Source organism: Phascolarctos cinereus, unplaced genomic scaffold (genome assembly GCF_003287225.1).
Source record: "Phascolarctos cinereus isolate Bilbo 61053 unplaced genomic scaffold, phaCin_HiC Scaffold_2;HRSCAF=192, whole genome shotgun sequence".
NCBI classification, from domain to species: domain Eukaryota; kingdom Metazoa; phylum Chordata; class Mammalia; order Diprotodontia; family Phascolarctidae; genus Phascolarctos; species Phascolarctos cinereus.
In genome coordinates this window covers 340,460,962-340,685,698 of record NW_027555625.1, presented here as the reverse complement: position 1 = coordinate 340,685,698, position 224,737 = coordinate 340,460,962, and the positions used below count along the sequence as shown (strand labels likewise).

The 224,737-nt window shown below is 36.1% G+C and overlaps 3 protein-coding genes and 1 pseudogene across 7 annotated transcripts; 2 read left to right on the top strand and 2 right to left on the bottom strand.

The window, feature by feature from the left end:
- Positions 1–39,696: 39,696 nt before the first annotated feature.
- Positions 39,697–40,629, bottom strand: LOC110211662 (uridine phosphorylase 1 pseudogene; annotated as a pseudogene).
- Positions 40,630–42,440: 1,811 nt separating this feature from the next.
- Positions 42,441–97,908, top strand: PYGL (glycogen phosphorylase L). Of its 2 annotated transcripts, XM_020991276.2 has the most exons (20): positions 42,441–42,975; positions 50,908–51,009; positions 61,242–61,320; positions 73,945–74,048; positions 76,027–76,158; positions 77,331–77,442; positions 77,849–77,931; positions 80,610–80,735; positions 81,587–81,679; positions 82,613–82,759; positions 83,095–83,258; positions 83,708–83,822; positions 84,718–84,819; positions 84,931–85,078; positions 85,206–85,264; positions 85,356–85,497; positions 86,899–87,106; positions 88,408–88,542; positions 88,998–89,064; positions 97,541–97,908. In XM_020991276.2, the coding sequence occupies exons 1-20, from the start codon at positions 42,733–42,735 to the stop codon at positions 97,715–97,717; spliced, it is 2,538 nt and encodes an 845-aa protein (XP_020846935.1). In that variant the 5' UTR covers positions 42,441–42,732; the 3' UTR covers positions 97,718–97,908. The 2 variants fall into 2 exon arrangements, with proteins under 2 accessions (XP_020846935.1, XP_020846936.1); XM_020991277.2 differs by lacking the exon at positions 82,613–82,759.
- ABHD12B (abhydrolase domain containing 12B) lies at positions 96,393–154,695 on the bottom strand. 3 transcript variants are annotated; one of them, XR_013484824.1, is made up of 14 exons: positions 154,392–154,695; positions 128,995–129,122; positions 122,877–122,979; positions 121,017–121,136; positions 120,308–120,338; positions 118,635–118,680; positions 118,405–118,534; positions 115,431–115,468; positions 113,668–113,747; positions 112,294–112,376; positions 106,504–106,582; positions 100,913–101,031; positions 100,706–100,823; positions 96,393–96,517 (listed from the first exon to the last, which is right to left on the bottom strand). XR_013484824.1 is itself a non-coding variant. In XM_078150349.1 (13 exons), exons 2-13 carry the CDS (start codon positions 129,020–129,022, stop codon positions 100,796–100,798), a joined length of 885 nt encoding a protein of 294 aa, XP_078006475.1. In that variant the 5' UTR covers positions 129,023–129,122; positions 154,392–154,695; the 3' UTR covers positions 100,155–100,795. The 3 variants fall into 3 exon arrangements, 2 of the variants coding, with proteins under 2 accessions (XP_078006475.1, XP_020846943.1); XM_078150349.1 differs by lacking the exon at positions 96,393–96,517 and having other exon boundaries at positions 100,155–100,823; XM_020991284.2 differs by lacking the exons at positions 96,393–96,517; positions 128,995–129,122; positions 154,392–154,695 and adding an exon at positions 121,865–122,078 and having other exon boundaries at positions 100,155–100,823; positions 122,877–122,960.
- Positions 154,696–154,783: 88 nt separating this feature from the next.
- CGRRF1 (cell growth regulator with ring finger domain 1) lies at positions 154,784–209,114 on the top strand. Of its 2 annotated transcripts, none has more exons than XM_020991278.2 (6): positions 154,784–154,990; positions 175,526–175,665; positions 201,722–201,899; positions 202,062–202,209; positions 207,350–207,457; positions 207,900–209,114. In XM_020991278.2, the coding sequence occupies exons 1-6, from the start codon at positions 154,887–154,889 to the stop codon at positions 208,233–208,235; spliced, it is 1,014 nt and encodes a 337-aa protein (XP_020846937.1). In that variant the 5' UTR covers positions 154,784–154,886; the 3' UTR covers positions 208,236–209,114. The 2 variants fall into 2 exon arrangements, with proteins under 2 accessions (XP_020846937.1, XP_020846938.1); XM_020991279.2 differs by lacking the exon at positions 154,784–154,990 and adding an exon at positions 164,718–164,948.
- The last annotated feature ends 15,623 nt before the right edge of the window (positions 209,115–224,737 follow it).

Here is a 224,737-nt window from a genome sequence, read left to right as displayed (position 1 = left end):
TAGAGTACTGGCCCTGGAGTCAGGAGGACCTGAGTTCAAATTCGATCTCAGACACATACCACTCACTAGCTCTATGACTCTGGGCAAGTCGCTTAACCCCAATTGCCTCACCAAGTAAATAAATAATACTTTCCAATTGTATTTTTTTTCTGATGCCAAATGAGATGAAGGCCTCTCTTTATTGATCTAGTGCTCTTCCCTTGGCAGGACCAAGCAGGGGTCAGCTACAGTGAGAGAAAGATTTTTATTTCAGGATGTTCTGGCACAAGCTATAAAGGTAGTATGAGCAAGGTGAGTTTGTAGTAATAGATATGAGTCTGGGAACTCAAAGGGTCATGTAGTAGTGATATTTGAAATGAAAGCCAAGATCAATATCTGGGGCTATGGAACTTGAGGTGGCAAATCTGTTCAAAAAAGGATTAGGTTAAAACCAGAAACACAATCAAGTCTAACTCATGGGAGACAGAGTGAAAGGTTCAAGAATAAGAGGTTCAATACTGGGTGCACTATATTAGGAAAAAATCCCATAGATTCCTCATAGGTTTATAAACCAATGCAATTAAAGTATATATTTTAAAGCTTGGGCACCACCCTCAAGCTTCTCCCAAATTCCATTTACCTAAAGCAATCCCACTACTATCATTAACCTCATTAATTTCCATATCAACTGTGAAATCTATACTAAGGTGATATAAGCCCCTTTTTAGTCTCATTGACATTTACTACCCAGTAACAAAATGGTAGACCACAAAGCTGAAGTAGATTTCCACCTTTAGATTCCCAGTTTTCCTTGCCTTTCTGAACATTTGCTTTACATGAGAGCTAATCCTCTCTCTTCTACAACTTAAACACTGGTGGTATCAATAGTAAACTAATGAGTCTGTATTAAAGTAATCCTTCACCTAGGTAAAACTTTCCCCTCAGAAAACAGTTGTCAATTACATTGTATTTCAATTGACAAGTTTCCACCCTTACTTCTGTCTTTATAAGGTAAGTATTTTATTCTATTTTCTCCTATATTTTTCTATTTTATTTATTTTAGGGGTACCTTTTTTATGCTACATTCATATATTAATATATACCTCATCCTTCCCCCCCTCCTAGAAAACTTCCGTTATGAGAAAAATGAGTTTTCTTTCTTTAAAAAGTTCAACAAATGAACACATTGATAGCATTTGAGAATACATACAATTTTCTACATACATAATCCCTTACCTCTGAAATGAAGAGAGGAAGGTACATTTGCTCAACTCTTCTTCATGTCTGCTTGGTCATTATAATATAGCAAGCTTTTAGAGGTTATAATCCTAATATATATTCTATCAAGACGTATTAGGTGAAATGATTACTGCCCCCTTCTTTCTTTCTCTTCTCCCTTTCTATTTGCAAGTTCTTATTCATTCTTGTCCTGAGTTCTAATTTAATCAGAGGGTATGTTTGAATACTTCCAAATTAAAATTGCTAAAATTTGCAATATCCTTATTGATCAGTTAGCTCTGAGTACACATCTCAGATTATGAATTATCATTTATTAAACCAACTACACAAAACTCATTTCCCATAAACATTTGTTCATCTCTTCATATCAAATGCCCTAATCTTCTAGGGAAACATCAGTTTCTGACTACAGTTACTTATTACCAGTTTAATAAACAAGGAAAAAAGCAAAGACAGAAATGATCTAATAATAATTCTTAAAATATATCAGTTGTAAAAGATAATAACTAAAGTCAATTTTAGCCATCACTACAATTGTGGACTTCTTAAATATGGAAACACAATCTCAATATTCAAATATATATAGTTATAGTTATATAGATACCAATAAAATCTGCTCTCAAGAATCCTTTTGTTTCTTCATAAGATAGGGATTAAATTCAGTTCTTTCAGAAAATAGATTCTCATAGTCTTTTTTCTTTGTCATCTTTTTTGTCATCACCATCATCAGTCTCTCTGAAATGACAATTAAATTCAGTCCTTTCAACTTCACAGAACAACAACTAATTGCAGCAGCCAAGATTCCATTGCTTATTTTTAATTTTTTAATTCATTTTGAACTTAAAGACAAAAAAAGGAACATTCCCATGTACACAGCACAACAGAAAAAGATGATTCAGTATAAAACCATGAATTTCCATTTCATACTGTCTGCTGTTTAAAAAATGACTATGTAATAAGTACTACACATTGTTTTCAAAGCTACCCTGCTTTTTTGTGTGTCCTTCTAAGTTTTCTTTTGGTCTCTGCTGTGCATTTTGTATTTTTTTTTTCTAGCTCCCTGTCTACCCTGCCCTAGAGAAGGCTACCATTAGACACAAATATGTATATAAAATCATACTATACATCTATTTATCAGTTCCTTCTCTGGATAGCATCTCCCTTCGTAGGTCCTTTGTAGTTGATTTGAGTATTTGTAATACTTAAGAAATTTCTTATCTTCTTGCTTTTGCTAAGATTTCTAATATGATATTGAATAATACTGGTGACAATGGGCATCGTTGCTTTGTTCCTGATCTTAATGGGAAGGTTTCTAGCTTATCTCCATTACAAATAATCCTTGCTGATGGTTTTAGGTAGATGCTTTTTATCATTTAAAGGAAAAATTCATTTATACCTATGCTTTCAAATGTTTTTAAAAGGAATGAATATTGTATTTTATGAAAAGCTTTTTCTGCATCTATTAATGGAATCACATGATTTTTAAAAAATTTGTTATTGATATAATCAATTATGTTCCTAGCTTTCCTTATGTTACACCATCCCTGCATTCCTGGTATAAATCCTACTTGGTCACAATGTATAATCTTTGCTATATACAGCTGTTGTCTCCTGTCTAGTGTTTTATTTAAGATTTTTGCATCAATATTCATTAATGAGATTGTCTATAATTTTCTTTTTCTAGTTTTGGTCTTCCTGGTCTAAATATCAGTACCATATTTGTTTCATAAAAGGAGTTTTATAGGACTCCTTTTTTTTTTTTTTTTTATTCCATTTATTTTATTTAATATTGGAATTAGTTGATCTTTAAATGTTTGGTAGAATTCACTTGTAAATCCACCTTGTCCTAATGTTTTTTCCCCCTTAGGAGGCTCATTTATGGCCTGTTCAATTTCTTTTTCTAAAACAAGTTTATTTAGATATTCTATTTCCTCTTCTGTTCATCTAAGCAGTTTATATTTTTGTAAATACTCTTCCATTTGACTTAAATTGTTAAATTTATTGGTGTATAATTGGATAAACTAACTCTTTACAATTGCTTTGATTTTGTCTTCATTAGTTGAATATTTACCCTTTTCATTTTTAATACTAGTGATTGGGTTTTCTTCTCTCTTTTTTAAAATCATATTAACCAATTTTTTTTATTTTGTTGTTTTTTATAAGACCAACTCCTAGTTTTATTAATTCATTTAATTAATTAATTAATTACATTAATAATGTTTTTTCTTGCTCTCAATTTTATTAATTTTTAATGTGTAAGATTTCCAATTTGGTGTTTAATTGGAGATTTTTAATTTGTTCTTTTTCTAGTTTTTTTTAAATTGCATACTGAATTCATTGGTCTTCTCTTTATTTTATTGATGTAAATATTTAGAAATATAAATTTTCTTTTGCTGCATCTCATAGGTTTTGATATGTTGTCTCATTATTGTCATTCTCTTTAATGACATATTGATTGTTTCTATGATTTGTTCTTTAACCCACTCATTCTTTAAGATTAAGTTGTTTAGCTATGAATTAGTTTTTAATCTGTTTCCATGGTGCCTTATTGTATATAATTTTTGTTGCATTCTGATCAAAAAAGGATGTATTTAATAGTTCTGCTTCTTAAAGAGACAGTAACAATATGTATACAGTAGTCTCTTCAAGAGAAGCTATTGAAACTTCTATAAAAATTACCCAATTATCAGTTTTACTTTATTGTTTTATCCATTTTATTGTTTCAGTCTAGATATTATTTTCTTGTTTCTGCTTACTTCATTCTGCACAATTTCATATAAGGCTTAACTGTTTTAAAAAATTCTGCCTATTTGTCATCCTTACAGTTCAATAATATCCCATTATATTCATGTATCACAATTTGTTTAGTCATTCCCCTAAATGCAATATCTTCAAATAATTACAACATTGTTGCTTTCACCATGCCACTGTAAGGGATCTCCTAATCCAAGCATTCATTATCCAAGGCCCCAGAGTCACAAGGTTGAATTTTGTTGTAGTTAATGATAAATGAGGAAACTCCCTCTATGACTTCAGATTACCAACCACTTTGCAACTTAAAGTATTAGAGAATTCCCAGGTGCCCTATGCCTTGCTATTATGTGTTATGGGTGGAACTTGAATTCAGATCTTCCCTACATAAGGGCTGACTCTCCATCAGCTGTACCATATTGCCTCTATCTGGTGGTTTCCACAAAATAAGAATGTATTCAAATACCTTTCCCAATTTAACAGCAGTTAAGTGACCACTTAAGCAACTGTTCTTTGAATATCTAGAAAGGCTTTAAAGGAGAATAATTTGAAAAAATCTCTGGAAAATTGATGAAGCTCTTATATATTTTTTGTTAGGTCTGTGGGTAGGCATAGCCAGTATTTCATCTGTTATCCTTTGCTTTTACTGCATGATCAGCTCAGCTTTATTTACAATATCAATTTATAAATATCAATTTATATATAAATATAAATTTCATGGACGATATTTCTAAAGTCACTTTTTGTATACAAGCCACCATTGCCAATATATTACAGCCTATTGATACCTTCCATGTCTCTCCGTTGCCCTTTGGATCATCTATAATTTTGATTTTCAAAGATTGTTGTTGTTCAGTTGTTTTCATTTAGGATGTAGGGTGTTCAGGGAAGACTAGTATCTCTGGTGTCCACTGAATTTACCTAACTCTCATCAATGGCTCCAAGAAGCTGTAGCAAGGGCCACACCACAGTAAATCATTTCAGCAGACGGGATAAATCAAGTTGAGGGTAACCAGGGAGTCTCAAATCCATCAGTGAGTTAGTAGGGTATCTATCCCATGCGTGTGAAGACATCCCTTGGCAGAATGGGCAGATGACAACTATTTGTTCCAACAGCCATGTAGGTGACTGAAGCAGGTACTATGGAGCTCTTAGAGCTTAGTTAGACATCGAAGCTGCCAAGGTCAGCCACCGAATCCTGGGACATCACCAGTCATATTGATTTTTGTGTTGTCACTGGATTCTCGATGACTCGAAGAGAGGGTGAGGCAGAAGACTTTACGCAACTCTACCTAGCTTAAATCTAATTTATGCCCAAGTCAAAAGGTATCATCCATATCATTTTACCATTTTTATCTATCTCAAAGTTCTGTGGTGACAGTGAGTGATGAAGCAGCAGGTGCAGATATATTAGGAGCTGTAGTGAGAATCCTTCTCACAGATGGCCCAGGCCATAGAGTTGTCTTCTCACTGGATGAATTAGCAGTGGGATTTGACAGCCCCCTGCGTATCTGAGCACCTTTTTTTTTTTAAGGACATCACTGCTCACCTCCTGGCATAAGGAAGGGGCTAGAAAAGGTGCCATAAAAATTGTCTGCTTCACCCAACACTGACCTGCTTTCCATGGCAGGTAGGGATACTACCTTATGGTCAAAACACAAAAAAAATGTACAAAAACTTTTGTGAAGATGATTCCACTCAACATTGGCACATGGAATGTGTGCATGCTTATGGACAACACGAAATACAGTAGACCTGAAAGATGAACAGCTCTTGTAAGAGAACTCAGCAGATATTGCATCCAATACCAGACCTTACTGAAACAAGGCTGACAAATGAAGCCTTCCCCCCACCCCCTTACCAAAGTTGCAGCTGGATACCCATGGCTGCAACAATGGGGAGTGACATGAAGCTGGCATAGGTTTTATGATCACAATCAATCTATTCAACAAGCTTATATGCCTCCCAAAAGGAGTGAACAACATTCTTGTGACAATGCAATTGCCCCTTGCAAGGAAGGGCCATGCACATGCTCCCAGAGCATATACTCTCACCATGACGAACCCTGATCAAGTCAAAGAAAATTTTTATGAAGACCTGGAGACCCTCATCACTAATGTGCCAAAAGAAACAAGCTTATGATTCTGGTGACTTTAACACCAGAGTAGGCACAGACTATCAGACATGGCAGGGAGTCTTTGGGAGAAATAGAGTTGGAAACAGAAACAGCAATGGTTACTCACTCCTGAAGACTTGTGCATCTCATGACCTTATTACCAACAATATCTTCTGTTTACCTAAACACAATAAAACTTCATGGATGCATTCTCATAGCAAATGTTGGCATTTAATAGACTGTCATCGTAAGGAAAAGAGACAGACAAGACATGAGAATGACAAAGGTGATGTGTGGCACAGAGAGCTGGACTAATCATACATAGACCTATCCTCTGAAGCTAAACCTCTGCATTCAACAAAAGCAGTGGCCCCAAGGCAAAGCAGCTATGAAATGACTTAATGTCAACAGATTGTTACTAACTTGGAGAGAAAGCTGAGCCAACATGCTGTTGGCAACAGTGGAGCAGAAAAGGAGTAGGTGGCTCTCAGAGATTTGGTATACAGCACCACATTTGTTCATCTGGGTTAGAACGTGCACAAACGAGACTGGTTTGACAAAAATGATGGGGAAATTCAGAAGATGCTAAGTGAAGAATGAAAACTCTAGCAATATAGTTTGTTCATCTCTAAGAAGGCAGCATTTAACTCTGTCAGAAGTAAAATGTAAGTGAAGCTTAGAGAGATGCAGGATTCTTGGCTAGGTAAGAAGGCAGGTGAAATTCAGTTTCACAATGACAATAACAATCCAAAGCACTTTTATATGCCCTGAAGGCTATTTATGGGTCAAAGTCCTGTGATGCATCTCAACTACTCAGTGCTAATGTAGCCACATTGAGAAGTGATGAGGTTGGCCAAACACTTCCATGGTGTTCTCAACAGGCCATGATCAATGAATGCTAAAGCAATTGACTGTACACCTCAGGTTAATGCCAATCCCTTGTTAGCCAAACTTCTAACTTAAGGAGATCTTTTGAATGCCATTAAGCTCCTCTTATGAGACAAAGTACCTATTCCAGCTGAGATTCACAAGATGGGCTGTCTACTGTTCATACAAAAGCTGAATGAAATCTTTTGGGTTATATTGCAAGAGGAAGTCATCCCCCAGAAGTTCAAGGATATCCCCATTGCCCCTCTCCATAAAGGAAAGGAAAATAGGTTGTCCTGTGACAATCACAGAGGGATCTCTCTCTTAGTCATTGCTGGCAAGATTCTTGCTAGAGTCCTCTTTAATAGATTTTTCCTCCACCTCAAAGATGGTCATGTACCCAAAAGCCACTGCGGCTTCAGAAAGGGCCAATGAATGGTTGATATGGTGTTTGCTGTCTAACAACTCCAGGAGAAATGCCAGGAGCAGAACAGAAGTCTGTACGCAACATTCATCAATCTGACCAAGGCCTTTGATACTGTCAGTTGTGAGAGCTTGTGGAAAATGATGGCAAAATTTGGTTGCCCAGAGAAGTTCGAGGTCTGTATGTCTGTTTTATGAAAGCATGCTTACCCAGGTTCTAGATAACTGATAATGCATTCATGTTTTCCTAGTCTCCAATGTAGTGAAGCAAGACTGTGTACTTGGTCTTGTGCTTTTTAGCATGATATTTTCAGCAATGTTGTCAGATGCCTTCAACAAAGATGAAAATGAAATCAAGTGACAGTAAATTAACTAGAAAAGGCTACAAGCCAAAACTAAAGTGGAGGGACAGTTGATACATGACTTTTTATTCACAGATGATTGTGTACTCAATACAGCCTCTGAGGCTTAGATGCAACAAAGTATGGACTGATTCTTTGCTGCTTGTGCTAATTTTGACATAACAATTAGAACCAAGAAAATAAGTTCTCTACTAGTCAGCACCACATCATTCATACATGGGACCATTGGTTACAATAAATGGAGAAATTTTGAATGCTGTGGATAAGGTCACTTACCTTGACAGCATGTTTTCCAGGGACGTCTACATAGATGATATCAGGTCTCTCAGTTATGTAAGGCTAGGTTCAAACAACGTAATAAAGTTTTCCCACAATAGTCATGCCCTCAGGAGTCTAACAAGGAAGATAGCAAATGCATGTAACCCAGGGGCCATCTCTCATTCTTACTCTCTGGGTTGGTTCATTCACCCAACCTAAACTCATGTTGGCATATCTGGCATTTATTGGGTTGGAGTTATACCATACCACTAGGACTTACTATTCTCTCTTTAGAGTCCTAAGGGCAACACTGGTATAGGACAGAGATGCTCTTATTTTGTAAGCAATGGGGTTAAATGACTTGCCCAAGGTCACACAACTAGTAAGTGTCAAGTGTCTGAGGCCAGATTAAACTCAGGTCCTCCTGACTCCAAGGGCCAGAGCTCTATCCACTACACTACCTAGCTGTCCCCAGGGCAGATATACTCTTACTATTCACCGCTGTACCTCTAGAACTTCTGCAGCCTTTCTTATTTAAATAAAATCTGTTATCAGGACATCATTAAATTTTAAATACAAACATGAATACATCTGCATTAATAAGGAAAAAAGAGGAGAAACATCACATTTGCTCAGAAGCAGAAACCATCATAACTTTAACTCAAAACCTGGGTCACATTCTCCCATTAATGCATCCAGTGTCTGTGATTGATAGTGGGTATACAAAACTATGAATATTTAATAGAGAGATACTTAAGTAAGGAAACACATTGTCTAGAGGCAACTCACAACTTTGGACTGTAGGTCTTGATGTCCTTGGTCCCTTCAGGAACAATCTGTACCCCATGAAGTGACTTCTCTCCTTCTGTTCTTTTTTTATCTCCTTCAAGGCAGTCATTCCCTTCTACTCTAGAATTGACAAAGCAGTAACAAACTCTTGATTCACAGAACCATGAATAGAGTACTGAAAAAAGTGTTGTAATCTTTTAGTGATAAGCAATTCCCTTAAGACCCTTAGATCTGCAGATGGGATCCTGCTTTTTCAATCAGACCCAAGTCTCTTCTCAGAGAAAAGCGCGGCTCACAGATAAAGTCTGTTTTCCCCCCATTAGTCTCTTCTTCAAACCAGAGTAAGCAGCAGAGAACAACAAAGAGATACCCGAAAGGTCTCTCCTGTGGCAAGTAAAAGATGAAATGACTGAGGAAAAACAAAGGTTCTGTCTTCTGAACTTATCGATTTATTAAGCAATGCATGCCAATTGCCTCACAAATAGACCAGACCTTCCCATCATAACAACTTTCTCATTCCCTAAAGGGACAATCACATCCTACAGGTTTAGTCTGATTTCTTCACTCCAAAAAATGGAGGCTTCTCTCAGTGGTCAACCTGCCACACTTAGTGTCCAATCTCTCTCTTTTCTATCACCATTGCTGTCTGTACTTTATCTTTAGTTGCAAGTGCTGGGAAATTCAGATCATTAAATCCACAGATGGTGTGGGAGTGGGAGGAGGGAATGCAACCACCACTACTTATATCTGTTCAGGTTTATCAAAATATTGCAAAACTACTTTTAGGTCCTATGTTTTATTTAACTTCCTCTATTACACCTGATGACATCAGGACTCTGACAAGACATGTGCATTATCGCTCTAGCAGAATGCACACACTTCATCCTTGTATAGTCTTTTCTGATTGTTCATGCCTATTAACACAAGCAGTCTAATCCCCTGGGGCACAATCTGATTGCTCCCAACAGGGAGTAGGTTTTGCAGGCTCCAGACTTATTGACAGGTTGAGTGCTGGTACATAGTAGCTAGCCCTATCAGTTATCTGTAAAACTCTGAAGGTTCAGAATGAAAGCTATCCTATAAGTAAGAAAAATCAAAAAGCAACACAATTAAAAAGGAAAATGAAAGAAATCCAGAAAAACAGCATCCCAAACAAAGAAAATCCAAATTATTAGGAGAGAGAAAATAAAATAAAATTTCTTAATAAGAAAACATCCATTAAAAGAAATCATTTAGGGGCCACTAGGTGGTGCAGTGGATAGAGCACCTGCCCTGGAGTCAGGAGGACTCTGACTTCAGACACATAACACTCACTAGCTGTGTGATTCTGGGCAAGTCACTTAACCCCGACTGCCTTATCTAATGATGATGATGATGATAATAATAATAATAATCAATCACATTTGAAACAAAAATATCCAGAAAAATGGGAAATTGAAATTAAACAAAAAAATAAGTACCTAATAAATCTTCTTAAAAGTATTCAGACTAAATAAATGAAATCTATTCTCTCATGCTTATGAATTTTTGTTGTTGCTGTTGCTGTTTTAAGAGAAGGAGTAAAGGAAGAAAAAAAGGGATTATTAATTATCATGGAGTAATTAAAGGGCAAATTAAAGTTTTTGGAAAAGGAAAAGAAGAAAAATTGAATGAATATTCAAAACACTAAATCCTATGGTGTCCTAAATGTGAATCAATACATTGTGTGGGAAAGACAACACAAAAGGTTAAATAAGCAAACAGGAAGAGAGGAGATAAGAGGCAGAAACTAGATGTACCATCTCCATAAGTAAACAGAGAAAGGATAATTTTTTTAAAATCTCTAATGAGAGTGAGGAGTGGGAGAAAGCAGAGTGGAAGGACTTACACAGGAAGAATAAAATAGGATTCTTACACATTTAATGTTGACTATCGTGGTCCCCACTTCCTGAAGGCCAATTATGTTACATTTCATCGCTTCCCAAAATTTCTCCAGTATTTATAAGTAGGATGTCTAGCCTCTGCCACTGGATCAAGCCCCAACCAATTTTGTTCCCCCAATTTTAGGGGTCCTCTATGCCCCAGTTCTATTTAACCACATAACAGTCAAATTAACTTTTACAAAGAAATACCTGTCACTAATCTTCAGTCTCTTCCTATATACTGATTGTTACTGCCTACAAACATGCCTATTTCTACCCCATCCTAAAAACCCTCCCTTTATCTGTTGATTTTTCTTTTTTGGCTTGTCCAGGGTCACACAGCTATTAAATGTTATGTGTCTGAGGCCGGATTTGAACTCAGGTCCTCCTGAATCCAGGGCCAGTGCTCCATCCACTGCACTATCTAGCTGTCGCCAGGACAGATATACTCCTACTATTCACCGTTGTACCTCCAGATAGCTGCCTATTGATTTTTAACAAAGACATTTACTTTCACAAGATGATATAAGCCCTATAATCCTCTATCGTTAAGGATCTACTTAAACATTTGTAGGAAAATTCTTTGACACTAAACAATCAACTCCTCTTAGTTGATTGATTCTGTGATTCAATCAATGATATGTTTGTACCTGACATATGTATCTGATATAGGTATATCTTGCATACACAGTGAAACTTAGTTATGTTCATTAACTGATTTAATGGAAGTACCTTTTGTGATTATGTCAATTGAGGAAGAGACAGAATTCTGATCTTAAAGACACAATGAAATGATTTAACAATCGGCATATATAGTGGGGACAATTTGTGAGCAATACAAAGGCAAGTAATTTGCACTCATCCAGATCAACATAGTGTCCACATTGAACATCTTTGTTAAATATATTTCCATTGATGTCTAACTAAACCTCTCTTTGTTAACTGTCAGATCTTCTATTGACTATTTCATTTTGTTCCAGTATCTATCCTAAACTATCAGAGAATGGTCCTGAATCTGGCCTGACCTACATCAGCTTATTGCCAAGTATAAGCCTAAAGGGGAAAATTTAGATCTTTAATAGAATAGAGGACATTTGAGCATTTTAATGAAAAGACCAGAGCTTCATAGAATATTTGAAATGCAAATACAGGAAGAAACAGAAACTTCTAAATGCAAATGCATTTGAGAAATTTGAGTGCTTAAAATACTGATCAAGTGCTAAGGGTCAAAGAAGAAATAAAGACAATGGCAGGATCTTGTGGTTTAATTTACTTTGTTGATTATTAGGGAGTAATGAAAATAGGGAATGAAGAATGTAATAAAGAAGAAATGAAGAAAAGTGAAGAAATTTATTTTTCATAATTATAGTCTGCCACAAGAATATATAAACATGAAAATAAGATGATGGGATGGGCATCATCTAATGAATCTCACTCATTTAAATGGGACAAAAGAAGATTGAACACACTTAGCATGCACAACACATTTGATAAAACATATTAAACATATTAAATTCAGCAGGAAAATAGGCAGAGATAGAAAGAAGAGTGGGGTAGTTGAAAGGAAGGGCTGATTTGGAGAGTAAATAGTTCCAAACAAAATAAAATTCACCTATGAGGATAGATCATAAAAGGAAGATGAAAAGGAAAGACAAGAATCTGGAATAGATGAAAAGAAGAGGAGATGATTGGAATAACCACATTTTCTTTCTGGATGGCTTAAGTGGATGAGATAATTATATTTGAAAAATCAATAAAATTCAATAACAAGAATATTATTGAGAAAAGCAAGTTTTTAAAAAATTTAAACCTCTGAACCACACAGTGATAAACCATGATTCTAGGGAGCTGAATTTGCTAGAGAGATGACAGATAAATATAATTGAATATTATCTGCTCCATTACGTGGAGCAGAGTAGTTTAAATATGCCTCTTGGGAATTTGGAGTATTCTCTTCTCTACTGACATTGGTTCATGCCCCTACCAGCTTTGTCCTCCTCTCACCTTCCCCCACTGTTAAGTGCCCAGGAGTAGCATCTTAGTTCCTTTTAACCACCTGATATTAATTAGCTTATACAAAGCAGGTAGTTACTTCAAAGACATAGAAATTACAAAGAACAAATATTTGTCCCAAACACCTAAGGACATATTATCCCTTATACCCTTTAGTTTCTGAGGAAAGTGGGCTCAAACTTAATTCAGTATCCACACACCTTTGCTCTTATTATGTTTATGTCCCAATGCAGTATGGGTGCTGGATGAGTGCTCATGTCAGTTATCAATGCACTGGGTCCCAAAAGCCATTCTTGGCTCCTTGGTACATCAGTGCTGAGCTGTTTGCAAAATCTAAATCCTGAAACACCTGGATTGTAAGATGCTTGCTTTCTAATTCCTTCACCTTAAAACAGAAAAGAACAAGCACAGAGGCCAAGGTTGTTGTTCAGTTGTTTCAATCGTGTCTGACTCTTCATGACCCCATTTGGGATTTTCTTGGCAAAGATACTAGAGTGGTTTGCCATTTCCTTCTCCAGCTCCTTTTACAAATGAGGAAACTGAAGCAAACAAGGTTAAGTGACTTGCCCAGGATCACACAGCTATTAAGTATCTGAGGCCAAATTTGAACTCATGAAAATGAGTCTTTCTGACTTCACACCCAGCACACTATCAAAGGAGCCACCTTATAAAGGGTAAGGACTGAGGTCCATTTCATAGGACCACATGACCTCAGAGGGGAGAAATTCCCTTCCCTTTTGTAGCATTATCTCTCAGTGGAAACTGTCAATAAAGAAATAAAACTAAGAGAAAAAAGGAAATAGCTGCAGCTATGGTTGCTAGTGTTTTTTAAATGCCTCTGCAGCCAAAGAGCCTTCTATTCACTACAAAGATAGCTGACAAGAAGCAGCTAAAGAATATTAATGTTACACTCTATCTCCAAGGCACTTCCATTCTATATCATTAGAAGCAGGCTTCTTAGCTTCTCTCATGTTGGTTATTTGCATTAGCTGAGCATGTATCAGTTCTCTATTATACATATTTTTTGACATGGCAAATGTGAGGATTTGTTTTAGTGAATTACAAATATTTGTTATGGGATTTTGTTTTTATTTTCTTTTGTTTTTGTACATTTGGTAGGAGGGAATGAAGAGGAAGAAGAAAAATACATATGAAATGTGAAAAAATGTAATGGAAGAATAAAATCAAATCAATAAAATAAAAAAGAAAGTATTATATGTTTATTGAAATGATCAGCTCTGATAATCACTTTTAAAAATTAAACTAGGACTGGTAAGTTACATTTTATAGAAGGCAGAGTCTATGGAAAGTAGGCACAAGCTTAGAGAGAACATATAACAAAGGAAAAACTAATAGCTCCTGATTGCTAGAAGTCCTTTTCTCCTCCATAGAGTGTTCAAGAAGTTCCCTTTAGGAATGGTATGGATTTTTTTTTCCTGTTAGGCAACTTATGGAGCTATGAACCTATGTTTCCACATCACAATTAGTGTGTTCTCAACTCTTGATGCAGTCATTGCCACTAGCCAATGCTATGTTAGAGGGATGATATGATACTGATGAGAGGATAGGAAATCCAAAATTCTTTAAGTACTTTGAAGTTTGAAAGGTCCTGCTATATCCAAGGGGAGGGTATAGATCTAGATCTAGACCAAGACCAAAATCAAGGCTTTCTCCTCTCCAAAGGGGTTCCTCATCAGATGAGTGAGCTAAAAATTATGAACTCAAAATAAAACAAAACTCATTAGCTCTCTTACAAAAAGTTACTACAATATTATTAATGTAGTGTGCTAATTAACTTTCTTTTAAAATGTATATATAATTTATAATTTCATATATTAATATAATTAATACATAATTTATAATTTAATTTAATTATACTTCATTTATTTTAACATTCATTTTTTAAAATGTTGAATTCCAAATTATTTTGCTTCTTCCCCCCATTCATTGAGAAGGCAAGCAATATAGTATCAATTATTTATGTGAAGTCATGCAAAACATATTTCTGCATTAGCCATGTTGTAAAAAAGGAAAAAAAGTAAAGTGAAAAATGGATGCTTCAATCTGCACTTAGAATTCTTCACTTCTCTCCCTGAAGATGGATAGCATTTTTCATCATGAGTCCTTTGGAATTGTCTTGGATCATTGAATTGGTTAAAGTATCTAAGTCTTTCACAGTTGATCATCCTTATAACATTACTGTTACTGTGTACAGTGCTCTCCTGTTTTTCTCACTTCATTTTGCATCAGTTCATATGTCTTGCAAGTGTTTTTTTTTTTCTGAAACCACCCCCTTCATCATTTCTTATAGCACAATGGTATTTTGTCACAATCATATACCATAAATTTCAGCCATTTGCCAGTTGATGGGAATACCCTCAATTTCAAATTTTTTGCCACCACAAAAAGGGCTGCTGCAAACATTACTGTGCATATAAGTCCTTTTCCTTTTTCTTTGATCTCTTTGGGATACAGACCCACTAGTGATATTGTTTGATCAAAGAGTATGCACAGTTTGTAGCATAGTTCCAAATTGTTCTCCAGAATGGTTGGACTAGTTTACAACTCCACTAAGAGTGCATTAGTGCACCTACTTTTCTACATCTCCTCCAGCATGTTATTTTCACTTTCTGTCATGTTATCCAATCCGATAGATGTGAGGTGGTACTTCACAGTTATTTTAATTTGTATATCTCTAATTATTACTGATTTAGAGCATTTCATGTGAATATTGATTACTTTGATTTCTTCTTCTGAAAACTACCTTCTTATATCCTTTAACCACTTAACTAGGCTATTATTTCTATAAATTCAGCTCAGTTCTGAGAAATGTGGCCTTATCAGAGGAACTTGCAGTAAAATCCAAAACGACAAGTGATAAAATTTAACAATTAAATTCACAAACAAGTTTGACAAGCCATCAGAAGAAAGCCGACAGAGAGAGAGAGAGGGAGAGAGAGAGAGAGAGAGAGAGAGAGAAGAGAGAGAGAGAGAGAAGAGAGAGAGAGTAAAGGAGATTGAAATAATGCAAGATTATTCTATACCCACTAGAAATAGAAGGAAGAGGGGCAGCTAGGTGGTGCAGTGGATCGAGCACCAGCCCTGGAGTCAAGAGGACCTGAGTTCAGATCCAGCTTCAGACACTTGACACTTATTAGTTGTGTGACCCTGGGCAAGTCACTTAACCCCATTGCCTAGCCAAAAAAAAAAAAAAGGAGGAAAAAAGGGAATCATGTGTTGTGAGAACATTGGAGCTCAGAAAGCAGCTCAGAATGATAATCTGAGGACAAAGGATGAACATTCACTAATAAGAGTTTGAAGTACTTTTAGAAAGAAAATTATGATTGAAGAGATTATTTGCATCTCTAACAACAGAAATGTAAGAGAAGTAAATAAATTCAGACTGCAAAAGCAACAGGGTAACGGCAGAGAGACTAGTAAGAAAATTTTCTAAATGTACAAAGGAGATGGGGTTAATGTAGAAATTTGGAACAGTAGAGTTGGACAGGGGGCATTATTAATGGAAACTCTGCCTACAGGTGAATGCTTCTTCTGTGGGACTACATTCCAACATCAGGGTACATGAAAGAGGAAGGCCACCAGGAGGATAGAAAGGAGTGAGTGATATCTTGGAGTCAAATCAAGGACTAGTGCTTAAAATGTATTATAAGTTGATAATACTGGCTAAGAAATAGAATGTTGGATCAGTGGAATAGAGTAGATATATATTATACAGTAGTAAACGATTATAGCAACTTTGTGTTTGACAAATGTAAAGAGTTAAGCTTTTCAAACAAGAATTCACTATTTGGTAAAAATTTTTAAAAAACTGTTGGGAAAACTGGAAAGAAAGCAGTCTGGCAGAAATTGGGAATAGACCAATATCTTATTTAATAAGAAAAGGTTAAAATAGATACATGACCTAAATATAAAGGGAGATATAAGTAAATTAGAAGAACACGAAACATATTACCAATCAAATTTATGGACAGGAGAAGAACTTACGAATAAACAAGAGATAGAGAGCATTGTGAGATGTAAAATAGATAATTTTGTTACATTATTTATTACGTTAAATTTGCACAAATAAAACCAATGTATAAGGAAGGAAAGCAGAAGAAAGTTTACAGACAGTTTCTTAGATAAAGGCCTCATATCTAAAATACAGAGAGAGCTTTGTCAAATTTATGAGAATGTAAGTCATTCCTCAATTGATAAGTGGTCAAAGGATATGAATAGGCAGTTTTTTGGATGAAGAAAGCAGTTGATATACTCATATAAAATGCTCTAAATCATTATTAATTAGAGAAATACAAATTAAAAAACTTTGAGATACCATATCACACCTCAGATTGGCTAAAGTGATAGGACAGGGAAAAGATAAATGTTGTAGGGGATGTTAGAGAATTGGGACGGGTACACTATTGGTAGAACTGTGAAATGATCCAACCATTTTGGAGAGCAATCTGGAATAATGCCCAAAGAATTATAAAGCTGTGCATACCCTTTGACCCAGCATTACTATTATTAGTCTGTTTTACAAGATGATCAGGGGAAAAGGCTGAGTAGAAGATTAAGGACCTTCCACTGTTGAGGGAGGCTAAGCACAGCTGTGCTGACCTGAAGCAGTCCAGGAAAGAAGGGTCTAGCACACACCTGGTGAGTACAATAGCAGATGGGTAAGGTTAAAGATGGAACATATACATCTAGAAGGATACAAAAGTCTTCTAAATTCAGAAATAAGAGGGCTAGAGGATGGGAGGGGAAGAGTATAAGAGAGAAAATCTTAGAGTGGTAGGTTGATTAAGGAATAGGAAGGCAAAGTAGTGGTAGAAATAAATTAAAGGAGTGATGAGGGGTAGGGTAAGTAGGGTGAGAAGAGTAATGAGGGAAAATAGGAGGGAAATACACATGTAATTATAGTTTACAATATAAATGGAATGAATTTACTCATAAAAGAGAAACAGAAGATTAAAAATTTGAATTCAAAAAAGATGGTGCTTTCAGGAAACACAATAAAAATGAGAGATATACCCAAAGATAAAATAAAGGGCTGGAATAGACTTTATTATATAAAAAAGCAGGGGTAGTATTCATGATCTCAGACAAAGTTACAGCTAAAATAGATTTAATTAAAAGAGAAAACTAGGGAAACTACACTACGTATCACCAATATTATTCAATATTGTTTTAGACCATTTAAAACAACTAAACAGTATAAAATACCTGATAGTATACCTGCCAAAATAGACATAGGAACTACATGAACATAGACATAAGAACAAGACATAAGACCTAAGACATATACAAATAAACTCAGATTTAAATAATTTAAATAGTATTTGTTGTTGAGGGGTAGGTAAAACCAATATAATAAAAAATGACAATTTTACCTAATTAATCTATTTATTCAATGATGTCCCAATTAAATTATTTTTTAAAAATCTTGCTGAGTTGGAAAAAATAATAACAAAGTTCATTTGGAAGAACAAAAGGTCAGAAATTTCAAAGAAACCAGAGGAAAAAGATGTAAAGAAAGGAAATTCAGCAGTATCAGACCTTAAACTATATTATAAGGTGAGAACATTGTTGAAGTGTAAAATGTATAATTTCAATTATTTTAAATTAAAAATTTCTTGTGTAAATAAAACCAATGTAGCCAATAGAAGGAATGCAGAAAATTGGAAAGATACTTTCATAGACAATCTCTCAAGTAGGATATGGTTGTGATGCAATACTGCTGTGGTGTAGGAAACGATGAGCTGGTTGATTTAGAAAAACATGGAAAGACTTGGACCAATGAATACTGTCCATCTCCAGAGAAAGAGATAACTAGTGGAAATATGCATAGTACAGTTTGATATATATGTATATGAGCATATAGTTGTATGTATGTGTATGTTTATAGATATCTATGTACATGTACATATATATATATGTATATACATACATATATTGGCATTTAATTGTAGCCTTCTTTAGGTGGGGAGGGGGAGGGGAAAATAAAGTAAAAAGTGAACAGCAGAGTACAAAAGAAAACCTACAAGGAAATAAAGAAAACCTACATAGCTTTGAAAACAATGTGTAGTATTTATTATATAGGTTTTCTTGAAATGGAAATTTATTGTTTTATAGTGAATCCTCTCCAATTTTCTGCTAAATACATGGAAACGTTTTTTCTTTTCTCATTTTGTATTTGTTTTAAATGAATAAAAAACTTATAAAAAAGAAAAAAAATATGAAAAGACTTCCATGAAATAATGATGAATGAAACAAACAGAACCTAAGAACACCGTATACAGTAACAGCAAGATTGCTCAAAGAATAACTGTGAATGACCAAGTCATTCTGAGTAATATGAATATTCCCATTAACTACAAAGGACATATGAAGGAAGATACCATCCAACTCCAGTGAAAGAACTGATACATGGAAGCATGTATTATATGGTTTCATATAAATACATACATGCATAGTACATACATACATATGTGTGTATGTGGGGGGGGAGTGTAGTGTGTCAAATGTTGGCCTTCTTTAGTGTTGGGAGAGCAAGAGGAAGACATTTCAGCATTCAAAATGTAATAAAAAGTAAATTTTTAAAACATCACAACAAAGGAAAGAACAGGAAAGAACAGCCCAGAACTTCTGAATGTAGAAATGAAATTCAAATTCAAAGAGTTCACAGATGGATGGCCTTTCCCCACCTAAAAAAAAAAGAAAAGAAAAGCTGCTAACTTCAAGACACATAATGACAAAATTTAACTATTCAATTCAGAAATAAGTTCTGCAAGTCATCAAGAAAAAAAAACAACAGAAGAGTATGAATAGTGAATAAATACAGACAGCAACAGCAAAAGTAACAACAGAAAAATCAATGATAGACTTCTTTCTAAATATAAACAAGAACATAAAGTGAATTCAGAAATCTGGGAGAAGTAACTGAAGATGTGGACAGGGCGCATTATGAACAGAATCTGGTGACACTCTGTTTACAGGTGAATGCTTATCTTGTGGGACTACATTACAACATGGGAGGGTACATGGAAGGGTGATGAAAGAGGAGGATAGAGAGGAAAGAGTGATTTATTAGAGTCAAATCAAGTCTAACAAAAAGTGACTTCTCTGGTCTCAGAAAAAAGGAGACATACAGGAGATTTGGTGAGGAGGGTGGGGTGGGAGATGGTAAAGGGGAGGAAAGGGAGAATGTCTTAATTTGGAGGTGGAAGAGGGTTCCACTGATAAATGCTCCTATGCATTTATGTTCCCATGAAGGAAGATGAGGACCTTATGTTGGATGTAGCCTGGCGGATTTGGTGCTTGAAAAGTCTCCTTGTCCTAGGAGAGGGAAGTTGAAACCCCTAAGAGAAACTGTTACCTGGAGAAGTGAGAAAGCATGGACCTAGGGAGATTTCAAGCAAATATGGGGGGGGGAGGTCAATATGAGAAAGTGTAGATTAGTGGAAGTGGGGAAGTGCTGTACCATTGGGATGTGTCCTCGCTGACACCTGCAGCAATTGGAATTCTGATGAAAGGCACAACAGAAAAGGGAAATCCATAGGGTTAAACTCCATAAGGCAATAAAAGAAAGTGCCTACAGGGCACAGGCTGGAATGGAATTCTTGGAATCTTTGATTGCATGAATAATAAAGAGAAAAGACAGAGACAAGATGATTATACCGGTCATGAATCAGGGAATGAGGGTCCAGTAGGTTGGAGAATCTGTAGCCTCAAGGCCACATGTGGCCCTCTAGGTCCTCAAGTGTGCCTCTTTGACTAATTCCAAACTTCACAGAACAAATCCCCTTAATAAAATGATTTGTTCTCTAAAACTTGGACTCAGTCAAAGCGCAACACCCAAGGTCCTAGAAGACCATTTGTGGACTTGAGGCCACAGGTTCCCCACCCCAGTTCAGAGTAAACAGAAAGAGAAGATGGATAATGAAGAGAGTGAAAAAAAAACTTTTTCAAAAGGGGCACAAGGGGCAGAGCCAGGATGGTGGAGTAAAAGCAGTGACTTGTTTGAGCCTTCCCCCAAACCCCTCCAAATACCTGTAAAAAGTGGTTCTAAACAAATTCTGAAGCAGGAGAACCCACAAAAAAGACAAAGTACAAATTTCCAGACCAAGACAACCTGGATGGTTGATTGGAAAGGTCTATTTGCTGGGCTGGGAGAGGAATGCGAAGACCAGGCCTCAGCAAACCTAGAGCAGGCCTCAGGGGATTGAATCAAGGTTGATATAAGAGACAAAATAAGTGGAATGTACTACTTTGGTTTCCTCAACAATGGGAATCTTCAAGGAAAAGCTAGATGATCACTTGTCAAATTGTGAAGGAAACATTTGTTCAAATATAAGTTTGACTACGTGACCTCCCAGGTCTCTTGCAACTCCAAATTTTTTTTAAAAATTTTTAAATTTTTTTTTTTTGCTTTTTGGTGAGGTAATCGGGGTTAAGTGACTTGTCCAGGGTTACACAGCTACTAAGTGTCAAGTGCCCAAAGTTGGATTTGAATTCAAGTCCTCTTGACTCCATAGCTGGAGCTGTGCCACCTAGCTGCCCCTTCAACTCTGAAATTTAATGATTATGTGATATAATATCAAATATTTATAATGGGTCCCAGGAAATAACAGTTATTCTGTACTTAAGCAGCTAAGGTACAGTGGATTAAGTGCCTGATGTGTAGTAAGGAAGACGTAAGTTCAAATTTGGCTTCAGACATATACTAGCTGTGTGACCCTAGGCAAGTCACTTAACCTCTCTTTTCCTTAGTTTCTACATCCATATGTAAAATTTGGCTAATAATAGCACCTTTTACTCAGGGTTGTTATGAGGTATAATTGTAATCATACTTGCAAAGCACCTAGCATGGTAGCTGGCACATAATAAGCATTACGTAGAAAGTCATCATCATCATTGTCATCATCATCACTTGAATCACAATATAGAAACAAAACACTATGATGATATGAATTTGTGAAGTGGGTCATATTGTTATCATTCATTTATTTAACAAGCACTTTTTAAGTGTCTGTAATGTACCAGGTTCTATGCTAGCCCATAGCAATTCAAAGAATAAAAATAAAATAGCACCTGTCCTCAAAACATTTAATTTCTACTCCACATAACAATTCAATAAGCATATTTAAGCATCTGTTATGTACAAAAACAAAAATGAAATAGCCCCCAGACTGAGAGGATCTTACATTATTCTTTTGTAAGAACAATTACAAAAGTAGGTAAATGGAAAGTAATTTCAATGTTCTTTGAATTTTCTTTGTAATCTCTCTTTATATATAGGTCATATATCCATTTTGATCTTGTCTATGCCCAATTTCTGCTATACTCCTTTCAAGTTTTCCCGATAATTTTTACCAAATGGTGAATTCTTATCCCAAAAACTTAAGTCTTTACACTTGTCAAATACAAAATTACTGTAAGTATTTGCTGCTATACATTATATGTCTACCCTGTTCCATTGATCTACCTTTCTCTTTTTTAGGCATTACCAGATAGTTTTGATAATTACTGTCTTTTAATATAGTTTCAGATCTGGTACTGCAAAGCATCCTTCCTTTACATTTTTATTAGTTGCTTTGATATTCATGAATTTTTGTTCTTCCAAATGAATTTTGTTTTATCTTTTTCTAATTCAGTAAAACAATTTTGGGTAATTTAATTGTGATGGCATTGAATATCTAAATTGGTTTGGGTAAAATTGTCATTTTATTATATTTGTCCTGCCTACCCATGAACAATGAATATTTCTCCATTTATTTAAATCTGATTTTATTTGTATAAATTTTTTTTATAATTTTGTTTACATAGTTCCTGGATTTGTTTTGGCAGATGTACTTTCAGGTATTTTATGTTGTCTACAATTATTTTAAGTGGGATATCTCTTACTATCTCTTCTTGCAGGGTTTTGTTTGTGATATATAGGAATACTAATGATTTGTGTGGATTTACTTACTTACATATCACTTACTAGACTTATGGATAGGCAGACAATTTGTGAATAAATAAGAGATAGAGAGCAGAGTGAGATGTAAAATGGATAATTTTGATTACATTAAGTTTAAAAGGTTTTGTACAAATAAAACGAATGTAGCCAAGATCAGAAGAAAAGCAGAAAATCGGGAGTGGGGGTGGGAATTTTTATAGACAGTTTCTCACATAAAGCTCTCATCTCAAATATATAAAGAGCTTTGTCAAATTTATAAGAATATAAGTGAGGGAGACCTATTAGGATCTTATTGCAATGAAAACCTGAACTTAGGTAGAAGCTATGCTGACAGAGATGAGGGAATTGATGTAGAGATAAGATTGACGAGATTTGGCGGTTTTAAGTTATTAAATTCTATGATCAATTATAAGTTTCTTAATTTGCAATTTAAAGCTATTTACAATCTGGGCCCTTTCTAGTCTTCTTACATATGACTCCCCTCCATGTTCTCTAAAGTTCAGCCATAATAGCCTAGTTGCTGTTGCACCACATGGCACTCTATCTTTTATCCCCCTGACTTTGAATTGGCTGTCCCTCATCCTTGAATATACTCCTTTCACTTCTTGGAATCCCCAATCTCCATTTAAACTCAGAATCAGCATTGCCTTCAAAAAGAAACCTTTCCTGACTCCTTCTCCCCTATCTTCCAGTGTCCTTTCTCACCGACTACTTTGTATTCTTTTTTGCATCTATTCTAAATATACACGGCATCTCCCTTGTTAGATTATGGTCTTCCTCAAGTTAGGTATTGTTTCACTTCTGTATTTTTATCCCTAGTGATTAGTGCACTGTCTGGCATGTAGTAGGTGCTTAATAAATGTTTGTTGGTTTACTGACTATCAGCTGATTTGCTAAGAGGCATGAGGATAAAGATTCACACTTTGTTGACTGGATAGACTTAATTCATCAATTTTCTCTCTCATAACCTCAGCAGATTTATGATTAGGAAACTATCATGGGTCACATCTTTACAAACAGAAATAGAGAAATTCAGAGCCTATTTAGATAGGTTTTGGGCAGGGGTAGAATATGACTTCCTTTTCAGATATATTGAGTTAGATAAATCTAAAGGACATCCTGGTAGACACATCAGTCAATAACATTTAGATATGTTAGGCACTATGGTACACCCTGAGGAAAAATAAAAACATAAACAGAAAGAACAATAGTCCCCACCTTCTTGCACTTATGTTTTAATGGAAGAAGACAACACGTAAAATGGAACTGAAAAGAGTAGAGGGAATGAAGATTACCAGTGTAGGGGCACAGTAGAGAAAAGTCCTGTGATGAATCATGATTGTAGTCTAGAGAGAAATGAAGATATGATTGGCCTGGGCTTCCTCCTTAAAACGGAGCTTCTGGGAAGAACCTGTAAGTCAGAGGTAGAGGCCACTGAGAACTGGTACAGGGATAAAGTGAACTTCTAGATAAAGAAGTTTCTATGGTATGTTATAGAAAATCTTATAGGGATGAGTCAGGAGTACAGCCTGGAAATGAATATCAATAGGCTATTTCTAAATATATTTTCTCCTCCAGGGATAGATATATGGATTTTGGAGTCTTCTACATTGAAATGACAATTGAACCAAAGAGAATTGATGAGAAACATCATAGCTAAGCAAATATATGCAAAATTTATATTCATGAAACATGTGTTTTAAACATGAGTTTAAATCTCAAACTGAAACTTACTGGCTTTTTGCTTTCTTAGTTCACTAGGATAGGCTGCACATTTTTTATACCAGAAGTTTCCCCAAACTGATAAAATTCCAGATCCTTTAGGTAGCTACATATATAAAAATGATAGCCTACATTTTTATTATGCTTTTAACTCTTCAAAATGCTAACAAACTATCATTCCATTTTAGCCTGGCATGATAGGCACATAGTACTGACATTATTCTCATTTTATAGAAAAAAAAAACTTGTCCCCACACATTCTTGAACTGGTATCTTGACATTGCAGTGATATAAATATTAAAGAGATAGACATACAAACAAATAGAAGCATATACTCAGAGCAGCTAGGTGGCACAGTGGATAGAGCATTGGCCCTAGAGTCAAGAGGATGTGAGCTCAAATCTGGCCTCAGACACATAACACTTACTAGTTGTGTGACCCTGGGCAAGTCACTTAACCCCAATTGCCTCAACTAAAAAAATTATTAAAAAAAAAAAGAAGCATATACTCCTATCACCAACAAGATGACTTCTCGTGTTTGTTATTATTCAAATATTCTCTCTAACCATTCAATAAAAAGGTCTGAACTAAGTTTATTCCACCAGAAGAGGGAAACCTCAGATTTAATTGAAGATTAAAAATAAGGCCTATCCATTCTCTCTTTCCTCATCCAAAGCGGAAGGTTTCAACAAAGACCAATCATGGAAGAGATGGACCTTGGTGTCCATGATAAAGGAAAAGGCACAAGTTAAAATGCTAACCCAAGGAAATGGAGTCTGGTCTATAAAAAGGTCCTCAGAACATAGAAAGATCCTTGACATGATTTGTTCCCCAGACCTAGACCTGAGGACTCGATAACAAAAATGAGTAAACAAATAAACAAAAAAAGACCTTTATAATGCCAGGTCTGACCAAAACACAAACTCAGAAGAGGAGAATATTTCAAAAATACCTACAATCAAAATTTCAAACATACTTAGCCAAGGGAAAGATGGGCTCAAGCTTAGAGAGCAAATGTGGTAAAGGGGATAACTCATAACTACTTGAAATCCTTTTGCTGAAGTCCTCAGGATGTTTCCCTTCTGTTGTTGTTTTTTCTTCTTGGATCTTAGTAGAGTCTTTAATCTTCTCTCTTTATTTATTGTAATCTGTTCTTGTCTCTTGATTCAGTCACTATCATCAGCTGTTCTTGGGAAGTTAGGAAGTCCCAAATGCTCCGGTCTTCCAAAGCTCTCAAGGTCCTCCTCTTGCCAGTGAGAAGGGATAGCTAAGGCTGAGGCCAAGACACACTGCTTTGCCCAGCAACAATTCATTCTCAGGTATTTAGCTGGAACATGCCTTCCTGGATCATTCCTCACTCTCAGGTTCTGAAATAAGTTCCTGGTTTTACACTTGCCCTCCAGGACATGACCAAGCCTCTTACCTGACTGGACTAGTCTTGCTGTTACCACCACTTCCATTCACCCAGGGCCCTTCCAGGACTTTTTGTGTGTATGTCTTTGAATGATGCTTATTCTCATCTGATTAAGGTACTAGAAAGAGCTAATGTATTTATAAGCTACTTTAAGTGGGATGGGATAATTGATTGACTAACTCAATGACCTGCACTCTTAAAAGTTGACATATTAAGCATTATATTATCAAGGAAATGTATCATCAACACCACTTCTGATACTGAGCAAACTACTTCAGGGAAGGAGAACCATTAATCCTAACTCTCCACACTCCCTGGACCATGTTAGTACCTTGGGAGCAGAGGTAGAGGGAGATTTCTCAGTCCCTCATGGCAATTAACCAAATAACAGGTAACAAAGCTTGAATTCCCCTTTGACTCTTACTGTACAAGGTAGCACTGCACTGCTTCCTTATCCCAGTCTGTCTTAGCCAACTGGCCTTTCTACTCATGCTAGGATCCAGCTCACTAGCAAGCTTGTGAAACATAGAATTCCCTAATCTAGTGCTGCAGCCTAAAGATATACAGTAGGTATAACTCTTCACTACTGTCATGTCTCTGTCCCTTTATTTCTTTTCATAAACTTGGCTCAACACATTTTCTTCTTCTACTGGCCCATCAATCTGAGCAGTGCTGGTATTAGATATACTTAAGGAAACACCAACCTGAGTTTACAGAGCGACACATTATATTCACAGATACCTTCTAGATGACTAATATAATAATAGGTGACATTTCTATAGCTCTTTTAAGTTATACATTACATATTTTTTTACTCTCTTATTATTATTGTTGTTGTTGTGGGATCTCTTTTAATCCTCCAACAACTAGTAAATGTTATTACTAGCCCAATTTTGTAACAAACGATGATTGACTTTCCTAAAATCACACAGCTGTTAGTAGCAGACCAGGGGTTTGATCCCAAACTAGTTCTCTTTCCATGACACCACAGCTACCTCACTACACCACATGCATTTCTAGTCAAATATGACAGGCCTTACAAATAACAGACTCTCCTGCTAATACTAGGGTAAACTATGTGCAAATAAATTCATCATAAAAATCTTTCAGTTAGTGTCAGTTTCATGGGTGGTAGCAAACCCAACAAAATTATCTACAGATACTAAAGGTATTCAATACATGGGCCCATTTAATATTTGCACAGAGGTTTGAGCAATAATGTTGATTGGTTACATGAAATATAATATAGCCTAATTCACCATATTAAAATTTTAAAACTAAATACAACATAAAAGGTTGCCTTGTTCACCTCCTTCATTTTGTAGATGAAGAAGCTAAGGCCACAATAGGTGAAATATCTTGCCCAAGATCACAGTGGCAGACCTGGGGACTTATGTCTTCTGATAACAATTCCAATGCTCATTTCACATCACTATACTTCATTTTTTGTATAATCATTAACTGTTTATTTTTAAGGAACAGTAATTTTTTTTTGTCTCTCTCATAACTCACTCCCATTAAAGGATTTTTTTTTAAATGTGAAAAACAAATCCCCTTATACATACCCACATAATCTGGCAACAAAATTCCTACTTTAGCTATGTTTGAAAATGTATATTTCTTTCTACGTTTTAAGTTCATCACCTCTCTGTCAGATGAATGTTGTGTTTCATCTTCATCCTGAAGTCCAGTGCCTGATACTTAATAAGTATTTAATAAATGGTATTTCCTTCCTTCCTTCTTTCCTTTCTTATTTCCTCCTTTTCTTTCATCTTCCTTCCTCTTTCTTTCCTTCCTTCCTTCCTTCCTTCCTTAATTCTTTCCTTCCTTCCTTTCTTCCTTCTTTTGGACTTGTGGTTTATCATCACATTGATCAGAGATCGAAAGTATTTCAAAGTTGTTTTTCTTTATAATGCTATCTTTGCATAAATTGTAGCCTTAATTCTGCTCACTTTTCTCTGCATCAGTTCATAAAAATCTTCTCAGTTTCCTTTAAAAATTGTCCATTTTGTCATTTATGTACAATAATATTTTATTACATTCATGTACCACAATTTGCTTATCCATTCACCAATAAAAGGACACACTTTTATTTTCCAATTTCGGGCTACCACAAAAAGTGTTGCTATTAATATTTTTGTGCATACATACACACACATATGCACAGGGTCCCTTTATATTTGTTATTTTTTTCTTTTGTCATCTTTGCCAGTCTGATTAGTGTAAGGTGGAACCTCAAAGCAGCTTTAATTTACCTTTCTCTAATTTTTAGCAATTTAGGGTATTTTCATGTGATTATTGATAGCTTGGAGTTTTTCCTTTAAAACTTCCTATTCATATCCTTTGACTATTAATCTAGCGATCAAAATATATGAAAGTATTTAAGACCTTCTAAGTCTTAGAAATTCAAATCAATTCCTTGTATATCTTGAAAATGAGACTTTTATCAGAGAAATGTTGCAAAGAGAGTTAATTGTGTAAACACTTTCAAATTTGATTCAGTTAAAGTTATCTATTTCATCTTGTGTAACACTCTATCATTTGTCTTATCATGAGTTCTTTCCCTGTCCGTAGATCTGCAAGATAATTTATTTGCTCATCCAATTTGTTTGTGGTGGTACCTTTCATATTTAGGTCATTTATCCATTTGGAGCTTATCTTGGTGCACTGTGTGAGATAACTGTTCCAAATTTAAATTCTTCCAGATTACTACCCAGTTTCCCCAATATTTTTTGCCATATAGTGAGTCCTTCCCCAATTAGTGAAGTCTTTAGGCTTATCAAACACTATACTATTGTGTTTTCTTGCTTCTATATGTTTTATACCTAATATCGGTACCTATATTTACTGATCAAACTTTCTCTTTAAAAGCCAGTACCAAATCATTTTCATGATTACTGCTTTATGGTACAGTTTGAGATGTGGTACTGATAAATGCCTTTCTTTTTCACTTTTCTTTCCATTATTATCCTTGCAAGTATTAATCATTTGTTCTTCTATATGAATTTTATTAATTTTTTTCTAACTTCATATTCACTCTACTTCCAAAGCCTATTTTTCATATTTGAATGGTTTATCTAACCATGTTGCAAATGACCTGGGTGCCTGGTCATGTTTATACTCATGGGACTATTACTTCTACTTCAGTAATCAGAGCTAAACCAAAAGGTCAGAGTACAGCAAAGTAAAGAGGACAAATAGGGCAGATGAAGGGAACATAGATTGGCTAAATAGAAAAGGCATGGTGTAGTGCAAAGTCTATTGATTTGGGAGTCGGGAACCTAGATTCTAGCCTTGACACAGTCAATGATTCACTATGTTATGCTGAGTAAATCACTTACACTCTCAAGTACTCACTATTCTTGCCTGTAAAACAAGCAGATTTGACAAGGTTATATTTCAGATCTCTAGATTCTATTTCAATTTCTATTTTAGGAAAGAAAAAGTATGCATTGTATATATGACAAGTCCATTACAACAAAAATGACTTCTTTCAATTAAACTTTTATAGACCAATGCTCAAGCTTTTAGAGCACTATGCAAACTTGCATGTGGTAATGGGCTCCAATGCCTAAAAGAAATCAGAACTGGACATGAGTTATTCTATGATGAAGTCTTGCTGGAGTCAACATGCAATTTTAGAGGAGCCTGTCTTGAAGTTGTCATTTATTTCTCAATGATGAAATGATAACTTTGTATTTCTCTCTTTCCTATTGGCAATAAGGAGACCAATTAAGCACTGGGAAACATTTTTTCTTTCTTTTCTTTTCTTTTCTCTGCAGTTCTTTGTGGCCAACCAAGTCAAGCCAATAAGCATTTATTAGGCACTTACAATGTGCCAAGAATTGTGAGAAGTACTGGGAATACCCCTCAAAAATAAAGGCAAAAAAAAAAAAACCCTGTTCCTGCCGTCAAGAAGTTCATTATCTAATAGGGAAGATAACATGCAAACAACTAAACATAAACAAAATATATTCAGGATAAATGGGAAATAATTAACAAGAGGAAGGTGCTAGATTTGAAGGAGACAATAAAGTCTTCTTGGAAAAGGTAGAATTTTAGCTAAGAATTGAAGGAAGTCAGTAGGTACAGATGGAGGGAGAACATGACAGACATGGAGTACAGTCAGTGAAAAAAATGACAGGAATCAGAAGATAGTGTCTTCTTCGAAGAACAGCAAATAGGCCAGTATTATTACATCAGATTATGAGAAGATAAGATGCAAGAAAACTGTTAAGGTAGGAAAAGGCTAGATTATAAAGGGCTTTAAAGCAAAACAGATTTTATGTTTCATCCTGGAGGTTGCTGTTGCAGCCATTTCAGTGGTGTCCAACTCTATGTGATGCCATTTGGAGTTTTCTTGGCAAAGATTCTAGAGTAACTTGCAATTGCCTTCTCCAGTTCACTTTATAGATGAGTAAACTGAGGAAAACAGGATTAAGTCACTTGCCCAGGGTCATACAAGTAGTAAATGGCTCAGGCTGGATTTAAACTCAGGTCTTCATGACTCTAGTGTTGGTATTCTATCTACTGCACCACCTGGCTGCTATTTATTGACTAATATGGTCAGACCTGCATCTTTCAATTGAATACAGAATGAATTGCAGTGGGTAGTATTTTGAGATAGAAAGACCAACCAGAAGACTATTGCAATAGTAACTTATTATTTATTATTGTTGTGAGGCTTTAATTGAATGTATCAGACTGTTGATGTTTATGCAAATATTGTATGAGCTTGGCCAAGTGACAAGGGAAACAGAAGAAGGAAGAACATTCATCATCATTACAGGTGCAACTGGAAAAATTGACATGAATGTTCTGGTTTATTTCACCATATTCTGAGTTATCTGAGGACTGTTGTTATTCAGCTATTCAGTCATTCAGTTGTGTCTACTTTTCATGACTCCATAGACGTAGTACACCAGGCCCTTCTACCCTTCACCATTTCCTGAAGTTTGTCCATGCTCATGTTTGTTGCTTCTATGACATTATCCATCTCATCTTTTGTTGTTCCCCTTCTCCTTTTGCCTTTAATCTTTTCCAACATCAGGGTCTTTTCCAATGAGTCCTGTCTTCTCATTGGGTGGCCAAAGAATTTAAGCTTCAGTTCAGTATTTAACCTTCCAATACAGTCTGAATTAATTTCCTTAACTATTAACTCATTTGATCTCCTTGCTATCCAAGGAACTCGTAAAAGTCTCCTCTAGCACCACAACTTGAAAGCATCAATTCTGCAGCTCTCAACTTTCCTTACAATCCAACTGTCACAGACATAGATGACTACTGGAAAAACATAGCTTTGACTATATTATCCTTTGTCAGCAAGGTACTGTCTCTGCTTTTTAGTATGCTGGAAAAGATTTTCCATAGCTTTCCTTCCAAGGAGCAAGCACCTTTTAGTTTCCTGACTACAGTTACTTTCTGAAGTGATCTTTGAGCCCAATAATATAAAATCTGACACTGCTTTCATTTCTTTGACTATTTATCAATTGGGGAATGACTTGTAGTCTTGAAAATTTGAATTAATTTCTATGAGAAATGAGGCCTTTATCAGAAACATTTGCTGTAAAACAATTATTTCCCAGTTTTCTACTTTCCTTCTAATCTTGGCTGCATTGGTTTTGTTTGTGAAAGTTTGTTTTTAACTTAATATAATCAAAATAGTCCAATTTACATCTAGTAATGCTCTCTACCTCTTGTTTAATCCTAATTTCTTCCCTTCTCCATAAATCTGACAGGTAAAGTTGCTGTCCTAATTTGCTTATGGTATAAGCCTTTATGTTTAAATCATGTACCCATTTTGATCTTATCTTGGTATACAGTGTAAGATGTTGAACTACATGTGGTTTCTGCTATATTTTTTTCCAGTTTCCCCAGTACTTTTCTGGAAAAAAAGGGGAATTTTCCAAAATGAATATTTTTTTAGACTATGTAAATTCCCCTACCCCAATTCCAGTATGACTTTTGACCTGCCTAATTATGTGTAGGGCAGGTGGCAATTAGCCCTATCCAAATAATACCAGCTTTTAACTATGTACCTCCCCCACTGTACCAACATACTCATAATACGGGTAGAGCAAATGCTAAAATTTTGAGCAAGATAGAAGTTACTGCTCTGATAAATACAGCTATCAGTGAAAATAAGCATTCTTTAAGTTGAAGGTGGGGAAAGGTGTCCTCTCTCTAGTTAGGTGGGCAAAGGATAATAATACTCTCTCCTGGGGGGAAGCTTTAGATATGGTTCCTGAAATATGGGGTTGATAGTAGATTACCAATCTATGAGGGTGCTAGTAAAACTACCAGAGCATACAATCCTGGGAAATAAAGTCCATGAGGCACCACCTACTGTCAAGGAATCTCCTAAAGTCTCTCTCCCACTTCGATATAAGGACTTTTAAATACCATTAGCCAGGCTATGTCACACTGAGAGAATAACAGCTGATCTGTGGGGTTGGGGGGGGGGCGGCGCATCATGAGCTCTTAAGGGTTAGAACAAGCCCATGAAGAATCAATGCAAGCCCACTCTAAGCCAGTTATTACAGGTAGGGTCAAATGCAAACCCTTAGAATTGCCTACACATTCCTGTGTAGTTAATAGCAAACAAGATCAGGTCCTGGAATAGTTGAAAGATATTCCCTACCTAGTAATAAAGAAGGCTAAGGTATTTGTTATATCATCAAAAACTAGTGAGGAAAGTAGAAAGCACTTGGTAGCCTATAGTAAACTACAGGAAGCTGAATAAAGTTGTCATGCTCATAAATATCAGGGAGGTAATTAAAGCTTTCACACACATTAATACAGTAGTTCTTTATCTTGTCAACTTGTTGGACCAAACAGTACAGGCCTTTAGTGAGTGGTATGGGATTGTGAACCTCAATAATACTTTTTTCTCTATTCCTGTGGTTGACTGGTCAAGAGTAACTAACTGTCTTTCACCTGTGAAGGAGTCCAGGAAACCTATATCATCCTTCCCCAGGGCTACTTGAACAACTCCTTCCCCCAGTACCAGTTTGGTAGTCAGAGATTTGAAAGAGGCATTGACATCCACCATTACATTAATGACATAATGTTGAGTGGTCTGAAAGAAGCCTCAGTGACAGAGATCATAGGGATAAGGGGCCCTAAGAAAATATAGGACCCAATTTACTTAGTCAAGTTTTGGGGTTTATAGCAGATGGGGAGAACCCAGGTGAATCTGAATACATTCCAGAACAACCTACTGATACTAGGTTCTCCAAAGCCTACAAAAAAGGAGCTCAGGGATGTAGCAGGCTCTGATAAATTTTATTTTGAGAGAATATATGTTCCCTAATTAGGTATCCAGATAACACCCATTTATTGAGGAACCTCCAAGTCCTACAGGTGAATTGACCAAAGGCTTTGGGAGCAAAAAGCTCCACAAATCAGCCACAACTAAAACTAAATCAATGTTTGTCAGAAGAAAAATTATTAATTATCTCTAAACATCTCTCCTTGAATAGAGAGATATCCAGTATTAAAGTTTTCCCCTTCTTATCGAAAACCTAAACCAAGCCATTTCTATTTAAAAGGTATAGTGTTTAAAAAAAAACAAACAGCAAAGTTACATGAGATAAAACAGTTACAAAGTTCAGCTTTAGAGTTTTCTGTTCAACAACCAAATATAGAAATGTTGATGTTGGGAGGCATACTCCTGGAGATGACTTGTCATCCTGATTGGTGACTCTCTGCCTATAATCTCTATATCATGATAAGACTCAGGCTTACTTCTGGACCTCAAGACTGACTTGCCCCATCTACACATCTACTGTTATTGGGACAATGATAACAGATCTGAACACATTCCTCAATGATTAGCTTACTCCCACTCCTCATCTCTTTCCTATCCCAGTGATTATGAATCTCAGTTATTATTGTACAAATTGTGTTCCCCATTCATCACTATCAATTCCCTCAAACCAACACTCCCAATGTCCCACTCAAAGTTACACACCCCTTTTACTGTGCTCCCTAAATGTCTGTTCCATAGGTAGCAAAGTTGTTTTCATCTGAAAGTTTCCTTTCTCACTCCATTTGTCTTCTCACATTTACAGAGACCTGGCTCTCTCCCCTGAACAACCTTTGTAGCACTGTTTGAACTTTCTTTTTCACCCTAGACTCAATTGTTGTGGTGGGGCAGTTAGAATACACCTTGCTCCCATTGCCTCCACAATCATGCAAATTAACTTTTCCTTTGAAGTTTCTGCAATTCATGTTTATCACCCAATCAAGATTTTAGTTATTTTTTTTTAAACTAGAGGAAGCTAGGTGGAAGATCTGAGCTCAAATCCAGCCTCATACACTTATTATCTGCATGGCCCTAGGCAAGTGACCACTTCTGTCTGCCTCAATTTCCTCAACTGTAAAATGGTAATAATAATAATAGCACCTACCTCTCAGGGGTTTTATGAGGATCAAATGAGGTAACATGTATAAAGTGATTAGTACAGAGCCTTTCATATAATAGATACTTAATACCTTAATGCTTACTTCCCCCATTACTGAACTCCAGGTTACTCTCCTGCCTCTATGAGTTCAGTGGCTGGATCAGTATTTCTCTCCTCCTCAAATCCTGCCTTCACAGAAGAGACTTCACCATACATATTGATACTCCAGTATTAAAAATTATGCATTTTTTTGGTCAACCTGACCCCCACACCCCCTTCTAGTCAGTATAGTAAGTTTTAGCAGGAAGTAAGATTGCAAAGGGAAACCTGGAAGTCATATACAAACCATCCCAAAGATCAAAGGGGCATAATTTACAAATTGTATTGTATATTAACTAAAATTCTCATCCTAGTAATGTATGCCTAATCAGGAGAAATCATCTATATATGGTTTGTTAAGGCTTCTGGTCCTGTGATTTGTAAATTCCAGACAAAATCCAGACTTCCACAGTTCCAGACCAGCAGAACATCAAAAAAGTGTAATAACTTTGAGATGACATCTTTGAAGTTTATGGATAAGTTTCAGATGATTTGGATATGTTAATGAATTAATCCCAAGGTGGCATGGGTAGGAGTTGATCTGTTTCCCCCTCAAAAAATCCATAAAAATTAGACGTCAAACTACCACCACCACCGGCCCATCACTCATCCATCTCCATCTGGTCTATAGTGCCTAGCATTCCCATCTCTAATCTATGGTTACATCAGTAATATCCTCTGCCTCTTCTTCTTCCCATCCCCTTCCCCTTGCTGCCTTCCTTCATATCACCATTCCCTCACCCCACACTGCCACCTGCCTCTGTACCATTTTTGCTGCTTGTTTCAGTGCCCTGTTAAAGTATGATTGCCACCACATTTCCTGCTGACTAAATTGGTCAGTCTTTCCCATTGCATATTCAAAGAACCAGGTGTGCCAGGCCCTGTTTCATACTTTCATAAATTATCAATTCACCTTCAAACACCCTAACTTTGCAGTTCAGCAACTTACTCATTTTTCCATACAAATTTATTCACCGCCTGAGAATTTTGCCTCATATTTCACTGAAAAAATAGAGGTCATTCATCAAAAGCTCTCTCTTCTCCCCTGTTCCTTATCTCACATCACTCAGACACCTTCTGCAACTATTTCTTCCTTCATCCCTATCTCACATGAAGAGATGACATTCCTCTTTGCCAAGGCACGAACAAGCAATCCTATTTCATCCCATATTCTACACCAGATTACCCTTACTCTGTCTAATCTTCAATCTCTCCCTGTCTACTGGTTTCTTCTCTGCTGTTTACAAACACATCCATCTTTCCAATCATTAAAAAAGACCTCTTGTTTAATCTATTAGTCTTGCTAGCTATTATTCTACTATACCCATCCCTTTGATTCCTAAACTCCTTAAGAAAGCCATCTGTAATTTGTGCCCTCACTTTTTTTTCTTTTTTGCAAACTGGTTTCAGACCTCATTATTCAATTCAAACTGCTCTCTCCAAAATTACCAAAGACCTTTTCATTGCCAGAGCTAATGGCTTTTCTCAACAATCATTCTTCCTGACCTCTCTGCAACCTTCAACACTATTCTTCTTCTATTCACTATAACTTCTTCTCCCCACATCTTTTATCTCTGGATGTTTGAGGCATTTCCCTCTTGGTTCATTTCCTTCCTGTAAGACTCCTCCTTCTCAGTGTCTGTCCTAAACCAGTAATCATGCATATCCCCTAAGGCCTGTGCTGAGCCCTCTTCTTTTCTCCCACTATACTCTTCTGTTTGGTGATAAGATCAGTTTCCATGGATTTGATTAGCATCTCTATTCAGATAATTCTCAAATCTATCCAAGCACTCTCCTGACCTCCAATCTTACTTCATCTGGATGTTCCATAGCTATCTTAAACTTGACATATCCAACTGAACTCGTCTTTTCCCCCAAATCCTCACCTATTCCTAAATTTCCTGTTACTGTCCACAGCACCACAACCTTCCCAGCTACCTTAGGCTTGAAACCTTTATTCCTTACTGTCACTGACACATATCCAATTGCCAATCTCTGTCAATTAGACCTTTGCAGCATCTTTCATATATACCTATTTTCTCTTCTGATACTGCCACCACCCTGCTGCAGTTCCTCATCACCTCACATCTGGACTATTGAAATAACTTGCTGGTTGATATCCCTGTCTCAAGTATCTCCCCATAGCTGTCAAATAAAACTTTCTAAAGTACCAGTTTGACTATGTCACTCCATTATTCAATAAACTTGATTGAATTGACCTCACTTGAAACTATTCATCAGTTTGAGGATATGAAAGAAGTATTGCTCTTGATTGGATAAATCAAGGAATATAGGATGTTCCTTGAACTTTGAGTTTTCTTTTGAAAACTTTTAGGCCTTTGAAAAAGAAGCAAAGACTTTTAAACCACAGTATTGCCTTCTTGGAATTTAATTAAGTGCCAATAAGGTATTTTGTTTATTTGTTTTCATTCCCTTCTACTGACATTTTGCTTGATTCATTATGCTTACTACAAGGGACTTACTTGGTCTTTAGTGAGCATTAATCCAGTAACAAGAGATCCTGTTAGGAGATCCCTAAGGGATGGGGGTCCAGGTAAGTCTTTCCTATGGGCTGCACTGCCAGTCTCATGGCTATTCTGTGAGACAATCTTTTAAAGGGTGAGTCAGATCTGACTTTAATACAAACCGATTCCTGAAAAAGTTGGGGCATGGGCCTCACCTAGTGATGTTGACCTTGGAGAAAACAGGGTTGAGTAAACCAAATACTCTTCCTTTAGGTCAGGAACAGGAATTTTGCCAATGATTCCCACCCCATACAGTTTGTTCAGCATTTGCAATTGGAGGTATTATATGGCCTGTGCTAAACCAAACAAGCAGGTTGATGTCACAAAGAGAATGGTTGAGTTTGGGAAGTGGGTCTATTGTCAATTTGGACATGGGAATTCTGGTGCCACATTGTTCTGGACACAGGACCTTCAAACTGAGGACAAGGCAACTACAGTGAGACCCTTCATTTCTTGTTCAATCCTACCTAGTCCTCAACCTGCTTCTAACTAGCAAACTGTTCCTCTTCCCTCATCTTATATTTGCTTCTGCTGAACAATAGTCATACAACTGTCTACCTTCATAAGGGTCCCACCTTCTAAAATCCATATCCAGGATGAATTGATATTATCCTCAGGAAGCGGAGGGCTCTCTATTCAGTTAATATCTCCAATCCAGACTCCAGAAAGATTAACCTGATAAGGATGGACTGGTTTGAACATCTTTTCACTTGATCCTCTTTTGCCCTTCCTTATCCCACCCTTCTCTAATGTAGGAGAAGTGAAAGATGTTTTAGCCACAGGAGCCCATGTGAGCTAGTCTCTTGTGGGGGACAAGGGGGAAGCCAAGATTGTAGTCAAAAGGACATAGAGAAAGTCCTAGATTCCAAAGGCTCTCTGCCTTTTGATAGTATTATAGGGGTTATGGGTAATAAATAAAATCAATCAGCATCGACAAATTCTTGTGTCCTTGGTTCCATTAGCTACCAAACTGGAAGAGAGAAATTTCCAACCTACACATTCTATGAAATGAAAAAAAAAATCCCTCAGGTCCATCCTCCATTGCATACTGTATGGGGTTTTTTTGTTTGTTTGTTTCTGTTTTTTGCTTTTTGGTGAGGCAATCGAGATTAAGGGACTTGCCCAGGGTCACACAGCTTGTAAGTGTCAAGTGTCTGAGTTCGGATTTGAACTCAAGTTCTCCTGACTCCCTGGCCAGAGCTCTATCCACTGTACCACCTACCTGCCCACACACTGTATGGTTTTAAATTATACACATGCCTAAGATCAACTACATATGATTTATGTGATGAGACAATTAGGGTAAAATAATACATAAAATATAACCAGATAACAGGCTATAAAACTTTTCTTGACATAGTAAACAGGTATCATATAGATCAGCTCATATCACAAAGTATAAACCGTGGCCCTGGGACCTGAGGTATCTGGAACTGCAGTAATACATTTAAATGGATAAGCTCTGGAAAACTCTATTCCACACTCCAAGGAAAACTTCAATGTCTACCTTTGTTTGGAATGGAAGTTGGCCATTACTAAGCAATCACTCTTTTGCTCTCTATTTTGAGGTTCAGAATAAAATCTACTTTCTGTGATTACTCTCAGCAAGAAGCAGTCCCATTTCAGACTGAGTGTAATAGTAAGTTCATTCTCTTAATTTTCTCCCACATTTATTACACAAGACAATAATTAAATTGCATTTTTTTCTCTAGGAATAGAAGAGACTGATCTTTAAACCACTGGACTACAGATCCTGAGATGTATATGCCCTGGCTTAAGGGAGGTGTTATATAAAAAGTCTCAAATACGGCAAAGAGATTAGGGAAGACAAAGGCTAAAACAAAACAAAATGTTGGTTTTGGTGATTTGTTCATTCATTACCTTTGAGGGAGTAGTTTCAGTAGAGTGATGGGAATGGAAGCCAGATTGCAAACACTTGAGGAGAAAATGATTGTTAGAGAAGTAAAAAGAATAAGGTGTTGAAAATTTTTTCAAGTTTAGCAGTAACAAAAGAAAGAAATGAGATGATAACTGGAATAATTAGAATGTGAGATTGGAGAGAACTGAGCCTAGTTGTTGGATGAAAAGTCAATAAAGTGGAAGAGTAAAGATCCATGAGAAAGTGAAAATAATTGCTTAGAACAGGGTCTTAGAAAGAAAAGAAAGAGATGGGATCAACTGTAGTAGCTTATAAACATGACAGTTCTGCTCTGTCTTCATAAGAAGGTATTCTACTTCCTACAAAACAACAGAGAATGCATAAATAATGATGCTAAGATGTTTTGAGGAAAACAGGACAATTAAAGGCATTTCAAATAAATGACTTCAATTTCCTTAGTAAAATATGGAGACTGGGCCACTGCCGTACGTGAGGGGAAGGAAAAGGAATGGATATTATGGTTGGGGCTTGAGGAGAAAGAAAAAAGGTAAGAACAGTAGCCCTGGAGAACCGGATGTAGAATCAATGGAAGTAGAATAAAGAAAATGCCAAGAAGTAGTGAGGGCCCAGGAAGGTTTGTACACCACAAGTTTATAGTGGGGAAAAATGGCTTAATTTCATTACTTTATCCAGTAATACTTAGTATCCCAGGAACAGAAGTAGACATGTTTTCAGCTGGGTAATTAACAAATGTTTATTGATTGATTTATTGACATAATCTAGTTATTCCAAGTCCCCTTCATTATTAAGCAAATATATATATATATATATATATATATATATGTATGTATGTATATATATCTTAAAAACAAGTCACTTTTATTTGATATTTTGGCTTACAAAATGTTGGAAAGAATAAAACTGGGATCCATTACTTTATTTGCAAAAATTAACAGTATTTTCTTAAAATGTAAAGCAAAAATAAGATTTTCATGATTTTCCTCCCAGATGTTTCTTAATGAAGTATCCAACTAACTTCTGTGGTCTCTTTCAATATTTGAAAGCACCTCATGGGAGCTGCTAGTCTGATTTTCACTGAGATGATTTAGAAGAGTAATATACCCAACAGAGCTTTGATGCCACTAGCACCACACATGGCTGCAAAGATAGAAGATTCCATCTCAGCGTTTCTGATTCTCGCATCATAAGCTGCTTGTAAATACTCTTGCCAGTAAATACTCCTTGTCAGTATAAGAGCAGAAATCACCATCCAGCCAAGTTTGACCTTCACAGAAGTCTAAGGTACACATGATGCTTTTCATAACAGTATTAAACTCATTTATTTCCATGGCACATGCCATTAATTCCCGATTTAAGTCATCACTGAGCTCCATACTTTACACTATGCATTTCCCCAAAACAATTTGTTCAAATTCAGGTTTGAAACAAGGCTCCATAGTTTTTCTAGTTAGCACCACGGAACCAGATTCTAGACTTATTCCCCCACATGTACCAATGGGAATGATGACACCACCAGAACACTTGGCATAATACAGTAACTTGATGAGCGCATGTAACATGATTCCAGTGGAAGGAACTTCTGTACCATGGATAGTACAGGTCCAATCTATACATGAGATAGAGGTCAGTTCCTTCACAAATGTTAGGATGGTCCATGCCAGGTTGTACAACTGCCAGCTCTTCACCTATATAGATGATGAAAGCTTTCGTATGGCCAGGACTTCCTCCAATACATACAAACTTTACATCTCCAAACATGGCCTGTAAATCATGAGTTTTAATTCCAAGATTGAAATGGTAAAGAATATCTTCTTTCATTTTTGAGATATTTGGGTTTGAAAGGTGAGTTGAGCATTCATCTGAACACTGCATATTTTCAGGTTTCTTTTCCTGAGTAGCCATTCTTTTTAAGCTGGACCCTCTCTCTGCCTCTTTGGAATTCTTAATCTCCTTCAAGATGCAAGTATATATTTTTCTAAACCTAGTTCCACTATCTTGCCCCTCTACCACAGCTCCTACCAAAAGTCTGTGCATGAATATTAAGTTGTATAGCAGAGTCTGAGATTTAGAAGATCCAGCTGATAGTCCTGATTCTTTTATTAAATCACTTTTTAACCTTACAAAAAAACTCCTCACATCCTCACTTCTGAAGCTCAAGTCCCTTATCTTTCAAATAACATGGGATCAAATGGTTTCCATAGTTCCTTCCAGCTCTAAAGTTGAATGGCTCTCTAAAAAGCATATTCCCACAAAGAATATTTATAGTCATATGTAACCTAGGATACAAGCCTATTTGCATAAGGCTCCCCTCATTGGTGAAGATTGATTACTTTATGCCCTGTGTCTTCAGGAGGAGGGCAATTGTTGAGAGCTTGGGGGAAGAGAGATCCTAGTCTTCTGATTTCCAGCTTCTCTTCAGGTCCCTGAAGGGGAATGAAGACTTTGGAAAGAAATGAATCTGGACAGGAGCCAGCATTATGATATTGGGATCACAATGGCTTCTTCCCAGAGTCTTAAATCTAGTGATTCTCTGTTACCTCCAGGATCAAATATAAAATCTTCTGTTTGACATTTGACCGAACCTTTTATAACCTGCTTCCCCCCCCCATACATTTCCAGTCTTCTTACACTTTGCACCCTCCCATAATCTGTGATCTAATTATACTATTCCTCCAAGAAAACACTGCATCTCTGACTCTAGGCATTTTCACTAGTTATGTACTCTATGCCTAGAATGCTCTCCCTCCTCTGCTTTCTGGCTTCCTTCATGTCCCAGCTAAAATTCTCACCTTCTACAGAAAACATTTCCCAATTTTTCATGCCTTCCCTCTGCTGATTATTTCCAGTTTATCCTGTATATAGTTTGTACCTAGCTGTTTACATGTTGTTGCCTCCTTTATTAGCTCCCAGAGACCAAGGACTGTCTTTTCTTTCTATCCCCAGCACTTGGCAGTGTTTGGCATGTAATAGGCACTTAATAAATATTATTGACTGATTTGGAGACCTGAAGAAAATCTGGAACTGTATGTCTTCTTTCTTGTAGCTGGAAGCCAGGAGACCAGAGTCTCTCCTCTCTCAAACTCTTTCCAACTCCACATTTCAGGAGTTTTCAATTTTCACCAATGAGGAGAATCCTGTGCAAGTAGACTTTGAGCCAAGGATCACAAATAGACTCAGAATTTAATGAGGACAAATGGGTTATAAAGAATATAATATTAGAAAGCCTTTCAATTACTTCTTTTTAAAAGTATATGTTCACAAACGCTTTGTTGCTATTGGTAATTTTATTTATTCATTAATTGATTTATTTATTTATCTGTGATACTTGATGACTCAACAGGAAAGTTTCAGTGAGAAATCAAGTTAAGATCTGATCCCTTTGAAACACAAGCGTTTTTATCATTTTAAAACTGACCCAGGTGTGGAAGCTAGCTGAAAAGCCATGCAGACGTTCCTTCAGTTATGCTGATTGGAATGGGTTCCTTCCAATACTTTGAATTGTGTGACTGCCTCCTTCCCAGGACTGCAGGAGTTAAAGGAGTCAAAAGCAGCCGAGGGAATGATATACTAGGAATACCTTCCCTCCCTTTGACCTCTAGGTTATCTCTCACAGCAGGTCAATGTCTCTATGGGAACAGGAGGTGGGATCAGAGGAGCAGAAATGTACAAGGGATTTATTACCACTCAATCAATCAATTAATTAACAAGCATTTACTAAGCATGTAGTCGAATTGGAGACACCGTCCCTCTTGAGGATCTCCGCCGCCATGGCACAATTTTAGGGCTTTGCTGCTACTGTGTGCAGGGCGGCGCAGCGCAGAGCACCAATCCGACGTGCCTCCGCTCAGAGAGGCGGAGCCTCAAAACTTTCCCTAAACAGCCTCAAGCAGCAGCAATTCTAGTGCGCCATCCTACCCTATACCTTCTGACTTGCGCTTCTTTCGCTTTCAGCTAGACAAGTTATCCTAGCATTCTCTGGAGTGGACACAGGTCCACGCCACAGCCATGGCTAAGCCTTTGACTGATCAGGAGAAGCGCAAACAGATTAGTATCCGTGGTATCGTGGGCGTTGAGAATGTGGCGGAGTTGAAGAAGGGCTTTAATCGGCACTTGCACTTCACTCTGGTCAAGGATCGGAATGTGGCCACCCCTAGAGACTACTATTTCGCCTTAGCCCACACTGTTCGTGACCACCTGGTGGGGCGCTGGATCCGCACTCAGCAGTACTACTACGAGAAGCACCCCAAGGTACTAAAAAGGCCTGCCTTCTTCCTAACCACTCTTCATCCTCTACATCCTAAACCTAGACCTTCTGAACCCTTTCCTGCTACTCTGCTCTCTTGATGCACCACTTCAAGCTTTAGGTGGAAAGAGCTGAATTTGCTAACGGACTTCTTGATTCCAATCTCCACTACTTAATTCTCGTTAAATGGCGTGGGGCAAATTTACCTCACCTCTTAGGCTTCACTTTTCCTTCTTTTCACTTTTTACTCTTTCTGGAAAATGAGAGCATGATCCCTGTAATCATGCTTATAATGGTAGACAACATTTATACAGTGCTTTGAGGTATTAAAAAAAAATCCTCAGCTCAACCTCAGCGTTAGGCAATAGTTCTCACTTTACAGATGGGTTAAGAGACCAAGGAGATTATTGTAACTTAACCATGGCCTCACAGCTAGTAGATTTAACCTGCTACACACACATCCCTTCCCACCTTTTCCCTGATACACTCCTTATTTCATGCAACAAACATTTATTAAGTACCTTCTGTATGCAAAACCCTGCAGTAGGAACTGGAAGAAGATACAGAACTTATATGATAAGGGATAGTTGCTTTTATGGACAGCTAACTATAATATATACTGTAAGGGCATTGAAAAGATATGAAACAAAGTGTGTGAGTTTGGGGGGAAAGTTATTACTTGATGGAGGAGATGATAGTTGAAAATATCATACTTAACATTTCTGGACCTGTTACCTCATCTATAAAATCAGGGTGTTGGACTAGACTTCTCGGTTCTTTTCCAAGAATTCTATTATCCTCTGATTCAGAGAATTTGGTTTCAAATCCTGCCTCTGACATTTGCTAGCTCTGTCCCCTTTAGGCAAGGCACTTCTGTCTAAGCCTTTCTTATTAATAAAATGGGAATTATCCTTGTGCTAGGAACCTCACAAGATTATGAGCAAAGTGCTTTGTAATTATAAGTTGTTATATTTAAAATGGAAGCTATAATTACTATAATTCCCTTGGTCCCTCTGTGAGCAATCTGCTTTGTCAGCATAGTGGCATCAGGGCCTCAGAAGGATGACTGTCTAGAAATCACAATGAGTTGTGGCCGGCCTGAAGGTAGTACTATCACAGGGGTCAAATGAGATAATTGCCCAGTAACTGCTGCATTACTTGTACTTTTTTTAAAAAAAAAATTTTCCTTTGGAATTCAGAAATATCATCCTGAAGCCTAGTTTAATCTTTAGTATCTAAGAGAAGTGAGCTTTTCTGAAGTAATTTAGCCTGACCCTGAAACCACAGGAAAGAGTATTAGAGTGTGAATAGCTTTTGTAGCCTAACTGGTATTGGTTAAAGCATTGTGCCAAGATCTATTTTGTCTACTTTTATTTCCATTGGGCATAGACTTACTTAGTAAGTAGATTTTAATAGTACTTAATTTTGTGAGTGCTCAATTCCTGTGGAGCAAAATGATTTTAAATGGAGAATTCCCAGTAAAACATCAAATTATAAGATAACACATCTAGAGCTAGAAAGGACCTTAAAGAACATTTAGTATAACTTCCTAATTTTACAGGTAAGGAAACTGAGGCTCAGGTAGTACTATCCAAGTAACTTAACTTGAGTAATTAGAGTGTACAACAGAACTATTTGCATTTATACTGTATACCTATTAGTATACAGTGAACTGGACTAGCTAGCCAGAGAAATGTTTACAGTTGCTGAAGTTTCTTAAAGGACTGGGGAAGCGGGAGAATCAGCTGAGGGTGGGACAATAGCTGTAGCAGGGAACTTTAGGATGATCTAAATCTTTTTCAGTACAATTGAAGGGAAAAATTACATAATTTATCATGTCACCTATTTATTTTCTCTGATGAGAAATGGGGCTGAGGGGGGATATGGATAAATAATAATAAAACTTCAATTTTAGGCAATATTTTGAACCTCTCTTCCATTAAATGCTTTCTCAAAACAATAAAGCAGGCATATTTCAAACTGTACTTTTCCTTTATCATTTTTTCCTCAGTTAGAACTAAGAGCAGACAGTAAGAAGAAATGGTCCTTGACATTGTGCAGTTTTCCAATCTAGGCGAGGGCGTCACGGCAATAGTAGAAACAGCTTTAGAACTTGAAATTATATCATCTTGGATTGAATTCCAGATTTTCAGTATATTATCTATATGATATTGAACAAGTCATTTAACTTCTCTGATCCTTAACCTTATCATTTGTAAAGAGACTTATACTATTTGATTTCCCAAAGTTCCTTCCAGGTCATTGTTTTTGCTCATAGACATAAATACAGTAATTTCAATAGAGAGTGATACACAAGTGTGTTAAGGTCATATAAGAACAAAGAACTTATATGAAATCAGGGAGATCAGCAAGGGATCAAGGAAGGCCTTATGGAGAAGGTGACACTGGAATTGGGCTATAAAGGGTGGCAAGAGGCAAAGAAGAAGAGAGAACATTTGAGATGTAGAGAAAGTGAGCAGAAGCACAAAAACACAGTTCTAGTTTGGCTATTGCATAGAGTGCATTAGGGAAGTAATATGAAATAAGGTAGAAGAGGCAGGGCAGCACCAGGTTGTGGAGAGCATTGAATAAGGATCAAAGGAGTTTGAATTTTAGTCAATACACAATAAGGAGTCACTGGCTATTTTCAGGTCCAAAAGATGTGACCACATCTGTACATCAGAGTATTTTGGCAACAGTATGAGAGATGGAGTAAGAGTTATAAGAGATAAGGAAAGAAGGAATTCAAGCATATCTGTTAAGAAAGCTGTTTATTTTAGTAGTCTAAATCAGTGGTGTCAAACTCAAATAGAAGCAAGGGCCACTAAACTGTACATTGACTAAACCATGCATATTGACTTAGAAAACCACATATTAACATGATGTATGTTTTATTATATTTTTATTTATTTTATTAAATATTTCCCAATTACCTTTTAATCTACTTTGGGCTGCACTTGGGAATTTTGTGGGCTACCTGCACCCTAAGTCATATGTTTGACACCTGGTCTAAATCAATGGTAAGGAAGATATAGAGCTAGAATGTGACCAAGTCAAACCCCCTCATTTTGCAATGAAAAGACTGGCATCCAGAGAGGATAAGCAGTTTTCTCAATGTGACATAGGCAGTAATTAGAGATAGGGCTAAAGTCAAGATCTACTGATTCTAAATTCAGTGCTTTTCCTACTATAACTCACTGCTTCTAGGCAGTGGGAATACAGAAAATGAACAAACTTGAGAGGTGAGGTAGAGATGTATTTAATAAAATTTTATCACTCATTGACTTTCTTCTTCCTCACTTTTAATTCCCAACATAATGACTTCAGGGTTTCAGACATAATAAGCTCAGTTTTATACATTTTTAAGGCTGAGGTGCTAGTGGGATATCCATGTAGAAATGACTTCTTGTGGGTAGTTATATAATGTTTTAGGGTTTACAGAGCTTTCCCCCAAAAAACAAACCTGTGAAGTAGGTAGTACTAATACCATGTAGTGCAAGGTCATTTCTAGGAAAGACAAAAAAAATCTCTGTCCCACTTCAGATTGAATTCATCCTACTAACAAAGAAAAATAAACCCAAATACCCAATAGTTACAATGTCTGACAATGCAATACAACATTATTTCCCAATAGTTATATGGGGAAAGATACGTGAGTCTCTTTGAATGCTATTATCATTAGGGGTCATAGAGGGAGCTTATTTAGATAGGTCTTGGAGAGGTTCTGTAAAGTTTTAATGATTTTTAAAAGAAGAATGGAAAATGGGAAAGAGGAATCCATTAAGAAAGGTTAGGGAAAGTTATCTCACATTTCATTCAACTGGTTAAAAAAAAGGAAAGAGAAGAAGGGAAAAGGGGGGACTAGAGAAGTGTAGATTAGTGAAGGGATTATTCTTAAGGAAAATAAATTTTTACTAAGGATGAATGAAAATATTTATAGCATTTTGAGGTGGCAAACAATTGGAATCTGAAGAAGTACTATTAATCAGAGAATGGCTAAACAGGTTATAGCATATGGATATGACAGAATGCTATTGTGCTATAAGAAATGTGTGAATTAATATAGATAGAAGTGAACAGAACCTGGAAAACAATTTGTACAGTAACAACAATATTGTGGAGACATACAGCTGTGAAGGACTAGGAATTCTGATTAGCATAATGGCCAATCACAGTTCCAGAGTAAGAAATATGCCACTGACCTCTTGGTAGAGAAATGAGGGACTCAGAGTACAGAATGATACACACATTTTTTTCCCTTTAGATGTGGGCAATGCAGAGATTTGGTTTTTTGCTTGACTGTATGGAAGAAGGCTTTTGTTTTTCTTTCATTCTTAATCAATAGGCTGGGAGGAAGAAGGAGGGCAGATTTTTGCTGCTGAAAAATTAAAATTTAATTTTAAAAAAGGAACTACTCTACTATTCCCTTGAATATCACCAGGTGTTGGTCATTCAACACCTAATATGATGAATGTAGGGGTACTACCTAAAAATTGACCTTTAAGCCACCCTGGAAATAGGACTTAATTTTAAAAATTGAATTGTCTTATACAGTAAAAATTTTCTAGGAGAGAAGTTGAGTGACATACTTAAGTCAGTGAAAAATGCTTAACATATATGTAGTGTAGAGTATAGATTTATTATACCACAAAAAATATAGGCCCGTAGTAGGAATCTTCTCAAGACAGAATCTCTTCCTAAGAAAAATCAGTTGAGATTTGTACTGGTTGTGCTACAGAGTAACTAAAGGGCTGAAAAAACAAAATGTGTAGTTGGGTAGAAAATGTCAAAGGACATGCTTCTGAGGTTGCAGAGCAGAAAAAAAAAGCAACAACATAAAATCGTGTATCAAGACTTCTTGCAAAAGCTAGAGTAGCACTTTGGGCCTCGTGCAAATGCTGAAATTCCAGCAATTTTATTTAGCACACAGGGGAATTGACAACGAAATTTGTGACATGGGTAGAGAGTACAATATTAAGATAATCAGAATAACATACAGGCAAGGGTTATCTGAGCTAAAGGCATATCTAATAAATACAATATCAGAAAGTAAATAACTGACTTGTAAGCAGTTAAGAGAAAAATAAGAATATTTGAATAATGGGCTGAAAGTGTACTGAGTAGCTCAATTCAGGAAAAATAAATTTTGATTAGCACCAAAACGTCTTCTCTTGTATGGGTAATAGAAGTACAGCAAGAAAATTGCACTGGTAACATAATTTTAAGGACAGAAGTTTATAGAGAATTTGCTGAAATATGGAACCTTGACCAAAATCATACTACTTTTGAAAACAAAGGACCAAGAGGACAAAGGTCGTAACACAATAGTCTGAGGCAAGATCACCTTCTGTGCAGTTATGACCAAAGAAACAGAATAACCTTGTTTACACCTGTGGCCTGGATGGGCATTTGAGTGGTGACTGTAAAGTTGGTGTGTGAGAGACTAAATTCTAAGAAATCAGCATTTGTGAAATAAAGGTAGAACTAGAGATGCAGGTCATGACAGATCCTGTAGGCATCATTATTAGTCAGATCATGACAATTGGCTACAAGAATACAACTCTGAGGTAATGGAGAAGCAGAACTATTTTCAGTGACAGATGTGGACTAGATTCCCATAAATAATTCAGATACACTTGAAATGAGAATTAGCACTTGATTCAGTGGAAACTCATGAGAAGAAACTAGTACTAAGAAATAAATGATGGTATTATGCCCAAGTTCTCAAGATTTGAAACAAGATGACAAAGTTTTGCTGAAAGGCTTTAAGGTTCAGAAAATATTGGAGAGATTGGAAATAGAAACTAAAGAAAGACCAGATATAAAATATAACCAGATTTTTTAAAAACTTGAAAGCAGGATTTCTCAAAAAAAGTGGAAATTTAAGTGGGACAAACACATGTTCACAAAAAAAATCAAGATGCTCATCTTTTAGATATAAAGAGACAGCCAGATGTTGAAACAATTTTTTGTTTATATTTATTATATTTATTTGTTTGTTTATATTAAAAACTGTATTATATTTGTTTATATTTTTAAAAACTATAAAAAAGGCACATTGAAATAGTAGCTCAAGAATGCTGAAGCTCAGTTTGCTTTCCTGTAAGCACAGAAGTACTAAAAGCAAAAATCAAAAACAAAAAAAAGAAGAAAAGAAAAAATCTTTTCTTTGGGTAAATCAGACACAATATATAGAAATCCAGTAACTTTGCCTAAATCCAAGGAGGACCTCAATTCAATCAAAGGAAAGGATTCAACCCACAGGCAGCTCCTTTCCTATCTAGAACCTCACCTATACAAACATCTAAGAAAAACAGACCATCTGTAAAACTTAGAAGTAAGGACACCTAGTCTATGTTAATCAGTAAATTCAGATACATGCAGAATGGCAATAGGTCACAAAAGCACCACAGTCATACTTTGCATTAGGCTAGACTGACGTCTTATTGAAGAAGTAGCTACTTGCGCAGCTAGAACTTATTCATTGTTGGATTATGTGTAATGTTGTTTTGTAATTGTAATCTTGTTGCTATCTTGTGTATGAATTTCATATTTTACTATGAAATGGATTATTACAATGTTTGTTTTATTGATATATCTTTTGGAAAAGTATATACAATGTTATGTATATGCTGTTACTATATTTATAATAGTTATTATTATTATTAAAATAAAACATTTGTTAAATGCTTACAATGTGCCAGGCACTAGGAATGCAAATACAAGCAAGCAAGAAAGGGGAGATGAAAATGTCTCTTACCAAAGAGCATTGGTATACAATCCTGTGCAGGACATTCCTACCTTTGGTGGCAGATTTGTAGGTTCAGGACTTCAGAAGTTCAACCTCAGTTGAGACTAAGTGGCAACGGAAGGAACTCCTTTCATTCTAGAGCAGTAATATCAAACTTGAGCAGAAATGAGGGCTACTAATTCGTATGGGTTGTATGTGAGTGAGAACTGGGCCTCATCTGATGACTCTGGAATTGTAGCTGGTCATTGTATAGATCAGAGTTCTTTAATCTTTGAAAGATGTCTATCTTTATTTTTTGTTTGTTTGTTGCTAGGCAGTGACTTGCCCAGGGTCACACATCTAGTAAGTATCAAGTGTCTGGGCCAGATTTGAACTCAGGTCCTCCTGACTCCAGGGCTGGTGCTCTATCCACTGCACCACCTAGCTGCCCATAAAGATGTTTATCTTTACAATGTTGTTTTTATTATATAAATTATTTTCATGTTAGTTTCCTTTTAGGAACTAGTTAGGCCTTTGATAAGGACACTACAAAAGGATTTCAAAAGAAATTTTATTAAGTGTTGATAAGGGTTTTCTGTGCAGGTTTTGGTGTAAGATATTGTCATAGTGGATATTCTTAATATTTTATAACACTGAAATTACCTTGCCTTCAGTAAAGGGAAAATAATTCTTCACCTCCCCAAATTAAAACCTAATGTTGTTGTCAAAATGGTTTCATTCAAAAGAACAACAAAAATAGCAACAATATTGCATTTACAGTGCTTTAAGATCTATAAAATGCTTTTCAATTGTTCCATAAATAAATGTTTATTAAAGTACTGCTATGTGTCAGGCACCGTGCTAAGGGCTGAAGATATAAAAAAAAGATATTCCCTACACTCAGGGAGCTTACAATATAGTTGGGGAGCCAATAAACAAATAAATACGTACAAGGAAGCTATATATTTAAAAGTAGCGTATTATTATCATCCCATTTTAACTGAAGCCCAAAAAGAGTGCAAAGGTTGCGTAGGTATTATATTATGTTTCAGGGGATTAGTCAATTTTATACATCTGAAAGCTCATGTATACATATATTGAGAAGTAATTTTTCCTCTTTTGTTGATGACTCAGCATGTCTCTCTGACTTTTACTAGGAAAATCAAGGTTCCGCTATAAAAATTCCCTCTATTTTTCTTTGTTTTAGAGAGTTTATTATCTGTCCTTGGAATTTTACATGGGACGTACTTTGCAGAACACCATGATCAATCTTGGTCTGAAGAATGCTTGTGATGAGGCTATTTACCAGGTAAATCTATACATTTTCTCTTATCACTTTTCTTTAGACTACAAAGAGTTAACTATTTGCAAAGAGTAAACTTAATTTTTTTTGTTTTTTGGAGAGAAAGGAGAATAAAGGGTGACCAGGATATGTTCTTTCATTTGTGTCGGGGACTCTTGCTTGGGGACAGTAATTCCTGTTATTTATAATCTTAGAGTATTATCTAGGGGCACTGAGGGGTTGAGTGATTTTGCCAGAGTCACATAGCTAGTCTATGTGAAAGGAGAGACTTGAACTCAAGGCCTCCTGACACCAGTTCAAACTCTCACTATGCTCCCTCTCAGCCCTTGCTACTTGGCATGAAATGGTTTGACAACTGTATTTTTGCCAATGAATGTTTCAAAACAGAAATGTAATCAACCTCTGGTTTAAGTAATAGAAAACAGAAATAGAATCAAGATGATTGGTTGTACTTTTTGAGATCTTTCTTTTGAAATTAAAAAAAAATGTTTTTCCTCTTATAGTTGCAAGGTCATCCACTGCATTCTGAGTCATTGACAGCCATCTTGACTTTTGTCTTGCCACTGGACTTGGATGACTCTTGCAGAGAGAGTAAGGCTGATGATTTTGCACAGTTCTGCCTCACTTGAATCCAATTCATGCTTAAGTCCAGATATCACCCTCATAAGGTCATTAATCCTCTTTGAGAACAGTGACAACATTTTAAAACTGAAGTTAGCATTTGGAAAAAAAGTTTTTGAAAATGTTTTTCTTCTTTTTTTCTAACCTAAATGTTACTTTTCCTATCTTCTTTTGTAAAATTGAACAATGTTGTTACTTTTGTTCTTTTGTTGGAGCATCTTAAGTTTTATTTTTCAAAACAGGGAAAGAATAAACGCTGTAAACTCTTTAAATTACTTTGTAGCTTTCTCTGTTGAGTCACTCCATCCTATTGTTTACAAAGCGTGAAACATACTTCTTTTTTAAAGAAATAATGAGTTCCACAACCTCATAAAAGTTTCTTTTTAGTAATTCACTTCTACATATTATTCTCCTCCAGTTCCATGGAAGCATGAAGGAAACAAACTGCATATAGTTCTCAGACTTATTGGATGTAATTAGTGAGATACACAGTTTTTGCGTAAAGCCTTTGCCTAAATTCCACGGGTAGAAATATTCAAATCCCTACCCTTCTTTTGTACATGCAGTGCTTTCAGTTTGTACATGGAGTTCTTTGTCACTAAAACCTATCTCCTTTCAAATGGATTGCTTTCTAATATTCACTAAGCATAAAACTGTTGCAACTTTCTTTAATGCTTTATGTGGCAAAGCAGAAAGCGTAGTTCTTCCCCTCAATTAGTTTACAATTTAATTAGATGAAATAAATTATATTCAAGTAAAACTAGGAAAGTTCATCTATATAGGTTTGTTTTTTAACATTATATTACAATCTTTTATTTATGTTCTAAAATTGAATTTTTATTTATTTTTTAAACCACAGGCAGTTTTTATTCTTTTTTCTTCAGGTTCAAATTCTGTCTCCCCTTCTACCTGTCCTCTATCCAATAAGAAGACAAAAAACCTCAAAATATATTCCAAATATGTATAGTCATACAGGGGGCAACCAGTTGGAACAGTGCTGGAAGACTGAAGTGCTGGAGTCAGGAAGACCTGAATTCAAATATGGCCTTAGACACTTACTAGCTGTGTGATCCTGGGCAACTCAGTAAACCTTTTGCCTCAGTTTCCTCTTCTGAAAAATGAGCTGGAGAAGGAAATGGCAAATCACTCCTGTATCTTTGCCAAAAAAAAAACAAACCCAAATGGGTCATGAAGAGTCAGACACAACTGAAAAAACTCAACAACAACAAATTAGTCATGCAAAACAAATGATCATATTAGCCACGCTCAAAAACAGAAAGAGAAAAAAATGCTTCATCCAGCACTCTGAGTCCATCTATCTGGAGTTGTCTGTCTGGAAGTGGATAGTATGTTTCATTATGAGTCCTTTGGAATTGTGGTAGGCTATTGTGTTGATCAGCTGCAAAGTCTTTCAAAGTTGATTATTTTTACAATATTTCTATTACTGGTGATTGCTTTAGTTTTGCTCACTTCATTTCACCTCCATTCATATGGGTTGTCCCAGGTTTTTCTCAAACCATACCTTTCATCATTTCTTATAGCAGAATAGTATTCCATCATATTCATGTATTACAACTTATTTAGCTATTCTTCAATTCATGAGCATCCCCTGAGTTTCCAAATCTTTATCACCACAAAAATAGCTGCTACAATTATTTTTGCACATATTGGTTGTTTTCCTCTTTCTTTTATCTCCTTGGGATTTAGCCCTAAAAGTAGCATTGCTGGGTAAAAGGGTATGCACAGTTTAATAGTCTTTGGGGAATACTTCCAATTTGCCTTCCAGAATGGTTGAACCAGTTCACAGTTCCACCAATAATAGTGCATTAGTGTGTCTATTTTCCCACATCCCCTCCAGCATTTGTCATTTTCCTTTTTTTTTTGCCACCTCAGCCAATATGATGGGTATGAGGTCTTTGAATTTGCATTTCTCTAATTAATAATGATTCAGAGCATCGTTTCTATTGATATTGGATATTGATAACTTTGATTTTTTTCCTCTGAAAATTGCCCATTCATGTGCTTTGTCCATTTATCATTTGGAGAATGGCTCTTATTCTAATAAATTTGGCTCAATTCCATATATATTTGAGAAATCAGACCTTTAGAGAAAGTTACTACAAAAAAATTTCCCCCAATTTCTTGCTTCTCTTTTAACTGCATTGGTTTTATTAATATACAGAAACTTTTAAATTTTATATGATCAAAAAGTATCCACTTTATCTCCCATGAACCTCTCTATCTATTGTTTGGTCTTGAATTCTTCTACTAGCCATAGATCTGACAGATAATTTCATCCTTGCTGTGCTAATTTGTTTATGTCTAAATTATGTACACATTTTGAGCTTTTCTTGTTGTACAGGGTGAGTTGTTGGTCTATGCCTAGTTTTTGCCAAACTACTTTCTAGTTTTCCCAACAATTTTTGTCAAGTAATGAGTTATTGCCCTAATAGCTGAGATCTTTGGGTTTATCAAATGCATACTTGCTCTGATCATTTGTTTCTATGTATCACATACCTAATCTGCTCTACTGATCAAACTCTTCTCTATTTCTTTCCCAGTACCAAATAATTTGAAATCTAGTATTGCTAGTCCCTCTTTCCTTCCTATCTTATTCACTGAGATTCTTGACCATTTGTTCTTTCACATGAATTTTGTTATTATTTTTTCTAGCTCTATAAGGTAATTTTTGGTAGTTTGGTATGTCATGGAATAAATAAATTCATTTATTTATCATTTTTTAATTATCATTTTTAATTATATTAGATTGAGTAATTATTATTCCTCCAATTATTTGGATCTGTCTTTATTTGTGCGAAAGGTTTTTTGACACTGCAAAATTACAGAACTGTGACAGATGGACTTTCAAGAATTTTACTCATCTGTAGTTATTTTAGATGGAATTTCCCTTGATATTTCTTCCTGGTGAGTTTTATTGGTAATATATGGAAATACTGATGATTTTTGTGAGTTTATTTTGTACTCTTAAACTTTCACAGAAGTTAATTGTTTTGATAAATTTTATAGTTGACTCTCTAGGGTTCTATAGGTAAACCACATAAAAGTGATGATTTCCTCTTTAGCTATGTTTATTCCTTCAGTTTTTTTCTTTTTTTAAAAAATTACTATAGTTAGGATTTCTTGTATGATATTGAATAGTAATAGTGATAGCAGACATTCTCACTTCATCCCCTGATCCTACTAGAAAGGCTTCTAGTTTATCCCCATTATAAGTAATACTTGCTCTTGGTTTTCAATAGATGGTACTTTTCATTTTAAGGAAAGCTCCGTTTCTTCTTGTGCTTTATAGTGTTATTAGTAGATGTTGTATTTTATCAAAATATTTATCAAAAGTTTTTTCTGCATCTGTTGAAATAATCTTGCAGTTTTTGTTGTTTTTGTTATTGATGTGGTCAGTTATGCTTATAGTTTTGCTAGTATTGAATAAGCCCTGCATTCCTGGTATAAATCCAGGCTGGAAGTAGTATAAAACCTTTGTGATATATTGCTGCAATCTCCTGGCTAGTATTTTATTTAAAATATTTGTATCAATATTCATTGGAGAAATTAGTTTACAGTTTGCTTTCTCTGGTTTAGGTATGAAGACCATATTTGCACCACAAAAAGGTATTTGGTAGGACTTTTTCTTTACTTATTTTCTTCAAACAGTTTATGTAATATTGGAATTAATTTTTGATAGAATTCATATAAATCCATTTGGTATTGTTTTTTTTTCTTAGCAAGGTCATTTATGGATTATTCAATTTCTGTTTTCTAAGAGAGTTTTTAAGTACTCTATTTTCTCTTCTGTTAATCTGAGCAATTTATATTTTTGTACATATTTATCCAATTTCATCCAGATAGTCAGTTTTATTGGTATATAGTTGGACAAAAAAGCTACAAATAGCTTTATTTCCTCTTCATTGATTGTCAATTCAACTTTTTCATTCTTATACTGGTAATTTGGTTTTCTTTTCTTTTAATTAAGTAGCAGACAGTCTGTTTTACTTTCCCCCCTAAATGTCAGTTCCACTTTTATTTATTAATTTAATGTTTTTTTTAACTTTCAGTTTTCTTTATATCTCCTTTGATTTTCAAAATTTCTATATTCATGTTTAAATGGAATTTTTAACTTATTGTTTTTTAAATTATTTTAGTTGCATGCTTAATTTATCTTTTATTATTTTATTTATAAATAAAATAATTTTATTGATGTACCCTCTTAGAGATATACATTTCCCCCTAAATACTGCTTTCACTTTATCCTACAAATTTTGGTATGTTGTCTCATTATTTTTAATGAAATTGTTGATTGTTTCTATAATTTAACTTTAAACCACTCACTTTTTTCAGGATTAAGTTATTTAGCTTCCAATTAATTTTTAATTTATACTCCTAAGGCCTTTTCTTAAATGTAATTTTTCATTGAATATGGTCATTAAAGGTGAATTTTATTTTTCTACTGTTGCTTGTGAGATTTTTGTAGTCATTTTTTGTGAAGGTGCCATGCACAATTGAGAAATTGGTATACTACTTTTATTTTCATTCAGTATTCTCCAAAGGTCTTTAATATCTAACTTTTCTAAAACTCTATCCATCTCTTTAACTTCTATTTTGGCTTTTTTTATGGTTAGATTTATCTAGATCTGAGAGGGGTAAACTGAGATTCCCCCACTAGTATAGATTTGCTGTTTCTTCCTTATAATTCATTTAATTTTTTCTTTAAGAATTTGGATGCCATAAGTGAGAGAGCAAGGAATAGTTTACCTATCAGATCTATGGAGAACAGAAGAATTCACGACCAAACAGAAGATAGAGAACATTACAAAAAGCAAAATGGATAACTTTGATTACATTAAATTGAAAAGTTTTTGCACAAACAAAGCCAATGCAACTAAGATTAGAAGGAAGGTCGAAAATTGGGAAAGAATTTTTACAACCAGTCTCTCTGATAAGGGCCTCATTTCTAAAATATATAGAGAATTAAGGCAAATTTATAAGAATGCAAGCCATTCCCCAATTGATAAAGGGTCAAAGGAGATGAACAGACAGTTCTCAGATGAATAAATTAAAGCCATCTATAGTCATATGAGAAAATGCTGTAAGCCATTATTGATTAGAGAAATGCAAATCAAAAGAACTCTGAGGTACCACATCACACCTATCAGATTGGCCAACATGACAAAACAGGAAAATGATAAATGTTGGAGAAGATGTGGGAAAATTGGAACACTAATGAATTGTTGGTGGAGTTGTGAAATAATCCAACCATTTTGGGGAACAATTTGGAATTATGCCCAAAGGGCTATAAAAATGTACATACCCTTTGACCCAGCAATAGCACTTTTTTTCTTTTTTATTACTAAAACTTAAGTACACAACAAGAAAAGAAAAAAGAAACATTATAAACTTAATTATTGAAACTCAAATACAAAATAAGAAAAGGGGAAAAAAGCATGTCATGTGGACAGTAGAATATAAGAGAGGATTCAAAATACATAGCAATAAATTTCTATTTCAAGAAAGCCTATATAATAAATGCTACATGTTGCATTGAGAGTTGTCCCTCTTTGCTCCCTTGTAACTTTTCTTTTATTCTCTGCTGTGCACTTTTAAATTTGTTTCCCCACCCTTCTCCCCCCCAAGCTATAATTCAGTGTGGATATATTTATATAGAGGTAAAAGATATGTACATACATATGCATACATACATATATAGACATATACTTCCCTAACAAATTCTACTCTTGATCTTTGTTTTTATATTTATGCAGATCTCTTATTTCCTATCTCTCCTAACTCTTCTACTTTACTTCTACCCAGTACCTTGCCCTCCTATTACTTAACCTACTCCCTCTCCAAGTATTCCTCCTGTATCCTCCCATTCCCATAACTCTAAACACCCTTCTATACCCCCCCTTTGACCTATTCCTTCACCCTTTCCCTTAATGATCCTTCCCTTATCCTCCAAAACTCCCTCCTTTATCCTCTCATTTCCATTAATCTGAACACTCCTATATACTCTCCTTAAACCCATTCCTTTACCCTCCCCTCTAGAAATTCCTTCCTTATCTTCTCACCCCTCTCTATCCCCTTAGTGTTTTATTTCTTTCTAAATTTAGAACACTTTTAGACTCTTCTAGATACATATACGTATTGTTCCTTCTTGAACCCATCCTTATGAAAGTAGGTTTCCAGAATTAACAGCCCTCCTTCCCCATCTAATTCCTCTGTGTCAGTTCTTCCTCACACCTCATTTGTATAATTGCTCTTTTTAGCTATTCATAAATGGTTTACTTTTAGAAGTCATATCATATTCAAGTCTACCCCAACCTTTCTTTCAAACTACCCAATTACTAATGAAAACCTTACACACATTCTACATACATAAAAGGTAAACAGTCTGTCCTTATTAAGCCCATTGTAGTTAGTCTTTGGTATGTACCTTATATTCCTCTTGGCTCTTGTATGTCAAATCTTCTATTATGTTGAGTTTTTTTTTTTAAACAAAGTCCTGAAAGTCTGACAATTCATTAAATGTCTATTTTTTCCATTCAGGGTTATGCTTAGCTTTGCTGGGTATGATATTTTCAGCCAGAACCCCAGTTCTTCAATAGATAGTGTTCCAAGACCTACAGTCTTTCAGTGTCACCATTGCTAGGTCTAGTGTGATTCTAATCACAGCACCACCATATTTAATTTTTTTTCCTTCTTGCTCATAATATTTCATCCTTGAGCTGGGAGTTTCAGAATTTGACTGTAATATTCCTGTAGATTTTCCTCATAGATCTCTTTCAGGTAGTGCCCAGTGGATTTTTTTTTTGTATTTCTACTTTCCCCTCTTGTTCTTATTCCTGGTTATAATTATACATCCTTTGCCTTTCAGAATATCCTATTCTAAGCCCTCCACTCCTTTAACGGGGTAGCTACTAAATCTTATGTGATATTGATTATGGCTCCTCTTGTTGCCAGTGCTGGTGGGGGGGGGGTGCCCTGGGAGCTCTTTCTGCCTAAGTCTTTCTTGTCTGGGTACTCAGTTCCCCTATCATCCCTGTGTGCTGGAATGATCCCCACTACTACCACACTACTGACTGCTGAGCTTCTGCTGAACTGCTGCTGCTACACTGTGCTGGTTTTCTGTTCAGTCCCCACCCAGTGTCTGCATACCATTCTCTCTTCCTAAGCTGCCATGGGCTGAAAAAATGTCAACTTATTCTCTAGAATATATTTGTAATTGTGTTTTTCCCTAATGATATCTTTCAAAGAATGTTATATGGTTTGGTCATATGCAGAGTAAAGAACTCCAAAATAAGATCAAGGTAGATGTTTATTTCATTTTTTAAAAACTTATCTTATTTTTAATTTATAGAAAAAACAAGCATTTCCATAACATAGTCCAATAAAAAAGATGTTTGCACATGAAACTGCAAATCTATAATGTACAACTTGCTATTCCTTTCAAATATACAACAAAATTATCATGTAAATATCTTTTTTCCCTTTTTTCTTCCCTATCCCATCCCAGAGATAAGCACCAGTAGACACAAATAGCTATGTATGTATGTGTGTGTGTGTGTGTGTGTAAATATATACATACAAACAGATATTTGTAAAATTATTCTATACATCCATTAATCAGTTCTTTCTCAGGATGCAGATGGTATCTTTCTTCATATGTCTTTTATAGTTAATCTGGGTATTTATTCTATTCAATATGACTTACTTGCTCAAAGCTGTTCTTAAAAACAATATCAGTGTTACTGTATACAATGTTCTCTTGGTTCTGCTCATTTCACTCATTATTATTTCATGCAAATCTTTTCATGTTTTTCTAAAATCATTGAGCCCATCATTTCTTTTTTTTCCTATTAAACATATTTTCACATAAATGATATTGTAAAGAAGAATTAGAACCAGTAGGAGGAACCACCAGAAAGAGGAAACAAAACAAAACAGAAGAAAAAATAGCAAACAGCATGCTTCAATCTGCATTCTTTGCCACCACAAAAAGAGCTGCTATAAACATTGTCGTACATGTCCTTTTCCCATTTGTATGATTTCTTTGAGATACAGCCCTAGAAGTGCTACTGCTGGGTCAAAGGGTATGCACCTTTGGGCATAGTTCCTAATTGCTCTCCAAAATGGCTGGATCATTTCACAACTCCACCAACAATTCATTAGTGTTCCAATTTTCCCACATCTTCTCCAACATATATCATTTTCCTGTTTTGTCATGCTAACTAATATGATAAGTGTGATGTGGCACCTCAGAGTTCTTTTGATTTGCATTTCTCTAATCAATAATGATTTAGAGCATTTTTCATATGATTATAGATGGCTTTAATTTCTTCCTCTGAAAACTGCTGTTCATATCCTTTGACCATTTATCAATTAGAGAATTACTTGTATCCTTATAAATTCAACTCAGTTTTCTGTATATAACATGCATTTAATTGAAAGATCTTAATGAGTTTTTAGAATTTCTTTACATCCAAATCCTCTGCAACAGATATTTGTATATTAGAAATGTCCCATGAAATAATATTTTGTGTTGTCTTTGGATATATAATACACAAACTCCATCAATTCCTTTATTTGTCTTTCAATGGAGAACTTATGAATATACTATCCAGAAATCAAGGATGCATGTCAAATTGCTCCAAGTTTTCCCTGTTTTCTTTATTTCATAGATTCCCATCATATCTACTTTAGCAACTAGTTTCTTTTTTTTTATCTTGGTAAGAATCAAGCTTAAATATCAGTTCCTCTCATTAATTAACCCATTCATTCATTTACATTATTAACACAAACCATAAAATTATTAGCTGTTCTTCCCTTGGCAAAGAGAGGGTTACAGTAGATATGCACATAATAAAAGAACTCCATCAAACTAGATTTCAAATTTGTGATCTGTTTTCCAAACTCCTCATCTAATTCCACTTTCTGTTTAGATGTCTGACGAGAATACCACTTCAGTTTCTGCCTCTAGCTAATCATCCAGCTCTCCAAAAGATATCTAAATATTCATCCATTCCAATTTTATATGAATCTATAATCCATGTAATAGGTCCATAACAAGGTCAGTGGAATTCCAAAACTTTGAGTTGGGGCATTCAGCTGCCTGGGAACCCAATTCCACCTATATCTCAAGGTCATAACAGCTTCAATTCCATAGTAAGGAAAAGTAGACATGACAAAAATTCTTCTCAATTTGTAGTTTAGGGATCATATACCTAAGGTGTCTTGTTTTCAAGCCAAAACAGTAATTTACTGCTCTTCTGGAAACAAATATACGTCATTCTGTACCATATGAAGAATTATGCTCCTTAAATATGAGGTTGTTGTAAGAAGCTCCTCTTTAGCATAACCATTGTGTGATCTCACACTTTCTGATAATTTTCTTGATTCTATAGACCAGATTAATGTCAGACCTGTACTGGGCTTATAAAGACAGTGCTCCCGTGTCATCAAGAACTGGTGTCTGATTTCAATGGCAAAGCAAAATGTTCAAGTTGTTACTGAATTCTTGACTCAGCATTGCATTTGTCCCTGGTTCTTACCTCAGATATGACATTGCATTTGAAGCAGTAACCAATCTCATTTTCTTTCATTTTCAGCTTGGATTAGATATAGAGGAGCTAGAAGAAATTGAAGAAGATGCTGGACTTGGTAATGGAGGTCTTGGGAGGCTTGCTGGTAAGTGACAGTTGATACTTGATGTCAGATCTTTACAGCAACTTGTGAAGTTGGAATGTGGCTGCCTTTGCAAATTAATTCCATGCATATCAATACTAAAGAAGCTAGTTTATTAATCTTTAGACAGAGTGAAACTTTATACTTGGATAAATATGTCTGAACTTAGTACAATGAAGAGTAGTTCTCAACAACAAACATTGGAGAAGGAAACTTGAACAAAAAGAGATGGCTTTAAAAATCCTATTATCCTTCCTGTATACTTTGAGGGTTTTTTTAAGGACTTTTTTTAGATCAAAATCCTGTAACCATTCTTTACTTAGTTAGTAAATTCATGTTTGTTTTGAATAATTTTATTTTATCTAGGAACTTAATATTTTGGGGGTTTTATATTGCTAATAAGATATATTACACTTAGATATTTGTATAAGTTTTTATAAACTTTCAGTTAGTGTTTAGATATAATTTGAATCTTTCTTTGAATATATTAAATATTGAACATCATACCCACATTTTTAAAAATAAATTTTGTTGGTCTTTTGTTTTTTACGTCACCAAACTTTACCCCAGTATCCTCCCCCTCCTCCATCCAATGAGCCATTACATAAAACAAATGGTATTTTTTAAAATAAGGAAAGGAAAAGAAGAAGAAAAAAACAGCATATCAGCAGGTCAAAAAAGGTTGCAAAGAGCTAAGTTGGGAGTATGTCTTCTCTTGAGTCATGTTTGTTCTTTATAATTTTGCAAGATTCATTTAAAAAAAATTTTATGAGTGGTTGTTCTTTCTATTTACATTGTTGTAGTTACTCTGAATATTGTTTTCCTGGCTCTGCTTACTTCATTCTGCCTCCGTTCACATACATCTTTTTTGTTGTTGTTAATTTATTTTGATTTATCAACAATCACTTCCATATGCTTTTGATTTAAAAATTTTTCTCCCCCATCCTCCCCACCACCCTCCCCAAGATAGTGCACAATCTGATATAGGCTATACATTTACATTCCTATTAAACATATTTTCACATTAGTGAAGTTGTAAGTAAAAATTAAAACCAATAGGAGGAACCATCAGAAAGAGGAAACAAAATTCAACAGAAGAGAAAAAAAAATTCACATTCACAGTTATGATTACTATCTGTATCTTTTTCTCCATCCTTCCTCTTCCCCCTGTTTATGCTTTTCTTTCTCCTTTCTCCTTTTCCCTCCTCACTAGTGTTTTGCTTTTGACCACCTCATCCTTCAGTCTCTCCTCCCTTCTATTATCCCTTTTCCTTTTCTTCCTCTTTGCCCTTACTGCTTCTTCCCTCCCTTCTATCCCCTCTCCCTTTTCTTTCCCCCTTGTCTCCCACTGCCCGTAGGGCAAGTTAGATTTCTATACCCCACTGACTATGTTATTCCCTTCTTGAGCCAAATCTGATGAGAGTAAGGTTCAAACAATGCTCACCCCCTCCCTTCTTTCCCTCTGCTGTAATAGGATTTTCTGTCTTTTCCTGTAATGTAATTTACCCTTGTCTGCCTCCTCCTTTCTCAGTACATTTTCTAAGATCAGACTAATCCACTTACTTGGAATCCATTTAACCCACTTGATTAGATTTTTTTTTTTATCATTACATCAAAGTCAACTAATATCCACCCCCTTTATGTATATCCTTTAACATGGTGTAATAACAATACAGTTCTCAAGAGTTGCAAGTGTCATCTTCCCTTGTAGGGATGTAAACAGTCCTCCCTTATTAACAACATTTTGTATCTTTCTGTCCCATTTACCTTTTTATGTCTTTCTTGAATTGTACTTGAAGATCAAATTTTTTGTTGAGCTCTGGTCTTTTTATCAGGAAGGTTTGGACGTCCCCTATTTCATTGAATATCCATCTCCTCCCTTGAAAAATCAAGTTCATTTTTGCAGGGTAGTTGATCTTTGGCTGCAGTCCAAGCTCCTTTGCCTTATGGAATATCATGTTCCCTGCCCTGCGGTCTTTTAATGTAGAAGCTGCAAGGTCCTGTGTAATCCTGACTGTGGTTCCATGATATTTAAATTGTTTCTTTCTGGCTGCTTGCAGCACCTTCTCTTTCATCTGGTAATTTTGGAATTTTGCTATTATATTCCTTGGCATTGTCAATTTGGGATCTCTTTCAGGTGGTGAGCAGTGTATTCTTTCTATGGTTATTTTACCTTCTGGTTCTAGGACTTCAGGGCAGTTTTCCTTTATGATTTCCTGAAAGATACTGTCCAGGCTCTTTTTTTCATCATGATTTTCAGGTATCCAATGATTTTTAAATTGTCTCTCCTGGATGATTTTCCAGGTCGGTTGTTTTACCAATGAGTATTTTACGTTTTCATCTATTTTTCATTTTTTTTTTTGTTTGACTGATTCTTGCTCTCTCATAGAGTCATTAGTTTCCATTTGTCCAATTCTAGTTTTTAATAGATTTTTTCTTCTGTTAGTTTTTGTACTTTTCTCCAATTGGCCAAATTGCATTAGTTTTTGTACTTTCTTCTCAGTGTACTTTTTTTCCAGTTTGCCAATTGTGTTTTTTAGGGACTTGTTTTCTTCAGTGTACTTTTTTTCCAATTGGCCAATTGTATTTTTTAAGGACTCTTCTACCTCTCTCATTTGACTTTTAAAATCCTTCTTGAGCTCTTCTAAGAAGGCTTTTTGGGCTTCAGACCAGTTCATATTCCCTTTTGATGTTGCAGATGTGGGTTTGTTGACAATGTTGTCCTCTTCAGAATTTCTGTCTTGATCTTCACTCTTCTCATAATATGAATCTATGGTACATTTCTTTTTACTCATGGTTTCTTTATTCCCTGGCCTTTAAAGAGATTGAGCTCTCCTGCTGTGGAACAGAGGGCACTGACCCAAGCTTCTTGTATTGGGAGCCTAGGTCACTGGCTTTGTGTGCTGGGGCCTCTTATGTTGGCAATTGGAGGCTGTAGGTTTCTGGCAGCTTACCTCATGTTGGGCTGGAATCAGCAAGGCTGGAACTTTCAGGCAATTCTAGGTTGCCTGCTTTTCCTTTCCTTTAGCTTTCTTCAGCTCCTTTTAGATGGGTGCTGCAGGGTGTTTATCTGCCTGGGGCCCCTTGCAGTGTTGCCTCCCTCATTTCTGTTAATGCACTGGGAGATTCCTTTGTGGCAGAGTGCTGAGGCACCTGGTGGTTTTCTGAGCTGGTTTCTACCAGTTTCCCCGCCCTCACTGAGGCATTGGGAGGTCCAGGTGTTGGTGTTTGCCTGCTCTACCACCTGGGCTTCTGGATCGCTTCCTGGTTGACAGTTGGAGGCTGTAGGGTTCTGACAGCTTACCTGGTGTTGGGTTGGAATCAGCAAGGCTGGGACTTTAGGAAGACTCTAGGTTGCTTTCTTCAGCTCCTTTCAGATGAATGCTGCAGGGTGCTTATCTGCCTGGGGCCCTTTGTAGTGCTGCTTCACTTATTTTTGCTGAGGCACTGGGAGACCTGTTTGCTGGGCTGCTGTACTGCTGTTCCCCATCTTTCTTTTAGCTCAGCTGTTCCAGGGTTTTTTTTTTCTGGGGTGATATTTTCTGGGTTTTCAGAGGGTGATAGGGGAGGGTGAGAGTGACTACCTTTTTACTCCGCCATCTTGGCTCAGTTCACATACATCTTAACAAGCGTTTCTGTATGCATCTAATTCATCATTTATTTTGTGGTTGTTCAGTTGTTTTTCAGTTGTGTCAATTATTTGTGGCCCCATTTGGGGTTTTCTTGTTAAAGATATTTGAGCAGTTTCCCATTTCCTTCTCCATCTCATTTTACAGATGAGAAAACTGATGAACAGGGTTAAGTGACTCACCCAGGGTCACACAGCCAGTACATATCTGAGGCCAGACTGAACCCAGGAAGATGAATCTTCTTTACTCCAGGTCTGGCACTCTATTGTGCCACCTAGCTGCCCCTCATCATTTCTTACCACACAATAATATTCGTTTACATTCATGTACCACAATTTGTTTCACCTTTTCTTAATTAATGGGCATCTCCTTTGATTCCAATTATTTACTATCACAAAAAGAGCTACTGTAAATATTTTGATGAACATGAGGACTTTATTATCAATGGCCTCTGTGTATATAAGCCCAGCAACAGAATGCCTGGGTCAAAGGATATAAATATTTTAATAATTTAATTTGCATAATTAAAAAATGGTTCCATAGCTTCATAGCTACACCCAAAATGCTTTAATGTGCCTAGCTTCCCACAACCCTTCTAACACTGATTTCCCATCTTTTGTCATCTTTCTCAGTTTGCAGAGGGTAAGGTAGAACTCTTTGGGTTGCTTTGATTTGCATTTCTCTTATTATTGGTAGTTTGGAATATTTTTCCTATGGCTGTTTATAGTTTGCAATTATTCTGAGAGTTCTCAAAAGTTCATTAATTTTTAATCCTTATCTATTGGGGGCAACTTTTGGACACAGACATATATAATATATATGCATATACACACACATATATATACATATACTGTGTCTGTATATATGCATTTCTGATTATCCCTTGTCCAGTTTGTTCTATTGATCTACCTCCCTTCTTTTAATCAGTCAAATGGTTTTGATGACTGCTTCGTTGTAATATATTTTAAAGTGTGAAATTAATGTTCTTCCCATGCCCAATGACTTTTCTTAATTTCTCTTGATATTCTGGATCTGGTGTTTCAGCAAATGATTTTTATTGTTTTATAAAGTTCTACAAAGCATACTTTTAATAATTTTATTGATGTAGAAGTAAAACTGTAAAGTAACTTTGGTAGCATTTTCATTTTTATTTATTATTAACTTATTTTAACAATCTTTTCTTTCTAAATTTTGAGTTTCAAATTCTCCTCTTCCCTCCTACCCCTCTATCACCCATTGAGAAGGCAAATAATATATCAATTATACATGTGGAAACATGCAAAACATATTTCCATGTTAGCCATATCACAGAAAAAGCAAGAAAAATGAAGAAAGTGAGAAAATTATACTTCAATTATACTTCAACTATACCTCAAGTTCATCAGTTCTCTCTTTGCAGGTGGATAGCAGTTTTTCATCATTAGTCCTTTGGAATTGTCTTAGATCACTGTATTGATCAGATTAGCTAAGTCTTTCACAATTGATCATCATTACAACATTGCTGTTACTGTACACGATGATATCCTGTTACTTTTCACTTCATTTTGCATCAGTTCATATAGGTCTTACCAAGGTTTTTTTTTTTGTGAAACCAACCCCCCTCCCCCAACCATTATTTCTTATAGTACAAAAGTACTCTAACAAAATCATATGCCATAGCTTGTTCAGCCATTCCTCAATTGATAGGCATCTCTTTAATTTCCAATACTTTGCCAGTATTAAAAATAGCAGCAATAAATATTTTTGTATATATAGGTCCTTTTCCTTTTCTTTGACCTCTTTGAGGTATAGACCTAGTAGAGGTATTGCTGGATCAAAGGATTTGCACAGTTTTAAAGCACTTTGGACATAGTTCCAGATGGTTCTGCAAAATGTTTGGGCCAGCTTACTACTCTACCAATAGTTTATTAATGTACCTGTTTTCCCTCATTCCCTCCATCATCTGTCATTTCTTTTTTAAAACATTTTTATCAATTTATTTTGATTTATCAACAATCACTTCCATAAGCTTTTGAGTTTTAAATTTTTCTCCCCCTCACTTCCCACCTCCCTCCCCAAGATGGCACACAATCTGATATAGGTTATGTGTATACATTCCTATTAAATATATTTTCACGTTACTGATGTTGTAAGTAAGAATTAGAACCAATAGGAGGAAACAACAGAAAGAGGAAACAAAACACAACAGAAGAAAAAAGTAGCAAATACTATTCTTTGATCTGCATTCAAACTCCATAGTTCTTTCTTTGGATGTAGATACCATTTTCCATCATGAGGTCTTTGAAAGTATTTGTCATTTCTGATAAGTACCACCTGATAAGATGGTATCTCAAAATTGTTTTGATTTTAATTTCTCTAATCAATAATGATTTAGAGCATTTAGCTTTGATTTCTTCTTCTGTAAATTTTCTGTTCAGGTCCTTTGATTGATTATTAATTGGGGAATGGCTATCATTTTTATAAATTTGACTCAGTTCTCTATATATTTGAGAAAGTCTTTTATCAGAAAAACTTCTAAAATTTTTTATTACCTCATTGTCTATGGTACCTTTTAGCAAAATGTAGTTTCCTTGATTATCTCTTTCAACTAGGTCAGATTGTCCTTTTGTTTTGTCTGAAATCATGATTATTACCTCTGCCCTCTTCACTTTAGCTGAAACATAATAGAGTCTGTTCCAGACCTTTATTTCTCTGTGTGTGTGTGTCTTTTTGTCTCAAGTGTTTCTCTTATAAAAAACATGTTGTTGGATTCTGGTTTCCAATCCATTCTATTATGCACTTCCTTTCTATGGGTTAGCTCATTCTGTTCACATTCACAGTTATGATCTCGTGCATTTTCCTCTATCCCAGTTTGTCCCTGTTTATCCCTATCTCTCTTTTTATCCTGTCCCTCCTTAAAAGTCTGCCTTGCTCCTGATCACTGCCTCCCCCAATACACCTTCCCCCTTATCCATTTCCATATCTCTTATCTCCTTCCCCTCCTATCTCTCTGTTGGGTAAGATATATTTCTATACCCAACTGAGTGTATGTGTATATGTGTGTTTATGTATGTGCACACACACACACACACACACACACACACACACACATATAATTTTCCCCTCTTTGAACCAATTATAACAGTGAAATTCAAGTATTGCCTTCCACCACCACCCCAATTTTCCCTCCACTATAAAAGCTCTTCCTTCTGTACCTCCTTTATGTGAGTAAATTTGTCCATTCTACTTCTCCCTTTCCTCTATTCCCAGTGCATCCCTCTTTCTCAGTTCTACATCCTTTTTTTGGAGATCATCCCAATATAATTGACTCACACCTGTGTCCCTTTTCTATGAAGATTCTTTCTAACTGCCCTAATATTGATAAATTTCTTAGGAGTTACTTGTATCATCTTCCCATAGAGGAATATAAACAGTTTATCTCCAGTGAGCCCCTTAGATTGCTCTTTCATGTATTCCTTTTTATTCTTCTCTTGAGTCTTGTGTTTTAATGTCATATTTTCTATTCAGCTGTAGTCTTTTCATCAGGAATGCTTGAAAGTACTCTTTAACTAAATATCCATTTTTCCCCTGAAGGATTATATTCAATTTTGCTCAATAGGTTAGTCTTGGTTGTAATCCTAGCTCCTTTCCCTTCTGGAATATCATATCGCAAGCTCTCACTCCTTTAATGCAGAAGTTTCTGTATCTTGTGTGATCCTAACTGTTGCCTCCACAATTTTTGAATTGTTTCTTTCTAGCTGCTTTTAATATTTTCTCTTTGACCTGGAAGCTCTAGAATCTAGCTATCATATTCCCGGAATTTTCATTTTGGGAACTTTTTTCAGAAAGTGGTCAGAGGATTCTTTCAATTTCTATTTGACCTTTTAGATCTAAAATATCAGGGCAGTTTTCTTTTATAATTTTTTGAAATGTGATACATAAGCTCCTTTTTCAATGGTTTTCAGGTAGTACAATAATTCATAAATTATCTTTCCTCAGTCTATTTACCAGGTCAGTTGTTTTTCCAATCAGATATTTCACATTTTTTCATTCTTTTGACTTGTTTTATTTTTTCTTGCTGCCTCATGGAGTCATTAGCTTCCACCTCCCCAGTTCTAATTTTTAAGAAATTATTTCCTTTAATTAATTTTTGTACCTCCTTTTCCATTTGGTCTATTCTATTTTTAAAGGAGTTTTTTCTTCGATGACTTTTTGTGCCTGTTTTACTATTAGACCAATTCTGTTTTTGAAGGTGATATTTTTCTTAAGTATTTTTTTGCCTCTATTAACAAGCTGTTAATTTTCTTGCATCACTCTCATTTATTTTCCCAATTTTCCACCTGCCATTCTTATCTTTTTAAAATTTCTTCCAGGAATTTTTGCTGGTCTTTGTCCAATTCGCATTTTTCTTTGAGATTTTACTTGTAGTTGTTTTCACATTGTTGTTGTCTTCCAAGTTTGCCTTGGTTTTTCCTGACACTGTAATAGCTTTTTGTAGTCAAATTTTTATTGTTATTGTTTGCTCATTTTCCAGCCTATTTCTTGACTTTGAACTTTATGTTAAAGTTTGGCTCTGCTCATCTGGGGACAGGAAGGCACTGTGCCAAGCTTTAGGCTTTTTCTTGTTGCTGTTTTCAGAGCTAGTTCTGCAGCTCTGCAAGTTTTCAGTGCTTCCAAAGTGATGTTATCCTGGGAGAGATATGGTCACTGCTCTCCTGGTCTATACTCTAGTCTTTAGCCAGGAAGGGCCTCTACTCCCCTGCAGCTACAAGTGCTATTGCTCCTCTTGGCCTTAGAACTATGACCCATATGAGCAATAGAATTGCAAATTAGTACCATCTTCACCCAAGGCCAGCAAAGTATCACCTGTAAATTCTTTCTGACCAGTTACCTGACCCCCTTACCATCTCTGGGATGAGGGCTCCTGAAGCTGCTGCTGCCGTTGCTGCTGCTGCTGCTGTCATAGCCAGTATTTGTCATTTTTATTATATTGGCATAGCCTAGTTAAGAAAGCAAATATTCCTCCAGGTATTTAAAATGTTCTTTATTTCTTTAAGGAACACTTTGTAAATGAATCCATGTTAAGTCTTTTATGTGCTTTGGTAGATTGATTCCCAAATAGTTCATACATTTTGTAGTTACTTGGAATGAAATTTCCAATTACTATTATTGTCACTTGGATTTTGTTACTTTTATATATATATATATATAAACACAATTCATTGTTGAGGATTTATTTTGTAGCCTATAACTTTGCTGATTATCTCAGTATCTTTACTGTTTCTCTTAAGATTTTCTAAATAAGGGGGCAGCTAGGTGGCGCAGTGGATAGAGCACCGTCCCTGAAGTCAGAAGGACCTGAGTTCAAATTCGGCCTCTGACCAAACACTTGACACTTACTTAGCTGTGTGATGTTGGGCAAGTCACTTAACCCCAATTGCCTAAAAACAAAAACAAAAACAAAAAAGATTTTCTAAATAAGCCATCATATCAACAGCAAATAGGGATAGTTTTATCTATTCTTTACCTAGTTATATGCCTTTAATTCCTTTTTCTTGTCTCATTTCTAATACTATATAAAGTAACAAAGGGTACAGTGGACCTCCTTGTTTTACTCCTATAAATTGGGGAAATATTCTACTGTATCCCCACTAAATATGATGCTTGCTTTTAGTTTTAGATAGATCGTTTTATCATATTAAAAACCATTCTGTGCCTTTAATATTGTAGGATTTTTAGCATAATGAATGTTTTATTTTATCAAATTTTATTTTCAGCAGTTTTTCAGATTATTGTATGGTTTTTGACATTTTTATTTTTTAGAAAAATTATGTTAATTGCTCTCCTTTCATTCTTTTGAATTTGATTGATTAATTCTTGATGTCTCATAGAGTCATTAGCTTTCACCTACCCAACTGTAACTTTTAAGTTGTTTTCCTCAGTTAGCTTTTGTGCTTCCTTTTCCATTTGACCAATTCTATTTTTTAAGGAGTTGTTTTGTTCAGTGGGTTCTTGTATCTACTTTTCCATTTGGCCAATTCTACTTTTTCCAAGCTGCTGACTCTTTTTTTCATAATTCTCTTGCATCACTCTCATTTCTTTTCACAATATTTCTTCTACCTCTCTTATATGATTTTTCTTTTTTTTTCTTTTTGTAAGCAATGGGGTTAAGTTACTTGCCCAAGGTCACACAACTAGTAAGTGTCAAGTGTTTGGTCTGAGGCTGGATTTGAACTCAGATCCTCCTGACTGTAGGGCCGGTGCGCTATCCACTGCACCACCTAGCTGCTACCCTCTTATATGACTTTTAGGCTCCTTTTTGAGTTCTTCCATGAGTTCTTTCTGGGCTTGAAACTGCTTCCCATTTTTCTTTGGGGTTTTGCCCATAGGTGTTTTGACATTGCTCCATCCATTATGGTTCAAGATCTCCATCTGGTTTGCTGAGGTGGGGCTTGCCCCTGCCTTACTGAGACATTTTCTCTCCTGGACTGCATTCTGCTTTTGCCTGAGTGAGACAAACCTTTCTTGGCAATCTTCCAGGTTTCTTGGGCTAAAGGATTGCTTTACCCCATCTTTTTGCTGGCTCTGCTGTTCCAAGATTTGTTTCAGGGCATTATTTTATGGTTGCTCAGAGGTGAATATGGGAAAATTATGCAATTTACTGCTTACTCTGCCATCTTGGCTCCTAGAAGTCTGCTACTGCTGTTGGGGTTTTTTTGGGGGGGAGGGAGTTGTTGGGTTTTTTTTTTCAGTTGACCCAGCCCTCATTCTAACCCCATATGAATATTTATTTTTCCAAATATGTTTCTTGTAACAACATATTTTTGGATTCTGCTCTTTAATACATTCTGCTATTCTCTTTCATTTTATGTTTGAGTTCTTTCCAATCATGTTCATACTTACAATTGTTAGTTATTTTCTTCCATCAATTTCCTCTTGTTTTTTTCTCTACCTCCACCCCTCTCTTTATGAATAAGAAGATGGCAAAAGACAGTTTCCCTAACACAATATAGAAATAACATGGTCTGTTGCTCCTCTTCTGTTCCCTTTCCCCATCATAGTTTTTTTCACTCTTTCTTCTTTTTCTTTTAATCTTTTCTCCCCAAAGATCTGGAGTTTCTTTGTTTATGATTATTTCCTTAACCTTCTTCCTCATCTTCTTAAACCACTCTTTCTGTCATTTTGTATTTCTTTGTTGAGTTTAGTGTATTTCTATATCCTGATCTGTGTGTGTGTAGGGGGATGAGGAGCTTAGAAAAGAGAGGATCATAAAGCTGTGGGTGGGTGTAATTTTGCTTAACTTTTAAGATGCAAATCAAGTTCAAGGGATTCCTGTTTCCCCATCCTCTTCCTCTGTGTTTGAATACTCTTTATTTTATGTAGCCCTATTATGTGAAACGATGAAATTGCTCACCTTCCTCTGACTTTCCTCCCTACTCCAGTCCACTTGCCATTTACAGTTTTTCTCATAAGACCATCAAAACAGAACAAACCAACCTCTGACCATCTTCCTTACATTTATCTATGACTGTTAAAGACATTAATGTTCTGAGATATTTTTTCTTGTCCTCCCCTTTTGTCACGTAACAACTTAATACATGTCACCTTACTTCCCATCTGCACTTTGGTGGATTGAATTCCACCGAACAAGATGCCTTTTCTAAGATAAGCTGATCACTCCTAATATCATCACCTTGTGGCTAACTCAAAACTTGGCTACTCAACACTCTTCCACCTTCCTCAGCCTCTTCTCCCCTCTGATTGGAAGGTGGAGTACTAAAGTCCTCCCAATTTCTTCCTTCATAGAGGGCAGAAATTGGACTTCTACCTAATGCCACTTCCCTTCTGCAGCTCTGAATGGTTTCAACTCCATGGAACAAGATGCCCCGATACCGAGTAACCTTTGGTGTCTTGTCAGCCCTGCTTTCCAGTCCCCTTTTGTGTGTTGTCTTCCTTCATTAGATTGTAAGTTCCTTGAGGTCAGGAACCTGTCTTTCTTTTACTTATTTGTGTCCCTAGTACTTAGCACAGTACCTGGTACATAATAGGTGCTTAATAAATCTTTATTGAAATTATTGAACAATTTGTTACCACATAGTACCTTCCAGTTTAACAAATATAAGTCATTAATTTTTTTAATCTTGTGTCATTTCAAAGTGTTTGTCCCATTCTGGTCTTTTATCAAGAATGCTTGGAAATTCTCTATTTCATTAAAGGCTCATTTTTCCTTCTGTAGGATTATAGTTAATTTTGCCAAATATGTCATTCTTTAAGAGAATGAACAAAAATATTTCACCATCATTTTCATAAAAGAAATATGACTTTCTTACCACCCAACAAGTAACTACAAAATTACCTGATTTTCAATTACACATTACAAGAGGAATTTTGCTCGATTCTGAGTTCTTTGAAAGGCCAGCAATAAACATCCTATAAAACCAGCCGCCCCAAGAAGTTGGTCAGGATTTTACACAGAAAGATGGTAAATTGGTAGTTATGAAATAGTAGCCTTAACTTGTAGAGTAGTCTGTGGAATTGGTCAAAAGTTCATATAGTAGATTTAGAGCCAAAAAAAAAGTTAACATTATTCTATTATTTTTCAAAAAGAAAGGCAACAATGTTTTGCTTATATGTATGTGTGTAGTAATTATTCACAGACATGAAAGGGCAGTAAATTTTATTCTTGAGTCTATTCCTTTTCAAGAAACTAGTAATTTGGTGGTAATGGTTAATGTTAAAATAACCACTCTTCAATCGCCAGTGTATTTGGGTGTGTTGTTTGGCCTCCCATAGAGGTAATTTTTTGCAGAGTCTGTGTCTTAGGAATATTTTTGAAAATATTGTTAGACTAAATTAATATGTCCTATATCCTGTATCAAATTGTTTGCGGTCTCAGGGAAGGAAGAAGAGAATTTGAAACTCAAAATTTTTAAAGATGAATGTTAAAAGTTGTCTTATGGGAAAAGTAAAATATTATTTAAAATAAATAAATATGTTCTCTGTGTTTTTCATCTAACAGCCTGTTTCTTAGACTCTATGGCAACACTTGGACTTGCAGCCTATGGATATGGAATCCGATATGAATATGGAATATTCAATCAGAAGATCCGAGAGGGTTGGCAGGTACATGTCTGTAAATCTCTACCTATAATTTCTCCCCTCCTTGATCAGCGTATCCTTTAGAATTTTAATTGTTTCTGTAATTTTTTGACACATTAAGTATTTTTAAATATAAAAGTACATTGTTTTTAAATAATTTCTTTGTCTATTTCATTATTGAATATTAAGTACTTCTGTGGGCAAGACACAGGCTTTAATTAAAATGACAGAGGCCTGGCCTTTGCTCTCCTTATTTAGTATCATGCAATATAGAAACCAGTGTTCCTTTTTTTTTTATTGGTAACATGAAACAAAGATCAGAAATAATATTGAGTGTTGTAATCAATTCCTTCACAGATTAGCCTAGTAGTGTTTAATGATATAGCTAATTATTATTATATTCTATTGTGATCGGGAAAGGAATTGTGATTGCTATTTATATTTACTGAACCTGGCCAAATTTTTACACTTTCCTTTGTTTAAATGCATAAGTATCTTTAATCAACAATAAATAAATTTTCTATGCTACTGTGTGCAGTTAAATTCTTCTTAAAAATAAATTTAGCTTCTACAATAAACCTTACATTTTGTATCTTTTAAATTGTTTAATATGCCAAATATTTTCCTTTTGTTAAATTCACTTATTTTATATAATTTGGCCTTGAGTTCACAATTCATCTTTAAATTTTTTATCAATGTAATCATCAGTCCATTTTTTTAAAATCTAGATTTCATCATAGCCTCTAGGTTTTTGATGGCTTTGAAGCATCTTCATCTCTTTGATAAACCCAAGGAGAGAGACTGCTGTACAGCTCTCTTTGAATCTTCTGAGACTGTTCTATACCTCAATTAAAAGACACTGACTTTTGGTTGAGTAGGTAAATAAGGGCCATCATAATATCCAGATGATGAATCTAGGCTTTTCAAACTCTAAAGAATCCAATAAGTCTCTGGATTTCACACTGAACTTGGAATCCTCTGAGGCTCAGAGTCTGGGCTTTTCCCTCCCATTGAATTCCCCAAAGCTTGATTGAGCAAACTGGACCCTGAATTTTCTTAGTGTTGATTTCCTATCCCTAATCTCTCATATGGACTACCATCTGATCTAGGGCTTCTGCCCAGTCAACATTGTGTCATCAATATAGTGGCATATACCACTGCTCTCAAGAAAGGCAACCTCTTTTAGATCTCTGCCCACCATAATTTGGCAGGTATAATATGCACCTCAGCCTCAGCTATTACTAACCAACATATGTACCTAATAAGAAATTCTTATTTAACACCCCCCCCTTCTTTTTGCTTGCTATTTTTGCACTGAGTTTTGTAGACAAAAAAACAAACCTTTGTATCATGGCTTATGTAGAAGTTCTAATCATAAATTCTCAATGTTAGTGTATTGACTTTGTTACATTTCTACTTAGAACCTTCCCCAGGACTTATCCTATATCTAAACCCTATATATCCTATATCTAAAACATCCTTCATCTTCCAGTTCACCAAATCTTTTTACTTCCTTTATAAATCCCACTTCTTCCATAAAGATTTCTCTGGCTACTGAGGAAAAAAATAATGAATTATCCTTACTTTTCCTGTCTTTGTAACATCTATGAATACTCCTGTACTCATCACACTCACTTTGCCTATGCTTAATATTAACAGATTGTTTTTTTGCTTTATTTTTGTGCTCATTCAGTATTGTTTCACTCATTTTCTTAGAGGACAGAGAGAGTCCATTAAGTCATTAAATGTACAGTAACTACTACAGTGATATTAATATACTACAATTTTCAAACAACTTCTAAAACAGAAGTTAAGCATTGTTTGCAACAGCAGGAAAAGATGTTCTGAGCAACCTAATTGGTAAATGTTCCTCAGTGTAAATTATATTTATCCTTCCCCTTAGAGTAGAGTTTTTAAGTTAAATTGAAGGCTTTTTTTTGTTTGTTTGTTTAGGGCTTAGAGTGTGACCTTTGGGAAATACATATTATGTCTTTTTTTCCAGGTAGAAGAAGCAGATGATTGGCTTAGACATGGTAACCCCTGGGAGAAAGCTCGTCCAGAATTCATGGTCCCTGTCCACTTCTATGGCAGAGTAATCGATACCCAGAAGGGAACCAAGTGGGTTGATACTCAGGTACTTAACACTTCATTACATGGAATATCCATTTTTCATAGTGTTATCTGTATTCTGTATTATTCCTTCTGATAGCCTTCAGAAGTCTATGCTATTTTTACAAATGAAGTAATAGAAGTATGGAGAGAATAAGTCATTTGCTGAAAGTCCTGTAATGTCAATAATAGGACAAGGATTAGAACTTAGCCTTGCAATGCTAGCATCTCTAGACTCTTGGCTTTTTAGATAAACTATTTAACAGGAAGGATGGCTAAGAATTAAAAAGTCTCTTGTTAGTTTGCAGTCATTTTTGTTGATTGTGTGCATGTATATACAATACATACATGTATAATACACACACATGCATATATATTTTATATGCACATGTGTGTCCTGTGTAACAATTATGCATATATTATATATTTTATGTTATATCGTAATATATTATTATGTGTGTTATTTATATATCATATGTATCACATATATATTTTATATGTACATGTGTGTATATTATATATGTTTCTGTGTGTATATATGTATGTATACATATATATGGATAGGTAATCTTACATCAAGAAATTTCAGGTGCCAAGTTGCTGTAAAACCAAGAAACACTACTCAAATGCTTCATTTAAAGACAGAGTAGGGGCTGCTAGGTGGCGTAGTGGATAGAGCACCCACCTTGAAGTCAGGAGGGCCTGAGTTCAAATCCGGCCTCAGACCCTTGACACTTACTAGATGTGTGATCCTGGGAAAGTCACTTAACGGCATTGTCAAACAAAATAAATAAATAGACATTCTTAAGAATAACAATAGTGGAAATTTACATGCTGCTTTAATTATTGTAAAGTATTATCTCCATTTTATAAATAATAAAACTAAAGACAGAGAAATTAAATGAGTTGTCCATAGTAGCAAAGCTACCAAGTACTTAAGGCAGAATCTGAATGCCAAGTCTCCCTTATTGCAAGTACAATACTCTTTCCATAACACTACAAGATAGCATCTTTAAAATTCATTTCTTCCTGAAAGCAATGAGAGAGATACATAACTAAGATTTTTCTGTGACTATTTCCTTAGTTTTATATCAGGTCAGAAACAGAACTAGGAATCAGTTTGTAGCCTAATTTGCCAGACCCAACTTCCCAAGGGGAAAAAAAAAGGCTTATCAATTATTCTATTTAATTATGTAGGTGATCCTTGCACTACCCTATGACACACCAGTGCCTGGATATATGAATAATACTGTCAATACCATGCGACTCTGGTCTGCTCGGGCACCAAATGACTTTAACCTCCGTGACTGTAAGTACTGAATTGGGTTCTTGCTATTTTTCCTATTTCCTTTTTTTAATAATGTGAATCTAGTGGTTTTTCTGTTAGATCCTGATAGAGTTTACATGCTAAGTATTTCATATAAAGGGCAAACTTGAGAAAATGTCTTGATTTTATCATCTTTTCTCTATACAAGAAGGTATTTTTTTTAGAAAGCAAATATAGCCAAGAAGGAAATTTCCATTGGTAGTCACATGTGTGTGACCGTTATTCTCTAATGTGGGAACATAGAATGTAAGCAATTTGGAAACCATTTGACTTTGGAGTCATTTTTCATTTTCCAGCAGTGGTCCCATAAATTACCCAGCAAGCACTGTATAAAGTCAGGTAACTTGAAATGACAAAATATTTGTTTTTTTCTCACCATTCTCTTTAGTTAATGTCGGTGACTATATTCAGGCAGTTCTAGACCGCAATCTTGCTGAAAACATTTCCCGTGTTCTGTATCCCAATGATAACGTAAGTGATTTGCCTTATTTTTAAATGGAAGCTGGTCTTTTCAGAAAAGATATTTCAAAGTAGCCTACTCGACAGTCACACAAATCTGGCCATTTAATGTTGAATTTGACCTCAGGAAATGAATACTTTTTTCTCTTCCATCTACATTAGACAGATTTGCCTTGTACAAATGAAGGATTCATCTTATGCATAGAGCCAAATTTGATACTTAACATTTAATTGGTGCCTAAATCACCAAATTCAAGAGATTCTGAGAAAGGATTTAAAAGCAATACTCTTTGTAAAAGTTTAAGTCATTGGTGAGATGATACTTCCTTTCCAAATAGAAATTTCATTTACAGAGTCAAAAGGCCTCTCTTGGATCTGCATTTCAGGTCTCTTTGCTTTTTAAATCAACTAGCACTACTAAGATGTAAACCACCCAACTTACAAGCATGTGTTAAATATATACCCTGTGCCAAGCACTGTGTTAAGTGCTTGGGAAGATACACTGGAAATAAATCCCTGCCCTAATGAAAGTTATAATCTACTAAGAAGGTAAGATACCAATTCATAGCTATGACATACAATATCACTTAATAAGTACATTAAAAAGTTAAAAACAAAAACAAGGTGCTGACTGAGGTCTAAGGGGGAAAGTCTTACAAACCATGGAAATGAAGCTCTGACATGTTTTTTAGTTGTGTTTTAATAGATAAGTGGAAATTCAACAGGTGAAGAGGGTGAGAAAAGGACTATGGGCTAAGGTGTAAAGAGGCATGAGAATACATATTTAGGAAGAAAATTTCATGGAGGGTGAAGTTAACCTTTCACCTAGGACAGACTGGCAGAAGGGTTGAATGTTAGGCAAAAGAGTTTCCATTTAAATCCTAAGGCAACAGGGAAGAACCTGAAGAAATATCATTCTAGCAGCAATGTGAAGGATGGGTTGGAGGGAAGAGAGAAAAGAGATGGCAAAATCTGAGAAGTGGCTATGGCAGTAATGTAAGCAAGAGTTTATGAGAGTTTGAACTAGGGCAGTGACAGTAATAAAGATCAGGGGAAAGATGGGAAGGTTGTTATAGAGTTTAAATCAACAGAAAGTAGAAATTTATTGGGGAGTAACTATCAAAGATAACGCTAAAGTAATAAACAAGTGAAGTCAGAAGAAGGAATAAGTTTGGGAGGAAAAACAATTAGCTTGGTTTTAGACATGTTGAATTTGAAGAGTCATTCATTAGTGGGGCATCCAAGTAGAGATATCCTATAAGCAGTAGGAAGTAAAGGTCTGTAGCTGAGAACAGAGGTAAGGACTAGAGAGAAAGATTTGCGAGTCATCTCTGGTGAGGTGATATTTAAACCTAAGAGAGTGAATCAAAGGAACAATAGAGTGTTTTTAGAAGAGGTCCAAGGACAGATCTTTGGGGATACCCACATTAAGGGGTCAGGAAGAGAATGAAGAATCTGTGAAGGGATCAGAGAAGAAACTACTAGAGAGACAGAAGAAGAATCAAGAGTTTGTTGTGTTAGTACAGGATAGAGTATCCAGTAAGAAGGTATGTTCAGCAGGGTCAAATGCTACAGAGAAGTTTAGGAGGAATAGGTCTGAAAAAAAAATACTGAATTTAGTGACTAGAAGGTAATCAGTAGACTTAGAGAAAACAATTTTAATAGAGTAGGCAGGAAATGAAAATTCAAGGGGCTGAAGAGAGATGAAACCTATGGACCCCTTCTCAGAATAATGTTTTTTAAATGCACAAAATAAAATGCACTCTCATTACATTGGCATATGGTTATCAAGATCATTTTTTAAAATAAGTTCACAGACCCCAAGTTAAGAAACTGTGCTCTGTGCTAAATATAAATTCTGTTTAGTTTGTAAAGTCCTACACAAGCTGTCCTCAGCTTACCTTTCTAATCTCATTAAAGGTCACTCCCCTCTTTCATTTTGTGGTCCATCCAACTTGTCCTTCTCTCTGTTCCTCCCCCATGACCCTCTGTCTCTGTGCCTTTACATTATGCAGCTTCAGTGCCTCCCTAGAATATATTCCTTCCTTTCCTTTGCCTCATCTTCCGCATGAATCCTTTCCTGATCCCTTCATCCATTAATGTCCTTGCTCCCAAACTATTTTATATTTAATTTTTTGTGTATATTTGTATTTATTAACTTTTCATTTATACATGTACATTATCTCCTCCATTGGAATGAAAGTTCATGACAAGTAGATTGTTTCATTCTTTGTACTTGTATCTCTAGTGCCTAGTATGTATTAGTAATCAATAAATACTTGTTGACTTATCAGTCTCCTCCCTGAAGCTTTTGCTGATCATTCCCCCTCAATGTGCATGTATGCAAATGTACATAAACACACACACACACACACACACACACACACACACACAAACAAAGGTTATTACACTTTCCCACCTCAAATTGCTTTTTATTTACTTATCTGTATGAACATTATTTTTTCTTCTCCTCCTACTCCAATAGAATGTAACCTTCTTGAAAGCAAGTATTGTTTTATTTTTGTCTGTGACTCTCTAGTACCTAACAGTTTCTTTCACACATTAGGTATTTAATAAATGTCTGAATTAAATTAAAGATATCCATGAAAAAAGTCCCATGCCTTGTCTTGGCAGACTCTTCCCATGCCTTTTACTCCATGAAATATTCTAAATATGGTATTTGATTGTAGTTTTTTGAAGGAAAGGAGCTGAGATTAAAGCAGGAGTACTTTATCGTGGCTGCCACTTTACAAGATGTCATCCGACGCTTCAAAGCCTCCAAGTTTGGTACAGTGTTTGATGCTTTTCCAGATCAGGTAAGGAGCCTATCAGTGTAATCTCTGACAATGAAATAGCCAGAGATTTATGGTCAGTTCTCCTTTTCCATTTGAAAGCTTTAGGATAAAATTCTGTTCAGGTCAGGAAAACCAGAAGTGGACTATTTAAAACACCATGGCAGTAGCCCAGGGTCTCTCATCTTTATTATGATATAGATTCCATTTGTAGTCCAATAAGGATTATGGTGGCAGGTAGGTTGCACTGGCCTTGAAGTCAGGAGGACCTGAGTTCAAATACGGCCTTAGACCAAACACTTGACATTTACTAGCTGTGTGACCCTGGAAAGTCACTTAACCCCAATTGCCTAAAAATAAAAAAATTTTTTAAAAATTTTAAAAATTAGGATTATGGACCCCTTCTCAGAATGATTTTTTTTAAATCAATAAAATAAAACACATTGGATTACAGAGGAAACCAATTACATTGAAATATAGCTATCAAAATATTTTTCAAAAAACAAATTTATGCACCTGAGATTAAGAACCCTAGCCACAGACACTCACAAAAAAACTTTTTATAGATCAATAGATGGGTAACCAATATATCTTAAGTTACAGATAAGAGAAACAAACTATGCTGGATTATTGGGTTTCCAATGTGCAGGGAAGATCTATTTGGGATGGGATGCATTTGTTTAGTTCATGGGCATGAAAGGGACCTGAAAAAGTCATTAATCTCTTTTTAAGAAATTCCCTTGGCTGTCCCTCTACCCAAACAAAAATAACTCTGGAAGTGGTTTTAATTATTTGAAAATGAATATTTGTATTCATGCTTCAGTCAAGTAAAATACATGCTCCATGATCCCTAATTTAGTGTGGTGTTTCTTCAGGTTGCCATTCAGCTGAATGATACACACCCTGCCCTTGCTATCCCTGAGCTGATGAGGATTTTGATGGACATTGAAAGACTGCCCTGGTCTAAAGTTGGTAAAATACTTGGATTCATTTTATGTTAAGACTAAGAGATATTGCCAAAAGTACCACTACATATTTTAATTGTTTATTAATTTCTCTAAACATTACTGCTACTTCCTAATAAATAACCCTTCACCTTAGTAGAATTTTCCTTGTAAATAAGTTAGTACAGTTAAGCAAAAACAAATACATTTAGAAATGTGATAGTATATGTCTCATACCATTCTAATACTATTCTCTCCTGAGACAAGAGGGTAAGTTTCATCATCCATCCTCTCCAGCCCAGATTTTCATGTACATTTTTCGGTACCAGTAGCTTCCAATTTAAAAATGATTAATGTCTTCCTAGGTGGTAGAACTTGACATTTTTTCCTCCCATTGTCCTTTACTGAAAATGTTAGCAAAACAAATGAAATCATTAGGGGAGTAAATATGCATAAATATTGAAATTTTTTTCACATTTCTTTCAATGCCTAGCAGAAGATAGAATGCTCTCAACTAAGAGTATGACAGATAATTAACTATGACTAATTTTAAGTGTCCCTACAGATTTGGAAGCTGATATTGTTAAAAGCTTAACAAAACAAAAGGGTCATTACTCAAGTGCTTCTCTAGAAAGTCTTTTCTTTAAAAAGTGAGAGAAATGCAAATAGAGTTGTAGAGTAGATCAGTAGAAGGTTGCCTTCTATCAGACAAACTTAAAAATAGCTACTTGCTAAATATGTGGTTGTATTTCCTGGAAATTCGCTATTTCCATACATTTCAGGGAAACCGATTACTGAAATTAAATTTATCCAGCTCAAGACAGATTATTATCCCATGGCTATATCTAAGCATAACAGAGCTAATGAGAGATTTAGCCTACCTATAATTGGGGTCTGTGCATATGGAGGTAGCCATTTTTGCTAAGGTGGGAAAGTTAACCATTCAGTTTCTCTCAGGCCTGGAAAATCACAACAAAGACATTTGCATATACCAACCACACTGTCCTCCCAGAAGCATTAGAGCGCTGGCCAGTGGAACTTGTAGAGAAACTTCTCCCACGACATTTACAAATCATCTATGAGATCAATCAGAAACACTTAGATGTAAGTCTTTTTCAAGCCTTCTTCCTACTGCCTTTGCATGTGAGTAAATTTTCTTTAGTTGCAAAAGGGGGTTCTGACTTTTTATAAAATGTAATATCAAATATCATTTAATAGTATTTTTGTTGAAACTGAAGAAATTTCTACATTTGATGAAGAATCTAGTTTGTTTGCCTTTCTAAAAAGATGCTCATTTAAAAAGGAATTCTTATAGTATTACTTTTATATTTCTACAATTCTGAGTAGGCTTCATCAAATATTGTACTTGGAAGATAATTCTTGGTGCTTAACAGCTACTTTATTCAAAAGCAACTGACCTTCTTTCTTCCTGTGATTAGAGAATTGCATCACTGTTCCCTAAAGATGAAGACCGTCTCAGAAGGATGTCTCTAATAGAAGAGGAAGGGGGAAAAAGGATAAATATGGCCCATCTCTGTATCGTGGGCTCTCATGCTGTGAATGGTGTGGCTAAGATTCACTCTGACATTGTGAAGACTAAAGTGTGAGCCTTGATTACTCTGGACCCTGGGCTAACACAAATAGATTAATTAATTAACTCAGATCCTGTTAATTTAGCTATAGTCAGGGTGGCTGCAGACATACAATGTTTAAAGATAACACCCTTCTACACAAAGTTTCTATTGAGAAATCTCTGTTAGTCAATTTGAACCTACTTTTAGAAACTAAAGGGATCCTTTCCTAAAAAAACTCATATGTCAATGTTGTTCAGTCAAGAAGAAGTTGTATATTACTATTATGTATAGACAATAAAAACTGCATTTTTTTATTCTCCTTCAGACTGACAACCAAAGATGCTAGTTATCCTTTTCCCACTTTTTATTTTGTTAGTTTGCCAACTTCTTAGGGTACCCAGGAGTTACACTGAGATTTTATTGATTAATCTTGAACCCTACTTCCATGATCCAAACTCTTTAACTTTCTGACCCTTAGATTCAAGGACTTCAGTGAGATAGAACCAGACAAATTTCAGAATAAAACCAATGGGATAACTCCAAGGCGCTGGCTTTTGCTCTGCAACCCAGGACTTGCAGAGTTAATAGCAGAGGTAACTGTAGGAAATATTGAGTATATTTGTGTGAGTAAATTGATATGTAGGAAATTCGGGAAGAAGCTCATTTCTTAAAAATAATGATGCATGTGTAAAGAATAATTAACGTGAAATCATATCAATGTAGGTCATGCTCTCTGATTATAATTCTAGAATTGTAGACCAGGAAGGTACCTTAAAATAATCTAATCCTAAATACTCAATTTATGGATGTAGAAAATGAGAACCTAGGGATATTAATTCACTTATGTAAGACAGCTAGGCATTGGCAGAGCCTGAACAAAAACCAAAATTTGCTGATTTATTTTCCAGTTTCTTGCCACTATATGGCTTTCACAAACTTCTGACATCCTATCTAGATGCATCCCAAGTACTGAATCAGTGTTATTATCTCAGATTTCATAAACATAAAGTCACTAGAGTCCAAGAGAAAGAGTTTCTTTGTTATGAAAGATTTCAAGAAGGACAAAAATGTAGGAAGAAAAAAACCCCACACAGATGATGTTAGATACCCAAGAAAACATGGTAATTCAGGGAAATAGCCTAGAATAAACCCCAAGGCTTCATGACTCCCAAACATGTTCCTTTCACTTTATATATAGAATCTCCGATATTATAGTGATCCAAATATAAGACAGTTGGGCAGTCAAATATTATTTTATAAATAAAACCTACAGTCTTTTAACCATCAAAAGAAACTATCCCTTTACTCAATATTTCTTTGTGTAGTAAGTAAATACCACTTGCAAACATACTTAGAATCTTTTCCATGTGAAATTTCGTATCATTTATGGATGCTAATTAAGTACAATTCGGTAAGCATATAAATGCTTACTGCTATGTGCAAGGCACCGGAAATTCATTAACATACCTTTTTCCTTTAAATTTGAAGAAAATTGGGGAAGACTATGTGAAAGACTTAAGCCAGCTGACCAAGCTGCACAACTTTGTTTCTGATGATATTTTTCTATGTGAAGTGGCCAATGTGAAGCAGGTGAGACTTTGCAGCATGGCAATGTTCACCTGGACATTTGCCTCATTATTTTATGTCTGTCACACCAGATGTGTTCAGAGCAGAAGAGCTCTTATGTTTCTATTTCAATAGGAAAACAAACTCAAGTTTTCTCAGTTCCTGGAGAAGGAATACAAAGTAAAGATCAATCCATCTTCTATGTTTGATGTGCAAGTTAAAAGGATCCATGAGTATAAGCGACAACTCATGAACTGCCTTCACGTCATTACAATGTATAACCGTGAGTTGGTCATTTCACTTGCAGTGGGGACCTTCTAAACCCTTGGGAGTAGAGGAAGCAACAGTCCCCATGTATGTCTTTTTTAACTCTCTTCACCAACCCTCTCTCCACTCCCAATATTTTTTAGGCATTAAAAAAGACCCTAAGAAGCCATTTGTGCCCAGAACAGTTATAATCGGAGGCAAAGTAAGTTTATCTAATTGGATGAATTTTGAAGTTCAAGTCTTTTCCTGTCATTTAGTACATAGTAAATGTTTGAGTTGTTTGTTTTCACAAGGCTGCTCCAGGATATCACATGGCTAAAATGATCATCAAGCTCATCACATCTGTGGCTGATGTGGTGAACAATGACCCTGTTGTTGGAAGCAAGTTGAAAGTCATCTTCTTAGAGAACTATAGAGTATCTCTGGCTGAAAAAGGTAGTATGATAACAATAACTAACATTTATGTAAGTTGTACAAGGCACTCCATATATTTTTCTTATTTGTCACAACTTTGTGAGGTGGGTCCTATTACTATCCTGATTTTATAAATAGAACTAAGGCTTGGAGAAGTTAAAGTGATTTTCCCAAACTCACACAGCTATTAAATGTCTAGGGTAGAATTTAAACTCAGGGCTTCCTAAAACCGAATCCTTGAACCATAAAAGTATTCATTGAGTACTGGGTGTGTACTGGGCAAAGTAACTGACAATATATGGGTTACATGTTAGAAAGAAAACAATTGCTGCTGTCGAGACATTTGTAGTCTAATGGGAAATGCTAGACATGTAAGCTCTTTGGTATCACATGTGGGCAGAACTCAAGATTTATATACAGATCTGTCCGACAATGAGATTGATGTTGTGGTGTCAAAGTGAATATTATCATGCTGTACTTCAAGTGCATTTCATTGTTAAGGAAAATTAGGTATTAATGGTAAGTATCTAGAATTCTGTTCTGTTGGATGCTGGTCTTCTTTATAAGATGATAAGTTTGTTGGGTTCTTAACCCTTAATCTTGGAACTCCCTGGCTACAAAACTTTCTTCTTCTCATTGCATGGGAAAACCTAGGAGAAGCAACTGCCATTTGTTCATATAGGAGCAAAGAAATAGATCAGGTTGCCAAGGAGTGAGATTTGGATATATCTTAGACTGTCACTCTCCAGGAGTAGGAATTAACATGTGGAGGTAGGTAAGTTTGCTTAATAGCTGCACTTCCTTTTTTCAGCACTGGCACCCTTTTGTTTATTTATACTCATATGCTTACAAAGCATTCCCCACATGCAAATACCTATTCTGCACGCACTGATTTCCCAAGTACCAAAGTTATCAAGGAATCATTTTTATGGTGTTCTTAGGCATTATAAGGACATTTGAGAACTGTCATTCTGTGACCCACCAAAACCCAGGAAGACCCCATTATTTCTTCAGGCATTGAAGATTACAAAAATCTACCCTCCAAGGAGTTCAACTTAAATTGTTTATAATATATAAATGTATTCTCAGAGTAGAGCATTGATTTGGTAGCTTCTACAATCAAAGAGTATCTTTGGGCAGCACTCATTCCTGTGTTCAAAAATAGTTACAAAGTCAGAATTATGGCCTCTAGTGCCAAATATGTTTGCATGTGAGCTGTTTCATTCTGAATATGTCAGATGTAAAGAAAGCAGAATAACAATACAAAAATACAACACTACAGAATAACAATACAACTAGGATTTTAAAACCCTGAACATAATAGGAATTTGGAGGAGGGAGTTGCTGTTGGCTAGTTTTGTGAAGAAAAGAGCTAAAGAATCAAAGATCAAAATCAGTAACTTGAATACAAATTATTGGTAGTTATTCCAGCCACAGATTTGTCGGAACAGATTTCAACTGCTGGCACTGAAGCTTCAGGGACAGGCAATATGAAATTCATGCTGAATGGAGCTCTCACCATTGGCACAATGGATGGAGCAAATGTAGAAATGGCCGAGGAAGCTGGAGAAGAGAACCTGTTCATCTTTGGCATGAGGGTAGATGATGTTGCTGCTTTGGACAGCAAAGGGTAAGGTTCTCTTGCATTTTGGCAATTCATAATCACGAGAGTCTTAGAAGCCCAAAATTTCACACCAGAAATTTTATGAGGCCTCTTTCAGGTAGATTATTTAATCTGGGGCAACACATAAAGATAAAACATGATACAGGGTTGAGTTATTTCATAACAATCAACTTCAAACTGCTCTTTAGTAAAACTGCTTTATAGTATCATAGCGGTTGAATTGGATGATAGCTTGGAGGTCTATATAGTCTAGCCCCTTCATTTTACAGATTAGCAAACAGGCCAAGAGAAGTTAAATAACTTGCCCAGGTTTGCTTGATAGATGAGAAATGGTATTTGAACAGGTCCTTTAACTCCAAAGGCACTGTTCTTTCCATCATTCTGCCTGTATTGCTACCTCCCTCAGAGATCCCACCCATTATCTCTATTTACTTTTAACTTGGCCTAAATTTGAATAACATGCTAGCTAAATTTTTTAATTCTAATTAATTCATCAGATTCCTCTCAAATTTTGAAAGCAGATATTAGTAAGGGATCTTGCCCCCAAAAAAAATTGAAAAATTTCACCTTTTTTACTTTAGTAGAAAGGTAGGGAACTCTAGGTAGTGTGAGATTAAATAATTATGCTGACTGGATTTGATTAACTGACTTTTTTGGGGGGGAAGTTACAAGGTAGGACTCATTGAATAGGTGGTAGTCCGAGTGATATCTGGAAATGATTGTTATGTAAAAACATTTTAAAAGAAAGTGGTAGTGGGACAGAACTAAATTTGAAAAACAATATGAAGCATTTATTTTCCCTCCCTTGGAGAGGACTTGATTTATATTAGGTCTAAACTACTAAAAATAATCAAAGAAAGTGTGCTTCTGTATGTTTTAATTAAACTGTTGACTTTTCATACACTGAGTTCCTTCTCCTTGCAATATATAATTTACTACCAGGTTCTGTGAATGTATTGGCCTAGCTATCTGCTTATTTAAAATATGGTTTTTTTAAAATCCTAGATTGAATTAAATTCAGTTTGCTTGAATATATAACCCTCCTATACTCCATTTATGACAGCACATGGTACTTGTGATTTTTCATAATCTTATCTTTAGAGTCTTATGTTATACATAATAACTAAATTACATTTGAAAGACATTAGGAAAGCTCCTTGTACACAATAACATTATAAGCACAAAATCTGCCTGAACTTCTAATTATAATTAATTAGAAAGCCATGGGGTTTATACTGCTTATGGAATTTCTAATGCTGCTTCTTATGCATTATATATAATTCTTCCCTCATCAACCCCATCTTTAGGTATGATGCTAAGGAATATTATGAAAAGCTTCCAGAACTGAAAATGGCCATTGATCAGATTGATAATGGCTTCTTCTCTCCAAAGCAGCCAGACCTTTTCAAAGACATCATCAACATGCTATTCTATCATGATAGGTCAGTATCCAGAATGGGACATGTAGGGTATAACTTAGGGGAACCTATTTTTTCCTCACTGGGGGAAAAGACTAGTGGGTAAGCGTAGTAGGTAAGCATGGACTCCAGATCAGAAAGAAGAGCCAGGGAAGGAAAATTGGGTTTTTATCAAATAAGGATGGTAATGGAATTTTAAAACAAAATTGAGAAAGCTAGTATTCTGATTTTCTCACGTAATTGGTATGTCCTACTATCAAATGTATCAACATGATGGCATTTCCTAAGTATAGAAAAGGCTGTAGGAAATTGTGTGGGCTAGCTAAAATTCTTGATAACTGCTCTGAATTGTGTCAACATTTAACCAAATAGTCAAACTAGATCAGAGAGGAAGGTGCAATTTAAATTAAATTATAGAGAAAGTTACAGGATGTGATAATAATTCTTTTGTTTTCATTTTCTATCCCTCAATAAAATAGGTTTAAAGTCTTTGCAGATTATGAATCCTATGTCAAGTGTCAAGAAAAAGTCAGTCAACTATACATGGTAAGAGCATCTCTAACATCTCACCTATCAGATTTAAAAAGGAAGCCATTTTTTGAAGAGTTCAAGGAAAACTTTCCATTTTCCCACTTTAGATATGTTTCTCATACACTCAGGTCTTGTTGTTAGATCATAATGGAGAATGGATGCATTTTTCCTATTCATTTAGGCCAAAAAAATCTCAATTTGCTTCTAATTGGTCAGAGATGGGGTTTTGATTTGCATTTAGTGAATAGCTTTATATGTAGATCATCTAAGGAAAATTTTTTTTTAAAACTTGTTCTCTTCACTGTAAAAATAAATAGCTTTTCTACAATTTGGGGAACTCTTTGGGTGGTATTTATATGTATATAAAAATAAGACTTTTGCAGTATTCTAATAGAGACTAACGAGTAACCTTCAGCAAACCAAATTATCAATCTTCCACAAATAACATCCTCTGCCAGAGTTAAAGCATTTAGTTGTGTATATGAAATGTGTTATAGAAGCTTATGTGCCCAATAATATAGACCTTGGTTTAATTAGCACAAGAAAATAATTAGTAGATAAATGGCTAACAGGGCAGGACATATGCTACAACTCATATGTGATGTGCCTTTTTTTCAGTCCTATTTTGGAATTCTGGTCTGAGTTACAGCTGCAGATCTGCTATATCATGAGAAATCTTACTGCCCATTAAACATAAGTAGCACCATTCTGGATTTGGTATAAGCATGATTAAAAAGAATTTTTACAAAAACAGAGAAACTGAAACAAGACAGAATTAAAATACTTTTCATTTAAACCTCAAAAATAAAAAAAAGCTTTGTATATATTGGCAAGCTTTCTCTGGACACAGGAAACAAGGTATATTGCCAGCTTCTAGTATTTGTAATATATTTGGGTTTTGCTATAGGATTACTTAATGTCTGTGACCTTATTTTATATTAAGTTACGTCAAGTTCCCAGAAGCACACTAAGCTATTCTCACTTTAAATTCAAGATTATTTGTTTTGACAAATCAGGAAACAGAAAATGGCAGCTTTATCATCAACTCAAAAGTGATCCATATGCTTTCCTGCCACTTGACATTTTTCTACCTTGTTTAGGTAGATATAGATATATAAATGTATGAGTACACGTATATAATATATATATCATGTGTATAAATATATATCTACATGCACGTGTGTGTACACATAAATATTGCTGGTACAGATAAAGGTCAGAAAATCAAAGTAAACAGGATGAAATTTAGATATATCTTGAATTGGCATTCCCCAGGATGGGAATTAATTCTAATCTTTTCCTGTTACTCTCAAATTAGAGTACTTTGTAGGTAGAAAGGCTAAAAAATATAAACAAGGAATTGTCAAGAAAGGAAATAAGGAAAAGGAAAGGAAAAGATAAGTGTTAATGCAATTCAATAACATTGCATTGTCTCAGAATTATGCCACATGTTAAAAAACAAAGAAAAAACAACAAGTGTGCTATTTGGCACGCTGGGTACTGAATGGGACCTCGTTAATAAATCTTCTTCTTGAGGTAAACATGTTAATACATTAGCTGGTATGTTAGTTTGTTCTTTCTCTATTAAAAGCCCCTCTAATCTTGATATTTATGAACTCTATCCATTACTATGTTTGCTGGTGGATCTGCCTGCCTCAAGTCTCTCTCCACTCTGATCCATTCTTAATTCAGCCATCAAAGTAATTTTCCTAAAGCACAGGTCCTATCATTTCACCCTCCTTCTCAATAAATTCCAGTGACTCTGTTGCTTCCTGGATCAAATATAGAATATTCGGTTTAGCATTTGAAGCCTTCATAACCTAGTCCCCTCCTTCCTCTCCAGTCTTCTTGCACTTTACTCCCTAGTAAATACCTTTTGATCTAGTGACACTAGCCTCCTGGCTGTTATACAAATAAGACACTCCATCTATCTTTCAGCTCTGGGTGTTTTCTCTGGCTATCCTCCATGCCTGGAATATTCACCCCCTTCCACTTTGCCTATTGACAATCCTTGGCTTTCTTCCTTCTCCAACTAAAATCCATCTTTGGAAGCCTTTCTCTTAATTCTAGCGCCTTCACTCTTTTAATTATTTCCTATTTATCCCATACATAACACACTTTGTATATATTTATTTGTGTATCATCTCTCTGATTAGATTGTAAGCTTCTTAATATCAAGGATAGCATATTTTTTGCACCTCCTTCTATCCCCAGCACTTAGCAGTGCTTGGCACATAGTAGGTGCTTAATAAATATTGACTGCTTGATTGGTGCTGATCTCAAGTCCATTTACCATGTAGAGGTGAAGGAATTATTACTGATTTTGGATTGTTGTTTTGATTGTTGGTTTTTTGGGTTTTTATTGGCTAGGCAATGGGGTTAAGTGATTTGCCCAGGGTCACACAGCTAGTAAGTGTTATGTGTCAGAGGCCAGATTTGAACTCAGGTCCTCCTGAATCCAGGGCCGGTGCTCTATCCACTGTGCCACCTAGCTGCTCCTTGATTGTTGTTTTGATAATGTTTTAAAATTATATTCTTTATTTTCAAAGAGCAAAATTCCACCTTTTCTCTGCTCCACCTGACCTCTTCCACCCCAAGTGAGAATGAAAGAAAAACACAACCCTTGTTACAAATTTGTATAGTTAAGCAAAACAAACTTCAGCATTGGCCGTGTGGCTATGTCTGTCTGTATGTATGTCTCTATCACTCTGTCTGTCTCACACGTACACACACACGCATGCACGCACTCACGCATGTGCACGTACGCGTATGAATGTCTGTGTACATCTCATTTTGTACTCTGAGTCTTTCACTTCTGTCAAGAGGTGAATAGCAGATTTCAGCATTACTTCCTTGAAATTACAATTTGCTCACTATGCTTAGCAAAGTCCTTAATTCTTTCAAAGCCATAGTTATCATTATATAAATTGTTCTTGTGGTTCTATTAATTTCACTCTGCATCAGTTGATATGCCTTCCCGGGTTTTTTAGAAGATCATCTCAAATAACTGGCTTTTATTTGGTCCATTCTAATTTTTTAAATATTCTATCACATTTATGTACAATAGTTGATTCATTCATTCATCAATTTATGGGCATATTCCCATTTTTTACCACCTGAAAATAGCTGGAAATATTTTGTACATCCTTAGAGTTTGTTTTGCTTAGGACTAATTCCTCCCTTAATTTACCTCCCCTTCTAATTCCTAATTCTAATTCCTCCTTCTCCCCTTTCCCTTCTGGTTAAATGAAATGTATTTCTGCACCCAGGTGTGTATGCATCTTTCCTCCTTTAACCAGTTCAGATTAGAGTGAATTTCATGTCAACCACTACACCCTACCTCTCCTCCTTTTTTATATAGATGTATATTTGCACACCCTGATAATGTGTGCATTTTCCATAAGCTCATTTCCCTTTCCCTCATAGTATATTCTTCTTCCTCTCTCTTTCCATTCTTCTCTTAAGGTTGTCAAGACATAACAAAATCATTCCTAAGCCTTGTCTAATTAAGACTCCCTCTATGACCCCAGATGATGATAGGATTCAGAGGAAACACATGTATCATCTTCCTGTATTAGAATCAAAACAGTTTATCATACAACCAAGATTAGAAGGGAAGTAGAAAGCTGGGAAACAATTTTTACAGCCAGTGTCTCTGATAAAGGCCTCATGTCTAAGATATATAGAGAACTGAGTCAAATTTATAAGTCATTCCTCAATAGATAAATGGTCAAAGGATATGAACAGCAGTTTTCAGAGGAAGAAGTTAAAGCCATCTATAGTCATATGAAAAAATGTTCTAAATCACTATTGATTAGAGAAATGCAGATCAAAACAACTCTGAGATACTACATCACACCTATCAGATTGGCAAACATGACAAAACTGAAAAATGATAAATGTTGGAGAAGATGTGGGAAAATTGGAACCCTAATGCATTGTTGGTGGAATTGTAAACTTATCCAACCATTCTGGAGAACAATTTGGAACTGTGCCCAAAGGGCTATAAAACTGTGCATACCCTTTGACCCAGCAATACCACTTCTAGGTCTGTATTCCAAAGAGATCATACAAATGGGAAAAGAACCCAAAAATATTTATAGCAGCTCTTTTTGTGGTGGCAAAGAATTGGAAATTAAGTGGATATCCATCAATTGGGGAATGGCTGAACAAGTTGTGGCATATCGGTGTAATGGAATACTATTATGCTATAAGAAATGATGAGCAAGCAGACTTCAGAAAAAACTGGAAAGACTTATATGAACTGATGCTGAGTGAAATGAGCAGAACTGGGTAAACATTGTACACAGTAACAACCACATTGTGTGATGACTGACTTTGATAGACTTAGTTCTTCTCAGCAATGCAAATATCTAAAACATTTGCAAAAGACTCATGATGGAAAATGCCATCCACATCCAGAGAAAGAACTTTGGAATCTGAATGCAGATGGAAGCACACTAGTTGCTCTCCTTTCCTTTTATTATTTGGTTTTGTTCTTTCTCATGGTTCCTCCCATTAGTTCTAATTCTTCTTTACAACATGACTAATGTGAAAATATGTTTAATAGGAATGTATAAGTAGAGCCTATATCAAATTTCACTGCCATCTTGTGGGGGGAGGGAGAAAAGGGAGAGGGAGAAAATTTAAAACTCAAAATCTTATAGAAGTGAATGTTGGAAAATAAAAAGAAATTATTTTTTAAAAAATAGTTTATCCTTATTTAGTCCCTTGTGATTTATTTGTGTTTACCATTTTTTATGTTTCTCTTTAACTCTTCTGTTTGAACTTTGAAGTTTTGATGGATTTCTCATCTTTTCATCAGGAAAGCTTGGAAGTGCTCTATTTCACTAAAGATCCCTTCCCACTATGTAGGATTATACTCAGTTTTGCTCAGCTGTAAGCCCATATCCTTTATCTTCTGATATGTCATATTCCAGCTCCCTACTCCTTTAAGTCCTTGGCTGCTAAATCATGTGTGATCCTGACTGTGGCTCCTTAATATTTGAATGCTTTCTTTCAGAATCCTTGCAATATTATTTCTCTGAACTGGAAGCTCTGGATTTGGGCTATAATGTTCCTGGGAGTTTTTATTTGGTTTTTTTTTTTCAGGAAGTGACCTGTAGATCCTTTCTATATACAATTTGCACTCTGGTTCTAAGAAGCAGTTTTCTTTTAAAATTTCTTTAAATATGTCTGGGATCTTTTTTTATCATGACTTTTTAGCTAGTTCAATGATTCTTAAATTATCTCTTCAATTTTTTTCAATCTTTGGGCTATGTTTTAATATTTCTTATAGTTTTATGCATTCATTGGCTTTCATTTTGTCCATTCTAATTTTTTTTAAGTTTGTTGCTTTGGCACCTCTTGTGCTAAGTTAATTCCCTTTCCAATTCTTCCACAGCTTTCTTTTTCTGTAGCACTCATTTCATTAATGAAAAGTATTTTTAACTCTTTTTCAACTCTTACTTTATCTCTTCTAGGCATTCTAGTTGAACTTATATCCAAACTCTGTTGTTCTTTCAGGCTTCTCTTGTAGATGTTTTTGAGTCATTCTCTTCTGGGTCTCAGTCTTGAGTTTACCTCTCACGATAATAGCTTTTTATGGTGGGATTCTTTTTCTTCATTTTTTTTTTGCTTATTTTCCCAGCCTATTTCCTAACATCAAATTTGATATTAACACAGGGTCTGGGCAGTTCTGGAAGGAAGGTCTGGGCTTCATCCTATTGCTGTTTCCTTGGTTATTCTAGGATTTTAGGGACAATTCAGGCTGGAAACCTGCAAGCTTTCAGTGCTTCCAAAATCATCTTGCTGTCTCCTGGCCTTTGAACTTTGTAAGTTCCTGACTTGGGTTTGGGTCTGAGCACTAGTTGACTACTGCTGGACTTGGCACCTATTACTTAGCTGGTACAGCGAGTAACAGAATTAAAGGCTCTACATTGGTTTAGGATTCCTGCTATCATGATTTCTTGGTAGGCTCCAGACTAGGCCAGAAGATAAAACTGGGATCCCACTCTATTCCCATAAGCTGCTGCTTATTTCAGAATTTCTCTTCACACACTGCTTAGGGCATGTAGCCACTCTTATAATAGGTACCAAATTTTAAAAAAAAAAAAGGTTTTTCTTGGTCTTTAGAACAAAAGTGTGAGGTATTATGTGTAAAAGCATGCTATTCCTGGGTACAGACCCACCCTGTGTCTGTGATCCAGAACTGGGCAGTGGGTAACAAAGCTACCAGTTGGCATCCATTCCCATTGCAGTGCATGGAATGGATCTGGGACTTCCTCTTTCCCTGATGCATAGCCCCTCCCTAGGCCATGGAGTGCTCCACTTAGTTGCTGTTGGCTGACCCATCCCAAGTTTCTGCAGACCTCTTACCATATCTCCCTATGTTGACCTAGGCTTGACTCACCCTGACTTTTTCTTCAATTTCCTTATCAGAATTCAGCATTTTCTAGATGTCTTTGGAGAAGTTTTGAGGAGCTCACTGCTCCTCAAATCGCTTCTTGATATTCCATCACCTTAGCACCAACTCCATGAAATGTAAATAACTAACTTTTTGTGGTCGGAGTGTCAAACTTTCTAAAATGATATTTCATACATTTGACCTAGTTTTAAAATAGCAATTTTTTGTGGTGAATGTATATAGTTTAGTGTTAATGTATAAATACATAAAACGTTCCTCCAAATTGCTAAAAGATAACCATTTATATTGGCAGAGTATATCTTTGTAACGAGATTTGTAGAGTATTAGCTAGATGGTTCACTTGTGTTACACCCAGTAAAGTAAAATGAGAAAATATTGGCTCAGTCTTGGTATATCCATGAACATTTATGTACCTGGGAGGTAATATTTCATATAAGATACTTTGATTCATAGATTTAGAGTTAGAGGGAATTGTAAAGGCCATTAGTCAATTAAATTTTCAATAAATAAACATTTATTAAGTACCTACTGTGTTCCAGGAACTGTGCTAAGTGCTAGGGATACAAATCAATAAGAAGACAGTCTCTGCCCTCACAGAGCTTACAGTCTAATGGGGGAAGATGAGACACAAAAGGAAGCAAAATAGCTGGTGAGAAAGGAAGACTTGACTGGAAAATCCTGAGCCCTTTATAAATGGAGGCTTTGGGAGGAGTTTTTTACACTGAACTCCAATCCTGGAATCAGAGAAGAGATGCAATTGAGGGTGGGTTGAGTATCCAAGCTAAATCATTCTCCATGATGATGAGATTTCTGATGATGAGCTTATCCTGGTCAAAATCAGAGGGACTGGTGAGAATGTGACATCCAACTCCATTGTTTTACTGGTAGGAGTAGGAGTTGGAAAAGATTAAGTGACTTGCCCAGGGTTAGCTAGTAAGTACCTGAAGCAAGATTTAAACTTGGGTCTTCCTGAATCCAGGGCCAGGACACTTGCCACTTTCTTGGCCCTGCTGCTATGGTCTGGCCTCTCTGCTATGAAATCTGCAGAGAAGAGAATGGCAGAAGCTGAGAAGATCAGTTTTCACTTCCAATATTAGTGTTCTGTCTGTACCCCACTTTCAAAATATACTGAGAATGGAATAAACCCATCCAACTCCACACTTACCTCCCTATCAATATTCAGATTTACAATAAATTGCGCATTTGTATTCTTCATCATTTAGAATACATCGGTAATCTAAAAGTTACTTCACAACTGAAATTAAATTGTTACCCCCTTTCTGTCTTTATAATGTGACAGGCATTGTCAGATGTTCAATAAATTTTGATTAATCATTTTGAAGTTGCCAGGATTTCCAGAAAGCATATGTTACCATCCTAAACTAGGAAGTAGCAGCTTTGTTAATTACAAATTCAAACATATGAATTCAGTACAGCAGGTAAATATTCTTAAAAATACAAACTTAGAGGGCCTCCAATCTTATAAGAAGTAATGACTACTGAAGCAAAGGTACTTCAGAGCTATTGATTTTTAAAATTAATATTTCTGGTCTCCGGGGAAATATAATCTAGAGTTTCAGTAAGCAAATGACATACTATCTAGTTTCTCAAACCTATTGTTAGTTTTGTTGTTAGTCGATTAGTTGTAATTTTCTGTAACTTAAGGAGGAAAGGGAAGGGAATAAGCACCTACTAAGTACCAGGGACTGTGCTAAGTGCTTTACAAGTATTATCTTATTTGGTCCTTACAACAACCTTCGGACATAGGTGTTGGGGTTTTCCCTCATTTTACAGTTGAGGAAACTGAGGCAAACAGACATTCAATGACTTGCTCAGGGTCACACAGCTACTAAGTATCTGAGGCTAGATTCAAACTCAGGTCTTTCTGACTCCAGGCCCTGATGCCACTGGGCCACCTAACTGCCTATTTATAATTTTCTGAAATGTAAGAAAATTATGCTGTCATTGTTTTCTGTGAGATTTTAAGGTAAATCAAATTTGTCAAATGTTCCCCAAGTGAATAGGAGAACAGAGTACAATAATGCTATATTTTTTTGTTTACAGAATTCAAAAGAGTGGACTAGAATGGTAGTGAAAAACATAGCTGCCTCAGGAAAATTCTCAAGTGACCGAACAATTAAGGAATATGCTAAGGACATCTGGAGTATGGAACCTTCAGACCTGAAGATTCCTCTACCTAATGAACCTAGAGAGATGTTGAATAAAGAAAATGGTAAATGAATCAATGAGATGGAATTCTGAACAATCTGGGATGGGGAGGAGGGGAGAAGTAGCCAAATATTTTATTGTACCTAAGTATATTTTGCAATATTCCTTTCTTTAAAAATAAAACTGTAGTAAGTAGTTCTAATTATGTTTTGGAAGAAAAATGTCTATCTATTGGGATTGAATAAAGAGCTAAGTTCAAAGAACTTAAGTTTAAGAGAATTTAAATACTACTAAGCTAGCCAATTATTTTATAAGATTAAGTGGTGATCTACTGCCATTACCAAAGCTGATCAGACAGAAAAATACTCAGATTTTTAATGTAATACAAATGTGTCAAATTAATGAAAATATAATCATTTTCTTAAATTGGAAACTCTTTAACATTATCTCTGGATACAAACCAGGAGGTACTTTATATAAAAAGCTATTCAGAATTCTTGATATAACCATCTAACATTATCAAACAATTAATCAATAGACATTTATTAAACACCTGCTATGTGCCTGGCACTGTAGTAAGTGCTGGGTTTATGAAAAGAGGCAAAAGACAGTCTTTGCTCTAAAGGAATTTACAACCTGATGGGCAAGACAGCTTGCAAACAAATATATGCAAAGTAAAGTATATATGTAAGCATGACATTAAAGAGTGATGGGTGGTGAAAGTGATCCCAGGCTGAGGCCTGGCTGAGCATAATTGGTGGCATGATAAGGGGGGCTTAGGATGAATGTACCTTAAAGATCATCTGCTATATTGTTTTCTTCTTTTCCATCTTGGCCAATCTGGTAGGTGTGAGGTAGAACTTCAAAGATGCTTTGGTATGCATCTCTCTTAGTAATTTGGAGCATTTTTTTCATGTGATTGTTGATAGCTTGGATTTTTTTTTTCTTGAAAACTGTCTTACACAATTTATCTACTTAAGAATGACCCTTAGTCTTATAAATTTATGTCAGATCCGTATATATCTTTGAGACCTTTATCAGAGAAACTTATTAAAATTATCTGTTACCTACTTTACTTCTGATTTTGACATTAAATTTACTTCTGCAAAAACTTTTAGTTTTATATAATCAAAATTGTCCATTTTATCCTGTGGGATTCTGCTACTTTTTTGGTCACCCAATCTTTCCCCTATCCATAGATCTGAAAGTAATTTCTTCTTTAGTCCTCTAATTTATTTTATGAGTTGACCTTCTGTACCTAGGTCATGTATACATTTGGAGCTTATCTTGGTGTATGGCAAGAAAAGCTGCCCAGTTTTCCCAGTAGATTTTGTCCAATAATGAGTCTTTTCCCTAGTAACTGGGCTCTTGGGATTCATGTAAACATTATGCTGCCAGGTTTGTTTGCGTCTGTACACTGTGTACCTAATCTGTTCCAATGATTGACCTTTCTTTTTTTAAACCAGTACAAAATCATTTAATGATTACTGTTTTATAATACAGTTTAAGATCAGGTACTGATAAGACTTATTTCCCACTCTTTTTCATTTTTACTCTTGAAATTCATGAACTTTTCCTCCTCCATATGAATTATTTTTTTCTGCCCCTTTAAAATATTCTTTTGGGAGTTTAATTGGCACAGGACTGAATAAATTAGATTATCTAGTATTATCATCTTTATTACATTGGCATGACCTACTCTTGAGTAATTAAAGCTTCTCTAGGTCTGTCTTTATTTCTGCAAAAGGTGTTTTACAGTGAGATTTATATAATTCTGGGGTGTATCTTGAAAGATACACTCCTCAGGATTTCATTGTTTCTGCAATTATTTTGTGTGGAATTCTCTTTAAAGCTCTTCCTGCTGAGTTTTATAGATTAAATATATAGAAATAAAGAGTATTTATGTGGATTTGTCTTATACCCTTGTGTTGTTTGTGCTTCATTCTTGAAGAGGACCATGACATCAGGGAGGTGATGACATGACTTGCAATTAAATTGGATTTGAGTGAGGGACAGCTGTGCAAAGTCACCAGCCTCACTTTCACCTCCAGAGCCATCTGGGTCCAGTGGCCAGATATAGACCAATACAACTGAAGGTGGCCCAGGATACAGTGGGAGACCTTGGCCTTTTTGAGCTAAACTCTTTTCTAGTTCTCACTTTGAGTGAGGCAGCCCCCACTTAATGAATAGGCCTCTCTAAGAAGTGAGTATAGGGATGGCCCCTTTAATTTAAAAAAAAAAGTCAAACTGGGAGGGAGAGACACTCAGAGTTCATAGCCAAAAGAAAAACAAGAATTCCTGATGAAAGGCCAGAGCTGAATAGAAACTTTGCCATAAAACACAAGATTCAAGAGAAATATTAAAAGGTAAACATGAAAGAGTAATTATAAGGGTCTCAATAAAGTTACTGTTTACATTCCTATGCGGGAAGATAATACATGTAACTCCTGAGAACTTTATCATTATTATGGTATCTCCAGAGAGTGAACTGATGAATTCTGAGTGCAAATTGAAGTATAATTTTTTCATTTTATTTTTCTTGCTTTTTTTGAAATAAGGATAATATGGAAATATGTTTTGCACAACTTCACACGTATAATTGATATCACATTGCTTGCATTCTCAGGTGGTAGGGAAGGGTTGGGAGGGAAGGAGAAAATTCGGAGCTCAAAATTTAAAAAGAATGTTAAATAAATAATAATTTTTTTAAAAAGTAGACTAGAACTAGATTGTAAATTACTTTAAATGGCCAGTCGAAGAGGCAGTTGGGAAATACTGAAGATTTCCTGAGTAGGGGACATGATCAATCTTGTTGGTAGATGACTGAACCCAAGTCTTCAAGTTACCTGTTAAAGTGCTATTTCCATTAGATTATGCTGTTTCTTCCCATCTTAAATAAAATTCCACTCTATAAAGAACAGTATTACTTGGAGGCTTAAGTGAATTTCATACAAAAGCTCTTGAGCCAATTTAAGACACTGTGGAAACTGTAGCAATATTTTTCATTGTTTGTTGTGTTGAATATATGTGAATTAGTGTATAGGCATATGAGTCACTTACTCCAGCTCATCTACATAAGCTTTGGACTTTTAATGCAGGGAGTTTGCAAATCTTGGCTATCCTCTTCATGGTGAAATTTGCTCTGGTTATTCATGCCCATTGCTCTCTCAAGAAATCTCTGAAGAAAGAGTACACATGTTAGCTTGCTTATTCTTCATGTACTCAGTTTCCGTTGATAGAAAAATGTTTAAAGCAGTTGATTCTCACCTCACAATTATTGCCAACCTGGGATCTTTGCATATGAAATTATGTTGGAAACCAGGAGGAAAAATAACCATCTTCACTCTTTCTTTGTTTTTGTATGCATTATGGGCAATCTCATACACCTGTAAGGGTAGAGAATAAAAATCTTAAAGGAGTAAGATCAACCTTTGAGTCTGAATTAAATATTTTCTAAAACAAAATTCACTGAGTGTTTTTCTTGCTTAAAAAAGAAAGACTATTAATTAGTTCAGATTAACTAATAAGATGAACTTAAAGTTGGGGAACACAATGATTCTACCACATTCCTAATTAATATCATGGCAACTAAGTAGAAGCATCTCAAAGAAACTTCCTCCTTGTCCCACCTATACCTAGTGGTGAAAACAAGTTTTCCGATTTAGAAAACTGTGGATGTGGTGCATCATGCTTGACTATACATGGTATATTCAAAGACAAACACACCAAACTCCCTGACCTCTTCCCCCACCCTCACCCTTCAGGCTATTACTGATTGTCCCACAAATTTTCTCTCATCAAGTTCAGGGAAGTCTAGTCAGTATATTCTTGAATATTCTCAAAAAAATTACAAAAATTCTTTCTCTGCCTCAGTCCTATATCCAAAATTAAATCAGATAAAACTTTAACTTCCCCTATTTCAGTCTCAAAATACAAACTTAGTTATTTAATAAACATATATAAACATTTAAATGAGGTATAGGCTACAAATACTGTTCACTAGAAGTCCTCTCAGTCATCTATTGCCTCAGCTCAGCTCTAATCAATTCCCCTCCTATAGCCCTCTCTTCTATCCTTTTTACTAGCCCAGAAAGAGAAAATCTTTCTGTCATGTAGTTCCTTGACTATCCTTTAAGCCTATTCTTCAGAGTTCCTCCTTAGTTATATGTTGTGGCCAGTCCACACCCATTATTGGCTTCTTCACTGCACTCTGTGTGATTCTCATCTTCAGTTCTTCAGAGGCAGTATCATTCCATAAGCAATATGATCTCCTTGCATTTTCTGGTTGGTCTCCAACCTCCAGTAAAAGTGGGAGGAGGAGAGCTGGACATATTAACATCATATCCCTCATTTATCCTCAGGAGGAAGAGCAGAAGCACCATTTCATTAAAATAGTCTCTTACAGCTGAGATGATGGAAGAAGGTATCATTCTATCACATTTCCAGACTAGTCTCTTGCTTTGGGAGAGGGAGAATATTGCCGCTCCTTCTGCTTCAAGTCTTGTTCCCACATTTCAACTGCCCAAGACTCTCAAAAGACCCCCACCCCTGAGATCATAATACTATTGACTTTGAAAATCTCTAAATTTTTATTTAGTGATTAACAAACCCCTAATTTGTATATGCTCTGTATCCCAATAATTCTGAAACCCAGTATGTCATCACCCAACCTCATTCCCCATCCCCTGCTGCCTTGGTTCCGTATTCCCACTCTCTTTAACCCACCCCTCTCCAAAGACCCACTCTAAAGCTACCCATCCCTTTCACTGTGCTCTCTGGAATGTTCATTCCACAAGAAGCAAACTTATGTTCAGCTTAATTTTTTTCCTTTCTGACTCCTTCCTTCTTCTGGGTCTCACTGAGACCTGGCTCCCTCCTTGATGATATAGCACCCGAGCCACTGTTTGTCTGCTAAACTTCCACTCATTCACCTGACTCACTGGTTGAGGTGAAGGAGTTTGAGTACTCCTTGCTCCCCTTTGCCTCTTCCAGGTTCTCTCCCAACCATCATCACTCAGTAACCTCTCCTCCTTTGAGGTTCATGCAGTCACATACATAGCCCAATCAAAACCTTAATGAATGTTGTCTACAGATGTCCAGGTTGCTCTCCCCCTTCCTTTCCTCAATAAATTCAGTACCTGGCTCACAATATTTGTACCCTCCATAACTCCTGCCTTCATACTAGGGGACTTCAATATACATACTGATATTCACTCACTCTAACCTCCCAGTTCACTAACTTTCTCTTTTCCCATGACTTATTCTTTGGCCCTACCTCAGCCACACATAAAGATGATCCTACCTTGACATAAAATACACCACCTTCACGTTCAAGAAATCTAATATTCCTCTATCTGATTAAAATACATTATATTTCTATCTCTCCCTCTACCTTTCAATAGTAAACCCTGCTCTTTATCCACATGGTGACCTCTGATACTTTGACCCCTTAGATCACTCCCACCCCTGCACTCCACACTTTCCTCCTTTATACAATTTGACCCCTTGGTGAACCAGTTCATCTCTATACTGTCCTCTTTTCTTGAGTTACTTAGCCTTCCATCATATTTTCAATTGTGCCTTGAATCTGTCCTACAAATATAATATCAAACACAGTTGGAGAAAATTACACACCTGTCTTGACTGAGTCCACTATAAATTTATATTATATAACCTCAAATGAGCCCTCACTGCTACTAGGCAATCCTTTCACACCTCCCTAATTAACTCACTATTCCACTCATCACAGCAACTCTTCCATACTTTTTTATTCCTTTTCAAACCTCCCATAGCTCCCCTTACTCCATTCTGTCAACTGAGAATTTTGTTTCGTGTTTTACTGGGAAACAAAAATTAAGGCCATTCTTCAAAAGCTCCCTCTTTCTCTTTAATTCATATCACCCAGATGCCTTCTGCCACTATTTCCTCCTTCATCTCTATCTCAAATTATGAAGTTGTGCTTCTTTTTGCCAAGGCAAACTCCTTTACATGTATAATTAATCCCATTCCATCCCACCTCTTCCAATAGATTACCCTCTCTATCATTCCACTCTCTCACTTATCTTCAAATTCTCCCTAACTGGCTGCTTCCTTAATGCCTACAAAGGAGATAGCTAGATAGCACAATGTGTGTTGGGCCTGGAGTCAGTAAGACCTGAGTTCAAACCCAGTCTCAGATATTTACTATCTCTAGGCAAGTCACTTAACCCACCTGCCTCAGTTTTTGTAAAATGGAACTAATAACAGTACCTATCTTGCAAGGTTGTTGTGAGAATAAAAATGAGTTAATATTTGTAAAAGCACTTAGCACAGTACCTGGTTCATAGTAGGTGCTATCTAAATGCTTGTTTCCTCTCCTTCCTACCAATATGCCCATGTCTCCCTCATCTTCACAAAGCCTTCATTTGATTTTTCATCTTGTTACTCATGCATTTTTGGCTAAACTCCTTTAGAAGGCCATCTATAATAGGCATTTCCACTCCCTCTACTCTCACTCTCTTCATAACTCTCTATATTCTGGCTTCCAAACTGTCATTCAACTGAGACTATTTTTCTCCAAAAGTTGCCAATATCTCCTAATTTCCAAATCCAATGGCCTTTTTCTCAATCTTTATCCTTCTTGACCTTTCTGCCGCTTTTGACACTGTCAATCAAATTCTTCTCCTTGATATTCTCTTCCCTCTTAAGTTTTTGGGACACTTCTTTCTCATGGTTCTCTTCTTACCAAAAGGATCTGACTGATCCTTTTCAGTCTCCTTTGCAGAATCTTCATCCAGCCTGTTAACTATGGGTATCTCAAAAGGCTGTGTCCTACACTTTCTTCCCTTCCCTTCTCCCTGAATACTATATTCACTTGGTGATTCCATCAGTTCTTATGGATGCAATTATCACCTCCATGCTGATGTTTCCCACATTTGCTTACCCAGGCCTAACCTCTCTGCTGACCTTCAGTCTTGTATCTTCAACTACCTATGAGAATCCTGTAATGGATACCTGTAGCCATCCTAAACATAACATGCAAAATAGAACTCATTATATTTCAACTTAAACCCTCTACCCCCTTCCCAACTTCCCTATTATGGTAAAGGACATCACTATCCTTCTAATTCCCTGGTTCACAAACTATGCTCCATCTCAGTCCTCACTCTCCCTTGCCACCCATAGACAATCTGTTGCCAAGGCCTGTTGCTTTCACCTTTGTAACATCTCTCAAATATGTCTCTTCAGAATGACTGAACTATGCTTTCATATTATGCTTGTAGTTAATTAAAGAGCTAAAGGTATAAAGCTATACCATTATCAAGGATGTCTTCAATTGGCGAATGGGTTACTCATAAAGAAATTATATACTCAGGAGAGTAGGCATATATGTTAGTAGTTACTGATTTTCTCTTGATTGCCTTTTTTCATTATTAAGAATGTCAAAGATGTTTTCCCTATGCCTTTGGTATCTTCTCCTTCCTGAGACACTTTGTATATCAATCTCTCCATGCTCTCACAGTTGTAATGCCTCCAGAATGAATATCCCCCATGTATACTTGGTCCAGTCTAGCTGCTTTCCCCATCTTTGTTCCATCTTATTCCCATTTTTACCTCCTCTATAAGAACTTGAAGAGTTCAGCATATTTGGTTTTTTTTAATGTGTGTTCCAATGATTTTTGTAAATCTTTTCCATTTTTCTTTTGTTTGTAGGCTTTATTTTTCCATTCTTCTCTTAGGGATGACTTTGCTTGGTTGGACACATTGGCAAGCTTTCTTTAAACTAGTTTTACCTTCCAATCCCTCTGCTTTATGAGGTGATATTTATAATAACTTACTATCATACTTTTTTAATAAGATTTTACAGGCAAGTTCATAATCTAACCTGTCATTTTTTTTCTGTTTGCTATCAGATGTTTGCTGATCAAGGAACTTTCCAAGCTCTTTGGATCTTGTTGTAGCCATTAAATTTGCAATAGATTACTTTCTGAATGAAATTATTAGCGTGAATAGCCTTTATCTTCTCCAGAAAATAGTTCCTCTTTGTTTGTTTGCCTAATGTAAGGCATTTATGTATATATATTTGAGGCTATAGATTTTACTGCTGATACTTTTTTTAGACTTTGTATTCTGTTACTTGGGGGGGAGGGGTATCTTCCCTTCTTTTCTTTTTTCTTTGTAGCTAATTTTTGTAGTATTTAATTTAGGTGATATACTTAGTTTTCTGTCCCCCACATTATTTATTTATAATTTAAAACCCTTTTGATTAGATTTTCAAGACAACCGGCAAATATTTTCTTAACATTTAAATATATACTTAACCAGAATTTCTCCAACTCTGACAAAAAAAATCAGTCATCCTTGTATTATAAATCATGATCCAGAAATACAAATCCCATTCGCAGACAACACCTTCTTAATCAAGTAGCTGTTTCCCAAATTCATTTTTCTTTTTTGTATCTTTACCTTCAGTGAGCAACAGTTAAGAAAATGCAGCCTGTGCCCCTATGATTTTCAATTTCTTGCCTGAGATTTCATAATTGTTAGCAGTAATTTTTAGGCTCCTATTTTTTTCTCATATTTATTTGATGATGTTTTCAATGTCACCACTTGTACACAAGTCATCAGTGGAAATATGCTACAATATATTTATATCCACCATGCGTTTCTCTAATGCATTACAATCATCACCTCTATCCACAATCAGGGAGAGAGAAAAATTAATACACTGACACCTCCTAAAATATCATAAACTCCCATTTATGCTGTAAAACAAAGTAATTCTTTAAGTGAATACAGACTAAATGAGAGAATAGCAAGATATGTTATTAATTTTATTCAAAGCATTTACTGAAGTATAACTTTAAAATAATAATTACCTTTTGGCCTATTTCTAAAGGCACAGTCTTGTCATCCTCTGCATGTAAGATCAGAAGAGGTGAGGATAAGAACTTAACACTAGGAGAGAAGGAGAAAAAATACGTTAAGCTAAAGAACTATATAAGGATTTTTGCTCTTGCAAACTAATTCTTTTATCTTTCTTCCATCTGGACTTTATGCCCAATCAATGATGAACACCATTTCATAATCACATCTTCTAGTTTTTGCCTTACTTAATACAGGGCCATTGAACCAAATTTTCTCTTTTCATTCATCTATCAAAAAATTAAAGAATTCAAGGAAGATTCCATTGGAAGAGAGACTTCAAGACTGCTCATGCTGTAAAAAATAAAAAGACTTCTTTTGATGAGGGACAATGAACACAATAGGATTTTGTATTCTCTTTGCCCTGCTCAGTTGTGTGACTACAGATATAGTCTGCTGTAGAAGATACAAGATACTCCAATAAATGCATAGTCCAGGCTCCTAATGATTTTATGCATATAACAAGAAGACATATGGGTCAAATTTTGCTTGTTTTTATAGTTGCCTTTTTATTTTAAATGATGTTACCTGTACTGTTTTTCATTCTCTTGGAATCTTCTTCTTTTTAAGACATGTTGAAAATCATTCTTTGAGTAACATTAAAAGTTGTGTCACATCTGACATGGCTTTTTATGCATTGGTTCAAATCCATCCACTCTTCCCAAGTTCTTCTGCAGTGCTACTTCCTCATACATTGTACTGAGGATAAGAATAGATAGCTACAGAAATGTTAGCATATCTATTCCTCTCTCATTTACAAATGCTTTTCAGATGATTTCACTGATTTGGGTGTTATGTCAAGCATTCTGAAAATTCACTTTGCCCTCCGTTGATTTCTGAGGTGAAATTGTGTGATTTTTAAGCTTCTTATTCTATATTATATAGCAAATAAGCTTGTATCCTAAATTATTGCTTTCTTTGGCTTATGTGACTCCTCGGCAAGGAGATCAAGAGTTTGTTAAAGATCAAGAATTGTTGAAGCAGCTTCCATGTTCATTAGACTTTCTTGCTATATAGCGATTGTTCTTAAAATAGCAATAATCAGAGTCACTGTCTTTATTTTTATGTTACCAATTTTTCACACATCATCTTCTTTAAACAGGACTTACCGAAGCTCTTATAACTGAATGCATTATCTCCAATTTTTTATCTGATTTGACATAAACAGTTTATCATAAAATGATCGCCCATTTAGTAACAAGTCCATTTCTACTAAGATATAGGTGATATTTCTTGTGATGATATTTCATCATGCTTGGTAACTTACAAATATCTAACTGACAAAATTTTCATTGTATACGTGTAAAAGGATACTGAGCAATCTACAAATTTGTTTCATTTCTTAAATCAGTACTGTTTTCCAAGTCTTTTAATGTCCTTCTCTCCCCGCCCCCCGACCATGGGCTTTTTGTAATGAAGAATCAAAGTATATGATGATTTGCTTTGGAACTAGATCCAAAATCAAGTTCTTCATAGAATCTCTGTCCTTCAATATCTTCTGCAATAAATGCTAGTGGAAAACTACAATTTTCTTTCTAGTGATCCTTTTGCCTATGCTAATCATGAGCAAACAGAGATAAAATCTCAGAGTTGGAAGGCACCTCTGAGGCCATCTAATTCAATCTACATTGGGAAAAGGGTCCCCCATGTACCTCCTTTTTACTTTTGGATAGTTCTAATTCTCAGGAAGTTTTTCTTAATTCAAGTCTGAATCTTCCATTTTACAACTTCTACCCATTACTCCTCACTCTACCATCTGTGCCCAACCAAAACAATTGTAATCCCTCTTCCAAATGATAGCCCTTCAAATACTGCTATCATGTTGCCCTTAGGTGTACCTTTCTCTTGACTAAACATTTCTAATTGATGCTCGTGCAGTATGATCTCAAGCCTCTTTACCTTTCTGGTTGCCCTTCACAGGAAGCCCTCTAACATATCAGTGTCCATTCTAATATAGTTTTTATAATGCACAGAGCTGAATACAATACCCCTGATGAGGTCTAACTAGGGCAACTAAGATGAAAAACAGGTCAAGAAGAGATCATTTAAGAGTCATTGGAATAATAATTTTAAGAACTGGACAGTATATTCCAAGAAAATGTAAATGAAACTGACTCAGATCTCAGATATTAGAAGACAGAAGCAGCAAGGTGATACAGTGGATAGAAAACAAGGACTGGAGTCAGGAAAACCTAAATTCAAATCTGGCCTCAGACACTTACTGTGTTACCGTGAGCAATAACTTAACCCTTTTGCCTCAGTTTCCTCATCTATAAAATGAGCTGGAGAAGGAAATGGCAAACCACTCCAATATCTTTGCCAACAAAACCCCAAATCTGGTCACAAAGAGTCAGACACAACTGAAATGACTGAACATCAGCAAAAAATTAGAAGATAGAATCCACCCATCACCTCCTAAAAATAAAAGATAAAGTCTCAGATTTCATAACCAAAAGTCTAATCTTACATATCAAAACAAGAATACTGCAAGCATCTAGAAAGAAGTAGTTTAAATACTAAAGGAACATAGAAGACGTGGCAACTTCTACTACAAATGAGAGATCTTGGAATATAGCATTCCACAAGGCAAAAGATACAGGCTTACAATCAAAAGTAACATACCCTGTTAAGCTTAGTCTCCTATGGGAGATAGTGGAGAGGAAATAGAACATATTCAAACATTTCTGAGGAAAAGACCAGAGCTGAGAAGGAACTATGGAATTCAAAGATAAGCATCAAGAGAAACCTAGAAAAGTACATTAATCTGTGCAGATGGAAGGGGCTATTTGATGATGTAGTACTAATACTCTAATGAAAGAAAAGAAAAAAGTGTGCCTTCCAGACCTTTAAAGACTTCAAAGGATATTGAGGGATTTCAAAGAAAAAGGAAAGAAAAGAAAAGAAAAGAAAAGAAAAGAAAAGAAAAGAAAAAAAGAAAAGAAAAGAAAAGAAAAGAAAAGAAAAGAAAAGAAAAGAAAAGAAAAAAGAAAAGAAAAGAAAAGAGAAAAAAAGAATGGACCTGAGAGTGGATTGGTTCTATTCTAAGGGTTTTAAAAGGGGAGAGATAAGGAAGAGTAAAAGAAATACACTAGTATAGAAAGGAGGAAGAAGAGAGTTGCTAATTTTCATAAGTAGGGTATGTGAGAAGACTATAAAAACACGGAGGAAGGGGCTTGGGTATCAAATGGACCTCACTCTTCTCTTTAATGGACATAGGAGGGTTGAACAAACACATAATTTAGTAAAGAAATACATCAAATCCAAAAGTGAAAAAAGCATGGATTAAGAAGATGGATAATACTGAATGAGAATAATCACAAGCACAACAAACTTCGGGATTCTGATTAAAGGGGGAAAATAAAGAGCTAGAATCTAATAAGTTGCTCATCAGTTGGGGAACAGCTTAACAAATTGTAGCATATGAATGTAATAGAATATTATTGCTTTATATGGAATGATAATGACTATTTTAGAGTATACCAGATTATATGAACTAATGCAGAGTAAAGTAAGTAGAACCAGAACAGTTTATACAAGGACGCCAACATTTTGAAGGAGAAAAAAAAAACTTTGAAAGGCTTAAGAACTCTGATCAAAGCAATGATCAACAATGTCTCTATAGGACCAATGATGAAGCATGGTACTGTCTTGTTAACTGAGATCTAATGGACTCAAGGCATAACAAAACAGAAAAATTTTTATACACGAGCAATATGTAGATTTATTTTTGCTTGACTATGCTTAATTGTTACATTTTGTCACCTTTCTCTTGATTTTTAATTTAGTGAGGGTAGAGAAAGGGATGGGTAGCAATACCAAAAAAAATAAATAAAGAGGGTCATTAAAACACTTTTAAATGCAGAGAAAAGAACAGAAGAAAGTACAGGTGATCAGAATAGTTTTAAAAGTAATGTAGAAATATACTTTCCTTAAAAATAAAGGATATGAAATAGAGATTTGCTGTTTTATATACAGTTCTTATTTGGTGTTATGTTATTTATATGGAAGTGATTTTTTTTTGTCTTTGAGTTCAAAGTTTATATTTCAGTGAAACAATCCATAGCCTCAAGGATCTTAAATTATACCAGAGTGATTTCAAATCTTACTGCACATAATATGGTGTCAAGCATATATAAGGTGCATAATAAATGTTTATTGACTTGATTTTTCACAAATAGGCTTCAGAATTCTCATCTTTCAGTCAAGTAATCCATACTATCATTTATTCCCTAACAGTACAGCAGGATAGAAAGCAGTCTGGCAGAAATTTAGATCAACACTTTACATCATATTCCACAATATGATCCAAATATATATGATATTGTTACAGGTCATATAATAAAAAATAAGAAGAAGAAAAGCATATCCTATCCCTCTTACAGCTATGAGTAAGAGATTTATTCTTTATTAAAGAAGGGGCAGAGGTAATTATAATAGATAAAATAGATAACTTTGATTATATGAAACTGAAAATCTTCTGCACATGCAAAATTAATGTACCTAGGATAAGAAAGGAAAGTGATTGAATGGGGAAAAAAATCTTGCATAACATTTCTCTAAAAAGCTTTTGGTATCTAAGATATAGACACAATGAATATATATGCATATATGTATATATGTGTATGTATATCACTAATAGTCAGTTCCTAATACATAAGTGGTCAAAGACTGTGAACAAAGACTATGAAATTCTCAAAATAAGAATTATAAAAATTAACAGCCACATGAAAGAATTCTCTGAAGCTCTAATAAGAAAAATTCAAATCAAAACAACCCTGAGGTTTAATTTCATGTCCTGCAAAATAACAAAGATAACAAAAATGGCAATAGTCAATGTTGGAGGGGTTGTGGTATAATAGGCACACTGGTGCATTGTTGGTGGAGTTATGAATTGTAAATCACTTTGCAAAGCAATTTGAAATCATATAAAATAGCTAAAATGTCTATACCCTTTGACCTAGAGTTTTATACACCAACAAAGCCATTGATGAGAAGCATCCATATACAACAATACATTATTGCATATATTTTTGTGATAGCAAAAATTTGACAATGAAGCACATGACTATCAATTGGGGGAAAAACTAAGCATATTATGGTATATAAATGTAACAGAATACTACTGAGCTGCAAGAAATTTTGTATGTGATAAATACAGAGAAACATGGAAAAATCTGCATAAACTGATATAATTGAGTAATCAGAGCCAAGAAAATAATATGCCCAGTGACTACAACAACATAAATACAAAGAACAATCTTACACAAAAAATCAAATGCAAATATTGCAAAATTATAAAATTAAAGCAAGAGCCAAGAGATAAGAGAGGACACTCTGAACCCACCCATTCAAGAAGGTAAGAGGTCCACAATATTGCCCAATGCACATATTTTCAAGACTTTTTCGATAATTAAATTAGCTGTTCTGATTTTTTATTCTTTTTTTCTTTTTAAAAAATTTTGTAATTAAAAACTACTATTTTTATGAGATGGTTCCTGAGGAGGGAAAATGTCCTGCAAAATTACAAAGATAACAAAAAATGGCAATAGTCAATGTTGGAGGAGTTGTGGTATAATAGGCACACTAGGGTAGTGTTGGTGGAGTTATGAATTGTAAAATCATTTTGCAAAGCAATTTGAAATTAAAAGGAAAAGAATAATGATATAAGAAAAAGACATTACTAAAAACTTACTTCAAAAAACACTATAGCAGGTATAGAAATGAAGAAAATGTATTAGTCTTACTTCTCATCATTAGGGAAGACAATTTTGTCTACTGTCAGTGCATCCAGAAACAAACGTACAAATCCTGGGAGTTTATGGTACATCTGTTTTAAGAGAAGAAGAATTAATGTTTTCTATGACAGAAATTTCATTATTTTATTTCCCCTTTTTGAACTATGATGATTTGAAGAACCTACTCTTAAATAGCAATGCTATATTTCTCCCACAAATATTCTTAGCCAAAAGTTAAAGAACAGGGAATTCTGGTTATTCAAGTATTATTGTGGTTAACAGGCATCATAGATAGATGATCAATTCTCAAGGAATCATAATTTTTTTAAAAAATATAAACCAAATAGTGTAATTTAATCTTTGAATAGAAAATGATTTTAAGATCTTATAGTGACTTTAAGTCATAACAAACATCAATTATCATCACAGTACAAGATATGACAAAATATGTCAGTTAAAAAAATGCCAGGTAAACTGGCTTCATTTTATAAAAAACAAAAACAAACAAAAAACATTTAATTGTTCTTTTTTCACATAATTGCCACTTTCCAATGGCTTGCCAGAGGTTCCCCAAATCAAATCTTTACATGGAACAAATACAATCAAACAAACAAGTATTGCCCATGTCTAAAAATGAATGTCCATGCCCTCCCTTCTAAAAGGCAAGAGGTATGCTTCATCATCTGTCCTCTGAAGTTACAATGTCTCTCTGTTTTCACTTTCTCTCTTTCATAGTATGAACTGGCTGATTCTATCTAGAACCTTATCAAAAGTGTGTATAACCTCCTTCAATATTTCCAAATAGATTTAGAATTTAGGATATGTCTTTAATAAATGCAAAATGGAAATGAAAGAGCTGTTCCTGGACTTATCTATACAGAGGTCTATTCATTTAGATAAATATGAGGTTTGTTTTCCTATTAAGGGAAAAAATTCTGACCTGCAAATTTAAATACCTAACATCTATAGATGTGTTAGTTAAAAATAAGATTAAAAATTGAAAGACAAAGAATTCAAGCTTGTTGAATATTCATCTTGCAGAAATCTTTTATTTTCTCCCATTTTTGTTTATGGTTAATTCTGTTACTTAACATGGCAAATGGTTTCCTTTTTACTGCGTGTCAAAATTAGGTAGACATAAGCAACACTAAGATCTCACAGACTGGATAGAAACTCTGAAACTAATACTCCTAGTGCTTTAGAAAGAGATTACCAAAGCCAAAATTCAAGACATCACAAATTTATTTCAGTTTCACTACTGAATTCCAGAAAAATTCACAATTAATAAGGTGTCTAGCCTCAAAAAGACCAATGATTAGACTGTTGAAGAACTCTAATTTCTAATACTTTAATACAGATATGAAAATGAATTTTATTCCTTACCTTTAATATGGGATAATTAGCAGCCTCATCACGAATGTTGGTAAATGGAGCTTCTAGGACAATTGCATCCACTGGGAATCCTTTTGTGATCAAAAAAGAAAGCAGTTACACATCTAAAATGCTAGTCCCAATCAAAATCCATCGTGCTATTTCCTAACTAAATCTTCTCTTCTTCTCCAGCAGCCCCAGGCTACTATGTTCTAAACGACTTTATTACAGCAAAGGAGTGGGGCTGGGGAGGGGGGGAATCTCACTATAAAGCATGAACCATAAGTCTGAAGTCAAGGATTTAGAAAATAGAACTGGAAGGCAGCTTAGTGATCATCTAGTACAGGGGTTCTTTTTTAAAATGTATTTTATTTTTAATTTATGGAATTTTTCTTTTTAATTTATGGGTTCTTAGGATACGTGAACTTTTTTTCTTAAATATTTTGATAACTGTATTTCCATATAATTTGTTTCCTTTGTAATCCTGTATAAAATTATTTTACATATTAAAATCATGATCCTGAGAAGGGATCCATAGGTTTCATTAGATTGCCCAAAGAAATGAAGTGATTTCCCATGTCTCCTAAATATCAGTACAATGTTATTTACAATGAACCATACTTCCTCCAGTTCCAAACTTTTCCTCTTTGTTAATCTGCTTCTCCAAAGATCAATAAAATTTTCAAATATGCCTTTACCAAAAAGCTATGTCCTGTGCAATATCATGCTAATATGATGACCATGCTACCCAAAGAATTTATGTGAGAAATTACTTTGGACATTCTTCAAGGAGGGCTACATCCATGTAGCTACAATTACAGCTAAAATTTCCTTAATCAACATGATCAGGAAATGGGATTAATTGAGATTAATAATAGAGTTATGATTGATAGAATTTTTAATTAATACGCGATTAGCTAGAGAGCTGCTTTTACGTCAACACACTGTTAAATTTTTTTCTTATGTATTAACCCATATCCCATCCTTCCTCAGTAGAGAATCATAAGCATAATTAAGTCTAATCCTTCAGTGATGGAGAATCTTGTAACCCACATCATTACATACAACCTATCAATCAAAAATATTCATTGTAAATTTTGCATGCACTTGTATGATGTGTAATTTTTTATTGTAGAAAGTATTAAGTATAGAAGGCATAGATTATATTGAATGCATATTAATCAAAAAAATTTTAACCCTGATAAAAGACCATTTTCTTATAATTTGCTTATCCTAAAAGTGAAGTACATATACAAAAAGAAAAGGAAAAGGATTAATTGAGGTTTTCATTTAGGTATCTAAATAAGAAAAATGCCTCAATTTCACCTAAATTACTTGATTAATGACTGTTTTATAGAAAAAATGATGGATAGTTTGTTTGAAAATGTTTTATTGCTTCTGCCTAATCAGATGAAGGTTAGAGTCTTTTGTTAGGAAGGACAACAGAAGTCAAGTCTTGCCTGTTTTCATTACTTTTTTAAAGAAACTAGTGCTTTCCAAAGAATGCCTTTTCTAAAATAATTGAATTATTTACCTAAAAATCCTTCCTGAATTTCTTATATTAGGGCAGCAGCTGTTGCTTTATATCAATTATAAAAGAAAATTAAAACTCAAACTTTTTCTATCTCTGGCTTGGACAATTCAAATATCTATTGCTTGTATTCATAACAAGTATTTCGTAATTTGAGTTTGTAATTGTAAGTTGTAATCAATAGGCCTCTGTTTTTAAATTTTTATTCATCTAAAACAATAGTTTTAACCCACTTTTAAATTACCTCTTTCTTCCAGTGTTTTTGCAGCATTTGTTGCAACTCTATTAAAAAAAAGTATATAAACAATAGAACATTCAAAAGAATTAAACAGAATACAAATATAAAATCAGTTTTAGGAACTCAATATTAATGACCACAATAAATTATCAAACCATTATTCTGGGGATCCAGCAGAAGTCATAAATACTCCAGCAGAGTATTTCCATCAACATTTTTCTTGGTTCCTGTTGTCTACCAACCTCCCAGACAAACTCCTCCCTTTCTCAAAGAGTTCACTGCTTGACCCAGAATCTTCATCTCTACTCTAACTCCTTCCATCATACTGGAGTACATCAACATACATACTGTTTTTCCCTCAAATACACTAACTTTCCTGTCCCTCAGTCTACTCAATTTCTCTACTCCACCTTAGCTACAAAGATGACCACACTTCTGATCTAGATCTTGATCTTGATCCTGATCCTTCACCCACAAGTCCACTTCCATGATCAAGACATTATAGGTTCCTTTGTCTGTTTACATTCTTCCATCATTCCATCTCTCTATGCCTTATTTCTCCTAAATCTATTCTTCTTTCTTGTTCACTTTACCTCTCAGCTCCTTTCCAACCCTTTATCCCTGCTCTAACTACACTCTCCTCTCCTTGCCAATTTTGACCCTTTAGTGAACCATTTCTATGGTTCTATGACATCTTCTACTCTCAAACCTCTTGTTCTCTTGTCCTAGAACCCCCTTAACCTTGCCAAATTTCCATCCTAGATAATTCTTACCATCCTTGTAATTTTGACCCCTTAGTGAGCCATTTTAAATCTATGACATTGTATACTCTCAAATTCCTTTTTCCCTTGTCCTAACACCCCTTACAACTTGTTACCCCTCAACCCTGGATTACTCCTACCATCTGCATCCTCTGTTTCTGCTTGCATGCTGATAAATAAAGCAAGATGAAGTCATGCTAGCAAGCTAACTCAGTCCACTACAAATTTATGATATCTAATCTCAATTGAGTCCTCACTTCAGGAAGGCAAGCTTTTTACCCCTAAATAGATTTTCTATCCTATTTCCCACAGTGCTTCTTCCCTCTAAGCTGCGGACATAATTATTCTCATTAGGCTGCAATATGAGATATAAGATGAGAATCCTATAACCCCTTGAGTTGATCCTCCACTAATTTATCTGATGAAGAGGTAGCTCTTCTCATCACCAACACCAACCCCTCTATATGTCTACTTAATTCCCATCTCCTCCCATATTCTTTGGGGCAGCCAGGTGGTGTAATGGATTGAGTACCAGGCCTGGAGTCAGGAAGACTCATTTCCCTGAGCTTAAATCTGCGTTCAGACACTTACTAGTTGAATGACCCTGGGCAATCACTTAATCCTGTTTTCCTCAATTTCCTCATCTATAAAATGAGCTGGAGAAAGAAATGGCAAGCCACTCTGCTATCTCTACCAAGAAAACCCCAACAGGTTCATAAAGAGTCAGACATGACTGAACAAAAATGATAATCCATATTCTTTGGGAGGTTGTCCCACAATCACCTTTTTTCTTTCTCTAATCATTAATCACTCCCTGTCTATTGGTACTAGCTATTCTCTATGTCTGGAATGATCTTCCTCCTCACTGCCACCTCATGGAATATAGTATTTTTTCAAGACTCAGCTCAAGTGCCACTTACTACAGGAGTCCTTTCCTCATCCCCTATAGCTACTGCTACTTCTCCTCAAAGGTTACCTTATTTTTTATTCATATGTGCCTTGTATGTACCTATATTCACACATGTTGGATCCTCCATCAAAGTAAGCTCCCAGAGGACAGGGGATTTTCACTTTTGTCTTTGTATTCCTAGCAGTTAACTTGGTGCCTAGCCCATAGTAGGTGCTCAATAAATGCTTATTGCTTTGTCTTCTTACTACATTTGTACTTAACCATATTCCACTTCAAATAAATGCTTTTACCTCTGTTATGTAATCTTAAATACATTCTGATAACAATAAATACTAATATACATTATATTGTAACTACATATAGTGTTCCACATCAATTTGTTTTATCTACATTACTTCATTTTCAGAATGACCTTATAAAGGAGGTATTATATGTATTATTATCCTCATTTTACAGGGGAGAAAATAACTTGACCATGTTCGTACAGTAGTATATAGTAGAGCTGGAATTTAGACACAAATCCATTGCTTTTTCTACAACTGGCATCTTAATTTTCTTAGGCATGGTAGAAATTAAATACTTAAAAAGTACTCAGCAAAACCAAGATTGTGATTTTTAAAAAATGACAACTGTTAAAAATGTCTCTGTTCAATACATGCTAAGAGGAAATTAATGTATAACAAATTGATTTTAATCAAATACTTTACAATGTACAATAATTGAACTTAAATCAAATAAGAAGATATAAGAGTTAAACCTGGGGGAGTAGTTTTCTCCGGTTGAATGTTAGATTCTAACACAACTTCAACAGCATAGCCCTTGTTTTCTTGGAATTGAGAGGATAATTTTCCAAAAAGAGTTCTGAAGAAGCCTTTATAGTAATAGATCACAGGTATGGAAAAAAATGTATAAATTGTCTAGTTGTAGAACCTATTACAGAATCTTAGAGTTGGAAGGGACTTTCAGTGGATTAGTCCAACATGGTTAGTACAACCCTTAGCTGAGTAGGCATGAGCTTATAGTTTGCTCTCTGCAATGCGCCTGACATCTAGCCTCTTCTTAAATACTTCCAGTGGCAAAGACTAGCCTAACAACTAGTTTTACAGTCAAGGAAACTGAAGGTCCAGAATGTTAGGTGAATTTCTGGAGGTCAAATAGCAAGCTAAGGGGAGAGTGGAAATTAGGACTCTGGTCTGATTCTCAATCTATTGTTCTTTACACTACACACAAATCCCACATTGCCTCTTTTCACTGTATAACAGAACAATTCTGGTGGAATGAAGATGAAGCACTTGCTTACTTCACTTACCCTGTTCCTAGAGAATGACCCCAGAGACAGACTGGTGTAGTTCCACTTCGTGCTTTGGTCCAATCATAGAGATAAATGGTATCCCTGGTCAGGCCCTCTTCTGTGGGCTTACCTGTAGAATCCCCAAATCCTGCAATCAAAAAGCATGTCCAAGGTCACCACTTCACAAATATAATAAAAAAGTACAGCAGTAAAAAAAAAATCTGTGTACATAACTCTTAACATATTACCTCTGTAATCCATAGCCAGAACATGGAATCCACCTTCACTCAGCACCTTGGTGAGATACAAACTATTACCTTCAAACTCAAACACTTGGATAGAAAAACCCAGGTACATCACCACTCCTGGTTGATATGTTAAACAGGATTTTGTATCTCTAGTTGTAGCAGTGAAATAGACATGTGTTGATGTCTTCAAATATTTGCATTTTGATTTTCACAGTATTAGATTCTGAGTAGAAGGAAACTTTAAAGTCCTACTCATCCTATGGTGAAGAAGATGAGGCACAGAGAAGCTAAGTGACTTGTCCAGGTCACAAAGATAGTAAGTAGCAGATCCAGAATTTAAAGGGCCTCACATCATAGTTCTGAAATCTCTCTCCAAAAGTAACCATGTAATTCTAGAAATAGATCAGCTTTTCAACCAGGCTTTCTAAACACTTTCCCAAAAGGAACCTTGTGAATTGTTTGTAAGCAAGTGGTATTTTCAGACTCATGACACTTCTTCTCTTTCCCTAATCTTAAAATGGTACTGCTTTAAAACTTATAAATACCACAAGGATGAGAATTTTAAGAAAAATCTTAACCATTTTTTAAATGGCACACTATCAGGTACCTCATCTAAACTGCCCTTTAGAGACGAAAGAGAGGAGAAATTTGGCTGAATTGTGAGATGGTAAAGAGTTGCATCTAATGTAGTGACCTAAGAGCTGTGTTAATTGTAGTTCTTACATTAATCGATCCACAACTCTGAAAAAAATCTTTACCCTCTCAGGTTTTTGTGTTTCTCATATATAAAAAAGTAAGCCTGGTGTCCTACTTCTATGTCTAACTAATTTTAAAAATCCTAGTTTCAGTTAATAATAAATAATTGATCCTATTGTTTGTGTTCTGGAAAGCAGCTTATTCACCCAATGGATTTTTTTTCCTAGACCAAATAAAAATAAATGTGAGTAGAAAAATCAGTTACTGAACTCTATAAATAGATTGCCCAACTAGAAGGTGGGAGAAGTTAGATATCTAACTCAACCTATCCACCTAGCTATGTGTCAGATGCTGATGAACCAGAAGCCTAACATACTTTTAAACTTGGATAAAACTAGGGGATTTCCCAACAGCTGAGATTAACTTGAATATTAGGAAACAGGAAAAAGATGATGTCATCACTTTAACCTCCTGAAGCATAATGAAGCTGAGACCAATGCCTGACTGAATACAATTCAAAGGGTCTCATTTATAGAAATGTGGAAAATTACACATATTCTCACACACCATCTTCTTCTTTCCAACACTCAATGAAACCAAATAAAATTCATGTCTTTTCCATCTTGCCAAAAGGGACCCAAATGATTGTGAACTAACTCATGGAATTCTTCTGTGACCCTAAGCTGAAACTTAACTCTCATAGTTTGTAACACACACACACACACACACACACACACACACACACACACACATCTATTTTATTCCAAAGAGAATGAAAAATAGTAACATTGCTTCAAACCACATCCATGTCTTGGGCATAGATCTGTGCTCCAATGGCCCTGGAAAGATAAGTAGTCATATAGATTATCATTCTGAAGTTACCAGTCCCTGAATTGGATATTTGGGGGAGGCAGCATTTGTAGCCCAGAAAAAGAAAGACTTCTCAAATGAGTGGCCTGAGGCTTACCCAAACATACCTTCAAAAGCTTGATTCTGTGATGAGATGCCCTGTAGAAGAGATTTTTTAAATGAGAATTTTGAACTATATGGACAAATCAATTTATAATATTAGATTGCCCTTTTGTCATCAGATTATTCATTATAACTTTCATGTGACAGAATATATATAATAGGTATTCTATTTCTTGTCTTCTCAATGGGTCAGGAAGGGGGCGGTAAGGAGAGAATTTGCCCTGAAGGTAAAAAAGAATTAATTTAAAAAGGAATAATACAGCAAGCCTCAAACTTTATTTTGTGTTACTGACTTCTAGCATTCTATATAGTACAGATACTCAGTGTTTGTTGACTTGAAAATTTATTATGTTCATTCATTTCATATAAATTATATCCTCTGAAGATTAGGATCAGCCCTTCAAATATGGACCCACTCTGTAAAATAACCCCCAAATTTAAAACAAAATACTACTTTGCAATCCAGACAAACTGGCCCTTTCTGTGTTCCTTGCATACAGTAAGAACTAATTCTCCCATATCCATGCCTTTTCCCTGTTCTCTTCCTTAAAATGCAATAATGTCCCATGAGTTCAGATTTCAACAGGAAAAAGTAGCATGACAGGATATGCTTACAGAGTTTAAAGTGAACCCAAGCTAAAACAAAAGTAGCCTCTTACTTTTCCCAGGGCTGAAATTATTTTTAAAAATGTTATCTAAGGGCAGGATACTGACCTGTTTTCTGCACTACCATGGAGATAAATTATAATTGGGTTGCCATCTTGAAGAGCTGTCTCATACCAACACCGGTCCTTCCCTTTTGCTTCTTCCCCCCTGCTCTCGGGGACTACATGCCTGAAAAGCAAAGATGACATTAACAAATATTTGTACATAGATTCCCCTCTCCAGCCTTATCAAATAATTTATTTTTCCTCTTTCTTCCACTATCCTCTGTAGCCATTCTAATCCTTATATCTACCCTATGTAGAAACAAATGGAAAGTGAAAATTGAAATAAGAACATGGCTACATCAAGGGAAACATCAAGGAGATAATGTAAAGACCAGTTTTTACAGAAAAAAATAAATTCAACATTAATTGAATACCTACTCACACAGAGCAATGTGCTAGACATTAGTGCATGAGAAGTAAATTGTAACATAAAACTAAGCTTGAAGTTTGTTTTTATTACTTATTTTATTATTTTATTACTTGTTTTATTACTTGTTTTATTATTTACTATTAATATTCTTATTGATATTTATGATTCTTAATGATAGGTAAACCAAAAGCCTGTACATTGCCTCTCTGAACCTCATTTCACCAAAAAGGCCTGACAGGCTCTTAAAAATTCTAGAATTAGCTATAAAAACCCAGATAGATGAAATGCAAATTGAAGGCACATCATAAAAATACAGATAAAATACCATTAAAAAGCAGAGAATAGAAACTTACTCAAACAGAATTTGAAATTAATGCAAGACAAGGTATATTGATATTAATATCAAAGCAAAATCAAAGAAGATTCAATTCCAAAGCAAAATTTATTAAAACAAAGCAAAATTGATGACATGAAATTTCTACCTTCTCCCAAAAATGGCAAATTTGGTAACCCCCAGATCTACTAATTTGTATGTCTCCATGACTGGTTCAATGAATTCCATAGCCAGAATCCCATAACTTCAGTGCTCTCAAGGCCATCTGGAGATTCTACACCAGTGTTTTATGCATGGTAATGCTTAATAAATGCTCCTACTCTCATATCCACACTGAGCATACTTCTTGTCAGACACTCCCTCTGCCAAAAAAAATACAAAAAACAAAAAAATCTCAACAATGACTTCCCCTCCCTTTAAGTTTATTTCAGCCTGTCCATATTTTTTATTGCTATCATTTATTGACTACTTAGTCCATATTCTCCTACCTCCCCAGGAACTTTAGTACTTGGTTCTTAGTCTTTCCCTATTATTCCAACCCCTTCTCCCTTTAGATACTCTAGGACTCCTCAGTTACTCAGTCTCTTAAATGTCCATGTCCTCTATATCTGGTCTATCTCAGTCATGCACAACAACATCATCCACTCAATGAAATTTGCCCCAAGTCCTGAAATTCCTAGCTTCTGCTTTGATAAGATTCATAAAATTATAGAACTTCAGCATTGGAAAGAACCTTAGAAAGTCATCAAGTCTCATATTCTCATTTTATGAATGAGAAAACTAAAAGTCAAATAAGTGAAATGGCTTGCCTAAGTTCACCCAGGTAGTGAATATTATAGTGTCAGGGTATATTTCTAGTATGGAGCCCAAGGTATTGCATATAGTAGGCATTACTAAATTTTTTTAAATTTGTTGAGTTATGAGTCAATGTCCTCACTTGCCTGTCCCAATCTGCCTATATGCCCCTCAAATCCCAACCAAAGGATCCCAAAGATTACATAGATATATAGAAATATTCAGCATATTCTGAGGTCACTCACAAATTTTTCTGCATCTGTGCCTTCCCTCCACCTTGAATGAAGACGAAAGCCTGATGCTTCTTCCCCTTCCTTTTTACATTAAAATACATCTAGAAATATTCTTCACATCACTACACTTACCAGACACCTAAAGTTATTCCATTTTCAGGTTTAATATAGAAATTAATGGTGTGTGGAATCCAAGATTCTGGTTTCTTCAAATCCACTAGAAATGGAGCTTTCCCTGGAAAATACAAATCAGTTGCCAAATTGTATCTTTTTATTATGAACTAAATGATGGCTTACCAATGTGAACTTGTTTTCTGAATTTATGCTATTTCACTTAACTCTCAAAAAAAATTGATAGCAGTAGAGCCAAGAAAGCAGAATACAAGCAGCAACTCATATGAATTCTCCCAACATTCCCCTCCAAATCACTTTATAATAATGCCTCAAATCAAATTTTGGAGCAGCTATGCCAACAAAAGGTCAAAGTGAGATATTTTTCCAGCTAATGCAACTTAGGAGATTTGCAGGAGAGGTCTATGACATCAGGGAAGAGACTAGCCAAGAGTACACAGGATAGTAGCACCAGCAGTGGGTGTTGGAGGCAGCTGTAACAGCAGCAATGGCAGTTTTGCAATCTCTCATCCCAAAAGATAGCAAAGGAGTCATAAAACTGGTAAGAAAAAGATTCCAAGGGACTCTCTGCTGGCCTTGCATAGAATGAGTGTTAACTGGCAATTCTGTTGCCCATACACTGGGTTCTGGATTACAGTTTCAGGGTGGAGAAGGACAAGGGCCATGATCCTAGTTCCAGGGCAGATAAGAGCACTAGTACCTGCAGCTGCAGGACAACAGAGGACCTGATCAACACTTCCAGCACCAAGAGGAGTACTAGTGCTTGCAGCTACAGGGGAACAGGGGCCCTTTCTGGATAAAAATCAGAGCACAGTAGATAGTAGAGAGCACACCTCTCTCCAGATCACACTACTTTTGAAGCACTGAAAATTTTCAGACCTGCAGGAATAGCTCTGAAAACAACAGCACATAAAAGCCCAAAGTTTTGGATAGTGCCCCACCACCACTAGGTGAGCAGAGCCCAACTTTAACATAAAGTTCAAAGCCAAGACATAGGCTAGGGAAATGAACACACACACACACACACACACACACACCTCCCAAATTGGATCATAGTCACTACTTTTTATGGTGTCAGGGAAGATCAAGACACAAACTCAGATGGAGACAACAATATGAAAACAGTTACAATATAAACCTCAAAGAAAAATGCTAATTAGATACAACACCAACAAAAAGTCCTGGAAGAGTTAAAAAAAAAGAAATAAGAATGGTAGAGGGGAAAATGGAAAAATGAAATAGAGTGATAAAAGAAAATTATGAAAGGAGAATTAATAAATTAGTAAAAGAGGCACAAAAATTCACTGAAGAAAAGAACTTCTCAAAAAGCAGAATTGGCCAAATGGGAAAAGAGGTACAAAAGCTTACTGAAATAAATAATTCCTTAAAAATTAGAATTAAGCAAGTGGAAGCTAATGACTCTATAGCACATCAAGAGATAATAAAATAAAGTCAAAAAATGAAAAAAAACCAGAAGAAAATATGAAATATCTCATTGGAAAAACAACCAACCTAGAAAATAGATTGAGGAGAGATAATTTAAGAATATTGGACCACCTGAAAGCACCTAGACATCATATTTCAAGAAATTATAAAGGAAAACCACCCCATTATCTTAGTCCCAGGAGGTAAAATCAAAACTGAAAAAATCCACCAATCCTCTCTTTAAAGAGATCTCAAAATGAAAACTCCCAGGACAAATTCCAGAGCTCCCAGATAAAAAAAAATACTGTATGCAGTCAGAAAGAAACAATTTAAATATTGTGGAGTCACAGTCAAGATCACACAAGATTTGGCAGCTTTCTACTTAAAGAACCAGAGGGCAAAGGAGTTAGCATTACAGCCAAGAGAAACCTATCTAGAAAAACTGAATATAATCCTTCAGGGGTAGAAATGGATATTTAATAGAGGACTTTCAAGCATTCCTGATGAAAAGACCAGAGCTGAATAGAATATCTGACATTCAAACACAAGACTCAAGAGAAAAATAAAAAGGTAAATATGAAAGAGAAATCATAAGAGATCCAATAAAGTTAAACTATATACATCCATATGTAGGAAGATGATACATGTAGCTCCTAAGAACTTTTCGATTATTAGGTTAGTTAGAAGGAGTCTACATAGACAAAAGGCATGACTGTGAGTTGATTACATTGGTGTGATCTCAAAAAAAATTAAAGGATGAGAAAAAGAGAGACACTGGGAGAAAGGAGAAAAGAGAAGTAAAGTTAGGAAGATGTCTGCAAGGAAGAGCTTTTGAAGTGAAAAGGGAAATGGATAGGCAATGATTGAACCTCTCTCTCATCGGAACTGGTTCAAAGAGGGAAGAATACACACACACACACACACACACACACACACACACACACGTGCATGTGCACACACTCAATTGGGTGTAGAAATCTATCTTACCCATCAAAGAAGTAGGAGGTGAAGGGGACAAAAGAAAGAAGCAGATGTGACAAAAGGGAGGGTGGATTAAGGGAGGCAGTGGTCAGAAGCAAAACAAACTTTTGAGGAGGGACAGGATAAAGAGAGAGAGAAAGAAGATATACACAGTAATCATAACTGTGAATGTGAATGAGATGAACTCACCTATCAATCAGAATTAGATAGCAGAATAGATTAGAAATCAGCATCCAACAATGTGTTGTTTATGAGAGACATGTGAAACAGAAACACATACAGTTGAAATAAGGGGCTGAAACAAAATCTATTACGCTTCAGCTAGAGCAAAAAAGGGCAGGGTTATCTCAGACAATGCAAAAACAAAAATAAAATTAATTAAAAGAGATAAGCAGGGAAACTAAACTTTGTTAAAAGGTACTATAGACAGTGAAGTAAAATCAATATGAAACATACAAGCAGCAAATAGTATAACATTCAAATTCTTAAAGCAAAAGTTAAATGAGTTATAGGAAGAAAATCTATAATAGTGGGGGATCTCAACTTCCCCCTCTCAGAGCTAGATACATTTAACCATAAAATAAATAAGGGGAAAGGTAAGGAAATGAATAATAGAATTTTAGAAAAGTTGGATGGAAGAAATTGAATGGAAATAGAGATGAGTATGCCATTTTTTTTTTTTATTTCTGGAAGAAATTGAATGGAAATACAAAAGAGTATAGCTTTCTTCAGGTGTACAGGGCACCTTCACAAAATCTGACCATGTATTAGGCATAAAAATCTCATAAACAAATGCAGAAAAACAGAATTATTAAATTCAGTCTTTCAGACCCTAATATGATAAAAAAAAATTACATGCAATAAAGGGACTTAGAAACAGATTAATTGGAAACTACATAATCTAATCCTGCAGAATGAGTAAGCCAAAGAACAAATTATAAAAACAATTAATAATTCCTTTAAAGAGAATGACAACAATGAGACAACATACAAAAATTTATGGGATGCAACCAAAGTAGTAGTTAAGGGAAAAATTAAATCTCTAAACCATTATATCAATTAAAAAAGAGAGAGAAAGAACAGATCAATGAATTCAACATGAAATTAAAAATATTAGGAAAAGAACAAAGTAGACAATTAAACACCAAAACGAAAATCTAAAAACAATCAAAGAAATGATTAATAAAACTGAAAGTAAAAAAAACTGAGCTAATAAATAAAAGTAGAAGTTGGTTTTGTGAGAGTGAGGAAAATAATAATATAGATATACCACTAGCTAATTTTATTTTTTTAAAAGAAAAAAAATAAATTGAGCAATATCAAAAATTAAAAAGGTGAATGCACCACAAATGCAGATGATATTAAAACAATTATTAGGAGTTATTTTGCCCAATCATATGTGAGTAAACCTGACACTCTAAGTGGCATGGATGAATATTTACAAAAAAATATAAATTGCCCAGATTAACAGAAGAGGAAAGAGAATATGTGTGTGTATGTGCATAAACACATATATGTATACATATGTAGATGAAAAAGAAATTGAACAAGCCATGAATGAGCTCCCTAAGAAAAAAATCCCCAGGACCAGATGAATTTATAAGTGAATTCTACCAAACATGTAAAGAACATTTGATTCTATTACCATATAAACTATTTGGAAAAAAAAATAAGTAAAAAGTCCTACTAGATTTCTTTTAGGACACAAATATGGTTTTGATACCTAAACCAAGGAAATTAAAAGCAGAAAAGAAAATTATAGACCAATTTCCCTAATGTACATCAATGCAAAATAAATAAGTAAAATACTAGAAAGAGAATTACAGTTATATATCACAAAATTCACACACAATGAGCAGGTAGGATTTATACCAAGAATGCAGGTCTGGGTCAATATTAGGAAAACTATAAGCATAATTGACCGTATCAACAACAAAAATTAAAGGATTAAATCAATAGATACAGAAAAGGCTTTTGACAAAATGCAATACAAATTCCTACTCAAAAAAAATACCAGAAAGCATAGCAATAAATTGAGCTATCTCAGGGATGGAGAACCTGTGGCCTCAAGGCCACATGTGGTCCTCTAGATCCTTAAGTGCAGCCCTTTGAATGAATCTAAACTTCAGAGAACAAATCCCTTTAATAAAAAGATTTATTCTGTAAAACTTGGACTCTGTCAAAAGATACCACCCAGGGACCTAGAAGGCCACATGTGGTCTCAAGGCCTCAGGTTCCCCACCCCTGATTGCTATTTTAAAATGATTAGTGGTATCTATTTAAAACCAAGAGCAAGCATGATCTTTAATGGAGGAAAACATACCAATGAGATCAGAGGTAAAATAAGAATTTCCATTATCACCACTATTACTCAATATGGTACTAGAAATGCTAGTTATAGCAATGACAAGAAAAAGAAATTGAAGAAATAAAAATAAACAAGGAATCCAAACTATTACTCTTTATAGACGAGGTATACTTAGAGAACCCTGAACAATCAACTAAAAAATAGTTGAAATAATTAACAATTTCAGCAGCTGCAGGACATAAAATATACCTCATAAATCACCAACATTTCCATAAACTACCAACAAAATCCACAGGAAGAGATAGACAGGGAAATTCCATTTAAAAAACTACAAAACATGTATAACCTATATCAGATAGCTTACCATCTAGGGAGGGGAGGAGGGAAAGGAGAGGTTAGAATTTGAACTCAAAACTTTTTAAAAATGTTAAAAATTGTTTTAACATGTAATTGTGGAAAATAAAATATATTTAAAAAATAAAATAACTGCAGACAGTATAAAATACTCAGGAGTCTATCTACTAAGACAAACCAAGGGACTATATGAACATAATTACAAAATACTTTCTACACAAATAAAGACAGATCTAAACAAATGAAGGAAACATTTATTGCTCATGGATAAGCAATAAAATGAATAAAAATAAAATAAAATAAAAATGACAAATATCTTTAAGTTAATTTACTTATTCAATGCTATATCAATCAAACCACCAAAAAAATTTTTATAGAGCAAAAAAAAAAAATGATAAAATTCATCTGGAAGAACAAAAGCTCAAAAATATCAAGGGAATCAAAGAAAAAAATGTGAAGTGAGGCAGCCTAGCTATACCCAATTTCAACTTATAATACGAAGTGGTAATCATGAAAACAATTTGCTACTGGCTAAGAAATAGGATGGTGGATCAGTGGAATGGATTAGGTACCCAATATATAGTAGTAATGTGACCACAGTAATCTAAAGCTGTATATCCAAAGATTCTAGCTTTGGGAGTAAGAACTCACCATTTGACAAAAATTACTGGGAAAACTGGAAAGCAGTTTGGCAGAAACTAGGTATAGACCCACATCTCACCCCTTGTACCAAGATGAGGTCAAAATGGGTACATGATTTAGACATAAAGGGTGATATAAGTAAATTCGGAGAGCATTGAAAATTTTACCTATCAGATCTCTTAGACAAGGGATGAGCCTATGATCAAATGAGAGATGGAGAGGATCACAAGAAGTAAAATGGATAATTTTGATTGCATGAAATCAAAACAGTCCATATTACACAGAGAACTGGCTACATTTACATCTGTCACTTAACTAGTGCCCTATGTTATATATTCAGAAAAACATAAATAATTACTGTTTTTGCTATTATTGTCATAGTCAAAGTCATAAAATGTTCATACTTACAAAAATTAAAGAAAATAATCTTTTCCATAATAGGTGGTAAAAAATGTTCTTTCAATGATTTGTTAACAAAGCTTTCATACAGAGAGACCACTTTCCTTCTGAGTCTTGGTCCAGAGTGTGAAAGGGATCTACAAAAAATTGCAAAGCATACAAAGTTTACAAAATCATTCCAACACTTTTTTCATGTCTGCATCCAGCTTGTCACATTTAAATTATAGGGACTAATGTTGAAAGTCACAGCTGACATAACTAAGAAAACTTTATTTACCCTTTGATACTCATCAAGTCTAGGTGCTGGGAGTTGATGGGGAAAGTGTTGAGAATGCCTTAAGTAAAGAATCCTGACTCGATGCCAATAAAGAGAGACTACTTTAACGTGACGGATACAGAGATGTTAGGGGAAGAGAAAAAAAGGGGAAAAGAAAAATAGATTCTACTTTCCCAGAGAAGTCTTTCCAGCCATCAACTATATCATGACAGGGTTTCAAAGAAGGTAGGGATAGAAGGTGGGACAGATGTGGGACAACTACTGCTATATATTTGTAATGAATTGGTATTGCTCTGCTAAAAGTTAGAGAGGAAGGAACTACACTGCCCATACCCTCTTCCAGGTCACAGTTCCAGGGCAGAGAGTAGTTCTTTCAGTCATGAGGGAGCAGGGGAAGGAAGGAAGAAAGGAAACTAAAATTTAGGACTAAAAATCTAGAAGATGAGTCAGATATGGATAGATTGGTGAAGCCCTCTAGAAAAAAATATTGAAGACAAATGAAATAATTACATTGAGGAGAAGAAAGGACAACTTTCTGAAAATGTGGATACAAAGATAAACCCAACAATTAATAATTTTTTAAAAAACACATCATTATGCAATCAAGCTCATGAAGAAGTTATTTTCAGTATTACTCTACCACTCCAACATCCTCAAATCATTGTTTGAACTTCCAGGGATGGAGCCAAGATGGGAGAGTAGAGGAAGCACTCAGCCAAGTTCTCCCAGCACTGCCCTCCAAAATTTTTTGAAATAGCACCTCAAGTTAAATTCTGGAGTGGCAGAGCCAATAAAAGGTCAGAGTTAGACATTCTTAAATTTGAAACAACTTTAGCAAAGTTGCAGGATATGAAATAAACCCATATAAATCATCAATATTTCTATAAATTACCAACAAAATCCAGCAGGAAGAGATAGAGATATTCCACTTAAAATAACTGCAGATGTTATAAAATGCTTGGGAGTCTACCTGCCAAGACAAACCAAGGAACTATATGAACATAATTATAAAATATTTTTCACACAAATACAGAACTAAACAACTAGATAAAAATTATTGCTCATAAATAGGATGAGTCACTATAATAAAAATAACAATTCTGCCTAATTTATTTACTTACTCAGTGCTATGTCAATCAAACTACCATAGAATTATTTTATAGAGCTAGAAAAAATAATAAAATTCATGAGGAAGAACACAAAGTCAAGAATATCAAGGGAATCAAAGAAAAAAATGTGAAATGATACAACCTAGCAGTACCCAATTTCAACTTACATTATAAAATTGTAATCATGAAAACTATTTTTAAGAAATAGGATATTGGATCACTGGAATGGATTAAGTACATAATATACAGTAATAATGTGACTACAGTAATCTAAAGTTGTATATCCAAAGATCCTAGCTTTGGGAGTAAGAACTCACCATTTGACAAAAATTACTGGGAAAACTAGAAAGCAGTTTGGCAGAAACTAGGTATAGATCTACATTTCACCCCTTGTACCAAGATGAGGTCAAACTGGGTACATGATTTAGACACAAAGGGATTACTCTTTAAGCAAATTAGGAGAGTTTGGAAAATGGTACCTATCAACTCCATGGAGAAGGGAAGAATTTATGATTAAACAAGAGATGGAGAGGATCACAAGAAGTAAAATGGATAATTTTGATTAGATGATATTGAAAAGGGTTTTCATGAGTAAAACTAATGCGACTAAATGAGAAGGAAAGCAAGGAACTGGGGGTCCAGAAGGGTGAATTTATAATAAGTTTCTCAGATAAAGGCCTCATTTCTCAAATATATAGGGAACTTATAAAACTTATAAAAACACAAGCCATTCCCCAAACGATAGCCAAAGAATATGAACAGGTAGTTTTCAGAGGAAGATAAAACTATCAACAGTCACATGAAAAAATACTCTTAATCACTATTGATTGCAGAAATGTATAATAAAACAACTGAGGTACCTCCTCATGCCTATCAAATTGGCTGACGTGACAGAAAAGGAAAATAACAAATGCTGGAAGGGATGTGGCAAAAATAGGGACACTAATGCATTGTTGTGTAGTAGAAAATTGCTCCAACAATTCGCAAAGGACCGTAAAACTGTGCATATCCTTTGACCCAGCAATACCACTACTAGATCTGTATCCCAATAAGATCAAAGAAAGGGGAAAAGGACCTATTTGTACAAAAATATTTATAGCAACTCTTTTTGTGGTGGCAGAGCTGGAAACTGAGGGGATAACAATCAATTGGGGAATAGCTAAACAAATTGCAGTATATTATTATGATGGAATATTATTGTGCTAAAAGATGAACATTATGGTTGCAGAAAAACCTGGGAAGACTTATATGAAGTGATATAGAGTGAAGTGAGCAGAACTAGAATACTATACACAGTAACAGCAATATTGTAAGGATGATCAACTGCATAAGACTTAGCTAGTCTGATCAAGGCGAAGATCCAAGCCAATTCCAAAGGAATCATGATGAAAAAGGTTAATCACTTACAGAGAGAAAAGTGATGACCTCTGGGTGAAGATTGAAGCATACTTTTTTTCACTTTATTTTTCCTGTGTTTTTTTTATTTGTGTGTTTTCTTTTGCTGCATGTTTGCTTTCTCATGGAATGTGGGAGGGGCAGGAGGGAGGGAGAGAATTTGAAGTTCAAAATTTTTTAAAATTAATGTTGGAAAAAATTTATTATTGGGAAATATTTAACAAAATAAATTTAAAAAATTTTAAAAATAACTGCTCAAAATATCTCTCAGTGACCTCCCTTTTACTTTTCCATCCCTCTCAACTCAACACATACCTTAACTCAACATGAGTACCTAGAATGTACCACTGTAAAGCTACCCAATCCTTTCACTGTGTTCTTTGGAATGCCCGGCTTTCATCTAAAATTTTTCCTCTTTTGCTCCTTCTTCTTACCCTCAGTGAGACTTTGCTCTCTCCCAGTGACAGAACTTCCCAGGCTACTCTTTCCAGTTCTGGTTGCATTTTCATGCATCTTTGAATAACTGCTAAAGGTAGAAATGTTAGATTACTCCTTACTCCCCATTGCCACTTTCAGGCTCTATTTCTGTCACCATCACTCAGTAACTATTTCTCCTTTAACATTCATTCTCCATATATTTTCCATTCAATCAAGATACTGGTAGCTGTAATCTACCAACTTACACACTTTTTGTCAAGGAGTTTAGTTACAGTATTTCTCTCCTCCCCTACTTCTGCCCTCATAAGAGAGGATTTAAACATACACATTGACACTCCCTCAAATAAAATAACCTCCCAATTACATATTTCCCATGCCCTACTCCTCCACTATAACCTCAGCTATACACAGATGTTTATATCCTTGATCTTGCCATCACACAAAAATGCTCGACTTCCTTGTTTGTGCAATCTGAAGTGTCCTTATCTGATCATGATTTGTTGGCATTTCACATCTCCCTCTGCCTTACAATCACTAGCTCTGTTTGTCCTCATCACAATGCTCTTCACCCCTCAGTTCCTTCCCAGGCCATTACCTCCAACACTCACTACACACTCCTCCCTTCCCCATCATGATCCCTGGTGAATCAGGTCAATTCTGCACTATCCTTTTCATTCTAGTCCTTTGTCCATTTATCCTTTTGCCAATTTTGCAGTGTCAAGTCATGGACTTGTATTACTCTAATCATCCATTGCTTTTTTTTTCTATTCATGTGCTTCTGAAAGAAGCTGGGGCAGGGGGTGGGGAGAATCATGAAACTATACTGACTGAGACTACTACAAAATTGTATATACTCTCAAATGGGCCTTACTTTGATAAATCAATCATTTCATATTTCCTGAATTGACTATTCTACTCACCACAACAACTTTTTCAAATCTTTTTATTCCTCCTTAAAACTCTCATGGATCCCTTTCCCCCCACCTCTCAGCTAAGAATCTTGTTTCACATTTTTATGGAAAACACTTCAACCACTTACTGAGAGATCCTTTTTTCCCCTTTCTCCTCATCTTACACCACCGAGATGCCTTTGACCACTATCTTTTTTACCCATCTCACATGAAGAGATAGACCCTCTCCTTGCCACGGCAAACCCCTACACAACTACAAAGCATACCATTCTATCCCATCTTCTCCCAACAGTTTGCCCTCTCCATCATCCCTACTCTCTCAATAATTTTCAGTCTCTTTGTCTACTGTATGATTCCCTACTGCCTATTAAAGATACTCATGTTTCCCTTATCCTCAAAAACTCCAAATTGATCCATCCATAACTGGTATCTATCATCATGTTTTATCTCCTGCTTCATGGCTAAATTCCTTAAGAAAACTATTTACAATTAATGCTTCCTCTTCTCACTCTTATCTTAACTCTACAGTCTGCCTTTCAACTTCATCATTCAATAGAAACTGTTCTCTCCTAAGTTACTAATCATCTCTTTAACTGCCAAACTGAATGGCCTTATCTCAGTCCTCATCCTTCTTGACCTCTCTGCATTTTTTGATACTGTCAATTACTCTCTTAATATTATTTTCTCCAGGTTTTTGAGACATTATTCTCTCCTGACTCTTCTCCTACCTGTCTGACCACTCCTAAGATTTACTGGATGTATATCCAGGTCAGGTTCACTAAACCTGAGTATTCCCTAAGGCCCTATTCTTGACTCTCTTCTCTTTTCCGTCTATACTATATCACTTAGCAGTCTTAGTTCCCATGGATTCAATTATCATTTCTATTAGGATTTGGGATCTCTTTATCCATCCCTAACCTTTCTTCTAACCTCTGATCTCACATCTCCAACTGTCTATTGGTCATTTCAAATTGAATGTGTCATAGATATCTTAAATTCAACATCCCAAACTGAATTTATTCTTGTTCTTGCTACCTTAATTATCCTGTCTAATTTTCTTATTACTTTTTTTTGGGTGCCACCATTTTCCCATTACCCAGGCTCACAAACCAGTTGTTATTGTTGCTTCCTTAGTATCTCTTACCCACTATATCCAATCAGTTGATCAGCCCTGTCAATTCAACCTCTATAATATGCCTTATACTTACTCCTTTCTTTCTTCTGACACTGCTACTATTTTGGTGCAAGCCCTCATCACCTCACATCTGGACTATTGCAATATCTTTATGGTTGGTCTTCCTCCTCCAAGTTTCTTCCCACTCCACTCAACTATCAAATTTATTTTCCTAAATCACAGGTCTGGACATGTCATTCTCCTATTCAATAAACTCTAGCAGGTGCCTATTATATCCAGGATGAAATAAGCATATCCTAAGTCAGTGGGGTTTTTGGGACACTATATAAAATCCTCCATTTGGCTTTTAAAGCCCTTTATAACCTAATACTTTCCTGATGGTCCGGTTTTCTCACACCTTAGCACCTTCCAAGTATTCTGCAATTCAGTTACATTGGTCACCTTGCTGTTGTTTAACAAGTCAGTCCATCTTCTTATTATTCATTTTTCACTGACTGTCTCCCATGCCTGGAATTTTCTCTACCTTTATCTCCATCTCCTGGCTTCCCTGACTTCTTCCTAGTCTCAGCTAAAATCTCTTATTCTAAAATAAACCTTTTCCAATTCCCTTTATTTGTAGTACTTTCTTTCTATTATCTCCAATTTATCCTATATATGTATATATGTGCATATGAATATATAATTTGTTTATAATTCTTTGGCAGTCTTCCCAATTAGACTGTGTACTTGGCACAGTGCCTAGCACATGGTAGGTGTTAAATAAATGCATATTTACTTGACTCAAAACAAAAAATACACCCAAGTAAGCATACTTGTAGCTGCAATAATAAGGTAGCATGCCCCCTTCAAGGTAAAGCACTTTGAAAATATATCAGAGAGCTTAACAGCCTAAAGCTCCAACTCACTCAATCTACCATCTCATACACTGGGTGTGTTCAACACAAACAAGGTATTAGTGTTTCAGGGTGGAGCTATTATTGTTTCTACCTGTTCCTCTTAGTGACTCAAACCTCATAAAAGGCTGGGGGCGGGGAGGGGGGATGTGGATCCTGTCCAGGAATGTGACTGAAAACAGGCATAATTGTTGAAGAAGGAATATATGGCTAAAAGAAAATGGGGCTTCTCTGCCCAAGGGAAGGGATTTTGGAACCCTACAAAAAGAGTTTATACCAGCGAAGCTTGCACCAGGGAGCAGAAGCCAAACACTACCTAAGATGAGAAGGCTGAGGCTATCCATCATCAGGGATCTATAAAGGAAAAAATAGATACACATAAGCAGGGGAGAGGAAAGGGGCCAAAGACTGAGGAAGAAAACCAGAGACAAAGTATTTGAGAACATAAGAAAAATACTGAAAGATAAACAAGTTGGCTATAAATAAGTCTAGTACCCAAGCAGATTAACAGTAAGACTTTTTTTTTGCTTTGCAAACCTTAAAATTATGTGTGAATAGAAGTTATTATTGTTATTACTAATTTGTCATTTGACTTCAATAAAATTCCCTCTTTATTTCAATACCTTTTTATATGGTACCTCATTACTGGCCTGGTTGATTTCTCCTGAGTTTAGTTTATTCAAATTTTCTCTTTCCTTAGCTATGGATATAGTTTTGTAAATTTATACATTTTATAGTTTTGTCAATGTTTTATCCATTTCTGTTATAATATCAATTTTGTTGTATATCTATTCACATCAAATACAGTTTATTTAGCACTCTTTTCAAATTTGTAACTTTAGCTACAGTGAAAAAGAAGAATTAAATAAATGATGATAACTGATGACAGAGAAAAGGTGTTGCTGCTCAATTTTTATTTTAATTCTGCTATCTCTGACAAGGATAATGATTTAGGTATAAGAAAGGACAGAACAAAAATAGATAACAATACCAAAGATACAAAGATAAGTAGGGAGACAATAAGTGAGATCACCTTTGAGGAATTTAAATCAACAGGCCCAGATGAAATAGTTACCTGTAATTGCTGAGCCACTATAAGCAATCTTTTTGAAAATAAATTTTTATTGAGGTTTTGGGTTTTTTTTACATATCACCAAAATTCTTCTAGTATTCCACTCCATGAAAGCCATCCCATAGAGCAAACAATATATTAAAGACAAAAAGGGGGGGATGAGCAAAACTGATTAATATATTTGAAAATATGTGCAATGTACCATACTCTTGGACTTTCTGCCTCTGCAAAGTAGAGTACGTGTATCCTCTCATATCTTTGAGGCTATAATGGGTTTTTTGTAATTTTGTAAGGTTCACTTTTGATTTTTGCGTAGTTCTTTCTGCTTACATTTTCAGTTTTTATGTATACTATTTTCTTGGCTCCGCTTATTTTAAATTCTATATCAATTTATATAGCTCTTTTTCATGATTTTCTATATTCCTCATATCCATAATTTCTTGCAGCACAGTAAAATGCCATTACCTTCATGTAGCTGAAATTTCTTTAGTTACCTACATTGTGCTGCCATTATTGGGGAAAAAAAACATACAGGACGGCTGGAGAAGAATAAATGTCTCAGTTTTGAGATAGGCAAAGGAATTTGATTAATATTGCATGAAATCCCAGAATGCATTATTTAAAGAGATAGATATATAAACAGAGATCCGGAATGGTTTTTATCAAGAAAGGAAATAAGCCAAACTACACATTTCCTTTCTTGACAAGTGACTAAACTAATAGATCAGGGGAATGTAGATATGCTTTATCTAGATTTTAGCAAAGTATTTGATAAAGTTTCTCATGCTATTCTTTCAGAAAATGTGAAGAAAGGCAGGGCAGAGCCAAGATGGCAGAGTGAAAGAAGTAATTTCCTTAAGCTCTCCCTCAAACCCCTCCAAGTACCTATAAAAAAAATGTCTCCAAACAAATTCTAAATCAGCAGAACCCACAAAAAGACAGAGTGAAAGAAATTTCCAGCCCAAGACAACCTGGATGGTTGATCAGAAAGGTATATCGCTCCATACTGGGAGAGGAACGCAGTTCAACTTGGGCATGCAGGCCGCAGCAAACCTGGAGCAGGCCTCAGAGGACTGAATCACAGGCAGCTGTGGCAGTTTCCAGACTTCTCAGCCAAAGACAACTTAGAAGGTCAGTGGGAAAAGTCTGTTTCTGTGGTGAGACAGAAGTTAGATCTCAGCCCCAGATCCCAAGTGCAGCCTCGGGGCAGTGGCTGCCTCCTGAGCTTCCGGCCCACAAACTGAGGGGGAATCAGGTGGCTGAGTGGAGGGGGATTTCAGGGATCTCTTTGCCAGTGCTGAGGCAGGAAAACTCTTGCTTTGCCCATGCTTAGATCTGGGTCACAGCTCTGAGGTGTGGTCCTGGGGCAAGGAGGAGTGCTAGCTTGGTGGAGCTTGTAGTAGCTGTGAAGAGAAAATCCTCCTCACAGTTTCAAGACAGAAAAGAGTGCTTGTGGTCACTCATAGACCAGATCACAGGCCAAGAAAGGAGTAAACACCTCGAAGCTTATCATACCACCTTGGAAGAACTGAATATTCACAGATCCCTAGAAGTATCTCTGAAAACAGCTATATAAAGCCCCAAAGCTTGGGACAATGCATTTTCCAAGAAGGGTCACACCATAGAATCTTTTTTTGTTAACAAAGAATATCAAAACATACAACCAGAAAAAGACAACAAAGCCAAAGCCCTATATCCAAAGCCTCCAAGAAAAATATGAATCAGTCCCAGGCCTTGGAAGAGCTCAAAAAGGATTTTGAGAATCAAGCAAGAGAAGTAGAGGAAAAACTGGGAAGAGAAATGAAAGTGATGCAAGAAAATCATGAAAAGCAAGTCAACAGCTTGCTAAAGGAGACCCAAAAAAATACTAAAGAAAATAACACCTTAAAAAATAACCTAACCCAAATGGCAAAAGAGTCCCAAAAAGCCAATGAGGAGAAGAATGCCCTAAAGAGAAAAATTGGCCAAATGAAAAAGGAAGTCCAAAAGCTTACTGAAGAAAATACTTCCTTAAAAATTAGAATAGAGCAATTGGAAGCTAGCAACTTTATGAGACATCAAGACACTATAAAACAAATCCAAACGAATGAAAAATTAGAAAACAATGTAAAATATCTCATTGGAAAAAACAACTGACCTAGAAAATAGATCCAGGAGACAGAATTTAAAAATTATTGTACTCTCCAAAAGCCATGATCAAAAAAAGAGCCTAGACATCATCTTTCAAGATATTATCAAGGATAACTTTCCTGATATTTTAGAACCAGAGGCCAAAATGGAAATTAAAAGAATCCACCAATCTCCTCCTGAAAGAGATCCCCAAAGGAAAACTCCTAGGAATATTGTAGCCAAATTTAGCAGTTTCTACATTAAGGGACCACAGGGCATGGAATATAATGTTCCAGAGGGCAAAGGAGATAGGATTACAACCAAGAATCACCTACCCAGCAAAACTGAGTATAATCCTTCAGGGGAAAATGGTCATTCAGTGAAATAGAGGACTTTCAAGCATTCTTGATGAAAAGACCGGAGCTGAATGGAAAATTTGACTTTCAAATACAAGACTCAAGTGGAACATGAAGAGGTGAACAGGAAAGAGAAATCATAAGAGACTTTTTAAGGTTGAACTGTTCACATTCCTGCATGGAAAGATGATATTTGTAACTCATGAGACCTTTGTCAATATTAGGGTAGTTGGAGGGAAAAAATTATATGTATGTATGTATGGATAGATAGATAGATAGATAGATAGATAGATAGATAGATAGATAGATAGATAGATGGCACAGGGTGAGTTGAAGATGAAGGGGTCATATCTGGAGAATAAAATTAAGGGGTGAGAGAGGATTATACTGGGAGAAGGAGAAAGGGAGAGGTAGAATGGGGTAAATTATCTCACAAAAAACAGAAAAGAAGAGGCTCTTACAGTGGAGGGGAAATGGGAAGGTGAGAAGGAATGAGTGAATCTTATTCTCATAGGATTTGGCTTAAGTAGAGAATAACATACACACCCAATTGGGTATGGAAATCTATCTTACCCTACAGGAAAATAGGGGAAGAAAGGGAAAAGAGAGCAGGGGAATGATAGAGAGGAGGGCAGATTGGGAAAGGGGGTAATCAGAAGCAAACACTTCTGAGGAGGGACAGAGTCAAAAGAAAGAATAGAATAAATGGGGGAGGCGGGATAGGATTAAGGGAACTAGAGTCAGTTTTTCACAACATGTCTACTATGGACATGTTTTGCATGACTGCACATGTATAACCTATATTGAGTTGCTTACCTTTTCAATGAGGGTGGGTAGGGAGGGAGGAAGGGAGAAAATTTAGGACCCAAAGTTTTAAAAACACATGTTTAAAAAGAAATGCTTTCGTGTGCAACTGGGAAATAAGAAATACAGGAAATGGGGTACAGAAATCTATCCTGCCCTACAGGAAAATAGAAGGGAAAGGGGATAAGAGAAGGGGGGAGAGATAGAAGGAAGGGCAGACTAGGGAAGGGATATTCAGAATGCATTCCACCTTGGGGTGAGGGGAGGGGTGAAATGGGGTGAAAATTTGGAACTCAAAATCTTGTGAAAGTAAATGTTGAAAACTAAAACTAAATAAATTTTTAAAAATAAATAAATACAAAGAAAACCAGAAAAGAAAGAAAATGTGAAGAGATATAGGCTAGATACTAGTTCAACTAAATGGATTCAGTACTGGTTGAATGTCTGGCTTCCAAACATTAATGGTTCAATGTCAACTTGGCAGCTCTCCAAGGAGAGTGCCCCAAGGATCTGTGCTGATTAACATTTTTGACATGACTTGGGAAAAGGCATTCTTATCAAATTTTCAGATAAAACAAAACTAGGAGAGACAGCTACCACAGAGATAGAATTAAGATCCAAAAAGATCATGATGATCTAGGAAATTGTGACAAATTGAAAAACACAAAATTTAATAAAGTGAATAAATACATATTATATATACATACATATATATATAGACATATATACACACATATATATATGTATATATGTGTGTGTATATATGTGTGTGTGTGTGTGTGTGTGTGTGTGTGTGGAGAGAGAGAGAGAGAGAGAGAGAGAGAGAGAGAGAGAGAGAGAGAGAGAGAGAGAGAGAGAGTAGCTAAATTCAAGGTAGCTTAGGAGAGAGAATGCTACCAGTCGTAGGGATCAAGAAAGGCTTCATACAGAAGTTGGTTTTGCCTATGAGAAATTTATCCCTCCTAATTGTCCTTAACTTGTTTGATCTTTGCTTTGCCTTCACTTTTGGGCACCAGATCAAAATATCACGGGCCCACGTTCCGGTTTGCGTGATTCTCCCCTTCAAGGAAGATCAGCTCTGACAGCCAGGTCCTTGTACCCACTCCAACCAGTAGCCCCTCCCACCAGCACCAGGATACTTCACAAGCCCAGGAGGAAACTATAGGGCGCAAATAACAAGTTGGAAGAAGACGAATGACAGCCCTCGGGGTGTACAGGAACAAGTTCTGCCCGGTAACCTGAGAAGGTGGTAGACGGGGAGGAGGGAGTGAGTACTCACCTTAACGCCTTAGAGACCATAATAAACCACGATCTGACATAGCCAGGCCGATCGTGGGGCTGGACTCGGACCCCAAGCTTAGGGGATGGGACTTTGGTTGCTACTTCAGGGTCTACGATTCCTTTTCCCATACTCCCTGAGTCTTGATTTGGCACCCGCTCTGCCTTCCTGGAGTAGTTCATTTCTATACCGTGAACTCCGCCTCTTCTCACTCATCTCTTATTTTCCCTACTCCTACGCTCCCTGAGGGATATGGCCTCACCAGTTCTCCTCCCCCTCCCACCCTCCTTTTCTGGGATCGGGCACGGCTTCACCTTCCTCAGTAGGATACATTACAACCAATTTGGTCAGTGGTCCCTGGGGCTCTGGAGTTTAGGGTGGTCAGTTCTACCCATTAAATCCAAATGTGGCAATAATGTATAGAATGATCTTGGTAAAGAATTAAAGATTTCTCCTGCCTTGCTTCTTTTTACACTTAACCTTCCTCAGGGCACCAACCATTCTATTTTGGAGACAAGATGGGCAGCTGTTCTTTTTCCTATTGGTTTATATGATCTAAATTTCTCCATTTAAAAAGGAACAACAGTGGTTTATTTCTGCTCCCAATAAAATTCTTGTTGCTAAGCCTGCTTTGTGTAGGACATAAAATTCAGATCTGGTGAGAATGTAACAGAATTCTAATGGAAAAGGCAATGCTTTGTGTTCAATTTGAAGGAAACTTTTTTTCCCAGGACTGGCCTAGATTATGGATGATGATTGAGTAAAGGCAGTTTTCTGATACCTCTAAAGATGCTGTTAATTGGACATATCAAAAAGGATTGTCAACTAGGATTAATTTTTCAACAGGCTAGATTCTGTGTAATAGAGAATCACATAGTGATTAAAACATTATGCAACTGCAGATTCATATGTAAAGCTGACCTGGTATCTGAACTAGTCTGCTTAGAATATTATTATATATTCAATCCAATTACACGAGAATTTATTAAATGACTATGAGGCATTGGTACTGGGTAGGGTTACAAAGACAAAATGGAAAACTGTTCCTTCCCCTGGAAAGTTTATATTCTACTATGAGTATACATTTGCCCAGATTGAGTAAATACAATATAATTTGTGGAGGTAGAGAACACTATCTAGGTGGGTCTGAAAAGGCTCTTCATAGGAAATGTTATTTGATATAAACCTTAGAAAGAATCAAAGGATCATAGGCACAGGTGAAGAGTGAGTGCATTCCAGGGATGATAGACAACCTGGGTAGAGGATCATAGGATCATAGATCTAGTCATCTGGTCCTCTGGTCAAACCTATAATTCTTCCCATCTTCTTATCCAAATCTACCCTACACCTCCATTGTGGCCTCCTGTATTTAACTTAACAAACCATTCTTTATATTAGACCTGTATACTCCCCTCAAAAAGTTACTTTGTATGTACTTGTATTTAATTTTCTATCTATATGTTAACTTCTTTCCAATAGAATATGAGCTCATTGGGGTCAGGGAACATTTTATTTTCATCTTTATATGCCTTGTGCCTAACACAGTGCTTGTTACTTGATCATTTAAAAATGCTTGTAAAATTGAACTGAATCTGGAAACTAAAGCAGAAGGGTTAACTGACTTTCCCAAGATCACATAAGTAGTAAAACAGCAGACCCAAAATTCAGACTTGCTATTTTGACATCAGACCAAGTACTTTTCCCCCTAAATCATACCTACATTTCAAGATTGGGTTAATGAAAGTAGGTCTGTTTGGCTGGTACGTAGAATGTGTGAAAAGGAATAATATGAAATAATTCTGTGAAGGTATGCTAGATAGAACTAGTTTTTGAGGGACCTTAAATGAGAGGCAGCATGGTATAGTGGAGAGCAGGCTGGACTTCCTTGGTTATAGGAAGACCCTGGGCAACCTTTTGAGCCTTGGTTTCCTTATCTATAAAATGGGAACAATAATAGGACCTATACCTCACAGTGTTATTATATTATAGAAAGGGCTTCCAAAACATTTTTAATAATATGAGCTAATATTATTGAAATGCCAAGCTATGCAGTTTGTATTTTATGATAAAGCAATAGGGAGCCACTGAAGCTAATGAGCAAGAGAAGGACATGGTCAAATGCATGTTTCAGGAATATTACTTTGTAGCTTTTTGGGGAATGGATTAAAAATTTGAGATTGAAAGCAAGACCAATTATGAGGTTATTGTAGTATACCAAACAAGAAGATTTATCCTGAACTAAAATGGTAGTGTAAGTGGAGAACAGAGATAGATTCAAAATGTGAAATTAATTAATCAACCAACTCCATTTTATATCACGATTAATCCTTGCTTTGTGAGCTAGGCCTTGTTATGCTGTGAAAGAATGTGATGTAAGAGAAGTGCTCGCTGAAAGCAAATGGGAGACGAAAGAGTGAGTATAAGAAATAGTTCCCCAGTTACAGTTCCCCTATTTTTGTTTGTCCTTTTTTTTTGTTAGTCCTATTTTGGAACCTCCCTGTTTCTGTCTGATGCTGCCAATAATCTGCTGGTGTAAAATATTCCATTAATCAATACCTATACTTCAGTCAATCAGCAAGAAGGCTTATTTATTCCTCAGGAACTGTACCATTTTTCCAATTCCTCTTTTCAGCTGGTCCTAACCACCTCCCTTATATGACACAGAATTCCACAATGTCAATTATGCCACTTGTCACAACTTTTGTAATGCTATAACCAATCAGATAGAAGGAGTGTGTACAGTTTGATGAATGGCATTCTCTCACTGCATCTGGAAGCTCAGTATTACAAATTGACCTCTTCCCTATTCCTGTTACACTTCTCTATTCCTGTAAATCCTATGAATATGCATCTATATCATGAATATGTATTTATTTCATGAATATGTAGTTTGATTAATTTATCTTTTTAGATTATAAGAATGCTCTGTATTCTGGCATGAATGTCCTTGTACCAAATGAAGTGGTCTTGGATCCCTTTTATTGGCAATTGCTAGCCTTGCTAATAAATTGATCATGCTTGGAACTCTGTGCCTCAGTTTCTCTTCATCACAGATTTTTATTACCACAAAAAGATAACTGTATTTGACATACTACACTGTTTATAATGAAGTGAAGGTAGGGAATAGGAAAGATAGTAGGGTAAGAAAGAGCAATATTTTCATGATATTCCAGATCCCTTTTCAGATATACCTTGTGAAATTACCATCTTTTTATTTCATATTAAGCAATTGATCATGCAGAGTGTTTGAGGTATGCACACAAATTCTCTAAAAGTATAAGTTATAGAATCATAGAATCCTTGTATTGCCCTTTTTCTTTTGAGCATTTTGTTGAAAGAGGAAGAAATTTGACTTTTATGTAAAGAAATCAACTGAGGGAGATATGTTATTACCCTTGCCACACGTGAACAGTTTGGTAACTGAAAAGGGCAAAAAAAACCAAACCTCTTTGTGCATGAAAATCTACTAAAATACATGTGTGAAGAGACAGTTTTTCAATTAGATATGAGATAGACTGATAGAAGAACTGAGTAGAAAACTGAGAGGATCTGTTTGAGGATAGAGAATCACAAAACAAGCATTTGTATAACACCTATGTGCCAAGAATTTTTAGGTGCTTCACAAGTATTATCTAATTTGATTTTCACAGCAGCTGTAGGATCTATTATTATCCCCATTTTATAGATGAGGAAACTGAGGCAAAGAGATGGTAAATTACTTGCCCAGAGTCATGCAGCTAGTAAGTGTGCAAAGCTGGCTTTGAAGTAAGGTCTTCCCGACTCCAGACCCAGCACTCTACCCACTGCGCCACCTAGCTGCTACAAGAATGCTCGAAGCTTCAGTGGTCCCTCATTTCATATGAAAAAACTACTATCTGTCAAGGTTCCCATGTCTCTAACATGGATTAGACCCAGTCGTGGAGTCAAGGCCCTTTTGACTTGGCAGATGTTCCCTGAATGTCAGCAAGCCCTGCTTTCGAACTGACAGGTTTCCACATGGTGGCAAGGAGAGCCCATCAACCCAAGTTACATGATTCAATATTCTAGTTTAATTAATATCCTTTCTAAGTGATAGCTAAGTAAAAACCTCCTTTGGTTAACTGCTGACACCTATGAGTGTTTCATTTTGAAACAACACCAAACCTGAACTAACAGAGTTCTATCCTGAATCAGACCAGCTCATTGCATTTGGTATAGTCAGTGACTGAGAAAAGATGGAATTGTTGTTGAAAAAAGGGAAAGGCAATGCAAATAAATAACATGGAGAGATTGGAGGGCAAGATATTGCCCCATGACACCCCAAGGCAGGATTTCTGATGATATATGGAGAATCTGCTTAGTGGGACAACTAAGACCTGGAATCAGAAAGACTTGAGTTCAAATCTAGCTTCAGACATTTACTAGTTATATGACCTTAGGAAAGTCACTTAACATCTGTCTGCTTCAGTTTTCTCACATGCAAAATGGGATCGAAATTGCATCTACCTCCCAGGGTTGTCATGAGGACAAAATGAGATCTTTGTAAAGCACTTTGTGAACTTTAAAGCACTGGAAAAGTGCTAGCTCTTATTAGAAGAGTTGATGCAGATCAATTAGTTCAAGCTAATTGCTAGAGAAGGCTTGTTGATGACAATTCTGTAGAAGTTGAAGTATCAGCATAATAAGATTTCTGAAATTGACCAGCCCACTCAGAAATGAGAAATAGAACTCTTGGCTTTTAAGAACCATGCAGTAAATGATTTAAGACAATTCCAAAAGACTCATGAAGGAAAATGCTATCCACATTCAGAGAAAGAACTATGGAGTTTGAATGCAGACCGAAGCATACTATTTTCTCACTTTTTGTTTGTTTTTTCTTTTTTGTGGTTTCTTTCTTTTGTTCTGATTCTTCTTTCACAACATGACTAATGTGGAAATAAGTTTAATACGATTGTACATGTATAGCCTATATCAGATTGCATGCCATCTTGGGGAGGAGGGAAGAGAGAGAGGGGGAGAAATTTTAGAATTCAAAATCTTATAAAAGTGAATGTTGAAAACTAAAAATAAATAAATTATTTAAAAAAGAACTGTGCAGTAAAAGCTTAAGAGCAGCTAATAGATATGGTAATGGCATAAGTACCAGGAGCTCAGCTGATAAGGGTGAGGACTAACAAAACACAGCCAGAAACTAACAGACCTTTGGTGGGAAACAGTCTCTAACCCAGAGATTTTCTTGCATTACATAGGAGACTGAGAAGAGTAAAAAGGAAATGTTGGAACTGATTATGAGAAAGCCCCAGATTTATTCCGTTATTGCTCCTGGGAATGTAATTTCTTCCATGAGAAAGCAAGGGATGGTCAAACGTTCACCACCAAGGAACTGGGAAGGTTGCAAGAGAAGTTCACCCAGCACTCTAAAGAGGCACTGGAAAATGACCGCTGGGTACACTGGAACCAACAAGAAGCCTCTTTCCACAGCAGTTTCAAAGTCTTGGGAATTGTCTTAGGAAATAATTTTTCATAGTCAAAAGAGCCAATTATATTCTCTACATAGAGGTCATCTTTTGTCACTTTTCATTTGGCTAACATGGGAAGTTACATGTATATGGAACAATAGTCATGAATTCCCACTACAGCCAGTTCCCCCCTGGGGAGGCTGCAAGGGAGAGGGTGAAGTTCTTAAAGGAAAGAGGTTTTATAGATTACATCTATATTAATTCTTCCCACTGCCTGCTATGCCTCGATGGCCAACCTACCTGGGGGATAATTCCAAACAGTCCCACCTGAATGGATTCAGACTACCAATGTAGGTTGATCCACTGGTGAAATTTGAGCAGGAGATTGAGAGAACTGTAGCCTAGACAAATGTTACTTTCAATGCCAATGGATGCTATAGGGATGGGGGAAGGCTGGAGGCAAGTGCAATATGATATGTGAGGCACATGGTCAGATAGTCATATGACAGACTCTGTTTTACAAATCCTCATCCCTTCAAAGACTGGTGATTAAACAAGAAAAAGGCACAGTTGGAAATGGAAGTTGAACCTCTGCACCAGGATAAAGAAGTACTGTTCCCCACTAACTTAAAATTATGCAAATTTTAAAAAGTTTATCAAAAACTACTAACTGCCTCGTAATTTTCAAACTCTCAGTTCAAACACCTGGAAAAAAATAATAAAAAATTTGAAATAAACTAAGAAGTAGAAAATAGGAAAAAAATCTGAGTATGCCTTATTAGAAAGAATATCTAACCCTAAATGAGTTCCTAGAACACATGAAACCATAACAAAAGGGATGAGAGAGCACAGGAAATCTTATCCTTCTCCCTCATTTCACTTCCATGAAATAAATAACAATAAAATGATACTTCTTTTTTTTTCTTTTGGTGAGACAATCAGGGTTAAGTGACTTACCCAGGGTCACATAGCTAGTGAGTATCATGTGTCTGAGGCTGGATTTGAACGCAGGTCCTCCTGACTCCAGGGCTGGTGCTCTATCCACTGCACCACCTAGCTGCCCCTAAAGTGATACTTCTTAAAGATTTTCCAAGTTCAGCATCAGGAAAGGATGGTTATGAATGACATCTAATTTCAATAGAGAAAATAAAAACTCAAACAGGTTCCATGGATGGATAACATATGTGAATTTATATTTTATCAATACACAGGTAGCAGGGGGGCAAAATAGTCTCATTTATATGTGCAGGGATTCATATGCTCACCAAAGACCAATATGAGTTCATTGATCTTCCCTATACTCTAAACACAAGAGAATTACTTTTAGGTGTTGTTGTGGTATCCAAAAGAGAAACTCTAAGACACAGTTGATAATCAACAGATTTTCAACTTGAAAGCAAAGAAGACACACCAGATAATTATATCTGGATATGAAGAAATTATATTTGTAACTCCAGTGCCCAAGCCCATTTGTTTGGGACCCTTCTTATTCATGGAGATGAAGTCCCTCTCCTGCATAAGGGGTGGGGCTGAGTTGGTGAGAGGCAAGAGCTTCAGTTCTCAGCCAATGTTTCCTTTGGGGATTCTCCAAGAGGGTCTTTTCATGACATTGAGTCACTTCAGGCACTCCTGGCTTCCAACTTTAAAAGAGAAGATGAAAAAAGGTCAACCCAGTTCAGGTTGCTGAAGGAAAACTCTGGGAAGACATATGTCCAATGTCCTTATATCTAGCTTGCTATTCTAGAGACTTTGGGGAGGTTCCCCTTTTGTGAAATCAAAGACACTCTCTCCACCGAGCTGATTTATCTCACTCCCAAAGGGAAAGCACCTTTACTCTGTATTGTTTGGAATGTACTCCTGCTGCAGTCTGACAGGTTGAGACCCCTCAAAGACTGGAGTACAGGACGGGGTCTTCTGGAATGAATTCACAGACACAAGCATTCTTTAAGTCAAGTTGGCAAAAAGTTTATTGTTACGCTTTTCAGTGAGCAAGGATTCTTAAGGAACCTGCGACCTTAGAGGGTTACAGTTAAAGTTCATATAGGATAAAATATAATAAAACATGTGTCAAATACGCTAACTAGGTGATTCAGGGTGGGATTAGGGAGTGGTTAAGGAGTGGTCAGTTCTTAAAAGAACATGCACTTCTTGTACCTACTATACAGGTGTTTTACCCAGAGTTCACTGGGAAAAACCCACAAGGGGGACCACATGGAGGTGTGGTTTTAGGCCTGCTACTTCACTAAGTTAACTAGAGTTCAAGGGTAACTGAGAGTTGTCCAATCTGCCACCAGTCATTGTCTCATTTGACAAGATAGATGTCTTAGGTCTAGAATACAGATAATGAGGAGTCCAGGATGTAGATAATGAGGTAGGGCGGTGGTATAGATAGTCCAGTGGGCAAGAATATCTTTATGACTCAGTGCAAAGCCAGTTCAAACTAATAATTCCTTCAGGTGCTATTTGTAACTGCACCAGGGAAAGAGATAAGGGTCTTGCTGGGGCACACTCATGAGTAATTGCTAGGCAGTGTCCTTGGGCTGAGGAGAAAGTGCCAGGGATAGTGTTTCTGAGGCTAGGGAGAATTTATCGTCCCAGCACAACCACCCAAATACCCCATCACTCCTATGTATACCATCTTTGATTAATGTTTTGCTATGAGTTAGATAAATGGGTTTCTTTGCTGTTCATTTTTGTGTTCATTGTGGAGCTGGTATTAGGTAGAGAATGGAGTTAAACTTTTGATATAGAGCTTAGGGTCACCTTCCCCCCAAAATGAAAGCAATCAAAAGTTAAATGGAACTCAGTCATGGGTTCCTAGATAAGCAATATTTAAGGGTGTAGATAGATAACTTCTAGCCCAGTATCCCCTCTTCCTGAGGAGAGAAAAGTGCTGGTCTTTAGCCTGAACCTTTTGCTTCCTGTCATGAGAGGAATGAAAGTCTCCCTTGGAAAAGGGTGAAAGGAAAAGAGGCTAGAGATGTATATCCTACTTTCCATTAAATCACTCAAGTAAAGCTATTCTTGCCACATGTGGGCCTCTCTATACATTTGTGGCCAACTTTTACCACTGCATGTTTTATATCATATTCTATATAGAGAAGCATTAAGGCCTAAGCTTCTTCTTTGCTGACTCTCTATACTAACAAGGTACAATAATACATAATACAGAAAAATAAATACAGTGTAGAAACACCTACTTTGAAATGATGTAAATGATATGGGGTTGAGGCAATTAACTATAGCTGAGACCTCTATAAAAACAGTATATAATTAACTGGATCAAAGCAATATCTATTGCAAAAGGATAAAAGGTACAGGCTATTTCTTCAAGCACGTATTGTTATACATTGAACTTAGCAAATTACAAAAGTCCTGTTAAAGGCCAATAAGGAAATACTTAGGGTCAAAGTTAGGTAAACACTATTTCAAAGTTTATGCGTTTGTGGTGTATAAAAAAAGTAATATTTAGGTGTTATCTTCACATGAGATTCTTGTTGGAAATTATTTTCATCTGACTTCAGAATTTTAATTGAATACTAAAATGATATTTAAATGAAATATGTCATAATCATCAGTGAAAAGCCATATTGTTTCCCAAAAACAAGACATTATTAGCAGATCTACACTGACTCACATCTTTAATATAAACATAGTCAGTGTTTCTCAAGATTAAATTTATCTCTACAGCAATGGTATTATGAATAAAAATGAAATGATTTCTTGCTGGAATGAAAGGCTTACCTAGATCACTCTAACAGAGAACAAGCAGAAAACTCCATTTTAATTTTATAACCTTTTTTATTTTGCAAAGACATTTTCACAGGTTCTTTTTTATCCTCTGCATAGTTACATGCATAAAACAGAAAAGTATCAGGATATACTGTTTAGATCAGACACATGGTGGTAGCAGTGTACCAAAGAGCCAAACAAAATTTCAGCATTTTTATTTAGATATATCTCTACAAATATTCTAAGCCAAGTCTCTAAAGTAAAAATAAAGTTTTTTTTTCTTTCAAATTCAACTACTATTGGTTTACTCATTGCTGTATATTTTCTCTCCCCATTGATAGTTTATTTTGTTGGTTCCTCAATAACTTTTGATTTCATTATAATTCTTACTTTTAATTCACTTGAGAACAATTTGTAACTTTAAAGCTTAGAAATGTCTTCCTTGGTGGTCAAAGTTAAAATCCAAGGGAAGAAGCTGAAATTTTCTAGTCACATAAAACAGTAAGATGTGGAGTGTAATATAACAAGGAGCTCTATTGTGAAGATGCTATGGAATGGAGAATGGAATATTATTAAAGCAAACATGTTTCTGAGAATGTATTTTTAATGGAAGAAACACAGTGACACTTCCTTTCTCTCTCCCAAAGAGATTTATATTTCATTCCTGCCTCTCTCAAAGACATCGTTCTAGTATGTCAGAGAAAAACAGACCATCTCTGAAGGAAAACCTTTGGCACATAGCTGGTTTCTACTTTCACTACAGCTAGGAGGAAATTCTCCAAACAAAGATAACCACTCATATAAATCCTCAACCCATACTTAAGGCAGGGAAATGTTAAGGCAGGAAAGGTTAAGCAACAAAAGATTAGGTCTCTGCTCTTTGAATAGTCTGTTCATCATGGGCAATTCATCAACCAGAAGAGGGTATTAAACAAAGGAACAAAGACTTTATCATCCCGCAGCCTTAAAATGAGAGAGCTCACTCCACTTATGGCACAGAAACATACTACCAGCAGACAGTCAGGATAGCCCTGCACCCTGAGATTAACAAGAGGCTCATTGTTTAATAATGACAATCCTTGTTTTATCTGTAGATCAAACTGGGGCTGCACTCCCATTTTGAACTTACTCCACCACAGCTATTTTCTCTACTAAAAGAATTCTAAAAGAATGAGGATACAGGTGCTTCTCTTTCCTTTTTAAAAAACCATAATAAGAGAAAGATTGAATCAAGGAAATGGAATAACTGAACACTGGGAATTAAACATTCGTTCATATTGAGCCAGAACCTTCCTATATATTATTATGCCTTGCCTTCTCTTCCATCTAATCATTTTCTCAATATTTAGCTTCTATACCTTGAAAATATTTTTTGAATGAACAATTAATCCTTTTCTATATAACCACCAGGTGTCACTGCTGAGAAAGGCAAATCATGCTATTAATCATACTCATCCAGGAAAACATGTTAAGGGCACTCACTTTCCTGCCCCTCTTCCTGTGGATAAAAATCAAAGAATAAATGAACTATTGTTCAATGTCAACATGGCAAGGGGTTTTCAGTAGACTACCCCAGGGATCTGTAGTGCTGTGGTATTTAATATTTTTTATCAATGACTTGGATAAAGACAAAGATAATATCAAATTTGCAAACAGAAAGCTAAGGAGGGCAGCTAACACCATAGAAAACTGAATCAGCATCCAAAAGGTTTTGATAGGTTAGAGCATTGGGCTGAATCCAATAAGATTAAATTCAATAGAGGTCAAAGTAAAGTCTTACATTTGGATACAAAAAAAATCACAAGTCTAAGATAAGGAAATTATTATAGACAGAAGTTGTTCTGGAAAAGATGGAGGGGGGTAGTTAAGTTGAATTTAAAGTTCAAAATGTGTCAGCAGTGTAATGTGACAACCAAAACAACAACAACAAAAAAAGATCCAGTGTGACATTTGGCTACATTAAGAAAGGCAAGCTTACAGGAGTAGGGAGGCAATAGTCTCACTGAACTCTGTTTTCACGAGATCTCATCCAGAGACATGCTCAATTCTGAGCACCATGGGAAAGATATTGATTAGCTGAAGGCTGTCTGGAGTAAAGCAAACAGAACGATAAAGGGCTTTGATTACATGTCATATGAGGATCAATTGAAGAAACGGCATGAAAAAGAGAAAATTCGGGGAGCAGCTAGGTGGCACAGTGGATAGAGCTGGAGCCCTGGAATCAGGAGGACTGGAGGTCAAATATCCTTGTAGTCCATACACAGAAATACTTCTCCCACAATAAGTTCACAGCTATGGAGGCCTTATGGTTTCTTATTGGAGTTGCCTGAGTATGCCTACTAAAGCCATCTATCACAACCAATATATGGCTCATATTCGTTATCTCCTTCCAGAGGCAGAAGTCAATGCAAAATGAATTCCAAAGGCTTTCTAGTACTTATATTATCCAAGTAAGCCATATGTGTTGATAGTGCTTTGCAAACAGTGAGCAAAAGTCTCACATCTCTCAGTGATATCTGTCTTGAATCAGTAAAATATTTTTCTTTCAACCTCTAGAATCCTTTCTTAACTCATATGTATAAAACCATGACATAAAGCTTTCATGGCCATTGAGTGATATGAGTTGGGCATCCAACTGCTTCTTGATACTATGAGTGAGATTAACAACAGTCTATTACAGTACTCTATTGCACAGCTCCACCTTCTGCCATTGTCTCAACAATACAGTGCCATTAGAAGCTGGCACTTGAATTATTTGACAATGCCACCTTACTTAGTCTTGGCTTGTGTTACTTCACACAGCCCTTTGTCAGTTTTCTGTTTCCTTTAGATGATACACAGGCAACTGAGTCAATGGAAGTTGGTTCAATGAAATGAGATTCATGTATGCTGCTGATATGCAGTCTGGATCTGGTGGGTTATCCATACATATCCCACATCCCATTCATCCAGTGGAAACATGTGTTTCCAATGCCACTTCCAGGTTCTTGATCTACTACCATCACTCTGAAACTTCTCTTTTGAGGTTTACTCATTCCATACGTACCACTCAATTAAAATTCTGGTAGTTGTTTCCCAACCTCCAGGACACACCCCTTCTTTCCTCAATGAATTCAGTGCCTAGCTTACAGTCTTCCCTCCTCATTCTAGTGGACTTTAATATGTATATTGATACTCTCTCAAACACCCTAATTTCGCAGTTCTTCAACTTATTCATTCCTCCACAATCTACTCCTTCACCCTCCCTCAGCCCACACAAATATGGGCATATCCTTGATCTTACCATCACCTACAAATGCAGCACTTCCATATTCGTGAACTCTGAAGTTCCTTTGTCTGATCACAATCTGTTGTCATACAGTCTTTCTGTCTTGCAACTCCAAACCTTGTTTCTCAGACACACTGACTTCTAAGCCCTAACCCCGAAGTTCTTTCCCAGATCATTCCTGCACTAGTTACACCATCTTCTCTTCTTAATCTTGTCCATTGATGAAGCGGTTCAACTCTATACTTCCCTCTTCTTTTGAATCTGTTGCTCCATTATCCTATCACTGATCTTGCCCTGCCAAACCTCAGTTTTCATGCTACCAAATGAAACTGGAGAAAAACACAAAACTGTGCTGACTGGATCTACAGAAATTTATGTTACGTAACTTCAACTGAGTCATTATTACTGCAAGGCAATCTTTTAACACCACCCAATTAACACTCACCACAGCAGCTCTTTCAAAATTTTCCATCCCTCAAAACTCCCATGACTAGCCTTGCCCCTAGCCTCCTGAGAACTTTGCCTCATATTTTACTGAAAAAATGAGGGCCATTTGCAAAAACAAACAAAAAAAAACATTCCCTCTTCTCTCCTCTTCCTCATATCACATCACTCAGATGCCTTCTGCCACTACTTCTTCCTTCATCCCATTCTCATATAATGAAGTGGCCCTTCTCCTTGCCAATGCAAAACTCTCATTTTATTCCAGCAGACTTCCTCCTTTTTATTCTCATTCTCACCCGTCTTCAATCTTTCCTTGTCTGCTGGATGCTTTCCTACTGTCTATAAGCATTCCCTCATCTCTTATATCTTCAAAAAACCCTCATTTGATCCCTTTCTGCTAGTTTTTGTCCCATTTGTCTCCCTTTTGTGGCTAAATTCCTTGAGAAGGCCATTTACAATAATAGGTTCCACTATTTCCTTTTCTTTCACTCTCTTCTTAACTCACTACAGTCTGGCTTCTAACCTCATCATTCCACCAAAACTGCTGTCTCCAAAGTTATTAACGGTCTCTTAATTGCCAGATCCAATTGCCCTTTTCTCAATTATCATTCTTCTCAACCTCTCTGTAGCCTTTGACAATGTCCATCATCTGCTACTCTTTGGTTTTTTGGTGACACTACTTTCTCCTACTTCTCCCACCTAGCTAACTACTTTTAGTCTCCCTTGTATTTTCATCAAGGTTTTACCCGCTGTGTGTCCCTCGGGGCTCTGTCCTGGGTCCTCTTCTCTTTTCCCATTATACTATTTCACCTGGTGATCTCATCAGCTTCCATAAATTCAATGATCATCTCTATGCTGATAATTCTCACATCTATTTATCCATCCTTAATCTCTCTGCAGACTTCCATTCTCCCATCTGAAACTGGATGTCCTGTAATTCAATATATCCAAAACGGAACTCGAAGTCTCTCCTTTTCTTAACTCCTTTAGTACTGTTGCGGCTACCTCCATCCTACCACTCGCCAAGGCAAAAGGGGCGGGCCTCTCCATCCCATCAATGTTCTGATTGGTTCCCAGCCTTGAGGTTTTCAGATTCCGGGGTTTCACTTTCGTCAACAACACCGGGAGAGCGCGAAGCCAGCAGGTTTGTCCACGCTGGCTTCCCATAGTCCACAGGATTTCCGGGATACTTCAGTCGGGTCAGGGCTGGACAGGGCTGGGATCCTGGCCGAGTGTACCCGATGGCTGCTGTGTTTCTGGTGATGCTCTACGAGTATTCACCACTCTTTTACATCGCCGTGGTCTTCACCTGCTTTATTGTGACCACCGGCCTGGTGCTGGGATGGTAAGGGGCCTGGGGTGAGGGGGGAGCCGGCTTCTAGGCCGGGCGCGGTGGGAAGTCGTGGTCACCGGGGAGGGGATGACAGCGGGAGGAGACGAGGGCCGCGGCCCCGAGGCCCGTGGGGAGTCCACTCTGACCTGCCCCTGGCCCGACAGGCAAACACCCCAGAGGCGTCATGGGCCGTAGGATCCTACGTCCCTCCCCAGGAGTGTGAAGCAATAATTAGTATTTCTACGTGCTTCATCAACTTACTTTCTAGGCTGAATATTGAATTTTTCTTTTTGTCCCTTATTTAAATCTGGAAGGTTCATTTTTTTTTCCTAAGTAAGGTTTGCTGAAATTCATTGGACAGATAATGGTTATGTTCTTAACAGTGCACATAAGAAAGAAATTAAAAAAAATTGGGCCTCTCAAATATCAGTGCAGTCTAGTTTGAGAGAGAATGTAGATGAAAAAAGTGCTGAAAGTAGAAAAGAGCTTGCAGTGATTTCTAGGAAAGTCAGGTCATGTGAAGAACATTTTTATGTTGAAACTGGAAGGACAACAGAGATGTCAAATGGAATAGGGCCTGACTGGCGTTTCTTTAACAATGTATTCTAATTGGTTACATAAAAGAACGATCACGTTTGGACTGTACTACTTGGAGTACAATGAGAGGGAGTTACAGTGACACTTGAGATGAAGTTGGAAAGGGTGACTGAACCTGACTGCCTTACAGAGAGAAGAAATCCAAGTTGGAAGGGGCACAATTTTAAAAGCATTTAAGGGCAGATTTTTCAAGATCTTAAAAAGGAGAGGAAGCTTCTAAAGTATGGAAAAGATCAGACATGATAAAGCAACAGAGAAGGCATCAGATACTACTTACTTATATGCCTACTTTTCTCATTCTTAAAAAAAAAATCTTTGAGAGTATCGTATGCTTATATTGAGGGTATCCTTGATAATTAGAAGAAAAAAGTCAGCTTTCATAGCTGACCACATCTTTATAGACTCACAATTGACCTGAAAGGCATATGGAATATAAGATATCACTTTAACTTATTTATTGATGTTTAAAAAGCATTAGCTCTGACTAAGGACTGACCTTTAATGAGGTGTCTCCAAAGCACACATTAAAATTATATAATTCTAAGGGGGGTGTGAATACCAAGATAATTTTGTTCTGTGATAGGATTTTGACATCAAGAGAGACTAAACTGGAAAACATATGTTTACCTAAGAGGTTTTCCACTATTGAAGAAAATGGAGTCCAAACAAAAGACTTTTTATTGTTGATCTTGTCCATCAAATTATTTTAAAGACTCAAAAGGGACCTCAAAGATCAGGTAGTCCAGCCTGTACCATTCACATTTTGCTAAAGATTATATTAGAATGACCTCTTAAGAGCCTTTCCAATTCTGAGGTTTTGTGAATACAATATCATACAATATCCTTTATAGGTATCATCTAGTTATGTTACCAGCAAAATGTATGAAAGCTGGGGGTAGAGGGTGGGGTTGTATTACTTTTCTTTGCCAACCCCAGAACATAAGAATTATTTCACAGAAGTAAACTCATTACAGCTAATTTCACATGATGACAACTCCCTACTCCCCATCCTGAACAATGTAAAGAACTCATGAATTAACAATAGAGAATTCTAATACCTAGAGTTCTAATGGCACCATGACCCTGCCTGCCATTCTGAGCACAAGTCTGTGACTCAGTCTGGTCTTAGGATGCTTTGTAGCTGTAATGATCCTGACTGAATGCTTGTAGTACCCTCCCACCACTACACAGAAAGCAAAGACACTGATTCTGCCCAGTCAAGTGAAGGAAAGGAGGAGGAGGAAGTGGTCTAAAAATGTACTGTCTTGTTACTGGGGCCTTGATTTAGAATCGAGATTCCCCAGCCCCCTCATCCCACAATAAGTGGCAGCTGCTGATTCTGTCCAGTCATAGGAAGGAAAGAAGGAGAGCATAAGAAGGAATTGGGCAGATTCAAAAACATGCTAGGTACCCTACACTATCATCCTCAGGCTGAAGATGAATAGCCCCTTAGGCCTGACATAAATGGGACCAGAAACCACCTGGGACCAGTTGTGTCCACACACACACACACACACACACGTACGTGTGCTCCTTACTCCAGATCTAGCCTGGAACCTGTCCTCTAACCCCTTTGCAAGGAACACAGAATCTGTGCCTACCCTATAAGCTAACTCACCATTCACCCTAGGATCCTTACCATCCCAGCACTGGAGCTGGAAGTGTCCAACCCTCTCATTTTACAGATGAGGAAACAATCCCAGAAAAGTAGGTGATTTGCTTAAGGTCACTCTAGTAATTGTGAAAGGTAGGATTTGAACTAGAGCCTTTGACTTCATAGTCCGTGCCCTTTGTGTGCCATGTTGCTGGAGAAGTGGGGAGAGGAAGAAAACCAAAAAATAAATGAAGGGGAAAACAATGAAAAGACTAAAATGCCTAAAAAGTGAAAAGAAAAAAGCTTCAATAAAAGCCCAGTACACATGCAAATGTTCCATTAGAAAAGATTCTAAAAAGAGAAGAAAAAATGAGCAAAAACCTCCAAAAAAAACCCCAAAGTACACTTAAATATTATAATATCAAGGTAAATGAACCAGTAGTGCCTAATGAATGAATCCTGTGGACTCCCCAGAGATAACGGGATAACAGCAAGAAATTCAAGAATGGTTTCAAATACAAATAAAATTACTTTAAAAAAACAACAACAACCAAGTAATCATTTATCCTTCATTTGAAGACCTTCCCCACCCCTCACCTCCTTTGGCAGGAAACCAACTATCCTGTGAAGTAACCCCTCCTACTTTTAGTTTGTTCTCATTTTTAGGAAGTTTATTCTTCTAATGAAATCTGGCTTTCTGCAACTTTTCCCTTTTCTTCCACCTTCTCCTCTCTGAGATCAAGTAAAATAAATCTGATCTTTCCTTTCCATTGCAGCCTTTTATATATTTGAATTTGATTATCTTTGTTTCTCTAGGCTAAAGTTCTTAGTTCCTTTGATTCTTATATCATGGCCTCCAGTATTATTTTCTGGTCAACCTTCTGCAGATAATCTACAGTCTATTGATGTTCTTCATAAAATGTGGCACCCAGAATTGGGCACATTATTCTGGATATGATCTGACCAGAATAGAGTACTTCAGGCTTTTTATCACCATCATCCTGGACAACAGAATTATGCTTAGCTTTTTTTGACTGGCATGTCACACACATACCATTGTCTCATCCTGAGCTATATTACAGTCCATCAAAAATGCTTTTTTTGACTGTCATGTCACACATATACCATTGACTCATCTTGAGCTACATTACAGTCCATCAAAAACGTTTTTTGTCCAGTCAGTCACACATCGCCCATACTTTACTGGTGCAGTTGAGTTTTTGAGTTGTTGACTTGTACCATGCTGTGGAGATAGCAGGATATATTGTATAGATTGCTGGACTTTAAAGTTAGAAAACCTGGTAGTATAACTCTGAAACATAATAACTGTGTGACCACGGACAGATCATTTAACTTCTCTAAGCCTCAATTTCCTCATCTGTAAAATAGGAAACTATAGTATTTAGCTTAGGGTTGTTTGGGGGATCAAACAAGATAACATATGTAAAGTGCTTTATGAATAAAGTGCTATGTGAATGTCAGTTATTATTGTTATCAGATTTAGTCCATCTTTCTGGCCTGCTTTGATCTTTTTGAGTCCTGAGTTTGTTGCCTAACATGTTAGTTATCCCTCCTAGTTTTCTGTGATCTATAAGGTTGGCAAGCATGCCATTTTTGCCTTTATTGTATATCAGACCTGTCTGGTAGTTTAGGTTTGAGATTGGAGTGAAATAGGACACTTGGTCATTTGATAGTTAATAAATGAAAGTAAACTCACTTTTACTTAGCAGTAGTTTAAAAAAGGATGTTCATTAGGGACAAGGTAGTAGTTCAATAGATATTGCCTTTGTACAGAAATGTATATGGGCAGATGTCGTGACTCACATGGCTATGGGATATCTGTTAAGTCTAAGAGGCATTGACTTCTTGTGGGCTGTCCTTTTAGGTGACCAGGAAGCTAAGTTAGAAAGCAAGGCAGCTTGCAACAATACCACCTCTTGATCCCCCAAACCTGTTTTGGGAAGGATTTGTTTGAACCATTCCTGGTGAAAGGAGACCTGTATTCACAGAGTGAGCTATTTCCCCAGGGTGTATTCTGTCCCCTGGGGACAGAATAAAGGAATATCAGAGAGGATCAAGTAGAATTCTGTCCAAAAACAGTCAATCCTAGTTAGCTAAGTCTTCTTGAAGGCTGGATCTGAGAAACAATTGGACCAGAGAGCCCTCCCTTGCCTAGAGTTGCTTTGATTTGATATGAGCATGGTTTCTGAGAGGTGGAGTATCCACTCCTGATACTCAGAGGCATGTTGACAAAGCTGCTTAGCAGGGACAAATCTCTTGCTCTGAGGTGGGAAAGAGGGCCAGTTTGCCACTTGGGGACAGGTGGAGGACTATTTGGGATAAGTGGGTACTCTGGCATGAGGTACCCCATTGGGAAAATGAAGTATCTCACCCTTGGGATCATATTATCCCTGCCTAACACAACAGGGCACCATGTCGCCTATATTCAGGTAGGCAATGGGTCCACTCCCCCAACTTCTGACAGTCTCATAAGGACATCATCCTATTTCATTTCAAAATGGGGCATAATATATTTCAGGTGCTGATACACCCCACAGACAGCTAAAGGGGGAAGACATTGGCAACCTTTATTGGTCTTGACTGGAAAAGGATTATCCATTCCAGTCTTTTCTAAACCACAGACCACTTGGCAAGATTCTGACTACCACCCAGGAATCAATGTAAATGAAGATCTTATCTGACCTGCCCCTCAAGGCTTTCTTACACACCTGTCATGCAACTTTAAGTTCCTCTGCCACCATGGGCTCATCCAGCTTGATCAACATTATTTCAACCACATAGTGATGAATGCCAGTGCTTTCCAAAAGTGGAGTCTTTTTTTAGGTCTCTGCTCACCAGAATATGGCATTATGAGGGAAAGTTTTTTAGGTCAGCAAAGGAAGGGTAGTAAAGGCATATTGGACTCCTTTCTAGGTGAAAATGATCTTTCCTGACTAGTCTTAGACACATAATTAGAGGTGGAGGAAAGCATTGGTGAGATTAAAAACTCTCAACCACTTTCCTGCAGCTTGAGCTACATAATCTATCACCACTGACCAGGTCAGAAACAGCTTCTGCAGTTAACATGCCACCTTTATTCACCTCCCTGTAATCCACTCTGTGTTGTCATGCTATCTGTGTGTCTCAGCAGGACACACAGAGACTTCGTAAGAGGAATTTGTATAGTGAAGTGCTCCAGCCTTCTTCATCTTCATCACTAGTGAGGAAATATCTTTCACACACACACACACACACACACACACACACCCCTAGGGACCTGTTATTATTAACTCCTGGAATGGCTCAGACAACTCTAAGGGACTTCAGTTTTGGTCTACTCACCGTAATTGCTATAGAGGTTACCAAAAGGACCTATACAAGTATCAAGTCCCAAGAGCTCATGATGCTTCTTCCCTTAGATGTGTAAGGCTTGGGTGGGGACAAAGGATATTTGTGGGCTCCATTATCAAATATCACAGTACAGTTTCACCAGTATCACCATAGTCTGATCCTCAGTTGCCTCTTAACCCCTTGTTTCAGCAACCACAATCAAAGCACCCTCTGTACACCTAGCATTTCTTCTTCTACCTGTAGAGTGCCATTTATACCAGCAGCTGTAGTTGTCCACAAGGCCACTGTGATTATTTTGATTTTCTGCTTACATATCACCAGATTGGGGTAGCAAGGTGGCACAGTGGATAGAGCAAATCCAGCCTCAGACCAGACACTTCACACTAGCTGTGTGACCCCAGGCAAGTCATTTAACCCCAATTGCCTAAAAAAATCACCAGATATTTGTCCACTCCTATACAATGGTGGGCAGAGGAGACCCACAGCTAAAGCCTCCTGCCGTATAAGTGAAGATGGCTCTGCCCAAAAAGTGGAATCTAATTGCCCGTGAGAGCCTGGTAAGCCTATGTTGGAGTGATATAGATCCAGTCCACCGAACTGATCTCTTAAAAAATTTCACACCTTCTCTTGCAGACCCCTAATGAAGAACAAGCAACATAAGGAATTCATCTTTATGAGCAACTATCCATCTTAGTCACTTAAAAAGGGACATAAGTAGGCCTTTGCAAAAGTAAGTCCTCTGCAGTCTCCTTAAGCCATGGAACTTTGGGGTGGAAAAGGATTCTGCATTGGCTGTATTAGAACAGGTTCTCATCAGCCACTGTTCCAATGACTCATTAAGTTGCTGTTTAAACTTTTCCTGCAATTTCCTCAGGTCCTTGGTGAAGGAGACTGAGAGGTGGGAGGAAAGTTATAGGATAAGTAAGAAGCTTTCTTACCATTGATGAAGTTTCCAGTTCTCATACTAATTCCAACTTCATCCAACTATTATTCCCTTGCTTCCTCTTTGTTCTCAGAAGGATTAAATTCTTTCCAGCAAAACCTGTGGGCAGCTGGGTGGCACAGTGAGTAGAGTACCAGGACAATTCGTCTTCCTGAGTTCAAATCTGGCCTCACACATTTAGTCACTGTGTGACCCCAGGTCAAGTCACTTAACCCTATTTGCCTCATTTGTAAAATGAGCTGAGAAGGAAATGGCAAACCACTCTATTATCTTTGCCAAGAAAACCTCAAAATAGGGTCATGAAGAGTTGAACACAGCTGAAATGACTGAACAACAACAAAGCAAGATCTTTGGGTCAGAGACTATATTTTTTGCCCTTGGTCTGTGGGTTCCTGCCTGAAGCCTGTAGGCCTCTGCCCCCATTAGCATCACTACTTTTAATTGTGCTGTCACTAATTCTAGCAGCTGCTCTGCCTTCATGGCACTGTGTTTAAAAACCAAGAACTTTGTCTCTAGTTGCCCAATATGCCAGGTCAGTTCACCTTCATTTTCCTTATGCTGGAAAATTTCTCTAGGATCATTAACAATAATAAAGGAATTCTGGACCTGGTGCTTTCTTTAGCCTTTCTATTAGCCAACTTTAGCATCCCTCCACTGAGCTAATTACTTTCAATCATGGAGGGAAGGGGGGAAGTTGGTTCTTCCTGTTCCGTTGAGAGGATATGCCAGCAGAAGAGCCCTTTCCACAGGGTGCCACACTGCTCTCTGACCATCTTGTTACCCCATTCTTTGCATTTACATTGCCTTTCTCTCATTTAAACCCAGTATGAGTCATGATACTATTTTAACCCTGTCCCACCTTTGACTGTCAAAATATTGTAGGCCAACTTTTACTCAGCCTGGTCAGGTAGTTTGGGTTTAAGACTGGAATGAAATGAAGTACTTGCAGCACATTTAATAGTTAATAAAAAGGATGGAATGGAAAGGATATTTAGCAAAGATATAGCATTAACTCAGGTAGACATGGCCCTCATCTCTAGACAGGCCCCCCAGGTAGAACCTCCCTATCTCTATACAGAAATGCATCTACTCAGTAATGCAAGGAATAGTGACCTTGCAAGTTCTTTATGGGCTGGTCTCTTGTGCCCGTAGGTTAAAGCCTAAGTTCCTAGACAACCAAGACTCACACCATAGCCTTCAAGTAACTGACAAAAATGTTAATCAGGGGCAGGTAGGCTGCACAGTGGCTAGAGCTCCAGCATTGGAGTCAGGAGGACCTGAGTTCAAATCTGGCCTCAGACACTTGACACTTGCTAGCTGTGTGACCCTGAGCAAATCACTTAACCTCTATTGCCTCACCAAAAAGCAAAGAAAAAAAAATGTTAAGCAGAACAAGTCTAAGGAGAGATATTGAGAACATTCTAATGAGACCTCTTCCTAGATTGAGATTGATCCATTGGTGATTATTCTTGAGTCTTTCCATTCAATTTATTCTAAATTTGCCTGACGGTATCATATTTCAGTCATGTTTCTTCCTGTTGCCCACAAAGACTTTGTTTTTAATTTTGAAAGATGTTGTAAAATCTCTTTCTCAAATCCAGCCCTACTGAATCCTAGCTACTGAATTCTACTAAAATACCAGTCTAGTAATCATACTAAAAAAAGAAATGAGGATGATCTGGCATGCCCTATTTTTCCCGTTATCTGTTCTTAATGAACCTATGTTGGCTTAGTCTTTATCATTTACCTGACTTTCCAAGGGCTCACAAACCATGACTTTAATAATATGCTCTAGAATTTGGGTAAGAATCAAATTAAATAGCATAGAGTTAAGAGAATCAATCTTCTTCCCTGTTTGAGCATCAAAACAACATTTACCCATCTACAATCCTAAAGCATCTTCCATTCATGATTCTTCAGAGATCAATAAGGACCATTTGAAACCCTGGTATGTAATTCATTCAGGCCTTGTAATATGGAATGGTAGAAGACAGGTAGCTTACCTCCGCACTTACTTTGAGTTTCGATTCCTTGTTAACCACTTTGTTCTCTCTTTCCTTGTCTGAAGATTGTTCTTCATAGTAGAGAAAACAGAAGCAAAATCAAAGTTGTACATAAAGTTATGCAGTGGATGTAGATAAAAGCCTCGGGTTCAAACATATTTTGAGGCTCTAGGCCTTCACTCTTTTGAACAATAGCCAGAAGCTTATTAAGATTTGGAAAGCTCTCCAGAATCAAAATGGTCTATGTAAAGGGCAATTGAAATTTAAAAATATTGTTTGGCCAGTTGGCTAGTCTGATCCCTCAGCCATAGCTATTAAAAACTGATATTCTGAGTCTGTACTGAGTGTTCTAATACAAGTTTAATTCATAGAAAGTATATTTCCTTTTTTCTTTAACTCCACAGATCTTGCCGTATACTTTCTTTGTCTCTCTCCTATACTCTGCATGGGAGAGGTGGGATGTGTGGTGGGTGGAAGTGGGGGGTGGGGTGGGAGTGAGGTGTTAACCCTGGTGATTTTGTTTCTTCAAGAACCAGTCAGGGAAGTTGGGCCCAAATCAGAAAGACACTAGTTACACTAGACAAAAGGCTTAATATAATACTATTTTTTCTCTAAGGTTGTAGGTTATGCAGCACTCTGAAGTGGCAGATTCTCTTCTCCAGCAGAGTTAAAGTTACCAACACTGTCACCCTGCCTTTTAATGCAATCCTAATCTCTTAAAAGATTAAATTCTTTAAAAATTTTCATTTTATTTTGAACTTATGTACTAAAAAAAAGTATTCTTGTACACATAGCAGAACACAAAAAGGATTCTCTGTGAAACTGTGAATCTCCATTTCATTCTTCTTGCTTAAAAAAAAGCGTGTAATAAATTCTTCCTGAATTTAAATTCAATACTGCCCTGATTGTGCTTCCTTCTGAACTTCCTATTTTCTTCTGTGCATTTAAAAAAAAATGTTGTTTCAGGGACCTTTTCCCTCCATAACTATTCCTAACCCCCATCTCCTACCCGCCTCATCCCCCCACCATTAAAAGCCAAGAGAAGGAGGGAAGGAGAACAGCCTTATAAAAATAAGTACTGTGTAGTCAAGCAAAATGAATCCACACCGCAGCCATGTTCAAAAATGTTTCTCTTTATGCTCCGTGTGTACAACAGCTCTGTATCGGGAGGTGGGTGGGTAATGCAGGGTCCTGATTGGTTCGCAGCTTCAGGTACTCGGGTTAGTTGGCTTCCGTGTGCACAAACACCCTGCGAGCGCGAAGCCAGCAGGTTTGTCCACGCTGGCTTCCCATAGTCAGCGGAATCCCTGGGTGGGTTTCAGTCGGGTCGTAGCTGGACAGAGCCTGACAGGGCTGGGATCCCCGCCGAGCTTCCCCGATGGCTGCAGTGTTTCTGGTGATGCTCTACGAGTATTCACCGGTCTTTTATATCGCCTTGGTCTTCACCTGCTTTGTCGTGACCGCAGGCCTGGTGCTGGGATGGTAAGGGGCCTGGGGGGTGGGGGCTGCGGCTTCTAATAGAGGCAGGGGGGCCGGGCAGGCTGGGCGCTGTCCACTCTGGCCTGCACCTCGGCCAGACAGGTGAGCTCCTCACAAGCGTCATGGGCCATAGGAAAGCCCTTCCTCAGGAACGTGAAGCAAAACGAAGTGCTTCATAAACTACCTTTTGGATTGAGTATTGAATTTTTCTCTTTGTCCCTTATGTATTTGCAAGGTTCATTTTTTTCCCCTAAATAAGCCTTACAGAAATTCATTGAACAGGTAATGATTGAGTTATTAACAGTGTGCTTAAGACAACGAAATAAAAGATATAGGTCCCACTCTTAAGGACCAATGTGGTCTAATTTGAGAGAATGCAGAACACAAAAATTTTAAAGTGCTAAAAGTGGAAAAGAGTTCTAGGAAAATCAGACCATGTGAAGAACATTTTATGAAGGACAACATAGATGTGAAGTGAAATAAGTCCTGGCTGGCATTTCTTTAACAATGTATCCTAATTTGGTTACATCAAAGAACCAGTTAATCCAGTAAACATTAATTAAGCAACTAATATGTGTCAGGAGCTCTGTTAAACCCTAGGGATACAAAAAAAGGCAAAAAAGTATGTGGTCATATCATGTCATGGATCATGTCATGGAAATGACATTGTGTATAAAAAGATACAGCAGAGGCAAATGAGAGAGAATGGACAAAGGAAAGACCCTAACATTAAGGGGGATAGGGAAAGTTTCCTTGTAGAAGATAGGATTTTACCTGGGCCTTGAAAGAAGCTAGGGAAGCTAGGAAATGAGGATGAGTTCCAGGTGTGGGGTACAGCCAGTGGAAATGCATGGCACAGGCAGATAGAGTATATTATACAAGGTGCAACAAGGAGGCCAGTGTAACCAGATCAAAGAGTATGTGTGGGTAAGTGGAAAGGTAGGACAGTCCAGATTATAAAGGGCTTTGGATGACAAGTGGAGAATTTTATATTTGATCCTGAAGTTGGTAGGATGTCAATGCAAGCCTAGTAGTGACTAATATGATGGTGATATTCTTGACAGTAAAAGGGAAGTTAAGAAGAGGGAAAGATTTGGGAGCAAAAATAATGTTTTGTTTGGGATATGTTGAGTTTAAGATGTCTATGGGACCTCCAGTTCAAGATGTTCAAATATGAAAGCTGGAGATGCAAATCTAAAGATTGGGAGAGAGGTTAGGGATGGACAAGTAGATCTGAGAGTTAATAATTCGATCTATGGGAGCTGATTAGTTCATCAAGCAAAATAACATAGAGGAATAAAAGAAAGAAGGCCCAGGACAGAGCCTAGTGGGCGTGACCTTTCTCAAGATCCTACAAAGGACACAGAGAAGTGGTCAGACAGGTAGGAGTGTCATGGAATCTTGGAGAGAAGAGAGCATTAAGGCTGTCTGAGGCTACAGAGAGGTCAAGACAAGTGAGAATTGAGAAAAGGCCATTAGATTTGGTGATGAAATTGTTGGTAATCCTGGAGAGGGCAGTTTTGGTGCTTGATGTGCAATGTGAGGGAGCTATGGCGGCATTTAAAATGAAGTTGGGCCCTGACCAAGGATAGGCACAAGAAATCCATGCTGGAAGGGACATAATTTTAAAAGTATTTAAGGGCAGATTTTTCAAAATCTCTCAACTAAAGGAAACTTCCAAAAGATGAAAAGATCATAGACTATAGACCAGAAAGCCATTTTTCCTGTTTGAGTTGGATCTCGTACTCAGAAGAGCAGGAGGTAAGACTTCTGGCTATTTCAGACCAGTTTCAGAACATATCCTGGCCACCTTAATTTTCAGCATACTATTATGTTGTTGGGTTGGGTTTTTTTTTTTGTTTTTGTGGGTTTTTTTTAAACTGTTCCTGCTGATTACTGGCTTAACCCTGTTTGCCTTAGTTTCTTCATCCATAAAAATGAACTGGAGAAGGAAATGGCAAACCACTTCAGTATCTTTGCCAAGAAAACCCTAGATGGGGTTATAAAGGGTCAGACAAGACTGAAACAACTTCTGTTGATTGAAGTTGATAGGGAGAAAGTGCTAATACATTTTAAAAACTTTACAAGCTTCTTTCATTATTTGGCCTGTTAAATGAGGCTCTTGATCACTATTGATAGATGTGATATACCAAATCATGGTATAAAACCTTTCAGCTGTCTTTTTATAATTGTCATAGAGTCTGCTTTAGCATCAACCCATTCTGAAAACATAGGTATGAAATGAGAATTTATTCACATTTACAACACTTAGCTATTTGAATAAAATTTACTTGAATGTTAACATAAGGACCTATCACATAGGCAGCTTTCTTTGTCTTAATTAGTTTCCTCAATGTTATGTACCTGGCAGCTGAGGCAAGTACATTAATACTACTTTTAGGTAATACTCTTAAGTCTCAAAGTCTGGTCCCCCAACCTTTGTGAGGACAAAATTATTTTCATAATAATATTAGGATGTTTTCATTTCTAATATGGTAAATGAAGATGGATATAACCTGCATGAGCAAATGCTCTTTGGGTCTTTGGTAATATTTCAGAGTATAAAGGGGACCTGAGATCAAAAAGTTCTAGAATTGCTGAGTTACCCTGTTAAAGGAAAATAGCTTACTAACCAATTTTGGATTGCAGCAACACCAGTTTGACCCCATTTGCTCCATTATTTCCTGAAGCATGCTTGGAATGATCACATTAGGCAGAAACAGGGCTTAGTCTTATAGAAGAGCACGGTATTCTAGCCTGAGCTGGGAAGAAGACAAAGTAGCAATTGCTCAACTTGAGTAGATAAGAAAGGAAAGGCCCCATCATTGTCTAAGGCCTCAGTCGGGGCTATCTGTCTCTAAATTGCCTGGCTTTGGATTGTATTTCTGAGAAAGCTCTTCTGGCACAGGTTTTATGAATTCTAGAAAACGGTGGTGCCAAAGTTTGTTCAGGGCCTGATTTTTCTTTCTGCATTTCATTTGCCACTTACTAGAGAATCCTATAGCTGACACAATAAGGAGAACCTTTATATTGGTCCCTGTCAAAGGGAAGAGGTTCCAATTCTGTCTTCTTGCTTTTGGGAAATCGGAAATTAGAGCCACTAGTCTGGGCTTAGTTAACGCCTGCTGAATGATCAGTTGTGATTTTAATTGTTTCTACTTCCGTTTTACCTTTATTAAGGTTTTTCTTCTAGTGTCATGAGCATCTCTATACATTTTTTATTTTATTTTTAATCTTCACTCTGCTGATTCAACTACATTTTAATTTCTTTAAAATTTTTTTTTCATTTCCTTATTCTGATGACTCCATACTGGCCCTGGCACAAGTTAGAAATGCGATAATTTATCTTTGTATTGCTTCAGTGTTTCACTTGCATTTTGGTATACTACAGTAACTTTTTTAACTTTACAGTTCTCGGCTTCCAAATAATGTTTCACAAGTTCCAGTTTTATTGTCAATACCGTTCCTTCCTTTTCCCCCAAACCCTACTGGATTTGTATCTTTTTCAAATTAGTAAAATCTTTTATGTATTGGTCTGTTAACTTTTTGTGTACAGGTATGCCACCCATCATATCCAAACTTCACAAGCTTCTTTTTTCTACATGGGTCCTACTTTGCAAATTTTCTCAAATTCATTGCATAACTTTGCTATTCAGTGATCTAAGGAGAAACTTCTACTTGTACAGCTTCTCTTTTTGTCTCGCAAACTATTTTCCAATTTGTTTTCTTACTTGAGAACCTGCACCTGAATGGTCTCTTCTAAAATTTTCTATCTAATTCTTTTTAAGCTAACTTTGCTTTACTAGACAATTGCAATCTGCCGGATCTTTCAGATTAGCCCACTGTGATAATGTGCCTGTGAACGGAGGGTCTTAACACTTTTTTCCATGTCTGACAATGACTTGGCATAATATCACCAGTCATATGAAGACTGGAACAGTCATAATATTATTTCTTAGTATTTCATAACAGAACAGTTTGTATGCTTTCATAGTCAGGAAGATCTTCTGAGAGGCAGTTGTGATGGTCTAGGCTTGAGATCATAAGGGCCTCAACTATGATATTGTAGTAATAATAACAGTACCAAACATTTATAGAGAGCCTTAAGGTTTAGAAATTGCTTTTAATCACCATAATCATAAGTATTATAAATAGTGTTATATAACTTTTTCCAGATAAAAAACTGAGTTTCAGAAAGCTAAAATGACTTCATCAATGTCATATGGCTAATAAATGACATAGCAGCAACAACTTTTTAAACTCAAATCTTCACCCTAAATCTGATGATCTTTTCTCTAACCTACACTGCTTCTCAGGAGGAATAGAAAGGAAGGTGCCAACACTAAATTCTCCCAGTAATTAATGAGAGCTAGACTTGGGGTGTGTGTGTGTGTGTGTGTGTGTGTGTGTGTGTGTAGAAGGGAGATAAAATGATTAAGCTTTTGAGCCTTAATTCAGGCTTAAAAGGGAAGAATGATATTACCAATGCAAAAATCACAAATATAGGAGTAACATGAGACAAGAGGAAGTTTTACTGATGGGAAAGATAATATTCAACATTTGTTTTAGTTTCAATGTAGTGCCTAGTACACATCCAGCTGGAATTTTTTAATGGATGTTAAGAAATTCTTTTCGATCTTTTGTTTTTCTATCACCTACATTTCCTAATATATCCCTCTCCGTTCCCTTTCTCAGAGAATGATCCCTTCTATCAAAGAGTAAAACAGGAAAAAAACCCGCAGCTCAATAAAACTAAGCAACATATTAAAACAGATTGATCTTATATATAGTGCTCTATGCTTTTGGAATCCCATCTCTGCACACCTGTTGGGGATGTGCATTTCCGTATCTTTGTCTGAAGGGCCAATATTGGTTATAATTTTATAGCATTCAGTTTTGATTGTTTTGTTCATCTTTTAAACATTTACATTGTTGTAGTCATTGTGCATATTGTTTCCCTGATTTTGCTTACTTCACTTTGTAGCAGTTCATAGAGATCTCTTTCTGCTTCTCTGTATTTATTATATTCATTGTCTTTTACTACTTAATAATTCTTCATTACATTTACATGCTACAACTTGTTTAGTGATTCCCCAGTATCTATTTTTATGATTTAGTCATTTGAAGTTCACAGTAAATTGGTGATTAAAACTCACTATTTTATTATTTAATATTAGATCATATCCTTGAATTGGAAAATACTATCTTTTTTGAAAAAATAAGGTGATATAATTGTTTTGTTAAATTCCAATTGAGCCTTTTTTTGTCTCACTTTGATAATTGGATGAATGTGTGAGCTGAGTGATGTTAATTCCTTTTTAAATTAGCTTTTTAAATAGAAGTCTATTTTCTCTCCCTCCTACCCTGACCTCATTAGGGGGAAAAAAAGGTAAAAGAAAAATTCCTTGTATCAAACAAATTTCCTATTTGGCCATGTTCAAAAAACATGTTTCATTCTGCAGCTTGAATCTATCGCAAGGAGGTAGATAGCATCTTTCATCTTTGGTCCTCTGACATCATAGATGGTCATTGCAATGATGGTAGTTTTTGCAGCTTTCAAAGTTGTTTTGAAATACAGCTAGGTCAGCACCATGGATATGGAGCTGGACTTGGAGTCAGGAAGACCTGAGTTCAAATCCAGCCTTAGAAATTTACTAGCTGTAGGACCCTAAATAAGTCACTTAGCTTCTATCTGCCTTAATTTCCTCATCCATAAAAATTCCAATTTCCCAGGATAGTTGTAAGGACAAAATGAGATAATATTCCTGAAGTGTTTGAAAATCTTAAAGTACTTTATAAAGGCTAGCTGTCATCATCATTATCATATTTATATTGTTATTATATAAATTACTTTCCTAACTCTACCCATTTCATTCTACATAAATTTATAAAATTCTTCAAAATTGTTCATTTTTGTAATATTGATATTATAGTATAAATTGTTTCGGTTCTACTTACTTTACTCTGGATAGGTTCATACAGCTCTTTCCATGTTTGAATTTTGAATTCATTTTATTTCTTGAATTCATTTAAATTCATTTATTTCTCATAGTATAGTAATATTCCATCATATTATACCACAATTTGTTCAGTCATTCTCAAATTTATGGGGGGTTTTGGCACTACAAAAAAAGAAGTACTATAAATATTTTTGTACATATAGGACTTTTTCTTCTCTCTTTCATCTCTTTTAAGTACAGGCCAATAAGTGGTATAACTGAATCAAAGGGCTTATATTGTTTAGTAACTTTTTTGTATATGATTCCAAATTGCTTTCCAAAATGGTAGTACCCATTCACGGTCCACCAACAATGTATCACTATGCCTGTTTTCCCACCACTCCTCCAACATTTGTCATTTTCCTTTTTTGTCATCTTCGAAAATCTGATGGGTGTGAGGTAGACTTCAGAAGTGCTTTAATTTGCATTTCTCTATTAGTTATTTGGAGCATTGTTTTCTTATTGCTTATTTAATATATGAGTTTTTTTCTTCTTCTAGGAATTACTTGTTCTTATCAGTTGGGAAAAAAGTTATTTACTTCAGTGATGCAGAATACAATCTCCTTACAAACCAGGCAATTCTTATCCATGTCTTCTCATAAATCCTGAAAATTGTTCCAGTGTTCTGTTGATCTTCCTGTAGTTCTCTAGATGTTGGGTTGCCTCCAAAGGATCCTTTGGATCCAAATTGTCCTTTGGTTATCCCTTACTCTTTTTTTTTTGAGTGGCTATATATCTCTTTGGGGGGGGCAACAATTACTTTTTTAAATTTTTTTTAACATTTTTATTTAATGTTTTGAGTTCCAAATTCTATCCCTCCCCTCTCCTTTCCCTGAGATAGTAAGCAATCAGATACAGATTATACATGTGCAATTATGTAAAACATTTCCGTATTAGTCATTTTGTACAAGAAAACTTGAATAAAAGAAAAAAAATGAAAGAAAGTGAAAAATAGCCCTGTCTGTATACAGTCAATCTGTCTGCATTCAATCAATATCAATTCTTTCACTGGAGGTGGATAGTATGCTTCATCATTAGTCCTTTGGATTGTCTTGGATCATTGTATTGCTGAGAAAGCTAAGTCATTCACAGTTCTTCATTGAACAATATTGCTGTTACTGTGTACAACATTCTCTTGGTTCTGTTCATTATGCATCAGTTGATGTAAGTCTCTACAGGTTTTTCTGAAATCATCCTGCTTGTCATTTCTTATAGGACAATAATATTCCATTACAACCATATACCACAGCTTGTTTATCCATTCCCCAATTAATGGGCATCCCTTTGGTTTCCAATTCTTAGCCACTACAAAAAGAGCTGCTATAAATATTTTTGTACAAATAGGTCCTTTTCCTTTTTTTTTTTTTTGGAGGGGGAGGGAAGATGTCTTTGGGATATAGACCTAACAGTGTTATTGCTGGATCAAAGGGTATGCACAGTTTTATAGCCCTCTGGGCTCAATCTTGACCTGTGACCAACCCACTTTTTTTGTACATAAATAGATAAAGTATTAGGTGGTTACTACATGCCAGGCACTGTGTTAAGTGCTAGGGGATACAAATATAAGAAAATAAGACACTTCCTACTCTAAGGAATTTATATTCTAATGAGGGAAAACAAGGCAGCTAGATGGCCTAGTGGATAGAGTGCTGGGCCAAGAGTTAAGAAGGCCTTAGTTCAAATCCATCCTCAGTGACTTATTATTACTAGCTGTGTGACCCTAGGCAAGTCACTTAACTTCTATTTGCCTTAATCCACTGTAGAAGAAAATGGCAAACCACTCCAGTATCTTTGCCAAGAAAACCCCATGGACAGTTTTGGCATGCTATGGTCCATAGGGTCACAAAAAGTCAGATATGACTGAACAATAACAAAGGGGAAACAAAACATAAAGGTAAGCTAAAAAGTAAGGAAGAGGTGGAAGCAAGGGTCCATATGCTACAACTAGGCTCATGAGGAGGTGGAGAATAAATGGCGTATGGATGACAATCCTCAAGAAATTGCCATCCTGGCTAGGAACTCACCAGTCAGGGAGCAAGCCCCAGGTCCTCAAGTGAATACGGCTGCTTAAAAAGGTGGGGCAGTCTTAAGAAAATTGGGTTGGGATGGTATTATGTGCATTTCTTAGTTGATAATGTATTGGAGGCCAACTCAGTCACATAGTACACCTTTCCTTTTGGGTGACCCTTGACTTTGTTTTTAGAAACTGATATTTTGTGCCATGAAACTGTGCAACATCATTGGGAGACTCATTTTCAAAGGGTGGGCCTTTGTTGTAGAGAAAAGCTTGAGGTCATCAAAAGTGCTTTATATAGCAAACACTTTCTTTGGGAAAAAAATAGATGAGTGCTGGACCTGGTGAGCACCAAATAACAACATAAAGATAAAAATAAGTTATATTCTAACAAATAAGAAAAGATTAGCATTTTATGTGGGAATTTGTATACAACTAGATCAAGGATTCGTCAGAATTAAGATCAGAATTAGTATAAAACACACAAACACACACACATATACACACAAAGAGGAGTAATAATAAATAATACTAATAGCTAACATTTATATAGGGTTTTTAGGTTTGCAGAGCACTTCACAAATATCTCATTCTTATCCTCATAGCATCCTTGGGAGGAACTTGAGGAAACAAGGCAGACAGAACTAAAGTGGCTTGCCCAGGTTCATATAGTTCTTAGGTGTCTGAGGTTGAATTTACCTCAAGTCTTCCTGGGTCCAGCTCTCTTTCTCTACTGCACCACTTAACTGCTTCACTTAACTGCCCTAATAAGAAAAAAATATGGAATACAATACTTAATCCTGAACTGAAGTTTAAATGCTTTGGCCACATAATGAGAAGACTAGACTCATGAGAAAAACCCTAATACTGGAAAAGTTTGAAGGCAAAAGGAAAAGGGGACAGTGGAGGATGAGATAGATAATGTCATGGAAACAACAAATATGACAAGAGATAGTGGAGAATAGAAGGCCCTGGTGTGCTATGGTCCATAAGGAAATGATAAGACTTGGGCACAACTGAATGACTGAACAACTTAAATCCTGAACTATTTTTTTTTCTTTCTGCCTTTTTTTTTTTTGGCTAGGCAATGGGGTTAAGTGACTTGCCCAAGGTCACACAGCTAGTTAAGTGTTATGTGTCTGAGGCCAGATTTGAACTTAGGTCCTCCTGAATTCAGGGCTGGTGCTGTATCCACTGTGCCACCTAGCTGCCCCAATCCTGAACTATTTTTTAAAAGTAATTGACAATCAGAATTGAGAAATTGACAACAGAAATAACACTGATACTAATTATAACAATTTTATCTCAAAGTAATCAATGTAAATTAATTGGTACAAGAGGAACAGCAAAAAAGATCTTTAGTCACCAAATATCTGACTTGTTAAAATGATATAGTTGCCAAAGGTAACACTAGATTAGAATATAAACTCATTCATAGAAGTCTTATGAAGAAGGATAATGATATTGTCTCATAAAACAGAGAGAAGCAATGGAAGAAAACTACCTAAAAGAAAACTGACTTTGTCCAAGCCTGGGATAGCCTTATGACCTATGTTGCATATATTTAAGGGAATATGACTTCTGATTGGCCGAGAGAATTTTTAGTGGCAACATTGCATAAGGGGAGAATGGACTTCAGTTTTGTTTGAAGGACACTTTGAGAAAGGACTTTTAGAAAGATAAGTCAAGGGAGAGGCAAGGTAGATTTTTGAATGGTAGACTGTAGACATAGAGACAGACATATAGGGAAGGCTGGCCTCTATCATGTCCCTTGATCAAGAGCACCTTAGAGAGTAAACTCTTCCTTGGGGAGATCATTCTCCTGATGTGAGCTGAGATTTTATCTTGTTCACAATTGAAGAGCTAATTTACTCTTGTGTATTCTTTGATATATTACAATCTGTATAACTTCTCTGATTTCTGTTTGCTGTGTTTTTAAAGGTTTAAGAAAATAAAAGGTTTACTAGGCATTTGTGTTAGTCTTTTGTGTAACCAGCTGGTGAATGTAAGCTAAGGGATCCTCCCTCTTCTCTCCCCAGCAATCAGGGAAAATAGTTTTTGTTCTGAATCATACCCCTTTAGAATCATATCTCTAGACTACAGATACTTGATGTGGTCATTCTATAACAATACCTCTCTTGAAGATAAGTGAGGGAAGGAAAGATAGCCCAGCCTCTGGATCCTACCTATTTCTCCACCCCACCACCAGCTCAGCCATTAGCAATGCTGACATATCCTCTTACTCTGCTCTTGGTATCTTTGGGATGTCTGGAGAACTAGAGGAGAGACCCCAGAAGGTTATGGAGGACATGGACAAGAATAACACAGAATGAGTGAGCATGTGTGAATTGTGATCTGCATTGTTGGAATGAATGTCCACATTGGTAAGAGGACAGATACATTTAAACACTTGAGTACACAGTCTAACAAGGCAAATTACTGCTTTTCTGTAGTGTTAAAAGCACAACTTAATAAAAATGATCCTAAAATACTTTGAAAATGTAGCATAAAAGGCTCCTTTTCGAATTTGAACTGTTTTTACTTTAATTTTCTTTGTTTTTCTTTAGGTTTGGTTTGGAGGTTCCAGTAATCCTGAGAAATTCAGAAGAGATAGAATTCAACACAAGAGTATCCAAAAAGGAGATGAAACAAGTCAAGAATCCTTTTGGTTTAGTGATCACTAATCCAGCTTCAGCCTCAATCACAAGTTAGTGTTTATTTCTCACAGGTTACGTGTTTCCAATCCCTTTCCCTTACCCATTAACACCTTCTTTTATACTCTTTCATACATTATACATGATTCTTAAATCTTAATTCATATTTAAAGTTCTTGGTACTTTTAAATGGTTGAAGAAGTGTGGAAGAGTGAATAGGATGCTGGAAATAGAGTCATTAAGATCAAGTTTATTCCTGCCATTGATACTTATTAGCTGTGGGGCAAGCCCCTTGACCTTTTGAGCCTCAGGCAATTCTAGTCTACTAAGTTATAGAACAACTGAGATCTACATTGATGATCAAGTTCCCACACCAATGAAGTAAAATTTTTGATGTATATATTTATTGTGCTGCTGTCAATGTAATTAGTCTGGTTGTCCTTTCCCTAACTCGTAGGATTTAGAGCCAGAAGGGATCAGAGGACCTAGGAATATAGATTTAGAACTGAGAGTGACATTGGGGAAATTATCCAGTTCAATCCGTTTATGTTATAGATCAGGAAATTGAGGTCTAGGCTGGATAAGTAAGTTTCCTGAGGTCACACAGAAAAGAAGTGACAGAATCAGTTTTCAAACCAGGTCTTCTGACTCTAACTCCATGCTATCTTTCTTAGTCCTTATCTTCCTTGACTTTTCTAATATTTTTAATATTGTTAACCCTTACCTCCTGGACATACCTCCCTTTGCTTCTGCGACATTGTTTTCTCTTGGTTCTCCTTTTGCCTATCTGACTACTCTTTTTTAGTCTTCTTTGCTGTATCGTCATCTAGCTTCTCTCTTACTCACTGTGAGTATCCTCCAGGACTTTGTTTTCTCACTTTATACTCTCCCTTGGTGATTTCAGCTGCCTCCATAGATTCATTATCATCTCTATGTAGATAATTCTCTTTCCTGAACTACAGTCTTGCATCATCAGCTGCCTATTGGACATCTCCTTGGTGCCTTGCTGCCTCAGAGACATCTCATCTCAATGTATCCGAAACAAAACTAATTATCTTCTCCCCAAGCCCCACTATCCTCCCAAATTTGTAATCTTGTGGTTATCCTTGACTCTTTCTTCACATTAGTTGCAAAATCTTATAGATTCTACTTCCACAACATTTCTGTGGTCCTTTTCTCTCCACACCCACAGCCACCACCCTACTCAGAGCCTTATCACTTTTTACTGGTCTACTATAAGAGCCTCTTAATTGGTCTCTCTGCCTATATTCTTTCCCCTCTTCAGTCATCTTCCACACAGCTATCAAAATAATTTTCCTAAGACACATATCTGATCATGTCACTCACTCAGAAACTCTCATAGATTTTGCATTGCCCGTAGAATAAAATGCAAACTCTTTAGCATTTAAAGCCTTCTGCAATCTCACATTTACCTACCTTTCCAGTCTTATTTCATACTCATTGCCTTCATGCACTTTGTGTTCTTTTGTTTTCAAATTGGCCTACTAGCTCTTCCCAGACTCATTATCCCATTTTCCACCTCCATTCATTTGTACAGTCCATCTGCCATGCTTAGAATATGCTCCTTCCTCATGTTGACCTCTCAGAATTCTTGTTTTCCTTCAAGTCTCAGCTTAGGTGCCACTTCATCAATGAAGCCTCTACAGATTCCTCTCAGAAAAGCTAGAATTCTTTCTTTCCTTTATTTTCTTTGTACTAATTTGTGTTAAGTATAAGCTCCTTTAGGGTAGAAATTGTTTCATTTTTGTTTTTATATTCCCACTGTCTAGAACAGCACTTTAAACATTATAAGCACTTAGTGATTCTAGAATTGCATTGTCTTACATAGGTTCATTGAAGTTGGTCATTTTTGGTACTTAGATGCTCTTCAGTTTTCCTTCCTCCTCCCCTCCCCTTTCAGACAGGACAAGAGTTTGCTTCCCTTTCTGGTTGGATGGCCAGAATAAGAGTTAATGGTTCAATGTCAGTGTCATAGAAACTGTCAAGTGGAGCAGCCCATGGATCTCTGCTTGGTCCTGTGTTGTTCAACATTTTTATCAATGACTTGGATAAAGTCAAATTATCAAATTTGGAGATGACACAAATGTATAATTTCTGCCATTGTAGGCTGTTGTGCCTATCAGAAATCAGCAAAATCAAATCAATAGATACTTATTGAGTACATATCAGATGTTGTGTTAGGTATTATAAAATACCAGATCTGAAAGTTAGGCAAGAATAGTCATGTAACTCCATTTTTTCTGAAAATGAAAAGAAGATAACATGGAGCCATCAGAGGTAATCCTACTGCGGAGTGGGAGGAATTATATATCTTACAGTGGAAGTATCTCTTTAAAAATGAAAGATGTTGAAGTGTGGTAGTGTTTGAATAAATGTGGTAGAATAAATAAATATAGTATAAAAGTCTTTCACTAATGTCCTGTTCTGATGCTTCATGATGGAATGGATGTGACTAGGTTCTCAAATGCTATGTTAATGGAGCATAAGCTCTGGTCATTTTAACTAAACTGAAAAGGCTTAATCCTATTTGCCTCAGTTTCTTCATCTATAAAATGAGCTGCAGAAGGAAATGGCAAACCACTCTGGTATCTTCACCAAGAAAACTCCAAAATGGGGTCACAAAGAGTTGGACGTGACTGAAACTACTGAATAACAACAAAAAGAAAAGGCTTCAAGTATGGCCCCTCAGAATGTGTCTGACTAGCGAAATTCAAAGAAGGTTGGCTTCACAGTAATTGATACGTTTTCTGTCAAAGCAACTCATGCAAGTTTTTTACTAAATCATGGAATGGTTACATTTTGCATCAATGGAGGTAGTATTCACATGGTTGAAATCATATATCCTGGTAAATTCAGATTAGAGACAATAAGGAATCAGGACAATTTTAGAAGGAAGTGATCTCATTAATAACATTAACATGCCAAAGGTAATTGTTTAACGTAGAATTGTGCTAAATACAAAGACTTAAACAATGGTTTACTTCCATAGAAATATTTATTGATTATTAAGGAAATCATAAAATTGTACTATTTTATAATATTTGAGAATGAGGGCTAATAAAAATTAATTTTTATTTAATGTTTTTGAGTATAGCACATCACAAAAAATTTTTTTAAACTTTAAACACAGTTGGGTTCCTCTTTTTTAATTTTGAATTGTGGTTTTGTGAATGGGGCACATGAAGATAGTTTCTATTTGGTTCTGTCACTGATTAACTTAATTCTGGTCATTTGGGAAATCTTTACCTATCAGTTTTATTCTCTGTAAAATAGGAGGGAAAACTCTATTCTCTTAAGGTATAGAGTATGAAGGAAAGACTAGAGAGTTGGGGTAGCCGGAAAGGAATATTTCATTCAAGAGATAGAAAGATGTTTTTACTCACAACCTTTCCTGTATTATTGTGATAGTTCACAAAAATCAACATAAGAAATCACTACATTAATATAGTCAATGTGGTACAATGTAATGTGTGCTAGATATGGAATCAGAGGACTTGGGTTGGAATTTACTTACTGTTTTTGTGATGTTAGGAAAGTCATTGTAAAATGAAGAGCTTGAAACTAGATGACCTCTAAAGTCTTTTCAGCTCTAAATCTGTCATCTGTTGTTACAACTTGTTTCTCTTCTAGGATAAAATTTTTAAAAACAACTTTTTCTGAAACACTTATAAGATAGTTTAAAACTTTTATGAAAGTTTATTTGAGAAACTGTATATACCAAATTAAGAATGATGAGTCTGTTTTCTCCTTTATGTGCTTATTTCAGGGAAAGAGTTGCATTAGATAACCTCAGAGATCATATCTAACCTTAAGATGATATGACTCTGTGAACTGAGAATGAACAGTATGACTCACAGCAGTATTAAGTATGCTAAAGCGAAGGGAACAACATGAAGTAAATATTGGGACCGTGTAACATTACAATTACTATGTTTCTTTGCAAGTCAAGGGTAGAACAAAAAGGAAGTTTCTGATAATTTTTTGCCTGACTTAAAGAGTAAAATCAAGAATGTAGTTGATTCCATAGACATGAATAGACGTTGAAGCAGTAAAGACATGAAAACTTATTATAATGGATATTTCCAAACACAAGTCCAGCAAAAATAATAAAATTTAAAGCCAGTTTAAATTTACATTGTGTTTAACAGTTTTTAGTCTTTTTGTTCACATTATCTCACTTGACTTCCTGCATTAAAGTATTTCAGACATCAGCCACAATCACTGTGCCATAAAAAAATAAACATGGCCTTTTCTCCCACCTGGTCACTATGAATGGATGAATAAAAAAAACACTTATTAAGCTCTTAGTATATGTAAAGCACTGAGGCAAGTGCTGGGAATACAACTAGAAAATCGAGACATCCCTGCTTTCAGGGAAATCACATTTTAATAGGAGAAAATAATATACTTAAGAGGCTTCAGCTGCAAGCCAGATGGAAAAGGTCCCTGATCCTTAAAGTACAGTGGCAAAGCAGAATGTAATTTATCTTTTTTGTATCATTTTAATCAATTTTATCAATGTTTTTGAATGTCTATTGCACATAGCATGTGAGTCCAAGACTTAGCCTCTACTTTAATGTGTCTTACATAAAACCCTAATTGGGGACGTACAACATATACATAAAAGCTATATAGCAAGGTATAATGATCTATTCTTCTAGTACCTAACAGAATTCATTTGTAATTGAGACCCTACAAAATTCAGATTTTACCAAGGTCCTAATGTGGTCTTCATGCCAGCTATTAAGAAATCAGTCTTTTTGTCAAAGTCTTAAAGAAAGAGCTCTAGCATTAACCTGATGGCATACTTCACCACTTCAGTGAATTCATGTTCTTAGAGATGTAGGTACTTTGGAAATCATAGTATTGTATGATCTGCATTTATCTAGTATAGAATTAATATTTGTTTGAGAAACTTTGTGCATGTGACAGGGAGTAGCGGCTTGGGATTTTTGAAAGTACCAGATAGTTTACCAAGTTCAATCTGGTCTGCTCACTTCCTCCCATTGTTCTTTTGTACAAGTTATATGTAATGATGGACTAATACAAGGGGCTACCCATCCACTGCGTGTCCTTCTGGACAACAGGTATTCATTTACATTTTTCCAATGTGCATCGGAAAGACAAATCCCTTTTCAAGGATTATAGATCTCATTGAAGAAAGTCTGTAGTATTCTAGAGTTGCTACAATTAACATAAAGTTGCCACCTAAAGGATAGAGATTACAATAACTTATATAAATATAAAGCAAATAAATACAAAATAGTTAAATACAAAGAAGTTTGGGAGGAAAAGCATTAGCCGATGGGAGAATCAAGAAAGTCTTCATGAAGATGATGGTACTTGAGAGGCAGTGCATTCCAGGAATGGCCAACACAAATCTCCCACAGAGGTGGAAGATGGAATGTCATGTGGGAGGAAAAGAGAAAAGGCTAGGATAGCTGGATCACAGAGTGTGGGAGGGGGAGAAATGCCCAGTGAAACTGGAAAGACAAGTTGAGGACAAAGTTTAAAGAACTTTAAAAGCTAAAAAGAGGAATTTACATTTAATTCTAGAGCAGTGATAGGAAGGACAGGTTTTAACCTAAGGTTGATGAACTTATTTTTTAAAAATATTTTAATAACTATATTTAAATTTAATTTATTTTCTTTGGAGTCCTATGTATTTTATGCATTAAAAACATCATTCTAATGGTTCACTGGGCTGCCAAAGAGGTCCATGAAAAGATTAAGAACCTCTGTCCTGGAGGCCAGAGAAAGCACCTGGAGTTGGTTGAGTAGGGAAGTCACATGGCATAAGGAAAATTATTTTGGCATCAGTGTGTAAGATAGAATGAAGTGGTGAGAGAGCCATTAAGAGGTTGTTATAATAATCTAGGTGAGAGGCAATGAGGCCCTGAACCAAGGTGGTAACTTTGAGTGGAAAGAAGGGATTGTGAAGGTTGGAAACAGGAGATGTTATGGAGTAGAAACGGCAAGATGTGTTAATTAATATATGAAGTAAGGGAGAGTGAGGCATTGAAGATAATGCCAAGATTGTGAACCTGGGAAATTGAAAAGATGTGATGTATTTAGCATAAATAGGGAAGTTTAGAAGAAGTGAAGTTTTAGGGAGAACAATAATGAGTTCATTTTTGGACATGTTGAGTTTGAGATATCTCTAGAACATCTAGTTTGAAATGTTCAATAGATTATGTGGAACTGAAGCTTAGGTGAAAGACTAGGGATTGATACATACATACGTACGTGTATATATACATGCAAATATTCACTCTATACATATATATGCACACATACACATGTACATATATCTGTATGTCCATAGTTATCTATGTAAAGATAATAGTTAAATTGGTGGGAATTAATGAGGTTCTTGTGAGTATAGAGGGAGCAGAGTAGAGGGCCTAGGACAGAGCTGTGGGGAACATTTAGGGTTCATGATATGGGTGATGAGCCAACAAAGGAGACTGAGGAATGATCTGGTAGTAGGGTAACCATATCATGAAAACTCAGAAAGAAGGGAGTGTCTGGAAGAGAGAGGATAGTCAGAAAAGAAGAGAGAGGACTGAGAAGAGACCATCAGTTTGGCAATTAAATACACTTCATTGGTACACTTCCTGACAGAGAAGCACTGGACTCAGCTACATATTTGGTATAAGGCCAATACAATTTGTTTTGCTTGACTACATTGAGGAGTGGTGGGAGGAAGGGAAGATATGTTTCTTCAAATACAAAAAATATTAATTAAAAAAATCATTGGCACAGAGGAAGTGTTATGAAATTTTATGGATACTTCCATCATTCCTATGTTGAAGCAGAATGACAAGAAATCTTAACTGTGGCAACTATTCTCCAAGATTGAAAAGATCTTATCTGGAATTTTGGACTTTTGGCTGCATGACAGTTGTCCTTCTAGAGGCACAGTTTGGCTTTAGACCACAGTGTGGCACTATAGGGTTCATTTTTGTTGCATAGCAGTCTCAGGAGAAATGCGTATGCTTTTGAAATAATGTTATGTTAGTTGTAAAATTTTTGTTGTATTGTTTGTTGATGACAGGGAATATATGTGAATTGTATTTTTCTTATTTTATACAGCCATTCTTAAGGATATAATAGCTTTGGAGGATAGTGTTAAAATACATTTCTAGTATTTGGGGAAAAGCTCTTTCAATTCAACAGGCCTCAAAACAATCATTTCAGAGCTTACGTATATAAAGTACAAGAAGTACTAAGACTTAATATCATTTACAGTTTCTTCATTCAAACATCTAAACAAGTGAAGTAGCCTAAATTAGGATTTCCTACATGTGGCCTACATTTAGCATCAATAATATGTAACTGAAAGCTCAATCTTAACGTTGCTTGTTATCAGACAGTAATATTAAGATTTTTTTTAAACCTCAGTCTTTTAAATAATTCCCAGGAAACCCCTAAAAAGTGAGAAACTCCACTGACTAACATTCCCCAAGAGAACATTCTGGAGATTTGTTTGGAGTTTATAGCTGATCCCTTGCCCAGCCCTCCTTCCTACAAGTTGGAAGTTCTCACTAATTCTAGAAGGAATTTTTTGTTTCGAACTGTTATTGGTACCAGATATACAAGGAGAAAAAAATCTAGATTAGCTAGGTGTCGCCCAGTTTATGATGTGTAGTTAAATAGACAACCTAGAGCATCAGTATAGCTTTCTTTCTTTTTCTTTCTTTCCTTCTTTCTTTCTCTTTCTTTCTTTCTTTCTTTCTTTCTTTCTTTCTTTCTTTCTTTCTTTCTTTTCTTTTTCTTTCTTATCTCTCTGTCTCTCTATCTTTCTCTAGAAAACTCTGTCCTCTAGAGTCACCTATTCCCAGGCAGCCTCATTAAGCACCCAGCAGGCTACACTGGACACCATGCCCTGGAGGAACATCTGTCCCAAATTCTCCTTCTCCAGATGGGTGACTGCCCCTCCCAGAATATTCATTTCAGTGAGGTTCCAGCCATGCTTTACTTCCCTTCCTCCTTTCCAACCATTTTTTAAAAAACCTCTTTGACAATTACTTTGCCACAGAATATACCCTTTCCTTCCCTACTCACCTACTATTTCTCCAGTTCTAAAATCATGAACCAGGATCAAATCAACTCCTCCTTTGTTCTGAATGGAGTATGTCAAATTACTCCCCTTTGTCCATTTCTGTAACCAAAAAGTCCCTAGCTACTACTTTCTTGTGTACATTGTTTCCTCTTTAGAAGGGAAGCTTCTTGAGGGCAGAAAACATCTTTCCTTTTATATTTATATCCCCATCCTTTAGCACTTTACACACAGTAAGCATTTTATTCATGCTTTTTTTTTCATTCATTCACAAACAGTACAAGTGAACAATGTGTTGAACCCAGACTTAAAGGAGGACTAGATTGCTTTCAGGAAATTTCAACCTCCCAGAAACACAAACCCTTATTTTTTAATACTAACATTCTACTATAGTTTCCAAGGAATTGAAAATTAGTATCACATAGAGAAATAGAGAGGAGCATAATAGGTTTTATCAGGCTGTAACATATAACAAAAAAGGACCTTGTAAGAACAGGAGTAACAAATGTCAGAAAAATGTATCACTGAAAAAAGAAGATAAGCTAATCACATGTTGAGTGTAAGCAACAATATAATATAGATGGACAGCTAGATTTCTCGACTGGTATCCTGGCAACATCAGGAAAAAGTGAGAAAGGCTTCTGGAACGTTGGATGAAACCCTCTGTGGTGAACTCATGGGAGAACAGGGACAAAAATCACACTGGACAAATAGGTGTGAATAGATTGTAACCTGCCTCATTGCTGGGAATTTGTTAATAGATGACATTACAGATGTTTTTGCCTATCAGCAACCACTAAGGCTTTATATGATTAATGTACTCTATTTACATAAAATATCCCTTTAGCTGAACCTTCTAAGCCCAAGGGAGATACCCACTTCCTGAATTACATTTACTTAGTTTATTGAATGTTAGTGACTCATATGGCTGTACTTTGCAAGGAGAAAATAGAAAAGTTTTCTATTTTTCTCTCAGGTAATTTAATTAAGTAATGATCCCTTTCATCTCTACCAGATAATTCAATATAGTTGTTGTTTTCATTGCAAAAGACTGTAGATTTGTTTTGTGAATAATAAAGGGTAAGTGGGCCCTTTCTGAAATATCTACTGGATGGCTCCAGAATTCTATCCACTAAAAAACATGATTTTTAAAAGTAAGCATTCCTTCAGAACAGAAAACCAACTGTCCTTTTTTATTCTACCTGTTTAAAGATATCTCCCTTTTGGTTCTGAATTTCTGTCTTATTGGATGAAACATCAAAGGCAGATGAAGGGAAGAAGGTAAGTACTACCTCTAGACTATAGTTAATTAACACTTTGGTCCTTAAGGAGATGAACTGCTAAGTTTCATTGGTATGCATCAAGGTTTGTCTTAGATACCACTCTGAAGCTCAATATGGATCTTGTATGATAGAGCCTCCAAAAAGGCTAATGCAGCCTTAGGCTAAATTAATTATCCCTCTTTAATCTATCTGTCTTCTAGCTGATGCCCCTACAAATGCACCAAGGTCTCAATCTAGCTTGAGAAAATTCTCTCCTGATTCTACCGTCCCCTCAAACTATTATATTATTCTTTTTTTCCCCACAAACTCCTGGAAAAAGCTGTATTTACTTTCTGCCTCCAAGTCCTTTCTCTCACTTCTTAACCCCTAGTAATCTGTCTTCTGAACTCATCACTCAATGGAAACTACTCTCTCAAAGTTAATAATGTTTGTTTAGTCGATAAATCTGATAGTCTTTTCTTGGTTCTCATCTTTCTTGACATCTATACAGCATTAGTGTTTCTCCTAGATGCTCCTCTGTGGGTTTTCCTGATATTGTTCTCCCTTGGTTCTTTTACATTTCTAACTTCTTCTCAGTTTCCTTTGCTAGATTGTCATATATGGTAGCCCCTAATTACGAGTGTACCCCAAGACTGTATGTTAGATCTTTTCTCTACATACCTGCTCTTTCTTGGTGACCTAATTAGCTCTCATGGTTTCGATTGTTATGTGTATTCAGATGACTCCCAGATCTAGATAGATAGATAGATAGATAGATAGATAGATAGATAGATAGATAGATACACATATATACATATATACATGTACACACACATATCCCTGGCCACTTTCCTGAATGTCAGTCCCACATCACCAACTGCCTTTTGCCCATTTTGTGCTGGGATGTCCACAGGCATCTCAAATTCAGCATGCCCAAAACAGTACTCATTTCATTTCTCCCAAAAATCCATACTCTTTCTGAACTTCCCTATTTTTGTTGAGAGTAATAACATTCTTTCAGTTAACCAAGTTCACAGCCTTAGATTTGTGCTCAACTCCATATTCTTCCTCACTTCACATATAGAATCAGTGACCAAATCTTGTCGATTTTACCCCTATGACATCTCTTACATTCATCTCTTTTCTTCCTGAGCAGCTACCACTTTTGTTCACACCCTCATCACCTCTCACCTGGACTATTTGTCAACTTCCTGTCAAGTATCTCTTTCCTTTCCTATCCCTCCACCACACAGCTGCTAAATTGATTTTCCTAAAGTATAGATCTAAACATGTCACTTACCTTCTCAATAAACTCCAGTTGCTCCTATTACTACTAGGATTAAATACAAGCTCCTCTGTTTTGCATTCAAAGCCTGGTTCCAGTGTACTTTTCCAGCCTTATATATTACTCCTCTTCATATAGTCCATGGCCCTGTTAAATTGGCTTTCTTGCTATTCCTCATATATGAGATTCCATTTCTTGTTTCTGCTTTCACCTATGACTAGAATCCCTTTCCTCCTCACCTCTGCCTCTTAGAATTCCAAATTTCCTTCCAAGCTTAGCCCATGCACCATCTCCTATATGAGGAGATATGATACCTTTTCTGCTGCTGTTCCTCCCTCAAAATTACTTTGCATTTAATATTTTGTAAGCCAAATTCTAGAGATATCGCTATATGGCAGTGAGATATAGAATAAAATGGTCTCTAAAGAATTAAAAATGAATCTCACAGTGGAAAAACTCATGGTAGGTGTGATCAGGTCGTAGCATATGATCAGTGAGAGACTCCCAAGAACAGGAATAAAGGACATTATCATAGAACTGTTTGACAGGAAGAGAAGATGTGCTGGTCACATAACAATAGTGAAGGATGATAGTGGAGATGGCCAGATTGTTCCACTGGTATTTCCTTGATGTCAGGAGAAAATGATGAAGGCCCCCAGCACATTGGGTCATCTCCCCTTGGTAAATTTATAGGAAGATTAAACAAGATTCACAGAGGATGAGTAAGCATAAATGGATTGCAGTCTGTATCATTGGAGGGAACTTCCAAGTCCACAAAATCACAGATCCATTTGAGCATGTTTTCTACATACACTTCAGTATTCCTTTATAAACTCTAGCAGGTCCTTATCCAAACCCATTTTGACTGGCAGGTTGGGTTCCAAGAATAAGCCTTGCTACATCTCCTACTCAGGGTTCTAGAGGGTACTCCTGGGACATTCTAGAGCTCCGCTAGTAGGGATTTTAGGACTTGCAGTTGACTAGCAGCCAACCCCTTCACCCTTAGGTGAGAAATTAAACTGTTTTGGCTTGGAGCTTGAAAACTAGGTCTCGGACTCAAGAGGGTAGAGAGGTGTTAGAGCACTTTACCCTTGCTCTTCCAGTAAGGAACCTCCCTTTCTACCCCGCTGTACACTCACCTAGACTCACAGAGTAGGTTTAGTTCTGCAAAATTCTTCTACGTCCCTGTAGGATACAGGAATCTAAGAAACCTAGATTTGCTCAAACATATAATGAATCCAACTGAAATTCCAGGCAGAATCTCTTGGTGTCCCTTTCTAAATAAGACACACCAAAACTCTGGGCTGCACTTCTTACTGAAACAAGCAGGTTAACTTAAAAGGAGAGCAAAATCCTGTAAGAGGTGTGGAGCTCCCAAAAGGGAATTAAACACTTGTTTTATTACTCAGAGTTTCCAGGTCACCAGGCAAACATTATCTTTTGAACTCGCAGGTGAGTACAAAATGATCTCACAGTAAAGCAAGTAATCTAGGTCTGTTTAAACTCAAAGAAAAATAGGAACATTAATCAGCTAGGCATCAACATTTTAAGGAAGTATTCATCTTTGCTGTATCAGCTACATTACTTGTACTGGGTACAGTAAAACAAATGTGAGTGTATAATGAATACATATGAATATATTCAAAAGACAAAAGTTATCACAAAAAATTGGTCTGACTTTGAAGGAAGTATACCAGAATAGCTGACTGTAAAATTATAGCCTAAAACAAGAGAAAAAAAGTCCATTTTTTTTTACTGGATCACCAAACTAGAGAACTTAATAACTAAAGTCCTTGGTAGAGACTTTCCCTGGTGGGTCCCAGCAAATACAAAGGGCCCAATATTTGTCCGAGATGAGGGCCCACATGTTGCATTTGTAAGCTCCAGGCTATCTTATATCAGCTCCCAGGAGAAAATGAGCCACGTTGGGTGTCTGAGCAAGACTACATCTCTCTCTCAGAGTTCTAGGGGATTTTCCTGAGGAGTTATGGGTTTCTTTTCTACTACTATTGACTTGAGCCCCCATTCAGGTATATTCTCCCCACTACCAATCATCCCAGTTAGTATCTCCCTTATGTCATTGATTGCCTCTGTGATTAGTGCCCCAGTATCATTTAACCAATTAACATCCATAAACTTTTCTAAAAGAAGGTTTACCAAAGAGAAATAATAAGAACAGATGTATGAATATTTTCCTCAATACCTGGAGGCATGCTATCTCCTATATGATTTTGTTCCATGGGGAGAATGGGCTTAAAATTAAATCAGTTGCTATAAATCATTTGATTTTCTACCATATTCACTTCTGAATGTGGCATGACCAGTAGATATCACTCCCTCTTGGTTGCCTTTAATTCACTGCTGGGCTGAATCAACCAGGTTGCCTTCTCATCAGGCTTGGCTACCAGTGTAGACAGTCCTAAGATCCTTGAAGCTCCTCCAACTTTTTAAAGCTCAAAAAGTTCCTGCCTAGTCAGTTCTATCTCCAGTTCTTCTTCACCAAAAACAGGAAAGAATAGACACAGTAGGAACAGAAGTAATAAAAGAACCATGTGCTCATGTCTTCATGCCAACTTGGATGGGAAAAGTAGGCTATGTTACAGGTGGTGGCACTATCCCCTTTCTCCACCTGAATTCTTATGGAGTTTTTGCCTCACTCATCACCAGGAACGAAAGGTATTAAATTATTCCTGTGATAGTCTTTTTGTATTCAGTTCATATTGAATTGGAACATACTCAATTCCAGGTCAGCCCCCAACAGAAGAAGCCTTTTCTTCACCATGCAGTTGGTGTGCAGGAAACAGCCCTAAAATATTTGTGCTTGTTCTGAAGTAGAGATCTAGATGCCTCCATTACATGTCATCACAAACTTCTAGAAACAGGCTTACCAAACATACATACTCCCAGGACTGTTCCATCACAAAGTTCGCCATTTAGTAGGGCTATCACTGGGTCAGAGTCACAGTTTAGTGACTTTTTGCATGTAGTTCAAAGCTGCTTTTTTAAAACTGCCTACTAACAGTACTTTAGTGTGCTTGTCCTTCCCCTACTCCAATAACTATTTTTCTTTTTGTCACCTTTGTCAATCCTGTGGGAGTGGAGTAGAACCTCAAGGTTGTTTCAATTTGTGTTTCTCTAATTATTAGTGATTTGGGGCATTTTTTCATTGGTTTATTGAATTTTATGGGGTGTTTTTCCTTTGAAAACCACTTGTTCATATCCTTAGACCACTTATTTACTGAGGAGTGAGTCTTGTTTTCATCAGTTTTCTATCTATCACAGATTTAAAATCTTTGTCAGAGAAATTTGATATATTTTCCCCCATGTTTCCCCCTTCCCCCTTTTGTATTTTCCATTCTAGCTATGAGAACATTAATTAAACCAAAAACTACCATTTTTGGAAAAGACGTATCAATCCACCTCTCCCCACACTTCATGCTTCCACCATGACTCCCTACCAAAGCACTACTCCTGGGCTACCCTATTTGTGTTATCTTCCTATATTAGAATATGAACTCTTTGAAAGCAGGGACTCTTTATTTGAATTCTCCGCTCTTAACAATGCCTAGTGTTCAGTAAGTGCTTAATAAGCACCTTTTCCTTTCATTCAGATTAAGACTTGTATAGAGTTTTATGGGGAAAGATAGTGAGTTCAGTTTTAAACATGTTGCATTTAAGATACCTTTGGGACATTTGGAAATATCTCCTAGGCAACTGGTGATGCATGACAGGAAAAAAGAGGAAAGTCCTGAAGATGCTAAAAGTCTTTCAAGAATAATCTACAATCATAGATTTAGAGCTAGAGGCCTATTAGGTCTAATTTCTTTATTTTATAGATGAGGAAACTGAGGTCTCTAGAGGTTAAATGACTTGTCCAAGGTCATACAGCAGAGCTAGAATTGGAACCCAGACCTTTGACTCTAAATCCAATACTCTTTCCCTTGCACCATTCTGTCTATGGCTGGAGAACTCTGACTTGCAATAAATCTTGCAACTTGAGCAAGTTCACCAACAATACCCTCACAAGGCAGCAAGCGTTGAAGCAATTCTTTCTGTAAAATCCTTGGCTCTAGAAATGAAGAGAAAACAGATAATAGGATACTAAGAAAACTGCTGAATTGTATGCAGGGCAGATAAGTAGCAACTGTATTTGCAAACTAAACAATCCAAAAGGCACTCAGGAAGGACATGGGATGCTTTATGTTACAGTAGGATCAAGTGATTCTTTTTTAAGTTGGGATGGGGACAGACATGGATATATTTAGAGGAAGCAGGGAAGCAACCACTGGATAGAGATTTAAGATTGGAAAGAAAGTGGGAATGAAAGAGGATGAGATCTATTTGAGAAGACAGGATGGGATGAGATCAAATTTGCATGTAGAGGGGTTTGTGTTAACAAGAAGGGCTATCTGTTCATAATAAAAAGAAGTGATGGAGGAAATGTAAAGATGTAACATGAGATGAGGGGGAAAAGAAGAGTGGATTCTTGGTGAATGGCCTTAGTTTTTTATTTGTTGTTGTTGTTATGAGACAAGGTTCTAAACTGAGAGGGTGGGAAGAGGCTTGAGGAGAGGAGACTCTTAGAACAGTTGCTGTGATAAGTGGATTAGTGAATTGATTACAGAGGAGTTAATGAAACTAGTCTAGAATTGGACATTTTCAGCATTTTTTTCCCCAACCATCATGGGCCAATACACATAGGAGCAAACAATTGATAAATTTTGGCAAACTTGTCAGAAGTTGCTCATCTGCCAGTATTGTTTGATTATACCTTTTGTTTGATTAAACCTTTAATTGTTTGATTATATCTTTAATGTTATGCCTTCAATAACAATACTTCTAATAATACCTATAATCCATCCTGAAGGGAAAGGAATGCATATGTTTACAGGATAAATTATATATTCTGTTTTCCTTGTCCTTGTTATAAAATGTCTCTCACTCCCTACAACTCCTACCCATTTCCTTTCAGCCACAAGCATGTACAAACTGGTGGTCAGTTCCCATTGAGTGATAAATATTTGAAGTTAAGTTCATGGTTTTTTTCAATATTGTATAATCATTATAAGTACTACCTCTAGCCTTGCTCTTCCTTTCCACCCCTCTTTCTTGATCCGTAAGGTAATTTATAATATTTTCAATATTTGCTGTTGATTTTTTTTCTTTAGGATTTTTGTTGTTGTTCAGTTGTTCAGTTATGTTGAACTTCATGACTCCATTTGGGGTTTTCTTGGCAAAGATAATGGAGTGGTTTGGCACTTCCTTTTCAAGCTCATTTTACAGCTGAGGAGCTGAGGCCAATAGGGTTAAGTGATTTTCCCAGGGTCATACAACTAGGAAGTGTCTGAGGCCAAATTTGAACTCAGGAAGATGAGTCTTCCCAACTCCAGACCTGGCACTCTATCCATTGTGCTACCTAGCTACCCCATTTTTTTAGAATATTGACAGATATAGTTTCTTTTTTTTTTCAGATATAGTTTCAAGAGGAAAAAGCACTAGGCGTTTTATTGTGACAGTGGCAAGCTTTCTTCCTATTTCTCTTCCTTTTCTGCTTCCTTTTTTTTGTCTCCTGTATCACCTACCCAGGATAGTTCCCCTGAGGCTCTCTCTAGTCTCCTTTAATGATCACATCTTTTCTTAATTTCTACTATTAGTTCTATGTTGATGAGAAATATAAATTATATATTGTTTTCCTTGTCCTTGTTACAAAATATCTCTCACTCCCCACAACTCCCACCCATTTCCTTTCACCAGTAAGCATGTACAAATTGGTGGTCAGTTCCCACTGACTGATAAACATTTGAAATTAAGTTCATGGTTTTTTCAATATTGTATAATTATTATGAATTGTTACTTGTTTCCCAAGTTTCCGAACCAGATCTGCAATTCTGCATTTAAAGCTTCAACTAAATTAATCACTTTTTACCAAAAACTTATCGATCCTCCTAACTTCCTTTCTCTTTATTTCCTTGTCACTTAGGTTTGATATTTTGGAGAGAAAGCAAGAAAAACAAAACCTGTTACAATTATGTATAGTCAAGCAAAAGAAATGTTGGCATTAGCAATATTTTGGGAGTCCTTTTTATTCTTCTCCTTCATTTATCATATCCAGTCAGGTTCCAAGTCCTGTCATTTTATCCCTGTAGTATCTCCCAGATCTACCCTCCTTGCCATTTACATAGTCACTATCTTGATTCAAGGCTTTTATTTTTCTTTTTTTTAATAAATTTTATTTTTTTCCAATTACTTGTAAAATAACTTTTAACATTTTTTTTTAATTTTGAGCTCCATATTCTCTCTCTCACAGTTGTCCCTCCCCACTCCCTAAGACTGCAAACAATTTGATATAGTTTATACATGTGCAGTAATGCAAAACATATTTCCATATTAGTCATGTTAAAGAAAATAGACCAAAGGAAAAAACACGCGCACACACACAAAAGTGAAAAATAGCATGCTTTGATCCTCATTCAGATTCCATCAGTTCTTTCTCTGGAGATGGATAGCATTTTTCATCATAAGTCCTTCAGAATTTCTTGGATCTTTTTATTGCTGAGGAGAGCTCAATCATTCACAGTTGATCATCATACAATATTGCTGTTATTGTATACAATGTTCTCCTGGTTTTGCTCACTTCACTTTGTATCAGTTCACGTAAGTCATGTAAAGTTTTTCTGAAAGCATCCTGCTCATCATTTCTTATAACACAGTGGTATTCCATCACATTGTATACCACAACTTGTTCAACCATTACCCAATTGATGGACATCCTTTCACTTTCCAGTTCTTTGCCATCACAAAAAGAACTGCATTAATTTTTTTTTGTAGATATAGGTCCTTTTCATCTTTTTTTTAATCCCCTTGGGATACAGACCTAGTAGTGGTATTGCTTGATCAAACGGTATGCAAGTTTTATAGCCCTTTGGACATAGTTCCAAATTGCTGTCCAGGATGGTTGGATCAGTTCACAACTCCACCAACAGTGTATTAGTGTCTCAATTTTCCTACATCCTCTCCAACACTTGTCATTTTCCTTTTCTGTCATATTACCAATCTGATAAGTGTGAGGTGGTACTTCAGAGTTGTTTTAATTTGCATTTCTCTAATCAGTAGTGAGTTAGAGTGGTTTTTTTAAAACATAACTATAAATAGCTTTGATTTCTTTGTCTGAAAACTGCCTGTTCATATCCTTTGACCATTTATCAATTGGGGAATGACTCATATTCTTATAAATTTGATTCAGTTCTCTATATATTTTTTATCAGAGAAACTTGCTATAAAATTTTTTCCCAGTTTTCTGCTTTCCTTCTTATATTGGCTGCATTTGTTTGTGCAAAATATTTTTAATTTAATGAATTAAAATTTTCCATTTTCCATCCCATAATGTTCTCTGTCTCTTGTTTGGTCATAAATTCTTCCCTTATCCATAAATCTAAAAGGTAAACTATTTCATGCTCACCTAATTTGCTTGTGCTATCACCCTTTATGTCTAAATCACGGATCTGTTTTGACCTTATCTTAGCATATGGTGTGAAATGCCTCATTTCTAAACCTTTTAATCCCTCTTTTCAAAAGCCAGTAGGGAGTGACTTTAAATCTTCTGTAGCTCCTATATACTCCTACATACTCAATTATTCTATTTTGTATTATAATAATTTGTCTTCACCTTAATTTATTAGGTTCTAAACTTCCTTGAGGGAGCTCTTATTATATTTTTGTATTTCCCTCAGTGCCATCACAATACTTCATAAAAAATTAATAGGCACTACATAGATATTTGAACTGAATTAAATAGCAGTGTTTGACCTGATATTTATGGGGTGAGAAGGAAAGAAAAAGAAAAAACATGTAACAGTAGGAGATTTCAGGTGAGAGAAGGGAGGTGGGGTTTTTGTTTGTTTATTTATTTTTAAAGCAAAGGAGCTTGATCAATTTGCAACCCAGAGAGGAAGCACCTCCTTGCTGTATTATTGCAATATTTTCTACATTAAGCTTTGATTAGCTTAAGAAAGAACTGTAAGAAATTTTCCTGAAACATTTATAAGGTATTTTAAAATGTACAACTAAGTTTGTATATAGTTATAGAACTTTGATTAAGAAAACAACAGAAGAGCCTACTTTCTCCTCCATATATTTTTTACAGTTAAAGGGATGCAAAATATGACCTTTGCCAGGATTTTCCACATTGTAGAGAGTATGTCCCTAAGATTATTTTGGGAAAGGTTTATGACACAGCAATAACAAAAATTATTGGATGCTGTTGAATATAATTCCCACATAAATGCATCTGTTTTTCTTTTCATTGTATTTAATACAGTATATGCAAACATAGTGAAGTTTCAGTTGGTGCAGGGTCAGCTTTAACAATGGAGATATTTTGCCTCTGTCACCACCAGTCAGCTTAGGTTCTTACCCTTTGGTTTAGGCATTGCACTACTTGCTGCATTGGAACCTGAAGTGTATAAACTAGAAGTTATACAATCTTTGTGTGGAAGTCAAAAAAAAAGTATCAATATCTGCTATAATTCTTAATATCATTCATTTTGGTAAGCAAAATATAAGTCATTTTACAAAAATATTCAACTTTTAAAAATTGAAATAATTCAGAAGGTTATAGTTCCTTGAAATTTTGATCAATTAAATTTAAGTTTTGTTGTCTTAAATTGCTCATTGTCTTTAATTTTTAAAAAGTGAAATAATATCCCATTGTGTTATATAATCAACATAAACAGAAGAGAAAATATGCTTGAATAACTGAAACTAGTACAAAAACAGTAGAGACATTTTAAGTAATAGAAAAACAGGGACACAAAGTAAAATAGTCAAATCCAGAAGGTGCAATCTACTGATTTACCTTTGGGATTTACAAGTGCTGCTATTGATGGAGAAGAAAAACCACTCTTTTTGCTTTGTCATAAAACCTAGTAAATTGAAATAGCTTAAATACAGACAAGACAAAATTTTGGCAAAACACATTTTTTCCATAGAAAATTATGTACTTCTAATAAGTAAAAATAAATAAAATTTTCATAGATATCAACAGGATTGCTTGTATTGTATAAGGTTGCTTACATATAGAATTTGTTGTGCATTCATTTTCAGTTGTGTCCAATTCTTCGTGATCCTGTTTGGGGTATTCTTGGCAAAGTTAATGGAACAGTTTGCCATTTCATTCTGTAGCTCATTTTATAGATGAGGAAACTGAAACAGACAGGGTTAAGTGCCCCCTCACATATGGAATTGATAAATATAAAAAGATTTATTGGCTAGAAGAAACATTGATGCTATCTGTAGGTATTGAAGGATGAAATTATGCTTGCCAGATCATATACAAGGCAACTTTGGTTACACTTGTAGATAATATGATAGGAAGGAGAGTTGCCTTTATGTCTGAGGATGTTCATGGGCAACTATTTGAGAAACTAAAATGTTTGTATTCTGCATATGGTTAAAATGTACACTTGATTACTTATATAGATAATATTTTGTTGAAACTGATGTTAGAAAGGATTTGTTACTTTTTAAATATATTGATGGCAAGGTTACATTCAGAGAAATTTTCCGTGTAATCGACAGGTTTGCTTTTTTTAAATTAATATGATATTATGTGGGAGAATTACATTGGACTCTACCAATAGAGTCAGTTGATGTCAAGACAAAATGTAGGTTTATAAACACTAGTTAAAAGTGTAGTGCCTTGTGTGGTTTGGACACGTTGAATGCTTAACAATGATAATCAATCAACAAGCATTTATTGAATAGCTTCTACATTCCAGGCTGTGTACTAGGTGCTGGAGATATAAAAATTAAAAATTCAGTAATCCATATTCTTAAGACCTGTTGTAAGAAGAAACAATCTGTATGTATAAAAGTAGATGCAGAGTATATACCAAATAAATTCAAAGTAATTGGGGAGAGGATTGAGGCACTAGCGACCAACGGAGAACAGGAAAGACTCATTTTGAAGGTGTTTCAGCAGATTCTAAAGGATTCTAACAGGCAGAAATGAGGAGGGAGTGCATTCCAAGCATGTGCAAAGTAGTCTTCTTCCTAGGGAATGGCAAGTAGACTAGTGAAATGTAGTAATGTGTATACAATCCATTCAGCCACTAAAGTGATTTTCCTAAAGCACAGAACCAATCATATTACCCCTCTAATCAATTAAATCCAGTGGCTCCCTATTGCCTCAAGGATCAAATGAAAAATGCTTTGTTTGGCACTCAAAACCCTTTATAACCTTCCTATCTTTCCAAGGCTTCCTAACACCTTACTTACTCTTCAATATGTATTCTTCCATCCAGTGACATCGGCCTTCTGGTTTTTCCACAAACAAGACACTCCATCTTTCGGTTCCTGGCATTTTTCCTGATTTGTCCCTTATGCCTGCAATGCTCTCCCTCCTCTGCTCTGACTGATCTCCCTCTCTTCCTTTAAGCCCCAACTAGAATACCACCTTCAACAGGAAGCCTTCCCCAACACCCCATAATTCTAATGCTTTCTTTCTAATAAGTATTTCCTAGTTATCCTTTATATAGCTTACTTTGTGTATAGTTGTTTGCATGTTGTCTCCCCCACTAGACTGTAAGCTCTTTGAGGGCAAGGACAGTCTTCTGTCTCTTTTTGTATCCTCATTGCTTAGCACAGTGGGCACACAGTAGGTGCTTAATAAATGTAGATTGATTGACTGAGTAATAAGTCTGGAAAGGTAGGCTAGAGCTAGATTATGAAGGGCTTTGAATTCCAAACAGAAGAGTTTGTACTGATCTTAGAGAAAATAGGAACTGGAACTCCCTTGAAAAGGGTGAATGATATGGTCTGTCTTGTGCTTTAGGAATATCGCTTTTGCAGCTATATGGAGAATGGTTTGGTGATGGTAGAGGCTTGGAGGCAAGGACAATAGTTAGCAAACTATTAGAATAGTCCAGGAGAGAGACGAGAAGGGCATGAATAAGGGGGATGGCCAAGTGACTAGAGACTAAGGAGTGGTTTAGAGAGATGTGGAGGCAGAACTGTTAAGACTTGTCAGTTACTTAAATATGTAAAGTGAATGAGAATGAAGATTTAGATATGATCCCAAACTGGTAGACTTGGGCAATTAGCAGGATGGTGGTACCCTCAATAGAAACAGGAAAATTAGGAAAAGGAATTGGTTTTGAGGAAAAGATAATGCTCTGCTGTGAAATGATCCAACCATTTTGGAGAACAATTTGGAACTATGCCCAAAGGGCTACAAAAATGTGCATACCCTTTGATCCAGCAATAGCAATTCTAGGGCTATATCCCAAAGACATCAAACAAATGGGAAAAGGACCCACATGTACAAAAATATACATAGCAGCTCTTTTTGTGGTGGCAAAGAATTGGAAATTGAGAGGATGCCCATCAATTGGGGAATGGCTGAGCAAGTTGTGGTATATGAATGTAATGGAATACTATTGTGCTATAAGAAATGATGAACAGGCTGACTTCAGAAAAACCTGGAAAGACATATATGGTCTGATGCTGAGTGAAGTGAGCAGAACCAAGAGAATGTTGTACACATTAACAGCCACATTGTGCAATGACTATTATTGTTAAACTGAACCCTTCTCAGCATTACAAGGATCTAAGACATCTCCAGAGGCCTCAGGATGGAAAATGCTGTCCACATCCAAAGAAAGAACTATGGAAGTCGAATCACTATCACTTATTTTTACCTTCTGTTGAGTTTTGTTTCATCTTTCTGATGGTTCCTCCTATTGGTTTTAATTTTTACTTACAACTTCACTGATGTGAAAATATGTTTAATGGGGTATGTAAATGTAAAGCCTATATCAGATTGTGTGCCATCTTGGGAAGGGGGGGGAGGAAAGGGGAGAAAAATTTTCAACTCAAAAGTGTATGGAAGTGATTGTTGATAAAACAAAATAAATTAATAAAATTTTAAAAAAAAGATAATGTTCTGTTTAGACCTGTTGAATTTGAGATAACTATAGAACAATCATTTGGAAATGTCCAAAAGGCAGAGACATATAAATGAGAAGCTACATGTAGTTTTTCAAATTCCAAGATAGTCAACTTTATTTAAAAAAAAAAAACCAAATGAGCATATTTTAGAAAGGAAGACTCTTTGCAAAATTGTGGAACCATTTAGATACAGAGTACATTATTGTGAAACATGCTGTTTTTCTCATGGTTTTCTCTACTTTGGAGGGTATTTGAGTTAAAAAAAAAAAAAGAAATGCCATTTTTTCCTAATGAAAATAACAAAGATGAAGCAAATTCACTTATTGACAAAAATTTTTTCCCAAAATTTGCATATTTGGTATTTTCAGAAAAAAAAACAGTAGACAAATCATTCTGTAGAACTTAAATTCATATTAACTTCCAGAGAAATAAAGTGACTACATTTATTAAAAAGATAGAATAATAAATTTTCCCAATTTACAAAATACTTGCTCTGCAAGTGATATAGTAAAAGTCATGACCTGTTTATTAGTCACTTACTTATCCTATCTGCAGAAACAATTTTTATTTTATTAAAAAAACAGATATTTTCTCAACATGCATGGATAGGGAAATATTTGTCCTGGATATGTGATACATTTGGTCTTACACTATAGTCTGAACAAGAACATTAGACTTACTACATTGAAAAAAATGATTGAACCTGAAAATCTTATTATCTTTGGCTATACATGAATAAGCAGTTTTCTGGTTTATCCAACAAAGCAATACAAATTTTACTACCTTGTAGCACCCTATTTGTGTGAAACAGGTTTTCTGCTACAGCTGTTATAAAGACAAAATATCTTTCTTCATTAGTGGTTGAAAAATAATTATGAGTAACAATAACACCACTGTTCTTGAATTTTTAGAAACCTTGCACCAAAAACTCATCCCACCCATCACAATCATATTACAGTTATTGTTCTATAAGTTATTATGACTATGAAAATTATAAGGGATTTTATCAACACTAATTGAATGTTTGTAATTAAGATTCATGTGGTATAAAATTGTAATAAATTCTTCATTTTATTTGCATAAAATGTTACCTAAGGAAGTTATTTACATGAATTGTTTTATGAAAAGTGGAAGGAGAGGTGACCTTTTTTTGTTAAAAGGGAGGTGTTATTGCTACATGAAGTCTGATAACCACTGACCCCTGAAATCCTTTCCTACTGAAGGAATCAATGTGGAACAAAGCAGGAAGTTCTAGTTTCCACTACAAACCTTTTACTTGATGCATATATATTCTTGGATACTTGATTGGGAATAGAATTTTATAGACTCAACTTTTTCATTGTGATAATTTTACAAATATTTTATTTCCAGTTCTGAATAACCATCAGATAGTATTACCTCCTAGGACTTTAACTTTCTTCTTTTCTTTCACCTCTAACCCGTAAGCAGACACTTAGGTGTGAAACAAATAATAGGGCCTAATTTATCTGTTTTCTAAGTGTTGATTGTTACATAGGTTAAATGTGAAAAAAAAATTCATTAATAAATATCCCCACCATTTTCACTACAAGAAGGCAAAAATGTTATAATTAGCATTCACATCTCTACATCAAATGGATAAACATGTCAGATTCTTGGCAATTTATTGTCTTCCTAAAATTCCAGAATAGACAAAATAATATGAAGGTTCATGGGATTTATAAGACATTATAATATGTAAACTTTTTTTTAAAAAAAAAGTACTGATGCTACCAGCAAGCCTTACAATTCTCCTTGGCCCTGTGCCCTCTAGACTCTCAGTCATTACCACTTGAACTTCCAGTGTACCCTAAAGACACCCTAGCAGTTGTTCAGCTGCATCCTTAGGGTCACTGGGCCTTTCCTTAAACGCCACTACAGTTGAATCCTCCTTTATATATTGTTTCTTCCAATTAGAATATGAACTCCTTGAGAGCACAGACTGTTTTGATTTTCTGTTTATATCCCCAGCAATTAGCATAGTGCTTAGTACAAAGTAAGCACTTAATAAATGTTTTTTCATTCATTCATTCATCTATTCATCCTAGTCATTGTTTTAGTAATTTATCTTATTTTTTTCGTCTGTAGTATTCAATATACCTTTTAAGGAAAAGTACAAATGTTTCCATTTTGGAATAGCATCATTTTCCCTGTATCCTTTATTTTTTTTCCTTTACTTTCTCCACATCCTCATATTTTTTTCTTTCCCTCTCCTCATGTTTCCTTTCTCTTTCATTTTTTTTAATGTTCCTCTTCCTTTCCCCCTTTTCTTTCATTTTTCTTTTATTCTGGTTTACATTTATTTTCCTTAAACATTGTTTTCTTGTATTGGTTTCCATTTTAGAAATAATATAAGGCTCACACTTTTATTCTTTTCTGTTCTACTTTTCCTCCATATACTTTTTTGTGTTCATTCTTTCCTTACTTGGGTTCCCTTTCCATTTCCTTCTTATATAGAAATATACAATTTCTTTAATGTTTTCTTTTTTAATTAACTAGCATTACCTTCTCTTTCTACCTCCTCCTAAAGCCTTCTTCCCTGATTAATCCTCTCCCTCCTTCCTTCTCCCTCAAACTTTATATAGGACTTTTGGTTTGTAACTCTCTAATGCACTTGTGTATTATGTATTATGTGTCTTATTCTTCACCATACTACAAACTATAAGAGTGTAGAATAGTCTTCTCTAAATTTTTTGTCTTTCAGAGCCTAGCATAGTATTTTATACATAGTAGGCTCTTTGTAAATATTGCTTGAATGAATGTGTTACTTCATTGTTTTGTTTAAGATGAATTATCAGATCATAATGCATACTTGTATTATAGTTCTCACTTACATAGCATTGAAGGTATATTTTCTTCAAAGCAACTCCATGAGGTAGGTAGTATAAACATTATTCTCTATTTTTTTACAGGATGGGTAAACTGAAGCTCAGAAGTTAAGTGGATTATCCATAGTCACAACTAGTCCCTAAGTACCCGAGCCAGGAATAAGTATTCAAATATTAGGAAAATTTATTCTAAAAACAAGTGTGAAATGATTTTTTTTACATCATACATTGTTTTGTGCTATACATACCATTTGGGCACACAAACAACAGCTGTCAACATTGCAATACTTTTAAAAAATCAAGCCTTTTGAAAAATACTTGTGATGATGAGTAGGACTTTCCACTGGGGAGAAAAAAAAAGCGGTAATTTTCAGACTTATTACATGCAAATAATCCACTAGAGTTTACAGGTAGAGACTGTCCCTTTAAATGAAGTTAATGCACTTCCTGTCTTTCTTCTTTAGGTCTCTAGGACAGTGTTTCAGTTGTGGTGAAGAAACTAGAACAGAAACAAGAACTCATGGCTCTTTTGCCCTTTCTCATTCAGCTCAGGAAGCACAGACCTCTGTATCAATTGCAGGGAGAGCTAGCACTATCCTGGCCAGGAGAATTCAAGAATTTTTCTCATTCATAATGTATAATTACATTTAAGGAAAAATTAGGCAGTTTTTTTTCTTTTTTATATAGATGGCATAACATTAACACCTGATTGTATTGAAGAAAGCATCCTTACTTGCTACTGGGGTTGTGATGTTCAAGAATTGTATGAAGCACTGCAAAAGCATGTTTATGTCTCCAGAATAAATACTCCACAGGCACTAGAAGATGCTATATATAGCAAATATATCTATCGAGAACAACATTTGTATCCTTTTGATCTTATATATGATCTATGTTGTGAAGATTGGGGACTTTGAAACTTGTAAGATAAGGCTTTGCTATTTAGTTTTTCTTATTTTTAATTTATTACATGGCTTTGTTTACAATGGTGGTAGTTATTTTCCCTTTACATGTACCAAAAAAAAAGTGTTAAAAAAAATAGCAAAGAAGAAAAATACTGTCAATTACCAAGTGATGCTAAAATTGAAGATTTTGGCATTGTGCCTAGATCTCAATATCCACTGGTGGCACTATTAACTTTAGCTGATGAAGATTCCCAAGGACTTTATGATATTGTAAGTAATTTTTAAAATTCCCATAGAATATTAATGTGATAGCAATAGTTCTTAATTTTTATTTTGCCAAGAAAAAAAAGAAACCCTTATTTTCACTCTTAAATTGGGCTAATTTCATTCCCCTTTGGAATTTGAACTCCTTTGAGTTTGGGTTTGTGAAAATCACTTTGATATACTAGAATCTGCTTGTGAAATAATGTTTACAACTGTTCATTCATGATATAGCTTGCCTTTTCTCTTATACTTTCCTTGAAGGTAAAATTTAAATGAAATTTTAGCACTCTTTATTAGTAAAATTTAGGTGGTTAGAACCCCTTATTTATTAGAATACTCTCAGTTTCTACATTCTTCCTTCTGTATCAAGTTATGTCTATACTTCTTATAGCTGCTGCTGTATCTTTAAGATAAGTACAATTTCACTGTTTATTAATATTAATTATTGAAATTAATCATTTTAATCAGTCTTTACATGAAAAATATACTTTACATTATGTATATTATGTGTATACATAAGATATGCCTATGACAGCAACTTCTGGACATCACCCAACAAAAATTTTATAAGTAACAAAAACTATAGAATATGCTTCTTATTAATCTAATCAGCTGTGACCTACTTACAGCCAGTCAGGTGACTTTGGTTTGGAAATATCAGGTTTCCTACTATTAGTCCTTGCTTGGATCAGATATAGGCCTTTGACTAACTTAAACCTACCCATCAGACTGATCCTGTTCCTCTCCTGTAATTACCATTTAAAATCAGAGAGCCCAAGAGATCCTGGTGAATTGTGTAACTAGCAATTCTGGTACATGGGGCAAACACCATAATGTCTAATGAAGAAGGGACCCTTCTCTTTGCCAAGGTCAACTCCTTTGCGTGTGTCCTTTATTGAATCCACTCCCATCTTCTCCAGCACATTGCCCCTACTATTATCTTCTCTCTCTCTCTAATCTTTAATTTCTCTCCATCAACTGGCTGCTTCTGTGCTGCCTATAAACATGCCCATGTCCCTTCATCCTTAAAATACCTTCGCTTGTTCCTATTGTCCCTGCTAGCTGTCATCCTATATCTCTCCTCCCTTTTCTGGCTAAACTTCTTAAGGAAGCAATCTTTCATTATTGTGCCTCCACTTCACCTTTTCTAAGCCTTTGGTTATCTGGCCTTCACTCTTATCATTCAGTGGAAACTTTTCCCTGCAAAGATTTGGCAACTGATTAGATGTATGGGGTCAGGGAGAGTGAGGAGTGGTAGCTCACCCAAGGTTGTAAACCTTGGTGATTGGAAGGATGACTCCTTCACTGACTCTTCAATAACTGGAAGGATTGGGAGAGAGGTGGGTTTGAAGAAAAAGAAAATTTAATGAGATCTTAGATCACTCATCCATGCCTGCTTAGCCTGTGCAACTCTGTTCCACCAAAAAAAAACTAGGAGAGAAGAGCCAGGACTCTTACCGGTTATGCTTTAGGGACTCACCACAGCCACAAGATGATTAAGGAATGGGGGCAGTGGCAATGCTACCATTACATTAATGGGAAGGGAGGAGCCCGATGGCAGCTGCACAGCTGCTGCAGAGGTATTATAACTTCCTTGAGAGCCAAGGCAGGGCTCAGAATGGGGAAGACTGGGAACGAGTAGGGAAAAAATGGAGTGGGAGAGTGTTGTGGAGGATTAAGGTAGATGAAGTTGGTTAGAGACAAGCACTATGATTGGCTGTTGAGTGGAAGGTAGGATATAACCTATCTCCCTGTCATCTGATCACACAGTTCCCAGGCCATGTCCCCTACTTTGTAGACCACTGTTCTAGAACACTGAACTAGTGAAGAGACCTAAGTTTTTAATTCAGACAATATTGGATATCTTTGAGCAATTATGCCTGCCTATGTCTCAAGAGATATTATCAGGATTAATTATACAGTGTTAAGGCATTTTGGGAATTGTTGAGTTGTAAAATATATTAGAAACCAAATTATCCTCCCATAGACTCACAAATTCAGTTAATCAAAATTTAATTTAATCAAAATACCTTCCAATACTACCTCCTTAATGAAGTCTTGATAACCTCTCCATGCCTACCAACCAGGTAAATACTGCATATGACATCTCAATCAATTAACAAGCATTTATTGTTTGCTATATTCCAGGCACTGTGCTAGTCCTAGGATATATAAAGAGAAAAATGAAAGCACTTCTTGCTTTCAAAGAGCTTACATTGTATCAGGAAAAACAACATATGTACATACATCCAAGTAAATACAGGATAATAGGAACACATAGAGGCACTAGCAGATGAAAACCTCATACCATTCTTTGCATTATTCTTATGGAGCATTTTAATGATAGAGATTTGTGTACTTGTCTTAATCTGTCTAAAAGATCATAAGTTCTTTGAGGGCAAATCCTCCCATCCCTCACCCCACCCAGTATTTAACAACATATTGTTTTTTAACATATTCATCAGAGGTACTCAATAAATACATTGCTTTGGAGAGACATATTTCACTAGGCATGTACATTTGAATCATACCTGCTCAGTCTGAATTCCCTGTAGGATTAATATTGGGCATATACAGAAGTTTCTACAATGCATTGTTATCTTCACAGAAGACAATGTCACATCCTCCCCACCTGTCTGAACCCAGTAACTGAATGTTCTTCATGTGACGTAGTTGATTTACCCCAATCAACATTTTCAGTAAATATGGCACATAGTCTTGCACATCAGTTCTGTGTATATTACATGTTGGAAATGTAACCTGATTAGAACTTGCCTTCAAAATATTTTAATAAGATTATTTCCAATTTACCCTGTATATAGCTACTTGTACAAATGTTTAGTTGATGTCTCCCCATTTTCTTTGTATTCCCAATGCTCAGCAAAGTGTATAGCATATAGTAGGTGTTTAATAAATGTTGATTCATTATGGATTTGGCTTTTGTCTCTAATCATAAATTCTGACTTAAATATAGTGACCAATTTGTTAAAATACTGTGATAATTCTGTTGCAGTTCGGAAATAAGGAAGGGAAGTCTTTCATGTTGTTAGGAGTTATTTAAATAATGACATGAAAGAGACTTTTCACTTTTAAAATTATATTGCTAATTACTTCCATTCGTGTAAGATTCAAATGTAATACAAAAAGACTCAAAAAATGTGCTTGACTGCATCTGTTCTGTAGCCTAGGAGAACATGAGTGAAAAGGATATTCTTCCTGGTTATTCTTGCTGCCCTTTTTTTTTTCTCTAAAAGAAGCAATGATATATTCCATTCCTCTTACCTGCTATCCTCATGCAGATCAGTCACAGCATCCAAAAGTCTTCCTGCCATGCAAGCAGAAACACCTGGGGAAGATGACCCCCAATCATTCCTGCTGGCCATAGTTCTATTGGGTGACAAGTAGTTTTGGGGGTTTAGGTTTTTTTGCACAAGCAACTAATTTTTTTCAGTTTTACAAGTAATTCTTAACATATTTCACCTTACATTAATCTCATTGCCACATATTCTATATACATGAGATTAGCCCATATTTGATTGCCTGCTTTCTTTTTCAAATGTCAGAGCATACTAGTTCTGCTTTTTTTTAATCAATCAGATACTTGACAACAACTATTGTTAGTATGTAATCAGTCTGTTCTCTCTCCATTGCTTGGTTATCATATTTTTGAAGTCGAAAATCTGGCAATCGTAGCTAAACAAGGCCCCCGAGCACTCATTTCAATTACGTCTCTGTTAAAAATAACATAAGATGTGCCTCATTGAAAACAGTTATCCATTTCACTTCAAGATAGTAGACTACAATATATATTGAACCAAATGGTGCGAGCAGGCTGTGACATATTGCCAAGGCTGAGCATGCAAAAGAGGTGTAAAAGACATCATCAAAGACATATATTTGACTGAATAAGGAGATGGGCTGGTCACACAGCAAGAGTGAGGAATAACAGTGCCTAAACATTGAATAGATATGCACAAAATACTAAATTAATGCTGAAAGTCCAAGGAAAGCCTCCAGTACATTGTACAGATCTCTTATGAAAAATTTATGGAAGTACACGGACAAGATTCATGTAGAATGAGAGGACATGAAAGATTGTAATATCCACTGCTGGAAAGGAATAGCAATGCCAATGAAATCAGATTCCTTGAAACACTGAAGCATTGAAGTGTATCTTGATATACTTGAACACTATAACAAATTTGACCAAATTAGTGAATTCCTTCAAAAACTGTTATAAAATAGGTATGCAAAATACTGAAGTTTTAACAGTTTATTTTTCAGGGGTGTTACAATCTGTTTTCTTAAAAAACATGAGTCAACTCTATTTAAATATTTTCACATTTCCTTAATTTTTATTGACTGTTCTTCTGAGAACAAAACCCACAAGTTCTTGTAGTGATGTAGAGAAACTTCCATCTTTAGGAGTGATTACAACTTCTTTGTTGTCTATGTGGTTGTGATATTTACTTACCATAAGAAGAATTATATTCTCTGGAGTTTCGTGATTTGGTTCCTTATCTATGAAATCTATTCCCTTTGTTCCTCTAAAAATATTGGTTATAATGATCGTTTAAAATATTAGTTGTGTTCTAACATGACATATTGATAGTTGACACATTTTATATTTAATTTTAAGGGATTTGAGTATTTTAAAATATTTGTAAAATATTAATATTAGCATTTATGATGCTTTAAGGCTTGCAAAGCACTTTACAAATATTATCTCATTTTGTCCTCCAACAACCCTGAGAAGTAGGTACCATTATCCCCATTTTACAGAATAAGGAAATGTAGGCAGAGATTAAGTAACTTGCCCAGGGTCACAGAGCTAGTAAGTTGTCTGAAGCCAGGTTTCAGATTTCCTGATTTCAAGTCCATCATTCTATGTACTGTACCAAAAGCCCTAACATTAACCAGGCCTTTTTAGTTAATTTACAGTAACTTATATTTATCAAAAAGGTTTAAGTACAATTAAAAATAATATAGGCAGAGGTAATTATTTTCCAAAGAAATACTTATTAACCAAGTGACTAACTTGGAGTACTTCTGATTTATCTTCACTTTAATATTTGCCATATTTGTTTCCCCACATATATAGAATAATGCAAATAGAAAGTAAAATACTAACCAATTTCACTTTTAGATTTCAATGGTGACTGTGATTCATATTCCTGATAAGAAATACAAACTTTCCTGCAGAATATTATATCAGTATGTACTATTGGCTCAAGGCCAATTCCATGACCTTAAGGTAAGCTGTATCTTACATATAATCTTTTCTTTTTGTCTTCAAGAGTAGCAGAATAATGATTTAAAGTAGATAATTGGGTCTTACAGTAAGTACACTATTTTAGTGATAGTTTCATGGTGGATTTGATACATGTGCCCAGTGTTAATGTTATTAGCAGTATTATCTGTGTACCTAGGTTAAAATGATAGTAGAAATTTTAGAGGGAAAAGATCCGATGTATATGTAGTCCAATCACCAAAAATATAGGAACTGAACTATAAAGTTTTGAGATCTACTTTGAGGAAGAAATAATTTCCCACATTTCCTTTTCATTTCTTCCTACCTATGAATTCTCCCTTTCCTTGAATTTACTAGGTCATAATTGGTTTTGGCTACCTCTTATAATCTTTGACTATACTGAATTCAATTTATAATCATTTAAATTTATTTATTTGCTCTTCAGCAACTTTTCATGTCTGCAAATAATAATACACCATCCTTGAGTAACTCTTCTCCAGAAGAACAAAGCACTGACAGACATTTGTTGGAAAAAGTTGGACTGGCTGAAAGTGAAGTGGAACAGTATGAAGAAAATAGCAAAGACTGTGTTGTTTGCCAGAATGGGAAGGTGAATTGGGTACTCTTACCGTGTAGACACACATGCTTGTGTGATGGCTGTGTTAAGTATTTTCAGCAGTGCCCTATGTGTAGACAATTTGTTCACGAATATTTTGCACTATGCACTCAAAAAGAACAAGATAAAGAAACACCAAAAAGTGAAGGGACTGTTACTTCTTAAAGATTTTGTCTACTGAAGATGGAGACTTTTTTTTTGCTTTAAATCAGTCAGAATTTAAAATCTGTGCAGTATTGCTGGTAAGTGATAAGAATTACCTTCTAACTTCATATTTGTACAGTATGTTTGCAGTATAAATTAAGTGTTCATTCTGCTCAATATGTCTATCAGAATAGCCATCACCTGCAGTGTTACTTAAAAAAATACAGCTTTTTTGAAAACTATAATATAAATGCGTGATAACTTCATGTAGTGTTAAATCATTCTCTAAAGAGATACATCTATAACTTAGAGGGAAAATAGAGAACATTAAATTTTCCCTCGTTAACACTTTTTTTCCCTCTTTAATGTGCAATTAGGAGAAATTTAGTTATAAAATAATTGTGTACTTTGGTTATATGAATGAAGAATAGAAAGGCTTTCTAAACCTTGCCAAATCCTTTTCCTAAAAGTTGGTTAGCTTTTGATGTATCTGTATGTTTGCACTTGTAATGTAACTGATATTAATACATGTATAATTATACATAGAAATCAGTTTTTGAATGCAGGTTCTACATCAGAAATACAGTATTCTATATTTCAGTATTTTCATTGTATCAGGTATTAATATTCATGAACCAGATATGAAACTTGAGCAATGAAACAATTCCTGTAAGAAAAGATTAGAATGACACATTTTATAAGATGGATAGTGTGATTATTAATGTAAATCTTTTCTTTTTTTCTGTAAGAGTTGAGATGGATTACTTCACTTTTCTTCCTCTATAGTCTGTCTGCAACAGAATAGATTTTGGAGCCACCAAAATGCACCTAAAGAAGAAATAAAAATTAATATTGTGTATTTTTATTCCCTAATAAATCCCAAGCCCTTCCAAAAGATAAGTATCTTGGTTTATTTGTTGACTTTTCTGTTTAAAAGGTAATGAAACCAAGTGGGCTAGTTTCATCATTACTAAAAAGATAAAGATATAGCAGAGCTTCCAGGGTCTTTAATGAAAACTCCCCTGCAGGAAGTTAGAACAGGAAGAAAAATGGACCTTATGAGCAACTTAACTATAGATACCATCCAAGGACACATTTAAGCTTGACCTACATTATGTATACAAAGTCTTGTTTTTAAAAAAAAGCAAATAAATAACAACCCGCAATGAGTTTAGACCATATATCCCTAAAGTCTCTTCCAGTTCTAACTCCTGTCTAAATTTCATAAATGCTAGAGCCTCTCCACTAAAGTCTTAATGGTCTGGTTTATGACCCTACATTGATTCCATGGGCCCATGTATCATGTCCATCTACTCTTCTTACATTCACATGGCCACCACACCAGTTTAGGCCTTTATCACATTTCGTCTGGTCTATTATAATAGCCTCCTAATTGATCTCTCTGCCTTAAGTCTTTAGTCTTTCAATCCATCCTCCACACAACTGCCAAAATCATCTTCCTGAAGCATAAACCTGACCCTATCATTCCCCTATCCAAGACCTTATTGTTTCTGATACATAATATAAGTTCAGCATGGCATTTAAAGCTCTTCACAAATCAGATTTATTGTATATTATTCCCCTTCATATTCCTGGTTTCAGCCAGACCAGCCCATGTGCTTTTCTCTGAACTTGGCATTCCATTTCTTACTTTGCACAGGCTATCCCCATGCTTGGAATGTACTGCCTCTTCACCTCCACCTATTAGAATCCCCATTTTCTTTCAAAACTCAGATCATGTGCCTTCTCCTACTGGAAGTAATTTTTTTTCCATTAGTTGCTAATGCTTTCTCCCTCCTTAGTTAATATGTATGTATGTATGTTCAATAAATTAATAACATTTTATTAAGTATCTACTATGTCCCAGATGCCATATTAGGTGCTAGGGATAAAAAGACAGCAAATGAAACAATCCCTACTCACAAGGACCTTACATTTTAATGGGAAGAACAAGTACAGACTAAATAAAAATAAAACACAAGGTACTTGTAAATGTTTTATCCCCACAGTAAACTCCTCAGGGAAAGCTTGTCTTTGTAGCCCCCTTACTCAGCATAGTGTCTTGTACATAGAAAGCACTTAATAAATGTGTGTTCAGTTGGATTGTAGCTCCCCTCATTACATGGTTGAAGAATAACGTGTCTTAATATGAGTCAAGTAGCAGCAATTGTAAGGGTAGAAACCAAGACAAAACTGACTACTCCACTCTTTCAGTGTATGTCATTTATTAAATGCCTTCTGTGTGCAGAATGCTGGTCCTAGATCTTTGGAGAAATACAAAGTTTAGAGAGGATATTTGCTGCCCTCAGAAAGGATAGTAGGATATATGTTAACAACTATAACAGAATGTACATGATAAATGCATGAGATGCACAAACAAAATGGAGAGGTTTTTCAGTGATGAGTGTGATTCTATGTTGTTAACCTTTTATGTGAAATCTACATATAACAGCATTATGGAAGGAAAAAATGCAGCTCTCGTTGTTCATTTGAGCTGGCGATAGGCTACTTGTCAATTCTCTCTTAAGAGAAACATTCCAAGCACTAGCTAGATTAGTAATATGGTTTCACAGCAGGTAAAAAAAGATTTTTTTAAAGTTATATTTCAAAGGAAACCTAGAGAAGCATTGCATTTTTCCTTCAGTGCTTTTTAGTGCTTTACATTAGGACCTCATTCCATCTGGATGGAGACTTTTAAGTATAGTAGAATACAGGTAATAATGCTGAAAAAGATAAAATACAGATCATACAACTGTAAAAATGAGTATTGTGTTGGTTGGAGAATGCCTCCTAATAGATATGGAAGGTCACATCTGACCAGACTTGTCCTTGTCTGACCAGGCAAGTTGATTGTGCTTCAAATTTGAAATGAAATGAGAAAATTCATAGTCCATCCAACAGTTAACAAAAGGAAGTTTACTTAGCCACAGCAGGGAATAGACATTCAGAGCAGGGAAAAGAGGTTCATCCAGAATATAGCCTTGATTTATCTGAGTGCAGCTCTCCCATACTAGCATTGGTCATTCTACAAGTATGTGGGCTGTTTTCATATTGAGGCCATGAGCCTTAGTCTCCTGAGCCAGTTACATTTTGAGGACAGGTTCAATACTTAAGGAAGGAAAAACTAGCTTAGCCTGTATGGGCAGACCTTAGGAAAAGCAAGTCTAGCCTATATGGCAGAGCCCTAGAAAATATTGTTCCTACCACAAGAGGAATGCAATAATGGTTAGAAAATTAGGCCAGGAATTAGGAAAACCTGAGTCTCAGTCCTAGCTCTGCCATAAATGACTTATATGACCTTTGCAAATTCAGCTAAAATTTTATAAATAAATAAGATGTGTTTAATAAAAATGTTTATTAATCTAGCTTATTTCTTTTACTTTCCTTATCCATAAGATGGGAATGCTAATACCCACCCTGCCAACCTGACAAAATTAGGCGAATTTTTTTTAAAGGTTCCATTTAAATGAATGTTTTTATACACCCAACTGTAGCCTAGAGAAGGAAAGACTCAGGGTACATGAGAGATGTCTTCAAGTATTTAAAAGGCTATTATGGAATAGGGATGAGATTTGTTCTACTTGGCCTCAGAAAACATAACTAGGAATAATGGATAGAAATGAGTCCAGGTTTCTATTTGATGTAAGGGAAAATTTCCTAATAATCACAGCTATCCCAAAATGAAATAGGTTACCTTGGGAAGTAACCTACTCCTCACTAGATGTCTTCAAATAAAGTCTGGATGACCACTTGGCAGCTATATGATAGAAAGGATTCTTGTTCAGATATGAGTTGAACTACATAGCCTCAGAGGTTCCCTTTCAATTTTAAAATCCTATCATTCTCTGATCTGTTAAATTTTACCAATGTACTATCTTTTGTTTCCAAAGGTGATACTACTGATTCATGTGTTGGATAAGAGTCAGATTCCTTTAACAGCATTGTATGCTTTATGTTCTCATCACATCATATTTTATCTTGTATTATAGTTATTTGTGTGCCTGTCTTGTCTCCCCTACTAGATTTTAAGAATCTTAAATATAAGGATCATATATTTATATTTATCTTTATCTCTCTTCTTATGATCTAGTACCCTGCCTTATAGAATTGCAGAATCTCAGAGTTGGAAGGAAATCCAGGGGTCATCTGGTCAAATCTATATGTAAACAAGAATCAGTACTGACAAGTGGTCTTACACTCTTTGCTTAAAGATTTTTAGTTAGGGAGAACCCAGTCTCACAAAATAGCCCCTTCCATCTAGAATCCTCATTGTTAGAAAATTTTTCCTAAAATCTAGTCAAAAGCTGCCCATCTAATAAATGTACTCAGACATAGTTCTGTCCTCTGGAGCCTAGTAGAACAATTCTACACATGATAGCTTTTCAGATACATAAAGACAGCCATCATGTCCATTCTATGCATTCTATTCTGGCTAAATATTCCCAATTCCTTCAACCAGTCCTCATATCACATAGTTTCCAGTCTTCTTGCCATATGTTTTCCAAAACTAAACACAATATGGATTTATTTTAACCAGGGTGCAGAATACAATTCTTCTCTTTCCCTTATTCTAAACATATTTAGCCTGAGCTTTTTTGGCTTCCATTTCACACTTGACTCATTTTGAATTTGTAGCTACCTAAAACACCCAGGACTTTTTCATATGAACTGTTGTCTAGTCATATTACCCTCATCGTGTACTTGAAGTTGATTTTGCAACCTAAATGTAGGACTTTATATTTATCTCTATTAAATTTTGTCTTCATAGGTCCTATATTTCAGCCCATCAAGATCTTTTTGAATCTTGTCATCTAATTTGTTACCTATCCATCCCAGCTTTCTGTCATCTGGACACTTGATAAGAATGCCTTCTACCAAATCGTTGTTTAAAATGTCAAATAGACAGAAACCAAGTACTGAGATGCAACAACCATAGACCTCTCTCACTGATATAAAACTATTGTGACTACTCTTTGGGTACAGTTATTCAAACAGATGCACATATTCCTGAATGTATTATCATCTAACTCCTATACCTCTATTTTTTCTATGAGTATAGCATTAGAGATTTTGTCAACTGCTTTGGTAACGTATAAGTATACTATTCCTACAGCATTTCTTTTTTGATAATTTTTTTAACTACCAAAAAAAAAGAAAAGAAAAGAAAATGAAATTGGCCTGTGTTACAACTCCCTAGTAATGATTTTGTTTTATTCTTCCCAATCTAAAGCTCATCTTCCATGGAAGAGGAAACAGACATAAGTTAAGTAGTTTTGTCTTTTCTCCCTGTCCATTGTATTGTCCTGTTTATGCTGAGCAGTGTTCCTAGCTATTCTCTGATTCTCCTCTTGTCCCCCCAAAAGCTAAAAGTCTTTCCTTATTTTAAATGTGATTGAGGTCCTACACCATTCTGTTTACACAGCCTTCTGTTTCTCTTCCTTATTAGAACTTTATCTGCTTATGTTTTCAGGATTTTATTCTTGAGAGGTCCCCATTCCTTTAGTATTACCTTCTTCTGTAGAATTTTTGCCCTGGGATTTTTTATATACTTTCACAGAATCATTGGAAACCACTCCTCCAGTTCTTAAGCAAACAATGAATAGAAAAGATCACAAGAGATAAAATAGATAATTTTCATTACATGAAATAAAAAAAAATTTACACTGATGCAGCACTAATGAAGCAAGGTTACAGACATATTCTCATACATAACAGGGATACATGGGATCATCCACGTTTAGCAACAGATCAGTACTTAGACTTCTACTTAACTTTGTTTCATATTTAATTTTATCCTGAGCTCAAGGGTAATTTGGGGTATGTTTGTATATTTCCTCAGGAATTAATAAAAATGTCAATACGTCTTTCAATCAACTACACACAGGATTGCTACCTCAGCTTACCAAACATTATTTATTTAATAAACTGGACAGACCTCCTTTTGTATACTAGGCGTTCATGTCTTTCTATAAATTTCCTTAATTTTCTACAATTAAATATTAAAGTTAGTAAATATATAGTTTATTAAGAATGAAACCAGTATCTAAGACATAATTATTTACAATATTTTAGCTGTGAAAAAAAGACCATAGCCAGAGTCATCTAAGATCCTCACTATGATAGCAAATGACTTCTCTTCACTTCTTTGACAATAGTCTCATCATACCTGTGATTCACTTAAGAATCTTCTTTATAAGATAAAAATTATAATATTTTCATGAAGACAAAGCCTCCATCTTTTTTCTCTCTGTCTTCTCTAGCTTATCTGGCAGCTAGGTGGCACTGTGGATAGAGTTCTGGGCCTGGAGTCTGGAAGACCTGAGTTCATATCCCAACTCAGACACTTAACTTGCTAGCAGTGTGACCTCGGGGGCAAGTCACTTAATTTCTGTTGTCCTCAGTTTTCGAGATTGTAAAATGAGAATAATAACAGCACCTATCTCCCAGGATTGTGGTGAAGATCAGACAAGATATTTACAAAATGCCCAGCACAGTGCATAGTAGAGGCTATATAAATGTGGCTGTCATTATTATTATTTTTAGCCATGAAAAGAAAAAAGTATCTTCAGTTTTTCACTTTAAACAGTCTCTTTTGGAACTCATTCTTCATAAGATTCTCTTTATAATGTTTCTTTGTAAAATAACAGTCAAGACCATTCTAACATAAAAGTTTCTCTTAATCTTTATTCTCTCTAGTCTTCTAGTTTATCTCAAAGACACTTCTAGATCAAAGTTAAATCCACACATATTCCCTAGGTATGTAGAGAGACACACCTAGAATATCAGTTCCAACTGTAACTTCTAGCTTCTCTGCTTCTTAAGGAAACTAACGTTACTATAAATTCTGTAGGAGAGGCTTTTCTGGGCATCTAGTTGGTGCAGTGAATAGAATGTTGGGCCTGAAGTCAGGAAAACTTATCTTCCTCAGTTCAAATTTGGCCTACCAGCAACTCATTTAACCCTATTTGCCTCAGTTTCCTTATCTGCAAAATAAGCTGGAGAAGGAAGTGGCAAACCACTCCATCCTTGTCAAGAAAACTGCAGATGGGGGCATGAAGAGCCGGGCATGATTGAAAAAACTAGATAACAAAAAGGAGAGGCTTTCAAAACAGGAATTACATTTTTTCCCTTCACCAAAAATTTTCAGTCCTTTGAAAATCATTTGAGTGTACATCACTTCCACATTAATTTTAATATTAGAAGAATATTAATATTTAATAGTAGAAGAATATCCCTGTGGATAGAGTGTGAGAGCAGTCAGGAAGACAGGAGGCAAAATGTTGCCTGTTATATTTACTAGCTGTGTGACTCTGGACAAGACAACCTTTCTGTTTCTCAGTTTATAATGGTACCTATCTCTCAGAGTTGTTTTGAAGATCAAATGAATTAGCATATATAAAGTACTTTACAAAACTTAAAAGTGCTGTATAAATTCTAGCTATTATTATTATTAAAAAATAACACAATTCAAAGCACCAATTGACAAATAGCTTTAAATGATGAAAAATGACATTTTAACAATAAATAGAATGACACATGTATAACATTGAAAACTGCAAAAAAGCATATATACTTCAACAAATTAAATATCACTAAAAGAATAACACTTTTCCTGCAAGCTAATCTAATCTATAAGTAAGGTAGTGCTAATTCTCTTTTGATGTGTTGTTCTTTCTACATTTGTATCTAGTACCATGATGTTATAAGCTCATTACTGGTATTTTAAAATTTTGTGGCTTGTTTCTTTATAAGAGCAAATAGCTTTGTACTTATCTCACCCATATTCAGACTTCCACCATATCTTAAGGCCATATTCAATCCATCTAGCTCTATGAATACTCCTCCTCTCCCCTTTTTTCCAACTTCCTTTTGAATGTGTTGTCTTCCTTCATTGGAACATAAACTTCTTAAGCCAAGAGACTATATCTTGCTTGTTTGTATATGTATCTCTAGTGTTAAACACAATCTCTGGTACATAATAAGTGCTTAATAAATTATCTATCTAATTAGTGGTATTGTGGGTAGAAAAATGGGGGAGATATATTGGAAAATGAAGGTTATGAAAAAATAAAAATAAAATTTAAAAAATCATTCTCCTAAAGTCTACGGTATATGACAAACTGTATGTAACTTTCCCTCTTTTAGCTATTGTTAGCTCTTTTAGTTTTCTCCTGAAGTTCCCATAATTTTTACTTCAGCAACCACTTCCTACTTGTTGGTCAGGATCAGATAAAGAATAGTGATCTTCCTTGTCTCTTTCTAACATTGAGGAACCACTACTGGGTCTCTAGGATCTGGGGTATTGTTCCTGTTCCCTGTTCTTTACCCAGACATGTCGTTTGGACTGAATTCAGTCCTAAGACTACTCTGTAATGATAGGGGGCTGTGTTCATTCACATATTCTTGGGCTCATTAAGCACTCACTCTATTGTCCTAGGTCAGTCTTTCTTATAGCTTGGATTATGACATGATTAGATTATGATCTAAGCTTTCTCAAAAAGGGGAAATGGAAAGTACACAATGTACAATGTAAATCAGGTGTAGGACGGGTAATTCATTCATGGTTTTCACCTTTTGTGATATGATATTTCAAGATCTCTCAGTAATGATAGTTACCATATCCTGTGTAATCTTTTATTTTGTTAGTACTTGAATTCCTTCTAGATGTTTGGAGTATTTGTTCTTTTCATTTGGGAGCTCTAGATTTTGGCTATGAGATTCCTGGGTCTTGTCTTTTTAAGTCTTCTTTCAGGAGGTGATCTATCTATAGATATCTTTCTGTGAGTTCTATCTTCACTCTACTTTCTGCTTCTGATAGATGTGGGCAATTTTTAATTTATGATTTCTTGAAATATAATGTCCAGATTTTTAAAAATCATGGTTATTGGGAAGTCTTACTGTGCAGGAGACAGCAACAAAAAACATTCCAAAGAAAAAGAAGAGAAAGAAAGCAAAATGACTGTCTGATGAGGCTTTGCAAATAGCTCAGGAAAAAAAGGAAAGCAAAAAGTATAGAAGAAAAGGGAAAGCTACAACCAACTGAACGCAGAATTTTAGAGAATAACAAAAAGAGATAAGAATGTTTTCTTAAATGAACAATGTGAAGAAATAGAAGAAAACAATAGAATAGGAAAGACGAAATCTCTTCAAGAAAATTAGAGATATTAAGGGAATGTGTCATGCAAAAATGGTCATAATAAAAGACAAAAAGAGCAGGGATTTAACAGAAGCAGAAGAAATTAAGAAGAGGTGGTAAGAATACACAAAAGAACTATACAAGGAAGATCATTACACAAACACCATGATGATGTGGTTACTGCTCTAGAGCCAGACATTCTAGAGAATGAAGTCAAGTGAGCCTTAGGAAGCATTGCTAACCATAAAGCTAGTGGAGGTGATGGAATTTCAGCTGAGCTATTTAAAATCCTACATGCTGTTAAAATACTACACTCAATATGCCAACAAATTTGGAAAATAACAGTAGCCACTGAATTGGAAAACATCAATTTATATCCCAGTCCTAAAGGTCAATGCCAAGGAATGTTCAAATTACCAATTGTGCATATTTCAGTGCTAGCAAGGTTATGCTTAAGATTCTGCAAATTAGGCTTCAACAATATGTGAATTGAGAATTACCAGAAGAGCAGGCTGGTTTTCAAAGAGGCAGAGGAATTAGAGACCAAATTGCCAACATTTGCTGGAATATGGAGAAAGCAGAAAATCATCTACTCTGCTTCATTGACTACACTATAAAGTCTTTAACTATGTGGATCACAACAAAATATGGCAAGTCCTTAAAGAGATGGGAATACCAGATCATCTTACTTGTCTCATGAGGAACCTGTATGTGGGCCAACAAACAATAGTTAGAACCAAACATGGAACAAATAAGATTGGAAAATGAGTACAACAAGGCTATGTGTTGTTGATTTATTTATTTAATTTAATGTGCAGAGTACATCATGCAAAATACCAAGCTGGATGAATCAAAAGCCAGAATTAAGGTTTCAAGGAGAAATATTAATAATGTCAGATATACAGATGATATCATCTGATGGCAGAAAATGAAGAATAAGAAGCCTCTTGATGAGGGTGGAAGAGGAAAATATATAAGCTGGCTTGAGGCTTAACATCCAAAAAACTAAGATTTTGGTAACTAGTTCCATCATTTCCTGGCAAATAGAGGAAAAAGAAATGGAAGCAGTATCAGATTTACATTCTTGTGCTCAAAGGTCACCGCATTTAGCAACTGCAGCCATGAAGTTAAAAGATGCTTACTCCTTGTACTGAAAGCTATGGCAAATCTAGGCAGCATACTTAAAAAACAGAGACATCATCTTGTCAATAAAATCCATGTAGTCAAAACTACAGTTTTTCCAGTAGCAATGTATGGCTTTGAGTGTTGGACTATAAGGAAGGCTGAGTGTCACAAAATCAATGCTTTCAAAGTGTGGTGCAGGAGAAGATTTTTTTTTTTATTTTAGGCAATCAGGATTAAGCAACTTGCCCAAGGTCACAAAGCTAGTAAGTATCTGAGGTCAAATTTGAACTCAGGTCCTCCTGACTCCAGGGCTGGTGTTCTACCCACTCTAGCTGCCCTTTTTTTTCCTGGAGAAGACTTTGAGAGTCCTTTGGACAAGAAAGAGATTAAATCAATCAATACTTAAATAAATTAATTCAGACAATTTACTTGAAGGTCAAATACTGAAGCTGAAGCTTAAATACTTTGGCCACATAATGAGAAGACAGGATTCATTTTAAAAGACCCAGATGTTGGAAAAGATTGAAAGCAAAAGGAAAAGGGAATGGCAGAGGATGAGATGGATAGACAGTGTCATGGAAACAATGAATATGAAGTTGGACAGACTTGGAAAAATAGTGGAGGATAAAAGGGTCTGGCATGCTATGGTCCATGGCACCCTGAAGAGTCGGACATGACTAACTGACTGAACAACAACAGTGATTCTTAAATTATCTCCCTTTGACCTGTGTTCTAGATCAATTTTTTAAAAATATATCAAATATCTTTTTTTTCAATATTTTAATTTTGTTCTAATATTTCTTGCTGATTCAAGGCGCTATTGATTCAGGTTTGGTCTATTCTAGTTTTCTGGAGATATGTTACCTGGGTAAAGTTTACAATTTTCTATTCCAAGCTATTTATTCTATCAGTCAGTCAATAAGCATTTATTAAGCACCTACTTTGTACCAGACACCATGCTAAGTGCTAAGAATAAAAAGAAAGGCAAACAACAGTCCCTACTCTGGATGAGCTCACAGTCTCCTGGGGTATACAGCATGCAAACAACTATGTAGAAAAAAGCTATAAATTTGAAATAGCCAACAGAAGGAAGGCAATAGAATTAAAGGGGATTGGGAAAGGCTTCCTATAGAAGGTAGAATTTCAGCTGGCATTTGAAGAAAGCCAAGGAAGATAGGAGGCAGAGATGAGGAGAGAGAGCATTCCAGACATGAGGGACAACCTAGAGCCTAAACATGGTGTGTCTTGTTGGAGGAACAGCCAGGAATCCAGTGTTATTCAAAGTGATCAAAGAGTATGTGGGGGTTTGTAAAGTGTAAGAAGACTGGACAGGTACTGGAGTGGGGCTAGAATCCTTAAGGGTGGGGAACCTGTAGCCTCGAGACCACATGTGGCCCTCAAGTGTGGCCCATTGACTGAATCCAAACTTCACAGAACAAACCCCCTTAATTAAAAAACCCTACCATCTTTTCTTTGATTTACTCATCTTTCCATCTTTAGTTCCTAAATTGGCTTTGTAACAAATCCAGGTTCTGGTCATTTCTTCACTTTTAGGTAGTGTGGTTGGCCCTACTTGTTCCTGACCCAGATAATCTGGTCTCCTATGTTTACCACCACTTTTTTGGGTTAGCCCTCCCCTATCACTTGATTCTTTGAGGTCATGATCACTAGATTTTCTGGTCCTTCTGTGGCATTTCAGAACTGAGTGGCCTTAGAGCCCCTATGTCTGGGATGTCCTGGTCTGAGCACTGCTCTTGTTGCTGAAATTCCTAGGGGTTTCCAAGGGCCCACTCTGAGGCTTTATGACCTCCCTGAGTCTCCCTTGGGGTGGCCACCATTCTTGCTGTCATCAGACACAGCCTTGAACTCTACAGGTGTTTGTCTCACCTGGGAGACTGTGGGCTTCTCTGTACTATTGCTGGCTTTACCGGCAGATCCCTTCCCTACTGTCCTTGGGCTTCTGGCTGACTTTTTGTGCAGTTCTGGGGTGGAAGTAGTCACTTACTATAGTTACTCTTTAGATTTCTTGATCATTATTTGGTCTGAATTTCAGGTGTGAATTTCAGGTCTTTGCTGGAGTAGGCTATAGCTGGGCAGACTACAGCCCATTCAAGGACCAGTTTTGGCTGGAAGTCTCCAGGTAACTAAATACAAAGAAATGCTAAACATTAACAGAATGACATAAACAGGATACAGTATCTCATAATTTATATCTACCAGATGGGGACAGTGAAAAGAGCAATGTCTCCAGAGCCACCAAACCAGATTCAAAATGTGCCTCCACATAGCTCTGCCACTTACATTTATGATCACAGGCAGGTCATTTAAACTTCTCTGGGCCCCAGAGAACTTTCAAATGTGAAGTCAGGCCTGGCCTAGGTATCCTCCAAGATCCCTTCTGACTCCAGTTCTATAATTCTATTGCTACATTCTGTGAGGAAGGTGAAAGTTAAACTTCATCAGAATTCCGAGCAGTTTGTAGGATTGACAATTAGACATTTTACATTTTACCTCAGTTCTTCACTGTCCATACCACTCTAGCAGCATATCAGTGGCTTGGGCAACTCTTCTTATTGGTGGCTGACCTCTCCTTATTTCTTGCCTTCTGGCTCCAACCCAAAGGGATGTCCAGACCACTTAAAACTCACAAGGTTGCCTCCAGACCTGGATACTCTCTTCTCAGAATATGTATTAATTTGCTCAAGTTCCGGAAAGAGCAAATGGAAAAGAGGCAGCCCAAACCTAGGCTCAGGTTTGACCCTAGTCCCTATTCAGATCATGAGTTAAAGAAGTCTTTGGCTCATTGCTACCTGGAGGCCAGAAAGGGAGGAGATGATAATTCACTCCGTAAGCGTATGTTAAGCATTTACTACGTGCCTGGCACTGTGCTAAGCACTGGGGATTCAAAGAAAGGTAAAATACAGTCTCTGCTCTCAAGGATCTCATAATTTAATGGGGAGACGACATGCAAACAAGTATGTACAAACAAAATATATACGGGATAAAGTGAAGATACTAACATTAAGGTGCAAGATTGAGAAAATCTTAGAAGATAGGATCCTAGAAGATAAGACTTTAGCTGGGTCTTGAAGGAAGCCAGGGAGCCTGAAGGCAAAGATAAGGAGTGAAAGAATTCAAGGTATGGGAAACTGCCAGTGAAAATGCCCAGAGTCCAGAGATGGACTGTTTTATGTGAAGAATAACAAGGAGGCCAATGTCACTGGGTTTTTGTTTTGTTTTGTTTTTTGTTATTTTAGGCAATTGGGGTTAAGTGACTTGCCCAGGGTCACACAGCTAGTAAGTGTCAAGTGTTTGGTCTGAGGCTGGATTTGAACTCAGGTCTTCCTGACTTCAGGGCCAGTGCTCTATCCACTTTGCCACCTAGCTGCCCCATGAGGCCAATGTCACTGGATCAGAGTAAATGGGAGGGGTGTAAGGCATTGGAAAGGTAGAAGGGGGCTGGGTTGTAAAAAGAGGATTTTATATTTGATTCTGGAGGTGATAATGAATTTGTTGAATGGCGTTTGGAGTGGTGTGACATGGTCAGATCTGCATTTGAGAAAGATTGATTTGATAGCTCAGTGGAGGATAAGATTTGTGAGGGGAGAGGTTTGAGTTAGGAAGACCAACTGTAAGGCTATTCAGTAGTCCAGGTGTAAATGTTAAGGGTCTGTACCAATAACATGGCAGTGTCAGAGGAGAGAAAGGAGTGTATATAAAAATGTGACACTGACAGGCCCTAGCAACAGAGGAACAGAGAGAGTGAAGAGTAGAAGATGACATTTAGGTTTCCAGCCTGGAGGACTGGGAAAATGGCAGTACTCTTAATAGGGAAATTCAGAAAGGTGAGGGAGTATTTGAGGGGAAAGATATTGAGTTCCATTTTGAGTCTAAGATGTCTATAGGACATCTAGTTTGTCATGTCCTAATAGGCAGTTGGAGATGTGAATCTGGGTGTCAGGAGAGAGGGTTGGATATAGAAATGACAGTTGAAACCGTGGGAGCTGATGAGATTACTAAGTGAAATACTATAGAGGGAAAAGAGAAGAAGGGCCTAGGACAGAGCCTAATACCTGTAGTTAGGAGGTGTGATCTGGGCAAAGATCAAGCAAAGGAGATTGAGAAAGAGTGGTCTGACAGGCAGGAGGAGAAACTTTCTTGGGAAGCAGCTTGAAACAATCCTGATACAATTTGAAGTTATAAAGGAAAAGACAAGCATTTGCTCCCTTTTCCACAAACACTGTGTTAATAGCTCTTCTGGCTTTGTAGCCAATAAAGGTATTCTTTGTCATCTCAGAATGCAAACTCTTTACTTGGGGGGAAGCAGGCTGGACTGCAAAGCTCCCATGTTGTTGACCAAAACCAGGGATGGCAACTCTACTTGAACATCCTATATTGGGTAGTTCTCAGGGTACAGTTCAGGACTAGTATAACTTTCTTCATCTGTTGCAGAATGAAATTATCTGTTAAAGCAAGTCAAGAAATTTTTCATCTTTTCTACTTTTGGACATAGACACCTCTTGGTACATGTTTGGATAATTGAAGTCTCTTCTCTCATGCCTTCCTGCCTTGTGTGTGATTTGGTTCCTGAAATCCTTATCCTATCCCAGTGGTTTGAAATGCAACGCTGCTTTGGTTTCTTCCTCTATCTTCACCCAAATGTTTTTTACTATGTTTTTGCGCATAGGTTCCTGGATTATGTCCTGTGAGTATATCTTTTAAAATATACAGTGTCCCAATTTCCATCTCTTCTGGTTTTTTTAAGAATAAAATATATGCTTCTAGCGGCTTAGTGATTCCTCTGAGGGTGAATTTGCCACTTTGCATTAGCATCTCTAGTAAAAAATATTTATCTTTATTGACTGTAGAGGTTGTGTCCTGGAGGAGCTGGGTCAAGGTTAAAGGATGAGGCCTTCGTTCTGGTACAGAAGATATCTATATGAGGGGGCAAACTTTCCCTATCTGATTCAAATTTAAGACTGTTTTGGTATTGATGCTATCTTCAAGATGAGATGTGGACTCTCCTTGACCTGGATACTTGGTCCATTGATAACATGCTGAAGATGGTTGATTCCCAGTCTTTTTTTTTCTTTTTTTAAGAGCACTTAGTATTCTAATGGAAATAGGCCTTTTAAAAGTTAAACTAAATTTTTTTGTTATAGTAAAGAACTAGAAACTAAAGTGGAAAGGGGATGCCCATCAACTAGGGAATGGATGGCATATGAATGAAAAAAAAGTTTCAGAGAAACATGGAAAGACTTATATGAACTGCTAGGTGTAGTGAGTAGAACCAGGAGAAGAGTTTGTATGGTATCATTGGTAATGTAAAGAAAAACAACTTTGGAAGGCTCAAGAACTCTGATCAATGAAATGACCATCCACAGTTTCAGAAGATCAATAAAGAAAGATTCTACCCATCCCTTGACAGCCTGGTGATTGCTTCAAGGTGCAAAAAAGACATCATTTCAGATGTGGCTAATGTGGGGATTTCATGATTTGACTATGCTTATTTGCTATAATGGGTTTTTTTTTCTTTTTTCAACTGGAGAATCTGGGATGGAGTGGAATGCTAGACATAGGGTAGGTAAGAAAATTAAAAGAAAGAAAAGAAGGTCATCAAAACATATAGAAGGAAGGCCAAAAGGAATCACAAACAAGCTGGAGAGCTTTGAAAGTTGTGTTGAATTTAAAAGAAAATCAAATTACATAACCTATTTACCTTTTTATGTACAGTGTCTTTTCTGTTCCATGTATATTGAAATGCTAATTTTACTTGATGTTTGTTAAGTTCTGAATTTAATTTCTTAAAAATAAAAGTTAAGCTAAATCTTTTTTGTTTAGCAAGGAACTTAAAACTAAAGGGGAGTGACTGCACAACTTATGAAATGTGCTATAAAAAAAACTGGTAATACCTTGTATAAACTGATTTGGAATGAAATGAACAGAAAAAAAAAGAGACACAATAATAAAATTGTCAAGACAAACAAGTTTAAAGCATTTAGAAATACTTTGGAACTCATACCAATCTAAAGACTAAATAATAGTTCCAGAGGACAAACCAGTGAATGAAGCATGCTACCCAACCACATTGAAGTAATGAATTTAAGATACAGAATAAGACATGCAGGTTCAGATACGGCAATGTGGGAAAGTTTCATGATTTTTTTGCCAGCTGTGTTCAGCAGCAAGTGAATAGGAGTGGAGGCAGATGGTGGGAAGAATCCAAGTTTAGGGTTTGGCAAGGAATAATTGGCAAAAGGAC

Excerpts from the sequence above, each read along its gene's own strand:
- PYGL (XM_020991276.2), top strand. The coding sequence starts at position 42,733 with ATGGCTAAGCCTTTGACTGATCAGGAGAAGCGCAAACAGATTAGTATC. Across the intron at positions 74,049-76,026 it reads AGATCCGAGAGGGTTGGCAG|GTAGAAGAAGCAGATGATTG; the intron begins GTACATGTCTGT and ends CTTTTTTTCCAG. Across the intron at positions 83,259-83,707 it reads GACATTGTGAAGACTAAAGT|ATTCAAGGACTTCAGTGAGA; the intron begins GTGAGCCTTGAT and ends TCTGACCCTTAG.
- ABHD12B (XM_078150349.1), bottom strand. The coding sequence starts at position 129,022 with ATGGAAAAGATTATTTTCTTTAATTTTT. Across the intron at positions 115,469-118,404 it reads GGTCATTCTCTAGGAACAGG|AGTTGCAACAAATGCTGCAA; the intron begins GTAAGTGAAGTA and ends TTTTTTTAATAG. Across the intron at positions 106,583-112,293 it reads GTCTTCCCTAATGATGAGAA|TGTTAAGTTCTTATCCTCAC; the intron begins GTAAGACTAATA and ends CTTCTCTCCTAG.
- CGRRF1 (XM_020991278.2), top strand. The coding sequence starts at position 154,887 with ATGGCTGCTGTGTTTCTGGTGATGCTCTACGAGTATTCACCACTCTTT. Across the intron at positions 154,991-175,525 it reads ACCGGCCTGGTGCTGGGATG|GTTTGGTTTGGAGGTTCCAG; the intron begins GTAAGGGGCCTG and ends GTTTTTCTTTAG. Across the intron at positions 207,458-207,899 it reads GCCAATTCCATGACCTTAAG|CAACTTTTCATGTCTGCAAA; the intron begins GTAAGCTGTATC and ends TTTGCTCTTCAG.